The sequence below is a fragment of the Melospiza melodia genome, chromosome 22, assembly GCF_035770615.1.
Source record: "Melospiza melodia melodia isolate bMelMel2 chromosome 22, bMelMel2.pri, whole genome shotgun sequence".
NCBI lineage: Eukaryota > Metazoa > Chordata > Aves > Passeriformes > Passerellidae > Melospiza > Melospiza melodia.
The window spans coordinates 2,867,627-3,154,888 of NC_086215.1; the positions used below are offsets into that span (position 1 = coordinate 2,867,627).

The window sequence follows — 287,262 nt, forward strand, 5'->3', positions numbered from 1 at the left end:
TGCAAGCACTTGCCAAGATTTGGGATTACATCTGAAATGGCTGAATTCTGAGTCCTTGCTATCCAGAGGTATTAAAAAGTCAAAACTGCAGCCACCTGCCCTAGTCCCCCCCACTTAAAGGGCTCAGGGTGATTTCAAAGCCCCCTGTGCTCTTTGCTGGAGAGGGATCTGGGGGCAGCTGGGATGGGCAGCACCTCCAGCACCCTTTGCAGGAACCCAGAGGCCAGAGAGGGGCTGAGGGAGCTGGGGAGGGTCTGGAGCCCCAGGAGGGGCTGAGGGAGCTGGGCAGGGGCTCAGCCTGGAGCAAAGGAGGCTCAGGGGGCCCTTGTGGCTCTGCACAGCTCCTGACAGGAGGGGACAGCCGCGGGGGTCGGGCTGTGCTCCCAGGAACAGGGACAGGAGCAGAGGGAACGGCCAGGGGAGGTTCAGGGTGGACATTGGGGAAAATTTCTTTACTGGGAGGGTGACCATGGCCTGGCACAGCTGCCCAGGGCAGGGGGTCCCTATCCCCGGAGGAATTTCAGAGCCAGGTGGATGCAGCACCTGGGCACAGGGGGCAGCGGTGCCCGGGCAGTGCTGTCGGACCCGATGGCTTTAAAGGGTTGCTCCCACCTGAGGGACTCTGACCCTCCCTGTGGGTGCGGGGGCACAGGGAGCGCTCTGAGATCCAGTGAGAGCCATCCCACCCGAGGGCCCAGGCTCTGTCACCAGGGATGGGCTCCTCCTGCCCCCTCGGCTCTTCATTGACTGAAGGAGGAGCTTCACTTCCCCCACTCCCACCTCCCACTCAGCAGCTGAGGCTGGGCAGGAGCGAACCGCTCTCCTTGGTGCTGTTCCCACATTAGGAAAGAAAAAGTGACGAAGGCAACAGCCTTCCAATCCTGCAGGAGCTGCATTTTTTGACACTGGGTAAATATAAATGCCAAAATTAATTTCTCTGGAAAGAATGAGCAGCACACGATCCTACAATGTTACAACAGAGAATGACTTGAACTTGAGAGGCAGTGATGGATCTTGCCCTCCCATCTAGAACTAAAAGCAGCTCCTTTCAGCTCATTGAACATGGAGGAGGATCCATCGATGCAGCAGCGTTCAGCTGTTTGAAGGTGAAAGAGGCAGCAGGGTAACCAAGCCACACAAACTCATGCAAAACACCTGATTGAAATAAATCTGATTGGAACAAACTCTGCTGTGCGCTTTGTAGCTGCTGTCCTTCTTCAGCACTCCGAAAGCTGGAAAAGTGCCACCACGTGTTTGTGCCACAGGGATCTCTCCCACAAGGACGGTTCAGGATTGTAGTGGTGTTCGCAGGGGTCTTAGGATGAGGGAAGAGACGAGAATGTTGACTCCATGTTTCAGAAGGCTTTATTTATTATTTTATGATATATATTATATTAAAACTATACTAAAAGAAGAAAGGATTTCATCAGAAGGCTAGCTAAGAATAGAAAAGGAATGATAACAAAGGCTTGTGACTGACTGAGACAGTCCAGACAGCCAGACTGTGATTGGCCATTAATTAGAAACAACCACATGAGACCAATCCCAGATGCACCTGTTGCATTCCACAGCAGCAGATAATCATTGTTTGCATTTTGTTCCTGAGGCCTCTCAGCTTCTCAGGAGAAAAAATGCTAAGGAAAGGATTTTACAGGAAATATCATGGTTACAAAGGGCGGGGTGACTCTTGAGGATGAGGTGACCCTTGGTGCCAGTGTCACCCTTGGAGCTGCCTCTTTTCACGGGTTCCCCCTGCCCTTGGCCATCCGGGGGTGAATGGGCTGCTCTGCTCTGGTACCACTGCATAGGAGGGTCCCTCCTCATGTGGGCAGTGCCCAGCAGTGCCAGAGCACCAGGAGTGGGTGTCCCGTGGGCAAACAGAGCTCTCAGTGAGCAACCTGGGAGCTTCCTTCCTGCTGGGGCACATCCAACCTCCACCATCCACGCCTGTGTGCTCTCCTGCGGCACAGCTCAGGGACATTTCCCCCGGTTAATTCGTTCAGAGCCATTTCCCCCAGTTAACTCATTCAGGGCCATTTCCCCTAATTAACTCATTCAGAGACGTTTCCCCAGTTAACTCATTCAGAGCCATTCCTCCAGTTAACCCATTCAGGGCCATTTCCCCTAATTAACTCATTCAGAGACATTTCCCCAGTTAATTAATTCAGACCCATTTCCCCAGTTAACCCATTCAGGGCCATTTCCCCAGTTAACTCATTCAGAGCCATTCCCCCAGTTAACTCATTCAAAGCCATTTCCCCTAATTAACTCATTCAGACCCATTTCCCCTAATTAACTCATTCAGAGCCGTTTCCCCCCAGTTCACCCAGTCCCCAGTGCTGCTGGCACAGCTCTGGCCCAGGAGCACCCCCGTGCCTCACACCGAGCACACAGCACTTGTTCCCCCAGCACAGATTGTCTCTCCTCGAGGAGAACAGATGTTCTGGGTACTTAAAAAGAATCTGTTAATTTGCTGTGACTTACAACCCGTGCAATTTAAAACCAGCTTTCCCAGAGCTGCAGCACTCAGCCTCAGGAGCTCTCAGCTCATCGATCACCCCAGGGGAAATGTGCAGTTATTCTGCTGTTCATCTTCATAGCCACATCCCAGGCTGACAAATGTGCCACGGAGAGTGAACAACTGCTGCCTCCATCACCTCTCTGGAAATGAATCTGGGACCTGTTTTGTGGCACCAGATAGGAGGGAGCTTGGCCACGGCCCTGGGGGAGCAGGGGCAGCCACGGGCGGCGGCTCCTCCAGGAGAGCAATGGGAGGCTCCAGCAGGTTTGGAAGTGGGTGATCCTGGAGGTCCTTGGGAGATTTGTCTGTGCTTGGTGCTGAGCAGGCACTTCTGGCTACAAAATTCCCGGACAAAAAAGACCCTAAATCCAAATCCAGAGGCAGCATCTGCCTGACTGCATCCCAACGGGGGAGAGGGAGGAATAGAATTATTAGAAGACACAAAAGCACAGGAGATGCAGCTCTGCAAGTGTGCAGAGGACCTGTGAGGATCTGGGAGATTGATGGTTTAGTAATTTTTATTTCATGTCTATTTTCCAGTGCAAACCACTTCACACTGGTCTGTTCTGTCAATATTTCACTATTAAATGTCCTTTAAAATTATTCTCATTCCCTGTTTGTTCTTCTTCACTGTTTTGTGGGGTGTTCTTGCCAGGAGAAGGGATCCTGGAACGAGTCCATGCTCTCCTTCCTGAGGAGCCAGGGGAGGAACTTGACAGGGGAGCAGGAGCTTGTAACAGGAGCATTGCCCAGCTCGCAGCTGAGCCTCTCAGGGACCCAGAGCTCTGTCCCTGACCAGCCTCACCTGGGGCACACCCTGCTCCTGCAGCCCCAGCTCAGCTCTGGCCCTCAGCCCTGTCCTGAGTCATGCTGCTGCCCTGGCTGCCCTGGGCTCTGCCTGCCTGCCCAGCTGCAGCTCCCCTGCCCCATCCCCACGGAGCTGCTGGGCTCTGTCTGACCCTGCATCCCCTCTCCAAATCCGGCCTCTGAGCTGCAGGTTGATTCCCTCAGGACCTCAGCCCTGCCCTGTTGGGAACGATGAAAGTTTGACAAGAAAGTCTCACAGATATGGATGCTTGGCAGAAAGATTTTTAAATGTAGAATCTGAAGAAGGAATAGAAATGAAAGCAAATATTGATATAGAAGAAAAGAACCAAGGAGGTAAAGGGTGTGTTAGTTAGAAGGGGTTTTTATGGCTTAGAGCAAAGGATAAACCCACCCCAAACAAGAAGATGTTTTTACCAAGCAGAAAGATAGCACAGGCAAACAAGCCTGCTGATGTAGCAAGTAGAAAAAAGGTCTCAGAATTTTCCACTGCAAGAAAACTGAAAAACAACTTCTAGCTTAAACTGTAATTTACAGACTTTTAGTGGTTGGAGAACAGTAACATGAATATGGTAATTACAGTAGTTATGATGGGCTATAGGTAAAAGTTAAGGTATAGATTGGTTCTACTGTATTCAGATACTCAGCAAAGAAAAATTGTAACCAAACCCAAAGGGTCTCCAGGCCTGCCTGCAGCTGGAGCTGACAGCTGTGGGCACAGCTCTGTCACCCACCACCCTGGGCTGCTGTAACCTCTTGGATGGAACAAACTGCATTTTGTATACAATAAAGTGCATTTTGGAGAGCTGCCTGGAGTCCTGCCTCTCTCATTCAGGCTCTTACACTGCCCCTCATGAAAATCTCCATGAACTTGCCCAGGGATCTGACTCCTGCCCATCCCAGGAGCAGCGGGGCCCCCTGAGCCCCCAGCACCTTCCTTGGCAGAGAAACAGCAGAGGCAGCTCCAGGGCAGAGCTGTTCCCTGGTGAGGGTGGCTCAGGGGGCACTGCTCACCCAAATTCTGATGGCACATGTGGGGCCACCCCAAGCCCAGAGCCACAAACACACCCGGGCTGCTGCTCCCTGCTGCTTCCTACCTTGGTCCCACACAGCAGCTCGGGATGAGCAAACTTCCATCAGAGAAAACTCCGGGTACCTCGAGCAGAGCCTGAACTCAGAGCTACCAGTTCCTTTCTTGCTCAAGCTAAAGGAGTTTTGTCCTGTTAGGGCAGAAATCAGGGAATCAGGAAACACAGCAGGATTAGCTTAAGCCTCTTCCACTCCCATTAGCAATCTTATTTATCCTTTTAAATGGCCCCAGTAAAAGGGACAGTTGAGTGCTGGGAGCTGCTGGCATGCCAGGGATCCCATCTTCTGGGCCTGTTGGCTTTAAATTATCCACTTTACACATTTAGATCTTCAAACAAATCCCAACTTCTATCTAGTAGCACTTGAGGGCATCTGATCTGTTCACTGAAACCTCTGCTACAGCAAATCCCCAGCAAAGTCTCAGCCATTCTCACCATCAGATACTGAGAGCTCTGTTTCTTACTTTGGTTTATCTTCACATTTTACCACTGGCCAAGAGTTTATCCAATGTCCAGTCCCACTGTCATTCCATGTCTTTGGCTTTTGCTTTTTCCCAAGGCACAGATTCACTACAAATTCACTAATTCTCCAGCAAAGATTTTTCTGCTTGTTTTTTTTTTGGTGAGTGAGGGGTGGGTGCAAGGTTAGAAAATCTCAAAGGACATCAGGGCAGGTCAAAGAAAAGGACATATGGAGTGTGACAATGGGATTTTCCAGTGTGAGGCCTGGCCTCATCCTGGTCTCTGTGCTTGTTTCCCTTGGCACAATTCCTGGTGGTCTCTGGTTGGTTTGGAGGTGGGTTGGAGCTCCAGAGAGCATCAGCAGGTCCCAGTCCCAGCTGTCAGTGCCCCCTCACCAGCACACCCCTGGGACCCCAGTCCCTGGTGCCCCTTTGGGCTCTCACCATGGGCACTGCCAAGGGCTTGTCCTGGGAGGAGCCCAGTGCCCACCCAGCCCCCAGAGCCCCTTTCCCCCAGGAGAAACCAATCCCAGCTGGAGCTGCTGGCACAGGTGGGATCCCTGAGCAGAACCTGGTGCTGGCATTGAGGCTGCTGGCACAGACACCCTGAGCTGGGCTGCACCTCCTGGGGGGGGAACCCCAACCCCAAGGGACAGCTGGGGGCCTCTGCTGCACAAAAACAGAGACAGGAGCAGTTCATAGCCCTGGCAACTGAGTGTGGGACACAGGATACTCTGGGAAATGCTCTGGGGGGCTCTGAGTGCCCCAGGGATGTGGGGTGTGGAGCTGTCCTGCTGCTCAGTTCATATGGCTGAGGGCAGGGATGGATGGGATGTTGGGAATTAGGAATTGTTCCCTGGGAGGCTGTGGCTGCCCCTAGATCCCTGGCAGTGCCCAAGGCCAGGCTGGGCAGGGCTGGGAGCACCTGGGACAGTGGGAGGTGTCCCTGCCATGGCAGGGGTGGCACTGGATGTCCCTTCCAACCCAAACCATTCCATGATTCTGTGGGATCTGTCAGACACCCCTGCTGGGAGCCAGGTCACTTCCATGGATGTTTCCCCCCTCACAATGGCACTGGGGATGTCCCAGTCACAAGCTTGAAACACAGAAAATATAAAAAAACCCAGACACTTTTTTTCCCCTAAAGGTTGTTTTATTGTAAAACCATAAATACAACACTGACATGAAAATCCTCAAGCAACGGATGCTTTCTTACAGTTACAGTTTGTCTTCTGCCTTGGCATCAATTCTGAAAAGAATGTTGCAGAAACATGTCTCTAAGGTATTTCCAAATAACCGAACTCTGGCCTGGAGCTCGGCCCCTTTGGAAGCTAAGTGGAACTATTCCTCCTCTCGTGGAATATTTCCATTCAGACAGCAACAGACTTGTAAAAACAGCAACATTTAAACACCTTGATATTTTTTTTTCTTTAATAATCCTTTTCATTTGACGTCAGTCTAAGTTTCAAACAGCACTGAATTTATTTAGCTGAAAAAAAAACCCGAAACAAAACAAAAACAAAACAAAATCCTAAAAAGAAAAAAAAAAAAACCTCAGAACTTGAGTTGGCCTCAAGTGTTCGCATATCACAATGAAAATCAGCAACTCAACCCCGTGCAATATTGCTCTCTAGTGAGTCATTTGATCCACACCAACAATACATGAGACTTCAAACAGGTTTTGTTTTGTTTATTAACACAGCAAGTGTGACATTAGATAACCTTTTAAATACAGTACATGGTACAGCGCGGGGCCAGCTGCCCGCACGTTTCCCGTTATGAAGACAAAGCCAGCGGTGGCGGTTTATAAAAATATTGTGTTGCTACAAAAGTATAAATTAATGCTACCGGTATTAAGAAATATTAAACACATAAAACTTATAAGGATTAAGAAAAATATTCATTAATACCTGTAGAAAACTCTGGCCTAAAAAAGATATTTTTTGTATATTTTTTGTATATTTTTTTTTGTATTTTTTAAGATGACATGGTCGCACTCGCAGCGCGGGTGCTCTGTGGTATTGCCTAGAACATCTGCATCTACAGAAAGGAAGGAAATGCACACGAGTTACTGAGGGCAGGGAGGGCCAGGAGGGGCAGGAGAACATTAAATCCTTTGCTTGATGAAACGAGTTCAGCTCCCAGGAGGAGGTTTGGGAAATGGAACTCACGAGTGAGGAACAGCTTCTCTTTTCAGACTGGCTGCAAACAAGGATCTCCTGATGGTTGGCTGTCACCATGACACTGTCTGGCTACGGCGTGGACTACAATCCTCACGGCCTGGGCAGAGTGTCCCCCCACTGACAGCCTGGGCTGCCACCTGCCACCACTGGGCAGGTCATCCACTACCAGCTTTCCTTCAAACAATTCAGAAAAAGGAGTATTAAAGTACCAGCAAGCTTCAAGGGACCATGGAAAACAGCTCCTAAATCTGCTGCTCCTTCCAGAACACATCTCCTTCCTTGAGGGGGAAGGTCCTACACAGCAAGGGGAAAAGTTATCCCTTCTCCCACACCCCCAGCCCACTGAAGAAACAATCCCAGCCTATCCACAGACACTGCAGAGACTGCCACCCCTGGGAGGTGAGAACAAGGATTTGAGGCCAGTGAGGCTGGAAGTGCCTTTTTAAGGAGCTTTGGTTGTAAAAAGCAAGGGTTGGACGTGTCATCAACAATATTCCTACAATATTCCCATCATTAAGCCTGAGTTGCTCATCTGGGTCCCACTGTCAGGGATGCTACATAAAATCCTGCCAGTCATCATTCCTTGTTTCAGGAGCCAAAAATTCCAACTCAGCTGCCTATGGATAAGGAACCCCTCAGGGTCTATGGATACACCATTGTCTATGTGAGCAAAACTCTCCTGTCGAGTTACAAAGGACTCAGAACAGGAAAAACCTCAACTAAGCAGCCAAACTAAACCTGAAATTAAACAGAAATCCCACAAACATTCAACAGATACAATTAAATTTCAGGACAACCCACTGTCATTGGTTCACCATTTCTGGCCTAGCGTAAGCAGACTGTCCCAGGAGCTCAGCTGGGCCTCAGGGTTTGCTCAGGGACACTTCCAGAAGCGCCAGGAGGTGACAGAGCAGTGAGGGGACAGGTCCCACACACACAGGGAGTTCTTATTGCTACAGAGCGACAGCGTCAGGTCTGACAGGGCACGGGGCTCAGCTGGAGGCTCTGGGCATTCCCAGGGGATCCCAGGCCATGGAGCAGCAGAGGAAAGCTCAGCAGGAGCAGCAGACACTGAACACCCTCCCCACACTGATCCCACAGGACATTTGCTCCTCCACTGGCAGCTTCCCCTCTGCCGCCTCCCTCCCTGCAGGAACTGGCTGAGGGATGCACTGAGAGCTGGCAAGGCCTTGCTGCTGGTGATGAGGAGGAAAAGGCTCTGTGAACCCTCCTGGAGGGCTCTGGGCAGGAACCTGGCACTTCCCACCCCTACACCCAGTTCCTTTTCTCTTGGCAAGGTCCAGCCAAGTGTTTATGGAGTGAGCTTCACTCTGCAGCCTTGTCTTCAGCAACAGGGCTCAAAACCTTCCCCTCAGACCCCTCCCAGAGGAACAGAGCTCTCCTCCCTGAAGAGATTTCCCAGAATCTGCCTTTAGTATATATTTTTTTTTTCCATTACTCCTAATTACTCCATAGGGAACAGCTTGTCCCTTCCTGTGTGAATGCTCACAGGAGCCTCTGCCTCTCCCTCAGCCAAGAGGTGCCATCAGCAATCCAAGCCTCTCCTCAGCACAGAGCAGCACTCCCAGCCTTGGAGAACCTTCCTGGCTGCTCTTTTAATGCATTTTGATTCACCAGTAACATGGTGCTGCCTAGAAATGCCCAGGGCACTGTGGGAGCAGCAGGAGGTTCCAGTCCCCTGTCCTGTGCTCACCATGGCCAGAATGGAACTGGGTCCTCTGAGCAGACTCAGCCACCAACACAAACATTTTTGGTAATTCCTTCCCATGCTAAACCTTCTGGGTTATTGCAGACAGTTGGAGAAAAACCACCCAACCCACCTGAGCCATCTCACTGGACACTCCAATGCCACAATTTAGAGCTCAAGTCATTTCCAGAAGTGTCTCCCCTCTATTTTCAGTCATTGCCAGGTTCTGAGAGCATCTGCTGCAAATTCATTTGCAAAAGTCACATAAGGGTCATGACTCCCTGAGCTGCTACTGGACATCCTGTCTGCCCAGCAAGCACAGATAAACCAGTGCAGGTGCTTTGTGTGGACACTTAAACCAGTTCAGCTCAAGTTAAACTGGCTTAACCAGCAATGAAGGAACAACTGAGTTAGGCAAAACCTGAGCCCACAGTCAGCTGTCACAGAAAGTTTTACAGATTGCACCAGTTCAAACCCACCCACAGCAGTTTCCTCAGCACAGACAGAGAGCTTGGACAGAAAGGGAAGCTCACCTCCATTCCAACTCAAGCCAGGTGCAGGACAGCAAGTCCATCCTGCAAGCCAAACACAACCACTGCCTACTGAGAGGCAGGAGAGCTCCTTCCTGACCTCCTGGCTGCTGCTCCACACAGAAACAACCTCCTCAAGAGCTCTGCCTCTGTCCCATCCTCTTCACTAACAAGAGTGTTCAGACAGGCCCTTCCCTCTTGGGGCTCACCTGGTGCTGCTTGCTCCCCATCTGAAGGTCAGAATGCTCCCAAAGCAAACTGTGAAGCCAGGAAGAGTCTGCAAGGTCAGGCACAGTCAGCAGCAGAACAGGTGGATGCCTGAAGGCCACACACCATTCCTGCACCCTGACACATTTCACAAGGGAGATTAAAGAAAACCAACAAGCAGAAGGCAAGTTCTCAACATGACCCACCAGAGGATGATCCCAGTTCTGAGGATTTCTCCTCCCAGCTCCAAGGGAGCAGAACCTCACAACAGCCCTGGCCAAACTCAGAGCCTCTCCTGAGCAGTGTCCCAGCCCAGGACCAGCAGAGCTCCCTACAACACCCTGGCTGCTCCTCACCTCTGGGGCACCAAACAGCAGGAACAGAGAGTTTCCAAATTTCAGACCTTGGAAAAGTACTTTTGCTCCTCAGAATGTGAATTCAAGCCTGGAAGAAGGAAGAAGAGCAAAAACTTGGCATTTAAGGTAACTGCATGTGCTCCAGATATGCTTCTCTGCTTTTACTGAGGCCCAAGTGACCCAGAGAGAGCCTGGAGCAGCCCAGCACAAGCAGCTCCTCTGAGCTGGGCACCCTGCAGCCATGTGCAAGTCAGGAAAAGCTGCACCTTCCTGCACTGAGTCTCTGGAGAAGGGGCCAAGCAGCCCCTCTCCTCACCACCTCTGAGAAGGCTCCACTTTAGGCCCTTAGGTTTTCTCTTGCTTTTGCAGCTGCTGAGTTTTTAAGTCTTTGGGAGAATCTCATCTGCCTGACTTCACTGCTTAACACCCATCATTAGTGCAACTCCAAGTGAAGTTGCCTCAGAGGGGCAGTTTTTGGGATGGGGGAGAGGGCCAGTCCATCCCTCTCTTTGGTCAGCACCACCAGCAAACGCCAGCTCTGGTGCCAAACCCACAGTGTGAGAAGGGAAAGGGGAGGTGGGATGGGAGGTAGGGGTGGCTGTGGCCTTCCTGCATGCAGGCCCTCAGTCTGCACCACTGCTGGGCACAAATCCCTGCACTTTGCCCAACTCAGCTCCAGGGATTTACAGCTGTGCTAACTCTGCCCACTTCTCACCAGACAACGTGAGCCCGAGTTCACAAATTCCACAGAAATCATCTACATGTCCCTTAGCAAAGGAGGGCTGGGGCTGGAGCTGTCTTTCCAAAGGAATCCAAGGGCTCTGCATGTTCCCCTGAGCACCAAAGAGCTCTCAGGGTCTCAGGTGAGCCACACAAAAAGGTGTAACGTGCCATTAGGAGAAGGAGCTGCCAATCCTGATCCCTGTGCCATCAGCTGAGCTGTGTGGTACCTCTGTGCCCACAGCTAATCCTCTCTGGGACATGCACCAGCCAAGTTTTCCTGCTGCAGGTACCAGTGGGCCTGGCACACATCTCACTCACTCAGGGTTCATTTCTGTCTGCCACAGGTTTCTCCTGCCCTGGTGGCTGGGCATGCAGGATTTGTACAGGAGAAAACAAAAGCAGCAAGAAGGAAAGCTGGCCCTACAGCAACCCCTCCATCAGCCACTGACAGGGAAATCAGGAGTCCAGGAGCCTCTGCCTTGGCAGCTCCTGTTCATGTGGCAGGCCGTGTGCTTTAGGCAAAAATTAACACTTCAGGAGACAATGGTTTTGGTCTGATGGCAGTAACAGTGCTGAGAGGTCAACCCAAACACCAGCCTCAAGGCAATGGAAGGTTGAAAGGGCTGGAAAGGGCAAGACAGCTGGTGCCAAGGTCTGTCCTCGTGAGCCTGGCGTGGGGAAGGGTCCAGTGTGCAAACTGTGCCCCTGAGTCCTGTGGCAGTGCAGTGTCAGGGAGTGCCTGTGAGGTTCAAGGCATCTGCACACAAAGCCTGAGAGATTGGGTTTGCTATTTCTCACGTCTTGCAACTTGCAACTTCTCTTACAGCCAGAGCAGGGCAGGTGGGATCCTGGTTTAACATCTGCTCAACAGCAGCACTGCAGAGAGGGTCTCCAGTTTCCCCCTGCATTGCCAGCCAGCAGCAAACTCCCTGTGCTGCTGAAGGGCTCCAGCCTGCTCTCAGCAGGGCCAGTCCTCCTCCTGACCCTCCCACACCACTGGGACCGCAGCTCCAGAGCTCCTGGAAGCCCAGGAGCTGAAAAAAGAAGAATTTGCTTCAGTTTTCCTCCAGGAGACAAGTCCCAGCAGTGAAAAATGCACAGTTTGGCACCAGAGGTTGGGAATTGTCCAAGAGGCACCAAAGCTGGCAGAGCCTCTCCAGCAGCCCAGGAGCTGTGCCTGCAGGAGCTCTGGCCTTGGGGACAGCAGAGTGACCAGATGGTTTGGGGTTATGGGGATCTCTAATTGCATTTGGGGTGAGCCAGTTACGTGTGAAAGTTTCGGGGCCCGTGGCCTTCCTGGCCAGAACAGGTCAGCAACAGAACAAGTAGTGTAATGCACTGTAGGTATCAAAAAGACATTCGTGCCACTAGAGGAAACCATTCCAAACAAAAAGGGGAAGATATTCTTTGCACTCAATCAGGAGCACTTACATTCAGAAGGATCTTTGAGCCCATGCACTTCTCTAAGCTTCCTTCAAACCCCAGTTTGACAAAACTGGTGAGCTTTGTTCCCCTGAAAAATCATACACCTTGGTTTGTCCTTGGCCTTGGGAAGGGTGGTTTGTGTGTCACTGAGACACTTCTAAACAAAAATCTTTAGGTACAAGGGTTCTCTGGCAGACCTGGCAAGCTTACTGGTGGCCCACAGCCACCTGTGCTGTCACCATTTGCTTTTCTTGGTTTCTAGGCTTTGCCACATAAACAACTGCTGAGGTTCCCATAAGAACATCATTTAATTGCAAATGGACTACTCTAGAACAAGTCTGAGAACACTTGATGTACAAAATTCACAGAAAAGAAAATTAACACCGGGAGTTCAGAAAAGAAGTTCTGCTGTAAAAAAATATAAAGCCAAGAAACGTAACAACTTCTGACAGTTTCTGCCATGAACCATTTCTCTTAGTTTGAAATCAAACTTATAATCACTTGCTGCCATGTTAAACTCAAAACTGGGAGTAGAGACAAAGGAGTAACTTTTGTTTTTTGGGAAAAAAAAAGGATATGGAAAGGTTAAAAATAAAATTAAGAATCAAAAACCTTAAAGCCTCCCTTCCTGATTTCTAAAGATGCCGGTGTTGGTGGAACACAGCTGCCCTGATTCACGCACCATGCCAAGAAGGCTGCAGCCAAGTGCCCTCAAGGTGTACAGTTATTCAAAGGAGCAAAGTCCAGTGCAGAACTGGTCTGGTCAATGGAGTCTGATTATCCATGGCAAGATGGCCCAGGGGACAAGAGGAAAGGTGGGGTGGAGGAGAAACAAAAGAAACTTCAAGTCACTTTAGATCTCAGCTGCCTGAAGACTTTAGAACATCAGCCTCCCATTCGTCTGCCCACTTGAAAACATTAGAAAGTCTGTCAAGTCCACACACTATCTATGGAAAGGAGCACATTCCTGGCAGAGGGCTGTCTCTCTCCTGTGCTCAGCTTTCCTTTCAAACTTAATTTTATATATATTTATATTTTTATATATATATAAAAAAGCACTTGGTTTCCAGGGGCATTCATAATGAGGTCCACAGTGTTTAGAACTTAAATTTCTTTTTCTTTGTTTGGAACAGTGTTTTAAAGTTTTGTTAATTAAAGTCTTAAAGCATGTTGGACTTCAAAAACATGAGTTTGTTCATGTCTTCTGGACTGAGTAGCCGCCTCCTTTTGATCAAGAGTGCCTGCTCACACATATTTACACATTCGCTCCTGGCACCCACAGCAGGCACTGCTAAGAGCCAAAAGGCCAGCTTGGCTAGTTTCGTATGCTTTTGGGTAACACACGACCAGTACTGAAACAGGTCAGGGGTGGCCTGGAAGAGAGGTTCTTGCAAATAATCATAGACTTCACTTTTCCCAAACCAATCTTCTTCCTGAGCTGCTGTGGCCTCCCCTGCTGCACGAGGCTTCTTGGTTGAAGGTTCAAATTCTGCTTCTTCTGCCCAGGACTCTTTCACCTCATTGATGAGCTCGCAGACCTTGCCAATGATCTCTTCGTGCTGGTAGGGCGGGACGGGCCGCAGCTTCTGCTGAGGGTCCAAGATCATGGCTACCTTGTGTGCCGAGTGAACTTTGAAGTTCTCCTTCAGCGCCTCCAAGAAGAGGTGACAGAGTTTGCTGACCACGCCAGCGTCGTTGGCTTTGGAAGTGAACAGTTTCTCCAGTTTGACGTAGGTGGGCAGCACCAGCTGCAGCGTGGGCCGGTTCTCGTTGCTCAGCTCGATCACGGCCTGTTTCACTGGCGCCAGGATGGCTGCCAGGTTGCTAAGCAGGTGTTTGTTCAGGTTTTGGATGAGGTTCATCTTCTTGGCCCTGCTGTAGAACTCACAGATCTGCTCGTAGCGCTCGTGGACGAGCAGCAGGGAGTCGGTGACCGAGTTCCAGCAGGGCGGCGGGGAGGTCTCTTCCAGGGAGCCAAAGGTCTCCTTCGAGAGGCCCGTGGACCCCGCCAGGTCTTCACAGACATTCAGGAGCTCGATCACCTCGTGCATGTTGCGAGCCTGTAGCGTTCTCTTGTTGAGCACGCTCTGCACCACCGAGTTCAAGGCACAGGCCGAGCAGCGCAGGCACATGCCCGCCTTGGAGAACGCCGAGGAGTTGACCTTGCAGTCGGTCACGTACACCGTCCTGATCTCCGACATCACAAACTCCGACAGCACGTTCTGCACCCAGTGGTGGATGAAATCACCGTTGTCTCGAAGGTCCACGCCCTTAATGCCCAGGACGTAGCTCTTGATGTGGTTGCCCTCCACCTGGTAGGCGGTGAGGATGTAGCAGGAGTCGGGGCCGACGCTCTGCGAGTGGCAGGTGACCCCGATGCCGAGGCAGGCGTTGCTGCCCAGGGCGCAGGTGACTTTCACCTTCACCTGGTTGTACATCCGAGGCAGGTGCTTCAGAGCCAGGGTGTTGAAGTTGCCCAGGATCTCGGTGACGGAGAAGGCACCGTAGCGAGCCCCGCTGTCCACCAGCGTCTGCGCCAGCTTGATGAACTCCTTGCCGCTGAGCACGCTGAGCGCGCCCAGGTCGGTGCACATGACCCGCAGCAGGCGCTCGGCGATGTTCTGCCGCTCCTTCTCCGGGATGGCGCTGTTCCCCAGAGAGCCGCTCGCCGGCGCTGCAGGGAGACACAGCGGGCACACAAAGGGCCAGGTCAGCAACACCACGGCAGGAGAGAGCACAAGGCACAGAACAATTCTCAGAGCCCCCAGAGAGGTGGGACGTGCCCAGATGATGGAAGAGACAACTCCAACCTTGGGTTTGTTCCCCCAGGGTTTCTGGACTGAGGAACCTCCAGAGACAGGCCCTGCTCCTGTCACAGCAGCAGGGAGGAGATCTGCATCCTGTCCTTGGTGTGGGGATGGTCACAACTCAGCCCAGATGGAAAGATGGACATCAAATCACAGAATCCCAGACTGGTTTGGGTTGGAAAGGGGCATTAAAACCCATCCAGTCCCACCCCTGCCATGGCAGGGACACCTCCCACTGTCCCAGGGTGCTCCAAGCCCTGCCCAGCCTGGCTTGGGCACTGCCAGGGATGCAGGGGCAGCACAGCTGCTCTGGGCACCTGTGCCTATGTCACACCATGATGACTGGATTAATTTTTTAACTCCAGGCCAGAAAGTCTGACTTTGGATCAGAAGTTACCTTCTTGCAGGAGCTACCAAATGCATTTTCCTCACAAACCTTTCCAAACACCCCAGGGTTCTTTGTTGCACTCCTGTAGTGGGAAGGGGTACTCTGCTCTGCCAAGTAGGACATGATTTAAGGTGAAATCAAATACAGTTTGGTGAGGACAAGGGCCTTGTGCAGTGTCCATCACTGCTGCTCCCCTGAGGCTCCTGTTGGACAGGGACAAAGTGAGAAGCTGCTACGTACTGTTGTTGGCATTATTTCTTTGGAGCTGTGGCTTCCACTTCTCTTCAACCACGGGGAGAGGTGACCTGGGCTGCTGGCTGGAGGCAATGTTGTTCTCATTGTCAGCTGTGAGGCAAGAGACAGGGAGGGGTTCAAAGCACAAAATAATGCTTAAAGCACAAAGAAGAGGAAACTACTCAACTGCTCAGCATTTATGTAGGGCTCCTCTAACTAAGGGGACAACAACCCACCACACTCTCTTGGCTTTTAGGCAGCTTTCAGTGAGCTCACACAGCCCCCTCAGGCACCCTGAAACTGTCTTTGGACTCACAACCTACCACTCCCCAAAACGTGGCTGAAATGTGCCACATCTCTTCTGTGCACCAGGGATGTTGATGCCATCAGCACACCCTGGGGAATGTCTCCTCAGGAGCTGAAGCTGCACACCAGGAGCAATGGAAGCTCAGCCTGACTTGGGCCATTCATTTGCTTCTGAAATGAGGTGGAACAGACACTGACCCTTCTGTCCCCTCCCTGCCTCTTCCTGCACTGCAGGTGGCTGCCCTGTTCTCTCTGGGAAGCACTTTGGTTTGCAAGCTGTGCTCAGCTCCTCTGGATCCAAGAGTCTCACTGCAAACCTCAGGTCTGGTTTCTTCCCCGTGAAGAGCAAGGGCCCATCTCCTCTGGGGCTCTCCCTGTTGCAAACACAAAGCCAAAGTCTCTGGAGTGTGGGCCAAAGGCCATCCCACCCTGAGGCTGCAGACATCAAGCGACCCCAAAGTCTTTGTGTTTGTACTCCCATTTCTGTGTGTGTAACTGGGCTAAACATTCTGGCTGCCAGTCTGATGAGATCTTACAAGAAAATGCAACCAAGATCAGTAAAGTCTGTATTGTATCCGTGTTTTCCTCTCCTGTGCCCCAAGAATTTCTCCCCACCCTCCAGAGGAAATTCTCTAGTTCTTAGTGTGCTTCAGTATGAAATGGTGCTGTGAAACAGGCTGTGAAGGAACAGTGCACAGTGAAATGGGCTGGAAGAGGAAGCAGAAAGATGGAGAGACTGATGACCAGGCTGAGCAGAAGGATGGAAATAAAACCAAGGAAAAGAGAACAGGCCATTTGCTCATCACAGCTGGACTCATCACACTAATTCTGGACACCTGTCAGACACACCTCTCCTTGAGGTGGCCCATTAGGGCTCCTTTTACACTCAGGGTGCCACTCATTCACCCAGGCTGAACTGGATCCTCTCCTAGAGTGAGAACCACCATGGTCAGAACCACCTGAACTCACCTGGAGTCACTGAGTCTCCAGTGATTTTACAGGGAGTGCAGAGTGCCAGCTCAGGTGGCAGCCCCTGCAGCCTGGTGACAGCAGCACAGAGTGCAGTGACCCTGCCCTGTGCCCTGGGCAGAGAAACACGAGCTGGAGCAGTGCCTTGAGGCACCCACAGCTCTGCCAGGCTGCTCTGGGGGCAGCAGGACACACAGCACAGGGCAGAGCTGCCCTTGCTCTCCTCCATGTGTGCCAGCAGGGACAGCAGCAGGGCTGTGATGGAGCTCCAGGCCTGGGCTCCTCTCCAGGTGAGCAGCTCTGCCCTTCAGTGCAGGCACTGCAGAGTGCCCAGCACCTGGCACAGGCTGCTCAGTGGGCACTGCACTGGCACAGGCTGGGCAGTCCCCCAGTGACAGGCCATGGCCCAGGACAGCCTCTGGCCCTGCCTGGGCCTGTGTGTGCCCGGGGAGCTCCCTGGCCAGGCTGGGCACCCAGGGAGTGCTGCCAGGCCCAGCTGCAGCCACAGGCTGAACTTTGCAGGTGTGCAGAGATGTGAAGAGCACTCAGAGGGCACCAGTGACCACGTGGGACACATCACCTTTCCCCCAGCATCTGCCACACTAATTGCTCTTGAGCCAATGTCACCATTGTCCTCAACTCCAAACATCTGTGCGTGGGCAAAGGAAAATGCTGGATAACTTTGCCTGCTAACTTTGCTCATGGTTCAGGCCCTCCTTCTCTTGGTGAGGGATGGGTAGGGGAGAAACCCTCTGTATTTCCTCACCATAACTCTTTTATCTATTTCCTAATAATAGGGGATTTATTATATACAAATATCTGCTGGCATTCAGAGTGGCATTAATGAGATTTGTACATTTCACCCTCATCTTCCTTATCAGGCAGTCTGTGAACTACACAGATCATGGTTCTTAATTTTTCTTCATGCCTCCAATCCTTTAATCCAGGTTCAGCCTAGTCCTCCTTTTGTTTTTTTAGGCCTAGATTGTAGGAAGGGCATTATATGGCAGCACTCGACCTGAACAAAGTACTCTAAAGGGAGTCAAAGCTGTATATTGTTCAGTGTAATTACAGAACAAATTCCTCTGCCTGGTGTTCTGCTGTTCTATTTCTGCCTTTCAGCACCCAATTTACATTCTAATTGCTTCTCCTCACTGTGTAGCTGCTTTATGAAGCTATAATCTCTCCTTATTACCTTCCAGCCTCCGGCTCAGCCCTCTGAATGATTCAAGAGCCAGAATGTGCCTGATTTTGCTTCTGGAGGCCAGCAGCACATTCCCTGGCTTCTGTCCCTCGTGAGAAGGGTCCAGGGGAGGCAGCACAGCCACTGGAAGAGATCAGCCCTTTGTATTAGACAGGACAGAGCAAACTGGGCTGCTGAACACGTGAACTGAGGGAGCATTTGACCCATGGTGGCCTCTTGGCTTTCTGCATCCTGAAATGAAACATTCCCTGAGCAGGGACAAACCACTGCCATGCCTGAGTCCCCAGCCCCTGCACCCTGCCTTGTGCCACCAGCTCTGCTGACCACTGCAAGGTCCCTGCACTCCCACACTTCAGAGATGTTGGGGCAATGCTGCCTCTTGGATATGGAAACCCCAGAATCCCAGACTTGTTTAGGCTGGAAAAGACCTCTAAGATCATCGAGTCCAACCATCAGCCCAGCCCAGCAGCACATTCACCACTGATGCCACATCCAGGTGTTCTCTGAGCACTCCAGGGATGGTGACCCCACCCCTGCCCTGGCCTCAGGGTGCTTGAGAACCCTTCCAATCTAAACCTCCCCTGGAACAACCCGAGGCCATTTCCTCTTGCCCTTGTCAGTTGTTCCCGGGGAAAAGAGACCGACCCTCACCTCACCACAGCCTCCTGTCAGCCTGAGGGCACAAAGTGCTGCCAGGGCACCTGCAGGCCCTGTGTGCCCTCAGTGCTGTCTGCAGACACAGCTCACCCCGAGCTGGGCACCCACCAGCGCTGCCCACGGGGCTCCTGTCTCTGCTTGGCTCTGCCCTCAACCAGAGCTGCACACGGGGAGAGCTGTGAGCACAGGGCTGCCAGGCACCACCCCCGAGGCCAGGGAGGGGACAGTGAGAGGCACAGAGGGGACAGGGGACAGTGAGAGGCACTGTGAGGCTCAGAGGGGACAGGGGACAGTGTGAGGCACTGTGAGGCTCAGAGGGGACAGTGAGAGGCACTGTGAGGCTCAGAGGGGACAGGGGACAGTGTGAGGCACTGTGAGGCACAGAGGGGACAGGGGACAGTGTGAGGCACTGTGAGGCTCAGAGGGGACAGTGCCTGACATGGGCACAGCCTCAGGGGCCCTGCAGGAAGCAGCTGAAGGAGACAAGGACACCTGGGACACCTGGGACACCTCCCTGTCACTGCACCAATGAGACTTCAGCAGGAGGAGCCAGGCACAGGAGGGGACTTGCAAACAGAGCAGGGAGCAAGGAGAAAACAGAGCTTACCAAGAGAATCCTGAGCTGGGCAGAGGGGATTTACCCATTCAGAGCTGTGATGTGACAGGAGCCTATCACAGATACTGCTCCCTCCACCCTGTTGTGTGGCCAAAGTAACCCAGGTGAACAACCACAGGATCCCAGGCTGGTTTGGGTGGGAAGGGACCTCAAAGCCCACCCAGTGCCACCCCTGCCATGGCAGGGACACCTCCCACTGTCCCAGGCTGCTCCCAGCCCTGTCCAGCCTGGCCTTGGGCACTGCCAGGGATCCAGGGGCAGCCACAGCTGCTCTGGGCACCCTGTGCCAGGGCCTGCCCACCCTCACAGGGAGCCCTCAGCACCACCCCCATGGGTCACTTGTAAAAAAGAAACAAGTGAGGAAGCTGCAGGTAGCACCAGCTTAAAATGTGCAACAGCTCAGCCCTCAGTGAGCTGCCCCTGTCCCCTCCTGTGCTCGGTGTCACCCAGAGCTGTGACTCCACATGCTCCATTTCAGTGCCAGAGCCCAGAGCAAGAACAGGACGGTCAGAACAATGTGGAGGCAGCAGAACTGCCATGGACAGCAAGGACAGAGCCACAGCCAGGAGTGAGGGCAGCCCTGCCCTGAGCAGAGCCCACTGCTCCTTGGGGAACACAGAGTCCCAGTACTGCACAGAACCCCAGTGCCCTACCAGAAACACAAACTCACACCTTCTGCTCACAAACAGCTCTCAAAGCCTCGTGTAAATCACACAGATGACAAATAAAGTAGCTGCTGAACAACACACAAAGCCTGCACTAAGATTTGCCAGCAGGAACTAAGATGGAATAGAGGACCCTCATGGATGAAGAACTCAAGTGACACTATGAAAATTAGGACTAAAACTAAAATAAAGAGCAAGATAAGAACTTTGATTAACATTATTACAGAAAGGAAAATATGCTTTTCCTCAAGCCTCTTGTCCTCCCATGCCACTTTCCTCAGGGCCTGCATCTGCATCTCAACAGAGCAGCTGTCTGTTGGAGAACACAGGTCTGTCAAAGGATTTAATTGTTCTTATAACCATGTTAGTTCAATTGAATTCAAGAGGGAAAAAAAAGCAAAAAAATCTGCCAATATAAAATGAATTTGGTTTCTACATTTTTGAATATGCTGAGTGCTGTCTTTGAAACAGGTTTGGCTTTGAAATTTTAAAATCATCTCTTATGTATCAAGACAGGAAACAAAAGCAGTGACTTAGAAACAAAGCACTGGAACGACTCTTAAGAATTCTCATTTGTAGGTAGCTGAGAGGGAACTGAACACAGCTGCTGAAATGGCAAATTCTTCTTCTGAGAACACGTTTCAGTCCTTTGCAGAACTCCAGGAGACACAGGCACAGGACTCGTGTGGGCAAAGGCTCTGCTGCCCTGCTCCATGAGAGCAGGAGGGGGGATTCAACCTGCTGGAGGAGGTTACACAGTGAGGATTCTCTGCTGGCTCTGGATAAAGGCAATGAGCAGTGATGGACTCTGAGCTAGTGTGGCACACTCCCTCTGTCCCTATGGAAAGGAGCAAACTGTACAACAGACCCTGAGCCTCTGCTCCAGCCTTTGAGGGATGACTGTGTTTGTTGCAGTGAAATGATGGGGCTGTGGGAATGGGGAGCACCTACAGACACACATTGGGGTCAGCACCAGGCAGCAGCACAGAATTTATTCTCTGCTTGCAGCGAGTCCAAGTGCCCAGCTTACCTGCGTGGGACTGCATGTGCTCCAGGAGATTGTTATAAAACTGGAACTGGATTCCACAAGCTCCACAGGTGTAAGGCTCTGTTTGGGAGAAATCAGTTCAGAAGAATTACACAGAGTCTGCAGGAAGCAGCACAGGTGCATACCTCAGTGTGTAAGCTGTGGGCACAGCGAGCGGGGCTGGGCTGGGCTGGGCTGGGCTGGGCAGCTCCTCCTGCTGCACTTCACTGCCAGGGCACGGGCAGGGCACTACAGCAAGCCCCTGGTGCCATGGTGGCCATCTCAGGGTCCTGCACAGGTTTCTCCTGGAGGCTGCCCACTGGCCAGGGTGTGCTGGCCCAGGCTGCTGCAGCCTGCCTTGAGCGTGTCCCTGCAGGTCTGTGCTGGGAGTAATGCCTGCTGGGCTCATCTTCCATCCAGTTCTGTCCTCTCCAGTGTCTGCTGCCTCTCCTGAGTGAGACAAGGAGCACTGGGTTGTGACAAATGCTGTAGTCAGAGGCTGGGGGTGGAGCAGTGCCATGGGGGAACTCAGCTGGGGCTCTGTGGCTGTCACCAAGTGCAGTGACACCGGGGACTGGGTGGCAGCAGGATGCCAGGGAAGCAGAGGTGGAGGGCAGGAGCACAGGAGCCAGGCCTGTGCCCAAAGGCTGAGAGCAGAGCAGGAGAGCCATGTGCCAGAGCAATATGGATGAGCTGGAGTGAGGAAAGAGCTGGGTGCAGAGCTCCCTGGTCAGCTGGAAGATACATTTAGCCCTGTTCTATGTTGAAAGTGCATTTCTTCCACTGAATTAACCTAAAAGCAAATGTTTGCAGTTGCCTGTCTAAACAGCATCAGTAGAGTGCATTGGATGACAGATGTGATCCCAAACTACAGTGCTGCAATTTGGGAACACAGCAGCACTGCCAGCTCTCACTGGGGCATTTTGTCCCAGAGCAGCAGAATGCACAAACATGTGGCATATGAACAATTGTGGATACAAATGCCTGGCACACACACGGAGCAGAGTCTATTGCTACAATATTTCAGAAGTCTAGAGCTGAGTTTGAGGAGAAAAACAGATTCTGTATCAATGAATAAGCAGAAGTACCAGCATCCAGGACAGAGGAACCAAAGCCCAGGGAAGCACAAGGCTGCCTATACCTTGTGAGAAGTCTATCTCAGAGAGAAAACCCCAGAATCCACCTCAAGGTCAGAGGAATCCATGAGGAAAAACATAAAAGAGAACATGAACAAGCCTGTACTTTTATGCTGTGAGAACCCAGAGCCTCTGGAATGATGGAGCCAGCTCTGCCTGGAGTTGTGCTCAATGCCTGAACTCACTGTGTCTGCTTGTGATGCTGCTCCTGGGCTTGCTGCAGCATGGAAGTTTGGAAATTTGGTACTTAAGTAACTGCTTGTGGAAAAAAGAGAAGATTTGAACAACTGAGTGGCACATGGGGATTTCAGTCCTTGGGAATTAGCAGGGACTGGCTGTGTCTGCTGAAATCATCAGCAGTGAGGTGGTTGTGGTACAATGCCAGAAGAGGTACAATGCAATCTAATTGTTTCCACTTGTTTTTAATTGTCAGAGAGGAGAAGGCTCCCTGTGGGTGCAAACCATCCCTCTTGGGCTTGTATTTCAATGCCAAAGAGCTGTGTTACAGACACACCTGTGCCTGTGCTGCTCATGGAGCCCACACTGCTCAGATGGGAATGCCTCAAAGCCAGGGGGCCTGCAAGGACCCCTGCAAGGGTCAAAATTAACCTATGGATGTCCTAATGAATGAAAGCAGCCACACTTGTGAGAGCCTGCTGCCTGCTGCTGACAGCCCCTGGCTGTGTGCCCCTCTCTGGAGCCCCTGCCCCTCAGCAGAGGGCAGAGCAGGCCCTGCTGTACCCGTCAGTGCTGCCAGCCCGGGTGTCACCCCACGGTGCCCTGGGCACGAGCAGCTCTCCTGTGCCATGGACACCTCAGCACTCACTGCTCTCCCTGCTGCCCCCCTGCCTGCAGTGCCCCACTCAGCAGGGCAGGGCCAGGGCCCTTCTGTGCCCACACAGCCCCAGCTGCCCTGGGAGCAGCCCTGGGAGCAGGTTCCAGCACAGCACAGCTCAGTCACAGCTCAGTCACAGCCCCAGCAGCAGGCAAACCCCCCTCAGCCAGCACTCTCCAAGCTGCACTTCTCCCACACTCATTTTGCTCTCCTGTTGCACTCACATTTCCTTCTCAGCTCACTTTGTCTCCCTGAGCTGCTTCATCTCCCTCCTGCTGTATTCTCAGCTATTTTATCAGCACAAACCTGAGATATTTTTCTAGCTCTCTCCCTGCCTGGCTCCCCCTCACCTGTGTCCAGTCTCTTCTGGGTTCTCCCATCTGCAAAACCAAGTGCCAGTATTAAAATCTGAGCACTCATTAGCCTAACTACAGCATCTCAGAAAACATATTTCCTGTCAAACCACCACAATCCAGCAGGCTGTGACCACCAAGGTCTCCACAGCTCTTCATCTCAAACTCCTCCCTTTGGCACCACAAATCTCTGCTACTCAGTGCACCCAGTGAACTGGTAAAATCTCTCATTTGTGATTCTTCTCAGAAAAATTGTGTTGATTTTCATCTCAATTCCAAAAGATACCCCTTCTGTTCTACTCCAGAAATGTCCAAATTTGGAAAAAAATCACCACCTATATCAAAAACTGATGTCATATTCTGAAAATGCCAAAGCATTTTCTAAATAATTCTGACACAAAGACATACAGAAGTGTAAGTTTACCACAAATAAAACTGAGCCACATTAAAAATAAGCATAAAATTTAAATTCACCCAACAATTCCACAATATTTCCTGGGAGCAGGGGAAGGGATGCTTAGGAGGATGTGCAGAATCCTCATGGGAATGAATGAACTCACTTCACTTCCCAGAGCTCTCTGAGCCCCTCATGCTCCAGATGCAGAGCTGGCAACAGTCAGGCTGGCTGCAGGGAGGGTGGGATGTGCCAGGGCTACAAGAGCAAGAGGGATCTGGAAGGTGGAGAGAAGACAGAGGCAATCTGTATCCCAAACCAGGGAAAAGTCTGTTCACCTGTGCTGGTAATCCAGTCAATCCTCCTCCCTTTGATTTCTCTTGACCACGAACTGGAAAAGTTGTCAAAACTGCTTTGCACACCCATCTGAGCCACAGCTGTGCCCCATTCTCCTTCTCTCCCACCACTGCTTGTCCTTCCCCTGGGAATTTCAGCTCTTCCTTACTCAGCCTTAGGATCTGCTCTCCTTCAGGTGGGCTGAGCTCAGCAAAGGGCCCCAGCTCTCCCCTTTTGCTCTCTGTCCTTCTGCTCCCAGCTGCTGGTGGGACAAGGGAAGCCCCCTGTGCTTGTGGAGGTGTTTTCTGAGAGCAGTTTCAACCAGCAGCTGTTAAACCTCTTCAGTGTCCTGAGCCCCACAGAACTAACACTGACATCTGGTTGCACAATTTAAAACATCTTTCCCCAAGGCTATAATTAGACTCTTTTAGCAGTGCTTTACCCAGTGAGCAAGGCCCCAGCTGTGTGAGGCAAGGCAGAGCAAAAGCAGTGCCAGTGCTTGGGTTAAATAAATCACTCTAATTGCCATGTTAACTCTCATTGCCACATCTGAGCCAGGGAAAACAGCAGAGCCTGGTCTGAAGCCAGGAGGGAACAGGAGTTGAGAGCTTTAACAGATAGTTTCAGCAAGTGCCCTGAGGTGCTTGTGCAGTGACAGACATCCAGCAGGGTGTCACCATGGCTGCTCTTTCCTCAGCAGTGAAAACCCACATTTCAACACTTCTGTCCACATCTTGGTGAAAAACAAATGCAGAACAACTGTGAGGAAAACTTGTCAGCATTTCCACCCAATGTTTCCATTGGCTTTAGCTTCACTAGCAGTGAATTGCACCTTCCCTTTGACACAAACCCACGAGACAAAGCAGGAGAACCAGCAGCAGGCTCCTACAAAAACACCAGCACACCCCAAAATCAGTGGAAGCTTCTTGAAAACAGACCTTCTGTCATTTCCAGCCAGCTCAAACAGCAAGAGGTAACAAGGTGCTCTGGAGTATGCTTGCAAAAGAGGAGTCCCAAATTCACCACCCTTGTCAAATATCTGGGAATTAATTGGATTTCTCTTCCTGCATGAACTCATGTTCTCAATAAAGCCCTTGCTTCTCTCTCAGGTTTGTAAGAGGAGGAAGAACAGCATCCTCCTCCTCACCATGGGCACGCTCAGGGTGTAGCACTCAGGGCTGGCTCACACCACCAGGCTGGCACAAATCACCCCAAAGCCAGAGCCAGCAACCAAACACACTGCAAGGCAAGGGAAGAAGCTCCACCTGCTGAAACATCAAGGCCACAGTGCAGAATCTGCAGCAGAGACCCCTGTCCACCATCCCAGCCCTGCTCACTCCCAGTGTCCAATGCCAGGCCACAGGAACTTTACTGAGCTGAGCCCTCATCACAAGTTTTTCTGTGTGCAAATGTAACTCAAATATGGGGTCATTTTCAAATCTTGGTCTCAAAACACACTCACAAAAAACTCCCTGAAGACTGAATATGAAGTGATTTGGCAGCCCAGACTGCACAGAAACACCCTGGAGGATTTCTGTTGCATTTAAATCTGACACCAGAGCCACAGAAGTGAGGCATTTTATTCTCTGACACCTGGACGCATAATAAAAAAGCATTTATTGATGAAAATTGCTCAGAGGGCAGGGCAGCAGGGCTGCAGGAGGGCAGTCCCTGCCTTTTGCACCACAGACATCCATCACACTTACTTTGTAAAAGCGGGAAAGGATTTGAAATCAGGGGACTTGCAGTTTCTGCAAAAAAGAAAGAGATTTAAATATTGAGACTGGCAGAGACCTTGCTGCATTCTACACAGCTCTGCCCATCTGCTCGCTGCTCCTTATCCCTACTGCACACTTCCAGAGTTATCCAGGGCAGGGCAGGATGGGAGCTCCATTCAACACAAAATCCAACAAGTCCAACATGTCCATTTTCTCTCCTTTGCCCAATTTCTCATGGCCAGGGTTCTGCATCTTTCCTGTCCAATTTAAAATGTCCAGAGATTTTAACACACACCCAATGCTACAGCAATGGAAACAAGGAGAGGCCAGCAAAGAAAAGCCATGGGGCAAGAAACCCTTTACAAAGGCTTTCTTTGATGCTCCAGATGCAAATTCCCAGTTTCAACACGCAGCTTCTTTAAACTAAAGCTGGCAGGGAAAACCAAGGTGTTTCACTCTCACTGGATGCCAAAGGAGAGTTCCTAAGCAGTGCAGTTACTTCAGGCTGAGAATGCACATTTCCTATGCAGCACACCTTGCAGGCTGCCTTTCTGTGAAGTGTGACTGAAAGCTGTGTGCTGGCTGCCCCTGAGCAAGCAGGGTTTGTCTGCATCCAGCCCCAGTGCCCTGAGCAGAAGCTGTGATCCCAGCACCTCAGACCATGTGTGGTTTTCTACAGTCCCCAGGTGAGGTCCTTTAGGGTCAGACCCCTGCAGAGGGGCAGAAATCATTAATTATTAATGTTAAATATTCAGTCACAGACCCAGAGCATTTCTAGAAGGGTTCCAGTCCAAGGCTGTGGGCTGGCACATTCCCGACTGAGGCTCTCAGGGCTCTCTGACACACCTGGCCTGGTTTCCTTGGAAGGAACACCACCCTCAGGAACTGCATGGGTCAAGCACAGTGAGCCTTCCTGCTAAACATCCCCTGATGCTGAGGGGATCACCTAAACATCACCTAAACATCACCTGAGCTGCTGGAAAGGGCTCCAGGTAGCAGGGCCAGCCCCTAAGGAATGGAGATGAAGGCATGGATGATGCTGGGCAAAGACAAGGCTGGGATGCATGGGGGACACCAGCTCACAGGGAATGATCACTGCACACTCTGTGATCAGCCTGCAGCGTCCAGCTGCTCCTGCAGCTGCTGAGCTCAGGACCTGGGGCAACATCTTCACTGAAACAGGTCCCAGACCTGGTCCTGCTGAGCAGCTGAGCAGGGCAGGCTCCCCCAGGCACCCTCCTCTCCGTGCTGGCTCCCTGCCCTGGAGGTGCCCTGCTCCCTCAGGGCACACACTGTGCCCATGGCACTGCCCAGGGCCCCAGGCACTGCAGGGCTCCTGCAGCAGCCCCTCAGCCTTTGAGGGACAAACCCCAACTTCCCTGTGCCCCAGAGGAGAATCTGGAACAGAGCCCAGCAGTGGCACAGAGCACTCATAGCAGCCCAAGGAATTCTCAGCACCACCTCTGGCTGCTCTCCAGGCACAAGTGCTGACACAGTGTCCTCGTTCTGCTTGGCTTCCTACTCACATGGAGAGCACTGTCAGTATGGAACAGCACCTCAGGTACTCAATACAACACTGGTGTATGTGAAGGAAGAGTCTTAGGATTTTTCTGGTCTTCATATTTATAATTGGACAATTTTTTTATCCATGCATTGCCAGGCCCCTGTTACAGCACAATCACTTCCACTAAAGCTACCTATCCAGGTAAGAGCCATAGAAATGCCAGAGTGTGACTGATTAACGATAAATCACCTGCACTGGGGCTTTGTAACCTTTCCCTGCACAGATTCTCCAGGCCAAATGAGGGTTCAGGATTTCCTGCCCACACTTTGCTCTCCCAGGGACTGTCCTGGCCCTGCCATGCCCAGCCCCAGCCCAGTACCTGTGCTTGCAGACTGCAATCCTCAGCCCTGGCCCTGGCTGGGTCCCAGTTCTGCTGAGTGCTCCTTGCCTCAGTGCTTTCACAGGCATTGCCTCAGCTCCTCCCCACGTCCCAGGGCTCTGGAGCAATTGGCAGGATGTCACCCACAGAGACTGGCTACTGAGTGGTTCTTTTAACCCAGCTTCCTGTCTGCAAGCTGCCTGTTGAACATGAGAAGTCTGGAACAGCTTAAATGAATGTGGCACCAGAAATAAACAGTTCATTCCTAGAAACCTCAATTCCACACAAATGCCCAGTGGACACAGTGACTTATTTATGCAACCAAGCAAAGTGACACTTTCTCAACTGAACCCTCCCTGTGTGACTCTCATTCTCCTGCTGGGAACTGCACTCAGCTCCTGCCCCTCCTTCTGGGCACAGCACCTCAGGCTGCTGTGAGAATGCAGCTCTGGCTATTTGTGCAATTGTGTGCCCCATCACCAGCACTGCCTGTGCTGTGCACAGAGTGAAGCTCACAGAACAACTCCCCCTTCCCCTTTCCTCACTCCTCAGATTTGGCTCTCCCAGCTCCATGGAGACATGCAGCAGTCACAAACCAACCACAGATGAGGAAGAGAATTGCCAGATGAATGTTAATGGAAGTTGTATTTGTGCTGACAGAGCCTAGAGGCAGCTGGGTGCACCTCAGGAGGCAGAGGCACGAGGGCTGGCTGTGCTCATGTCACACTGCAATCAGTAATCAAGAATTATTATGCCCCAAACACTAAAGCTGCACTCACCCACCAAAAATGCCATCCTAGAAGTGCTGTCTTCGCAGCAAAAACCCCCAGGGATGGGCTGTGCAATGGCTGGACCACAGGGGCTGAGCAGAAGGGGACTTATGGCCACACCAGGGAAGAAAGTGATTTCTGAAATCCATGTTTAAAATCTAGTCCTGTGTCCTTTAAATCCTGACAACAAGAGATTTTCAGGCTCTTCCAAGAATTTTAACTCTATATCAAATGTAGAAAACCATATCTTTCTGGTCTCAATCTTGATCTCAGCTTGGCACAAACTGCTTCAAAAAAAGAAGACATTTCCATTGACCCTCTCCCCAGTTTGGAATAAACAGTGTTGGAAAGCAAAGCTTCCCTGTGCAAATAGGAATGAAAAGTGTTGACATTTTAAAAACTCTAAATGCTAAAATTTGTTGCACTGGAAGTTCTTACAGTAGTAGTTCCCTAAAGCAGCAGATGAAATTAAGACATATTTATACAGCTTAAATCAACCTTGAAAGTTCAAAATATTTCCCAATTCCCTACATAATTTTAACTGTTCTCTTTCACACCTGCAACACTGAGCAAATTCAGACTTCAACAAACACTGACAATTTCAATTAGATTTTCCCTTTGATAGCTGTATTTGAAGGTGTTGAAACTAAAGAGCTTTTTTTCTCCTTTTTTGCTTTTCTTTTATTTCTTGGATTCTCACAATTCCCTTAATCCCTCTCGGCCTTTATTTCACAAAGGAGTCATCCACATGCCCAAAACAAGGGCTCAAGCTGCACGAGGCTGTGAACACTTGAGTTAGGGATGGTTCCTGTCCCTGACGAAGGTCCCTGTCCCTGCCTGGGAGCCCTGAGGTGACAGAGGGCACCAGCCCCAGCCAAGGCTCCTCTCAACCACACATGGATGGAAAGGAAGGCAGTGACCTTCACTGTGGACACCACACTCAGCTCAGCCCCTTCCTGGGGCTTTCCCTGCCCATGCCCAGGCTGATCATCACTGCCTTTTACATTGCACAAGCTGGCCTTGAAATATTGTTTGGCCTCTTGAGGATTTAAAACCCCAGCATGTGTCAGGAGTTGGCAGAACGGCCCCCACCAGGGAGGGTTCCCTTGAAAGCAGCTTTATGGCACCCTAAGGAGTAACAGCAGAAGCCAGTGAGCCAATTCCACGCTTCAGGATCAGGTCATGGCACTGCTTTCTGGCCTCCCTCAGCTCAGCAGTGGATGAACAGAAGCTCCCTGTGTGACTTGGGACTCTGCTTCTCCCCAGGCTGCAAAGGGAGCAATTGGAACACTTTAGCAGGATGCTATTTTTGAAGCACTGTGGATCATTCAGGTTTCAGCAAAAAGCAAGTTCAAGTGGCTGTGGAGGCCTCTTTCCACGAGCACAAAGAGCACTCTCCAATCATAACATGGATGACAGCTCGAGACCTTCACCCAGTCCCTGCCTCCAGCCCACCCTGCTGGGGGACAGAGCTGGGACTCACCTCAGGCCCAAAGCAGAGCTTGGCACCAGCTCAGAGCTCTGCTCTATGGGCAGCCAATGCCAGCTCACACTGTAAGGGTGCCAGGTGCCTGCACTCACTGTGACAAGGACTAGGGTTGTGTGCACAGGGAAGTGACATCTGAAATCCAACATTTTCCATTCCTATTCCCACCCAGGACTCCCTACAGCATTGCACCCCTGGGTATTTTAGGTGGTTTTAGTTACTGACCTCCCTGTTCTGCTTGTCCTGCCCCTCACTCCACACTCCACCAAGGGATCTGTGCCACTGCAGCCAGGATGGTGGCACAGGGAAAAAGCAGAATGTCCCCAGATGGGTGGCCTAAAAATCTCTCTGGTATCTCTGTATCCAAGCCTGTGACACAAACTCACACCCACAGAGAACAAGAGCCATCAGGCATTTAACAAGGCCAAGCCCCACAGCTCTTGGCTGCTCAGCTGGGACCCACATTTACCTCCCAAACCTGGTGACTGTTCCTTACAGCAGCAGTTTGGTGACAAGCAAACAGCAGATGGGAGTGGGAGGATAGAAGTGTCCATCCTTCTGTCATTGCCCACCACATTGCCACCACCTGCTTCCCTGCCTGGGAGGAATCTGCTGGCTGAAGCAAAGAGAGGACAAGCCAATGGTGGCAGAATCACCCCAGAGCTCCCATCCCACGTGTGACACTGAGCCACACGGGGTTTGTCACCCCACTGAGACACAGCCATGGGAAGAAGGAAAAGGAGGAGGCAAGGACATGTCAGCTCTTCCAAAAGGCAGCTGCAGGGAGCTCTGCCTGGACAGCTGAGCACACAGAGCCCTCCAGGCCTCTCTGACCACCAGGGACACACAGGGTGACTGATGATGCTCACCCAGGCTGCTGTCAGTGAGGCCATTGGGACTCCTGAGAACTGGAAGGAATAAGAGGGAAATGGCTTGGTGGTGCAAGGGCTGGAAAAGAGCACTGAATGGGAAGCAGAACAAAAACTGAACCAAAGGGGGACAACACGGCTGGGGAAGAAAAGAGGATGCAGGACAGATAAAGGGAGGAAAAGGGGAAAAGTTTATACATCCCCATGCACCAGCCTGGCTTTCAGGAGCATGTCAACTCCTTAATGCAGAAAGCAACCACTTCCACCAGAGCCCAGCTGCCCTCAGACCAGTCCTGGGCAGCTCACTAGAGTTCCTCTGGTTTCCTGCTCAATCAAAGGTCCAGGTGAGTGCCTTGCAACCCCTCTGCAGCCTGCCAGGCCCTCGACTGAGCCACTAAAATAAACTGACACTACACATGGTGCAGACAGAAACACTCCTTACAGGGAAACAAGATGAGCAAATCACATGAAACTTTCTACTCAGCTTGTAAGAATTTCTGGTTTTGTTTTGATTTTTGCTGTGAACTTTCACTCATGTGCTTTAAATGTTGCAGTCCGGAAAGAAACAGATTGAGGAGGATGAGTGTGATGTGAGCTGGTACAAGGAGATGGCAGGGAGAGTTTGGGAGATGTGTCACAGCAACAGTGGGTCAGTATTTAATAGTTCAGCAAGAACTGAAGGCTTGCACTGTCCAGCACAGCCACTGTTTGTGTTTCTCGTCAGAGCCTCCTGGGCAGGTTCATCCCCCCTCCTGCAAAACTTGACAAGAACAGGCAGCAAGTTTCCAATGCAGCTTTCTTGGCTTCAGGAATGAGCTGTCTGATAGGAAGGAAGGTATTTCTGCCCTTCCTTTGCTGGCTGTACAAGGTTTGACAGGAATAAAATAGGTACAATCTCAGGCTGCTACTTTCCAATGGCTCCAGAGGAGTCAGGGCCCCAAGTGGTGTGTTGGCATTTACAGATGTGCACGTAAAGGCTTTGAAACCCTTCAAACACTGACAGCACCCCCAGAAGACAAGACAGGAGCTGCTGAGAGGCCAGGGCCACGTCCAGAGCTGCAGCCAGGCTGGGAACTCTGCAACTCAGAGCCTGCACTGCCCTGAGTCATGTCTGCCAGCCAGGCTGGGCTTACTGACCAGGGCCTGGGCAGCCCCAAGGACTCTGAGTGTCCAGCAGGACCAGGGCTAAGGGCCTGAAACAGAGACAAGCTCACCTGATGGGTTCTGCTTACACCTCTTTTCTTTAGGTTTCTCTGTCCCCGAATGACCAGCTGCAATTGTGGTGAATGATGGATTAGTACAGGATTTTCCCCCAAAACACAACACACAGTATTTAACAACAAACAACCTTCTTCCCCATTTCCCATCACCCACTCTGCTACCACACATGGGTTTTCCAACACCACAGCCCTGCTTTTCAACATGGTTCCAGAAAGCCTCTGACTTGCTTCTGAGGCAGGTCTAACCCCCAACAGACACTGTGTGACCTGCTCCAGGGAGATATCCCAGCCCTCACCTGCCCATTCCAGCCAGAGGCATTGCCAGCCCCACATATTCTGCTTCTCTTGGATGGGGAATGGAGGGAGGCCAGGCTTTTCTGCTGCCATGTTATTAATCTCTGCAGCAAGATGCTAAATTGATGTTTCATCTGGTCTGTCACATTTGCTCCAATTAGGAGAATGGTAGTGGCCCACTGGAAGACTGGGCAATACAGAGGCAGGATAAAAACCTTGCACAGAAAACTCTGTAGGTGCTGGACCTGAACAAAATTGTCTAGGCCACTGGTTGTGTTCAGTTACTACCACATGGACTGCACAAGTGGAGGGGAATTTCATTTCTTCTAGCACACATATTTTGGTCTCACATACACACATCTGATTCACTGTGAGATTCACACAGTGACTGCAGAAACAGCTGGGCATTGGTTGCAGTGACATTTAAATAAACTGTCATGCTCAGCATCACTGTAACCTGCAAACTGCTCTTCTACCCACAGTCCTCAAATTTCTGCTGCTTGCAAATGGCTTTGCTCCAGCAGGACTGCACTGATAGACACAGCACAAGTGCTGCTTGATCTGATCTCCATCCATCCTTTTTCCACATCTTGGCTCCCCTCTGAAAATCAATGTTCAAGTGCCTGGTCCTTGGCAGCAGGAATCCCCCATGGCCTGTGTGCCAGTGCTGGGGTGCCAGGAGCCTGGGGAGGAGGGAGGATGAGGCCCTACCAGGAGGGCTGGCTGCCTGTGAGCCTAAACAAGGTATCCCACAATACACCCACATCCACTGACACAGCTGGGTCCTGCTTGGAGAGGAACATGGAAGCAGCAGGAAAGGGTGACCACACTTACCACTGGAGTTCTGGGAATTGCTGTTTGTTTCTTCAAAGTTGTTTTGCACTTTGCCTTCCACTCTTCTGCTGAAAGCACTTTCTGCTGGGTGGAGAACAAAGCAGGAATGGTGACTGGTCAACACTGATGCAGAACCAGGCAGACAGGAGGCAAGACATGCTCCTGTGCCACATAATCACAGACCCTGAGTACAGCAGAAAGGTCAAATACCTCATTTTGGAGGCAAATGGGCCAGATTCAGTGAAGGGATAACAGGTGGGGATTTTTCTTGAATGCCTTCTGGCTGAGGGGCCTGGATTGGCTCTTAGGGAGCCCATGAACACCAGTCCTGACTGAACCAGAAAGGTCCTGAAAAAAAACCCAACCCTTATCTTACTCTTCCTTAAGGCAACAAGCAGCCCTTAACTCCTGTGAGCAGTCTGAGACTGAGCTCAGGGCCTCACACCACACCAAAGTGTCACTTACAGAAGTGCTGTGCCAGCTTTTCTTGTGCTTCCCAGCCACCTGCACTCCCTTCCTAAACACCCTCCTGGAAATGTTGAAGCAGAGGCCTGAAGGGTTGTCCCAGAGCCTGCCCACCATGTCTGGAAAAGCTGTGGAAGATCCTCTGGCTCTGGGCTTCCCAGCAGTGCCCTTGTTCCCTGAGCCCCCCTGAGCTCCTCTCAGGGCCCTCTCCAGCCACAGCACAGGGCAGGTCCCAGTGACTGCACTGGGAGGCTCCTCCAGGGCACCCAGGTACTTCCTGCCCCTGGCAGTGGCCACAAGCCCTGGAGCATCCTTGAATTATCCCTGGAGCATCCCTGAATTACCCCTGGAGCATCCCTGCACAGCACAGCTCAGGGTTCCCACCCTGCTCAAGCTGCTGTCCCTCAGCACCAGCTCAACAGTGCAAGGAGGTCCTGTCTCACTTCACTGGGTCTGCAATACCCAGGCAAATGGATTTACTGTGGTGGCTCAAAGGATAAACTAGAGATTAAACAAAAATGAACTGGCCAGAGCAATGTGTATGTGCTGTGCTGGACAGGCCCTCGCCCTGCACTCTCATTCTGGAGCCCACTGTCCCCTGAGGGCTTCACAGGGACACGGCCTGGCCTGGCTCTGCTGGGCACAGCTGGCAGACTGGGCAGGGCTGGGGACACAAGCCTTTCATTCAGGAGTGATGGGGACTCCTGAAAAGTGCTGCCACACCATGATTTTATTCCTGCAGACCACTGGAGTGGTCAGAACTGCTGTCAGGACTCGTCAGAGGCCCCAGGTCCCTGCAGCTCCCAGGGCTGCAGTGTGGCTCACACACGTGGGCCTTGGGGCTACCAGAGACCTGAAGGAAGAGCCCAGCCCATGGATTTTGGCCCAGCCAGTCCTCAGTGGACCCTTCCAAGTCCTGAGCAGGCTTCTCAAACTCTTAATCAACTACACTCCTGACTCCTAAAATTCAGGAGAACAAGCAAACTTGGTAACCAAATCAACTGAAACAGAAACGCATCAAACAGGGCTGAAAAGGAACTGGAAACATTATCTACCGAGGCCACTTGACAGATAAATAACAGAAACAAGAGGCCTTAAATAACAGGAAAATCAGACAGTGACAAAATGGTTTGGGTCAACTCACCCCTCCCAAGAGACCCAGGTTCAAGTCCTGGCTTATGTCACAAGTGAAGTGAGATGGAGGTCTCCAAAGACCTTTGTAAAGAATTGGCATGGTGGTTTTGCCTTCATCCCGTAGGCTTCCCCCCAAAACCTCCCCCAGGTCTGGCAGTAAGAAAAATCTGGTTTAATGCACCTGCTTGGTCCTACTGTGCCCTTCCCACACTGAGAGGGCAGCTCACTCTGTTATCTCTCCTTGTATTGGAACCTTTTGAAAGTGAGGTAAAATTCTCTGTATGGACCAAGTCCTTGGCAGCTGTGGGTATGTGTTACCAACAAAACCCATCCTTGTTCAGCATCCATGGCCTTTCTCACCACAGCCACCTCTCATACTCAGCATCTGTCCATGCCAGACATTCTAGGGGTGTTTAAACACCAATTGACTGACCAGCCCTTCTTCTGCACCCAGATGGGATCTCTATCTATCAATCCTACAGTGGACTGCACACGGCACACACTGTTTCACACCCTATTAATTAACTGTTATTTTTCAGTAGTCTTTGCTTTCTTTCTTCTTATTTTTGTTTTTTAGGCTTGGTCTTGTTTGGAAGGAGGAAACTGAGACAATGAGAGGATCAACCCTAACTTGCATTTTCTAACTGCTCAGTAATGGTTCTGTAATACTGATTTTTCTGTTTATGTCTCAGAGGTTCCTGAGGGGAATGGAGCACTGTGAAAACACCGGTACTCCACTGCACTTCCAAAGGCACAGGCCTAGCCATGAGAACATCACCTTGAGGAAAACAAACACTAAATGCCAAACAGTGCTGAAAACCAAGCAAAAATCCCCATTCCTGACAAGCCATTACATGAATCCTTGAAGGATTCATGTCAGGAAGCTCTTCTGAGTTTGTGACACCAGGATTTGAAACAGGGTCTTTTGCACCTTGTGGTTACCAAGATGTTTAACAAAACAACTTGTCACTGGGAAGGGATTATACAGCATCAACTGCTCCTGGGAGCAGCTTCTGTGGGACAGCCATGGATGGAGGGAACTGAGGCCAGGAAGGGTGAAATGGCAGGGCCCTGAGCAGCTGAGCAGGCTGAAGGGCAGTTGGTACCTGTGATGGCCTTGCTTCCTGGGGATGCGGAGTTGGGAGCGCGGAACATCTGGGCCTGGGAGGCGGGCGGGACGCCGGAGGGCGCGCGGTGCAGGAGGCTGGAGCAGCGGTTTATGGACGCCGGCGACTTTTTGCTGGACTGGCTCGTCTGTGTCTTCACTGCCACGAAGAGTGGAGATCGAGAGAACTCTGGATATGAACACTCAGAACTAGTGCCTGCACAGCCAGGGAGCTCCCAGAGCGGGGCCTGCTGGAGCTGCTGATGCACCGAGCCCCTGGGCAGAGCTGGGCTCTCCCTGGGGAAGCTCCTTAGTTCCCCTGCACACCTCTAACTGCCACGGACCAGCCCATTCCTGCTCCTGCAGGAATCACCCCAACCATCCAGGAGCACTGTGTGATTGCCATGGCCTGGCTGGGGGCACCTGCAGCTCTAGCCTCCACATCTATGGACTGAATTTTGGGAACAGGTTTCTAAAGTACTCAGATCTCTGAGTAGGGACAAGCTTTGTTTCTTGAGCCTTGAATAAATCCTAGTGATCTCCAGCTACATTCCTTGTCTCTTTGACCAAATACAAAGGAAAGGGCACTGATGGGAATGGAATGGGATGGAATGGAATTAGGAGGCAGAGTGAGTAAAGGCTTTTGGTCCCATCTCCAGACTGGTGACATGTGGAGAAATTCTGAACATTACAGGGATATGCTCTTTGAATGCATCTATATTTTGGTCTCTGCAGCACACAGTGAGGATCACCAGGAATTGTCAATGCCAAAAGTCATCTGAAACATCTTCAGGAGGACAGCCCTTTGGGCCACATGGATTAAATAAACCATTACAAAAATGGAGAAACTGTCTAAGAACCCCCTTCACTCATAAGGGGCCTCTTCTATGGAAATTTGGATATGGGTCCTGAAGCACCAGCCCCACTCCAACCACCTGTCATGAAAAATCACTAACAAAGAAGGTGCAACCAACCCACAGTCCCAGCTCCCTGCCAGTGATTTCTACAGTGATACTGTGGGATGCCTAAAGATGGAGGGACAACAGCAGCACCTGCACATCCTACCCAGTGTGAGTGAGAAATACTCAACCACACTGAGCAGCTCTCAGGGGAATGCCATGGCAGCACCACAGCCTAACTCTGAAACAGGGGAGAAGTCCCCTAGGCTGGGATGGGACACTCATTTCCAAAATCCCAGGAACTTCACAGACCTTGGCTGTGCCTGGCTCTCACCTCCAGCAGCAGCACTGGGGACTGGGAGTGTGTACATTCACAGGGCATTGCAATTCCAGGGGCTTTGATTCACTTGCTCTGACACACAGCCCCAAGCTGACATTTCCTCACATGTCAGTGTAGTTCTGCAGGAAATTATGCACTGGTTTTCTCAGTTTAGTCAGGATACTTCTCTGCTTGGTCTCCAGCCAGATAAATAGGCAGAAGGCTTGTTTTGCTCTCTGTGCTTCCTTTCACTCTCCATGGAAAATCCTCCTCCAGCTGCTGCCAAATTGCCAGCAAAAAATGTAGCCAGATATGAGAATTTCCAGCTTGTGGATTGTCTGCTTTCCATGAGGATCATTCTCACCAATGTCTGCTTTATTGCCCATCCATGCCATGAGAAACAGCCATCAGCAACTCTTCAGTGCCAGACACAGAGAGCATCACGGCACATCCTCTGCAGCCCAGATACTGCTCTGGGATGTGGCAACAAAAGTCTCAATGCTATGATGACCTCCAAAATGTCTTCTTCTTCTTCCTCCCAAATGAAACAAACAGTATGTCTTCAAAATGAGACCCTACAGAGAAGGCTGCTCCAGCTGACAGAGAGTTTTGAGCAGCAAGGCAAGACAAGGGAATATCAGTTCTAGCAGTCTGGAGGAAGCTCACAGTTCATTGGGAATAAAATGCTCAGTCTGTAGTTCATCAGATGCCAAATTCCTTCTGAAGGCTGAGCAGCACAGGTAGAGAGCATCACATGGCTCCTCTGCTCTGCTCTGCTCTGGAAAAGTCACCTTCACTGTGGAACTCACAGCCTTGGGCTGATGAAAAGGCCAAGATGTTTCTAAAAATGAAAATCCTGAGTTGCTGAATGGCCACAAAAACCTCCTGCCTCAAAATCTGCAGCAAGACTGGAGACAGCACCATGGGAGCTGACCTCATAACTGCTGCTGTGGAGCTTTTCAAACCCTCTCAGAAGGCAGCAGAGACCAGCCCCAGTGGAAGCTGCAGAGATGTGGAGGCTGATTCCCACTGCAGGGTCTGCAGTCAGCCAGCTCAGGGCTTTGTGCTGCAGCCCTGCAGCATGGCCCAGGCTGTGCTGAAGGACACAGCTGGTGCAGGAGGTGCTGAGGACAGTGGAGGCTCCAGCCTGGCAGCAGGAAAAGCTTGGTCACTGCTGTGCTCAGCTGCAGAGGAGCTCCCAGGGGGATGCTGAAGAGGCTGAGGTGCTCCTTGGGGAGCAATCAGGAATCTCCAAGGGGATCAGGAAGGCAGTGCAGGCTCTCAGATCCTTCCTGACCCAGGGCTGGTGCCTGCCCTGCCCAAGGGTGGAGAACAGACTGGAGAGCACTCAGAGGAGGAGACAAGAGGATGACCAAGGGCCAAGAACAGCAGAGCTTACAGTGGAAATACAAGTCACTCCTGTGATTTAACCAGGGCCTGGAGAGCAGGCTAGGCCAGGTCTGGAAAGGACAGAAACTCAGTAACTTAGTCCTCCTTCACTGAGCACACAAGGTTATAAATAGGACAGTGCTCAAAGCTACAGCTGGCTAATTTTAGTCTTAATTTAGTGGAGGCAATAATTCATCAAAATCATTACCTTATGTGATTGCTGCATTTTCTGTCACTCAAAAGCAAGATTAGATGTCTCTCTAAAGCATATCTTTGTGCAATTCAATCATGGCAGTCCTGCAGAATGTGCTTCTCCAGGCAGTCCAGAGATCACAGTGGTCCTTCCTGGCTTTTCTGGTTTTGGGAAGACCTTAAAGTTCTGTGACTGACAAGCTGTGGCAGCAAGGAGAAAATCTGGCACACAAATCCACACACTACCATGATGCATCACCACAACAGGGACCAGATTGTCTCAGCAACATTACTTTTTCCAGGTAAAAATTCTGGTTAATAATTTGTGTATGGTGTTTGTTTAGAAAGATGTAGCCAGGATGGGTAGGGAACCATTTTGAAGGTTCAGATGGAATTATATCATCACTTATGGAGAAAAAACTGACTTCACTGAACGTGTTGGAAAATGATTCCTTAACAATGGGCTGAAATTCCATACTCTGAGCAAACACCTTGGCTATGGTAAACAGGTCTTTCCACAGGAAAACCCCTCTGCTGAAACCTATCAAATTTTTAATGTTTGTCTTTATACACATGAACAGGTGGAGCCTGTTGCTAAAACACCGTGGGAAAAGCACCTGAACTCACAGATTTCCCTCACTGAACTGGTGGAAGCAAAGACACACCATCCAACTGGAATCTGGAGCTGTTTTTTCCCTGGCTAGGCAGGGTCTGTGTGGAAAGCAGCTGTGCTACCAAAATGGCAGCTGCCTCAATGAAACACTGCTTTAAAGCACTTTGGAGGAATAAATTGCATCCAGTGTGCATCCAATACAGAAAGGAGCTGAGCAGCAAGCCTTGGTGAACTTCCTTGAGCATCTCAGGTGTCAGGGTGTAGGTCTGTCTGTCCCCTGGAGAGCCAAGCATGATCCCAGGCATGGAAAGGGCCATCCCACAGACCCTGAGAGGAGGGAGCAAGGCCCAGAGGTGACAGCCAGCTTCCATCAGGAAGGTCACAGGGGAGTTCATGGCAATGAGACAGGTGTGTGGCCAGGCTGGCAAGTCAATCCACAGGTCAGCAGCAAGATCAGCTCTGCTGAGGTTAAGCAGGACCAGTGATCCCAGCGAGGTCCAGGGTGCCCAGACAGGGTTGACATCAAGGTGGGAATGCAGTTGTGGGTTGGGTACAAACCCATGGGACCCACAGCCAGGCATGGGCACAGCTGAGCTGAGACCAACTTCTACAGAGCAGCTCAGGAGGGTGTGTGGCTCAGAGCTGGGCTGGAGCAGGAGTGTGGCTGTGGGCTGCTCAGGGCCTTGCAGAGCTCTGAGTACTCTCAGGGCCTTGACATCACTTCAGATTTCCATCCTGGAAGCAGAGCCATGCAGGGCTGTGCTGGTTTTTGGGCTCTCTCCCCACACTTCCATGACCCAGGAGTGTGAGGCTCCATCTGCAGGTTCCAGGCAGAGGTGAGTGCACACTCCTGAGCCCGACTCACCAAGCTCAATCCCACTCCTGGTGCATTCACAGCCAGTTCACATCCCAGGTGCCCCAGGTTCCCTCTGCACTGCAAACTCATCACAGAGTCACAGAATGCCAGATTGTTTTGGGTTGGAATGGACCTGAAGATCACCTTGTCAACCCCCCTGCCATGGCAGGGACACCTCCCACTGTCCCAGGCTGCTCCCAGCCCTGCCCAGCCTGGCCTTGGGCACTGCCAGGGATCCAGGGGCAGCCACAGCTGCTCTGGGCACCCTGTGCCAGGGCCTCCCCACCCAATTCCTAACTGGATACTCAGAATTTCTTCCCAAAATCCCATCCAACCCCATCCTCTAACAGTGTGAAGCCATTTCCCTTGTTCTGCCACTTCATGCCCTGAACAGTCTCTCTCCATCCTTCTAAACAATCCCAACAGCCCAGCCCCAGCAAACGTGGTTCCATCAGCTCAATCTAACAGAGCAGCCAGAGCCTGAAGGAGGACAGGAACATCTCTGAACCCTCCCTCATGAATCTCCATTCAGAAATGTTTCTAAAACTGGGACAATGAATGTGCCTAAAATCCACTTTTATTTTTTGGAAACAGCCTCTGACAGCCTTCTTCGAAAGAGTGCATATGTTGACAGAAAGAGCATAAGAATATTATTTTTAAAGAGTCATAGCCCAGTTCTAATCTTATGAAAAAGTCCCTACTTCTCGCTCAGAAAAGGGAACTCCGGAAGGAGACATTTGGCATTAACAATTCCAGGGAAGCCCACAGCAGAGCTCTTTTCCAGACAGCAGCTATCCAGCAGCTGTGACCAGAAATTATCCTGCAAGATGCTATTGAAGCTGCAGGATATATTTCTTTGTTTTACCCATTTTCAATGGCTTTTCATCCATTATGACAGAAAACCAGAAACACAGGCTCTGGAAGGGAAGCTTGCACTCCAGCAGAGACCCAGACAGCTGAACTGGTGATGCTGAAGGGCTTTGTCACCCATTTCACTATGACAGAATTTTCAGCATTTGCCTTATAAGCAGAAGAATGAGACCAGGGTAAAGACACAGTCTCAGCCTTAGTTAATCTGACTGCAAGGACTCAAGAAGAGCCAGCTGTGCTTTCCAAAAGTCAGGTGTTAACAGCTGCCTCCAGGACCTTGGATTTTGGGAGGAACAGTCTGGGCAGCAGAAAGGTGTGAGATGTACTGGCCTTGGGAGCTCATCATGCCCTCTCCTATATCCTCAACAGGGTTAGTGCCTTGTCATTGTAAATCATAAATCTTACTGGTCATGGGAACTAGGAGAGGAAAAAAGAGGTTAAAAAAAAAAAAAGGAAAAAGAAAAGTTTATGGGGAGGGGGTTAAACCTTATGAAAATCCTGATCTTGAGTGTCCTCATAGCTAAAGATCCTTGAAAGGACTGGAAACCCACCTGCACAGCTCAGGGCCTGCTGATCTAGCCTGCAGCAGGGGCAGTTTCTTTTCTTTTGCTGCAGAAATGATGGTGCAAGAATGGCCTCAAGCCCAGCACTCAGAACATGCCTCCACCTCCAGAATGGGGCAGAGCCTTGGGGGGCCACTGGAACTGTAGGGACCCCAGGGAAACACAGCTGGGGTTTCTTTTCTGCTGGAGAGTCTGGGCTGGAACCAGCAGCTCAGCTATTACTGTGGCTGGTTGGGAAGGTGAAGACATCAGTGGCAATAAATCACCTTGAAATGGGAAGCACTGGGAAGGTAAGGATGAGCTAGAGCTGAGCAAAGCTCAGTGCTCACTGCACACTGCTCCTGAGCTCTCTGCAGGGCACAGAGACCCCAGAGCCCTGCTGTGGCAGGAGATGGACCCATTGCTGGTCAGCAATGTTTGCAGCCTGAGGGCTGACAACACCTCAATGAAGAGGTGGAGCTTGCATGGGCAGGCAACACAGGAATAACTGCAATGTGTGCAATCAGAAGCACTGGGGCAGGTCCTTCAGCAGCTGGCAGGTAATAAGATTAGCTTTGTGATGCTGATGTTGGACATGTATTTGATGCCCTGCACCTTCTACCATGGTCCATATCCACGAGAACCTGCTTGGCACCTGTCAAGAGCCACCAAAGCTTAAAAGCGACAGTGTGGTGGAGCATGCTCCCATAAACCCAAGGGTGTCTCTCTAGAATCCCTTAAAAACCCGAATCCCGGGGATTTTGGGGCGGACGCGCCCCCTGCCGGCTGCAGCTGCGGCTGCTGAGCTCGGCTCGTCCCTCATCCCATCCCTCATCCTCCTCTCCATCACCCCTGGAGCAGCACAGCCCGGGCACCCAGCAAAGCTCAGGGCAGCGCTGGGAAGGGAGCAGGAAATTCAGCTGTAAAGAACTTCTCTGCAGACTTTGAAAGTATTCCAATCCAGCAGGTAGCAAAAATTTCTCTCAACGTGTTTAGTCAAATTTTGCGCTGAATTACACGGAACTGTTTGTTAAAGCCTCCTCCCCTCTGTGTGGGGAGTGCAGACCACAGTGCTGTGCAGTTTGCTGACAACTGCCTTGTCCTGAGCTCCCTGAAATAAATCATTTATTGAGTGTGATTCAGTAGCAAGCTGCTGAGGTCCTTTAAGTGATTTTGAAACCAGTTTTATCTCACTGCTTGAAATAATTCCTCAGAAGCTCACAGAAAGATGCTTCTTCTCTAACATGTATGTTCAGTTATTATTATTTAGAGGAGTATAAAAATGATGTGCATCTCTTCAGTTAAAAAACAGCCTAAACCATCAACCCCACAAGGAACATGTGTAAAATTCCATGGGCTGGGGTAGGAGCCCAGAGACATTCCAGACCTAACAGCGTCCCTGTGAGAGGAGATCCCAGCTCAGCTTTACAGTGCTCAGCACATGATCTGTGTCCTGCCCACTGCAATCCCACAGCTCCAGGGGGAGGATCCCCAGGAGTGAGGTCTATCCTGGCAGCCTGGTGATGCCCAGAGGCCTGAGGTGCCAGCCTGCAGAGGGGCAGCCCTGCAGCAATACTCACTGATGGGGGCGTGCAGAGCCACGTGCTCTTGGTAGGGAGTGTAGTACTTGTACTGCTTGCCACAGAACTCACAGGTGTAATTGCCAGTTTCTGTGAAAGGAACAGGGACAAAGGTCAGGAAGGAGGCCAGGCCTCTTACACAACTCCCAGTTTCTTTTTACAGAGAAATTGGTCAGGTCACACAAACATTCCTCCTGCATGTGGAACTTGCCTGCCCTGTAATCCACACATCCTCTTCTCAAGAAAGGAAACGGTTCAAAACAGAGGGATGGACCATGCATAAAAAGTCCAGTAGAACTGAAAAAGCTTCAGAAGATTACCCCAAAATTACAACAAGTAAGTGTGCAAAACAAGGGAGAGAATTCAATTCTAAAGTCTGTATTACAGGTGACACAGTTCTGTCCTCTGGTTACAGAAGGTCTGGGATGTGTGGACAACAGGAACAGTCAAACCAGGAAACAAACAGGTTCAAATATTAGAGAACTTTTATTTGGGATTATGGAGTTCTCTTGCAGGAGAAGGGGCTTTTCTGGAGTAACTGTGCTCATTCCTACTTAGGGGATACTGGAAATAATGGAGTGTAACCACACACTGACACCTCCTCCTCTTGCCAGTGCTGGGAGTACAGAGCTGGCAGCAAGCTGCAAGATGAAGGAAAATCCATGGATAATCAAATGTTTCCAAAATGGAAAATTCAGGGAAATGCTTTGGCAAAACCTGGTGTTCTCTCCATTTCTCTCTACTCTGTTTGAGGACCCACCACAAAGGCAGTGTGAATGAATCACCTGCCAGCTCTCAGTGCCCCTTCAAGCCCTCTCTCATCCCTGCCAGATTGCTTTCCCCTGAACTCCCCTCCCCTTCTCTTTGCAGAGCTCTTGAGCAGAGCACATCACACAGCTGCAGTTCTTTGGGCCAGGGCTGTTGGTGTTTGATGCTCCTTTGAGCCTGAGCATACCTGTGAGCACCCAGACCCCAACCCTGCTGTGTGACAGTGCTTCCTGCTTTCTCTAGAGGTGCTGCAGCCAAAGGCAGTGAACCCCTGAGCTCTCCTTTTCATTTGACACAATGATAACTCTTACTTGGCCCAATCTTCTGGAAGGGTTCGGGCTCCTCCTCCTTCACCTCGTCAGCGGCGATGACAGCCTGGTCGTAGGGGTCTGTAAGAGAACAGAGCCACAGGACAGCTGACAACACCTCAGCTTTGCCTGCTACAGCTGCATGGGCACTGAATGCTCCTGCACCTGTAATCACATTTCCATCTGTAACAGGACTGGAAAACAGGAATGATAAACCAGTGACCCTCTGTCTGACTTGTCCCTCCTCCTCTGGCTCAGGTGCCCCAGGATTACCCCTGCTCCCAGCCCACTAACAGGCCTTGTAGGAATTAATGCTTAAAAAATGCAGAGAAAAACTGAATGAACACATTGCAAAGTCTGATCCATATTTCCTGATTGTCTTCCAGGGAATCTCCCCTCTAATGCTGCTGAACTGGCTGACAGCAGGCACAGCAATGCAGTCTGCAGGCACATCAACTATCAAACACCAACCTGGGACTTCTACCAGCTAACAGCACAGCTAGCAACAAATCACAACCCAACCCACTTTAGAGAAGAATTTGGTGTAAGCCTTGAACAATTTACAAGATCACCACAGACATGAAACACCTGCTTCTTTGATTGTCTGAAGCCTGACCAAGTGAATGTGCAACAAAAGCCTGGTATCTGCTAGGGCTGGGCATCAACCTACTGGCTGTAGACACTGGGGAGGGAGAGAGGATGCTCCCTGTCCCACTGCAATCCCTGACAAAACTCCTTTGACTCTAACCAGTTCAGAATCAACCTGCTGTGTCTGAACTACTGAATGCTTGAAAAGGTTTGTGAAATAAAGCACACAAAGGAGCTCGGCTTACCTGCCCGGTTTTCTGGGGCCCCTTCCACACTAAAAACTAACACAGAATAGAAGAAGGAGGGGAAGAAACAAAACAGAAATTAAATCCTCTTAAATGGTCTTGTTTTCCTCCTGCATTTCACACACTGCTGCAGCACATTTGAGCCCCACTGAACAAACCAGGCTTTGTGCCCCAGTCCCTCCTGTTCCCAGCAGCATCCTCACAGGACCTGGTTGAGCATGCCCAGCCCTAATTCACACAGATGCTCAAGGCCTTTGTTCTGATCCTGACACGGCCCCAGGTGGAGTCCAGGTGCACAGCAGCCCCAGGGAGGAGCTGGGACAGTCCTTGCACACTCATGGAGCCCTTCCCAAGCTCTCTTGTGGCCCCTGGCAGAGCTCCCTGAGACATTTCTGACCGAGGCAGCCACATGCCCCTCACACTGACTGTCAGTGCCACTGATTTTCTTCTGGCTCCCCACAGGAGGAAGGGAGCTGGCAGTGGTGCCCTGCAGGAGAACACTGGCTGTCCTTAGAGCACATTCAGATGTCCACACTTTCCAGGTAAACACCACCAATTTTTTGGACAACCACATATTGTGAAAAACACTTGCTTTTCTGAGACAGCCCAGCCATTCAAAACCTGCTGCTCTCCAGCAGCCTCTTTCTAGAACTCTCCTTGGCCAGGTGAGGAGCAGTACTGCCAGGCTTGCAGCACACACAGGGAAGGTCTGGAATATCTGTGGGCTCCCCACAGGTGAGAAGCTTTAGATATTCAGTAAGCAGGGGGCAAGCCAGCATGTTGATACTTCATTTTCCCCAATGCAGAATAAAGAAACACTGCTTCTGGCATTGGGTGTCTGCTTCTGTCCAGGTGTCACCAGCCTAAGCCACATCTACAGTCACCCTTTAAGGGCCACTGACAACTTCACCAGCTCACTACCACAGTCATTAACAAAAATGAAAGTTCCTAACTCTGAAATCTGAAATGCTTCACAGAGAAGTATGTTGGGAACAAACCTGTAAATTCAGAAACCAAAAAGCAACCGACTTCTTCCCAGCAAATAATCAGGCTGACCATTTACCTTGAGGTACTCAGTCCCAGGCTCTCCATCCTAACCATGAACCTCCCTGCAGACACACTACAAGGTCCCTGGTCCCAGCACAGGTGTTGTTGTCATGCACAGCAAACTCCTCCCTGCAGTGCCTCTAGACTGAGCCTCCATGGTACAGAGAGGTGACCCCTGCAGTGCCATGTCCTGCACAGCACAGGCCACATGCTCCTGCAGAGCCACACTTTGCTTCCCCAAACACTTCTCAGCCTAGTTCAGGTGTCTGAGTGTCAAAACATTACTCACCATCCACGGCATGTAGGTCTCTGTGCTCTTGGAAGCAGCTATAGTATTTGTATTTTTTCCCACAAATGTCACACGTGTACCTAAAATTGTCTGTAGGAAGAAGAAAACAGACCAAGTTTAGAAACTCTGAGGTGAAAGGCAAGCACTGCAAGCACACTGGTCAATCAGACACCCCCATGCACTGACACATCCCATGTGCTCTGTCAGGTCTCTAAGGCACACAGGCACTGCCTCACACTGTTCCCCCTGTCCCACACTATATGGCTTGGGGCACATTCTGATTTATTGCCTCTTCAGACAGCTCTGCTCTCCAGGGAAGACCCCACAGCCCTCACAGCAATGAGGATGCAGGGCAGCAGGCCCTGCTGGCATCTCCTTTGGAAGTTCAGGGAGAATCAGCTGTTGGTCAGGATGGGGACAAAGGGACAGAACTAAGCACAGAGCAATGTATGAGCACACACCTGCTCCTCACTGTTTACTGATTCCCAGCTGCACCCAGGATCTGTCAGAACCAACAAACCAAGGAGACCAAACAGCCAAGGCAGGCAGGACAGTAAGGAGGGCTTGGTGAAGCTTGGTTTCATATCCATTTGTTCCCTACACCCCATCACTTCATCCCAGCATCAACCAACCCCTCACCACAGCTGTGTGGGGCACACAGATGTAAAACAGCTCCAAGTGTTTATGGATCTGGTTTGCTCTGAATGGGATCAGTGTCCTTAGCTCAGCTATCACATCAGTGCATAAGGAGGATTTCCTGGCCAGCTTGGTGGGGTGTTTCCCCTCTCTGCTGCCTGACACACCCTGGGGTGCCTTTCCTGAGCAGTCACCCCACGTGTCAGACAACCCCAGGCTATGAGCCCACAGCAAAGTGGCAAACATTGTAAAGTCCATGGCAAACACAGTGAAACACATCATTTGTACAGCCACCACAAAGGATCCTGAAACCTGTGTGTTCCCTTCCCAGCAGGGAGTGCAGGCAGCAGCTCCCAGGGCTCCACAGAGGACCTGCCATTCAGGGAGCTCCCCTGCAGCAGTGCAGTTGTGTCCATGTATTCCCACTATCAGCAAAGTTAAAGCCTTGTTTTTACCTCTTCCATCCTGTGTTCCAACACACCAGACTCTGCACATTAAGTAAGCTCTCATTTTACTTCTCCATCACATTACTTTTAAAACCACTCCCTATTTTAAGCTATGATATATTGGTACAGTGTAATCACTCACTTGGGCTCACTGCTCAGTCCAGCAGCACTTGGGGTTCAGCACTAAATAAAGGATCACTGTCAGTCTTTATTCAGAGTGACTGGAGAAGCTATGATGATCTAGCAGAGAAAACTGCCAAATCCAAATGTTGTTAAACACCTGGGCACTGGAACTTTACCCCTGTGACTAAAAACTATTTGTATCTTAATCAGAGCACAGCAGGGCTAAACTAGAGTTAAGGGGTTTTTAGAAGTTTAGGCTGGACAAGCAAGGAGAAAGGGACTCTCTGCACACACAGCATGGCTTGAGGGAGAGGAGGAGCAGCAGAACACACCTGTGAGAATGACATTCCAATGGAAAAGGCACTGGCAAGGCACATTTAACTGTGTCTGTTCCATTATGTGATCTTGTGCAGGCTCCTTGTGTGGCCACAAAACAGGGCTGAGGGCCTCCCTCTTCCCTGGGCCCTCTCCCACAATGAAGAGGATCAATGATTGTTGCTGAGTATCTGTGTAGCTGCTGCAAAAACCCCCCAGACAATTAGCACAGTCAATTAGCACAGTCAAGCAGCAAAGAAACTCCTAACTTGGCATCAGTCCCACCTCAATGGGTGTCCCCAAACCAAGGAACCAACCTCCTTTTTGAAGTGCAATGAGCTCTACAGGACCAAGTGAAGATTAACTCTCCAAAGCAGTCCCAAAGACCAGGCACTTTCATGTTCAGAGAACAAAAACTATCATGACCTTTGGAAGAAAGGAGCTCAGTAAATAATAAGACTTGTTAGAACAGAAGAAAACTAACTAACACACCATTTCACAGGGCCAGGCATGGCTACCTGTGGTCCCTGTCACACACAGGGATCTTACTGTCCCCAGCAGAGCCCATGCTGGCTGTGGGCACTTCTCCCCTTGGCAGTGCAGGGAGCAGGGAACATGTAACAAATGCCACCAGCACAGCCCAGAGCACAGGGGTCTGCTGGTGTTAGGGGGACTGTCCCCACAGCACAAGGATCTCCAGGGATTACAGAGAAGTAAGAATTTGCTCCAGCTGGTCCAGCTTGGCACTGATCTCCTGGGCTCTGTAGGAGAGAACACCCAGCAAGCAGTGCCCAGAGACAGGAGCTTTACAGAGAATTCACAAAGGGCTGCCCATGTGCAGCCAAGTTTTACCTCTCTGAACAGCAATCCCTGCTGAGGCTGCTCCCCAGAGCCAGGCCCCCTCCTCCTCACCAGTGCAGCCATCTCTGCTGACAGCCTTCCAGCACACCCAGCACTGACCCAGCAGACATTGCTTCTTAGCCAGAACCTCCCTGGGCAGAACTCCCTGCAGCCCCAGTTAGAATCACACAGTCCTGGGCTGGAAGGGACCCACAAGGATCAGACACCCCAACAACCTCAGAGCATTGTCCAAATGCTTCTTGAGCTCTGCCAGGCTGTAGTCACAGGGAAGCTGTTCCAGGGCAGTTTTCCTAACTCCTACCCCAAGGTGTCCAGCTGGGGCACAATATCCACCTGTAACACAGCTTGCCATGGGAAGAGCTGCAAGGGGCTCCAGGGGCTCAGGTGTGGCTGCAAACCCACCCTGAAACCATCCCTAAACCTCTGCAGAGCTGGATCCAGACAGCCAATGCTACCTAGGCAAGTTTGCTCAGATCCAAAGTCGCTGCTGTCATCAGGGGCTGCACCTTAAGGCTCCACCCAAGGCACAGCCACAGCAGCAGGCACTATCAGGGCAGGGAAGGACACTCCTCAGCCCCAGAACATGCTGGCCCTTACTGGTATTCAAATCCTTGCTGCCAGCTGAGCAATGACCCTGCTGCAAACACAGACCTTCAAAATGCTCCAAAGACATCTGCTCAAACCCCAGACTCAAGTGTCATTCTCCTTCATGCTCAGGAGCCTTTCCAACAGCTGCAGGGATTCCAGAGAGAGGTCTAGTGAGTATCAGCTGTACTTATTTAGTCAGCTCACAATTCATCTTTAACACACAGGCCAAAATAGAGCACCTTATCTTTCTGGCAGTAGAAAAGACAAGGCACAGCCTCATTACAAGGCAGCTCCTCAGCTGTGAAGGACTGGCACACTCAGATGGCAAATGAGCAGGTTTTTCAAGTACCCCAAGAAATAACTCCACAGGGACTGAAAGAAGTTTTGACCACTCTGCTTGCAAGTGGATCCCAATAGAAGAGAGAATGAGCTGCTCTTCTGTCCCATCTCCAGGAGCTGCTGCCAGCTGGCTCTGGTGGTGTGTCCAGCACTCACTGGGACTGGCTGAACTCCCTGCCCCAAGGCTGAGCTCAGCTCTCTTCCCAGCAGATCCTGCATTCAAGATTTGAAGAATTTTTGTTGGTTTGATTCACATATTCCCCAGAGAAGGAAGCACATATTTCATTTTGGCAGGAAAGAGAAGGCAGAGAACACATGCCCAGCAGTGGCAGCCAAAACAAGACACTTCTTTCTTTAGGACACTTGGCCTCAGTGTATTTTGCTTTAGAAATCCAGGAAGGGAATAAGAGCAATCAGAAATGTGTTGAAAGGTCAGGAGCTGTGTATCACTAAGAATACAGCTAGAAATACAGATCACCCTCCTAAGTGCAGGACTACCACAAAACCTGGGTACACACTGAGCCCACTGGGCTCCAAGAGCTCTGCACAGCATCCCAGGAACCCACAATGGAAACACCCATCCAGCTGGCATCCCTGCCAGCACAGCCCATGAAGGGTCCCAAACAATGGACTCTCCCCACAGCACCTGCAGGAGCTCCTCAAGGACCTGTCCAAGGTGAAGAACAATTTCCACCTGGCCCAGAATTCACCCTGAGCTTTCACATGGCAGAAATCACAAAAGGTACTTGATAGAGGAGCTCTCAGCAACTGGCACCCTGCAGACACCCTGAATCCTACTGCTCTCCTCTGGCAGAGCACTACAGGAGCAGCAGTCTAGCAGGGACAGTCTCCACATGTGGAAGGGCAAAACTGCTGAATGTAAACAGATCAGCCTGCTGAATTCTTCCTAATATCCAGAAATGCTGCAGGTCCCAGTCAGGGTAAAAGCAGGAAGATTAGAAGAGGGCAGTGTGGACAGCACTGCTTGTCCTGCTCCATGAGCAGGGTGTCTCCTTTGCACCAGCAGGTTTGGGAATGGCAAAGGAAGCACCCAAGGAATTCTATTCTAAATCCTAAAGGAATCCTAAGGATTCTAAATCTAAATCCATAAGGAAATCTATTCTAAATCCTACATTCTGTGACAATTCCACATAACTCATTCACCTTGACAAACAAGGTTTCCCAAACATAAAGTCCAAGAGCAGCTCTTAAAGGGGAGGGGCTGGATTTCTTACAGCTGCATTACATTTATGTCACAGCTTCTCTATTTGAGGCTGTGATGTTTCTGGCCCCAAAAAGGCTTTCTGAGTGGGGTTTAAGTGACCACAAAGGATCAGCATCATCCCTCCAGCTTTGGCCAGTGGATCACAAGTCAATGACTTGCTCTGATCCTTGGTTTCACATTCCTTGTTTCCTGAAAATCTGCTGGCAGATGCTCAAGTCCTGCTGATAACAAACCCAGAGGGCTGGAGCTGGGGAATGGCTCTGTGGCAGTACCTGGAGAAAACATCACCTTTCCTGGGATATCTGCCTCACTGGAAGGAACCATGAGCAACACCAGCACTCTTCAGGAAGAGCCAGTCCCCATGACTAATCCACCTGATGCACAGAAACAGGAAAGGATGGCATTTTCTGAGGACCATGCTGCATGCTCCCCACTGGGAAACACCTCTCCAAGCTGTGTCCAGGGCACACTCCACCTGAGCAGCCTCCCTGGAAGACCCAGAGCACAGCTAATGCTTCCTTACAACACATCAGGGAAAAAACAAAACATCTGGGACCCTCACTTGTTTCTGTGGATTCCACCCAGGGCAGCACAAAGACAGCTCTGGAGAGAGGCTTCTTCTCCCTTTCCGCAGCCAGAGGGGCACCTAGATGGAAAGGAACACATTTATGGCTTCCTAAGCTGGCAGAACATTCCCCGCGCAGGCTCACAGACAAAATTCCTTTGCCCTGAGCCTTTGGCATCTTTTGAGGATTCCTTCCAGACTGGCAGTGAGGAGAGGCAGGGTCAGGGCTGCAGGCAGGAGCACAGACACCCCTCTCCTCCCCACTGGAACTGTGCCTTGCACACAGGTTACAGCTTTACAGAGGCGTTTCACAGCCAGGGACAGAGCTGCCAGTAAAATCAGCTTCAATTTACATCAGAACTCTACTTAAAGGTGTCTAATGGCAAAATTCCTTGAAAAGGGAGCAGGACTGAGCCCAAAGTCAGCAGCAAACCCTTAAGAGGATTAAAGTACCCAGAGTTACATTAGTAAGGATTAAATAATAATAAAATCCAGAATTCTGGAAAGGACAGAAACCCTCTCACACAAAGGCACAAGCCAGATCCTAAATGGGGGTAAGAAAAAAACTCCCTGAGGGCAAACTATTCCAAGATCACTCAGTTCACAATAATTTACTTCCTTCCCACAAACATTTGGCCTCTGTCAGGAACACAGGAGACACTGAGGAACACACTGGGTTAACACTGTGCTTGCCATGCTTCACACAAGGGCTTCCTTGGGATGCAAGCTGCCAAGCCAGGAATAATCCCAAACCCTCACAGGGAGGGGTCAAATCCCCTGAAATGACCCAAAAATTGGTGCAAGGTGCTGTGCTGGCTCACCCTCCAGCTGGCAAGGGGCCCAATGCCAGGTGAAGGGCATGGAGCCACAGGCTCGTGCTTGCCTTCTCCAGGAAGGATTCCAGGGCCATTCCAGCTCCTGAGAAAAGCTGCTGCAGGTGCAGTCAGCAGCTACAGGGCTGAATTACAGTAATTTTTAAGCTTTCAAGTGGGTGGCCAGAGGAATCTATAAATTCTGTGATACTTTATTGAAACCATGTGTCAGCTGAATGGATCACAAAGGAGATTTCAATGCACACCATCCAGGCCTGGATGTAATCCTACCAGGTTTGGCAACTTGATGCCAGACTACCAGGAATTTCCCTGCAGAGGGGAATATCCTGGTTTAATTTCTGAGAGAATCAACTCTGGCTCAGAATAGTCTGATGGTCACAAACTCTATTATTAATTTTTAAAATGTTTTTGGGAAAAGGTGTTTTGGACACTACTTACTGCATGCTGAGAGACATTCTCAGGATGCTACACATCAAAGAATTTCCTTCTCCCTCAGTTAAAAGTATGCTCAGGTTGAATCCAAACAGATAGCAAGTATCAGCCATTTAAAGGAAAAATATTAATATTTTATAATTATCCCCCAAATCAGCATCATTAGGATATTGAGGCTCCCTGGTAGAATTCAGACACATGAGACAAGGTAACAACATGAGCAGATCCTGTCTCATCCTGCCTCATTCTTGTGTCACTTCAGGGCAGGGCAGGGCTCTTTTCTTGTAAATTCAAAGTGTAAATAAGGGTAAGATAAAGAACGGTCTAATCAGTGTCTAAAGGTGTTACTCCCAGCAATCTGGCAATGAACTACCTCAATTTGCACAATTAAAAAAATAGGTCTACTTGAACCTACATAACCTGTAAATGAGAAAAGATTTATCTTTCTATCAATAAGGATCTGAAGTTCCATCTCAAGTGAAAAAGTCCATTTAGCTCACACTGTGGAGTTCTGCATAGCACACAATAAAGACAATTTTATTTTAAAGCCCCTTCTGGAGTAAAAATGGCTTGGCTGGGAACACACCATTCATCTGTCTCCCAACTGCTTGGATTAAATGATGTAGCACTGAGAGTTTCACAAAAGAAAAGCAAACCTCTCCTGGCTTTTTCCTACTCATTTGTCCAGGACTAGAAATTCTGTTCTTACTGTGATTTCCAGATGGGAATTCAGATGGATTATCACTGCCTGGTTTCCAAAGTGAAAAAAAGAAGTGCTACTTAAATGACTGAGCAGCATTAAAGAAGAGATCTTGACTCCATAAAATCTCTTAATGAACAAAATGAAATTAAATTAAGCCAGGGGGAGGCAGCACCCTGCTCCCCACAATCATCTGAGGCAATCAAGAAGACCAACCCTGCTTGGGCTGAAAGGAGAAGGTGTCAGGAAGGTGATCCCTGGATTCCTCTGCCTTCCTGGTTAGGAAGATTCTCAGGAGGGAAGCTACTGAGAATTAAAATACTGAAGGTGTATGGGTTTGTTTGCTATTCAGGTTCAACATGGCTGAGATGCCAACAAGCAGCTGAACAGAAAAAGGTAAGGCTGAAAGAAGAATTTGGAATAATCTCTGGTATGGCTGTTGTTCACCTCTTCTGTTGCTGAATTCCAACCCACATTGGAAGATGCAAAGTACATCACTCACTGGATATACCAGGGATGTATTTCTGCCTTCACTAAAACTCTCCTGGCATCTTGAGGACAAACTGAGGGGATGACCAGAACAGTCTGGGATTACTAAAATTCTTATCCTCTTTTTACTGAAATAAATATATTTCTCTATAATTTTCCTGCCTAGGAACTCTAAGAGATCTTTTTTTTGTTTCCAAATATTAACATCCAGATTTCTGTAAGGATGGTCTATTTGGGCAGCATCTGAGAAAGAACTGAGAAAGAAATATTAGCAATTTTCTACATAAGATCATCTGAAGATCACAGCATTTTAGACAACATGAAAGCCTCCTCTTCCAAAATCTCTGATTAAAACTACCCAGAGAGAGACTGCTCCTCTGCAGAGCTATGGAACTGCAGGGCTTGCAGCACATCAAACCCTCCAGTGTGTGTCTTGTTCCTGAGTGTATCTTTAGGACTTGGATGGAAACACACTGGATATCCAGGAACTGTTCCCAATTTCACCCACCTCAGACAGAGGACAGGTCACAGAATTACAAAATATTCTGGGTTACAAGGGACCCACAGGGATCCCCCAGCCCAGCCCCTGTCCCTGCCCAGCCCCAGCCTGGGCACCCCTGGCAGCGCTGCCCAAAGGCTCCTGGAGCTCTGGCAGCCTCGGGGCCGTGCCCATTCCCTGGGCAGCCTGGGCAGTGCGAGCACCCTCTGGGGGCAGAGCCTTGCCCTGAGCTCCAGCCTGACCATCCTATCTTGGGATAACTACCTCCAGTACCTTGGGTTTTAAACTCAAAATTTGTCCACAACTGCAAATTCCTGAACTAAGTTTCTTATTATTTTCTTAATTCTTCCTCCTCCACTGAAATTTATCATCCTTGGTCTCAGCTCATTGGTCACTTACATGTGCAGATCTTGTTTGGCAAATGGGAATCTAAAGAGACTTTGCCTACTTAAAATGCAAACACATTAGGAAAACAAAATCCATTTTTACAGTTTTCCCCAAGGAGCAGGAGAATTATTAAATAAGAGCCCTGGGAAAATGAATCAGGCAGTTGTAAATGATTCACAGGTCACCATGGTGGCTGCATGTGGGTGTGCACACACAGCACTCACTGTATCACACTTTTCTCTGGGGAAATGACAGTGAACACAACAAAGCAACTTCCTGGGCTTTGCTCTGCTACCCCCAGAAAAGTAAAAGAATTCAAAAGTTAATTTACTTTAAGGAAACATTTATGTTGCAAATTAATCAAGAAGCAGAGATGCTAAAGGTTCTTCCTCAACCATAAATTAACACCAGCAAACCACCTCCACATCTTCCCATCCCTGTCAGAACTTTACAAACACCATATCCTGTATGAGTAAGGTGTGGGCAAGAAAACCTTAATTTTGACTATATTAATTTCATGGTTTAAATTCACAACCCTCCAAATGTTTTTGCACATGCAAGGTGTTAGCACTGTGCCTCCACAGTTAACATTTGCAAGGCATATTCCAGCCCACATCCCTGCTTCTAACCTTTCACTGCTTTTCCAAATAAATTTCTTCTCAGGCTGAACTTTCTCACACTTAGTCAGAGCCCAAAGGGGAATATGTTTTTAAAAGATCAGATCAATCTTTTTTATTTATGGGGTTCTGAAATATTTACTCTGTATTCCATCTTGGAAAAAAAAATAATGCCACTTCCTTTTTTTTCCCCCACTGTAACTGCAGTGGAAACACAGATGAGCATGGATGTACATCTGTGCCCAGCTGGTGAGTTTGAGGGCATCTGGCTGAGAAACTGGAAAGGAAAATGTTCTGTTTGCTGCCTACAACATCCTCAGACCCAGTGAACATTAGTGACCCCCTCCCACCAGCTGTCCTGTCTTAGCCCAGCACCCAGGTACACACAATAAGTATGAGCAGCTACAAATGGGGAAGAAGAAAGTAAATTCAGGATGTATTTACATTAAATATATATATTATCAAATTTTCAAAAGTACTTCTTCTGAAGATCACTTTGGCACCTCTTGCCATCCTATTTATCCTTAAAATCAGTTATTTTTAACCCTGTGACACTGCAGCAGGTGCTGTGCATCCCTGCCTTCCTTGGGATTTGCTCCTGAGCTGCTCATCAGGCTGTGTGGTGGCATTGTGTGACAAATTCCAATGACCACATTTTGCTTCTCCTGCAGCCTGAGGGTGGTCTGAAACACCCAGATATATCCTCACCTGTGAGATGGTATTTGTGATTTTCAAAAATTACTTCCAAGCAAGGAAAAGGGGCTTAAAACAACAGAAAAGCCAAGAGACACAAAGAAAAAACAGGCTGTGTTATTTGGGATCAGTGGGGATTTTGTGGGACGTGGCCCAGGAGTTTGCAGTCTGTGGGGCTGGTCTTAGTGAGCATTAATGTTCTCTGACAGCTGCTCCTGTTTATGCCAGGATTTCAGGCACAAGGGAAGGAGGAGCCCAGGGATGCTCTGGGCTTACACACAGGATCTGTAGGCTGGGCTCTGAGGCATCTCCCAAAATGGGGAGGTCACTGGAGAGCTGTGCAGGATTCACCTGCTGCCAGGGATCTGCTTTTGAGGGACAGCACAAAATCCAGCTGTGCCTCTTGAACAGAGCTGCAGGTACACAGGAGCAGGAAATGGAGACAGAAGGGCTGGGATCTACCAGCAAACCACCATGAGTGGAATTCCAGCAAACCACCATGAGTGGAATTCCAGCAAAACACCATGAGTGGAATTCCAGCCTCCAGCAAATGCACCTGGATTGTCTAAGGAAGAACTGCAGCAGCCCAGGCATGGAAGCAAGCAGGGCAGTAGAACTGATTGTAGTGGAGCTGTTTTTGTAGTGGAGCTGTTTTTGTAGTGGAGCTCTTTTTGCAGTGGAGCTCTTTTTGCAGTGGAGCTCTTTTTGCAGTGGAGCTCTTTTTGCAGTGGAGCTCTTTTTTAGTGGAGCTCTTTTTCCAGGCTGTTTTCCTGCCCATCCCCTGCATGGTGTCACAGTACAGCCTGGGAGCACAGCTTGCTTTAAACTGCAGCTTGCTTGTGATGGTCCTCAAAAAAGGTGTCACCAGGGAAAGATCACACTCAACCCCCACTGTCAGCAAGCTGTCCTGATTCAGCCAGCCTGACTGACACGCTGGAGATCAAGGCTCCTGAAAGCACCACATCCTGATTCTTCCCACTTTTAACAGTGCTTTATTTAAAGAACCCAGGAATGGCAGGGCTCTCCCCTAGAATATCAATCAGCACTGCTCCCCGAGACTCTGGAATTCTCCCCTGGAAGAAGAACACTCATGAAGTTGCAGACCACTAACCAGACATACCTGAATTAATGCATCAGCTGTATTTTGAGATACCTTCAGCTTTTAGCAATCCTTCCCTGCCCACTTCCCTGTGCATTTTCTGGTTTCTTTCCCAGGGCACAGAACTGCAATCCAAGCATTGTGCCCAGCACTAACTGGGCTGCCAGCCCAGGGACCTGCACTTTATTGCACTGACACTCACCCATTTGTCACCTATGGCAAGTCACTTTCTTTCTGTCCTTCTGCTTCCTGCCTGCCTACAGAATTCCAAACTCCTCTGGGAAGTGACCCCAGACTCCACAGGCAAAGGGCTTAGAACTACCATGGACTGGGAGCACTACCTGCTGTCTCTGTTAACATTTGGTATTTTGGTATTGAAAGGCCTTTGCTGAGGTGAAATGAGGCAAGTGTCATATTAATATTTGCCAGAGCAACCTGAGTTCTGCCCTGGGCTGGTCTGAGGAGGCAGAGCACTGTAAGGAAGAGCAGCAGTGAGCAGGCAGAGCAAAGCTCCAGTACCTACACACACTCAGGTGAACTTGATGGGCAACCCTAAAACTCAGCTCCCCTTCAAGCTCTGCAAGCCAGTTATGGTTACTCTGAAGATGCTCCTGTACATAAACTCCTCTTTCCTACAGAAAAGGAGGGTACCACACTCCAACAGGCTGAATGTTCCAGCCACAGAATCAGAGTCCCAGATGGGTTAGGGTTGGAAGGGACCTCTAAAGATCACCTTGCCATGGGCAGGGACATCTTCCACTGTCCCAGGCTGCTCCCAGCCCTGCCCAGCCTGGCCTTGGGCACTGCCAGGGATCCAGGGGCAGCCACAGCTGCTCTGGGCACCCTGTGCCAGGGCCTGCCCACCCTGCCAGGGAACAATTCCTAATTCCCAATATCCCATCCAGCCCTGCCCTCTGTGATTCTGTGATTCTGTATCTGTGTCCCCAACCTGGGACATGTCACTGAACACAAGCCACTGAACACAGCCCACCCCAGAGCCTGGCACAGTGCAAACACCTGATCAGGTGAGAGGAGCTGCTGCCTCAGCCCTGTCCCTGCCCCCACAGGGCCCTGGCCCCCCTCTTGCCCTGGGTTTATTCAGGACCTGTCCTGGTGCCAAGAATGTCCCATGGAATGTGAGCAGCAGGAGGGAGACTGTTTGTTCCAGTTTGTAACTCCCCTAAACATGACTGGAATTCCCATGGAGAATGAGAGCGCAGAGCCAGCCCAAACACCTTCCCTGAGCACTTCCCAGAGCCCAGAGCAAACCACACGGGCATATGAGCATCTCAGAAAAGATTTCCAGACTCTTCTATGGGAACAGTCAGTGACCAGGTGTCAAACTAGCCACACCTGTCTAGGAAAAGATATTAAATTGACTATTTCTTTTCAAAATCACCCTCTTCTCTTCCTTGTCCCTGCCAGTTAAAGTTGGTAGCAGTCAGACAAGTCTCTTTAACACATTAGCACTGTGCGTTGCATTGTTTTCTTCTCTCTCATGTGGGAATTGTGGTCTTGGACCATGAGCCAAGGCTCAAAAAGGAGCTCCCAAAGCCATGCAGCCATGTCCCTGTGAGCACATCCCCTCCTCACCACCACAGAGCTGCGGCTCTTCAAGAATGCATCCAAAAAAATAAAGGGAGTCCCAGAGACACCATCTATTGACTATAAACCCCAAAGACTGAAAATAACCAACTAAATGAAGCAGTTTTTCCTCAAGTGAGTTTTCAAAGTGCTTTCCCAGCTGGAAAGTCTAAACACCACTGTCTCCTCTTTAGGCAGGCAGTGAACAAACAACAGCTCTCAGCTGAGTCCCAGCTGGCCCCACAGCTCCCTTCCTCCCAGGAAGAAAAAGGGCAGGATGGGCTCTCCCCAGGAGCCCCTCAGAGCTGAAGGCCAGGGCACATTCCAGCACAGCCTCACCCCCTGTCAGTCCCTCATCCTCCTGCAGCCCAGGCTCACTCACATGCACAGACTGGCTGCTCCAGGGCAGCCCAGCACAGCCACTGAGCCACAGCCCAGGTGCTCTGCACAGGCAGCAGCTGAGATGTCACCTGGCACTCAGGGCTGCCTTCACCAACACTTCTTGGGTCACCACTGGTGGCTGTGAGCAACAGCTGGCTCCAGCAAGTGACCATGGAGAAAATCTGAGCAGCTTTTCCAACCCTGCAGTTTGTGATGTGCACACACATCACCAATGTGTGGAATGTGCTGTAATGTCATGTAATGTGGTTATTATGTGAACTAATCCAGGGCCCCACTGCTGGGCAAGGGACTCCTCACTCACAGGTTCAGGATGGATGTAATCTATGCCCCACAGAGAAGCACAGGAGAGAAAACAACACCTTCCTGTATCCCTTAAATACTGAGAAAATTTGGGAGAGGGCAGCAAACCATGCCTGCAGAGACCATGAACATAGAGGTTCCCAATGAGACAGAAATAGCAGAGGAAGATTGGAACAATGCAGACATCTGTAAGAGAGAGGGTGTAAACAGCCAGATTGGGTCACAGAGAAACAGCAGTGCAGCAGTGGGCAAAGCAAAAATAGCAGGAAAGGAAAGATAAATAAGAAATTCCTAAAATATAATGAGGAGCAAACAGACTGACAAGGAAACAAGAGAGCCATTGAGTGGAAAAATGAGAAGAGACATGCAGAAGCAATGAGGGTAGGCCAGGGATTTAACCCAGCCTCAGAAGGGAAGGCACAGGGAGAAAAGAAGAGAGCTGAGTTGTTTCACTGCAGCATGAGGAGGGAAGATGGCTCTGTCAGGAAATTACAACCATGTGCACTTAGGCACAGCAGCACTGGCCCAGCAGTCCCACATCCACTCTGCAGGACAGGGGACATGTCCAGGCTGTCCCTCCAGCAGGGCATGGCCATGGTGGATCCTTCTTCCCCTTTCCCTACCCCACCATTCACCAGCTCCCAATTCTGCTGCCTGGGTTTTGCCTCCATCTCTTTCAGCTAGATGAGACTATTTTGGGATATGAGTGTGGCAGGTAAAAAGTAATTCCTGCACAAAGATGGAAGCATTTCCTGCCCCTCCTACTGCTCCATCTCCAGTGCCACCACAGCATCTCCTTGGGAGCCAGGAGTAGGGAGCAGCTGCTTCTTGATTTTCTCTCCCAGACTTCTGTCCATGATGTTCCCTTCTCCCCCTCTCTCCAGGACCCAGACACCACAGAAGAGGCATTTACATCCACAGAAATCCTTCTATAGCTCCAACAACATCGAGTCTGCCCACACAGCAAAGGTGTGAGCCCTCATGTCTTTTTCTCTCTTCATGCCTCACTCTGCCCTATCTTTTCCAGCCAAAAAAGTTCCCACAACAGGTGGGAAGGGGAGAAGCTGACTTACAGAAAAAAACCAAATCTCTCTTTGCACAAGGTGGTTCCCAAGCTCTGTCAAAACCACCCAACACTCAATCAGCAAGCCCAGGATGCACACAGCCTAGCCCAGAACACAGCCATGCCTGCCAGCAAAATTCAGAGCAAGGGAGCAAGGAGATGAGCCTGGAAAGCCTCAAAGTAATAGAACACCAACAGGCAGCTGAGCAATGACTGCAAGAGAGACAACAAAGGAGGTGACAGGAGCCTGGGAAGGAGTTTCCGTGCATAGAGCTGGACTCTGTCAAGGGACAGGCTCAGCTGCAGAGCCCAGCCTCCCCTGTGAGCAGTACACTGTGTGTACACACTGATGTGGGATGGCTGCTTGCTACTGAGATGTTTCAGCTCAGGGCTGAGGACCTCCATTCCCCACCTGCAGTGAAGTCAGTCCTGCTTCCTTTTGCAGACAGAAAGCCAAGACCCCCCCTATGCTAATGCCAATTGTTCACCTATCACAGAACACAGAGAAGAAAGAGTTCAGAAAAGGTAGTGTGGTTGTACTTTTTATTTTTCTTTACTATTTATCTAACATTTCTATACCCACCCAAGGTAAGTTTGGTGCTTCTAAGCTGCTGTCTGCAACTACCAATGTTGGGAACTTACCTTTCCAGTGGGAATCATGGCTCTCACCTAACACATAGCAAAACCCAGGTGGGCAGAGGCCTCGGGAGATCTCTGGTGTGACCTCCTGCTCAAAGCTGAGTCTGCTCCAAGCTCAGTCCTGGTTACTTGGGACTTTACCCAAACAGCCCCAACCTCACTTCTCTCCACTTCATGCCCACTATCTCTCAGTTCTTCTCCTGTCACCGGGATCTGCCCGGTTCCACCTTCCCCCCACCCCTCACAGCAGCCATGAGCGTGTCCCCAGCTCCCTCTGGTGCCACCTCTGCCCCGGCCCTCTCAGCCCTGGGCCGGCTCTGGCTCTCCCTCCCCAGGGCTGGGGCACACACCCAGAACTGCAGATTTAGGGTTTAAGAACCATACAGGGCTGGACGCCGCTAGAGGCTGGCGGTGCCCTGTCCTCCCCGGCAAAGGAGGCAGGGGGAGCTCCGCTCATGGTCCCCTCACACCGCTCAGCGGGCAGCTCCCGGGGCACCGCGCCCCCATCGCGGGCGGGACAGCGACAACCGTCTGAGCTGCTGGGCCGTGAGGAGCACCCCCGTGCCTGACAGACCCCCAGGCCGTGAGGAGCGGCCCCGCCGTGCCGTGAGAGACCCCGAGCCGTGCCCGCCGCCCCGCCGTGCCCGCCCGCTCGGCCCCGCCGCCTCCCGCCGCCATCTCCGCGGCGGGGCCGCCCCCTGCTGGCCGCCTGCGGTACGGCCCCGCCGCAGCCCCGGCCCCGCGGGGCCCTCGGGGAGCGGGACCCGCCCCGGCCCGGCCCGGCACACCCGCGCCCCGCTGTACTTACTGCCTTGTGAGGCTCCTTCCCCTGAGGCAGCTTCGGTGTCTGCAAAGAGAAAAAGCAGCGCTTAGATCCGCCGGCCGCGCTGCCCGGCCCCCACCGCCGCCCCGCTCGCTCCCTCGTTCTCCTCTCCGCCGCTCTGCCCGGAGTGCGAGGGCAGACATGGCCAACAAGGGCTTGTGGTCATATAATGCTCTGGGCTGGAAGGGACATTAAAGCCCATCTCGTTCCACCCCTGCCGTGGGCAGGGGCATCTTCCACTGTCCCAGGCTGCTCCAAGCCCCAGTGTCCAGCCTGGCCTTGGGCACTGCCAGGGATCCAGGGGCAGCCACAGCTGCTATGGGCACCCTGTTTCCCACCTCCCAGGGAACAATTCCTTCCTAATATCCCATCCATCCCTGCCCTCTGGCAGTGGGAGCCATTCCCTGTGTCCTGTCCCTCCATCCCTTGTCCCCAGTCCATCTCAGCTCTCCTGGAGCCCCTTCAGGCCCTGGCAGGGGCTCTGAGCTCTCCCTGGAGCTTCTCCTCTCCAGGTGAGCACCTCCAGCTCTGCCAGCCTGGCTCCAGCCCTGGAGCAGCTCCGTGGCCTCCTCTGGACACAATTATTTAACAGGCAAGTGCTGTGAACCCAGGAAAGCAAATGGTGGACAGTGCACCCGGCTCAGCTCCCGTGGGATTTGGCACAGCCGGCTCCACCACCGTGCCTGCCCTCCCCAGGCAGTGATGGCAAAGCCTCCACGAGAGATGGGCCACAAGAATTCCCCCAGGGTAATTCTATCCTGAAGGCAAGGTGATTCTGTCCTGAAGATTCTATTGCTGAAGGCAGATGGGAAAAGAAGGGAGAGAAAGCTCCCTCCACTGTCGTGCGTGGGACTGCAAGAAGCACACAGCAGAGATCGTGTTCAAACCCTAAATGAATGCAACAGGCAAAGCTGCGAGCTGGAAAACAAACCCCAAAGTTACAAGTCAAGTATCATAAACAATTAGGATTTCCAAGCCAGTTTGAAGTGTTTCATATTCATCCTAAATTACATATACTGTATGTCACATTACCTAATAATGTAACTGTGTTGCAAAATATTCCATATGTCTGTTGGAATGATGCTTGCACTGCACTGGAAACCACAGCTGCAGAATGGCACAGCATTTTTGAATTTAATATTTTCAACCTTAAGTAATGAACACTGTTTGCATTTAATTTCCTTATTTCTTCAAAATAATAAAAACAAATGATTGTGAGTTTGTGAATTTGTACATTTCTACTTGATTAACCTGCCTGATTAGATCATTCTTCTAGGCAATGGTATTAATTTGGCACGACTTCATAAACTCAGGGGCCAGATCAGAAACCCTCAGTGATACTGCAGAACCTCGACAGCAAAGCCCAGGATTTTTCCACAGCTGCTACTTGTTTGAATTCTCACCCACCATTCAAGGAAAAGCAGCTAAGGCACAATAGATTTATGCAAAATGCTGTCCTGGTGTTCACAAGCAACAGCATGAACAAATCATAAAAGATAATGCACTATTTAAATAGCTTTAAAAAGTACTTCAGTCAAATTTAACAAGAATCAGGCAACACACAAAATTTGAGGAAGAGCCATTTCTGAACTGTGTCAAGAAATGTTGTTACTCTTAGTCACAGACAGACTAAAGTATTCATGAATTAAAAAATTACCAACTAAAAATCCCCTTACAGCCCACTCTATATCACCTTTGAGGTCAGACCAAGTAATTCCAGTTGTGAAACAAAAGACAAATTTCTGAGAAAGTTGCAAAAGACAGTAAGAATAGGGAGGTGGGCAGGGAAGCTGGAAAATGGGCCAGTTAACTCCTCTGTCCCAAGAAGCTTTCTTCATTTCACTTGAGTATCTGCTGCAGACTGGGAAATGTGCACAGGAAAATGGATCTTGGGATGCAGGGCAGAGGGCAAAAAACCTCCCCAAAATAATCTGATATTCTCAGCAACAAATAAACAAATGAATCTCAACTTTCCATGGCTCAGGAACACCATATCTCCTCTAGTTTTCTACTCCTCACCTCAAAATCCTTTCAGTGACAGAACCACTTTAACTCAGACTCCAAAAAATGTGCGCTTTGGAAAAAAGCATTTTTCCATATTCACCATTTGAATGAGTCATCTTCCTTTTCATATTTTTTGAATTGAGCAGAACCCATTCTTGGAAAACATTAATCTGAAACTTGAAAAGCTTTGCGAAGTTTTTAACTGGTGAAACTCAAAACTTGGCCTGAAGAATCCAGCCCTGCTCAGAGCATCCAGGATCTGTTCTGGTGAGGGGGGCTCAGCCCTCAGCTGGCACAGCCCTGTGGGGAGGACACGGAGAGCTGAGGGGCTTGGAGGGAGGCAATGCAACAACTTATAATGTAAATAAATAATAATGGAAAACAACTTGAGCAAAATCATCAGTCAGCCCAGAAAAGCTTATCTGGAAACAGAGAACTTCCACCAATTCTTGGGTTAGAGGCGATATATCCTGCGAGGGTTAAACTCGAGCCTTGCTCTTTTCTTTCTTTGCTTTTGGAAGAATTCTCCTTTGGGTACAAATCTCCCTTGCTTGGCCTCAGCCCAGAGGTTTATAAATTTGCTGTTTGAAAGTCTAATAAAGCAATTTCAGCCTTTTTTTTTTTTTTTTTGGTAGTTATCTAAAAGTGAAATAATTTTCCTGACTCAAAACATGCAGATGCTTTGCTGCTCATGTTGCTTAAACACCACCCAACTGTACAAAGCAGAACTTTCTAGCTGACTAACTCCTGAAGACAATCCAAACCTTTTAATGACCTGAAAAACCCCACACAGCTAAAATAAAAGCACCGTAAGCAAAACATTTTGAAGCCCTGGGTTGCGTGTAGGCGCAGCAGTAACATTTGGCACAGAGCCTTCCGTCGGCACCGGGAACGCGCAGCCCCTCTGCTGCAGCTGAACTCCAGCAGGAGAAGGAGCCGGGATCCTGCAGGGCTGCACAGCAGCTCACAAAGGAGCCTTTCAGCTCCACAACATAACTTTTTTGTTGGGTTTCTTCTTTATTTTATTTGTGAGTTTTAGGGAGGCAAAGGGGAAGGAACACAACCTTTTCCTTTGTTCCTCGATGAAACATAGTGGGAAAGTTTCTTACCTACATTTCTGGTTCTTTGCAGAACCCTTAGATGGGGATTTCCATGCCTGGATCTCAGCTTTTGGGGGAAAGCAGAATGGGAACTTGTTCCTGCAGGGCAGCACGTCCTGAAGCAGAGCTGCCTCAGAATTCTGCAAACTGCCAGAGCACTCGCTGCCTGAATTCTCCAGCCAATGCTCAGCACCACAGGGAAGGCTCAATAAACAAAGAAAATGCTCTGTTTTATAACATAAACTCCCCTGCTTCTGAAGGCAGACAAGAAAAGAAATCAGCCTCAAGAACACGGGTCACCTCCAACGCAGCTTGTCTGCCACAGGGAGCTGGAGTGGAGGCAGGTGCAGCTATAAAAAAATCCAGAAAATTTCTCAAAAAAATGCTCATTGCAAAGAAAAATGTGATGTTGCCAGGGCGAAACTCTTCATGTGGAACCGAACAGCTGAAAGGATGAGAAGACAGCAAGTTCTGCACAGGGCAAAACAAGCAGTGGATAAGGACAGATTGACTGCACGAGCAGAGAGGGTGACAGACCTTCCCCCTGCTGTAAGGCTCAGGTGGGCCCTGGACACAAAAACCAGCTCAGAAATAACCCAGATCAAAGCAAGGACAACTAGAGGCCCCCAAAAGTTGCATTTTGTGTCACTGAGTGGTGACAGGCTGATGACAAAAACGTTTTGTTCTGCCACAAAGGTCCAAAGCAGACCAACACCAGTTTCTCTGCTCTCTCCTGGCCTGAGCCTTTTCTGTCTCCTGCTCTGTCACCTGCAGCACCACCCCAGGGCCCATTAGTGACACAGGAACCACACAGACAAACAGAGAGCAGAGGGGTTGGGGTGTATCCTTCAGCAAATCTTAAACAGCAGCTATTACTGCTGGAATGGCCAAAAAAACCTAAAGAGAAGAAAGGAGCCTCAGTTTGTTCTAGCTCCTGTGATGCTGAGCTGGGGAGTCTCCTAGGATTGGGAAAGGCAGATGTTACGTGACTGATGGGTGGCCAGACCTTGGGAACACCATGGCTGGCACCATCCTGCCAAAAGGGAATCCAGGTTCTGCCACTGCAGTCCAGCTCCCCCCTTTCTGCCCAGCCAGAAAGAAACGACTGAAAGATTCAGGACTGGAGTTTCTGGCAGCTGAGAACTGCACGGGCTGGGCCAAGGGAGCTCACATTGCAGTGCTTCGAGGAAAGCAGCCCTGGGAGAGCTGGCTGCCAGTGCCCTGGCACTGGATCTGAGACACAGACTGGAGATCACTGGAGAACAGCAACGTGCAGCCATCCCACCATGTTATCCTGTTTGTCCCCTGGGGCAGCACCAGCCCCTTCTCCTCTGTGAAGCCTTGGGGCAGTAAAAGCATCTTTCACAAAAATCCCCTTCACTCATGCAGTCTTCTGCCATCCCAGCACCATTCCTGGTCCAGTCCATGCACAGCTCACACTGGATAATACCACACAGGCCTTCCCTCCAAAAAATCCTTCCTTCTTTTTTGCTACCCATCCTTAACCTTTCAGGTTATATGTAATAATAATTATATATATATATATATATATATATATATATATATATATATATATATATATAATATATTATATATTATATATATATAATAACCTGCAGGTTTTTCCTCTGTAGCCAGGCACACTCTGCCCAGTGCCTCAGCTCCCCACTGCCAGAGCTGCATCATGTTTGCAGTTTCATTCCTTGCTGAAGAGTGTAGATGAACAAATAACTCATTTGTATTTTTATTGTCTTAAAGCAATTTGAATGCACTTTAAATGTAACTACTACATGAATCCACTTACAGTAACATAAACCAACACTTTCTAAGTATCACAGATATAAATTCTGCTTCTCCATCACTGATGTGAGAATTAGTGATAAATTTCCACATTCTGAATTTTGAAAATTTTCATCTTCTGCAACTACACATGACAAAGACCTTGGAAGCAAAAGGTAAAGTCATGTCTCCACTGAGTTCATGTCAAAACTATGGACATCAAATGTACAGGTCTATGTTGATGCACCCATATAATTTAATATATTGCTTAATTTTATTATCAAAATATAAATGAATACAAATTAATTAGATCACACACTAGGAGGTGACATCATACTAACAGAGCTCCTAAAATTCCAGCCAAATTAAAGGTCCCATGGTGCTTGGGGAAGAGAAGTAAAATAAAAGCAATCCTTGTCCCACATTTAAAGACTACAATTATTATTGCAAAATTGTTGCAATGCTGTGATGTAATGGTGAAGCATATCCCTGTTATTTTAGGATTCTTTTTTCCTTAAGCCACAGAGTGAAGCTACTTGAAGCTATATTTAAAGGACTTTAAGGAATTTTGTTGGTATTTAGAAAAGAAATACCAGCATGGAAAAACAATTCTGTGTATCCAGAAGTACAGAAGCAGCTCTGTGATATTAAACAGCACACAAGGAATATGCAACCATGCAATTAAGGATGTGTTATGAGACTGTGACAAACTCTGAACACTTCTCAGCTGTGCATGTGCTGACTTTTGAGAGTTTGAGCATTTAAAACTTGATATTAGCCTTCATTATTCCTGGATTTTCAACCACTGGTTACACTTGAGGAGCTAAAGCAGATGCTCCTGCCAGCCTGGCACAGTGACTCCAGTGCTCACCTCAGGGACAGGAGACAAACCCAGAGAAAGGCTCAGGGGGAGCTGGTTTGCAGTCCCTGCTGTTTTGGTATTTCAGAGCTCCAAATCCTGCAAACTACACTTTGATTGAATAAAGCACCTCAAACTTTCACATTTCTGCAATTAAGCAACATTGGATTGCTCAGTCTTACAGAAACCCCAGATCAAGCCACTCCTGACCAGGCACGAGACCTTTCACACACACAGTGCATTTGGGAAGTGACTCAGCTGACAGCAGGGGCACAGGGGCAGCTCAAGGAGCATTTTGATTTGAATATAAAAATACAGCAGTCACAATGCCCATATCTGATTTATATCCTCCCAGGCTGACTTCTCAGGGGTGGATGGAACTCCCAGCTGGGCAGGAGCACAGAGCACCTCAGGGAGATGCCACCACACTGCTGGCATTGGGACCTGCCAAGCAAAACTCCGTGATCTGAGCACACAGGGATGCCCCTCAACAGCCCTGGGCACTAAATACTGCCCTGAACACAGGAGCTGCTCCTGACCTGGGGAGAAATATTGCTGGAGTTAAGAGCCACAAAGCTGAGACAGCCCCAACGTTTATCACTGGGCCCCTCTCAGTGGGAAGCCCAGAGAAGAATTACTGGTGACCAGGGAAGCAGCAGAGCAACCTTCAAGACCTTCCTGAAAATAGACCTAAAATCACAGAATATCCAGGAGGGGACCCTCCAGGATCATCCAGGGGTCCAACTCCTGTCCCTGCCCAGACCCCCCACCCTGGGCACCCCTGGCAGCGCTGCCCAAAGGCTCCTGGAGCTCTGGCAGCCTCGGGGCCGTGCCCATTGCCTGGGCAGCCTGGGCAGTGCCAGCACCCTCTGGGGGCAGAGCCTTGCCCTGAGCACCTGCCTGACCATCCCCTGAACCTGCATTATCCAGGATTCCCGAGATTGCAGCAGGACTGAGATACCTCTGTGTGCTCGCACGTGGGTCTGGAAACAGTTGTAATACTTGTACTTCTTCCCACAAATTCCACACTCGTAAGACCCTGAAAAACAAGAGAGAGAAGCACACATCACCGTGAGAGTTCAGGGAAAACAGCCTCCCTGCACACTGGTCCATAAACTGCAAGCAAAAGGGTGCACTTGACAGCAAAGTCATTTTTGGACTGTTCATGGAGATAAATGCAGGAAATCACTATCCCAGACACTATTCTGTCTGTCAGCCTTATTTAAGATTCCTTGGCATATTACCCTGAACTTACATTTTCAGTGTATCTTTTTAACTTTGCTAACGTGAAAGGGCCACTCTCAAAATAGCCTGACTTATAATTTTATAATAATGACTAATGTTTCCTATGGACAGAAATAACCTTGAATTACTTTTCAGTAAGTTCCTAGTAGCTGGGAAAAAATCCTTTTCAACTGAAAAAAGAAGGCAATATGTTATCTTGAGGCCTGGAGTTTTCAAAATTTCTCAAGAAATGCACAATGTACAAATTTCCCAAGAAACCCACAGAGATTTGGTAAATATCCACCCAGAGGAAACCAAATAGATACAAATAGAACTTTTGCCCTTTTTAAGAAAAAGCACATGACCACAGTAGTCTCTCTTCTCAATTTGTGTCTCTAATTCCAGAAAACACACATCTGCAAACAGTCATTTGAAATGAAACCAGAGGAAAAGAGCTGGGAGAACCATTTGTAATGATGAAATTATGCCATGAATTTAGACTCTTTTGTTATTGAACAGGCAGACAGAAATTTCCTTAGATTTGTTACTTGAGTTGATTCAATCTCTTTTTCCTACTTTGCTGCACAGTCTATAAATTCACTTTCCAGGCTCTTATTTGCAGAATGCACTGCATTTCTTAACTGTCCACCAGAGCTGTGGAACTGGGATCCCCTTGGTGCTCTTTGGAGAGGGTGAGAGCATCACTTGACTGAAGAGGAGGTGGGAGAAAAAAGGGCTGAATAAATTTGGTATGAATGCAGAATTTCATTTCCATGCACATTTCCTCACACGACCTTGAAACAATCTTTTCCTGACCATGCCAAACAGCAGAACTCAGGGAGGAGCCACAAACAAGAACAAAACCATTGACACACACCCAGATAAACATTCCCAAATGCATTTCACAGCAATACTCACCTGGAGCTACTCAAAGTGAGCTCTAGCCAGGAACCAGCCAGGATGCAGTCTGAACACACTATGCCCACGGTCCTTTTACCCTTCCCATGTCCCATTCTTACAGCTTGGGAAGAAATCACCCCCCTGAGAGTGTCAGAGCCCTGAACTCCCTGCCCATCTCTGATAGCACCACCTGGGGCTGTGTCCTGGGCTGGGGAGGCTCCTTTGTCACTGATGCTGAAAGAGGCCACTCGCCACAGTCCGATACACCAGAGTACCCAGCTGAAAAAATGCTCCCATACTCTGATAGCACAGATAGCACTTGGCTGTATCTGATCTGCTCCAGAGCATTTTTATTATCACAGCTCACTGTATTTTATAGAGATATCAGCTGTGGGACAGTCACCACCTGTGGTCACTCCTCACAGGCTGCCTGGTGAAACCTGGGCTGTCAGCAGGTCAGCAGCGTCTGCCAGCCCTCACTCCCGTGCTCAAGGACTGATTCTTTTCACCACCAACCTCCACAATTCTCTTATGAAAACTCTTGGAGCTGGAGCCCCAAAGCAGCAGATGAGAGCACTCACCATGCCCTGGGCCCTGCAAACAGGAGCCCTGAGCACAGCTGAGGCTCAGCTGAACCAACAGCAAGATGTCACTGATGCCCACCCACATCCCAGCAGTGCTGGCTGCACATGGAGCACTGGGAAGAGTGGGAATGGCTCCAGAGGAGGCCACTGAGTTAATCACAGGGCTGGAGCCCTCAGAGCCCCTGTCAGGGCCTAAAGGGGCTCCAGGAGAGCTGGAGAGGGACTGGGGACAAGGCCTGGAGGGACAGGACACAGGGAATGGCTCCCACTGCCAGAGGGCAGGGCTGGATGGGATACTGGGAATTAGGAATTGTTCCCTGGCAGGGTGGGCAGGCCCTGGCACAGGGTGCCCAGAGCAGCTGTGGCTGCCCCTGGATCCCTGGCAGTGCCCAAGGCCAGGCTGGGCAGGGCTGGGAGCAGCCTGGGACAGTGGGAGGTGTCCCTGCCATGGCAGGTCCCTTCCAGCCCAAAGCATTCTGTGATTCTGTGAGTTGGTGCAAACAGGTCAAACACAGTGAGGGGCTCTAGGCTGAATTTTCTTCCCCATTTTTATTGTATTTCCTACTTCCTCTGGAGACAGTCTATGGCACATAAATGCACTGTGCAGCTCTCCAAGAAGGTCAGCTGTGCAGTAACTGTGCAGTGCCTTCCCTCTGCACTGTGAACCCATGCAGGGGCTGCAGCCCTCATGCAGGGGCTGTGCTGGACACCAGGGGCAGAAGCTGAGGGACCATGTGTGCCAGGCCAGGGCTTCTGTGCAGGTGTCCTGGAGCTGCCAGGTGTCAAGTAGAACCCAGGGAAGGTTGGATTCAACTTTGAGGGGGACACCTGCACTCACCCTCTGCCCACAGGTGGTAGAGCAGTGGCCCAGGAGCACAGGGACTTGGGGAGGGTGTGAGGGAGCTGTGTTACAGACCTGAGGCAGAGACACGGCTCAGCAGTCACAGCTGTGTGCTCAGCTCACCACAGGCCCTTATGTTAGAGAAAGGAGGGGTGACTTGCCAAAAAAATGGGTTGTTAGAGGGGAGGAAAGGTGAAGAGGAGGAAGAAGGACATCACTGCGTGTCAAGGCCTTGCAGAGAACACGCCCAGGTGGCCTTGGACACCAACAGTGAGGTCCTTTTCACTCAGGGTGTGTCATGCAGGTGGGGAAGGTTTGGGGTTAGTTGGTGCACTTGGGTGGGCCAGGCTTTTCCTGAGCCTTGCAGCTGGAATCTGGGCAATGCACCCCTTGCTTCCAGAGCTTCCTTTGCTCCCTGAGCCCTGGTTAGACTTTCACACCCTTCCATCACATACCGGACGTGTATCTCAATGCATGGTCAAAAATCCAGGTCCCTGAATATCGATTTCGTGTATATCCAACGGAAGAGTCACGTTCCACTGCTTTTCCATCTAAATTGTGCAAAAAGAAATCAGAAAAAAGCCCTTAAAGTGGATGCATTTCCAAGGAACAATGATGGCTGAAGCCTATTAAAAATTTCCAAGACCCATCTGTCCCTGTGGCTTCCTGACAAGATGTCAGAGGTCTCACAGAATTTCTTAAGGCTTCTGCAGTACTATTTTACCTCACCAGGGAGAATCCAAAGTGCTCTTGAATTTCATATGCTGAGCAGCTCAGCAAGTGAAATATCAGCACCATGGCATGAACCCAATGTGTGCATGGGAGGTGGACAGAGGCTCAGAGCAGAAGGATTCTCTCTTCACTCTGTCTCAGAAACATTTCTGATTTAATGCATTACTGAAAAAGTCCTCTCCAAAATGTTCCTTGTAAAGCACCAGATTGGGAGAGCAGATTGAGAGCTTAAGGAGTCTTGTATCAAACTTCTCCTGATCAGCTCACAGATAACTCAGCCTTCCAGGACACAAATACTGATCTGATGCTATTCCCAACAGGAGGAAAAGATCCACATCTCATAAACAGTCTCTCCCTCTTTCTCCCCAGTTACAACAGAAGTGCCTTTGCTTTTCCTCTCCTCTCCTCTCCAGACAGCTCCATGGGACTTCTGTGCCTGTCTGCCCTGACTTCCCTGCCCTGAGAAGGATCCATGTGCTGTGGCTCTTCAAGTGCCCCTGGCCTGAGGTCAGCACGTGAATCTTGCCAGAAGAAAGAAGTGAAGAACAGGGAATGTGGCACCCTTGAGCTGTGCAGGGCTGGGACACCTGGGGTACCCTGGGGGTGCACGGGATCCACAGCAGCTGCAGCTGACAGGAGCCAGCTGAGAGCCAGCCTCTCCTCTTGGGATGCCAGAGAGGGACTCCACAGGACTGAAAGACTTCTGTGGAAAAGCAGCTGAAAGGAAAATGGCCCAAACCCACCAACAGCTCTTTGGCTGGGGACTGTGGCCACTGTCCCCAACCGTCCCACCCAGTACAGCCCCTTCCAGCCCCCACAGGGTTTGGGATGCTCCACACGGATGGAGGCAGAGTCTGGAGTGCTGGGAGAGACAGGAGCTGGTGCAAACAGGAGGCAAAAAACACAAGGCCTGGTTTGATGTAAGCACTGCAAGGGAATAGCAGCAACTGAGCTGGGAATCCCTTTTATAAATTGCTCCAAGTAACAACTAAAATATAAATAGAGCAGATGTGTGACTCAGAAAAGAGACGTAAATCTTGTAATGTGCATTTCAGCCACGTCCCAAGGCTGAGCCCTGCAGGAAAACTGTCACTTGGAGCCACATGTGCCCCTCAGCACCCTGGTCCCAGCTCAGACACATCCCCCATTTAACCAACTGTCCCCAGCACCCCCTGAAGGGACACAGGCTGAGGGTTGGCAATTCCACACAGGAGAGGGGTTCATTCACTCCTGAGTCACCACTTCATCAGGATTTGCTATTAAAACAACCCTTTTCAACACCTCCAGTCTCAGCTGCCCCCATGAAGGTGAATAAAATCCCACCAAAGCCTTGCCTGTCTGCATGGAGGAGGGGATTCAGATCCAGGGCAAGGACAGCTCCTGGAAGTGCTGGGAGCAGCAGCAGAGTCACAAAGCCTTTGCTCCAGAGGCAGGAGGCACCAGCAGCATCAGCAGGTCACACTTCTGGGCTGCTCCAGTGCAGCAGCTGGAATGGCCAGTGAAGAGCTGGAATGGCCAGTGAGGAGCTGGAATGGCCAGTGAAGAGCTGGAATGGCCAGTGGGGCAGCTGGAATGGCCAGTGGGGCAGCTGGAATGGCCAGTGAGGAGCTGGAATGGCCAGTGGGGCAGCTGGAATGGCCAGTGAGGAGCTGGAATGGCCAGTGAAGAGCTGGAATGGCCAGTGGGGCAGCTGGAATGGCCAGTGAGGAGCTGGAATGGCCAGTGAAGAGCTGGAATGGCCAGTGGGGCAGCTGGAATGGCCAGTGAAGAGCTGGAATGGCCAGTGGGGCAGTGGCACATGAGGCACATTCCTGGTGTGAGGTCCCCTGGTGTGTGCAGAGATGGGCACAGTGCCTGTGTGTGATCCCATGGGGACAGAGCTCAGCAAACACAAGGAGCTGGGCACCACGGGCTGTGCACACAGCACAGGACCCAGTGGCCAGACAGAAGTTACTCAGAGCCACCTCCCCAAAAACGAGGGCCATGTCAATGGCAGACAGGGGCACCTCCAGGGCTCTGTTCACAAAGGAATTGGCACCAACCCCATCACCTCCACACCAAACTGCCTTTAAGGAAGCCCAGGCTTTACAATGACCAATACAATGTGTGTTCCACTAGAAAATGCCCTTCCAGACAGAAGCTCTCCAGTTTATCTGGCTTTCAACCACCACTTGTGACTGGTCAGTGAATCTGTCCCTCTCCCCACAGTGTCCATACCTTGTGAGTGTCCCTTAACACCAGTCTGTCCCCAACACTCCACAGGGAAAACACAGAATCACAGAACCGTGGAACAGTCTGAACTAAAAGGACCCCCCAGGATCCCCCAGCCCAGCCCCTGCCCTGCCCAGCCCCCCCAGCAGCCCCACCCTGGGCACCCCTGGCAGCGCTGCCCAAAGGCTCCTGGAGCTCTGGCAGCCTCGGGGCCGTGCCCATTCCCTGGGCAGCCTGGGCAGTGCCAGCACCCTCTGGGGGCAGAGCCTTGCCCTGAGCTCCAGCCTGAGCTGCCCTGGCCCAGCCCCAGCCGTGCCCTGGCTCCTGTCCCTGAGCAGAGATCAGAGCTGCCCCTTGCAAGGAGCTGCAATCCCTGCTGAGCTCTGCCCTCTCTGCTTTGCTGCAGCTGAACAATCCCAGTGCCTTCAGCAGCTCCTCACTGGCTTCCCCTCCAGTCCACCCAAGTCAGTCAGAGCCAAAGCCCCCTCCCCACTGCACAGCCAAGCTGAGCTGGAAACCAGCACTGCCAGGGGACACCAACTGCACAGCAGCTGCTGCTGCCCAGCCAGGAGCTGTGGGGAGAAGAGGGTCCTGTGGGACAGACACCCAAGCTGCAGATGCTTTCTCCAAGGGCTGGTGGCCTTGGCTGGAGGAGAAGCTCCCATTGCTGCCCATCAGTCATAGCTCCACCTCTCCCTCCCAGGGCAGCAGGGATCAAGCTTTGCCCGTGTAAGGATCAAGAGTTGCAGAGGCACAAAAACTCTGAAAATACACAGAGTATTTCTTCCAAATTGTAAAGTCTTCATGTCAGAAATAGTTCTGGACTTCTTAGGCTTTCCCTAGCTAGACCTGCATAGACAGCACTGACCTCCTGCCCTGCTGTTCTTAGTGGCTGTCCTGTGGTGGAAAGGAGGACAGGAAGAACAACGATGCTTCTGAGACAATCACCAGCTAAGGACATCTCCTGGGTTTCCTAATGATAATGTTGATAATGATCAACAAAACCCAGGAGGAAATCCAACATCAATTCCTCTTTTCTCTCCTCCTGCAGGACAAACCAACCCCAAGTGCAATGCTGGGCAGCTCAAATCAGCCTTCTCCTGAGTCCCTTAAAGGAAACCTGGTCCAACTGCTCTTCCTTCTTTTTATTAGCAAGGGTCTTTGGATCTCAGAGACACTGCAGGGACCTGCTCCAGGCCAGGGACAACAGAGACAGTGCAAGAGTGGTGCCTTGCCAGGTTCCCACAGGAAGCCCCTTCCCTGGAGCAGGAGGAGAGGACAGTTTGATGTTCACAGAAAAAAGAAAAAGCTTCTTCTTATCACAGCAGGAGGTGAGGCGGGGACAGGAAGCACTGTTTTGAACTGGGCACACCACATTCAGCCCAGAGTCAAAAGTATTCCCACAACTGAGAAGTGATCAGGAAAACAAATAAACAGCAACCTGTAAAACCTGCTCTTGAGCTCCGACTCACTTACTGAAAGCATCCACATTCCTCAGAGCAACTTTCCTCAAAACATGCCATCAGGTTCTCAGGCTTTCCTTTCCAAGTTCCTCATCTGTGTCAAACATACCCCCAGCCCTGGGCTCACCTGGTGCTGCAGGTGACTGATGGGCAAGTCTCTGAACATGCCAAAAGAAGAGAGGGAGCTTTTTGTTTCAGATCTTGGCTGAGCCTTTGGGGGCAGCCAGATGCAAACAGACACAGGAGGTCAATAATCCTGAGCCAGGACCCAAGACTGATGTTCACCCTGGAGCTGAGTGTCCAGAGCCTCCCCCTGTCCCCAGAGCCCCTGAGGGATGGTGGCCGTGCCTCACCGAGCGTCTGCTGGTTGCGCACGCCGCCGATGACCACGCAGATCTCCGCAGGCACGTCCCCCGGCCCGTCCTTGATGTTCTTCTTGGAATCTTTGGTGTCATCCTGCCAGATCACCTCCTCGATGTAGTCATCTGGTACCTCTGTCTTCACTTTCACCTCAGTCATCATTCCAGCCTCTTCACTGGGGGAGGACTGAGATGTCACCGAGTCGGAGCCCTCGGCTTTGGGGCTCTGCGGGCTCCTCTTCAAACACTCCCTGAGGGGGAAAGAGAGGAGACAATGTGAATCCTCAATGGCAAGTGCTCTTTTTGTCATCACCAGGACCTAATTCAAGGTGCTCTGGTTTATGCAGGTTATTTAAAAGAAGAATATTAATGTATGTCTGCCATACATGATAAGTAATTAAAATTTAACTGGACAAAAGAGGTAAAATTATTTGCTAGTAATGAAAATAACCTTAATCATGACAAACAACAATAGTGCTCATAAACACACTGGATCCCTAAAGAACAGCACAGAATTTGCCCTGGTTGCCAGCAGGCCACGGGCACAGCTCCAGCAGCTCTGCCTGCAGGTGTTTTGCCAACACTAGTCCATATACACAAAGCCATATTCTCTGTGGCACTTGGGGACATGGGTCACTGCTGGACCTGGCACTGCTGAATTCAGTTTGACTTGATGATCTTCAAGATCTTTTCCAACCAAAACGAGTCTATGATTCCCTGACATTTTTAATTTGGAGCAATCTCCACCCTCCATCGCATCCTCTCTTTTATCCCTTCAAGCAACCTGACATGCCCTGGTATTCAGAGTCTTTACTGAGCATACACAGTACTGATCAAAGGGGATCATGTAGAGGATGAGATGAGGATATTTAGGGAAACTACCACATTATGGACAGATACAACTGTTTGGGATGACAGGGAGAGCCTGATAGAGGGGAAAGGCAAAGGGGCTCCACTGTGCTCAGACCAGGTTAAACAGCATGTGTTTTCATCTGGGAAAGAAGAGCTAGGAATTTCTGGGAGAAAACAATATAAAACATTCTAAAACATTCAAAACTCTTTAAGAAAAGGAAACTGGACACCTCAACGCTGTAAAACAACATTATCAGGTGCTGTGGTGGGAAAAGGCAAAGGGGGTGTGAGCCCACCAGAGAAGGATGTGGGAATAAGCCTGTGGAGCTCCTTTAGTAGCACTCATTATGGACCCTCTATTTTTTATACTGGTTATTAATACACTCCACCATGCAATACAAAGATAAAATAATTGCTGGTTCAGTTTGTGCATAAATCAGAACTAAATATATAATGGCTCAGACTAGCCAGAAACAGAAACCACTGTGACATATTTAGAGTCATGTAAACACAGGGAACAGCCAAAGGCATTTGAAAATGTTTTAAGCAGAAGTAACAAAATAAAATGAAAAATAAAATGAACTTATGGATGATCATTAGATTGTGCAACAGTGACAGAGAAAAAAATCCCGTTGCTTGGAACATCATAAAGTTTGTCAGGACAAAATATGAATTGCAGTGTTAGAAAATTACACAACTGTCAGTGGGTTCTGACACAGGTCATGGAGCTTGCAGAGGAACCAGGATGGTGCAACTGGAGGTGAAAGTGTGGAGCTCCTGGGAGGACAGGGATGAGGGGAGCAGAGGAACAGAGAGAACAATCCTCCAGTAATGACTGCCCAACCTCCCACAGGGACATGGAATCACTGTTTCAAACTGGGTCAGGCACATCCTATTGCCAGAGATTTTATTATTCATCCCTTCATTCTCATTATGGAATGAAATGTACAATTAATAGCCCCAAACAGAGAGAATTAGCCTTGACCTGCCTTCCCACTCATTTCCTGCCTTCTCACATATACTCCCCCCTGCCATGCTCCCAAAATCATACAGGGCTCTTACAAGTGAGAAAGATGGATTGAGACAGAGAAGATGTGGTTGAGATCCAGACAGGCTTTATGGTAATATTATTGGGTGTGCCACAGGCCCATCCATCTCAGCCACCAGGGCATGGCTCAGCACTCTTCCAAGGGAAGGCAGTGAGCACAGAATACTCAGGGATCAGCAAAGAGTGGGATTGATTGCAGATCAATCAAACCCAGAGGCTGTGAAATGCAAAACACTGATAAAGGCAACAGTAAGGTAGATAGGAAAATGTTTCCTTCCTCATTGAGGGCTGTGGAGGAAGATCAAAGGCAGCCAGGGCAGTTCCCTGGGAGGCTGGAAGTGGGAGAGGCAGTGAGAGCTCAGTTATCCATGGCACAGCCAGGAACCTGCCAGTCCTGGGCAAAGCAACAGGAAAATCCAGGCACGAGCCAAGTGATCTGGGATTAGAGCTGATACCAGTGAGACTGAGGCTACAGCCTTCTGAGGAGATTATAAAAGGGGCAAGAACACAAGGACTTTCTGATGATGCCAGCTTTGCATGGGTCACATTCAAACACAAACCAAATCAGCAACAGGCCCCGTGCTGCGAGGCAAAGCTGTTCTCCATGTGCACTGCTCCTGAACAGAGAGGCATTTCCACAGGACTCCTGGAATGGCTGATGTGGGACATTTATTCATGCTCTGGAATGAAATTAAACACCATGTTGCTAAAATGATGGGTGGAGCCATGGAGGGGTGGAGAACAAAGCTGTGAACAGGACACTCCACCTGTGGATCCCTCTCTCCACAGCTGGCTGTGCCCAAGACCAGAGGCTGCAGCACAGACAAATCCAGGACTGGGGATGCACCCACATGGTACTGCAGCCACAGAGAGCCACGCTCTGAGCTGAAGGAATGACCAAATTTTCAGTTCAGGTGCCCAAGATGGAAGGAGGAGATCATTTTCTCCCTGTCTGAAGCTGTGGTGAAGACACTCCCCATGTGCTGCAGACACAGTGAGCAGCTTCAGGTTTCAGAGGTGATCAGGAAAGCTGAAGAAGTTCCAAAATGCAGCACTGAACTGGTTCAAGACAGGGAAAAGATACTTTATGACTCTGTGAGACCAAAGTATTCCAGTCTATTTCTCATACCAAAAGGAAGAGCAGAAGATGATGTGATTGCATTGATCATCATCTTCATGGGGAGAGAATACTGTCTTGTCTTGTCAGGGAAGAGCTGAGTGCAGGCTCATTGCTGGAAGCTGGAACCAGCTGAAATGAGGTCCCTGGGCTCAGTACAGATGTGCACTGGCCACACTTGGTCTGGAGCTGAGGAATATATAAATTATCAGACCAGACCAATGGACCCTCAGAACTTTTTCCTCTCATGCATGCTGACTTTGTGGATCCAGCTCTGCCAAGAAAGGAACTTCCCAGCTGGAATGTCTGCTCCTGGGTGGGACCTAACCCTGCAAATATTAACTGACAGCAATTCATTGCCCCATATGTGCTAACTCTGAGCAGATACCTGATGTGTGCAGAAGAACACAGCGCCAAACACTTCAGCACCTTTCTTCTACATGATTCCATGGTTCACAAGCCCTGAGAGGAGCTGCTGTTCCCTCAAACACAAGTGAAATCATAAAAAAAGCGGCACTGACACTCCTGGGAGAAGGGCTGAGCTCTCCAAAAGCTACTTGGTGCCTTAGCTGGGGCTGCACAGCTTTGCAGAGGAGTAGGAGGAGGCAGCAGTGATGGAATCCAGCTCTCCCAGCAGGAGCAAGCATCACTTTCTTGTGGTCCCTGTGAAATCCAGGTCGTGCTTCTGTGGCTAGAGCAGAACCAGGACCAGTCAGCTGTTCCCAAGGGTCCAGAGGAGAGCTGGGCTCAGGGAATGATCCTCATGGCACAGCAGGTTGAGTCTGAAGCCTCCTGGTTAGGCTGAGGAAAGAGTACCAAGATCCCAGAGCAAAGCAGGAAGGAAAAGGAAGCCACTGACAGTGGAAAGCTTCAGGCAGGGTGGAAAGGGGGACATGCACAGCCCCAGCAGAACCAGTTTTCCTCGGAAGAGAGGAGTCATCACAGCCTCCACCACACACAGCATCAACCCACACATGCACTGAGCCAGGGGAGGTCATCCAGGGAAGCTTCAAGCTTCATTTCATTCCCACTCCTTTGGTCCTTGCATCAGCCCTTGCAAGCCCATGATGCTGCATTTACTTGGTGTTGCGCTGAATTTTACCTCCCCTGCTACTGAGCAGCACAAAGAACCTCCACTTGGAGATGAGGATAAAGCAGCAGGAGATCTGGGACATGCTTGTTCTCCAGAAATTCCCCAAGAGACACAGGGAGGGACAGGGAACATCCTGCCTGGGGGAGGGAAGACATCAGGCCTGGTTCTGCCACTCCTGTGCCATGGCAGCTCTTCTGGAGTGAGGCACAACTGCTGGGAAGGCTCAGAAAGGGGATGAGCAACACCAGGAGTGAATTTTCAGTTCTGCAGCTCCCAAGGCTCCAAGCAGGTGTCACAGGTTTGGGTGAGGGCACGGAGAGAAAAGGACTCAAAGCTTTCAGGGTGTCAGGTAAGTTCAGTGTCAGTCCTGGGGGCAGAAGGACTCCCCAGTGTGACCCAGGCAGTGCCCATGTCCCTGTGCCCACACAGAGACTGTCCCAGATCCCTGCAGGGCACTGCTGGGGCCACACTGGGACCAGTGATAGCCAGAGCCTCCACTTGGTGGAGACAGCAGCGCACAGGAGCCAAGGGAGAACCTGCCAGAGTCACCTCCCACTGCCAGGTCCCCAGGCCACCCTCTCCTGGTGGCTCTGAGCTCCGTCCCCAGCCTCATGCCACCACCCTTCTGCAGGAAACAATGCAGGTTTAGTGTTCAGTGTGGCCTTCCACCTCCCTCTGCAGGTCCAGCCTGCATTCAAACATCCATGGGCTGCTGTTCCCTGGGAAGAGGATATTCCTGTTCTCCAAACACAGCACAAAAACTGCTTGGAGCCATCAGAGGAGCAGAGTGCCCAGGCAGAGCTGGCTTAAACCCCATCTCCTTCCACAGGGGGGATCTAACTTCTTCTCCAGGGCTTTGCCCCTTCCTGGGAAATACCAACCTCCTTCACTGTTCCATGCCCTGTTTTTACTGAACTGTGGGCCCTGGCAGTCCAAGAGGCTCTTCCATGCTGAGGAGAGGAGGCAGAAGCCTTGGGATCCCACAGTGCTCACTCTGTGCCTGGCTGCTCCTACAGGTGAGGTCCTGTTCCACTTCCCAGAACAGACTCTGTGATTTCCAACATGAAAGAGGCAAACAGACATTGCACTTGCATGTATCACTGCTCTCACTAAGTAGGCCACACAGCCAATTACTGTAATACCAGCTCTGCCATCTCACAATGCTCATTTCAACATTGCTGCCTGCTTTGATCATCAGACTTTCATCTTCTGATGACGTTACGGCCACTTTCATGTCAGACACAAGTGTGTGAAGGCAGGAGAGATTTCAGAAGGCCTTAATGAAGCCTCAGCATGAGGAACTGGAAAGGCAGGGGTAAAAGTGGGTTCCTGGACCCATTTGGGTACAGCTTCCTTGGCCCTACACTGTGGCAGCTCCTGAAGGCCTCAGGCTTTAGCAGAGCTCGATGATGCAGCACGACAACGTGGGCCAGAGCAGCTCTGGGTGTGAAGGCTCACCAGCATCAATGCAGGGAGCAACATGGGCAATGCCAGGAGGGCAATGCCAGGAGGACAATGCCAGAAGGGCAGTGCCAGGAGGGTAATGCCAGGAGGGTAATGCCAAGAGCTCCTCCCAAGGGAAGCACAGAAAGCAAAGGCTGGGTGCTGACACCAGTCCCCTCTGCACGGTGACACCAGCCACAGATCCAGCAGCCCCTTCCAGCTGATCTCCTGTGGCAGGAGGGGGAGAAGGGGTGAAGGCTGCAGCGTGGGGCTGTGCTGGTCCCTGCAGGGTCTCCCTGGCTGTGATGAGCAGAACTGCAATGAGTGAAAGCAAACAGGGCCCGTCAGCTGCTGCAGCCACAAGGAACTCGCGCTTGCAGTTTGCTGTTTCTGATCTGGAGTAGCATCCTCATAAATAATGAAAGTGACTAAAAGCTACTTAAAAAACACACACTCCTCCCTTCTGAAAGAATGAGAAAAAAAACCCCAATTATAAAAGGACATTTCTTCCAGCTAGGAATAATTTGTCATGTAATTCTCTGAAGACAGCAACAGAAACATGCGTGCTCCGTGCTCACTTTGAGTCATCTGTGATTGCACATGTACTCAGATGGCTTCTAATGAGGCTATTTTTACAGCACACATCCTGCTGAGATTTTGGGGAGGGGCAGAGTGAGATCAGTGAAGTATCAGTCTTCAACATCAGCTCCTCAAAAGGAGAGGAAAAGGAAACACATGTGGAGGAGGATGCACCACTCTGAACCAACACCTACAAACAGCTCTCCTGCCCCAGCAGCGAATGTGGAGCATCTTTTGGTTTTTTCTAAACAACACTCAGGCTGGAAAACCCAAAGATCATTATGATGATATCAATGATCATTATGATGATATCAATGATGGCCAGGCTGCACAAGGCTCTGAACATGTTGCTCTGGTGGAACAGGATGGGTCCTCAGGGTCCCCCCAGCCCAACCCATTCTGTGATTCCATGGTGACACCTTTGGCAGAGGACAGGGTGTGCCCAGGTAAACTGAAACACAATTTGGGCACTCCTTGAAGGCTCTTATGGTCTGCAGCACCAAAGAGGTTCAGTCAGGACCCAAAACCACTCATGGGGACCAAGCAATGGGCACCCCTGCAGAGGCCAGCAGGACACCAGCACCAGTGGGATGTCCCAACTTGTCTTCTGGAAACCAACGTGGCTCATCCAAGGCTAAATCAAAAGGCCTCAGCTGTCAGAAAGTAAAGGAAGCAAAAAATGGGGGAAGCTGAAACTGGGCTCAATTTACAGATGTCTGCCATGGTTTTACAAGAACCAGAAGGTTCCTGTCATGAGTGGAGCTATGGGAAGTGGAATAGACAGAACAGATGTAAATGAACTCTCATTTTACATGGAGATGATGAAAGAAGAGACAAGAAAAAGAAGGATGAAGTTGAAAATCTGCTTGTCTGATAAAGTTGCAGTGGTGGCCTTCCCACCCCTCTCCATGGCTCCCATCTGCTTCCTGGGGCAGCCCAGGGGTTGGGCCCTGTGCCTGACACCAGGAAGAGGTGGAGAAGACCAGGAAGCAGAGGAACTGCCTGGTGTCCTTCACTGGGGACATCTCCTGCAGACAGCACCAGACAACAAGATTTTCAAGTGCAGGGTTAGAAGAAAGAAAAGCAGGAGCTGTTTTCCCAGCATTACAACTGAGCTCCTGGCTCCAGGCTCCAGCCCCAGCTTCAGATGTTCCCTCACACCCTGAAAGGCAAAGACACCACCCCAAGCTCCTGTGTCACAGCGTCCAGAACTGCTCCTCTCCAAGGGACTCAATCCCTCCTCCCTGCCACAGCTCCCAGAGCCTCTGCCAAAGCCCCTCTGCAGCCTGAGCCTGCATCCTTCAGAGGGGATGTCCTGCTGCTGACGTGTGAAGTGCTGGAACAACCACCCCATCCTGGATTCCTCCTCTGAGGGATTATTTTCTGGAACAGGCACTGTACTTCCAGTGTGGATTGCTGCCTCTGGTCATTGGGATTTGCTGGAAAGGAGATTCTCTTACTGGCAATCTCCCCTCCACAGGAGAAAACCTTCTCTGCTGTCTCTGAAGCAAACACTTCCTTAATGTACACCATGTGCACACCAAAAATATCCCTTCTGATCCTTGACTCTTTCCATCTGGGAGTCTGTCCATATTCCAGAGCATGGATACCCAAGCAGGACACCCAAGGGTGCCACCAGCACTCTGGGTGACACACACAGCCATGTGCTGGTTCAAATTCCCGAAACCCAAATTTTCACTTGGTCACAGAGGGGTTCATGGTCATCCATGTTCCACCAGGAGGTTTCAGTTCTCTCCACAATCTTCCCCAATGCCACTGTGAATTCCCAAAGTGTGCACTTTAATTCCGAAAGGTCCCAGGAAAACCTGCTCTCTCCTGTGCTGGTGTTATTTCAGGGGATGGGAAGTCCTTCCCCCCTCAGCAGTACAGAAGACTTGCTGAAGAACAGAAAAAAAGCTAAAGCTGGTCAGAGCTTCTGGGTATTTTCCACATGCAACCTGCTCTTGAGAACCTCAGGATTCACAGGCTCCAAGGTCCCTGCAAGGTCACACGTGCTCCTGTGATCTCTGTGCTGGCTCTGCCCATGGCCAGGAGCTGCATCCTTGTGCTTGGCTGGGTTCCTTCACGAGGCTGCTGGGTCCCCTATTGGCATCCACAGCCCTGAACATGCTGCTCCCTCCCACTCTGACCAGGGAGGAAGCTGCAGCTCCTGGAGGCTCTGAGGCCCTCACTCAAAATCAGTTGGACCTGGGGACATCAAACTAACTGGGCACACCAAGGAAATCCCTGAGGCAGGAGAAGCAGCCCAAACCCTGCCCCTATTTGGGACATATTTACATCCTCTGCTTTCTCCCTCCAAAATAAACTGAAATCAGAACGTGAGGCCACGTCCTTCTGCAGGCAGAAATGTGACAGTAGCTGCCATTCAGGCTTTCCTGGGAGAAATTTGCCCAATAAATACCAATATTATTTAGGAGTTCATACATTTAAAGGACATGAAGGTTTTGTAGAAGAGAGATGCCTCAGGCAAGTTCACCCCCTGCCTCTGAGGGCAGCCAGCACTTGAAAACAGAGGTAACAGCCTTCAAAAACCCCAAAATACATAATGCAGCACTTGGTGGTGTGTGTGGTGTCAGTGCTCAAATCTAGGGAAAACAAACAAACAAAGCAGAATACTTAATTTTTGCAGCTATCTGGGTCTAGTAAAACACACAACCTTTCCTGACAGCAAACTCTGCTTCAGGAAGTCCAAGCGGAATTTAATCGTGCGTTCATTCCTCCAGGGACGCTCGGCAGCCCCGAATCCTTCAGAGAAGGTAAACTCCAGGACCAATCAGCCTGCCTCTCCTCTGGAAATTAAACATTCAAATACAAACCAGAACAATAGTCAAGAGCCACAAAGAATTCCTAAGGTATTAGCAAAACAAATTCCCTTCAGTCCTTATTAGGAATATCTTGAGGATGGTTTGAAGAGGAAAGTCTAACCAAATATAAAAAAAATTTGGCTTATCCAACAAAAAACAACCGCGCGCTCTTTGCCAAAAGCAAAAGAATTCAGTCAGATAAAAACGGCGACACACAAATGATGCAGGTTAAAAACTGAATTTAAGATGATAATGGAATAGCTGCCAGCGTCTTTAAATTTTCAAGCGTGGAAATGTCAACAGAGACAAAGAAATTCAGGGAAAAACAAAGAGAATAGATTAAGGATTTATTTATATCAGTGAAAGAGCTCTGTGTTCCTTGACTAAGAAATAACTGAGGGGGTGAGAACTGAAATGGCCACAGGTCTCCAACATGCCATGAGGAGTGAGGGGGTGACCCAGGGATCTCCTGGTGGCTCAGCTCTCCTGAAGGCTTTAGAACTGCCACATCTGGTACTTTATGGCTCCAGAAAGAGACATTTCTCCACCTCACACCACCAAAAGGTCTCCAGGACTTGGGCACTGGGCAAACTGGTGCGGTTTACACAGAAAACACTCCTGTCCCTCAGAGCTGGGATGTGTCTGAGCGCTGACATCTCCTTGTATGTGGACATTTGATCTTCTTTTGAGTTTCAGGGAAGCCTGCCCGGGTTCCCCACAGCTTCTGTCCTGGTTGTTGTATAGAACTGAACTATCCATGCCTCTAGAACTGGCCAGAGGGCACTTCTGAGGGGTTTTGTGCTGGTTGGTTGGTTTGTTTCTTTTTGAAGATGGCTGGAGAGAGTCCTTCGGCAAGCACCGAGGCTTATTAAATTCCTTGCCTAATTAGTAATTAAGAGTTTTCTCTTTTTTCTGATGCAGGATGAGTTGGAAGCTCCTTGGTGCTGTCAGACTGAAAATCCCACAGGTTGCCTCTTAAAGAAAGGGGAGATAATTCAAATAATTTTCTTTGGAAAAAATTCCTGGAAATACCCAGTCCCAGGCCTGTCCCTCCACAGGGTGTAGAGTCTTCTCTCAAGCTTCAGAGGACCACAGCCTCAGAAATTGTCCTTCCCCAGTGCTGGGAGCCTGGTGAGCTGGAAGAGGAGCCTGAAGAAGAGTTGTTGCCATCCCAGGGCACTCCCTTGGGTGACAGGAGCTGCTGGGGAGGATGTGTTCACAAAGGACAGAGCAAGGAATGCAGGGAAGAGAGGGAAGGTGCCACCAGGGAGGCTGGAGAAAGGTGAACTGAGAAGGAGCAAAGTGGGTGCAACCCTTTCTCAACAGCTTCTCCTCCCAGGGCTCCCCAGGGAACGGTCTCAGCCCCAAGAGCTCCAGGAGCATTTGGACGCTGCTCCCAGGAATGCCCAGGGTGGGATGTTGGGGTGTCTGTGCAGGGACAGGCTCAGTGATCCTGGTGGATCCTTCCAGCTCAGGGATTGTGTGATTCCATGGAAGTCACATCTTCTATGGCACAGACTGAAGCACTGAGACCCCTGAGGCACCACGGCTTGGTCTGAAGTACCTGGGAAAACTGCAGCATGGCAGAGCTGGGAACCCCCAGGCCTAGCCCAAAGCACCCCCTGGGAACTCCTGCCCTGCTCCAGCTGGGCCAGCACCCAGAGCCTGCTCTGGACCTGCAGCTCTGAGCCCTTTGTGGGAGCTGCAGCCCAGCACCACTGCCCTAAAGCAGAGGCAGCCCTGCCCTGGGTGCAGCTGCAGCCCTGGGCTGCCCCAGCTCCAGGAGCAGAGCTCTGAGCTCCTCCACAGCTACATCTGTGCTGCCGAGAGCCCCAGGCTGAGCTCCCAGCTGGCTCCGTTCCCTCCAAACAGATGCAGCTCCTAGAGCAGGGCCTGATTTATTCAGCAGGAGTCTCGCACATTAAGTGTAGTTAAGTCTGAAAACAAATCTAATGACTTTAAAATAAATAGCCAACAGAGGACTCCAAACTGAAATTCCTCCTTCCTCTGACAACCGCCATATAAACAATAATAATTATATAAAACCGTGTCTAACACATGACTACACAAGGCTCTGGTGACCAAGAAAAGCACACGCTGCTTGTCAGACATAATTGCACATTTGGTTTTTCAATTATTTCTTGTCAGGATCCAGAGCCCACCATCTGAATGCTGACATTAATTATTGGGAAGTTGTTAGTGCTCCAATAGTCCCATGGAGACTCCCAGTGCTCACCCTGAGCCCAGAGCTGCCAGTGCTGCTCCCACACTGCCCTCCTGTCCCACCAACCCTGGGACTGTCACACACCACACAGGACACCCAGCCTGTGCACAAGGGGCTTCGGAAGGACCTTAAAGCAAGTCTCCAGTGGACATCAGCAAGGAACTGATCCCTGCCATGTGCTCACCCATAGGATGGGACCAGATCATGTCCAGCACTGGGGCCTCCAACACAAGACCTGGAGCTGCTGGGCAGAGCCCAGAGGAGGCCATGGAACTGCTCTAGGGGCTGGACCCCTCTGCTCTGGAGCCAGGCTGGCAGAGCTGGGGGTGCTCACCTGGAGAGGAGAAGCTCCAGGGAGAGCTCAGAACCCCTGCCAGGGCCTGAAGGGGCTCCAGGAGACCTGCAGAGGGACTGGGGACAGGGGATGGAGGGACAGGACACAGGGAATGGCTCCCACTGCCAGAGGGCAGGGCTGGATGGGATATTGGGAATTGGGAATTGTTCCCTGGCAGGGTGGGCAGGCCCTGGCACAGGGTGCCCAGAGCAGCTGTGGCTGCCCCTGGATCCCTGGCAGTGCCCAAGGCCAGGCTGGGCAGGGCTGGGAGCACCTGGGACAGGGGGAGGTGTCCCTGCCATGGCAGGGGTGGCACTGGATGGGATTTAAGGTCCCTCCTAAGCCAAGGCAGTGTGGGATCCTGTGAATCCAGCCCCTGTCACCCCTGTCACCGTGTTCCTGCTGAGTCCCCTCCCAGCCCCTCTGAGCAGCTCCTGCCGTCACACTCCCATCACATTGCTGCCCATCATGCAGGAAAACATCCTGCCTTTTACTGGCTTTTAATTTGCTGCTTTTTAATTTTGTTGACTGTCTCTTTTTTCCTTGCAAAAGGAAGAAAGAAGCCTCTGATCTACCTTTTCTGGAGTGTTCAAAAACACGCACAGCTTTGTCAGGTTGTCTCTTAGTTGTCATCTTCCCCAAGGCAAGCAGCCATCTTTCTTCTGGCTGCCTTCAAGGAAGAGGGCTTTTTGTGCTCCTAAGAATTCTCTTCACCTTTTAAAATCTCCCATTGCTGAGCACTCACTGAGGGGCAGCAAGCACACAGGAGTCAATGGGGGAGGAGAACAGGGAGTGCTCTCTGCCACCAGGAGCTGCCAGCTGCACACCCTGGCCCCTGTTCTTCCAAAGGCAGCAACAGGCCTGGGGCTGGGGGTGGGGGGAGCACAAACCCCTGGGCCTCCAGAGCTTCCAGGCTTTGCTTGAAACAGAATAAAATCAATTCACTGCAGTAAAAAAGAAAAATAGGATTGACCCAATATCACAGTCATCACCTTAGAGCAAGCCTGCTACTGTGAGAAAAAAATATTGCAGGAAGATAAAATCCAGGAAATTTATATCATATTATATTAATTACATTATACTATATTATATTATAGTATATTCTATTATACAATATTATTTTTGCTTGTATTTTTACTGATACAAATTAATTGTTAAAAGCTTCCTCAATAGTTTGCAATTAGTGAGGGTTTCCAGCAGCAATGACTTTGAGAAACATTCATCTTGTGTCTCCATCCACTGATGACCTCACAGATTCAGTCAGAGCCACATTTCCACCTTCAATCATAACAGAGGTTTCTTGAAATACTACATTTTGATTCTGTTTTATTATTTTTAAATGGACTTGGTCATTCTCCATTCTTTGACCACGTTTTATTCAGTCAGGTAGATGATAAAGTGGGTTTTGTTTCACCTTTTCTACAAGGAAAAAGCAACAGCCAGCCTCACACTCCTCTGGACACACAAAGGAACAGGGAGGGAAGTTCTCCCACCTCACCTAGAGCTCCATCCCTGCCCTGGAAAGGGCCATTGCTCACACCTGGGAGGATGTTCAGCCCCAAGGGCAGCCCAGGCAGGTGGGATGGACACCCCAAAGGTGACATGGAAACTCCAGAGGTGACATGGAAACTCCAGAGGTGACATGGACACCTCAAAGGTGAGATGGACACCCCAAAGATGAGATGGATGCCGCAAAGGTGACATGGACACCCCAAAGATGAGATGGATGCCCTAAAGGTGACATGGATACCCCAAAGGTGACATGGACACTCCAAAGGTGAGATGGATGCCCTAAAGGTGACATGGACACTCCAAAGATGAGATGGATGCCCCAAAGGTGACATGGACACCCCAAAGGTGACATGGACACTCCAAAGGTGACATGGACACTCCAAAGGCCAGCTCCCACATGGAGGATGCACTTGCCCACCTGCTGTGGGAAACCCTCCAGTGAGAGCTGCAGAACTGAATTAAAGGTTGGAATAAAGAATCCAGGGGAAGGAAGTGATGCCGGGCTCCTCTCCCCTTGCTCCTCAGCTTGTGCTCTCTTTCCAAGACTTCCTTCAGGCTGACTCTCAGTGAGCCAGCACTGCTGGGCCACAGGTGAGCCACCCCCAAAGTGAGACAGAGAAGTCTCCTGTGACAGACACCCAGTGTTCCTCTCCCAGCTCAGGGGCACTCCAGATGTGTTCAATGCCAAGCAGTGCCAACTGGACAAAAAGCTGCCAGGAATGAGGGGATTTGGTCCTGAAATGCCATTGGCAGAGCTGGGGCACTGGGCAGGGACCAGCCAGCCCAGTGGGACCATCAGACCCAGCAGGGGCTGCACGGTCAGCAGGGGGAGGCAGGGAGGGCATCAGCACCACAGCGGTTCCCAGATCTCTCTGGATGTGCTTTTACACAACAGGATGAGTTTCATCTAAGGCTGGAAACTTTCACAGGGCTTTCAGGGCCCTGGAGGGACAGGAGGAGTCCCCATGCCTGGGTGTGTTTAACAAAGCCTGGATGTGGCACTGGGTGCCAGGGTTGAGTTGAGGTGTTGGGGCTGGGATGGACTCGATCATCCTGAAGGTCTCTTCCAACCCAGGGATTCTGTGAGGCCACAGCCCAGGGCAGACCCACCTCAGTGTGTCCCTCTCCAGAGTGGGAGCAGCAGAGACACCTCTCAGTGGGATCACAGGGGAAGGGGGTGGTGGGACACCTCTGTCCTCTCCTTCTGAAGGACAGAAGGGTCTGCACAGCCCAAGGTCTCCATCCAAGAGTCTCACCCTGGGGGCATTCAGCTGGAACTCCCCACACAAACCATCTCTGCTTTCAGTCCCCAGTGCCAGGATGAGGCCAGCCTCCCACATCATCCTTCCAGCCATATCCAGAGAGGGCTGCATGGACACAGCTCTGACACCCATCCCACCTTTGGACCCCGTCTCCAAGGTGGAGAGCACAAGTGACCCTCCCAGCACACCCCAGCCCTACCTGCTGGAAGAGCTCCTCCGCCCGCTGCTGTTGCTCTCCTCGGCCTAGGAGATGAAAACAGAAGAGCTGGTTAGGTTCAGAGGGATGAGGCTGCTCTCCAGCCCAAACCTGGGGTACCCCAGAGCTGCACACACGCCCCAGACCCAGCTCTGAGCAGGCTCTGAGCCTCCCCAGCCCATCCCCACCAAGTCTCAAGCAGTGATCCCTGGCATGCAGAGCCAGGTGGGAAATCAGGAATGGCCAAATTGTCCCAATGCCCACGCAGGAATGGCCCCTCCAAGCCCAACAGCTCCCCTCATTAGCCCTGTGCCCTAATTAGCCCCTGCAGGCCCTGGCAGGGCTGAGCAGGGAGGGCCCAGGGTCTCCTCTTGCTCCTTCCCCAGCTCACTGATGAGAGCCTTCCTTGGAAAGACAATATTATTCCAATCCCAGAAATTTTATTTCTGAATTTGTGCAAATACAAGTTAAAAGATATTAGCTGCATTTCACATTTTGTGCAAATGGCAGAAACAGGCAATTCATGTGCAGCAGGATGGGGGCCAGCCAACGATTTCGATAAAATAAACCCTTTTTTAATTTAAATGCTAATGCACTGAATTAAAATTTAATAACTGAGGAAATTGAAAAGCCGAGCAGGAATATTGGAAATAAATCCAAGCAGAAACAGCTGAAATTAAAAATTCTAGAGAGTGGGAGGATAGCAGCTAAGCTGTCTTATATGATTACATTTTTTTTTATTTTTTTTTTTTTCAGAACGAAGGGGGGAAGGAAAAAAATCCTATCTTTGGCTGGCTGTAGGGCAGTAAATCGAGAGTGCTGTGATTTATTGCTCAATTTTCCTGAGGGAAAAAGGCTTTCTTTCATGCTGAAATATTTCATAAATTTCAAGCCAGCATAAATTCTTAATTTAAAAGTTATGGAGGTCACATTTAGTGCACTGGTGCAATTCTGAAATCTTAAAGGAATAGCAACCAAAAAAATTGCAATTTGATTTTATTTTTTTTAATTCTTCATGTAAAATTTTCTTCAAAGGGATTGTCCAAGTTACACAAAGCAGAAACACAACCTGGTTTCTGAAGGGATATAAAATCCACTGGAAATGAAGAGATAAAAATCTAATTCAATTACAAAAAGGTATTTTGTTATTATGATTATGATGATGACGATGATTATTATTATTATTGTGAGCCACTTGAGGAATTTCTGTTAAAAAATTTCTTCTCTCCATTGCCTGGGAAAAGCCAGAAGGGAGGAGCTGACAATGTAATTGCTTCTGTTAGATCTCCAATCTTTTGTGAGCACTGATATGTTCATTTGTTATACAGCTGTTCAGCTACAGAAAGGATGTCAGAGCACCCATAATTCAAAGCAATCAATCAAAAATTAATGATTTGTCATGGTTACACAATGGGAAAAAAAGGGAAAAAAAAAAAAGCTTTATGGGTTCCTGCAACTGGTAGATTGCTCAAACCTTTGGGGCATTTTCTAGAAGATTAGATCTGTGTACAAGGAAAAGGGGGGAAAGGGGAAAAAAGAGATTTAATATAGAACCAGGGCAGAAACCCTGTTGGGGTGCTGGGGATCCCAGAGATGGGAATCTCATAATTCCTGCCTGTACAAAGGGGTTTGTGCACAACCCAAGATCACACATGCCAAGAGCCACATCTTGGATCACAGGGAACTTTTGAGGCTCCTGCCATGAGAATTCCATGGGAAAAGCACCTGCTGAATCATGGAACCATGGAATATCCAGAGCTGGAAGGATATTCTGAGCCATGACGATGATGGAACCCAGCCCTGGCCCTGCAGACACCCCAACAATCCCCAGTGCTGGGGAGTTTCCTTATTTTGAAAGAAAAAAATGAGGAAAAAGGGAACCACAGCAGGTAACCACATCTCAATGGCTTCACCCAGGCAGGGTGCTGCTGGAGATGATCCATTAGACAAAACCACCAAGCTAAGACTGAATGAGATCAGATCAAGCTGCCTTAAATGTTTCTGGATGCTGAAACAAACAAATCCACAGAATCCCAGATTGCTTTGGGATGCGAGGGACCTTAAATCCCACCCAGTGCCACCCCTGCCATGGCAGGGACACCTCCCACTGTGCCAGGCTGCTCCCAGCCCTGCCCAGCCTGGCCTGGGGCACTGCCAGGGATCCAGGGGCAGCCACAGCTGCTCTGGGCACCCTGTGCCAGGGCCTGCCCACCCTCACAGGGAACAATTCCCAGTTCCCAATATCCCATCCATCCCTTCCCTCTGGCAGTGGGAGCCATTCCCTGTGTCCTGTCCCTCCATCCCCTGTCCCCAGTCCCTCCCCAGCTCTCCTGGAGCCCCTTCAGGCCCTGGCAGGGGCTCTGAGCTCTCCCTGGAGCTTCTCCTCTGCAGGTGAGCACCCCCAGCTCTCCCAGCCTGTTCCTTCAAAAATAAAATCCATTTAAACTAAAATATTCCACCTAAATTCTAAGAAGTGGCATTTGAGGACTAAAATACCAGAGGAATTGGAAGAGTGAAAGGCTGGAAATCACTGTTTAACCAGAATGTGCCAAAATGGGTCAGAGCAGCCCCAACAAAGTAACACCTTTGTGGAGGGGAACAGAAATCTCCTGTGCTCCTTTAGAATCTCCTGCACTCCCATTTACCCAAAGAACTGGTTTTGGTGATTTCCTAATTTCTGATTAAAAAAGGAGAGGAGCAGAATTTTCATCTGCTGATGCCAGGGAGGCCGGATATGGGGTGCTGGAACAGGCTGGGGAATGTCACACAATCTGCCCCATAAAATCATTTACAATTCAAAGTGTTACTCCCTGAAGTTGCTTTTCTACATATTGGGTGATTTTAGGGGAGTTTTGTTTAACTAATGCTAATAAATATCCTTTAAATGAAAATGCACACAAGCAGAATGTGGTTTCAGGCCATATGCTCCTCAGCTCAAGTTGTAAGCAAAAAGTAAATCATGTGATAATTAAGAAATGTATCAGTCAACATCTCCTAACAGGATAACATGTAAAAAAATAGGAGTCCAAGCAGATGTAAAACTGACCTGAGAAATCCATGTTTATCGACAGGGCTACACTATATTGGGAAAAAAACCCAACATTTTAACAGTTACAGCAAAACTAAAAAATAACTTAAAGCAATAAAAATGTGCGATGAGATTTCAGACAATTTAAGCACAGGCTTTTTGCCTGATCACTTAAATTCTGATTAGAAACAATTATTCCAATCACTTGGATTTGCATCCATGCTTGGATCAGCTCCCATGGATGGGATGGGGGCACTGGGACACTCCCAAGCACTGCCACAGCCCTTCCAGGGGGAAAAGGGGCTCAATCCATGTATTTATTTATTTATTCAGACACAGCCACCCCCTGTGATTTGCCTCTGAACCCCATCCCAAAGGGAGAGGTCTCTGATTCTGCCTGGGGGTTGCAGGAAGAGCAGACCCCACTCACCCCTCTCCCACAGCACCTTCCCTCTGCAGAGGGAAAAGGGCAGAGTTGTTTGTTTACCTGAGGAAAAAAAAAAAAGGAAAAAAAACCAAGACCCCCACTCTGCTTCCCCCAAACGCCTTCCCAGGGACAGCTGAGTAATTTTTGTCCAAACACAAACCACAGATTCAATTTTGGAAGGAGCCACCAGCACCCATCATGGAAAATGTCACCCCAAATAATTAAAATTTGGCAAAGGAGAAGCAACTGAAAACAGGTCTGACACAGGAATGTGCCATAAAAATAACTGCAGGCCTGCTACCTGTGCTGTCTGGGATTATTAACTTCAGAGCCACAGAAAATGCAGGAAGTGCTTTTTTTTTTTTTTTCCCTTTTTTCTCTTCTTTAAACAAAGGGCAAGACACCGGCAGTTTCCCATTTAATTTTTATTAAATAGGAGGGGGAAAAACAGCAGAGCAGCTCCACATCACACCAAAACATCTGCAGAGCACAAGGGCTCATAAATGTGCCCGTGCCCCTTTTTAATGTGGATTTCTGCTCCCTCCTGCAGCACAGAGGATGCTGAGGAACCCCAAAGAGGGAAACAAGGCTGAGCCAGGGCTGGTCCAGGCTGAGCTGTGCTCCCAGAACCACGGGACCCTTGAGGCTGGAAAAGCCCTCTGAGATCAGAGTGCAGCTACTCCCCAGCACTGCCAAGGGCAGCACTAACCCCACATCCACACTGGGACCTTCCCTGTCCCCAACCAAGTGCCACATCCACACTGGAACCTTCCCTGTCCCCATGTGCCACATCCACACTGGGACCTTCCCTGTCCCCAACCAAGTGCCACATCCACACTGGAACCTTCCCTGTCCCCAAGTGCCACATCCACACTGGAACCTTCCCTGTCCCCAAGTGCCACATCCACACTGGGACCTTCCCTGTCCCCACGTGCCACATCCACACTGGAACCTTTCCCTGTCCCCATGTGCCACATCCACACTGGAACCTTCCCTGTCCCCATGTGCCACATCCACACTGGGACCTTCCCTGTCCCCAACCAAGTGCCACATCCACACTGGGACCTTCCCTGTCCCCAACCAAGTGCCACATCCACACTGGAACCTTCCCTGTCCCCATGTGCCACATCCACACTGGAACCTTCCCTGTCCCCATGTGCCACATCCACACTGGGACCTTCCCTGTCCCCAACCAAGTGCCACATCCACACTGGGACCTTCCCTGTCCCCAACCAAGTGCCACATCCACACTGGAACCTTCCCTGTCCCCAAGTGCCACATCCACACAGGGACCTTCCCTGTCCCCATGTGCCACATCCACAGTGGGACATTTCCCTGTCCCCATGTGCCACACCCACAGTGGGACATTTCCCTGTCCCCAAGTGCCACATCCACACTGGAACCTTTCCAGGGAAGGTGACTCCACCACTGCCCCACACAGCTGTTCCCATGCCTGACCACCTTCTTCATGAGGAAATTCTTCCTAATATCAAACCTTCCCTGGAGCAATTTAAGGCTGTTTCTTCTGGTTCCCAGAGCCAGGGCAGCCCCTGCCTGAAGGACAAAGATCTCCTCAGCCTTAGGCTGCTGTGGCTCATCCCCTCCTCATCCTTTGCCTTTGCCAATCCATCAGGGCAGCCTCCAAAAGGGATGAATTTTCCACTCAGGAACAAGACAGTTCTTGGGGCTGGAGGAATGTGCTGCCTATTTCCTCAGCTGCAGCTTCCCCTCAAGAAACAACCAAAATAATAATAATAAAAAATAAAATGCAAGGAGGAAATGGAGCTCTCCCTGAGGCATTTGCCTGGTCCCACAGCTGAGCCAAGCCCTGAGTGAGGGTTCCCCAACCCCCAGAATCCTCTGTGGGGTCTGCAACCCCCCATGCTGGCCATGGGGCAACACCTGGGGTGGGGACGCTGGTGGCAGCCTCAGATTCACAATTCCTTGGGAGCAGCCAGGGGAATCTCACCCTTGTGCTGCAGCCTTGTCCTGGGAAAAGCCAGTGCTTGTTGCCTGTTCCAACATGAGAGCCCAGCAGGAAACAGCAACACCTGAGAGGTCTGACCCCTCTGAGATGAGCCCATGGAGGGTTTGCTGCTTGAGGGCAGCAGAAGGCAAAGGCTGAGACTCCCATGGCAGGCACAGAGGCTCTGCTGCCAGAGCCAGGGGACATCTGGGACAGGATGGTCCCAAACAGCCAGGGACATCCCTATGTGACTGGTGCCCACACCTGGGCTCCAGGGACCATCCCTGTGTGACTGGTGCCCACACCTGGGCTGTAGAACAGCTCCAGGGACCATCCCTGTGTGACTGGTGCCCACACCTGGGCTCCAGGGACCATCCCTGTGTGACTGCTGCCCACACCTGGGCCCCAGAACAGCTCCAGGGACCATCCCTGTGTGACTGCTGCCCACACCTGAACTCCAGCACAGCTCCAGGGACCATCCCTGTGTGACTGGTGCCCACACCTGGGCCCCAGAACAGCTCCAGGAGGGTCTGCAGTGCCAGAGGAAGGTGCTCATTACTCCTGGCCATGCCTGTCACTTAGACTAAGCTTCAGGAAGGGTAAAAATTCCAGGGGATGCTACAGAAGAGTTGCTGTGAGACCTCCAGGCAAGCCCATCCATGGAAGGCACCAAGGTGACTGTGACCTACAGGGGCACAGTCTGTCCCCAGCACCCCGGTGGTGACACAGAGCATCCCAGTGCTGGAGCCTGGGGACACAGGGAGCCCAGCACGTCCCACGTGGTGCCTCTGACATTTTGTGGCTGGGGAGTGTCTGAGCAGACCAAAATCCAGGTTTGGATTGAGGTTACTGAGCATCCACCTCACCCCTATGAGCACCTCCACCACATGCAAATAAACAGTTGCTGGAGGTGGTGGCTGAGCCTGAAACAAATCAGAGCAGGTTCTGGCTGGGAGCACAGCTCAGCCCAGCCTGGCAGGGCCCTGGCCACATCCTCCTCCTGTGGGTGGCCACCACCCCGAGGGGGACACCTGTCCAGGGGGACCCAAAGCCAGGGAACGCCACAGAGCTGTGGCACTGCAGGATCAGCACTGGGCAGGGCCACCCAGCACCTGTCCAGCCACCCCAGGGTCGGCAGGGCTGGCCTCAGTCCCAGCTGGGCTGTGCAGTGCCACTGCTGCAGTGCCATCCCCGTGGTAATTATCTCTGGGGATCATTAACAGCTGCTCCTGAAGCCACAAGGTGCCCCCAATTACTAATTAAAAAGAAACACTAATGACAAAGCCAGTGAGAGGGTGGATCAGCCCAACACAAAGGTCAGCTGCGAGCACTGGGTCCCACTGGGGAAGCCAGGATGGGAATGATCCCCTCTGCTCTGGCTGTGACACTTCAGACCCAGCCCAGGGGCCCTTGCTCTGCTGATTTCAATTCTCTTTGTATTGGCAAGAGAATTATTTTTCTTTTAAATAGTTCTTTTTGTTTTGTTTGGTTTTCTGTTTTTGTTTTGGGTTTTGTTTTGTTTTGGTTTTGGTTGGGTTTTTTTTTGTTTGGTCTTGCAAACTGGGTTCCCTCAGGCTTCTCCCCACATTCTGCTCCGGGACAGAACAAGTTGTACCGTGGATGTTAAAACTATAGGTAGGCAAACAATACTAATAAAAAATCACAAAGTCTAGAAATTCTTCTCATTCAGCTTCACTGGATTTGCTTCTTGTCTACTGTTTATTATCTCCCCATTTTATAACCTTCATTTCCTACCCTGGGTGTGCTCCCTGCATCCACCTCATTTCTGAGCTGCCTCTGTAACCCAGAATTAAAAGTTCTTCTGGAGAGTTTTTAACAGAAAAGGTCGAATTTCTGCTGGAAAAGGCACACGTGGGGCTGGAACTTGGGTGGAACAGCAAAATCAGCAAGGCAGGGAAGAATCCCAGCATGATGGCCTGGCCTGGGTGGGTGCTGAGCCCCAGTGAATGGCACAGTCCCACCCCAAAACACCCAGGTGTCCCTGTCACACACTCCCACACTCCAGAGAGCCCCAGAAAGGTTTAAGGGCTGTGAGCAGTCACCTCTGAGTAAAGGGAATATTCATATGAGTAATTTTATGAACTTGTTGAAAGTACTGGCAGAATTTGTGCTTTGAATTTCAGTTTTTCTCCCCTGGCAGCCTGGGGAGATTTAAGCAGCACATGCCAGCAGAAGTAACCGAAGAAAGGGAACATTAAATAAATTTTAACCTAAAACTACAAATGTTTAAACCAGTATTAAAAAGCTTCAACCTCGTGTACTTTTGTTTTTCCCTGAAACAGTCATGAAATTAAAATTATGAATAAATCAATGCAGCAAATTGGTCTGGATTTAAAGAGTTACTCCTTGATTATAAGCAACTGAAAAGTAATCAAAATATTTTTTCCATCTCCTGTTGCTCAGTGCTCTCCTTACTCTGTTCTTTATGAGAAAAATAATCAAATTGAGGGTGAAGAGGAGAAAAGGCATTACTGATTACTCTGAACTCTCATATTATAAAAGCTGGAAAATAAGAGTGACCGGGCAAAACAACAGAATTATGTGCATTGAGCAGTTGTTTACAGATGGTATGAGTTTCCCAGCAAAAGAAACAGCTGGAAATATTTTTAAAGAATAAATGTATATGGAATGAAACCTTGGGGGGGAGGAAGGTATTGTTGTTTTTTACTTGGGGGGAGAAAAAAGAGGCAAAAGAGCCATGAGATAGCATTTCAGAAATCCACCCGTTTTTCCAGGCTTCCAATTTCACAGGAAACTCTCAGGAAATCAATTTTTTAAAAAATCCTGGGCACTTTTCCAAGTTGATAAAACAAACATATCTAGCAAGCTATGAATGCACACGGGGGGAAAAAAATTAAAATAGGACTTATCTATCCAGGGAATCCCAGTCTTGTTCAACACATTCTGTTTGGGAGTTCTGCACCTCTGGCCTCTGCCGTGGAACATCTGACAGGGCTGTGAAGGGCTCCACTGCACACAGGGACTGCCAGGAACCTTCCCCTGGCAGCTCCAGCCCTTCCCAGCTCCAGGATGGAGGGATGGGTGGGAAAGGGCTGGAAATTGGGTTTGGGGGAGCCACATCCCCAGCAGAGTGGGCTGGGAGCACAGGCACAGGCTCTGCTGTCCTGGGCTCATCCCAGCAATGTGGCCAAGGCAGGGATTAAATTCTCCTCATTCCTCCCACCCTCCTGAGACCCCACCTGGAGCTCTGTGCCGATCTCTGGGGTCCCTGCCACAGGGAAGTCCTGAATCCAGTCCTGAGGAGGCCATGGAGCTGCTCCAGGGCTGGAGCCAGGCTGGCAGAGCTGGGGGTGCTCACCTGGAGAGGAGAAGCTCCAGGGAGAGCTCAGAGCCCCTGCCGGGGCCTGAAGGGGCTCCAGGAGAGCTGGAGAGGAACTGGGGACAAAGGATGGAGGGACAGGACGCAGGGAATGGCTCCCACTGCCAGAGGGCAGGGCTGGATGGGATATTGGGAATTGGGAATTGTTCCCTGTGAGGGTGGGCAGGCCCTGGCACAGGGTGCCCAGAGCAGCTGTGCTGGATAGTGAGGGTGTCCCCACATGAGGTTGGAAGGAGGTGATCCCTAAGGTCCCTCCCAATCCAAAGCACTCTGGGATTCATTTATTCCCTCAGGTGAGGGGAGGCAGGCCAAGGAGACCCCTTCTCTTCATGACCAGTTCCATGTACCCAGAGTGAGTCTGTGCCGGGCAGGGCTGGGGACGGGCAGGGCCCCCTCAGGCAGGGCTGGGGACGGGCAGAGTCCCCTCAGGCAGGGCTGGGGATGGGCAGGGCCCCCTCAGGCAGGGCTGGGGACAGGCAGAGGCCTCAGGGAGGGCTGGGGATGGGCAGGGCCCCCTCAGGCAGGGCTGGGGATGGGCAGAGCCCCCTCAGGCAGGGCTGGGGATGGGCAGAGCCCTCAGGGAGGGCTGGGGATGGGCACGGCCCTCAGGCAGGGCTGGAGACGGGCAGGGCCCCCTCAGGCAGGGCTGGGGCCGGGCAGAGCCCTCAGGCAGGGCTGGAGACGGGCAGGGCCCCCTCAGACAGGGCTGGGGATGGGCAGAGCCCCCTCAGACAGGGCTGGGGACGGGCAGAGTCCTCAGGCAGGGCTGGGGACAAACAGGGCCCTCAGGCAGGGCTGGGACGGGCAGAGCCCTCAGGGAGGGCTGGGGATGGGCAGAGCCCCCTCAGGCAGGGCTGGGACGGGCAGGACCCCCTCAGGCAGGGCTGGGACGGGCAGAGCCCTCAGGGAGGGCTGGGGACGGGCAGGACCCCCTCAGGCAGGGCTGGGACAGGCAGAGCGCTCAGGCAGGGCTGGGGGAAGGGAGGTGGCAACCCTGGAACTCAGGAGCTTTGCCTGAGGTGCAGCCCAGCCAGGAGAGCCTGCAGCTCCCACAGAGGGGTGGCCAAAACCCAGCACAGGCAAGGAGGACACAACCTAGAGCAGCCATGCCCTCAGCAGCTGACACACCTGGGAGCTGGACAAGTTCTGCCAGCAGCATGGCCCAGCAGAGCCGGGCCCAGCACAGCCAGGCCCAGCTGGACCTTGAGCTCCTGCAGAGGCTCCAATCCCTCTCCCTGAGCCTTACAAAGGATCCTGGGATAAAGCCAGGCAAGCCTGTGTGTAGAAAATGCAGAGGCACCTCCCCTCTGCTCAGGGAAGTGCCCTGGGTGCTCCTAGCAGCACAGACACAGACACAGACACAAGGATGGGTCTCTGGGAACAGATCCAGCACAGGAGAAAAACTGAGACCCACCCCCAGGTGGTGCCCAGCTCATGCTCAGAGGGCGGGCACTGGGGACATGCCCATGGTGGATCTCAGAGCCACGAGGGGCTGCTGGGGAAGAAGCTTTGATGAGGTTGAGACAATGCCCCTCAAACCTGCAGAGGCTGTGGAGTGTCCCCCACGGAGCTGCTCCAGCTCCCAGCTCAGCCATTTGGGTGTCAGTGGGAGCCATGCACCCCTGGGCACCCCTGGGCACCCCTGGGCAGAATTGCACCTTTTGAGGTTGGTTTTATCTCTTTTTTTGGTCAATTTTGAAGAACGCTTTAGGTCCCTCTGTAGCAAACAGCACTGCAGAGATGCAACGTGCTGCAAATGTTCAGCTTCAGTCTGAGGTAAGCAATGAAAATTTAAACACTTGAAAATTACAATTCAAGGCAGAAAATCTGATCTAGAATAGAAAAAGAAATGCCTAATTTGATAAATATTGCAGTGAGAAGGTGTCAGGAACAGCACCATGAGGAGGTCCAGCTTCAGCCAAGGATCCCCTCCAGGGCTGGCACAGATCTCCTTTCAATGCTTGTGGGAAAGGCTTTGCATTTGCAAAACATCAATTTTAACCTTGTAAAATATAAATTTTATCCTAATTAAAAGAAAATTCCTATGTAGCATTTATAGACAGCTGTGAGGTTGAAACTAAAACATTCTCCATTGGATGGGTAACTGTGGGACTTCACCTTCTCTCCCCGTTTTGTATGACTGGTTTGTTCAAATAGCATGAAATGGTGGTAATTTTACTTTGGAAAGGGAAAAAAAAAAGTCAAACCACATTGGTCTAAAAGTAAAAAAGGGGGAAGGCACACAAAGCTGGGTAATTTCTTCAAACTTAAAAAAGAGCAGTAATTACAGGGGGGAAATTCAGAAAGGGTTTAGTCTGCCTGGCTCCCTCAAAAACCAAAGAAATAAGAAAAAAAACAAGTAAAAAATAGTAAAAAGAGAAAAAGGAGATGGAAGGGGAGGAAATGAAGTTGGAGAAAAAGCAGGCTGAAAGTAGAATTCTTAGAAATTCTGCTTGCAAAATAACTCCCATCAGCCAACCACAAATCCTATAAATATCACCAGATCCACTTCCCAAGCAGATCTAAATCAACAAATCAACAAACAAACCTCCAAGATTTAAAAAAAGTTTGGAAAAAAAAAAAAAAAGAAATCTAAATAAAAACTACGAAAAACCCCAGTAAGGCCAAGCTGGTGTCTCCAGGGGAGGGTGGCTTTGCTGGCTTCCCAAGAATGATGGTGGTTTGGAAAGTAAAGAAGGAAAACAACATTTCCTGGTCCATTTGAGGTGTGAAAGCTGCAGCATCATCTCCACTGCCCAGACACCCCAAACACTGCCCCAGGCACAGCGATGGGACCCTCAGCCCTCCCCCAGGACCCTCCACCCAGGCATGGCACTGGGAAGAGCAGGAGGTCACCAGGGACCATCTACCTGCACTTTCTCACTCCCAAATCTCCACCTCTGAGCAATTGTTTGGGCTAAGTAAAGGGATTTTCAAGCAGTTTGTGGGGGACAAACATCAGTGGGACCAACCAGGGTGACCTTCCACTCTCCATCATTCCTGGAGCTGAAACAAATGAGGGCACAGAGCTGCTGGGAAATTATTTCCAGCCCAAAGTGGAGCTGCAGTGAGATCATGGCATGGGTTGGTAGAATTTCTGCTGCACCATTCACACAGCAGAGTAAGACACTGATTTAAAAAAACTGGAAGTGACACAGTCCCTGACATTTAAAATTTTCTGATTCATACAGGCAAAATACATCCTATATGTATTTTTAAAGCAAGAACTGTAAGATGTGCTCAAAATCTAAATGAAGCACTTACAAGCCCCAGATTCTGTTTGACTCGAGCCTATGAAACCCAAATAGATATTCTTTATTTCCTGGGCAATAAAAAAAAATTCAAATCAATCTATTTTTCTTCCGGCTCAGTCTGAAAAAGAATTTTTCAATTTTTCAGAGCTTCAGGAAAACCAAGAATATCAATTATTTGCACAGCCCTGCAGAGTGGACAGATTTGTCTTGGAAAACCTCCAATGAGATGCAAAAAAAGGTACAAATATTTCTACAGGATCCCTTTTGGGGCTGAATTTTGCAGGCAGCACCATGAGCCCTCTGCCCATCTGTGGGCCAGCAGCTGCTGCAAACCCTGAGGAAGAAAACCAGAAAGTGAAATTGGCTCTCCAGAATTCTGGTGCAGCCCAAAGTCAGGTCAAAGAATGAGAGAGAAATCCCCAAGGCCACCATTAATGCCCAACTCTCAAATGGAATCTGGGGTTAGGCAGCACAGGCTGGTGCTGCCAGAGCTGGGCAGGGCTGGTTGGGTTTCCAAGCTAAGAAAGGAGCAATGAACTCATGAATCTGTGACCCTTTGGATGAACAAATATCAGGCCAAGGGCTGTTCCATCCTTCAGACGCCCCCAGAGAGCCTCTGGGCACCAGCCTGCCCCAGTGCCCGGGGAGCACCACCTGCAGCAGGGCTAGCAAAAGATAAATGTGTGCCACATTCCACAGGCTCTTCTCAGAAAAGAAAAACTGATGCTCACCTAGACTTCATTGCAGACACCTTGGTGCTTTATCTGCCACCCAGCTCATGGATAACCTCAGCAGCCATGGATATTTTCTAATGCATGTTTGTACCCAAGGACCATGGTGTGTCACTGATTGTGGGACTGGCTGAGAGCACCTCCACTGAATTACTCAAACGTGTGAGAATTTCACCTAAGAATTGTGGGAAGCTGTGACAGTTCAAAGCATCTGTATAAAACAGGGGAATACTGGGAATACTCCAATCCCCAAATTCCACCCTGGGTAAGGGACCTCTGCTTTGATGCACTTTGCCTCCACATGGCCCTAAACACAAAGGAGGGCACAGGATGTTCTTGAGTTATGGGGAAAGCCTTGGAGCACAGGAAAGCCTGAAGCACAGCCCCAGGCCCAGGGAGAATGGGGAGCCTGGGAGAGCTGCACCATTGCAAACCTCCAATGCATCTGCTTGTGTTGAAATAAAAACTGAACTGGGGCATCTCCAGCTCCTCACAAATGCCATACATCACCTCACCCACTGTGCACACCTCTGTGGGGTGAGCTGGGGCCAGGCTGGAGCCAGGACAGCGTTTAGAGCTGCTCTGAGGTCCTGGCAAAGCACCACAGTACAGGGCTTTGGTGGAGAGAGAAGAACCAGGAAATCTATGACCAAGCTGCACAGGTCAGATTGCTCCAGCCTGTTTGGGCACAGGCTCAAGAGCCCAGCAGTGTCCCATGGACAAGCTTTACCCTGCCAGGACACACTGAACACCTCCAGGACCCTGACTGAGCTGGGACTGGGGATAACTCAGGGTGTGACACTGGAAACAGTCCTTGCTCTCCCACCATGGGGCAGTGTTGGCTGAGCAGTGCTGGCTCCATAGCTGGACCTGAAGATCTTAGGGGGGCTTTTCCAACCAAAATTATTCCATGGTTCTGTGGTGATTAACAGACATGCAGTAGATGCTGCTCAAACAAGAGCAACATCCATGCATCCATCCATCCATCCATCCATCATCCATCCATCATCCATCATCCTTCCATCCATCATCCATCCATACATCCATCATCCATCCATCCATCCATCCATCCATCCATCCATCCATCCATCCATCCATCCCTCATCCATCCATCCATCCATCCATCCATCCATCCATCCATCCATCCATCCATCCCTCATCCATCCATCCATCCATCCATCCATCCATCCATCCATCCATCCATCCATCATCCCTCCATCATCCATCCATCCATCCATCCATCCATCCATCCATCCATCCATCCATCCATCCATCATCCATCCATCCATCCATCCATCTATCATCCCTCCATCATCCATCCATCCATCCATCCATCCATCCATCCATCCATCCATCCATCCATCCATCCATCATCCATCCATCATCCATCCATCCATCCATCCATCCATCCATCCATCCATCCATCCATCCATCCATCCATCCATCCATCCATCCATCCATTTCCTTATCTAGCAGTTATTCCACAGATAAAAGGCCAGTAGCCAATGAATCACATGGGACACTTCTGCCAACTGCAACCCTCCAAGCCCATTCCTGGGAGGGACCATGATGAAGCTGCTGCTCCTCACCAGAGCCAGGTGGGTTCTGTCACAGGGGACAGGAGCCCCCAGCTCTGAGCCCCCTGTCCCAGGAGCCCCAAACTCAGGCCAGGCTGCTTGGAGGCTCCTGCACTGCGAGGGAACAAAGGACACGGAATGTGAACACCCAGCCCAGAAGCAAAACACACCCTGGGCTGATCCCCCAGCACTGTGGGCAGCAGGGCAGGGGGGTTCTGCCCCTGTGCCCCGTGCTCAGGTGAGACCCCACCTGCAGAGCTGCCCCAGCCCTGGCCCAGCACAGGGAGGAGCTGGAGCTGCTGCAGAGATCCAGAGGAGCTGCTCCAAGAGCTGGAGCCCCTCTGCTCTGGAGCCACACTGGGGGAGCTGGAGGTGCCCACCTGGAGAGGAGGAGGCTCCAGGGACATCTTACTGTGGCTTTTCAGTACTTAATGGGGGTTCATAAGGAAAAATGGGGACAGAGTTTTTAGCAATGCAGTAGTGATAGGACAAGAGGAGGTGGTTTAAAACCAAAAGAGTGGAGATTTAGATTAGATATAAGGGAGATGTTTTTTACAACGTGGGTGGTAAAACACTGGCAGAGGCTGCCCAGAGAAGCTGTGGCTGACCCTGGATCCTTGGAAGTGTCCAAAGCCAGGCTGGACAGAGCTTGAAGCACCCTGGGATAGTGGAACATTGGAATGAGATGGGCTTTAAAGGCTCCTTCCCAAACTATTCTATTCTATTCTATTCTATTCTATTCTATTCTATTCTATTCTATTCTATTCTATTCTATTCTATTCTATTCTATTCTATTCTATTCTATTCTATTCTATTCTATTCTATACCATTCCATTCCATTCCATTCCATTCCACTCCACTCCACAAAGGACAGCAGAGTCCACAGTTTCTGGGCCCGTGCTGCATCCTCAGCCTTTCACCAGCTCACCTCAGAATGCCAGGCTCCAGCCAAGCACTTGGCTGCCCCAGCAAGATGCCAAAGCAGCTCCTTGACTCCAAGCTCTGAGGGGCTTCACAAAACTTTGTGACTTGCAGACATTCTTGTGGATGTTGTGTGCTCTGCACAAAACCGCAGCAGTTACCCAGCCCCACAGCAGTTACCCAGCCCCACATCAGTTACCCAGCCCCACAGCAGTTACCCAGCCCCACAGGAGTCACCCAGCCCCACAGCAGTTACCCAGTCCCACAGCAGTCACCCAGCCCCACAGCAGTTACCCAGCCCCACAGCAGTTACCCAGCCTCACAGCAGTCACCCAGCCCCACAGCAGTTACCCAGCCTCACAGCAGTCACCCAGCCCCACAGCAGTTACCCAGCCTCACAGCAGTTACCCAGCCCCACAGCAGTTACCCAGTCTCACAGCAGTTACCCAGCCCCACAGCAGTCACCCAGCCCCACAGGAGTCACCCAGCCCCACAGCAGTTACCCAGTCCCACAGCAGTCACCCAGCCCCACAGCAGTTACCCAGCCCCACAGCAGTCACCCAGCCCCACAGCAGTTTCTCTGCTTTACAGCAGTTTCCCTGCTTTACAGCAGTTCTCCTGCTCGCTGCCACGAGGGCACAGCCACCCTTGAGCTCCTGGAGGAGCCTGGCAGCCTTGGCACAGCCCCACTGCAATAATTCCCAGCGCTCGCGGTGAGTGGCGCCGTGCAGCCTCAAGCTGGGCCTCTGTGAGTAATTGCAGAGGGAATAAAAAAGAGAAAACCCTGTCAGGCCACAGCTACACAGTCAAAAATGAAGTGGACACATTCTGGAGTCTCCTGGGATGCCCCAAAATTTGTAGGGTTCAGAAAAAGGACATTCAGAAGGTAAAAGCCCACAGTGCCTGTGAGGCTCTTAAATGTGACCTCCAGGCTTCCCCACAGCCTCTAATGGGCCAACTCTGCACTCTGCACAAATTATCACGAGTATCAAAAATATCTTTACAACAGAGCTTTTATTTCCCTATATTTGAAGCTGCTTTCCCCTTTTGTTTCTTCTCTAAACCGGTTAAAATGAGCATTAAGGGATATAATTATGTTGTTAGCTTAATTGCCTACTTAAAGCAGAATCTACAGGGGTTTAATGCAAGATTTGAAAAGGGGGAGAAAAGGAAATTGGGATATTAATGGATACAATTTTTAAAAGGAACCTCTTCTGGGGAAAAGTGAGTTTGGGACATGGGACAAAGTGTGAGGAGGGAGGAGGTGGAATCAGGCCCCATCAGTTTCTGCCACAAGGCTTTGTCAAAATGCAAAGTGCTGGCTCATTCCTTCTCCAGCAGTCTCATTTTGGAGAATTTGACCTAATTAATCATTAACCACCACACACAAAAAAAGTATCCCTCCTTCAGTTTGAAACCTTAATGCTATTCCTGGAGTGACACACTTAAGGCCAGGACAGGGGTTGGCATCTGGAACGTGCCCCACACTGAAGGACCAGTCCAGCTGGGAAAACTCTTGCTCCCAAATCACCCAGCAGAAAAACAACCACTCCCACAGGCAGAGGAGCACAGATGGGAGAAAACAATTAGTGCCCAAGCCTTGCTGAGGTAACTGCTGTCTGGAAAAGCCATGGGTGTCCGTAGGGATGCTCATTGTCCCTATGAGCCACGGCTCCTGCACACCCCTGCTTTTGGATCTGTGCAGAAACCACAGCTTGTATGCCAGAAACAAGCACAGGGCAAAGCCTGCAGAGCAGTGCCGAGCAGTGCAGGGCACTCTCAGAGGCTGCAGCACCACCCCATGTTTGTCAGTGGTGCCACCACTTCCCCACTGTTCCCAATGGCATCACATGGCTCTGGATGTGGAGAGACTGGAGGCATCAGCCAAAGTCTGTTTGGTGCCCTAAATGCCTCCAATTTCCACAGCTTCTCTTGTATTCCCACAGAGTCACCGTGGCTGGTGCTGTCTCTGGTGTCCCAGCATCCTTTGGTCTCCTCTAACCAAACCCCAGAGATTTATCCTCAGCAGCAACAGGGTTTGTCAGACCTGTAATTAACTCAGTGCCACCCTCCTGTCCCTGGTTCTGCTGCTCTGAATCATGTACAGATCCAACCAGAGCTACATCCCACACCTAAAAACTCCAGTTTGACTCACAAATTTGCTTTCTGCAGGTTTTTGATGACCTTCCCCCTGTCCAGTGTTCACCACAGAACTGAGGTGTACAGGGAACACAAAATTTGGGGGAAACCCCCACTATCACCTCTTTCCAAGGTTTCACTGCCTGTATGACCCAGCAAGGGAAAACAGACACAAAAATCGAATAAATACAGGTGGGAAACACTTTTCTGTTCCTGCAGAGATGGAGCAAAGCTTCATCCACAGTGTTTGCTCCAATACACCCATGCAGCAAAACCCAGCACCACCAAGGTCTCATTTCTCCAGGAGGAGAAACAAAATGCTGATCACAAAAGAGATGCTTCCCACCCAAAACAAGAGCCCTCCCAGGCTCCTCTCCCTTACCTGCATCCTAAAACCTGATTTAAATAAAATTTTAAATCTCTAAGAATTTTTTTTCTGTATTTATTATATTATCCAAATATTAAATATCCAGTGTGCTATTTCAACTATATTATATATTGTATTATATAATACATAACACATACAATAAAAATATTTCTATAAAATGTATGTATTTGAAATCTTTAAGAGAACTAGTTCCTGTGAAAAGCAGCTGTTTGCCTCCAGCCCTTCTGCCAGCCCTGCACAAAGACCATGGCTGGGATTTCGGAGGCTGCTGGTGTTTGATGTGTCCACACAAGGGAACATCTCACAATCCCTGATAAATTATTGGTGTACTTGAAAAAAATCAGAGAATTAATGTATTTCGGGGTCTCCTTGGAAACCCAGAGGAAACGTGCATTGTTACAAAGTTGGATGTTATTAGCAGGAATATGTATGGCACAAATTAAGGACTTCAGAGGAGAAGCCACCTTGGATCGTTTGATTAATACAGTAAGTACTTCCTATACCAACATAAGTGGATTTCAAACAACTTGAACTCAACATAATTAGATAGATTAATAAAGCACCAGAATTAAGGCATTAGGTTGAAAGGAAAAACGTGAAAGAATCTGGAAATTAGCAGATAAAGTGAGAGAAAGTAAACAAGAGAAGGCATCAGCCCACAGCTCATAAATCCCGGGGAGTCTGACAGACCATGGTCAGCACCATCAGGTGAGCCAGGATTAAAACCCATCTTGGAAACAGAACCTTATGCAGGGGTTACATTAAAACCAACACTGAAAAAATAACACTATTGCAAAATCAGAAAGTCAGAAACTGCAAAAAAATTTGTGTGGAATGTTCCTTGTGTGACATGCCAGCAGCCCTGAGGTGCCACCAGCCTGCCCCATGCTCTGACCCAGTGTGGTGAACACACATCACTCCTTCCATGGGACCCTCAATGTGTCAAGCATTCCATCTGATTTAGATAAAAATTAAAATAAGGAGGGAAAAAATAAAATTTCTAGCAGCCAGACTGACTTGGCTGGGCTCTGTCAGGCCCCCAGTTTTTTTTTCCTTAGAGTTAGAATTTTTAGAATATTTTCTAGAAATTATTATTATTTTCTCTTTTTTTTTTTTTTCTGGTTGGGTTTCTTCCCCTCCCATATTTGTACTTTCCTTGCTCCCTGTGTTTGGACAGGGATGCTCAATACCTCAGCCAACACCTCCTGGGGCTCAGTGAGCATTCACACCACAGGTACTTCCCCAGGTGAATACCTCAGCTGGATCAGGGTGTTTTTCCTCAGTGCCACATCCCTGAAATATAAAAAGTTCCCCCAGTTTCCTACTTGACACCAACTGTGGTTCTCCTCCATCCCTAAAGCAAAGAGCTCGGTGATGGTGCCAGCCCCAAACCCCTGGGACATTTAACCACATTTAGGAGGGAAGGACTCAAACCCACAACAATTCCTAAAGATCAGGAAAATGCAGGAAATCCCCTCTAAGGGCTCACAAAAGCTGGGTTCCTCCCCATCCCCATCAATTTTGGGGCTCACCGTGGGCAAACCCTCCTTCCTCTGAGCCCATTCAGCAGCCAGACCAGTGAGAGGTTTTGTGCAGCTTCTTCAAACAATTTCTTCCTTGGGCAGACACCTGGTTTGGAAAATTTCAGTCCAAACACTTTAAAAAGTTTTGGCGGAGATAGAAAGAGTCAGAGGCAGGGGCTGGCTGGAGCTGGGCAATCCTCACTGCTGCCAGCACCACCCCACTGAGGCACAGGCCAAAATGAAAATAAATTTAAAAAACAGTAAAAAAAAAAAAAAAAGGAAAAAACCCCATCTGAATGAGTCATTGTTCGTCAGAGGAGAGGAGGAATTGGGATTTTTTGTGTTTGTTTGGGAGGGGGTGGTGCAATGGAGATACTGAAGGAAGAAAGGTTGTTTTGTTTTGCTTTGTTTTACAGCAATATCACAGGAAAAGTCTTGTTGGGAGATTAAGTTGTGCTATTAATGACAAGTAAAATGGCTGTCAGCTCCTGCTTGGGGTGGGAACACACCAGGAGCTTTATTATCCACAAAAATAGAGCAGGGCCTCCCACCAGAGCCAGCCCAGGGCTCTCTGCAGCCTCACTGAGCAGGACACAGGGCTGGAGAGGGCACCCAGGGCTGGAGAGGGCACCCAGGGCAGGAGAGGGCACCCAGGGCTGGAGAGGGCACCCAGGGCTGGAACAGGAACCCAGGAATGGAACAGGAACCCAGGGATGGAGAGGGCACCCAGGGATGGAGAGGGCACCCAAGGCTGGAACAGGAGCCCAGGGCTGGCACATCCCTGAGCCCTGGAGCAGGTGCCCAGCACAGAGGGGGCACCCAGCAGCACAGCAGCACCCAGCACTGGGTCAGACCCCTGCCCCCCTGTCCTGCCCCTGCCATGCCCTCAGCCAAAGGGGCTACACAGGTGAGGGGTTAATCCAGCTGAGGTGCTGAGGATGGCACAGCCAGTGCTGCTGGCACAGATGGCACAAACCAACTCCAAATGGGCCTTTATCCTGCTGTTCATAGGAAGTTTCATCCTTTTTTGATGAAATGAAGAAGAAATAACATCAATGAATCCTGCCCATATCACGAGCCTGGTGGCCTTGTGGAGTCACAGCAACTCCCACTCATTTCTTTTCAAACAGAACTAGGAAATAAATATAAAGCAGCACTGAGCCATGTCCTCCTCAACGCTGCTGTCAGCAGGACACAAAGCAAAGGCTTTGGGACAATGAGGAAGTTGGGAACAATTTTAACAACCAGCCCCAGTCAAACCCATGTCCCAGCAAGCTCCAGCCCCAGGCAGCCACCACACAGTGCTGCCAAATCCCATCCCAAGGCCAGCACATCTGAATTTTGGGAAAGCCATCAATACCTCATGCTCATAAAGACTTGCACTAAAAAAGGCTAAAGAAAACACTTAGGAGCTCTTTTAGGGCTTTTTTGGGTAGCTCCTATTAATGTTTTAGCAAATACACTAAAATAGGTGACCTGGGAGCCTCAGCACTGTGGAATCTCCATGCATGGATCCAGGGATGTGTGCATTCCCTGACTGACACCTGAGCAGGAGTGCAGGGCTGCTTGAGGAGAGCTCCTGCCCTGCCTGATGGAGAGGGGAGAGCCCTGTCCCTGCCCAGGGCCCTGCACGCCCCATCCTGTCCAGGCCAGCTTTGGGACCCCTGAGCATGCCAAGAGTGGATCATTTTCCAGCAGCTCTTGCCAGTACCACAGGAATGCCAATGTCATGAATCGTGCCCTTCCTTATAATAAAAGAATTAAACATAAAATTTTAACAGTGAATTTCTTGACCTACACAAGGAGAACTCCCCATGGCAGACAATGCTGTTAAAAATTCTATGGAGCCAGCACCACTCATCCTTATATTATTTTAAATTTCCTCTTGCATTGCCACCAATAACCTGAACATTAAGGTGACCTTCCAGCAGTTTTTGAATCAAAATGGCACAGAAATGGCATCAAAATTATTTTCCTTTTTTTTTTATTTTTCACAAAACATTTTCGTGGTGCATCATGGGCCTGATTTTGTTTTGTTTGTTTTTTTTTTTTTGTTTTCAAGAGGAACTAATCCATGAAGCCTCCCTCCCAAGGCAGCAATAGTTAAGCCCGTGCTAATAGAAGTGCAAATCAAGACTGGGCCAAGCAACATAATTGCTTTCCAGACGGGTGAGCTGCCTCCGATGGAGCAGCCCATCTGCTGAGAAAACGACTGCAACAACTGCTCCAATTTTTTTTTTTTTTTTTTTTTTTTTTTCCCAAGCAAAGGTGCAGCAACAAACCCACAAAATAGGTTTTACTTCCAGCAGCCAGCACCTCGGAGCCATTTTTATAATCCTTGTTTTTCTTAGATTATCCCAGTGTGGTTTTGCCCGTTTCCTTGTTGAGCACTATTTAACCAGCACTGAAGTCTGCAATCATTAAACCACGACACGGAGCCGGCTGGGCAGCAGGAAGGGCCAGAGCAGCAGCCAGGCAGTGCTGCAATAACTGAATTCTTGGCAAATCCACACAAATAAAGGGCCTTCGGGGTGTCAGCTGAAGGTGCTGCTGGGTGGGTGCCCCAGGGCTGGCTCCTGCGTGGGAAGGTGGCTGAGCTGCCCTGGGTCCCCACCTCAGGGTCCTGCAGCCTCCAAGAGCATTGAGAAGAAATAAATACTTATAAGCATCTTTTAGCAACAATCAATTTATTTAATAAATAAAAAAACATCTGCTTGGAGGCCTGGGCCTCTGAGCTGAGGTTTCTCTCCCTTGTGAAAAGCAGACATGCAAGGAGCAAAGCCTGGCTTTAAATAAAATCCTACAAGTGGAGGCACCCAGGCCTTGCCCTCCATCCACCTGCTGCTGTGCCACCCCAGGTGCCACCACGTGGGCTCAGCTCCCAGTTCCTCCAATTGCTGTCCCAGTCAGACTCTGTGAATCTGCACAGAGGACCAGGGCCCACCCTGCTGCTTTGGGGAGCAAGGTGGGTCAGCCCAAGGCCTGGAGCTGCCCCAGGGCTGCTCCCTGTGCTGGGATGTGGGATGAGCTCCAGGACAGGGTCCCTTGCCCAGGTTCAGCTCTGTGCTCACTCAGGCATCCACTGAGCCCAGCCAGGAGCAGTCCCAGGCAATCATTAACCAGCACCCACCTGCCTCGCCAAAATCAGGTGAAAAAACACCCTTGAGGAGCCTGCACCAGCCCAGAGAGGCTCTGATTTACTGATAAAGGGCCCATTCCCATGGAAAAACCCAAGCACAAACATTGCCTGCTCCTGAATTTAAAAGATGTGCTGGAGGCAAGAGGTGAGAGCTGCCACAGCCAGGATTGCTCCCTGGTGACTGTCCCTGTGCCACCCCTGCCATGGGGACTGTCCCTGTGCCACTCCTGCCATGACTGTCCCTGTGCCACCCCTGCCACGGTGACTGTCCCTGTGCCAGCCTGCCCTGGTGACTGTCCCTGTGCCACCCCTGCCATGGGGACTGTCCCTGTGCCACCCTGCCCTGACTGTCCCTGTGCCACCCCTGCCATGGGGACTGTCCCTGTGCCACCCTGCCACAGTGACTGTCCCTGTGCCACCCTGCCCTGACTGTCCCTGTGCCACTCTGCCCTGGTGACTGTCCCTGTGCCACCCCTGCCATGGGGACTACCCCTGTGCCACCCCTGCCATGACTGTCCCTGTGCCACCCTGCCACAGTGACTGTCCCTGTGCCACCCCTGCCCTGGTGATTGTCCCTGTGCCACCCCTGCCCTGGTGATTGTCCCTGTGCCACCCTGCCACGGCGACTGTCCCTGTGCTGCCCTGCCCTGGTGACTGTCCCTGTGCCACCCTGCCCTGACTGTCCCTGTGCCATGGCTCACCCACAGGGAGCAGAGCATTCCCCAGCCATGGGTTCCTGGGCACCTCCCCTTTCATCAACTCATCCTTGCTCTGCACTGGTATTTGCACCCCACAGCTCCAAGACTGGAAGGTCAGAAACCCCTTGGCTTTTACTAAAGAAAGAAACATGGAATCACAGACTGCTTTGGTTTGGAAGGGGCATTAAACATCATCCAGTGCCACCCCTGCCATGGCAGGGACACCTCCCACTGTCCCAGGCTGCTCCAGCCCTGCCCAGCCTGGCCTTGGGCACTGCCAGGGATCCAGGGGCAGCCACAGCTGCTCTGGGCACCCTGTGCCAGGGCCTGCCCACCCTCACAGGGAACAATTCCCAATTCCCAATATCCCATCCAGCCCTGCCCTCTGGCAGTGGGAGCCATTCCCTGTGTCCTGTCCCTCCATCCCTTGTCCCCAGTCCCTCCCCAGCTCTCCTGGAGCCCCTTCAGGCCCTGGCAGGGGCTCTGAGCTCTCCCTGGAGCTTCTCCTCTCCAGGGGAGCACCCCCAGCTCTCCCAGCCTGGCTCCAGCCCTGCACTCAGGTACTTCACTTTTAGAGCTTTTCATCATCACTCTGCATGCCTGCACAGAAACCAGTTTTGAAATGCAGTGGAAAATACAACCACCATGAAATCACCAATTTTGTTGCCTTGCTTTCAGTGGAACAACGCCCAAAATGGAGGCTTTGCAATTTCTCAAATACAGAATTTCAGTTCCCAAGAGATTTTTAATTTTTGTTATTAAAAATAAAAATGTATCAGAGTTATTTTGTAATGAAAATATTGAACATCCAAACTAAGTCAAAAGTTAAACATGCCACTGCCAAACTGCTGCAAGGCTCAAGTGCTATTTAAAGAAAAGAGTTCATAAACCAAACAAAACTCCAAACAACCTAAGGGCCATGATAACCAACATCCAACAGCAAGACTTCTTTTGCTATGTGTAAATTTCTAATTATAACCACACACAAAAAAATTCCTTCCAAATCCAGTCAGAATCTTTCCCACCTTGTCCCTAGAGACCAGATTTACCCAATCCAGTTTTTAAGAATTGTTTCCATATGTTAATTATTTCCTGTAAAAGATTAACTCCTTTCTCTTTTGTGTTAAATCTGTATGGAGGCCTCAAGTTCAGCCTCAGCTGAACACCAAATTATGGGACTTCTCCACGTTTCAGGCCCAAAATAGAGGCTCAAAAAGCAAAACATAACCTTGAGCAAACTCCTACCCAGGCAGGGCTGTCCCCATCAGCCACTGCACATTGGAGCCAAAGTCTGTTTAAATGTTCAGCTGGGACAAGGAGGAACATTTAAGTGTTCATTGATGCTCACAAAGAGGAGGATGTGAGAACCTTACTCCAAAAAGCAAATAGTCTCTTTAATTTAGTTCCAATTGCAGCCCAGGCTGTTCAGGCACTTTCTGGAGGATTCATCTCATTCCCCACCTCTCGTGCCTTGTCCTTCACTCCATGGAAGCTGCTCTGCAAACCCAAGCACTCCCTCCAAGCTGGTGTTGCTCTTTGAAACGTGTCCTTCAGCACCCTGACCAAACCAGCTGGGTTTTCCTCACCCACCCAACTGGGTATTCATGTCTTTCTTTCATTTCCTTTTTTTTGGTGGTCTTTTGTCTCCATCCTGAAGAGTAAAAGTGACCCCAAGTCCTCCTGCCTGCTGAGAGGACTTGGGGTCACTTTTGGAGAGGGGCATGGCTGGATTCTGCTCCCAGCAGTGGGGAAGGGCTCAGCTGCCCCCATAAACTCAAAGCAATCCATAAGAGTGTTTGCTTTGTCAGTATGAAAGTGCAGCATAAAGCCTTCAGGCACCAGTTAAATCTCGACATCGCTGTATTTATAGTTATGAATAATAAGAGCTTTTCCCCAGCACTACAGCAGCAAGGCATAATTCAACAGAAATTCAATTTTTAAAGGATGATGAATTGTGATACACTGAGATTTTTATGCTCCTATGACTATTAAGAAGTCCATGATATTCATTTTAGTAAAGTAAAAATTGAATAGGGCAAAGTATTGTTCACGACTCAGGTAAGAGCACCAGTCCCAGCATCTGTGCTGATCTCCAGCAGCACTGCAGGGGATGGGGCAGCTCAGATCCCTCCTGGGCTCCTCCATCCTTGGTGTTGAGCTCCTTCAGAGCCTGGGAATGCCAGAGCAGCAGCACCTTCCTGAGAGCTCCCATGGGAGGCCCCCGCCGCTCTCCTGCGTCACTCCACACCACACTGATGTTGCAACTCTCCTTTTCCTGAATTCTTCTGCATTTCTCCCTCTGATTCATCCCAAAAACGCTCAAAGCCTGGTTTTGAAGCCTTCTCCAAGCTCCTCATCACCTATCCCATCTTGCTGGCAATGTCCCAAGGAGCCTGACAGTAACTCCCACACAGGCTGAGCTGCTGGACACAGATCTGAGCTCTGACCTGCTGTTCCTGGAGAGCCACACCCAAGTTCTGCCCATGAGGATTTTGTGTTTGCTCACTCTGGGTGCCTGATGTGCCTCTTCTCAAACCAAGCACTGCTGCTCCTCTGCAGCCTCAAACGTCCCCCTTTCGTTCTGCCTCTCCAGCCCACGAGCCAACCATCTCCTCCTTTACAGCATCACCAGAATCCACTGGTGACACTTGGTCCCCTGGGCACAGAGGGACAATGGGGACACCTGGCAGCAGCAGACATGATGCCCTGACTGTGGCATGCCCTGTCCTGAAAGGCAGAGGGAGGCAGAGAAATTCTGAAGTGAGCGATTACAGCCCATCCTGTGCGTGAGGATGCTTCTGCTTAATTCGATCAGCTGGGGCCTGGCTTTTCCCCTAAACTACAGGGGTTTCTCTCTAATAAAAACCTTCTACCCAAGCTCTATTAACCACAGAGGCTTTCAGCATCCAAATAAAGATGTTCTAAATTTCTGATGCTCTTAGCATCACTGATCTTGAGCAGCAGGCTCCAGATCTACAGCACTGTATGTGATTTTAAAGGGGCTGATTCACCAAGTTTCATCTTACCCATAAAGGCAACAAAAGATTTCAGCCCAATGCAGGGAAAACCAATGCTTATTCACAGACCCTCACACACAGTGGCTTGTACTTCAGCCTGGCCCCCCACTGCAAGCTCTTTGGTGCCTTGGGTCTGACTTAAATCTAGAATCAGGCCCTGGACTGACTCCTGGCACATTCACAGCCTGGCTTAGGGGCAGCTGCTCACTAGGGACCTACAAGGACACACACACCCCTGCAGGACCTGGACCCCAGCACAGGAACCGTCACACCTCACTCTGCAGCCCCCAGCACACCCAGCCCTCCGGCCCCTCCACCACAGCTCTGGATTTGCCAGGGGCAGCAAACACGGACAGGACACACCCCAAACACCCTCAGGGCAACACTAAACAGGCTACATGAGAAGCCTGATGAGATATGGCCCCTCCACTCTCCAGCTTCTCATCTTCCTCCCAACCACAGCCATGGGGTCTCCCCTGGCACCCGCTCCTCCTCCTGCCCCAGAGCTCAGGGCACACACAGGTGTCTCTGCCTCCAGCACTCCCTGACCCCCAAACCCATTCAGACACACTCTGAGTCTCCTATTCCCCTCTAAATCTCATCTTGAGGCTTTTCAGTTTATCAAGTTTGCCATTTGACTTCAGTGGTCTTTGGAAAAGGCTCCTGGGCCCCTTACGGATGCTCCAAGGCAGAGGCAGCTCTGGGCTAACACAGCCTTTTGTAGCATCTGCTGGTGTGACCACAGCATGCTCTGGGACCAGTGACACTCAGGGGGTGTGGGACTGTCCCTGTGGGTCAGACGTCAGCCAGGAGCTCCCCAGGAAAGCACTGCAAGGGCTGCAAGAGAGGCCCCTGACTCCTGAATGCCAGAGCCAGAGGGGAAATCCACTGAGGAGGGATGATCCATGACTGCCAGGCACCCACTGATGGGCGCTGCCAGCACGGCTGCAGGGGGGCCTCATTCCTGGGCACCCCAGCCTGAGACACCAGAGACACCACAGTGACACCGCAGTGACACCACAGTGACACCACGGTGACACCACAGTAACACCACAGTGACACCACAGTGACACCACAGTGACGCCACGGTGACAGCGCAGCGACATTGCAGTGACAACACAATGACATGACAGTGACATTGCAATGACACCACAGTGACATCATAGTGACATCACAGCGACACCACGGTGACAGCGCAGTGACACCGCAGTGACATTGCAGTGACAACACAGTGACATCACAGTGACATTGCAAGGACACCACAGTGACATCGTAGTGACAACACAATGACATCACAGTGACATCGTAATGACACCACAGCGATATTATAGTGACTCACAGTGACGTCGTAGTGACATCACAGTGACTCGCAATGACTTGCAGTGACATCACAGTGACACCACAGTGACATTGCAGTGACACCACGGTGACACCGCGGTGCCACCACAGTGACATTGCAGTGACACCGCGATGACATCGCTGCGACATTGCAGTGACAACACAATGACATCACAATGACATTGCAATGACACCACAGTGACATCGCACTGACACCACAGTGACACCATGGTGACAGCGCAGTGACATCGCAGTGACAACACAGTGACATCGCAGTGACATTGCAATGACACCACAGTGACATCACAGTGACACCGCAGTGACACCACAGTGACAACATGGCGACATCGCAGTGACACCACAGTGACATTGCAGTGACATTGCAGCGACACCTCGGTGACATCATGGTGACATCACAGTGACACCGCAGTGACACCGCAGTGACACCATCACAGTGACACCATCACAGTGATGCTGCAGTGATGCCACAGTGACATTGCAGTGACACCACGGTGACACCACAGCGACACCACAGTGACTCCATGGTGACAGTGCGATGATACCACAGTGATACCACAGTGCCATCGTAGTGACACCACAGTGACACCATGGTATAATGCTGCAGTGACACCGCAGTGCCACCACAGTGACATCGCAGTGACACCGCAGTGACACCGCAGTGACACCATGGTAATGCTGCAGTGCCACCACAGTGACAGCGAAGTGACACCACAGTGACATCACAGTGACATTGCAATGACCCCACACTGACATCGTAGTGACATCACAGTGACACCACAGTGACAGCGCAGTGACATCGCAGTGACAACACAGTGACACCTCGGTGACGTCATGGTGACATCACAGTGACACCACAGTGACACCATCACAGTGATGCTGCAGTGATGCCACAGTGACATTGCAGTGACACCACGGTGACACCACAGTGACATTGTAGTAACAACGCAATGACTCGCAGTGACATCGCAATGACACCACAGCGACATTATAGTGACTCACAATGACGTCATAGTGACATCACGGTGACTCGCAATGACACAGCAGTGATATCATACTGACATCACAGTGACACCACAGTGACACCACGGTGACACCACAGTGACATCGCAGTGACACCACAGTGACAACATGGTGACATCAGAGTGCCACCACAGTGACATCGCAGTGACACCACAGTGCCATCACAGTGACATCGCAGTGACATCACAGTGACACGATGGTGGCACCACGGTGACAGCACATTGACACCACAGTGCCATCACAGCAACGCCACAGTGCCATCACACTGACACCATTGCAGTGACATCACAATGACACCACAGTGACATTGTAGTGACACCACAGTGCCACCACAGTGCCACCATCACACACGCCCATCCCATGGCCATGGAGCAGGGGCCGATCCCTCTGTGGCACAGGCCCAGCCTGGAGCACCTGGGGCACCCCACCCCTGCCCCTGAAGCATTCCCAGCCCAAGTCCCTCTGCCCAAGGCCCTGTGACACCCCCACACCAGGACTGGCCTCCGGATAATGTCCCTGCCGTGTCCTGCCCCACCAGGGGCCAGCAGGCCAGGCCACAGGGAACAGCAGGGTGGATTTGAACAGAGCTCCCAACACCTCCCAGCCCAGCCTCTCTGTGCCAGCACCCTGTGACACTGTCCTCCCTAACAACAAACACAGCCATGAGGAGATGGCACTGACTGGGTGACACTGCCAGACAAAACAGAGACGCTCCCATGCTCATGGCAGACACAACCACTCACCTCACACACAGAAACATGGGGAAAAGTTTCAAATGAATTTTCCTGCAGGTGGGAACACCTAAGCAAACCTGGATGAAAATGGTGTGTGGCAAGAAATTCAGCCTGGATGTCTTTATATGGGAAAGAAGAAAGAAAACCGGCCTTGTCAAACAGACTTTGAGTTACTTCCTGATAAGATTTATGGGTTTGGTTGAGAAAGATAACTGCTTTAGCATAAGAGACTTAGATTTCTGCACGGCTTACTATTGCACAAGATGTTGAGTCAAAAAAATAAATTAAAAAAATAAAACAGCCCCAAAAAAGAAATCAATGTAAACACATACTAAGTGGATTAAAAAACAGCTATCTGATAAATTTTGAAAACCAGCTGTAATGAGAGAATCCTCATTTCTTCCAAGAGAAAGCAGTCTCTGAAAGGATTCAATATCTATCACTGATTTACAAGCAGCTAGAAAATCATTTGCAGTCATGTTTGTAGAGAACATAAAATTAAAAATTAGTTGCCCATAATTAAAGAGGACAGGTCACTAATACAATGCCATCTGGATCGATGGGTGTGCTGCAGTCATTTAAACAAGATGCATTTGTAAGCAGCCAAACTGTGCAAGTAGGAAATAACCAAACCCCAAACTAACGAGCAGCAGAAGGACATTATCCTGGAGAAAGGACTGGAAAACACTTGTGCCACTGAGGAGGAGCACTTCTGCTGCACCTGAGGGGCCACAGAGGAGGCCAGGGGGGTTCCCTGAGGATGAGGAGGCTGTTCAGTGTGCTGACACCAGCAGTGACATCTTCATTTTGTGCTGGTTCCATTTCATGTGCAATAAATGCACCCAGGATGCTGAAGGAAGAGGCTCCTCACGTCCCACAGCAGGAATGTGAGATGTGCCCATCCCTCCTCACAGGCTGTGCCAGACCTGGGCGATGAGGAGCCCTTCCAGGCTGGACAGGTGGACAGAGCATGGTCAGGACCCCCTGGTGCTGCTCAGGCTCTGAAATCAGCCCCAATTTCCTGCCAGCCTGGCCTGGGTGACTGCACCAAGAGCCTCTGTTTATTTTTGCTGAATTAGTCAGATGGGTTCCTGTCAAAAACAAAGCTCACTCTCCAGCAAATCTGATCACATCTAACAAAAATCTGCATAGCTTGGACCCAGAGATCCTGACTTACAGCTGCAAAACCCAAAGAAAGAAACAAGCAATGAGGCAGCAATTATTTTCTTCCCACTTTACGTCTTATAAACCCCTTTTCCTCCTTGGCTGCCCAATTTATTTTTGATGACTGCCCTCGATGGCAGCTCCAGAAATCAAACACTTAACCTCTGCAAGTTGCTTCCCTTAATGAATACACAGCAGTTTGCTATTCATTACAGGCAGAAGGAAAAGCCAAATGTGTTTGTGCTGCATTAGCCAGCAGGGCTGTTAAAGCCAGCATGGACAGTAGCCATGGCGACCCCCTCGGCAAGGAACACCCCACTTTCCAAAGGCTATTGTCAGGGCTCAAAACATTAAACAGAAGCAACTTTTTATTATTACTGTTAGTATTATTTATTGCTAGTTTGGAAGAGAATTCACCATCTGTGATAGATGGCAGCCTGGCAGCACTACAGGAGTTCACCCACAGACTGAGGATAAAATACTCAAGGGTTTAGAGTTTATGTAGGGTACCTGAGCTCTGACCTGCAAATGGGCACCTTTATAATGGCACAGCAACTGATCTCCAGGCACACCAAACCCCTGGCACTCTGCTAAGGGCACTGCCTGATGCTCCACTGCTTATCTCCAGCACACAAAACCCCACTCAGGTCTGCCAGGACAAAGCCATCCTGGCGCTGACATGGTGATGTATTTCTGTCTCTAAAGAGGAGAAGGACAAGGCAAAGGATGAGAGCTTCTATGGCAAGACAGCTCCAAAGGCTCAAGTAAACCTCCCTCAGTCACTGTAAATACTCAAAGCTATGAGAAACACCATCCAAAATGTATAAAACATCATGCTGTGTCCCAAACACCAGTTAGCATTGACAATTTTCATGTGAGCTGATAAGTAATTTCTGTTCATTTATTGAGCTGGAAAATCTGAGACAGATCATATAACCTGCCCAGAGCCACAGGAGAAGATTTTGTGAGAACCAGGCACTTATGTATTGAATTTCAGTCTTGTTTTTTATTCAGAAAATCATTCCTTTGTTTTGGAGAGGATATCCAAGTGCCAAGGGTCATCCCCAGACTCTTCTGGATAGTCAAAACATCAAAAAGCAGATAGAGACAACCTGGCCAGTGAAAGGAACAATGTTAAGGGCTCTTCAGACCACTTACTGCCAGTGCACTTATGATTAAAGGAAAGCAGGGTCATTTGATTGCTTTTCAAAGCTAACAAGGTTATTCCAGCATGGAGGGACGCAGGCAGTGAGCTCCCACTATCCAGGGAGTGTTTATACAGACTGGCACACAAATAACCAGGGACTGCAGCAATAACCAGGGACTGCTCTCTGGGGTCTGTTCAGTGCTGTCCCTGAAAACGCTGCAGCTCCCATGGGCAGGGGACACTCTGGGACACGGATCTGCTGTGAGCAGAAACACAAACCCAACAGCAAACCCTCCATCAGAAAGCTGCCACAGCTGCCTGCTCCTGCCAAAGGGGATCTGGTGAAAATCCACCCAAGACCCAGCAGCCTCTTATGGCCTCTCTCTGCCAAGGATGAGAGCCCAGAGCTGGCCCTGTCCCCCAGCCCAGCCCAGCCCCTGTGCTCCCACTGAGCTCTGCTCTGCCAACAGCCCCAGACCAGGCTCCAGGGCACTGCCAGCCCTGGCACAGCAGCCTCTGGGGACACAGGGACACTGCCCACCCCACTCCAGCATCACTCAGGTGCCTTTGCTGTGCAGGCACTCCCTGTGAGGGATTCCCCAGCTCCAGCCCAGCCACACAGAGCAGCTCTGAGCCCTTGTGGCCACAGTGCCAGCAGGCAGTGGCACTGGCAGAGGTGGCTGGGCAGACCAGCACATGCCAGGCACCAGTGCTGGCCACCACACACAGTCTGGCCTCTGAACTGCCAGATCTGCTTCTAAGCTATGTCCTTGCAAAGCCAGTGCAACTACTGCCCCCCTCCAGCAATAAAACCTGGGCTCAGCTGAAGTCTCAACCCCACCTGTGCTTGGTGGATACAAGATTTGCTTTTCTCCAACCATCTTCCACAGCTTTGAGCTAGATGGACACTGCTGAAGGCTCTAACAGTTCCCATTCTCTATGGCTAAATACAATTTTGAGGGGCTACAACTCTGGGAGTCACTTGTTAAGGTCAGTCTGAATGAGCATTAATTGGTTTTAATGAAGTGTAGAACACACCAAACAGAATAAACTCATTCAAAAGGCAACTAAAAATGTCCCAAGACCTTCACTCTTCAACATCTTACCCACACACTGATTTTCAGAGTCAAGCACTTACTCCATGCTGCATTTTTATGTATTTAAATCAGAATATAGAACACCATCAGCAAGGTTGGACCTGTAAGATCACCTGGGATAATGAAAGGTGTCCCTGCCCCTGGCAGAGGAATGGGATGAACTTTAAGGTCTCTTCCAACTCAAACCCATCTAGGATTCTATGACTGAATCCATAATCAACCTCTCTCTCCTGACTGAGGTGATTGGAGACATTGCTGGGTCCAGCTGTGGACACAACATCAGCCCCTGTTACTCCTCCTGGACACAGAGGGAGGCTTGGCCTCTTCACCTGACCCCAGCAATGCTCTCCAGGGGCTGTGAGCAGAGCAAGGGAAGGCATGAGGAGCTGCACAGCCCAGCACAGTGGAATGGCAAACACCTCCCTGGCTGTTCCAGCAGTCCTTAGAGGAAAAGAGCCCTTCTCAGAACAAGGAGCACCATCACTGCTCCATGGCACAGGTAGAAGGCTGGTTCAGGCTGTCTGGCAGCAGTCCTGGCCTGGCTCCAGACCCATCAGTCCTCACCCACTGAGTGTGAAACGCTCTGGCTCCTGCATCCTGTGTTTATCACTCAGCTTCATGCAGGATCAAGCCCTTGCAAAAATGGAAAGCAGCTGGTCCACTCCTGTCTGAGAGTGCCTGCATGAGGAAAGCTGAGCAGGCTCAGACCATGGGTCCATAGAAGGGTTAGAAAAGTGTACAAAACCAGGAAAAGCCTAAGTGCAACATCATCATCCTAAGTGCAACACCTCCAGAATCATTCCCCATCCTTCACTGAGCCACTGAGGGGCTTCACAGGACAGAGGGGTTGTCTTTGTGCTCGGTTGCTCTTGGCAGAAAGTTCTTTCATTAATTTATCCAGTTGCTGTTTTTTTACTATTCTATAAATGTAAAAGATAAGACCAGGCTCTCACACCAGCCAGGATGGAAGACACCAAGCATTCCTACCAAACCCAAGCCAAATGCTGAAGTGTCTCACATCACACTCAAAAACAAAAAGAGCAGCTACTGGAAGGCAACTTGGAGGGAGCACAGAACCAGATTCAGAGTCACAGAATCATTAAGGTTGGGAAAGACCTCCAAGATCATCAAGTCCAACCTTCAATGAAACACCAGGTCTCAGGCTGCAAGGTGCAGCTGGGTGTGTTGTTCTATCCCCACCTGTCAGAGCTGGGGCAGCTCTCTGCTGTCCATGGGGCAGTTGTTTCTTTCTCTCTCCCACAGCCAACCCTCCCTCCAGGAGATCTCTGCTGTCCATGGCCACTGAGTGTCCCTGCAGGGCTGATCCAACCCCAGCATCCCATGGGGAGATGCTGCGCCCAGGGCAGGAGCCAAGCATTCCTGCCTGGATCCAATCTGAGCCTGGCACAGCACAGCAGCCTTTGCCCCCTGCACTGCCAGAGGAGCAGCTTTCTGCTGCCCTGCATGGCCAGAGGGAGCCCAGGCCCATCTGCAGCAGCCCTGGAGCTGCAGAGGAAAACTCCCCCCTTGTGCAGGATCCCTGCTGCAGCAGAGCCACAGCTGGCACTGCAGGAGGGCTGAGCCCCCCTGGGATGGGGCTGGGACACCCCCTGACACACAGGGGACAGGGACTGGTCTGATTCTGGCAGTGCATTGTTTTCTTTATTTGTACTATTGCATTTGTATTTTTAATTTCCCTTGTAAAGAACTGTTATTCCTGCTTCCATGTCTTTACCTGAGAGCCCCTTAACTTCAAAATTATAATAATTCAGAGGGAGAGGGTTTACATTTTCCATTTCAGTGGAGGCTCCTGCCGTCCTTAGCAGACACCTGTGTTCAAACCAAGACACACCACCATTCCCACTAAACCCTACCACAAAGTGGATCTCAGAGCAGAGCCCACACAACACATTTCTGAGCACATAAATGATAAATCCTGCCCACACCCAACGCCCAGGCCCCTGGCTGGGGGCATCATCAGGAGCATGAACTGATTCTCCAGGAGCAGCTCTAGGAGGAGGCCCTTGGGTGGCTGTGGGTGAGCAGCCCTGGGCAGTGCTGCTGCAGGGATGATGTGCAGCCCTTCCCTGCCTGCTAAAGTCACCCTCAGCCCACAGCCAGGCACATTTTCCCCCTGCCTTCTGCACTGCTCCCAAGCCACACTGCTCTGCCACCTCCCTGCACAGCTGGGGATTCCTCAGTGTGCCCCACTGTGTGAGGGGCGTGGATTTTGAAAAACAAACCCAAAACTTTGTGGCACCCTCGACTGTTCCCAGATCCTGGAGACGTGTGGGAAGTGTGCTGAGCAATGTTTCTGAAGCAAAGGTTCAGCTTCCAGAGACCATTCTCAGCTGGATGGGAGCCACCAGCACAAGCCAAGGCGTGGAGCAGCCTCAGCCTGGAGTGTGCTGGTAAACACCACAACTACAGTAGGCTCTAAAAGCCAAAAATTAGAAATTTTAAATTTTTTTGAGTTTTAAATTAACAATACAAACTTCAAGACAGTAAACTTTCTGCCCTTTATTTATTTATTTACTATTATTTTTTAAGGCTCAGTGTGATAGCACTGCACTGAGCAAAACATCTCATGGTCTGATTGTCTGACAGAAGAGCTGAAAACACAACAGGAGAGCAGGGTTTAACCCACTATCCAGCATTTGGGCATTTCAGAAACAGTGCCAAAGAATTTAACACTGCACATTTATTATTTTAGAGTAGCTGGCGGTGCAATTTGCAAAATCTATTTCAAAATCTATTTCTCCTAGAAATATTTTCATAATTTAATAAAATTAAAAGGAAAACTGGGTATAAGTTTAAGTATTGCTTTCACATTGCAGCCTCCAAAATTTTACTGTGCTGCGGTGTGGAGGAGAACCAGACAATGAAAAGGAGAAGTGATCTCACCCTGGTTTCATTTGTGAAAGAGCCACAAGTGAGATGTTTATAGGATGGATGTGTTGTATCATTTGGTTTTAGGAACCTCTGTCTCTGCCAGCAAGGTAAGGAAGGAGCCCAGAGCACTTGAGAGTTGGCTTTTCTTCAAATAAATCTGCATCTCTGAAAGGGTCAGTGATGGCCAACCATGACTGTCCCTGTCCCATGTTCCAGCTGCTCCCCATGGCCTGGAGGGCTCGGGGTGCCCGGGAAGGGCCTGGAGGGCTCAGGGTGTCACGAAGGGCTTAGGGTGCCATGAAGGGCCCAGAGGCCTCGGGGTGCCCAGGAAGGGCTTGGGGTGCCAGGGAAGGGCCTGGAGGGCTCGGGGTATCAGAAAGACTTGGGGTGCCAGGAAGGGCCTGGAGGGCTTGAGGTGCCCAGGAAGGGCTCAGGGTGCCTGAGAAAGGCCTGGAGGGCTCGGGGTGCCCAGGAAGGGCTCAGGGTGCCTGAGAAAGGCCCGGAGGGCTCGGGGTGCCCAGGAAGGGCCTGGAGGGTTTGGGGTGCCCAGGAAGGGCTCAGGGTGCCAGGAAGGGAGGGCCTGGAGGGCTCGGGGTGCCCAGGAAGGGCTCGGGGTGCCCAGGGAGGGCCTGGAGGGCTCAGGGTGCCCAGGAAGGGCCCAGGGCCCCAGCGCTGCCCGGCCCCGCCCGGCCCTGCAGGGTTTGGTGCTGAAATGCAGGGCCCGGTGCCAGCAGGGCTGGGCCTTTCACAACAGCAGGGACTTTCATGAAACTTCTCTCCAGAATTTGTCCACTCATTATCTATTACAAAATATGTTCCTGTAGCTAAAGGGAACCCCCCTTTAGGGGCACAGACAGAGGAACAAGCTATGGAGGCCAAGCATGTGTGATTCCTTGTCTGTTCACCATGGAAGCCCAGGCTGGACTGGCTGGGAGGGACATCCAAGCCCATCCAGTGCCACCCCTGCCATGGCAGGGACACCTCCCACTGGCCCAGGTGCTCCCAGCCCTGCCCAGCTGCTGCCAGGAGCTGCCCAGGCCCCTCGGGCTGTTTGCTCAGGGACACAAAGGGAGGATCTGGCTCACACAGGGGAGGGGGGGTCTGGATGCCCCTGGTGAGGACAGGGCAAGGTGACAGATCACCTGGATGATGGAAACCCCACAAAGAGAAATAAATGCAGAACATGCACAGAGAGTGGGAAGATGCCATAAAATGAAATCAGGGGGTGCTGGGGTAATGGAGGATCTGAGCAGGCCCAGGGTGTTCAGAGAATCCCAGACTGGTTTAGGTTGGAAGGGACCTTAAATCCCACCCAGTGCCACCCCTGCCATGGCAGGGACACCTCCCACTGTGCCAGGTGCTCCCAGCCCTGCCCAGCCTGGCCTTGGGCACTGCCAGGGATCCAGGGGCAGCCACAGCTGCTCTGGGCACCCTGTGCCAGGGCCTGCCCACCCTCACAGGGAACAATTCTTAATTCCAAAGATCCCATCCAGCCCTGCCCTCTGGCAGCTTAAAAATATTCCTCCTTGTTCTGTCACTGTCTGCCCATATGAAAAGTCCCTCTCCCTCCTTTTTACAAACCCCTTGAGGCTTTGGCAGGGGCTCTGAGCTCTCCTGGAGCTTCTCCTCTCCAGGTGAGCACCCCCAGCTCTCCCAGCCTGGCTCCAGAGCAGAGGCTCCAGCCCTGGAGCAGCTCCATGGCCTCATTCCAAAAGCAACAGATCTTGTGCTGAGGACCCCAGAGCTAGAGGCAGAATCATTCTATGATTCTATGAAAAAATCCCATAACAAGAAGCAATTAAACCCTCACGTGCTGACCCTGTGCTAATCCACATCAGATAAACACCTTTTCCAATCTCAGACCTCTGTCCAGCAGCTCCTGAGCAAAATCACATTCACATCATTGGCAGTATCTTGTGGGGAGCACAGATTTATTGCTCCTTGTACACCTCCAAGTCCTGTGGACCTTCCTGCACGTCCCAACATCACCAAAACTGCAGCAGGGCCTCAGAGCAGCCAAGGAAATGTAGGAGATGACAAATAATCAATTCCCCCTGGAGCAGGAGGGAAATCATTTATTTCACAGCTGCTTTGTACCTGTAGAGAAGTCTTGGCACAGCATCTTAACTACACCTTGAATGCTCCTTTGAGGCACTGAAGGTGCTCTGGGGGATCATGCAGTGTTAATATAAATATATTAAGGAAATAAATGAGGAGCTGCTCCTGCAAGCTGCAGTAACATCTCATGCAGTCCATTACAGACTGCTAAATTCAGGAAAAATCTTGAATTTTCATCAGAGACAACCAAAAGGTCAGTCTTTCTTATGGGATTTCAGCCATTTGAGTGCCCTTTTGAGCTACAATCTTGAAATTAGGAATAATTCATTCATTACAGACTGCTGATTACAGGAGGGGGGGAAGGAAACAGAAATTTGACATTTCTTTCCAGTTCACCAAAAGGTCAGTCTACTGATTTACAAAATTTATATTAATTTTAACTCTGAGTCTGTCACACTGGGCACGAAGCATCCAATTTGGGGAAATTAAGGTCATTTAAGGTCTCCAGTTGCATTTATCATTTAGAATGCAGAAGAAGTTATCAAAGGCAAAGCTGAGGGAGGCATTGGCCAAAGTCACCCAAATTTGGAACAGCTGCCAATTTCAAAACACTAAAATGCATTTCAAAGAAGAATTAAAAAGAAATTTAAAAGATTTTAAGTCTCTTCTTGCCACATACTGCCAGACACCAGCTGCCATTGCTTCACAGGACAGAAAGAAGCTAAAATTTGGGGTGGAACCATCTCTCATGGCAAACCCATCTGTCCTCAAGCCACACTGGACTCATCTGGGCTCACACCATCACCAGCACTAAGGCCAGCAGGGTCCCTTGCCACCAGCAGCCTGCTCACATCCTGGAAATCCTCCTCTGAGAGCTTGGAAACACCGAGAGAGGAGGAGGAGGAGGAGGAGGAGGAGGAGGAGGCAGCATGGATGTCGTCTCCTGGAGCGGCTGGAGCAGAGGAAGGAATGCTTCCCAACTGACTCAAAGGTCATGGGGAGGAGGGTGGGAGGGGTCTCCCACAAATTTGGAAAATGTTGCCAAGCTGCAGAGCAGGACCCAGCCTGGGAGGGCCCTGCTGGGGCTCCCCAGCCCTCAGGAAGCCCCTGCACAGAGCTCTGCCATAGCAAAACCAGAGAAAAGCCACAGTCAAGAGACCCCTGCTCAAACCCCTGAATGCTGTGAGCCCCTTGCTGAGCTCCAGGAGTGCTGTTATTGGGAAATAAGTCACTGGGGAGACCCCCAGCCCTGTGCAATGGCAAGGCTCAGGCTCCTTCCCTGCCTCCCAGGGAAGTCCTGCTCAGCAGCTCTGCATCCCAGGGCATGGAAAAGCATCCCAAGGTTTGTGAGGAGCAGCAAGGAGACAGAGCAATCACAATGCCTGCTTTCCTGCCCTGACCAGCCCAGCCCTTCCCTCAGCACCAGGGAATGGCTCCCAAGGCAGGGCTGAACCCTCAGCTGCTCTAAACCAGCCAGCACTGCTGCCCTCCATTCTTTTTTTCATGAAAATGTCACTCTTTTTAACAATTCTTGATAAAAATTGCAAGGAGGTCTGTCCAGGCAGGAGGGTGTTCCTGCTGCCACAAACAGGACCTGTGTGCACTCAGGCTCTGCCACTCCACACTGACTGTCTATGCAGCAGCCTGACAGGACCTTCTTCTTCAGACACGAAAAATTAAGGAAACCATCTTGGCATTGAGGTAATTTTGTGCTCCAGCTATAACCTCTGCCCATCAAGCTTTTGTTCACTCTACCCATGTTTATGCTGTAAGGGGATTTACCTTTTCGAGCTTCTTAGACACAGAAAGTTGGATTTGACCACTTTCCCTTTGGAAAAAAAAAACAGTTCAGCGCTTGATTCTGTTTTAAAAATTGGCCTTGGTACAAGATTTTAAAATAAATCGCTACTTTCTAAACTATTTGCAAACACTAGTTCCTCTTTGTGTTTCATTTCTTCAGGGAAAAAAAAATCTAAATCTAATCCACAATCAGACATTTTCCTTTTTTTCCCCTCCTTTTTAATTTAGTAACTTGTGAATTCATGCATTGACCCAGCTGAACAAAGGGCAAAGACTGTTAAATTCCAGAGCCCAGGAGATATTCGGTTACTCATTCAAGGCCTTCCACAGAGTTTAAAAATAAATAAAAATGAGCCTTAGCGAGGAGGAGTGGCATATTTGGAAATGACACTTTTAAATTAACAACTGAAAAGGGGAGAAAGGTAAACTGGAAAGAGATTAGCTGCTCGCTGTGCTGTGAGGGAAAGATGGAGTGGGTTGGAACTCATTAGCCCAATTACATAATAGATTGTTTTGGCCAAATTCAAAGGCAATAAAAGCAGAGAGAAATGAACATTAGGTACCAGCAAAGATGGAGGAGGTGGGGGAAAGAACAAGAGAAGGCTTTTTATGATTTTATTCGTGAAGCTTCTTTCAAAGGTTCCATTTCAGCAGGGAAGCACCAAGCAGAGGCAGGAATTTGGTAAATAACCAAAATCAGGCTGGGGGTGCCCAACGCCAACGCCACAGTGGTGGGGAGGGAGTGCTGGAACACCAACCAAGGGAGAAAACAGAACTTGAAATCTCCCCGTCTTCCCTTCCTCCTGGCCCTGAAAAATCACATTTCATTGAATTCAAAAGCATTCTGAAATTTTACTAGTTTAGGAAAGATTGAATAAGCATGTAATTAAATTAATTACAGAATCACTGCTCTGCATCCTACTGCAGGAATAGCAGTGAATCAACCAAATGGATTCAAAATCACTTCCTAAATGCTTTCCAGTCAAATAAAACTTCAAGTGCAGCTTCAAACCACTCACAGCACAGTCCACAAAAGCCCAACCTCTCCATCAGTTTGCTCCAGCCATACAGGAAACGCTCCTAAAGAGCACGACCCGAGCTGGAGGATTTCCTTTCCCAAATAAACAGCAGCTGCTCAGAGCTGGATGCCTCCTGTCATGCCTGCATTCCCTGCCTGCATCATATTCCCTGCCTGCATCCCCTGCCCCACAGGGCACTGTTCAGCTCCTGTCCAGGCCAGTTCCCATGGACAGCCACCACACCCTGCACCCTGTGCAGGATCACAGAATCCTTTAGGTTGGAAAAGATCTCCAAGATCAAGTCCAGCCTTTGATTGATGCCCACCTCATCAACCAAACCAACTTCTTTTTCCAGCTTCTCACTTATCAGCCCTGAGCACAAGGAGGAGATGGGGAAAATCCCTCTACATGTTCATGGCTAAGGATGCACACAAAGTGTGTGCTCTAATTGAGGATGAGAGCCTGGTTCCCACCAGGAAAGTGCCACCACCACCCCCACAGCCTCTGCAGGCCCAGAGCTGAGACTCCGGGGCCTCAAATGAGGGTTCTGTGTGGCTCACACAGTGAGCTGTGCTCCTGGATGGAGTAAGACATCCAGTGCTGGCCTACAGGAGAGCATCATTCCCCTTGCTGGGGCTGTCTGAGATCAGAAGGGCCCCTTTCCCCCTGTGGGAGAGCAGAGGAGCACAGCCAGAGGTGGATTAGCTGCAACAAGCACGAGCTGCACCCCAGCTCTGGCAAACAGGAGCCCAAGAGCAGCAGCACGAGCACAGCAGTGCAGGAGCAGGCACAGGCTCCAGGAACACGGGCACAGCCTCAGCCATCACCCACACAGCTGTGGGCAAGGCTGTTAATGCTTAATGGGCAGGAGGGTCACAGGCAGCCTGGGCCAGCAGGGCTGGAAGCTGCCAGCAGCCCTGGCTGCAGAGGGACCGTGCTGGTGCACCACAGGGATCACAGAATCACACAGAATCACAGAATCGTGAGCTTGGAAAAGACCTCTAAGATCATCAAGTTCAACCTATGCCCTAACACCTTAATTAGACTATAGCACCAAGTGCCATGTCCAGTCTTTTTTTAAACACCAAGATGGTGGCTCTACCACCTCCCTGGGAAGAGCATAAAAAAAGGAGGGGAGAGCACAAACACAGTCCCCCAGTAGCACAAATGATGCAGTTGAGTTTCCCACATTTGGGGAAATCACAGGGGTCAGCACACCCAGAGTGCCAGGGATGAGCCTGGCCCTGGGAAACTCACCTGCCTGATTGTGGTGTCTCCCTGCCAGGTAAGTATGGGGCTGCCTTCCCCCAGCAGGGAGGAGGCCCATGGGTTTCTGGGGGAGCAGTTTGATGGCCTGGGGGAAGCTCTCTCTCTCTGGATACTCCTCCCCTTTCACACAGGAGAATCCCGCAGCTCCTGCTCCCACAGCACCAGCACCGACCCTGCCAGCTCAGCCCTACATGACACACACACAGTGTCCCCCTCCAGGAGGGCCTTCCAAAGGCACACCCAGCTATTACAGGGGGCCTGTCACACTGCCCTGAGCACAGCAGCACACACACTGCTCCAGGGAAACCGAGTGCAACTGCTGACACAGCAAGCAAACACCAACGCTGACCTGGGGGACTTGGCACAAATGAAATGAAGGAAGTTCCTCCACCAGCAGTGCTGCTTCCAAAGACATGTTCATCCACACTCTGCATGGCTCCAGCAGCAAAGGCAGCAGCCAAAGGCAGCTTGCATTCCCCACCCTATGGGAGACACAGCCCAAAATCCCTCAAGTGGTGCCAAAAGTGGAAACAGCCAAGCAGGAAACCCATGGGATGGGTGCTCAGGTAGCAGGACACCAACACCACCTCCTGCTTGCCCAGACAGAAACACTTATTAAAAAATCCAAAAGAGAACTCCAGGCCCCACACTGTGTTCAACAAGCTGCTGGTCCTTTTGTCCAGAGAAAATCTCACCAGGTTCTCCCAGGCCTGATGGGATCATACAGGATCCTCACCCCAAAGCAGAGTGGCCAGCTGGGAAAGCCAGCTCCAGCTTGCTGTGTATGCAGGAGCAAATACAGGCAGGGGGTTTCTCAAACTCTTGTCACTGCAGGAGGACCTGCAATGTCCCCAAAAATGCTTTAATGCAGACTTTCTCAGAGTTTCTCACACTCTTGTCACTCTGGAGGACCTGTTATGTGTCCCAGCTGCTCTTGTGCCTCAGACATCTTTTTGTAAAAATCTTTTCTTTAAGATTTTCCTGCTGAAGCTGAGAAGTTTCAGCAACAAATGTAAACAATGGTTATCTGCTGCTGTGGAATGCAACAGGTGCACCTGTGATTGGCCCATCTTGGATGTGTATAATTAATGGCCAATCAAGGACTGAGCTATCTCAGACAGTCTGAGAAAGCTCCTTTGTTATCATTCTTGCTATTCTATTCTTAGCATAGCTAGCCTTCTGAGAACTTTCTATTCCTTTTAGTGTAGTTATAATGTAATGTATATATCATAAAATAATAAATCAAGCCTTCTAATCATAGAGTCAACATTCTCATCTCTTGCTTCACCTGAAAACCCCTGTGACCACTGTCACAATAATGTCCCCAAAAACTGCTTTAGCTGCTGTAGTACCTGCCAGCATGTGCAGCCACACGTGCTGCCTGACCTGGTCATGGCCAGCCCAGAACCAAGAGCTCAGTGATGGGATGGGTTCCAACTCCTCAGCTGACGTTCCCTGACCCAGCCAGGGCTGCAGGAGCAGCAGGAGCTCCAGCAGCACCCTGGACAGGCTCAGAGCTGGTGCTCTCCCAGCTGGCAGGGGCGTGGGGCACCCAGCGGGCACCGAGCTGTGCCCTGACACTGTGCATGGACACCTCAGCCCCCAAAGGCATTTCAATTACTACATTAAAAGGTGTGAAACGCTTCCTTCCCACACACTCTTGGCCATCTCCAGGGGCTGGGAGCCAAACCTCTCCTTGGCAGAACTAAAGCAGGCTCCAGAGCTCCCTGGGCAGTGACGGTCCGGGGCTCTTTGGGACTGGTGCTCCCCTGGCTCATCCCTGCTCTGCCCCCTCACACCCACACACATCAACCACGAAAACATCACCACAGATCTCTGCAACACAGCCGAGCTTCAGGGGGACTTGGATAAACTGAGCAGTAAAAACCTGCCAAGAGCAAATGGGACTGAAGAAAACCTCCCAGAGAAAGCAAAGCTGAAATGGGTGAGGATATCCCATGCTCTGAGGAGGGGCTGGGGGTGCAACCCCTCCCAAGGAGCCTCTCACAGCTCTGCATGGGGAGATGTGCAGCACCGAGGGGGAGAAGGGGCAGAAACCACTAAAATCAGAGTAGAATTATAAAAAAGATCCAATAGATCCATGCTCTGTGTAAGGAAGGGGTTGAACCTGATCTCAGCTGCCCTTTACATGCAGGGAAAACATCAGCTCAGTGCAAGTTACCAGCAGGAGAAGAAAGGGAAGGGAAGGAATTGTTTAAAAAGGCAAAATAAACAGAAATCACAACTGTGCCATGAACCCATCCCTACCACAGCCTGCAGGCTTGGCCATCCTGTCCCAAAACTACTCTGGGAGTAGTGAGGAAGGAATGGAAATCCACAAGTTTCATTTCACTACTCCTTCATTCCAGCAGCACCAGATGTGGTGCCAAGATTTGTGCCAGGACTGGGGCAGAGGCAGGGAAGCACATGGCAGTGGCATTTCAGGCAGAAGCTTAAAGTAACTTGGGAAATGGGGTCCAGAGGTACCAAATGTGTTTTCTTAAATATTCATATTGTTTATTTAACTTTTTTATTATTTAACTTTTTAAAAAATTATTTAACTTTCAAAAATGCAATCTTTACACAGTAGCACTTTAAGCCACTAATATCAACTTACTTATTTTTCAGTTGAGCTCCAAAGAATCCCAGTAACAGGGTAAACTCCTCATGGAAATTTAAATTGCCCAAATTGTGTCAATAAACCATCAGACATAATAGCAATGGAGCAGCCACATGTAACTCCAGGCACCAACATTTTATGAGGAAAAACCCCTAAGATATGAAAGTTGAGTGTGCTTTATTTCAGAATTCAAGGAGACCAAAGGTCCTTTACCTCCACATCCAGTGCTCAGGACCAGCAGTCCCTGTTCCATGGACCAGGGAGAAGGAAAGGCAGAGCAGACTCTGCCAGGCTGAGAACACACTGCCATAAATTCTGACTGTAACAGAAAACCCAGCTGGTTCATTCACAGCCATCCCCACGGCAAACAGAGCAGAGTTTGCTCACAAATGTGGTCCCTGGTGGAATGAGGTGCTGCCCTCCATTGCCACTCTGATGATCAAGGAGTTTCACATAAAGAAAAACAATCACAGGGAAGCTGCACATTTGCCTAATTCTGGGATTTTACCCTTTTTCCTGAGGTGGTGCGCTGACCAATTTCCTGTCACCAACCCTTTGTACCCCATGGTGAGCTGCACTTTGGGAAACCTCTGCAAATTTTGGAAGAAATGGAGCACAAGAGGGGGAGCTGCCCAGTGCATCCCTTGTTCCAGCCCCCTGGGACAGGACAGGTCAGACCACAGGACATCAGTGCCCCCTCATGCCACAGCTCTGGATTCCTGCTGGCACTGCAGGACCCTCCTGCCTGTGGGGTCAGGCTGCCCAACAGGAGCCCTGCTGGACCCCAGAGCTCTGTGTGAGCCACGCTGGCCAGGCACTCAGGGAGCTGCTCAGGAACCACACCTGTGAGCAAACAATCACTCAAAGCCAACATCCAAGGGGTGCAGCAGGGCTGCAAGGCCCCTGGAGAGGGCAGAAGGCTGGAAAGGGCTAAGGGAGGGAGCCTGAGGGCTTCCAGGTGTCTTCTCAGGAACATTCTAGGACTGCCCTGGAGCTGAGACTGGCACAAGAGCCCTGCACACACTGCAGGGGGAAGCACTAAGGTGGGACACAAGTATTTTTATATAGTGTGTCCTAAAACAGAATTCTCCATTTGGCTTCATCCTAAAAGGAAGGTCCACCTGCTTCTTGGAAAGGAAGGGCTCCCATGGCCACTGCATGGCTCCAGCTGCAAGGCAGAAGCTCCCTAAGTCTTCAGGCATTAAATACAATTATTGAGATGAAAATGCAGGGGAGGCCTGGCAGCAGCTGGAAGGGTGAGAGCACTGCTCAGGGGTGTTTTTGTTCCAGGGCTCAGAGCCACGGTGGGAGCTGGTGTGGGGTCTGGTCCCAGCCCAGTGGAGACAGGGCATGGCAGGGGGGCATGGCTCTGCTCCAGGGCTCAAACCCAGCTCCTGCTCCTGTCCATGGCTCTGCCAACCCTGGGAATGGTTTATTCTTCAACTACTCAAACCAGGCTAGACATTGACTCAGAGTGCCCAGCTCCACCAGGGCTGACCTCAGCCAGCAGTGCTGAGGAGCTGATGCCACACAAGCCAGAGCCATTGCTATCAAGGCATGCAAGAAAGCCCAGTCAGACCCCAGAGTGAGCACAGAGGGATGACAGCTCCAGATCTGGTGCTGAGCTGGAATCACACCATGCCTTAAAGCATGAGGGGAGCAGAGCTGAGCCCTGAACGGAGCTGATGCTGCAGCGACATCCCCACCCAGGTCACAGCAAACCCACTGCAGTTCAGCCACGTCCCTGTGAGCTGCTGACCACACTGCAGGGAGAGCTGCTGAAGGGAACTTCTCCCTTCACACCCACACCATTGCTGAACTCCAGTGCTCTGGTTTTAGTGCCACAGTCCCCATCCCCTTACACCACCAGAGAGGTGAGCCCCTGAGTGGCTGCAGTGGTGTGATGGCACCGTGTGCTGCCTTCCTCCTCACAGCCATCCAGCTCCTCTTTCTGTTTCCTGCTCCCCACTCACTGCTCCCCTCCACAAGCCAAGTTACTCACCAACCTGGCACAAAGCCCTGCTTTTTTTTACTTTTTTCATGTTCTTTTCCAAGGTTAGGGACATAAATCAACCCCCAGAAGGCTCCAGCTAACACGAGCCCGTGAGATCGGCAGCAGATGACCACAGACAGAAGGCAGAGGACCAGCACTTTGGTCTTTTGGCAACAGCATGTTCTTGGCCAGGCTCCCTTTCCCATCTCTTAGGCTCTGCTTGCCACCCACTCCTCCCTTCCCCAGGATGACTCTCAGTGTCGTTAACATCCAACAAACGAGGGCTGAGGGAGTTCACACCTCCAGTTATTCAGTAACGCCGCCGGCAAACCCGACACTGTAACGTGCCGCTCTGCCTCCAGCCTGCGCTCGGAAAATCCTCCTCATAAAAAGCACAGAGCTATTTTTAAAGGAAATCCTGGATGCCTCTGAACGTGCAGGCAGCAGCAGCCACAGAGGTACAACAAGCCAAGGAGTCTCTGGGCTGGGGCTGCAGTCTGACACCACATCTGCAGCGCGGCCAAGCGGGGAGCGAGGCTGCAGCGCCGGCCAAAGCCACGGCGCTGCCCTGGGTGCCAAGAGACACAAGAGTGAGCCAGGAGCATGGCAGGAGGATCTCGGGGGATGCAGCAGCTGCTGGTGGTGGTCAGTGCTCCCTGCCAGGCCCAGCACGGCGCTGGCTGCATTTACACCCCGCTCACAGCATGTCCACCTGAGTGCAGGTGTGGCTCCTGCGCTTGCTTCATCAGAGTTGATGCAACCAGGTCATTCAGTGAAGGCTCACTGGAGGGAGAATTTTACTGAAAATTGCATTACTCAGCCTTTAAAGACTCCAAATGATCCTTTCAAGAAAGTGAAGAAAAAAGTGAAGAAAAAGGATTAATTTTTCAAAGTTCAAAGGACAGAATTTATTTTTGAAAATAACGTTTCACTACAAATCCTGCAACTGAGACAAATCAAAACCAGCAACACCACAAACTAAATCTGAAGGACAGAACTGTTGGAAAATCTCTCTCCAACAAACCAGAGGAGTGACACAACAATTCATGGAGGGTACGTTAGGGAATAACTTGGTCTCATCCACCACTGCTCCTACAGGCAGCAGGTCCACACAACTACCTCTCTGCCAGGACCTGAGCTCCAGGGACACGTCATCCCAGAGCAAGGGCTCCTCAGTGCAGTGAGTCCCAACAGTGTCCTGCATCCCATTCCCACCTGCCATGCTCCCAAAGGGTCATTAAGAGACACCATTCAGCCACCCCTTTCCTTCCCCCTTCACTGACATTTGAGCTGATGCCACCCAACCACAGCATGGGGGGACAGAGAAGCTGGGATTTGAGAGCAGCTCCAGCACCAGCACAGCTCAGTGCAGTAACATCTCAGCAGCAAACCCTTCCCTCCACCAGGATTTCCTGCTTCTATCTCCTCTTTCTCTGGGCTGGTAGCTCCAGGACTCCATAAACCTCTTTTTCTTTTCCAGTACAAGATGAAACTTCTTTTGCTGCCAATTAAATTTGCTGATGGACAAAAGCTTCTCAAGATCTATGCAACTTCTGCACAAATATCTCCCACACATTGGTTTTGGACTTTAATTAAACTTTTCTCCCCTTGAATCAAATTACCATTTTCCTCTGATCATAATTTGGTTGGATGAGATACAAAGTTGGAGAATATCAGATTTGAGGGAAGAGGAAAGCAGAGCACAACACAGATGGGGTGTGCTCGTCTTGCTTTATCTATTTCCCATTCAGCCCCACAGACACCCTGCTCTCATTAGCACTTAATGCAGGTGAAAATAAAGAGGTTTACTGTTCAAACAGCATGGGCACATGGAAAAACATCCACCTGGACCTGTTGGAACTTGCCCAATATCACTCCCAAGCTCTTTCTCTATACAAGGAGCTTTTTCACTCCTACGACTGTAACTCCTTATGTGGGCTAATAACATTTAGTATGAAACCTCTCAAATCCCATTTGAAAAAGAGAAAACTTAACTATTCAATAATTAAGACATTTCTCCACTCCATCAGAAACGTAACAGCTCAAAGACCATCCTGCTGCCATCATGGAACCAAGCTAACCAGGTCTGCTGCTTCCACCTGAGCCCCAAGGTGTGAATCCAGGGGCTGCTGCTCTGCCACCCTTTGATCTCATTTATGCCAAGGAAGGGTCTTGCTACCTCAGTGCCTGCAAAGAAAGGAAGGGCTGTGCAACAACAACAACCAGGAGGCCCTCCTGGACACAGTCTGTGGGGCTGTGCAGAGAGTGGCACCAACGCTGGGCACAGCTGGGCACCTCATTCAAGCTGATGGAGTTGGCAGCCCCCAGCTGAGCACACAGGCAGGGCTGTGGATCTGAAACGCTCTGTGCAACTGGTGTGATGCTTCAAGGGACAAGTCCTAATCCAGGAACAATGGCTCTGGTGGCATTCCCAGCAGGCGAATTCCAGCCTGCAGTGAGGATGTGACACCAGGCACGCGGCGCTCGCTGACACAGAACCGGCCCTTGGCGCGGCACTGCCCGTGCAACCACAGCTCCCCGGGAGCAGCCTGCACAGCCACACTGCAGCCCCCGGGTCACTGCTCATTCCCTCCCAAACTTGTTGAAATCCTCGCTGTGGTGGTGGCTGGGTGAAGAGCAGGGAGGGATCCAAGCTCCAGAAATGTCTGTGAGCAGACAGCGATGAGGCGTTGGTGGAACCAGGAGGAAGTGCCCACTGCTGGGAAAGCCTCCCTGCTCCAGGCTGTGACAGCTGATCTGGTGTGGGAACACACAGAATCCAACCTTACAAACACAAAATCCAGAACCAAACAAGATCTCCTGGCATTGCTGATCCTCCCCTCTAAACCAGGGTAAGCAGGTGGAGAGGAGTCCATCTGCCCCTGCATCAGCCACCAGAAGAATCCCCAGTTTTCCCAGCCTGTTAAAATCAACCCATTTTTCTAAAGGAAACATTAACCACAGTGGGATATCAAGATACAAGACTGCTTTTAATTACATATACAAAGGAGTCCCTAACACTCCAGCTCTCCACAAGGGCAGCTTGCTGAGAAAAGCAACTCTGATCAAAGCAGGAAAATCTAAATCGGGTGAGCTTAGCAAGAAACTGCATAAATTGTCCCCAGGTTTTTACGCACAAGACTCATGGACTTCCAGCCAGAATGTGTTTCAGTTGTGGCATTATCTTTCCTTCTGATTTAGTGCCTGCTGAACATAGAGAGGGATTTGTCCCTCTGTGTTCTGCACTCGTGAGGCCACAGCACAAGTCCTGTGTCCTGTTCTGGGTTCCTCACATCAAGAAGGACTTTGAGGGGCTGGTGTGTGTCCAGGGAAGGGAATGGAGCTGGGGAAGGGGCTGGAGCCCCAGGAGAGGCTGAGGGAGCTGGGCAGGGGCTCAGCCTGGAGCAAAGGAGGCTCAGGGGGCCCTTGTGGCTCTGCACAGCTCCTGACAGGAGGGCACAGCCAGGGGTTGGGCTGTGCTCCAGGGAACAGGGACAGGAGCAGAGGGAACGGCCTCAGGCTGGGCCAGGGGGGCTCAGGATGGACACCAGGACGAATGTCCTCAGGGAAAGGGTGGTCAAGCATAGGGACAGGCAGCCCAGGCAAGGGGTAGAGTCCCCATCCCTGGAGGTATTCAAGAAATGACTGGGCATGGCACTCAGCGCTCTGCTCTGGTTGAAATCAGTGACTGGTCAATGATCTTCTTCTGGAAAAGGTATCTTCAACTGAGAGGTCTTCTCCAACCTGACAGTCATGAAGGTCCTCAGAGAAATCTTCAGGCCTGGCTGTGGCACAGGGTCACCCCTACATTCACAGGCTTTTAGCTGTGCAGCCAAAGACCTCAAGACTTTGTTTAAAAACAGCATCCCCACAAGGTGAAGGTGCCCAGGGGTTCTGCAGCTCCCTGTGCTCCTCAGGGCTCTCAGCACAGGACACAAGCTGGGTCTGACACAGGTGTGCCAGGCACCCCCTGTGGGCACAGCCCCAGCCAGGGGCACCCCACAGCTCATTCACAGACACTCTTCTCACATCTCCTGCTCCAATCCCTGGCATCTCTTCAATGGACAAGTTTCCTCTGCTAGCTTCTGTCTGCTCTGAATATATCTAAAGAACTCTTTGAAGTCAAAATATTCTTAGCAATTAGATCTTCTCTACTTCTTTTTGCCTTCCTAATTATCCTTTTAACTGCCTTCTGCTTATTTTAATAGATCTTCCTATCCTCCTCCTTACCAGACTGTTTATACTTTTTAAAAGCCTGCTGCTTACTGCTCCTAATACTGTTTACATCTTCACTCAGCCACCTCAGCTCAGTTGCTGCTTTTTTTGCCTGATTTCAGAGTCAACCAGGGGAAATTTCCTCTCTGATCTCTGCAGCAGTTTGTAAATATCTCCCATTTTGTCTACAAGAGCTTTTCTACAATAGGTTCTCTTTTCAACAACAGGTTTCCTCTTGGGAGAGGGAATGGAGTCTCCTCTAGACCACAAGTGCTTCCATAAAAATCTGTATTCTTCTATATTGCTCTAAGCACTCTTCTCTCTGCTCTCAGCCCATTCCTTTTGCATTAGGAATATAAAGCAGATTGTTTAATGACTGAGCCCCATGTGTTCCCTAACTACCTTATTCATTATCATTTCCTGCCTCAAAAAGTAAACAAATATCCTTTTGTGCTCAGTGTTACAGGAGATTACATACGAATTTCTTAAGTTATATCTCTTCTAGGGGGAAAAAAGCCACCTGGAAATACTTTGACTTCATGCAAGGGCTTGCACCAGTGTGTGGGTGATGGTCTGGAGGGTTTGAAGCATCCTGTAGGGTTTGGAAGTGAGAATAATTTAGGGTCCATTTGGTGGAACCTAGAGAGTAAATTAAAGGGAAGCTGACTCAATATTTCCTCTGTTCCTTACAATCCTTCCCCAACCATCTGCTTTCAGACACTGGGAAACAGGACACCAAGGCAGAGGCAGAAAGTGGCATCTTTTGTGAGGCACAGAATGGCCATTCTGTACAGCACAGCACAGCTCTGCCCTGGCTCTCTGCTCTGAGCCCTATTCCACAGACAGAGAACAAGCACCAGCACCCAGCATGCTGCACCCACAGCTCCCCTTGGCAGCTTGTTCTGACAGCCAATTTGCCCTGCTGCTCAAAACTTCCACCTCCTACTTTTAGAAACGTTTTTTGCGTCTTCATTTTGTCATCTCACTGTTTGGATCCTGCTTCCAGGTATTGTTTCTTGCTATGCACTTTGCTAAAACCAAGGGCTCTGCTACCTGCTTTTTTAATTTTCTGCTTTTTAAACCCACGGAGAACTGGCTCCATGAAGATAAAAATCAACAAGTGAGTTTTTTTTTGGCAGAGAGCTTCCCAAAATACAGTGCACGTCCCCAAATGTTTAACAACAAACACTAAGGAGTATTTGACTCCTCAAACTGCTTCACTCCACTCACATGTTCGGTGTCTTCTCCAACTTTTCAACATCTCTGAAGGAAATGAGGGAGCTGAAAATGGGGATGCTGTATTAAAGCACAGGAGCTGTTCACACACAGCTCCCTCACTCTGCACACCATGTTTGGCATCCCCCACTCCCACACTCAGTGCCACTGCTCACCCTGCAGCAATTGTCCCTTTCCCACCCCACAGCCTGGTTTGGCACCTCTGCTCCTCTCTGCCCTCCCCACACCAAAAGCAGATGCAGCCCCATCCCTCCAGGTGCCTAATCTCAAGATCCAAATCAAAATTCACTTGATGGAGATGAGTCCATCACCCAAATCCCTGTGGGCAGCTGCAGTCCCTCCTTCCTCTCTCCCTCTCTTCCTCACCACCACTGTCAATGCCTGTGGCCATGCCTGACCTTGTTTGCAGCCTGCTTCTCACCAGTTCTCATTTTGGGGAATGACACAAAACCAGCCCTTTGGCCAGCTCAGGACACACTCCCTACATTTCTTCTGCTGGAGAACAAACCCAGGCTGACATTGCCACCAGCTCCTCCCCTGTGCTCCCTCCCCACCGTGACCAGGCCAAGGCAGCACAACAGCAGCACCACCAAACCTTCTGCAATATCCTCACTGTATCCAAAGCCTACAGGAGCCCAATATCTCAATATCCAGACCCTACAGGAGCCCAATATCTCAATATCCAGACCCTACAGGAGCCCAATATCTCAATATCCAGACCCTACAGGAGCCCAATATCTCAATATCCAGACCCTACAGGAGCCCAATATCTCAACATCCAAATCCTACAGGAGCCCAATACCTCAATATCCAAATCCTACAGGAGCCCAATATCTCAATATCCAAATCCTACAGGAGCCCAATATCTCAATATCCAAATCCTACAGGAGCCCAATATCTCAATATCCAAATCCTACAGCCCAATATCCTCACTGTATCCAAACCTTACAGGAGCCAAATATCTCAATATCCAAATGCTATAGGAGCCCAATATCTTAATATCCAAACAGGAGCCCAATATCTCAATATCCAAACCCTCCAGGAGCCCAATATCCTCACTGTATCCAAATCCTACAGGAGCCCAATATGCCCAATATTCTCACTGTATCCAAATCCTACCAGGAGCACAGTATCTCAATATCCAAACAGGAGCCAAATATCTCAATATCCAAATCCTACAGGAGCCCAATATTCTCACTGTATCCAAATCCTACAGGAGCCCAATATCTCAATATCCAAATCCTACAGGAGCCCAATATCTCAATATCCAAACAGGAGCCCAATATCTCAATATCCAGACCCTACAGGAGCCCAATATGCCCAATATTCTCACTGTATCCAAATCCTACAGGAGCCCAATATGCCCAATATTCTCACTGTATCCAAACCCTACAGGAGCCCAATATTCTCACTATATCCAAACCCTACAGGAGCCCAATATCTCCCTATCCAAACCCTACAGGAGCCCAATATCTCCCTATCCAAATCCTACAGGAGCCCAGTATCTCAATATCCAAATCCTACAGGAGCCCAATATTCTCACTGTATCCAAACCCTACAGGAGCCCAATATCTCAATATCCAGACCCTACAGGAGCCCAATATCTCAATATCCAAACCCTACAGGAGCCCAATATTCTCACTGTATCCAAATCCTACAGGAACCCAATATCTCAATATCCAGACCCTACAGGAGCCCAAGGGCAGAGCCAGCAGGAGTGCCCAGGGAACATCACCCCAAGGAGCAGGGGGAAAGCCCTGCCCTGCTCAGCCCCTGTGCACTTGGGCTGAGAGTGGATCATTCCTCCTCCTTACAAATAGGGAACAGCAATATTTATTAAACATGTCTAGTTATTCTGCTTTATTATGCATTTTACCTCTCCTCAGCCGTGATAAGTCTACACAAACCATTATTAGAATTTCTTTTGTTCCTAATACAAATACTTTCTTACTGTTCCTTGCACTGACAGTCACAGATTTTTTTCCCCTTGTGTTTTTAACTTCCTTTATCCATTTTCTGCACTTGATAACTTCTAACTCAAGGATAACTGTCATCTCTTCCTCTTAATATTCCTTTTTTTCCCTTTTATTCTGTTTTATTTCTACCCTGCTCACAGGAGCTCAGGCTGCAAGGAAGGGAGGGGAAGCAGGGGAGGGGGCTCAGGTCCTGCCCCACACCAGCTGCACCCTACATGGAGACCAATTTTAAGCCCAGACTATGGGGCAGTGACCACACTTTGGTAAAAATGCCTGCAAATGGCACAGAGGACAGTAGAGACCCAAAAAGTGAAACTGAGGACCTTCCTGTAAAATCCCACCTGTAACCAGGCTGCAGGGTGGGAGCTGAGGAGGGCCTGAGCCAAAGGGAGCCCCTCTGAGTAAGCCAGACACCATCAAAACCAAAGTGAAAACAGATGCCAGCATATAAAACCTATTTAAACTAAAGCCTGAGAAAATCAAAGTTACGGAACATCCAGTGTAAGTGAAGCATTTTCTATTGATGAGGTCATAAATGTTCTGTATCCCTGAAGAGCTTCATAAAATTTCAGGTAGGAGACAAAGACTCAAGGCATTGCAATCCAGATCCAAATTACATGGGAATGATGGAGCTGTGTTGACAGAGAAGCAAAGCGCAGCCCAAGAAATGAAACAAGATTATTATGACAGAAGGTAGCAGAGAACCCTGAAGGACTGGGAGCCCATCCCAGAAAAGCAGAGCACAGAGGGATGCTCAAAATGCCAAGGAACACCAGAGAGGCTGCAGCTCTCTGCCAAGGCAGGAAACACAATTTCAGTCAGAGGAGAATTCAGACAATTCCACAGAGACTTGCATATGTGAAAGGCAGTTTGATGCAAAATGGTGCTCAAGGTCCCACACACAGCACTTCTGTCCCCAGACATGGCACATCAGGGAATCCCAGGCTAGATTGAGTTGGGAAGGACCTTAATGCCCACCCAGTGCCACCCCTGCCATGGCAGGGACACCTCCCACTGTCCCAGGCTGCTCCCAGCCCTGCCCAGCCTGGCCTTGGGCACTGCCAGGGATCCAGGGGCAGCCACAGCTGCTCTGGGCACCCTGTGCCAGGGCCTGCCCACCCTCACAGGGAACAATTCCCAATTCCCAATATCCCATCCAGCCCTGCCCTCTGGCAGTGGGAGCCATTCCCTGTGTCCTGTCCCTCCATCCCTTGTGAAGAATCTCTCTCCATGTTTCTTGCAGGCTCCCACAGTGAGGTCACCCCAAAGCCTTCTCTGAACAATCCCAATTCTCTCAGCTTTTCCTCACAGAAGGAACCATTCTGTGATTCTATAAACAGGAAAATTTGTTAAGAGTGTCAGTGGAGCAGCTAAAAGGCCTTGCAGGTGAGGTGGAAAACTTGGAGATGATTATCACCTTCCAAAGGGGGTTTGTTAAACAAGAATCGTACTTTAACAGCAGAGGGGAAAAGGCCGTTAGAAATAAAAAGTCGCCCTCAGAAAGAAATCCAAATTAGGAGAATATAAACTCAAGGAAGCTACACTTTAAGCCATAAAAAAGTCAATCCAGAAAAAGATTTTGAGAAACAGGTCACTGAAGAAAAAAAAAATTAATAATCAAACACACAAGCAGCAGAAATCTGCCAGATTCTGATATAAATCAAGTACTGAAGAAAGATAAAACCACAGGATAAAAATTCAACTTCTTTGCACCAGAGCTCATTTGTGATAGAATTCCCAGACTCTTCCTTCATGAGGAATGAGGGGAGCATCTGCCTCAAACTGCAGGAAAAGCTCCAGACCTGCCTAGCAAAATTAACAGCAAAAACTTAAAAATCTCCAGGGCCCAACAGCATCCAGCCAAAAGTCTGAAAGGCATTAAGCTATGAAAATCACCCAGCACCCCCAAAATCACTGCTGTCCACCTATGACCCAGCCAGCACTGAATGTGACCCCACTGTTTCAAAAGGCTCCAAGGAACTGCAGAACTTCATATTCGTGGCAGAAAAATTACTATAAAAAGTAACTAAAAAAAAAAAAAAAAACCAAAAAAAAAACCAAAAAAAAAAAAAAACCCAAAACAGAATAATTCAAAGTGTTCCCATGGATTAGAAAGGAACACCAGGAGTCACTCTGGTTCCTGCAGCCATCAGAGGCAGCTGCAGGTAGAACAGGGCGTGGTGCACCCAGACTTCCAAAAAAGTTTGCTCTGCAAAGGCTCTCGTGGCAAGTGCACTCACAGCACTTTCACATGCACAGGATGAAGTAAGAAGTCACCTCATTGATTAACCACTGATTAAGAGAGGGAAAATAAAGGGCAGGAACAGTTCATTATCACAGTGGGGTCCCACAGCCATCTGCTCCGAGTGCCGGGTGAGGTTGGGGAGGGAACAGAGCAGGGAAAGCAGCCCTGGAGCACACAGAGGTGTCCAAATGAGCCACCAGCACCCACCAAGGTGCCCAGATGAGCCACCAGCACTCACCAGGGCAAGGCAGGGGCTCATGGGCACCTCTGCAGCAGCTGAGAGCCTCTGATGGAACCTTGGGAGGGAGCAGAGCAGGGAAAGCAGCTCCTGGAGCACACCAAGGTGCCCAAATGAGCCACCAGCAGCCACCAAGGCAAGGCAGGAGGCTCAGGGGCACCACAGGGGCACCTCTGCAGCAGCTGGGAGCCTCTGATGGAACCAGCAACTCATTTTGGGCCTGGGGACAGAAATGTGCCTGTGAATACAGCCTGACCCACAGCCCCGGTGATCCACCTGCACAGAGACTGCAAAACAAAACCAGGGAGCAGACAAGGGCAAGAAGGGTGATCCAGCCAGGCAAACTCTCCTGTGCCATGGACAAGGTGGCCAGAACAGCCCCAAAGAGCACCTCAGGGAAAAGGGACACCAGGATGGCTCAGCTTTGCTTCCCAAAGCACAAAGCTAAACCCTAAAAATAAATCCCACAAGCAAGCGAAAGCAAATATTTTTCAGTCCCCTATTTGCCTAAATAAATTGCAGATGCTGCAATTATCCAAATGATTGCCTTGGTGGTGGGTAATGCCAGGCTATGGAAAATCCACATCCCAAGGGGCTGCAGCACATCCTGGGACAAGATCTGAGGAGCCTCCAAAGTGGGCACAGCACTGAGGTGAGCAAGAAACTCACCTGAAGCAGTGGAAAATACAGCTCTGACAGTGAATCATAGCTGGAGCTATGACAGTAAATCATAGCTGTGACAGTAAATCATAGCTGGAGCTACAAAGGACCTGAGTATGGGACAGCTGGCAAGGCTGTAGGCTCACAAGGAAACCCCAAAACCATCCTGCATCAGCCTTTTCTTCTTCTGATTTATGGGGTTGGTCACCCCACAACACCTGGTGATGGAGAATTGGGAATGAGAGCTGCTGATGGCCTTTGAAAAGGCATCCCTGTGATGGAGAGGGCGCAGAAACACCCAGGGAGGGCAGGAGACACCAAGGAGCTCAAGCTGGGAGAGCAGAGAGCCCCTGAAAAGGGACAGAGCTGAGAGCAAAACTCCCTGTGCCCTGAAACAGAGATGGGAAACACAGCAGCGCAGCAAAGTCAAAGGAAAATACAGGAGGAGAGACTTGTGGAGGTGTCCAAGGGGGGAAAATGGTTATGATCCAACATCTCACCTTGCCCATGCAGAATTATCAACTGATCTTTCACAGAATTATCAAAAGATCTTGCACAGAAATTAGGAATGAAGGCAGCATGCTTGCTGAGCCCTCAGCTCTTCCACCCAGCACTGGGCCACCTCTGACACCCCTAAATAATCTCCAGGAAGAAAGAACAGTTCCAAATTCTTTGAGTTTACAGCCTGAAGCTTGGAAAAATGTAACAAAAATAATTGGACAAAAAGTTGAAGACTTCTGGTGTCCCAAAAAGAAAAGAAAAAAAAAGTTTCTGCTTCTGAAAAATTTCCTACTGCTCTTTTGGGTTTGTGGGATCATTAAAATAGCTGAGCTGGGAACGTTATGACTTGGTTGGTTTGGCTAATAAAGAGTACCTTCTGGGCTGGAACAGTGGGGATGTTTATGGGGAAAAAAAGGCTTTTTGTGAAGAAAATGGAGTCAACTATTGATATGCAAAATAGTCCAAATTATTATTTATATAGGAAACTATCCTAACGTGATCAAACTTTAAATATGAAAAAAAAAACTAACCCAACACTTTGGCAGAAAAGGAACTAAAAGTAGTATTGCTGGTGCCAGAGTATTACTTAATGAGAGGTTGTAATAATGGATTTGTACTCCTTGTGTGAGGCCCTCCTGCCATAGAGACAGCTCAGGTAGAGGGATGGGGTGTTTTGGAAACAACATTGGCCAAACACTTGAAAATTCCATAAATCAAGCAAAGACAGATTTTTTTTTTCTATTTTTGGGTGGAAGGAAGGAAGAGCCTTGAAAAATGTAAATATTCAAATGCAATTTTTTCCTCCAGAATGCTGTTTTGCTCATGATATTCTCCTAACAAAACAAACTCCTCCTGTCCTGCAGAGGCAAAGGGACAGGCTGGAGCCCAGGAATTAGGGAATGTTTCACTGACTTCAGTCAGAGCTGCTTGTAGGGAAATTCAACCACAAGCCTAAATCCCCACAGGACTCGTCCCTAAGTGAATTCCAAAGCAGAACAAAAATTAGAGATTGAAGATTAAAAATAAAAAAAAAAAATTTCAAAAACCCCAAACCACATCTCCTATGAGGAAAAGTCAAGACAGAAATGGAAAATTCCTTGCTGGCAAGGATGCTAATTGCATACCTTGTGCTAAGAGCTGAATATCATAAATTTCTACATATATATTTAATTAGGTTAATTTGCAAACCGTAGACATATGTCTGCTTAAAGCAGACAGGAACATTTCATTTTATACATTTTAAATCTCACATAATGAACTCCAATCACAAGCAGTGTTTATGCTGCAGGAGGACGGCCAGGAGCTCCCTGTCAAAGGAGGGAAGCACAAACATTTCCCACTCACACAAACAAACAGCCACAACGTGGGACTTATCTCCTCCACCTTATCAGGAACCAAAAGCAAACGCAGCAGCACTCTCAGCAAATCTACTTGCTGGCAACTAAACCAAATCAGATTACATGGGGGGGAAAAAAAAAAGAAAAAACAACAACAAAAAAACAAACAAACAAGGGAAAAAAACACCAAAAATTTAAATATGTGCAAGATTTCAGGAAAAGGGACCTCACTGAATTTTGAGGTTTTTTCTCATTTATGAAGGTCACTGCTATTCCCTCCATGTGGATCACAGAATATCCAGAGATGGAAGAAATCCACCAGGATCCCCCAGCCCAGCCCCCCCAGCAGCCCCAGCCTGGGCACCCCTGGCAGCGCTGCCCAAAGGCTCCTGGAGCTCTGGCAGCCTCGGGGCCGTGCCCATTCCCTGGGCAGCCTGGGCAGTGCCAGCACCCTCTGGGGTGCTGTTCTCCAATAAATGTTCCAGGGGACTCCCACATCCCCTGGCATCTGCCAGCAGCCCCAGGAGCAGCACACAGCAGGGCTCCCAGGCCCCTGGGGATGCACTGTGGCTCTCTGGGTACATTTACATTTTTTAATCTCTCTTTTACATTTACATTTTTTATTTCTCACCCAGTGCCCTCCCCAGCTCCAGGCACAGCGGTTCCCCTGCCAGGCTGAGTCGCTGGCACGTCCTAACAAACCCCATGGAGCAGAAATGCCAATTCCAACTGCTGTTATCACCAACCAGGCAAATTTAAAGGCCTCTAAAATAAAGGCATGTAAGAAAGTAAAAGTATGCCTCCCTTGGAGTTAATGTGCAGTAACCCCTAACCATAAACAGAGAGATGCCCTGAAGCCAAGTCAAAACACACCCCAGGGCACCTTCCTGGTGGTCATTCATTAATTCCTTCCCTGGTGAAGTCCAACTCCAGCCCTGCCAGTCCAACCCCAGGCCAGGCCCCAGCCTGTTCCCTGGTGTCACTGCCACTGCCATTGCCCCCCAGCATCTTCAACAGCATCCCCTGACTGCAAAAAGAAATCCCAGTGACTCCCAAGGGGATTTTCAGAACCCCCTGCCACCAGCCTGATCCAAATCCAGCCCCAGCCCTCCCTCCCTACAGAGGTTTCCAAAATACATGCACAAATTCAAAAAGGTGTTTTATTCCCAGCCAATAATTATCCTGCCTTCTTACAACTCTCTTCCCACCCTCAAAATCACAAATATCTCACAAATGCCAGTGAAAGCTCAGGATTTGCAGCCCACAGAGTAAGGCACATCAGACCTCAAGTGACAGATTTACACCCAGAAAAGCAGGAGCTATTCTTGGGTTTGGAGCCAGAGCCCTACTGGGGCTGCCTGCATGCTGTTCTCTGGATGCTCCCAGCTCCATCCACCAGCCTGCAGACTTAATCAAGAAATTGTACAAATCTGCTGGAAACTGGTTTCATTCATTCATCCTCTCCTCGTGTAACCAAGTAAATAGAATAGTAGTAAAAAAAAAAAATCTCACCAAAACACAGACAACTCGATTTCCAGGGTGCAGCACCCACACCCTGCCCTGCTCCCAGCCCACGTCGCTCCAGGTTCTCCTCCAGGTTCCCCTCCTGGCTCTCCCACACCAGCAGAGCTGCTGGCTTTGGATGCAGTTCTGAAAACTGAGGTTTAATATTTCTAAAAATAGGTCTGAAGCAATTAAATACTTGCACTAAAATTGTTCTCAACATACTGGAAGCAGTAAATGACGGCCCTTCAACGCAAGCACACCCAACTCCTGCAAACTGACTTGTGCTGCTATTTTCAGGCAGGAAAGGATACCTACACCCACACAGAGCAAAAAATCAACTTCCATAAGATTACTGCTGCCTGTGTGTATCTAGTAAAATGAAATCACAACAAATATTAAATCCTGAAGAGCCTGGAGACACAGTGGTGCCATTGGGACACCAGCACTGGCGTGTGAGCACATTTGGCCACCCAGCCTGGCTCAGCTCACTGCCAGTGGGAAGGTCTGACATACCTGGCTGCTCTCACTTCTGTCAGTTGCTGAGATATCAAACCTTGTGTGATAACACCCCTGATTTCTAAACCAGGGCAGGAAACACCACAGAGCTCCTGTGTTCCTGGCCTAGGCACAGCATGGACCCAACATCCCTCACAGCATCCCAGACCCACCCAAGAGCCTCCCTGCATCCAGGAGTGTCCAAGGCACATCCACATGCACCAACACAGCATTCTGATCCCTCAAATACCTATGGCAGCTCCTCCAGGCTCCAGCAGCTCCTCTCTGCTCCACACTCTGACATTCATGTTTCCCTTTGTCAGCCCCTTATCAGTGCAGGCAAATTCTCCAGTCTCTACTTCTCCACTTCCAGCCTTATTTTCCACATTTCACCGGCCAAATATAGACATGAAACAAGCAGGAGTGCTGGGAATCACAAGCAAGGAAAGCCTTGCCTATATAATTAAATCTTTGCAGGTACAGTACAGCAGAGAAACCTTTCTAAGCACACACTGGAGTGCCTTGGAAATACAGGTGAGGGAGATCAAGGGAGGGACACTGGAGTGCCTTGGAAATACAGGCGAGGGAGATCAAGGGAGGGACTCCCTAGGAAAGCTGCTCTAGCAGAGGAACTGGTGTGGTGACACTGCTCCCACCACCAAAAAGCACAAAGCTTGGCCACCCTTGGCCCTTGCCATGGGGACAGCCCCATGTCAGGCTGACCCAGGGCTCTGCAGTTTCACCCCAGAAGAGCCACATGGTCTCCAGCTTCTCCAGAGGCAGCACAGCTCCATAAAGGCCATCACCTGCCAGGGTGGGACTCTGCCCTGGCCTGGGCCAAGAGTCAGCTGGGCACAGCCAGGGAGGCACAGGCAGGGGCGCAGCTGCTCTGAGCCCATCCAGGGCAGGCAGAACACGCCCTGAGCCCCTCAGGCTGCCCCAGGCAGGATCCCAGCTGGAGCAGGAGCTCCCAGCGTGCTGGCACAAGCCCTCGCAGCCCGGTCAGTGAACCAGAGCTAACTGCCACTCAAGTGCCAAAAATCTGGAAAACACACAGCACAAGAACTCTTCTCCGTGGGTACAGAGGGGGGTTAATTAAGGGGATGGATTCTAATCTACCTGTGTCACTGCCATGCTGCTCGTGCCCTCATGCTGCCTCCTTGCCCAAATGCACCACTGAGAATACAAAGCTTCTCTGCACTTTCAATGAGCACAGGGGAGAATTTGCTTGATTTAATCTCTTTTTTCTGCCACTGCTCACTTTGGGACAATCCAACAAGTGAAACCCAAGCAGCTTGGCCAGCACCTCCCTGTGCATTTCCACTCTCAGCAGTGCTGGAGTACAAACCCCACATTTCAGGAGATGACCTGTGTCCATCATCTGGGCTCTGACACGCATGTTCCAGCATGAGCAAAGCAATTTCAGTGTGGAAAGAAATTTACTGCTGAGCCTAGCCCAAGGGATGACCAACACTGACAGTGAGCATCCTGCCCCACCAGCAGCAGGGGACAGAAAGGTCCAGGGATGAGAGGATCCAATGGACTCAAGGTCTGACCATCAAAGCTCAACCAAGGGACCGCTGTGACTGTACCCTGGAACACCAAGGAGAGAGTGCAAGGCAGCTTTGATGTCTTTGGCACATCTTGGGAAGAGACCTCCTGTGCAGAGAGAGCATCTGCCCAGCCTTTCCCCTCCTCCAGAGGAGACACAAGTGAGCAGCAAGGCCTGCCACATCCCAGGGTCACCTGAACAGCCACAGCCACATCCCAGGGTCACCTGAACAGCCACAGCCACATCCCAGCTTCCCTACACCCAGCAGGGACAGCAGGCACCAAACCCTGCTCCACCCAGAGCCCTCCACACAGCTGCAACCACGGCTTTGGGGAGAAACAGCTGCTGCTGAAGCCACCATCAACTCAACCTTCTGCTTATTATTTTTGATTATTAAATTCTGCATCCTCTTGGTTCTGTTCCCATGCTACAAGCTCTATACATGTGGTGTATATTATATATCACACATTGTGTACTACACAGACTCGTGTTTTTCCACTCCCTCTCCGTTCCAACTTTACCCCACTGTCACCAGAGCTAACCAAAGCCACCAGCAGCTGCTCCTACACAGGGCACCTTCCCCACACAGCAGGAGCCCCTGCCTTCCCCATCCCTTTTCCTGGTGCCATGGTTTCAAAATTCAGCTCTCATGTGATGAGGCAGAGCCACTGTGACAAGCTGCACCAGAGCCCTGTGCCCCTGATGAAAGGCACATTGCAAATGGTTATTTTTCATATACTATCCATGGTAAACAGCAGCATTCATTTCTATTCCCTTGCTCCAGACAAATCAATGATTGTTAATGCAAAGTCAACACGTCCAGATGTAGTTTGCATACTAGTTAACCACTAAATTGGCATCACATAGTACAAAATAATCAAGAGACATTCAAGGAACCAAACAAAAGCAAAAAGGAGGCAGATGACTAGCAATTAATCCATAAAAGACCTTTAAAAATTAGAAACTTCTTCCCCAGAAAACACGGTATGGCCAAATGGAATCCGTAAATGTGAAATTCCAAATATGCACAGTGCTGGATGCACAGAAACATGGAAATTGCAAGAAATAAATATCTCCTGGGGCCATTTCCCCACATCCCTTACCAAGAACACACACGGCCTCCAGCAGCACTGGCAGCCCCTGCCCAGGCACCTCTTCCCCTCACCCCCCTTGGTACATGATGTACAAACAGTGCCTGACCTGGCAAATCTCTGACAAAACTCACATTATGGGGTGGCTCCCCACACCTGCAGGAGCACCCGTGTCTGTTTGACAGCTCCCAGCACACAAACAAGCACCTGCAGGGACCCAAGCATGGACTGGAGCAAGCCCAGAGTAGCACCCCCAGGGAATGGGGCATGCCACCCTTGTGCACACCCTCACCCCACAGCACCCCGGGCAGGCTGGCACACTGCCCTGTGCCAATCTCAAATCTGAGCCACGCTCAAGCTGAGGATGCTCAAGTAGAGCCCACCAGGGACTCCATGGGCAGTGCCAGGGACCCAACAGTGCCACACACCCGGAGCCAGCGGCGCCCTGCAGGACCTGCACATGGGGGCTGTGCCAGGGGGCTGTGCCATGGGGACCTGTCCATGGGGCTGTGCCAGGGGGCTGTGCCATGGGGACCTGTCCATGGGGCTGTGCTATGGGGGCTGTGCCATGGGGGGCTGTGCCCTGGGGACCTGTCCATGGGGGCTGTGCCATGGGGGGCTGTGCCATGGGGGGCTGTGCCATGAGGACTTGTCCATGGGGGCTGTGCCATGGGGACTGTGCCATGGGGGGCTGTGCCATGGGGGCCTGTGCCCTGGGGACCTGTCCATGGGGGCTGTGCCATGGGGGGCTGTGCCATGGGGGCTGTGCCATGAGGACCTGTCCATGGGGGCTGTGCCATGGGGACTGTGCCAGGGGGGGCTGTGCCAGGGGGCTGTGCCCTGGGGACCTGTCCATGGGGGCTGTGCCATGGGGGCTGTGCCAGGGGGACCTGTCCATGGGGGACTGTGCCATGGGGGCCTGTGCCATGAGGACCTGTCCATGGGGGCTGTGCCATGGGGACAGTGCCTGTCCATGGGGGCTGTGCCATGGGGGCAGTGCCTGTCCATGGGGGCTGTGTCAGGGGGCTGTGCCATGGGCACCACATCCAGGAGCAGCATCCAGGACCTCGTACCAAGTCCTGCCATGCCATGGTGGGAAAGTCGAAATCCTTGAATGGGCACAGCATCCAAAGAATTATTGACCCACAGAATATCCTGAGCTGGAGAGACCCCCCAGGATCCCCCAGCCCAGCCCCTGCCCTGCCCAGACCTCCCAGCAGCCCCAGCCTGGGCACCCCTGGCAGCGCTGCCCAAAGGCTCCTGGAGCTCTGGCAGCCTCGGGGCCGTGCCCATTCCCTGGGCAGCCTGGGCAGTGCCAGCACCCTCTGGGGGCAGAGCCTTGCCCTGAGCTCCAGCCTGAGCTGCCCTGGCACAGTAGGCACAAATCCTGACTCTGTATCAGCATGACTCTTAGAGCAGGTTTCAACCCTCCCCCCTGCAAAATAAAATTAAAATTAAATTAATCTAATTTTTAGAACACTAATTCCACTCTAATTTCACTCCTGCACTTGCATAATTGCAAACTTGACTGTGCCACGTGACTGCACCCGTGAACTGAACTATTCCCAGCGTTGCATTATGGCAGTGATATATATTTAAATTATCCTGGAGTCATGCAATAACCTCCCAAGGTTTTATATGGCATTTGTATAAATATTATCTACTACTTTAATAATATTATGTCTGTTTTCATTCTGGGATGAAAATATGTCACTGAAAATGAGGTCCTGGAAATTTTTCTTTTTTAAAAAATACATTTCAGTTATGTCACAAGAAATCTGTTGGTATCACTCAGCTGAGCTCCCTCCCTCCCCTTCCCCTTCCAGGCTGCCAACAGCAATTTTGAAAAGGATAAAATATTGATCAACTTTCCAGAAGAAAAAAAAAAAGGGGGGAAAAAAAAATCCCCCTGAAGGCAGACTGCAATGAAAAATTATGAAATCTTTTCCAGGCAGGAGCAGGTTTGTGCTGGAAGGAGAGGCAGAAAGGTGAGATTCAGACCCATTAGAAGGAGCTGGTGCTGGAAAGCTGCAGCTCCCCAGGGAGTTGAGGATGGGAAGGGTTGCAGCTCCCAGAGCATCCCCGAGCAGAGCACACGGGCTCGCCCCCGGCGCCGCAGAGCTCACACAGCACCCCCAGCACGGCTGGGAATCCTCCAGCCAGGCCTGCCCTGCTCTGCTGCACCAGAAACTCAAAAGGCATCACTGCCACACTGGGCACCGCGACCCCAGAAATGAGGCTTGCTCATTAATTTAATTAAAACGCAGCACCCATTGGTGCATCCCCCCCAAATCCCAAATCCCAAATCCACGGGGATGCTCCCCACATCTCCGGGAGTGTGGCAGGGCTAAGGAAAAGCAGCATCAAAAGGTCTGGTTCACAAGAGAAAAAAAATGTATGAAATCTTAAAATTAAAAAAAAAAAAAAAAAAATTTACAGCTAAACAGTTTGTTGGGGTACAATGATATTGTAGTAAAAGTTCTGGGGTGCAGCTCAAGGAAGGGAAATCTTGGAGGGTAAGAATATGGAAAAGCCACCAGGCTACAGCTTCCTGGATGAAACCATGAATAAAATATTCTCTGGGATTGTTTAATCCAATTTGGAGCATTGTGTGTAATTTTTACCCAGATGTGGCACCCGGCTCTAAGTGCTCCACTGCCGGGCTGGCACCGGCCTCCCGCTCCATTGCATTTCCATTATTTGCTAAAAAAGGGATTCAGGAAGAGGGTGGGTCCCCTTCGGGGGGGCTGGGGGCAAATAAATGCAAAAATAAAAATATGGAGTTGACATTTCAGAGTATTTCTTCCTCCACCCAAGAGTTATCCTGCTTTGCAAATTTTTTCCATTTCCCCCCCCCCTTTGAAAAACTCAAAACATGAAACAAATAAAGGGGAGAAAAGTGAAAACAGCCCCCAAGCCCTGAATTCACCAGCCATTCCATTCTGATTTCCATCAAATATCAAATTACACGGAAGAGAAAATCAAAACCAAACAAAAAACCAAAATTAAAAAAAAAAAACTTTTCAGGGTTTTGAGATTCAAAATTAAAAATTCATTCTGGTTTGAAATTTAATTTTATTTTGTGCAGCACCCAGATTTCAGCCTTTACTAGTGGGTGCCCGGCAGCTCCAGAAATTCACTTTGGAGTTTAAAAATTTAAAAATGCTTTTTTTAAAAAAGAAAAAAAAAAAAAAAAATCCAAACTGCTGCAGCTGTGGAGCCAGCCATCTTGCTATTTTGTCCCCATTTTAGAGAGGATACTGTGTCAAGGTTGGTAAAACTCAATGTTGACCTAATCTTTCCTTTCCTCTCCCTCCCCCACTTTTGGGTGGAAAGGCCATGTAGCTCTCCTAGATTGCTTTTTTCTTGAAACAATGCATGTTTCAGTGCTCTTTTGTTATTTATTTTTAAAAAGATCAATACCAAGACCCCAGTATTCAAGGGCAACCCTACAATAATAAACCAGTGTGTGCACAGTCCAGAACTCGCAGGCACTCTGTAACAGCAAAATAATAGGGATAGGACAGCATTTAAAACAAACAAACAAACAAAACAATTAAGAAAAACCCCACCAAAAATAATAATGAAAAAAAAAAATTTCAATTCAAACTCCAGCAAGGCTTTAACAGTCAAGGAGAAAAAGGATTTTGAAATTGTGAAAAATATCATGGCTGAGCCCTTTAAAGGCACTTCAATTTGAAAAAAAATGAAAATCACAAAATCTGCAATTATTTTTTCACAATATTGTTAATTATGCATATTCATAATATCATGGCGGACCTTATAATAAACCTGTGTAAATATTAGATTTATGTGAGCCATAGGACATGGAGTTATTACAGTGTGTTTAAAAAAAGAAGGGGGAAAAAAAACCTAAAAACCATAGTATGGAAATTTTCTTCTCTACAAAAGAAGTAGGAAATTAAATGCTGGAAACTGTTTTAATTATGCCAGGAGAAACCATCCAAAAAGCCAAGAAATTCTAAAATAAAACTGACATTCGACTCTTAATTTTGCTTGTCCTCGTGTTTTCTTGGACTGTGTTTAGAACCTCATTGTTTAACAGCAGTTTTGCATGAAATCCAAAATCACAAAAAAAAAAAAAAAAATTTTGGGTGTGTCCACAGCAAATTTTCTGGGTTCTTCATTTTCCTGCAAAACTCCTCATTTCAAACAAAATAACTTTATAAGCACTGCAGCAAAAAGGAAAAAAAAATGAACCCTGAGTTTTGGCAGAGCTTGCTGCACAAGTTCAAAATTACAATGAAGCCCAATTCCTAATTGCTCCGGAACAGCAATTCTCCCACTTTCCCAAACTAATCCCTCCCTGCAGCTCACCCGGGGGGGCCCACCAAAAACTTGACTCACTTTCCTTTCCCAGCACTCTGCTGCTCCCAGGCTCCGTTTTTCTCCAGAAAATGGGGGTGGAGGGAGAAAAACCTGAATTCATTCAAATTCCTGTTTAATTTTCATTTCCATGAGCTGGGCTTTGGCTCCAAAAGGACAAACACGAAATTTACGGGGGGCTGCGGAAGCTGCCGGAGGAACCCCAGCATAGGGGATCCAGCCCCAACTTTCTGGGAAAAAAATTTAGAAATAGCAGAATATTTCCTTTTTTTTTTTTTTTTCAATTTTAATTTTTTTTTTATTTACGAAATAGTCTCCTCTAGGTGGCGTCGTTTTAATGGAAAAAAAAATGGGGGGGAAAAAAAAAAACAAAACGTTCCGGAGGAAAAATTAGGAGAAGGAGGAAAAAAAAAATTTAAAACAAAAAAAAAAAAAAAAAAAAAAGAAAGAAGGAAAAGAAAAAGAAAAAGGGCCGGGAAGGGGCGCGGGGTGCGGAGCGCGGCGGGGCCGGGCCGGGCCGGGCCGGGGTGCGGGGCCGGGCCGGGCCGAGGGGCGGCTCGTCCCCGACATGGCTGCTGAGCTCCGCTTTGTTTTCCGCCGGTCCGAGCGGCCGCGGGCTCCGGCACCGCGGGGTCCGAGGAGCCGCGGCCGGCGCTGCCCCCGCGCACTGCGCCAAAGCGCCGCCGGGGCTCCGCGACGGGGCGGCTGCGGCTGCCGCCCTCCCTCCTTCCCTTCCCTTCCGTTCCCTTCCTCCCCGCTCCCTCCGCCTCCCCCCGGGGACACGCCGCCCGGCCGCCGCGTACCTGCGCTGCCGCCGCCGCCGCCGGAGCGGAGCCGTCCGGCTGGTTCATGGGGCTGGGGCGGGAGCAGGCGAGCCCCGCGCCGCCGCGGCCTGCGATCCGCCCGCCGCGCACAAAGCCGCCGCCGCCGCCGCCGCTGCCTCCTTTCCGCCCTCCCAGGAGCGGCGAGTGGGGGCGATGCCCCCGCTGCGCGGGTGGGCGGCTCGCCGGGCTGCTGCAGCCCCCCTTCCCCCCGGGGCATGGGCCGGGGCGGCCGCCGCGGGCACGGGCGCTGCCGCTAGCGGCGCGGCGCGCAGGGCTGGGCGGGCGCCTCCCGCTGCCGAGCCCGCGCCGCCGCCATCACGAGCCGCTCTGGGGGCAGCTCCAGCCGCAGCGCGCTCGCAGCCGGCGGCGCCGGGAGAAAGGGGCTGAGTCTGGCCCGGCGCGGGAGCCCCGCCGCCCGCCCGGCCGGCCCCGCGCTGCCCTCCGCCCCCGCGCCGGGCACCGCGCAGCCCGGCCCGGCCCGGCCCGGCCGCCGCCCGGCGGGCGCGGGGCCGCTCGGCGCCGTGGGGCCGCTCCGCGCTGCGGCGCCCCCCGGGAGGTGTCCCGCGGTGGGTGGGTGTGCGGCGGGATGCGGGCTGCGGACCCGGGCCCCGCGGAACCCGGCCCCAACCCGGGCTGGGCAGGGGGCGAGAGCCCGGCCGCTGGGAGCTGCGGGCACAGCCCGGGTCCCGCACGGCTTCCCCAGGCCTCGCACCCCTCATACACCTCACTGAGCACGTGGGGAAGGGTCCAGGGACGAAGCGGCATCCGAGGGGACGCGGGGTGAGAGGGGACAGAGGGCCCGCCAGAAGGGACACGAGAGGACCGCTGGAGCTGGGTCAGGGAGGGTCAGGTTGGAGAACAGGGCAAGGCTCTGCCCCCAGAGGGTGCTGGCACTGCCCAGGCTGCCCAGGGAATGGGCACGGCCCCGAGGCTGCCAGAGCTCCAGGAGCCTTTGGGCAGCGCTGCCAGGGGTGCCCAGGCTGGGGCTGCTGGGGTGGCTGGGCAGGGACAGGGGCTGCACTCGGTGATCCTTGTTGGTTTCTTCCATCTCAGGAAAGTCTGTGATTCCATGATTATCCGAATGGCTTGGGCAGCATCACCCCCTGCCTCCTGTCCCCCAACTCTTTCTTTCCCCCACAGCACACCCAGGGCTGAAATCACCCCCTGCCCTTCTAGCCTTGAAGCTCCCAGCTCTTGGTCCTCTCATGTTTGAGAGTTCTTTTGCCACAACACAAAACAGGGGAAAGCCTTTCTCTACCCTCACACAAAACTCATCCCGACACCCTCCACAAAGAGCTTCTCCTCACCACGTGCTCACAACACTCATTGCTGCTCAGCAAACTTTCTTAATTTCGTCAGCAAACTTTGTTAATTTCCTCCAAAAAGAAAGGCAAAAAAATCAGTGCTTTTCTTCCCCTGGAAAGCACACAGCATTAACTATAAACATAATTACATCTCATACATACCTGGTGTTTTCTTCCTTGTGAAGCAGTGCCAAAAATAGTTATTAATAGTATTAATAAAATAATCTGAACTTGTGAATTTTCCTGTCCCAGCCCATGAAACCGTCTTTCCCAAGAGCTCCACAAAACCAAGGATTTGTAGAAAGCCAAATGCTGATTTTGCTCTTGTTGCCCAGCCTAAAGATATCTTCAAAGATATTGCAAAACACAGATTTATTTTTCTTAATATCTTTTATGCAGATTTCATTCCAAATTGCTGTACGGTCAGATAATGTAATTAGAGAGCTAAATAAAAACAAAGGGGCAGGGGAATTGGTGGAGACGTTGGGCAAGGGAAGATGTTTTCTGAATGAGCTTAGAAGGGATGTGGGAAGTCAAGAGCAGAAACCACTCACGAGGTTTCAGCCCCAGAGCTGGCATGAAGCACAGCCAGAAGGAATCCCCCGTGGAGCAGACTAAAGCAAAATTTGGTGTTTAACAAATGTTTGAGGAGGGTTTGGGGGAAAATGCTGTTTTGACACGGAGTTTGCAGGATGGGGAGAAGCTTGGAGATATCCTCAACATCACTGTGTCTTTGGAAACCTGTCACTGACCTCCAAAAGCCTGAAGATAAAAGATGCCTGCCCCGCTGTGTCCCTGGTGGCTGAGGGCACATTTCAAGCCATCCCTGGGTGCTTTGGAGCATCTTCAGCACTGGAGAACCCATCACAGCTCATGGTGACTTGGCCAACCATTCGTCACCTTCTCACTTTGAGCCTGACCCTGTTTTGCTTCCATTTGATCCATTTTTAACATGGAAAAGCCTCCTGCCTCCCATGTCCACGATAAATCAAACCTTCACCTTCCTTGGGGACCCTCTTCCCTCTGGAAGGACAAGGTTTGAGCTGTCCAAGCTTCCTCAGGCCAAACCTTGCATTTCTTCAGGCGTTGGAGACAGAATAGATGCAGAAAAGGAGTGCCAACTGTGAAACTCACAGAGACCCCAAGCAGATCTTCTCTGCCATGTGTGTTTTTGCAATGGCTTTGCAGTCTGCTTTGACTGCTCAGCAAACACAGGTGTCACTCTGGGTGGAGGGGTTGAGGGTCCACAGGGAAGAGTTCCCAGTTCTGGTCAGATCTCAGAGTTCAAAGCCTCCCTCCTGAGGGATTTGGCTGCTGGTTGGTCCTGGCTTTGTGAAACCACCTCAGAATCCTCCTGTGTTCCTGCTGCCAATCTCGTGCTGTTTAGACACAACAAACACCATAACTGGTGACCTCTCCTGCCTGAGGGACAGCCCCTTCTCCTCTGATGGGGTGAGGTCCGATGCAGAAATTCTGCAAGTCAAGAAATTCTTGATTAGGAAACTTCTATGGATTAGGTCTGGGAAATTCCAAGTGTGTTTTATTCCTGGCAGAGTGAGATCACTCAGGCTGAAGTCCCTTCTGATGAGGTGACCTGTTTGGGACAGATTTTTTAGTCTTGCCACTCCAATAGCATCCAATGGGCTCCTCTGTACTGACTGGTACCAAATTTTGCCTTTGTCTCTCAGAACTTCCTCATGATTAGTGACCAAAGCCTGAAAACCCACATCCTTATTCTGAAGTGCCCTCAGACCTTTCCTGGGTAACAGCAACTGACAGGCTCATTGCAGCCAGGAGCTCTCCAGACCACATTTCAGAACACGCTTTCCAAGAAAGGTCAATCACTTTTCTTACTCCAGTTTCAGGTGTCTGCAGGCAGAGAGGACAGCTCACACCTCTGTGGGATTCCCAGCCCAGAAAGGTTGAATTCCTCCTGGGACATCTGTGTGGCACTGGGCTTGCCAGAGGTAACTCAGTGACTTCTCCCTCCTTTCTTACCCTTAAGATGAAGCAGCAGCAATGCTTTCACCTTTCCAGGGAAGCTCTGTAGTCATCTCAAACTGGGAATGCCATCCTGGTAGGACATCCACCTCCCATGAGCTGGTAAAGGTGTCCTGGCTGCAATAATCCCAAGTGATAATATGATCAAAGATTATGACAATGCCCATACATGCAAGGGCTGGTTTTGCAGGCTTGAGAATCTTTTACTGTGCTGTATTCTCCTGTATTCCCCACAGGCTGTTTGTAAGGCAGGCAGCACTAACAGTTGCTACTCTGTGTGAGTGTCAGAGCCTGCACAGCATCCATCCCAAGGTGATGGAGTGTCCTGGACTTTGCTCTCTGCAGCCTGGACTTCTGCTTGAGCTGTGGGGTCAGGGATGGTGGTAGCGGGGACAGCTGCTGGGCAAACGAGTCAGGGGCAGATGTCAGCCCCTGGAAGGTCATTGCAGTCCACAGCTAACTCCATTTTGGAAAAGTTGGGAGGTTTAGGTTGGGTATTAGGAAAAGGTTCTGCCCCCAGAGGGTGCTGGCACTGCCCAGGCTGCCCAGGGAATGGGCACGGCCCCGAGGCTGCCAGAGCTCCAGGAGCCTTTGGGCAGCGCTGCCAGGGGTGCCCAGGCTGGGGCTGCTGCGGGGGCTGGGCAGGGACAGGGGCTGTATTGATGATCCTTGATCCCTTTCCATCTTAGGATATTCTGTGATTCTATGAAAGCTCACCTGAGAACAAAGATACAACACAGTGGAGACAAAGCCCAGCGAGGTGATGGGGATCCTGCATAAGGTACTCGTGCTGATTCCAGCGAGGAGCCTCTCTGTGGGCTGTGTGCTCAGTAGTCTGGAGGAGGAAATTATTGGTAGCAGTCTCCCTAAGTAAATCTAGAGCTCACAATCCCCTTCATCCATCACAGCATTCAGACATCTGGGCCAAAGGTTATCCCTGAGGGATGTGGGGTTCCCTCTGATCCAATGCCCACTCTGAAGTTTGGAATCTGTGCCCAAAACGCTGAGGTTGAACCCCGTGCTGGGGCAAAACGCTGAACACTCCTCATCACTGCTATAAATAAGGAAGAGTCGGCAAACCACAGTCAGGAAATGGCCAAAGGACTATTTATAATCACTGCTATCTGCAAAGATATTTGTGAGACCAGCAGAAAAAAATAAATCCCCACTTCACTCTTCCTGACCCCGTCGCCGTCTGTTTGCTTCGCTCTGAGGCATTAAAGCTCATCAGAAGTGTTTGCCAATGGTTGTACAGAAAGGAAGTGTTGGATTGTATTTGTTCTTGTCAGCACTGGGCTGCTCCTTCCTTTTCCAGCTGTGGTCACTCTCATCCCCTCCTTTGCCAGGACCATGTGCACCCTGAGCACTCGAAAGATCTGCACCAGTGTGAGCTGCAGCACAGACCGGGGATCTCTGCAATGGGCTGAATGCACTGAAAACCAACTGTGGGCAACAGGAGCTCCAAAAGCATTCAGATTCAGGTACAAAATCTTTCCCTCAACAATTAATAAGTCCTTCAAGTGCATCAAAGCCTTGTCAGAAATCGGCTGAGTGGTTGGGATGGGCTCTGTTTGGATGATGCCAATAAAGCCATGTCCTGGGGAAACTCCAGGGAGAGCCCCTGCCTCTGATTGTGGAGCTGATGGTGAGAGCTGGGATGCAGGTGGGGCTTTGCTCCTCCTGAGCAAAGAGGCTGGAGCTGTGCAGGGCTCAGTACGCAGCTGAATTTCAGGAGCAAATGCCAGGGTGTGGGAGCATTTACAAGCATGTGAGCGTGTATTTTACCTATATAAAACAAGAAACCTTTGGTTTTAAAAGCATTAGGGTTGTATAAACATGACACTCTCCAGAGCAAACTACAAAGCAATAAAATCCCAAACCATGGGACACCTGTTCCCCACTATTTAATGACCACACAACACATTTCTGCTGACAGGGAGAGGTTTATTGCAACAACAAAGAGCTTCCTTCTACCTCCAGCAAATAATGAAATGGTCACCTCCTAGTGTTGGAATTTACCCTGCTTTTACCTTGGAGCATCTTCCAGTGCCTGAAGGGGCTCCAGGAGAGCTGGAGAGGGTCTGGGGACAGGGGATGGAGGGACAGGACACAGGGAATGGCTCCCACTGCCAGAGGGCAGGGCTGGGTGGGATATTGGGAATTGGGAATTGTTCCCTGTGAGGGTGGGCAGGCCCTGGCACAGGGTGCCCAGAGCAGCTGTGGCTGCCCCTGGATCCCTGGCAGTGCCCAAGGCCAGGCTGGGCAGGGCTGGGAGCACCTGGGACAGTGGGAGGTGTCCCTGCCATGGCAGGGGTGGCACTGGATGGGCTTTAAGGCCCTTGGAGCCCAAACCAGTCTGGGACTCTGCCTGGAGGTGCAGGACAGCAGATCCTCACTTGTGGGTTCACCAGGGGGGGTTGCAGCTGCAATTGTTTGGCCACCTGCCCTTATGGCAGGAGGATGCTCAGAGCTCCCCTGCCCTCCCAGGGGCCACACTGGAGGTGATGTTGGGGTGCTGGAGCTGCTGGCAGAGCTTGTGCAGCTCTGCTTTCCTGTGTCTGAGAAATACATGCTGGACTGAGGGAGAACACTGGGAGGAAGAAGCCCCTGAGAGCTGCCCCAGCCTGGCTGAGAAGCCTCAGGGACATTCTGGGCTGGCACATGAGGCAGGGCTGTGTGCTTGGGCACAGCTCAGCCCACAGCTGTGTTTGCCAGGAAAAAGGTGTCCAAGAAAATTCCGACATGGAAGCAAAGAACCTTAATAAATGGGATTTAAATAATAGATTTAGCTGAAAATCCCCAGAAGACGGACTTTTTATCCACACATCAGGTGCTGTAAGCTTAGAAAAAGATAACAAAGCATTCCTCAGACAGAAAAGGTTGAATTTCTGCTTTAATTGAAAAATCATATGTGGTTTTGATACTCCTAGAGAGATGTTATGTTAAGAAGTAGTTTATACTGAGAGATGTATCATCACTATTTTGGGGTAAATTAGATTAAAGTGATTTGCAGTTATCCCCATGCTAAGCAGTATAAAGGGAAGAAATGGGAAGTTAAAGTTGTACTTAGGAGAAGTGCTGGCAGTTTGCTGAGGAAATCCTGACTCGGCTCTGCCTTAACAGGCAACTGTCAGCTCAGTATTAGAGAGGAATTGTAGCTTTCTGGACCCATAATCAGATTCATCTGTCTCTTCTTTACAGTGGCATGGCAGAGCAGAATTAAGAATATTTGCATGCCTTAAACTGAGTCTTTCTGCTTTAATTGTGTAATTATGGAAATCACTATTTAGGGATCCATGCTGAATTCTGCACTTGAGGCAGGCACACAATCCCCTCGTTAAAGAGTGCTCCCTGCAAAATCCCAGCATCCAGCATGGAGTGTGCAACACATGTCCTGGGTATGTATTTGCAATTTCATTAATTAACTTATCAGTTCAAACTAATTAAAAATTGGTTCTTTAACAAATCTAATACATTGTGGCAGACCTGTCTTTTTTTTTTTCCTGAAGATCCTATTAGCAGAGTAATGCAGACCCTGCAACCTTCCTGTGTAATTAATACTCACGGAAATCTTACGTATGAATTTCACTGGCAGAATTTATTTGACAATGGTCTCTTACGAGATTACACTTCATAACTGGAAGTTTATTAAGCAAGGCTCGTTTGCAGGGTTTTCCTTCAGTTTCCTATAAGGATTTGCCTCCCTTCCAGCCCTTGTGGTCCGGTGTCACTGGGGCTCTCACACTGCTCTGCTGGGGTGAAGCAGAGAGCTTGGGAGGGTTGTACCAACAGGAAGCAGCCACACACATGGGAGAGTTGGTCCACAAGCCATGGGTTGACTAACAAGCATAAACTTGTCTTTTAAATTCATTATAACCTCTTTAGTTCATCTCTTGTGGGCCATGGGGCGGGAGGATGAAGAAGAGAAAAATTTCCTGGCTGTTTGTCAGCATCACAAACAGAATATACTAAATAATACATGACTGAGTGGTGTGATTAATTTTATTTGCACTCTCAAACCATGCACTCCCAGCTTCCCTGTGTGTGAGTAATGTGTCCCTGCCAGACACACGCCAGGAGAGCCCTTTGAGCCGCCCCACCGCAGACAGCATCACCCCAAAACCACCCCACAAACTTCCCTGGGCTCAGGCAAGACAAAGAGCCTGACCAGAATGTAAAGTGCTGTCATTTGTAATCCTGCCACAGCTGCTGACCCACCTCGGGTTAGTCTGAGTCGTGCCCAAGCCAGTTGTGCAAGGAAACCGTGGATCCTCACGAAGGGCACTCAGGAAAACTAAAACTGGGCATTTCTCTGGCACTGGTAATTACAAACAGTGGCTGACACAGCTCTCACTCAACATCAGCAGAGCACTGAGCTCTGCACCCCCTCAGAGATGAACTGAGAATTAAAACAAGGTAAAATTGAGTAAGCAGGAAAGGGCACGTTTAAAAATGCATTTTAAAACGGAAGGTGGCGGCGTGTGGCTGTGCTGAGCTCTGGTAAAGAGTGTCCCACTCCCTCCCCAGGAGCAGATCTGGTGGCCCCAGGACAGAGCAGCCCCTTGGGCACCCGGAGCCCCTGGCTGCCAGCCCCTCCTGCCGCGCCTCCGCTCGTAAATTAACAAACTGCAAATACAACATTAAATAATAGCAAATGCATCCTCACAAACAAACAAATAAATATTTCCAGTGCTTTATTAATAGAATTTTGACAGCTTCATTAGGTTGGTGAAATTTCAAGATACTTAATGAAATAATGCTTCATCCCTTGGCTTGTGATATAAATTCTAATGAAATGCGCAATTCCAATTCATCCCCAACAAACTGTGATGCTCTGCTCACAAGGCACTATCATACTGCCAAGGTTTTTATTTCCCTGACATTATGATCTTAACAATTTTATTGTAACAGTTGGAATGGTAGTGCCTAATAAGTTAAACAGCAGAATAAAAGTTCCCTCTAGAAGGAAAAAAAAAGAGAAGTATATGTTTAGGTGGAAGAGACTTCAGAACAGATTATGGGTTGTTTTATATTCTAAATATGACACATTAATATCTACTCATTTAATACTGTAATTTTTTAACGTTCTTTTCACTGAAAGATGATCTTTATTTCTCTGAAAATTGCCTGGTGGAATCCCCACTTGTGCAAATGATAAGTGACTGCTGCACACCACGAGCTAAATGCTCCAGAGCTCAGTGGAGCTGCCCTTAAATGAACAAAGTAAATGGAAAAAAAATTAAGTAGAATTAATATTATTAAAGATAATAATATAAATTATTAGTAGTATTCTATTAAGGTCAGATTAATCCCACTACAATTCAATTGGAATAATACGTGCAATTTATGCAATCACAAATGTTTTAACATTTAAATTACCTTTCTGGCATTCTGGAAAGCTGCATTTTGCATTCCAGAGCAAGGCGAGCCCTGCCCGGAGCGGAGCGCGGATCCCCGGCCCGGCAAACCCCGAGCGCGGAGCGGCTCCGGCCCCCTCTAGGGGCTGCAGGCCGAAGGGAGCCCAGAGCTCACCGTGCCCGGGGGAGACCGCTCCGGGAAAGCCCAGAGCCCCGCCGGGCCTGGAGGGGCTTCGGGAGAGCTCAGAGCCCCGCCGGAGCCTGGAGGGACCCCGGAGAGCCCAGAGCCCCGCCGGGCCTGGAGGGGCTTCGGGAGAGCCCAGAGCCCCGCCGGGCCTGGAGGGGCTTCGGGAGAGCCCAGAGCCCTGCCGGGGCCCGGAGGGGCTTCGGGAGAGCCCAGAGCCCCGCCGGGCCTGGAGGGGCTTCGGGAGAGCCCAGAGCCCTGCCGGGGCCTGGAGGGGCTCCGAGAGAGCCCAGAGCCCCGCCGGGCCCGGAGGGGCTTCGGGAGAGCCCAGAGCCCTGCCGGGCCTGGAGGGGCTCCGAGAGAGCCCAGAGCCCCGCCGGGCCCGGAGGGGCTTCGGGAGAGCCCAGAGCCCTGCCGGGGCCCGGAGGGGCTCCGAGAGAGCCCAGAGCCCCGCCGGGCCTGGAGGGGCTCCAGGAGAGCTCAGAGCCCTGCCGGGGCCTGGAGGGGCTTCGGGAGAGCTGGAGAGGGACTGGGGACAGGGGATGGAGGGACAGGACACAGGGAATGGCTCCCACTGCCAGAGGGCAGGGTTGGATGGGATATTGGGAATTGGGAATTGTTCCCTGGCAGGGCGGGCAGGCCCTGGCACAGGGTGCCCAGAGCAGCTGTGGCTGCCCCTGGATCCCTGGCAGTGCCCAAGGCCAGGCTGGGCAGGGCTGGGAGCAGCCTGGCACAGTGGGAGGTGTCCCTGCCATAGAACAAGATGTCTTTCGGGTCCCTTGTCACCCAAACCATTCCATGATTCTGTTGTTCAGTCACCCTGTGGATGCTGAGTTTGGCCCCCCTTGGCTCTGGGCCCAGGGCACCTGAGGGATGGGGCCTTTCCTTTCCCTTCCCTTCCCTTCCCTTCCCTTCCCTTCCCTTCCCTTCCCTTCCCTTCCCTTCCCTTCCCTTCCCTTCCCTTCCCTTCCCTTCCCTTCCCTTCCCTTCCCTTCCCTTCCCTTCCCTTCCCTTCCCTTCCCTTCCCTTCCCTTCCCTTCCCGGCTGGGAGGGATGGGGACAGGCTGGATGGATGGGATGAGACCAATTCTAGCTTGTTCAACAAAGCAAAATGCCAGATTCTGCACTTTTTGGATCACAGCAACCCCAGTGCAGGGCTCCAGGCTGGGGCAGAGGGGCCTTTCCACCTTTTCCACTTGCTGGAGACACTGGAAGCTCTTTGAGACGCAGAGCATCTAATTTGTGCCAAGGTCCCCAAGGGAACCTCCTGATACTGTAGAAATGCAAATGAATGAGTAAGACAAGTAAAGTTTTGACTCAAAGGGGATTTTGTGGCTGGCTGTGGGTGCAGGATCCACCTTCACCCATTTTGCAGCACCGTGGTGGGACAGCTGTGGGCTTAAATACCATTCCCAGCCTTTGCAAGCTCCAGGGGCTGTTGTGCCAGGTGTGTGTGGGAACAGCATTCCATCACCTGGAGGGGCTCTGAGCCCTGTCACTGTCACACCTGGTGCTGACCTGTCCTCTCCTGGGGCCTGGATCTCAGGGACAAGGCCACTGCCCATGCCTGCCTCCCTCCTGAAGGAGAGCACAGGGTGGAAAACCTCTCCCCAAGCTCAGGTGACACTTGGACATGGCCAGAGAGGTGCTGGTGACACAGCTGTGGCATCATTGGGAGTGGGACCATCCTGCTTGCAGACAAACCCTGCATCCCACCCACGTGAGCTGATCCTGTTCTCTCCTTCATCGCTGCCTGCAAGGATGAGTGTGTCACAGGCTGCCAGGGCTCCAGCTCATCTCATAATGCTGCTTATACAAATAATCTCAGGTTTCCATTCAAAATAATCATGGTTTTGATGGCTTTCCCCCAGTGTTTGCAGCAGCAGGCCATGAGCCAGCAGCTGTCCCAGATAAGATCTACAGAGTAAGGGAGGGCAATTGGCCATCATTTTTAAGGACATTATTTTTGAACACTGTGAGAGCAGTGACAGAGGAGAGGCTCAGAACAAGGGCAGTTTGTGGCCTGGGTCAGCCCTGTGCCCAAAGGGGGGAAATGCTGGGTTTCAGCAAGCCCTTGCAGGATGCAATGGACAATTTGCTGCAGTGCCCCAAAGCCCTCAGAGGAAAAAGTCTCTTGCAGATTCTCTAAATTTAAGCTTCCTCCAATGCCCCGAGGAGTTTATGAGCTGCTTGACCAAGATAATGACACTCTGACATTTTTGGATCCTCTCGGTGACACTGTTATTAATTTTACTATCTAATTTTATCATTTTTATCATCTTTTTCATGTAGAAGCAGGGACCACAATTAGGGTTCTTTTTCTTGTTGATAATAACAGCTCTTATTTCCTATAACTCATCAGCCAGATTTTTCTTTAATGCATTTGGCTTCCCTTATCAATTTCCCACCACTCAGAAATGTTAAATTATCCTGATTACTAGTTTTTCTCTTTCCCCCCCACCTATTCTTTATGCACTGCTTCTTTTTCTAATTGCTGCTTTCATTTTCACCTAGAGAGATCTCAAAATCAAACACCATTCTTCCAAGATTATGTCACAAATAGAACTTTTTCGCCAGGTTGAGAATTCTTAGTGGGAACTTTTTATTTTTCACTCATTTACGTTCATGTTTATTTTTCTTCCCAGCGAGTTTCCCTCACTCTTTATTCAGCCTCCCAGATCCAGGGAGAAGCACCAGGTATATGTTACTGGTTGGGACTGTCTTTTATTATCCCATAATTAATGCAATCAGGTCATGATCACCGGTCTCCAGGCAACCACCGATTTCTAGTTCAGTGATCAATTCATCTTTATCCATCATAATAAGATCTAAAATAGAATTACCTCACGTTAGGTGCCATCTCTTTTGTGTTAGAAAATTATCATAGATAATTTTTAGAGATGCCACTGATGTTTTATTACTGCCTGCAGGAGGTCTCCAGCATTCACCTCCCACATCAATGTCCTGCAGAAAAGGAATTTCTTTGGGCACCCCATGGGCAGAGCCCCCAGCTTGGGGTGTGGTGGCACAAATGCAGGAAATAGAGAGAATTGCCACTTCTGTGGTGGAAGGGACCTGAAAGCTCCCTTCCCTTCCCTTCCCTTCCCTTCCCTTCCCTTCCCTTCCCTTCCCTTCCCTTCCCTTCCCTTCCCTTCCCTTCCCTTCCCTTCCCTTCCCTTCCCTTCCCTTCCCTTCCCTTCCCTTCCCTTCCCTTCCCTTCCCTTCCCTTCCCTTCCCTTCCCTTCCCACCCCTGCCATGGCAGGGACACCTCCCACTGTCCCAGGCTGCTCCCAGCCCTGCCCAGCCTGGCCTTGGGCACTGCCAGGGATCCAGGGGCAGCCACAGCTGCTCTGGGCACCCTGTGCCAGGGCCTGCCCACCCTCACAGGGACAAGTTTCCTCCTAACATCTAAGTTTCTCCTCTTTTAGTTTAGAACTGCCACCCCTTTTTCTATGTGCTCATGTAATCAGTCCCTCTCCTTTTCACAAACCCCCTTTAGCCCTGGCAGGGGCTCTGAGCTCTCTCTGGAGCTTCTCCTCTCCAGGTGAGCATCCCCAGCTCTCCCAGCCTGGCTCCAGCCCTGGAGCATCTCAGGTGTCTCCTCTGGATGTCTCCAGCGGCTCCAGGTCCTTGGTGCTCTGGGACCCAGCTCTGCAGTGGGATCTCACCTGAGCACAGGGGCAGAATCTGGGGGTCAGCCCAGCACGTGTTTGGCCTTCTGGGTGCCAGCACACACGGCCAGGGCAGGTCCAGCTTCCCCCCCAGGAACCCCCAGGTGCTGCTCCAGAGCTGCTCCCAGGGAGTTCTGGCTGTGCTCATGGCTGGGGTTGCCCTGACCCAGGTGCAGCCCTTGGTCCTATCAGACCTCATCATTTTCCCATGGGCGACCTCTTGATCTTGTCCAGGTCCCTCTGTGTGGTGTCCCCTCCATCAGGAGCGTCACTGCACCCTCAGCTCGGTGCCACCTGCCAGCCTGCTCAGCCTGCCCTCCATCTCAGTGTCTGTCCTTCTGTCATTTATGGCCAGAGGAGATATCCCAGCTATTCCTCCTCTTTATGTCTCTCCCTGTCTTGCTTCACACACTCCTGAGCTCCTGAATTTTTTTTTACAAAGAAGATCCTCCAGCCCCTCCTAAGGCTGTCCAGCTCATCCATCCCCCTGCCTGTGCAATTCCAGGGGAGCAGATACTGTGTCCCCACTGGAATGATATAGGGAATCCCATCCAGCCCATATGCAATTTTTTAAAGTTATAAAGATATTTGAAATATTTTTGGTCAATTAGAGTAATTCAGAATTTTGAGGAGTGTAATGAAAACTGGTGATTTAAGAAGTCAAGTTTATTGAATATGACTGACTCTTAAATCAACATTGTCATTATATTTCTGTCCCATTTTATTTCCTCTTGGTTGGTTTTAGGCTGAAAATAGACTGAATTCAGTTTTTCAGATGGCATCTTCTATCTGTGCAGATCCTGGGAAAGAACTCCTGGTCCTGCTTGGCACATTTCAATGGCATTGCAAGGGAGATGGTGAATAAATCTGTAACACTCAGTTCCACAGGGAGCCCTTGGGTGTCAGCAGCAGGGCTGGGGCAGAGTTGGTGCCTCCTGAGGACTGGGATTCATCCAGAGCTCTCTGGGCCAGTGGACAAGGGCACAGGAACCCTGAGGAGCAGCTGAGCCCTTTTGGGCTCTCCAGACTCCAGAAGGTTCCTCCAAGGCTGGTGGAGACCAACCTGCAGAGCTGCCATGAGCTCTGGCATTGCTGACAATCTGCAGAGTGCCCTGGCAGCCCTGGGGCAGGGCTGGACATCCTGGAGGGTTCCCTGTCCCTCCCAGGGTCTTCTCCAGCCTTGTGCTGCCTCAGTTCCTCGTGTTCCAATGGAAACACTAAAAATCAGCCTCTTGTGTGGGACTCTGCAAGGAAATGCTTTCAGACTGCCTGAGGTGAGGGAAGGAAAGCTAGCTGGATTGCAATAATTAGAATAATTATTTGAAAATCAATAGCTGTCTGAAACAGCAATCAATTAACCTGAAGACATTTCAAAATGAGATCTATACTGACTGGGCAACTGAAGCCCGAATAATGACTTGGAATTTGCTCTGGATAGCCTTAAATTATCTTTTGCCTTAGGTCCACTGCAGTCACAGCCACCCCTGATCACCCCCAGCCCTGTCCCTGAGGTGGCCAGCTCTGGGATGAAGGGAGCTTCCTCTTCCTCAGGGCTCTCCCAGGCCTGTCCCTGCACACAAGGCACTGGAGACACCCCTGCATGGAGAGAAGTTCTTAAAGCAGGGTGAGGATTTGCCTCCTTGTTCAACAGAAAAAACCCTGGAAAGAGATTGTAGGGCATCTGTCTTTGAAGCCCCAAAACAGGGGCAGGCTGGATCATGTTTACTGCAAAGCAGAGTTGTTTGGGGGGCTCCTGGAGGCAGATTGCATCCCACAGAGCCCTGGAGAATCATCTGGTTTATTTTTGAACTGTAGCAGCTTTCTAGGAAGGGATGACTATTACTGGGGGCTGTTTTCTCAGATTAAAAAAAAAATAATTAAAGATTTCACAAGTGTGACTTTCTGTGAACTGCCTGCATGAAAACTTCAACCCCAGCCTTTAAGATGTTCAGCAAAGCCCTGTCCAGAGCTCTCCCCTGGATCTGACTAGCCACCAAAGGCAGTGGAGAGGCAGAAGCAGCCCAGCAACCTCAGGCAGGGCCAGTTTTGGGCTGTCCATTGTGCTGCTGAAACTCCTTTTTCCCTTTGCTCAGTCCCTCGGGTGCTCCTGCCCTGTGCTCAGGTGCAGCTGCAGACAAAGCTCCCCACAGCCCATGGGACAGGACAGCTCCAGGGGTGACACCCTGCAGGGAAGGGATTCCTGCTCTGTGCTGAGCTCCTGGGTGCTTCAGGATCAGGGGTGGGGTATTAAAGCAGGGAAGGGGCAGGAGGAGCAGGATGGTGCCAGCTGCTCTGCAAGTGCAAGGAGCCCCTCACACTCCTCACCCTTTCACATCCTTCTCTTTTTCATTTAATTCCAGGAGAGAAAACACGGGGATGGACCAAAAGGAATGTTGCAGGGAGCATAATGTCCCCTCTAATCCAGCAAGCTGAATCAAATGAAGAGTTTTAACCCATTTTTTTGTGTAGATGGTCCCTGGTTAGTCCCTCAGCGTGTCCTCACGGCGTGAGTTATGGTGCAATAATTCACACTGAGCTGCATGGACAGCCCTCAGCTCCCAGCCTTGTGCCTGACACTGCTCCAGGCATGAATTATTGTCCTATAATTCACACCTTGTCATATCTTATTGCTGGAACATCCTCAAAATGACAAAGCTGGAGTCATTAAGGAGAAATTCAGTCAAAACTTGGCCAAGGGAGTTGATGGCAGGAAGGACCACGTACTTCAGACTGATGAGGAACAGCTGAGGGAGCTTGGGGGGCTCAGCCTGGAGAAAAGGGGAACTTTCTCACCCCTCCTAACTCTCTGACAGGAGGGGGCAGCCAGGGGAAGTCAGACTCTTCCCCCAAGTAACCAGTGACAGGACAGGGGGAAACGGCCTCAGGTTGCACCAGGGGAGGCTTAGGTTGGAAATCAGGGACAATTTGTTCACTAAAGGGTGCTCAGGTGTTGGCCCAGGCTGCTCAGGGCAGTGCTGGACTCAGCATCCCTGGAGGTGTTTGGAAAATGTGTGGATGTGACACCTGGGGACATGGGTTAGGGGTGACTGTGGCAGTGCTGGGTTGACGGTTGGATTCTATGACCTTAAAGCTCCTTTCTAACCTAAATGATTCTGTGATTTACCTGTCTCATTCAGGCTACACAGGAACAGCCCAAAGAATAAACACTGGGAAAGATCTGTGTCCATTCAATGCTTCATGTGTGTGACCATCCCGGGGGGAATTTCTCCAAGCAGAGAGATGGCTTTTCCAAACAGGATACCTGTGGTTCAGAGGTAGTGACCAGCAGGTCCATGAAAGTCTTTCCAGCTGTCTGGGTTCCCACGCAGACAAATAGTTTGCTTCAAGGGGATATTTGCAGGAAGAAGGTGCTCCCCAGGTAAGCAGGAGTCGGTAAAGCCCTTCACAGACCCAGCACAGATGTGTTCCTGTGCCCTGTATATCCTCCTCCTCCTCCTTTCCCTGCCCTAGGTTCCCAGAGAAGCATTGCTGTGTGCCAGGGCACAGCCCAAGGCCATGAGAGGGGAGAGGTGCAGCTTTGCCATCACTGTGTGCTGAGCCCCCTTCCCTCCCGCCCTGCAGCCCAGCTCCTTCTCAGCTGGATGGGGACAGGTGTCTGGTGCCACACCCTGGAAGGACACACAGACAGCTCCTGCCAACCTTGGGAAGGCACAAACCAGCCTGGCCCCAGAGCAGATTGGTTTTGTGCACCCTGAGCTCGTTGGAAGGCATCCCTTGAGATAAAAATTAGATCTGGGGGGAATGGCTGGGTTTGACAAGCACTGGTGGGCAGGTGGAGCCCCAGTAGGGCCTGGGGACAGCCTGAGAAGGGGACTCTGAGCCCGGGGAAGACACTAACCCGAACCCTATCCCTAAACCTAACCCTAAACCTAACCCAAACCCTAACCCTAACCTTAACCCTAACCCTAACCCTAAACCAAACACTAGCCCTAACACTAACCCTAACCCTAACTCTGACCCTAACCCTAACCCTAACCTTAACAGTAGCCCTAACCCTAACCCTAACTCAACCCTGACCCTAACCCTCACCCTCATCCTCACCCTAACCCTAACCCTAACCATAACCATAGCCCCTAACCCTAACCCTAACCCTCACCCTAACCCTCACCCTAACCCTAACCATAACCCTCACCCTCACCCTAACCCTAACCCTAACCCTAACCCTAACCCCTAACCCTAACCCTCACCCTAACCCTAACCCTCACCCTAATCCTAACCCTTACCCTAACCCTAACCCTAACCCTAACCCTCACCCTAACCCTAACCCAACCCTAACCCTAACCCTAACCCTAACCCTAACCCTCACCCTAACCCTAACCCTAACCCTAACCCTTACCCGTGTCCCTGCAGGGGCTGTGCCAATGCAGCCCTCACAGGAGCCTGGCTGCTCTTGGGGTGCTGGGGAGGAACCCCTGCCAAACATGCAGGTGCTCAAAGCAGCACCAGGCACCTGCTGCAAGTCAAGTAATTCACACCCTGCGTGCCCAGTGAAGTTTGAATCCTTTCAGTGGAAATATTGCACTCTGCTGAGTACAATATTGCTGGGCCCCCTCCCACTGCCCCTGCAGCTCTCCCCTCCTCCTGGCACAGTGGGAGCCACTTTCAAATGGACAAAGAAGCAAAACATGTGGCCACTTCCCCAGCTATTTGCTCCTGCTTATCAGCCAGGCCTGCTGGATGCAGGGATCACCCCAAAGGCACTGCAGGGAAAGCCAGCTCACACATTTCCCTCTGTGCCACGGTGGAAGGGACAAACAGGGCTGGAGGTGGCAGGGCCTCCTCTCAGAGTCACTGCAGAAACAGGGCAGGCACTGCTCAAGAGCTCTTGTGATGACAGACAGTGCTTGAAATGTAGCAGCTGGGTTTGAGAGTGGATTTTGGGGTGCTGTGGTGGATGCCCACCCTGCAGAGCTCTGGGGCTGTGCCTGGCAGGAGTCCCTGACTGAGCCCTGGGCTGCCACTTCCAACAGGACTCAGAGAGCAGCACATTCCTTGGACTTCAGTGCCCTCCTTGGGAGTGCAGAGGGACATTTGGTGGGACAGGCTCCAGACTGTGCTGAGGCCTCAATGATTTCATCTTAAACCCAGAGGAGCAGTGCCAGTTGCCAACCTGCTGGCACTGAGCTCGAGGGGTGGAACACTGCACACAGCACAGGTGCAGATCCACCAGCCTGCCCAGGTCCCCATTTCCCAGGACACTGATCTGCCCTGAGTTGAGACAGCAGCTGGAGAAGGTCAGGACAGCCTGTCCAGGCACAGGGCAGGAGCAGGGAGGTGTTTGAACAAGTGTATCACAAATTCTATGGCAGAGGCAGCAGCCAGCTGGCTGAATCCCCCAGGGAGGCTTTTTTGGACTTGCTCAGTGAAGATATCAGCAAAATGCCTTGGGCAGTAGGGATGGCTCTGTCAGGATGTCCCAGGGGATGACACCCTGGACCAGAGTGACCCTCTGGGCCATCTCCTTGCCAAGTGCTCGTGCCAAAGGCAGCAAACTCAGTGGGAGAAGGCGGCAGCCCCACCAGCTGGCACCGTGCTGCATCCAGCTGGCAGAGGCACAGAGCCCTGCAAAGGTGATGCCAGCCAGGGAAGCCCAGAGCCCCTGTCACCCTGGCAGCTCTGGCAGTGTTTGTGCTGGCACATGGATTCACTCAGTGCTTCCCAGTGGCTGCAGCACCTCCCAGGCTTCAGTGCCCCAGTGCAGGCGGTGTTTGCTGACAGCTGGGAGCAAACATGCATTGCCATTAGTTATCCACTAATTAGTGGACTAATAACCTGCTAAACCAGCTTGTTCTTTAGCAGGTGAGTCTTTCCTGTCCTTCTGGATTATTATAATAATCACAGTCACTCTGTGTGTTCCTGCAGGGTCACTCACCCAGAAGGGACCATAGGACAGCATGCAACTGCCCAGCTGCTTCTGTCACCCCCTGCCAAAGCTGGAGGTAAAATACCATAAACTGCCATGAAACTGAGTGTTGGGGGAGGGTGTATGTGTGTGAAGTCCAGAAATCTTGCAGGACAGTTCCCTGTTCCAGCCTTGGGTCAGACCTGCCTCAGGTGTGAGATGTGGCAGAGGAGCAAAGAGCTTGGAGCAGGTGAAACAGGCCCAGCCCAACAACCCCAAGTGCAGCACACAGCCAGCTGAGCTTTCTGACCACAAGGAGCACTTTAGCTTGTTCAAATCCCCTTTGGGATGTTCTCTGGGCTTGTCACTGCAAGAAAACAGCCCCTTTCCTCCCAGATCATTGACGTAGCTTATTACTGAATACTCATCTGTTTGCAGATGTTCTATATTTTCCTGACATGAAGTTTCTTAACATCCCTTTTAAATTGTCTTTATGCTCACAATGTTGATGCATAATCTCTTTTTTCCTTGAGAAGTTCCTGTAAGTGCCTCGTGCAGTGATGAGATGAAAGCTTTCTTTGTGTTCCTGCCAATCCAGTTTGTATGCCTCTGTTTGTCACCTGCAGATAAAAGCTCAGGGATGTTGTTTGGAGCCAGGCTGTGAAGCAGAGACTCAACTGGAGGAAAGGACAGGAGGAAAATATTAGCAAAGCAACCACCTAATTCTTGACAATGGCAGCACCAGCCATTGTGAACCTCTGCCCAAGCAGGAATCCCTTCCTAAAGCCTCTCAGGGTGCTTACATGAGTACATTTGACTTCAAAGAGGGTATGCACAAGACCAGCTCAGCTGACGAGAGGGAACTCATTAAGCTGCAGTAATTTGGCAGGTCTGTGTTTACTTCTGCTGGAGCATCACATTTTGTGAACCAATTTTTTCCATCCCAGAAGGTTTTGAGCTGTGTTGAGCTGATGAAACCCAGTCACGTAAACCATTGCGTGGCTCAAAACGCTGTGAGTGATGAAAGCCTCTGAACAGATCCTTTCATTAAACAGGGGACCAAGTTTCTTTTGGTTTTAGCCAGCTAGAAATGGTTATGGCTGAGGCAAAGCTGTACCTTGTTGTGACTCTCAGAGACGAGCTCTGCTGTGTGGGCACACCAGTGACAGTTTATATCCCAATGAGGGGGGACAGCTGGAGCTGTGTTCCCTTGGAGGTTCCTCTGAATCCTTTTCCACCTCCCCACACCACAGCCCATCCCTGGGAGCTGCTCTGAACCCCTCCCTGCTCCTCCCCTCTGACCTTTGGGGTTGCTGTGTTTGTATCTGATTTGCTGGGAGAATGCTCAGCGTGGATCCAGGCACAGCCTCCAATGCTGAAACCCTCTGGACAATTCCAGGATCAGCAGGTGAGCTCACTGATGGCCCAGCTGTGGGAATGTGCACTGGAAGGAACCTGCTCGGCCTGGGAAGGTTGGTTTGTCTGCTCAACAGTTTCTTTTCTTCTCTTGATGGATCAGCTTGGTGGCCACCAAACGCTGTCACAAGGCTCAGCCCTCTCTGCTCTGCCTCCTCTCCATCCCTGCCCCTTTGCTGCTCCTCTACATGGGCTGGGTGGGATGTAGGGTCAGGATTGAGGAGCTCCTTGCATTGGGTGGAGAGTCACAGAAGCAGAGGCACTGAGGTTGGAAAGGATCTCTAATGTAGGGGTTTGGGGGCTTTTCCAAGGTAGGAAAATAGTACAATTTTCCTCTTCTCTCTTAATGCAAATGTGGCCAGATTGATTTCCCTCCAACTTTCCAGCAGATTCATTCCAAGAGGAGAATTTTGGGAAAAGGTACAAGTTTGTGAAGACAGAGTGTTCTCGTGGAGGCTGAAACAGTCACTTCAGCTGGAACATTTGTGTCACATGGCCACAAAGGCAGGGTGTAAAACTGGGGTAGGGAATATCTCTGGATGGAATCCCAGAGCAAGGGGGGTGGCAGCTGAGGCAGGGATTCAGGGGCAGATCAGCCCTGAATGGAGGAGCTCTCAGAGCTCAGTGAGACACAGAATGATGAGTGTGGGCTGAGGGGGAGAGCCAGGGTCCCAGCAGAATTCCACATTGGCTGTTTGTGCTGGGTTTGTGTCCACTGCAGGCCAAGGAGGTGCAGTCTGCAGTGGGAGTGGAGATGTCCCCACAGCCCCAGTAATGAACACAGGAGCAGTGACAATCTCAGGTAGATGCAGACCCAGCTTTGCTCCAGCTGCTGGGGTGAAGATGCTCAGGATTGGCTGATGTTGCTCCAGATCTTCTAATGAGGGCCTGACAGTTTTATTTGCTTTGAGCTTTCTGCAGCAAGGTCAATGAAGAACCATTGCAAATCAATGTAAACAATGGTGCAGGAGCAGATAACTCTGAACTCCCAAATATTTAAAATAGCTGCCACATCCATAGTGAGGAACAGACTGAGTTACTCAGCTCATCTCTGTCAGCTGATGAAACTGCCCCCATATGGAAATGTGCTCTTTTTGCTGAGAACTTGTTGAGATTAATATAGGCCAGCTCTGTCTTGTTTCAGTTTTCTTTTGGATTTTCCTGAAGATCTGTTTGTTTACAGCTGTCTGAGTATTTGAGTGCAGTCCCTTGGTGTCTCTGCAAACACCACAGGGCTGGACACTGCATGGACAGACCAAAAACTGAGAGGGGACTGTAGGAATGTGCCCCTGTTGATGGAGTGACTAAATTATTCTTTGTTTAAAAAGGCAAAAAGCCCAGAAGTTTCTCTCCCAATTTGGTACAGAGACACCTCATAGGACCTTTGGGACTTCACCTCAGACCTGGGGCTGCCCATTGGACAGAGGCCAAGAGGTCCCACCTGGGTAATTCACTAGAAAGGGAACAGAACAAAGGAAATTGCTTTTGTGGGGTGTTTTAGCAGGAGCAGGAACCTCTTGCCCCTGGCTTGGGTTTTTCTCTGTAAGAGCTTTGTTATTTTTGTCTTTTATTAAACCTTTTTCTGTTTCCAACACTGCCTCAGAAGCCACCCTGCTAATTTTGTGCCATTGGGAGCATCTCAAGTGTGATATGTTCTCTGAGAGCTCATAAGACCTGGCTTGAGGAGAAACCAATCAGGGGATCACAGGCATGGGATGGCCAAGCCCTGAGGAAGCCCTGTCTGGGAGCACAGGAGATTTTACAGTTTCCACAGCTCTGCCTAAGGGCAGCAGAGTGTCAGGGAGGTGATGATTGCTGCTTGTTGAGCCCCAGAGTTTGTGTGGGAGGCTGGAAGGACCTTACAGGGACCTTCAATCTCATCCAGCTCCATCCCCTTCCACCATCCCAGGCTGCTCAGAGCCCCATCCAGCCTGGCCTGGCACCCTGCTAGGGATCCAGGGGCAGCCCCAGCTGCTCTGGGCAGCCTGAGGAGCAGGATTTGCTGAACACCACATCCCATCTCCTCCTGCTGGGAGCACGGGGCTGGCCAGACCTCAGCCACGTCTCCAGGAGCCCTCAGCAGCTCAGGATGCTGCTGGAGCCCCCCGTGGGTGTGCCCCTGGCTGTGTGTGGGCAGGAGCAGAGCAGACTCTCCTCGGTGCCATTGCAGGGGCAGATCCACCAGGTTTGCTGCAGGTAACCTGCTTGATGGGACTTCCCAATGCGTGCTGGGGTTTTCCAGCAGGGTGGGGTTCACTCCTGCTGCTAAAATGTTCCCCCAAGGCAGAGGGTGCGTGTGGAACCCTGGAGATCTCAGGCTGTCAGACACTCAAGTTCTCCCATGATGTGCTCAGCCCAAGCTGGCCCAAATCTTGGGCTCTCCCTGTGCACTGAAGGATCTGCCTGGGCTCTGTCTGCCATAAGTCCTCCATGCCTTCAGCAGGGACAGGCTGAGGCTGTTCTCAGGCTGGTTTTGGGAGCCCTCCTCAAGTCTGAGCTGCAGTTCCCTGTGCTGAGGCACACATGGATCATGGCCATGGGTAAGGAGTCTAATGGAGAGTCATTGTCCTCACTATCAAAGTCAGAATGATGGCACCAGAGCACAGGACACCATTCAGCCCTGCCCCTGGGCTGTGCAGTCCTGCAGACATGGGCTGGGTTTGGCTCCCCTTCCAGGAGAGCCTCAGGAGCTGTTCAAGCTGCAGCCCACGAGCCTGGTCCTTCCCCAGGAGTCCATCCCTGGCACTGGGCTGGGAGCTGCAAACCCTCCTGCTACACAAAATGTCTTGTTCAGCCCTGCTGGAGGTGGGGCTGTGTCCTGTGGGTGGCTCAGCTCTTTCTGGGATGCATTTTGAGCTAAAGCTCTCCCTGACCTACTGATGAGCAGTGAAGTATTGTTGGTAGAAGTGCAATGGGCACCACCAGCTCTGATTCTGTTCAGCTGTGCCATGGTGAAATGGGGTTGCAATCTGGGCTGGAACACTGGCCCAGGGCTGGGGGGAAGTGGCACCAGCAGCCCTGTGTGTGCCTCAGCCCCTGGGGGTGGCACATCCATCCTCAAGGTGCCCAAAAGACACCAGGGATGCACCAGGTCTGATGGAGAGTTCAAAGAATTCAGTGTGCAGGTGCTGCATCAGTACCAGCCAGAGAACCTGGCCCACAGGAGCTGATGCTGTGGTGGGAAAGGCTCTCAAGGAGACCCTGCTGAGCAGAGTGGGGTCAGTGTGGCTCAGCCCTGCAGCTCCTCAGGGCATATGGGACTGGAAACCCAGCATGGACCCCAGGGAGGAGAGTCCAGGCCAGCCACCCCTGGAGAGCAGAGCCACAGCCACTGTGGGGCAGCCAATGCAAACACCCAGGGCTGGGCCAACAGCCACATTCCCAGCACACACTCCCACAGCTGTGCAGTCACTGCAGACACATCCACACATCCTGTGTGGGTCAGGACTTTGTGCCTGGCTTCGTGTGACAGATGTCACAACACCAAGCAAAAGCTGTGAGGTGCAGCTTGGTGCAGGTATTGGGATCTGGTCAGCTGGGATCCTTCACAGTCTCCTGGTCCCTGATCCCCTTGGGGATGGGGGTGTTTGCTCAGACTTAATCATCTGGGAGGTCTGTTACAACCTTAATGACACTATGATTCTGTGATTCTATGCCTCTATGGTTCTATGATTCTGTGATTCTATAATTCCATAACTCTGTGACTCCATGATTCTGTGTCTCTATGATTATATGGGTCTATGACTGTGATTCTACAATTCCACGACTCTGTGATTCCATTATTCCATGGTTCTATGATTCCATGATTCTGATTCTGTGATTTCATGACTCTATGTCTATGATCATATGGTTCTAGGACTCTGTGACTCTGTAATTCCTTGATTCTGTGATTCTATGATTCCATGACTGTGATTCCATGATTCTGTGATTCTACAATTCCATAACTCTATGACTCTGTGATTCCAAGATTCTATGATTCTGATTCTGTGGTTGATGATTCTGCGTCTCTATGATTTTATGACTCTGTGACTCTATAATTCCATAACTGTGATTCTATAATTCCGTTATTCCACGATTCTGATTCTGTGATTCCACACCCTTGCCTGTCTGTGACCAGCAGCTGCAGCAGATTGAGCCATTTCCCCACTTTCTCCTGCCCAGCCTGTCTCCCCTCTGCTGGTGTTTCACTGAGCTCCCTGAGGTGTGCCCTGTTCCCATCCTCTCCTTGCCCCATAACCATAGAATCCTGCTGAGTGCAGGAGACCTTTACCAGGCAAGAGGAGACACTGCCTGAGAGTTCCCCTCCTGCAAAGCCTGTGGGGTGGGAGGGGAAGTGCTGAGCTCTGTTTGATGGTGTGGTACCAGGACTGGTCTCCCTGAGCTGCGGGAGGGACCCCCTGGAGCACAGGAGCTGCCCTTCTGGCTCGGTGGGGACAGCCCCAGCTTTCCCTGCACACCTCCAGGGTGTTCCCCTGCTCACAGAGGCACCAGGTCTGACCTCCCACACCAGGAGCCTGCCCTGACAGGATGGACTCACAATTTTCTGCGTGTTTTACTGAGCTGGGTGGTTCCCACCCTGCAAGAAGGGGCACAGGCCACAGCACTTTCTGAGCTGTGAACCAGGAAACACAGACAGAAACACAAAATGTGAAAGACTTGGATTGGGAATTTCTGCCAGTCTGAATAAAACTGCTTTTCAGGTTTCATGCTTTATCATCTGGATTTGCATCTGGCAATTCCAGGAGCCACTGCCAAGCAGCCAGAGCTCTGCAGATCCACCCAGGTGGGCCAGCTCCTTCTCCTGCTCCAGTTCCAGCAGGGAGGCCCTGTGCTCTGTATCCCTGCTCTGCCCATCAGATAAGAGCATGAAGTACTCAGCTAATGCAAATGTACAGTAAATCAATAACAAACCACTGCTAATACACCTTAATTAAAGCACAACAGGCTGCAGCTCCTCTGCAATCACAGGTGTCTTGGTTTGGAAAGACAGGAGTCTGCTAAGGAAGGCAGGAGCCTCCCCTGAAATGGAGAATGTAAACCCTCCCCACCCCTCTGAATTGCTATGAATTTTAAATTTAGGGGCTCTCAGGCAAAAAAAAAAAAAAAAAATAAAAATTGGGAGCAGGAAATAACAGTTCTTTATTAGGGAAGAAAATAAAAAGATAAAATAAACAATGAAGTAAACCAAAACAACACTGACAGAGTCAGAACCCAACCTGACACCCTGTGGGTCAGGGTGTTGGTGGCAGTGCCATTGGAAATGTGGCTCAGCCCTCCTGCAGTGTCAGGGGTGGTTCTGCTAGAGCAGGGATCCTGTAGAGAAGGATGGATTCTTCCTCTGAAGATCCAGTGGAAGGAGAGGCAGCTGCTGTTCCTCTGGGGAATCCAGTGAGAAGCCGTGCTGGTGTTCCAGAATCTCCAGATTATATCCGAGTAGGAATGCTTGGCTCCTCCCTCTGGGCTCACATCTCCCAGTGGGATGCTGCAGTTCTTATCAGCCATGCAGTGACATTCAATAGCTGTTATCAGCAATGTCCCCTCCCGAGGAAGGTGTGATTGTGGTCACTCAAAGAGAGAGATAAGGCAAACTGCCCCCTTGACAAAGGTAATCTGCCACACAGATGGTAATAGAAAATATCTTGCATTGCAATCTGGAACAACAGGCAAGGAGAATTGGCTGATGTGGCACCAGGAGAAGGCGGCTCAGAGTTTGGGGACCAAAGAAAACTTGTCCTAGGAGTGGACTGGGGAGTGGGAGGAATTTGAGTGAGGAGAGGTGGAATTCCAAGGGGAAGGCAGGGGCTGGGGAACAGATCTGAGCTGCTGCTGCACGTGTAGAGAACAGAACATCCCTTGGGATGGTGGGGTGGGAGAGCATTGGGGAAAGTGGTGCCTTTGGAAGGGAGGTGAAATGAGAGATGACACAGCTGCTACAGCTGGGACCTGGAAGGACTTAACAAAGCTCCCTTCACAGGGCTTTGGTAAAACAAATACAAATGGTGAATGAGACACTCCCCAGTCCAACAGCAAAGGGAAGTCAGGAGCTGAAGGAATGGAGTGGAACGTGTGGCCATGGCTCTGCATGCCCCAGGCTGGGGCAGGGCCATGGTGCAGCTCTGCCCCGTGGGCAGCATCACCCAACTGCTGGCCCAGGACTCCCGTTGTCATCTTATTGTAAATCTTTCATACCTTCTGGGTGATTTCTCATGGCCATTACCTCACAGCACAGCCAACAAGCTCCCTCTCTCCTCAACCAGCTACCCCAATCTTTTGTAGCACTCATTTTCTTATTGGACACAGCTGTGGCCTATTAAGGGCAGGCCTGTTCCTAATCTTTGGTGATTAGTACAGCTGCAACTCCTCAGGTGAGAGATTACCTTCTGCACTATTTCCTTACATCCTATCCCTCCACAGACTCCTGCAGGCCAGGGGTCCCTGCTGGCGTGGGGACTCCTTTCTGTCCCCACAACCCTGCCAGAGCCACACACAGACCCAGCCACCACCAGAACAGCCCCTTTTGGAGGTTTGCAATGGCCTCACAGTCCCACCATGAAGGACCTTGGGGTGAGCTGCTCATCTCTGTGCTTTAATCCAGCCCTCCTGGTGATGCTGTGGCAGAGAACGCTTTGCTCAGATCTGTTAATTGAAATTTAATTGAAACTGGTTGACTGGGAATTCTCTGAGGGCTTAAGGACTGGAGGAATGACAGTCCACTGAGGAGAGCTCTGCACTGCAAGGCAGCAGCCCAGGCTCGCCAGGGCTTGGGCTCAGGCTTAAAATAGTCACCAATTCTTTGAAAGCAGGCATGGCAAGGGTGTTTGTGGATTGTGCTTCTTTGGGAAGAGCACAAGCAATGGGCAGTGATGGGATTTTGGTGCAATAATGAGCAATGCAGGGACCCCAGGCAGAGCAGAGGAGAGCTCTTCATTGCCAAAACCCTGCTTTTTTCAGCAGTTAGCTAGTGTTCTGTTCACATGGTTCTAAGGCACAACAAGCCCAAGTGCCACGCACCAGGATGTGCCCATGCAGCAGGCACAGCACGTGTCTCAGGTGTCTCACATCTCTCACATCTCTCATGTCTCTGTACCCCTGCTCCAACTGAGTCACTCTCCCACAGATCCCCTCTCCTCAGCCTAAGTAACAGGCCACAGCCATGGTACAAGTAAACCTTCACTTACAAGTCAGCCTTGCTTTTAAGTAACAAGATTTGAAAGGAAGGAGAGAGAGGAGTTGTCTGGATTTTTCCTCTGTGCTTTGGAGGGAACAGTGGGAGAGCAAAGTTCTGCCTGGGTGAGACAACAGGAGTCAGAGCTGTGGAATGCTCTGAAAGCAGGGAGAGACAGTGGGAAGGTGGAGATGGGTTTGCAGGGTGACATGGTTGCAGGAAAGGGGGAAAAATTTGGGCTTGCATCCTTGCATCCCGAAGAGGCACAAGAGCACAGTGCCCATCCATTTAGGGACTCAGTTCCACTAGAAATATCCCATGTCTGGGAGTTTTACAGGCAGTGCTGGAACCATCAGACCTGAGGCTGATGAGTGTTCTGTGGCTTTCTGTGGCTGTTGATTCAGCCTTGGAGGTGAAGTCTCACATTCAGCCCTGGCTCCCTCCCCATCAGCATCTCCCTTCCCCTGTGTGGGACTCATTTCCCAGCACATCTCCAGCTCTGGGAATCCCTGGCAGATTGCAGCTGGCTCAGTGCACAGGGGAGGTCACCTGTCACTGATAGCCCACCCTGACACCTCTGAGGGATGGAGGTCCCCTGTCCCTGGCTGAAATGTTCCTGCCTGTTCCATGAAACCCCAAGTAAACAACCCAAGCAGTCACAGAGTAGGATTACCTTGAAATTTGTTTCCCTCCTATCACTGTGATTTGGTTGTGTATGGGCATTAACTCCACATTGTAATAAGCAAAGCCTCTGAAATACCTTCGTGAGAATTAGGGTTCTATAAATTAACTGATTACTGATAAAGCCTAATTATAAATTAGGTCTTATTATCAGAAGCTTGTGAGCGACTCTGAATGAATTAAAGCTGTAGGAGCAGGAATATTTCAGTTAACTCTGTGAACTCTGATAAAGGTCTGAAGAGGGGCTGTGCTCAGCTCTGCTCCCAGGGAGCTTCTACAAAAGGACACCCAGAGACAGCCCCTGTGCCCTGAAGTAATTTCTTTGCTCCTTTCCCATTTGCCCAAGGAGTGAGGAGATCTCTTCTCCAGGGGGGAGATCACTTCTATCCTGGTTCAGTAACACCCCAAGGTCCCACTGCTACAGGCAGAGGTGCTCAGGGGATGAAGCCTGGAGACAGTGGGTTGAAGGGCTCACAAATACCTTTGCTTTAACTTTCCATGGAAAAAATCCTAATTGTCACCAGCCACTCTCTAACCCTCATCCTACAAATCCCCACTGTGACCTCAGTGCACACAGACACCTTTCCAACACTCACCTGCCATTCCAGCTCCCCAGCCCATGGAAGAACTTGAAATCCATGAGTTATGTCTTTTGGACTGATAAAAAAGGCTGAGTGCCTGTTTTGGATTATAATGCTGTTTCCCAGCCTCTGAATGATTCTCTTTCTCTCCCATCTGTCCAACATGCTGCCAGATTTTTGCTACAGGAATAGGAAATGTTCCCAATAGGAAATGATTTCCAGTTGTGGGGTCACCAATTACAGGCAGGTTGCAAGATCCATAGCTCTGGGAACAATCCATTTTTCCCACTCCAGAGTGGTGGTTCCCTAAAGGAAAATCAGAAATTCTGGCTGTGAGTCAAGGTGGAATCACACATCTGAGAGAAACTCAAGTTCAGCTCAGCTGCCCTGGTTTACTCTGCAGCCCAGCACCTGAGCAATGATCCCAGTGGGAATCCTACAAAACATGATGGTCCCTTCTAGGAAAAAGGCAAAACCCAGACTCCTCTCAGTGCAGTTTGTGGTCTCCTGGGCAGTTTTGTTGCCTGGGGAAGGGTCATGCATTGGGTGGCTCGTGTCCTTTAGTTGTGGGAAGCAGAAGATTTCGTGTGTCCCTGTGGAGAGCAGGGCATTGCTTTGTCCCCATGGCCACGACTGTCCACAGCCACACCTCCCACAGCTCTGCTGGAACCCAGGGTGGCAGATCCCACTCCTGATGCTGCCACAAACCCAATCCAGCAGTGCAGGAGAATGTGCAATTCCCTGGGGAAGGGCACGTTCCCAAGCAGGCGATCCCTGGACACCAGCTGGAGAGCAGGATCCAATGCCTGTGAGAAGGAACATGGAGAAAATAACACCCATCTGCTCTTCCAGCATGGAAAAATTGGCTTTTTAAGGACAAGTTCCATGTAAAGCTATTTTGATTCTTCCACAGCACAGCACACAGATGGAATGGAATTGTTTTCATGATGGCAAGGATTTGCTTCTTCTATTTGCCAGTGCAACCAAACATTTAATTATAAAAGTTCCTGAAATTAAGTAGATGCAAAAATTAAGATGAATATGCTCATTTTTGCCAATCCTGTGGAATGCTTTTCCTCTGAAAGACTCATTCCATTACAACACAATGTAGCAGAAAGTTAACACTCACATAATGACCTTAAAACCTGCTTCGAATGCAGAAACAGGTCATTGCTGCTCACTGTCATAAGAAAAGTTATAAACCCCTAAAAATTGAGTCTGCAATGGAAACACTGTAATTATAGAGCACAACGTGTGACACCAGCATTCTGCAGCTCAGGGTGAAGTGTCTTCATTGCAGAGCACTTACAGGATACTCAGCTGCCTCAAGGTCACTCAGGGTGTGCCCTTCCTTATTTCCCTCTGCCCTGGAGCACTGGGCATCCCTGGCAGTGCCCAAGGCCAGGCTGGACAGGGCTGGGAGCGGCCTGGGACAGTGGGAGGTGTCCCTGCCATGGCAGGGGTGGCACTGGATGGGCTTTGAGGTCCCTTCCAACACAAACCAGTCTGGGATTTTGGGATTTGTAGGAATAGAAATTCCCACTTAGGAGGATTCAGGTGGGTGCCACCACTGGTGCAGTTGAATCCATTGGGCCAAGGCATTTTTAGTGTGGTCATAGTCACCTGTTTCAAATGGGCTTTAGCTTCTTCCTGCTGGAGCCCAGGTCTGTGGTGGGAGGAGATGCATTTGTTCCAGATTGCAATGCAAGATGTTTTCTATTACCATCTGTATGGCAGATTACCTTTGTCAAGTGGGCAGTTTGCCTTTATCTCTGTCTTTGAGTGACCACAATCACACTTCCCTCAGGAGGGGACATTGCTGATAACAGCTATTGAATGTCACTGCATGGCTGTTAAGAACTGTAACATCCCATTGTGAGATGCTCTGCCCAGAGGGAGGAGCCAAGCATTGCTACCCAGATATAATCCAGAGGGTTTGAGACACCAGCACGGCTTCTCCACTGGATTCCCCAGAGGAACAGCAGCTGCCTCTCCTTCCACTGGATCTTCAGAGGAAGAATCCATCCTTCTCTACAGGATCCCTGCTCCAACAGAACCACCCCTGACACTGCAGGAGGGCTGCAGCCACATTTCCAATGGCACTGCCACCAACACCCTGACCCACAGGGTGTCAGGTTGGGTTCTGACTCTGTCAGTGTTGTTTTGGTTTACTTCATTGTTTATTTTATCTTTTTATTTTCTTCCCTAATAAAGAACTGTTATTTCCTGCTCCCAATTTTTTTTTTTTTTTTTTTTTTTTTTTTTTTTTTTTGCCTGAGAGCCCCTTAATTTAAAATTCATAGCAATTCAGAGGGGTGGGGAGGGTTTACATTCTCCATTTCAGGGGAGGCTCCTGCCTTCCTTAGGAGACTCCTGTCTTTCCAAACCAAGACAGCATTCCACAGATTTCAGTGTTCTGTCTCCCCAAATTCCACAGGGGACTTGGGGGTGAGGGCGTTACCTCGGGTTGGGCTGTGCCCCCCCAGCCACCCCCACAATAACACAACACTGGGACATTGTGTGGCTCCAGTGACACCCAGAGAGTGCAGGGCCACGGAGAGCAGCCTGGAACAGCTCAGCTCCCAGAGCCTCCTCTCTTTAGGAGGATGACAAGGAGACCTGGTGGGCAGCATAGAACAGCTGTTGTTAGCATCCAGATGTTCAATGGGGACAAGGCCTTCTGAGCCCCTCAGAACTGCTGTGGCTGCTCAGGGAGAAAGGAGAGGGGGTTGTTGGCCCAGCTGCACTGTGCCCTGGAAAAGATGTGGGAGCCATGGAACGTGGGGGTCAGCAAGCTCAGAGAACCTGCAGGGACAGCACCAGGCTGTGGGTCAGGGGGTGCCAGGGGAGCTTGGAGCTCCCACGGGATGTACCTGGGTGTGACCGTGCTCACAGGGGTCTGAGGATGAGGGAAGAGACAAGGATCTGACTCCATGTTTCAGAAGGCTTGATTTATTATTTTATGATATATATTACATTAAAACTATACTAAAAGAATAGAAGAAAAGGTTTCATCAGAAGGCTAGCTAAGAATAGAAAGGAAAGAATGATAACAAAGGCTTGTGGCTCAGCTCTCTGTCTGAGCCAGCTGACTGTGATTGGCCATTAATTCGAAACAACCACATGAGACCAATCACAGATGCACCTGTTGCAATCCACAGCAGCAGATAATCATTGTTTACATTTTGTTCCTGAGGCCTCTCAGCTTCTCAGGAGGAAAAAATCCTAAGGCAAGGATTTTTCATAAAAGATGTCTGCGACACCGGTGTCACTTGTGTGACCACAGACAGGAAAAAGGAGTCAGTGGGACCCCTGAAACAATCCATCAGCAAGGGGGGACATTGGGGAACTTGGGACACCCCTCAGATGTGACAAGGAGCCCACGCCCAGCAGTGGAAATTGTGTGGGTGGTGCCACATCCCCTCCTCCTGGCCTGGTACCTGGAGCAGGGTCAAGCCTCTCTAGACCCCTCAGAAGATACATTTGAGCCTTCTGGGCTTGATGTTTGTCTTTAACATATTCAGAGGCCACCCGGCTCCAGCTGAGAGCTCCAAGGAGCTGCTGGTCTGTGCCAGCATGAGGATGAGGATGTGCCAGGCTGCCATGGGCACCTTCACTCCTCCCCAGACCTGGGAACCCAGAGCAGGCTGTGGCAATTCAGGCAGAGCTGCCTGGTGTTCTTCCCTTTCCAGCTCTTCCCAGGAGCTGCAGGAGGAAAATGTCACCAGCTGGCTGGAAAACCCTCCAGAGGCCATGGCACAGAGAACGCTGGCCCTTGCTTTGAAACTCCCTTTTTAAATAATGAATTTCCTGGCAGCAGTGTCTCAGAAAAGCTTAGCATGAGGGTGCCAAAGAAGTGACCTTGTGTGACAAAGCAGCTGGAAAATGCCACAAGAATTAGATCAATCAGTCTCCTTAATTTGCTACTGAAAATACAACCTTTCCAGCAGGATGCAGAGGCTGCCAGGGCACCTCTTTTCACCTGGATCTCCAATCAGCACCTTCCTGTGCTCAAGGAGGGAAAACTCACAAGGAGCAGGGATGCAGAGGAGCTCAGGGTGCCAGTGGGAACTCGGCACATCCCTCTGGGTGTCCAGAGTTGCTGAGGACCCCTCTGGGGGGCTGAGACCCTGGCACACAGCTCAGAACACCTGGGGATTTGATTTTTACCCCTGGAGCAAGTTACCAGCTTTGTATGAGGACATGAAAGTCCTCATACAAAGGTTTGAATGGTGTAATAACAAAGTAATCACAGGGTGAAAATGTAGATTTTAGGATTTTTGGTATGGGGGTTTTGGGGACAAGATGGAGGAACTTGGGCATGTCCAGCCTTTCTTTCTTCTTCTTCTTGTTCTCCATTTTCTGCAGTGCTGTTGGCACTTTGGGATTGGTTTGGAGTAGAAGTGCACTGTCTAACACAGGTGATAGGTATTGGGAATTCAGTGTAAATATGTTATAGGTAGTTTGTAGTATAAAAGGACAGCACAGAGTGCCTGTGGCTGCCCTGCTGAGCAGATCTCAGCTGGGCAGAAAAAAAATTTTATAGATAAGAATTAATAAACAACCTCAAGACCGAAAAGTGAAGAGTCCAGACTCGTTCTTCAGCTGCGTGGGCTGGAGCAGAGACTTCCTGCACATCTTGGGCAGCAATTATCAACCAAAACCCAAGAGGTGCCCTTGCAGGTGAGGTGCAGGGAGATGGGCCTGGCTCAGAGGGCAGGAGGGGACAGAACCTCCTCAAATCAAAGAGCCAAATAATTGGCAAATGTCCTGTGCTCCCTTCCTTTGCCACAGCCAATGGCCCAGGGGGTTGTCAGGGAGATGGAGGGAAGGGAAATGTGCAGAGGAAAGGCCCAGTGGTGCTTTTGGGAGTTTTCTTACAGACACCAAAGACTGAGTAAAAAGCAGACCAGAGCAGGTGCTTTCTTCACCTTTCTCTGTTGATTTTAGACACATTATGGCTTTTTATCACCCTAAATCAGCAAAATATTAATACTGGAGTCCATAAAGAACAGGAAAAGTAGGACCACCCATGAGTGCAATTGGGTTCCCACCCCTGACCTTTCCAACACCTCTTTCCAAGCCTTGTACCTGCACATGGCTGGAATCTTTAGGATTGATCTTTCCTGGGCTCTGTCCCTGCTTTCAGGTGTTTTTTTTCAGAGAGTATCACAAAAACAGGGTGGGTGGCATTGGGTGTCAGAGAAAATAGTGACTCCCTGCCCCTCACACAACTGGGACTGGAGAAATGGGCTGGAAGTGGCAAAAAGTTGAATGCTGGGCTGAAGGTCGGTAAGTTGTGGAAAATTTGAGTCAGATCCCGCTGAAGTCCCAGCAAGTCTCTCCAATGTGTTGTAAAACACATGGCTGATGTTTCTCAGTTATTGGCAGGGTGGGTGGATGGGGCAGAGGAGCCACAGCCTGGATGGGGGTGGGTGTGAGGAGCTCCCTCAGGGCTGCGAGGATTTTACCTTGTTGCTAAAAGAAGCAAAGGAAATCTCAGAAAATGCAGGCAAGGTTCCCTTGCAAGCTGTTCTCATGGGGTTTCTGCCTCCTGAGCTGCTCCAGGGGATAGTTTGCCCAGCCTGGAGCTGCAGATTCACCCCAGCTCTGTCCCACAGCTCCTGTTTGCTGCTGGCCTCTCTCCCACTTGGGGCAACGTTTGAATTTTCTACTTCAGACCATAACTGTCAGTCCTGAGGGTGCCTGGTGCACACAGAAAGGGGAATCCCAGCACTGGCTGCTGCATAAATCCCTGGGCGCAGCAGGAAAGGCTGAGTTACTGCAGCTTACACAGAGCTCCTTGGGCCTCTCCTCCTTCCCAGAGGCTGTGTCAGGAGAGCAGGAGTGAGGCAGAGGGTGCTGTCACCATCCAGTGGAGATCCCACTCTCTTTAAGAGCTTTCCAGCACTGGGATGGGAGCTCAGCATCCCTTGGCTGCCATGGAAGGTCCCTGAGGAACCTTCCAGAGCTCAGCTCAGGGAAGTGTCCAGGTGAGCAGTGGGCTCCTCTCCATGGTCTGACTGACGACCCAACACAGCACTGGGGGAGGACAAAGAGGGAGAAGAAGTGGAGGGAAGGCAGAATAAAAGGAAAAGGGAATTGGGGTGTCCCCACACCCTCCTGACCCAAGGGGAGCACAGAGCTGCTGGGATTGCTTGGCACCTGGGGCTGAGATTTTGTCAGTCTGGGTTTGTTCTCCTTCTTCAGTCCAAGTGCCCTCCTGACAATACTTCTCCTCTTCTTCAGCCACCTCCATGGGTTTTTCATGTCAGTGTTGCTGCATAGCTCACACTTATTTTGTAAGCATGGTCAATACACCCCTCACTCTGCTGTGTTGCTCTGCAGTGATTTGGATCTGTTCTATGTGCAATCAGCATTTCCTCCCACAGCCCAACTCCTGGCCTGAGGAGGAAGGAGTTGGTTGTGCTCCAATCCACCACTGCACATTTACATGCCACAAATCTTTACATTTCCCCCATATTTGTAGTAAAATACTGCTGGATCTTGGCACCTGGGCTGCCAGGTATCAGAGCTCCTTAGTGCTGTCACTGTAGGCAAACACAGCCCCAACCATGCACCATTAGCACTACAAAGTGACACAGCTGTAGCTGTAGCTGTGCTAATGCTCTGCACTCTATGATAATTACAAATGCTTTTCATACAGACACTTCTTTTTTTAAGAGAAAGAGAGAGAGAGAGAATCCTGAACAGACTCTGAGCTGGCAGCACTGCAGGAAAACCTTCTGCTCCAGGGCCTGAGAATCAGGGATCCCAGACTGGTTTGGGTGGGAAGGGACCTTAAAGTCCATCCTGTCCCACCCCTGCCTTGGGCAGGGACAACTTCCACTGTCCCAGGCTGCTCCAAGCCCCGTCCATATGGTCTATTTGTTATAATATTGAATAAAACCAGCAAAACATTTCATAGTTTCAGCCCCACCACCTGCCCGTCTGACCTTACTCTGTCACACACTCAGCTGAGTCAGCCATGGTTTATAAATAAGGAATTAATAAAATACACACAGAAAGTCTCCAGTTGGCTGCTCTCCTTTGCAGACACCCAAAGCAAATGTTCATTTGAATGGCAAAATGGCACTTGGAGAGCACGAGGGGGCACTGAGCCCCTCAGTGCCAATGCTTTTCAAGGCATGCAGATATTTTTTTCCCTGTCCTTTGTTATGGCAGGATAATATTAAGCAATATCTACGAGATCCAAATATTTTAACATCATATTTCAGCCTCTTCAAACAAGGCTGAGGAGATTTCTTCTACTCTGATGTGAACTTTCAATCCTTGTTGGTGTTCAGGCTGGGGTACTGGGCTAACATCAGTTATTTCTGACTGAGCCTGGTGTAGTCCTGTGGAAAGTAATGGTTCCACCACAGACTGAACACCTAAAAAATCACCTAAAAATGTTGGTCCATGTGGTTCCATAGCAGTTAGATGCTGTCCAAGAATTCAGATTTCCCTTTGTGCTGGAGCTGGCAGTGGCTTTGGGAAGCAGCAGATGTTTGCAATGCCCCTGACCAGGCAGCAAATTGAGTGCCTGGGATCACAGGTATGAGTGTGAAGCCAAGTGAAGCTGATCCATCCAAAGGTAAAAAGGACCTCCTGCAAAACAGTGGGGCTAAAATGGATTAAAGCCCACTGTGGGCAAGTGAACAAATGTGAGCTGCCAGTGCACCAAGAGTTAATGCTCTGTTAACACAGGGACAGGCAGGGGAAGATTTCCTCCCTCCACATGGAAATGCTCACATCAGTCCTGGATTAGGAGATGCCAGCCTGATGTTTGTGCTTGTGAAAGGGAACAGGAACAGGAGAGGGTTCAGAAAAGAGTCACAAAAATAATTTGAGGTCAGGAGAAATCGCCCTAAAGTGAATGATTTTGAAAAGCACAATCTGTTTAGATTGTCGAAAGGAAGAGTGAGAGGTGGCTTGAGTAGGCTGTAACTACCTGCACAGGGAGAAAATACCAGGTACTAAAGGGCTCTTTGATGTAATGGAGAAAGACATAATAAGAACTAATGGCTGGGAGCTGAAGCTGGAGAAATTCAGACTAAATGACCCCCAAGACTTTAACAATGGAGGTGATGAAACCCTGGCACCAAGTCCTGAGGGAATTGAGTGTCCCCTGTCTCCTGAGAGCTTCTGTTCAGGCCAGGTTTCTCTTCTGGAGGACACCAAACATCCAGGATTTGCCTTTTTGCAGGGGTAAAGCCCTTTCTCAGAGTGAGGAACAGGTCTCAACAGGCTGATGGCTCCTCCTGGATGAAAACTGCCCTGGAGAATTGCCTTCCCACCTGAGTGTTCCAAGGGTCAAGGTGAATACCTTTCTTCCAATTAAAGATATTTTATTACCACATTAGGGCTTCTGGAGAGGCTGAGGAGCTGCCAGCCCAGGGCCTCAGTTGGAGTGATGCAGTTCACCCTCACTGAGCACAGGGGCTCTCCCATGCCCTTGGTACCTCATTTTTCATCCCTTCTCCAGCTCAGAGCTTCTCCCTGGACTGGCAGATGTTACTGTCAGGGCTCACAGGGAGGTTCCTGCTCTCCCACCCAGCAATGTTTGGTGATGCTCTCACCTGAAATCTCTCCCTGAACTCCACAAGATGAACAAATGCATCCCCTCACACAGCTTCTCTGGGCAACCTGTGTCAGGGCCTCCCCACCCTCTCACAGGGAAGAATTTCTCCCCAATATCCCATCTAAGGCTGCCCTTTAGAAGTTTAAAACCATTTTTTGTTGTATATATCTTCACTGACAAAAATATTCCATTTACATCTTTGTCTTGGTTTGGAAAGCCAGGTGTCTGCTAAGGGAGGCAGGAGCCTCCCCTGAAATGGAGAATGTAAACCTCCTCCCTCCAAATTGCTATGAATTTTAAATTAAGGGGCTCTCAGGCAAAAATATGGGAGCAGGAATAACAGTTCTTTAATAGGGAAGAAAATAAAAATATAAAGTAAACAATGCAGTAAACCAAAACAACACTGACAGAGTCAGAGCACAACCTGACACCCTGTGGGTCAGGGTGCTGGCAGCAGTCCCATTGGAATTGTGGCTCAGCCCTCCTGCAGTGTCAGGGGTGGTTCTGCTGGAGCAGGGATCCTGTAGAGAAGGATGTATTCTTCCTCTGAAGATCCAGTGGGAGAAGAGGCAGCTGCTGTTCCTCTGGGGAATCCAGTGGAGAAGCTGTGCTGGTGTTCCAGAATCTCCAGATTATATCCGGGTGGGAATGCTTGGCTCCTCCCTCTGGGCTCACATCTCCCAGTGGGATGCTGCAGTTCTTATCAGGCATGCAGGGACATTCAATAGCTGTTATCAACAGATGTCTCCCTAAGAGAGGATTGGTTGTGGAACAGATAAGGAAAACTGCACACTTAACAGAAGACAGCTGCCATACAGATGGCAAATAGAATATATCTTGCCTTGCAATCTGGGACAATCTTATTGCTTTATCACTTCAGGGGCATTATTTCCAGATTCTCCACTTCCCTGGGAATACTGTTCCTCCATCCTCTCCACTGCATCTGATTCCCCTGGGCTTCCAGCATCAGGGATAGACCACCTGTGAACAGACTAATGTCTTGTACTTGGTCTCCAGGGTTAATCCCTTCTACTCCTCAGGAATTTGATATAGGTAGTCCAAAATTTCATTTCCTAATGTTAAAAATATAAAAGTAGAGGTGCTAGAATAGTTCTCTCTGGTGAAGCTGGTTAGGGTTCTGATCCTCACAAAACTGTTAGAAATAGTTCACTACAGATTTTTTTATAGTGGTTTGACTCAATTTTTAAATTTTCTTTTGCTGGGAAAAAAACATTGGCAAGCCACCCAAATTCTCAAGCAATCTTTTGAGAAAGCAGCACCATTTACTTGGGGGGATTATTTCTGATTTGTCACATTCTTTCCTAGGAGTTTTTAACAAATCCAACCCAAACAGAATAATTTTTTTGTTTTCCAGTAAGATTTGGATTTCTGCTTTGTTGTCACACTCAGAAGGTGGCTCCTGGTGCTGAGTGAAGTCAGTGGGGATGGTCTGAGTGAGCACCAAGGGCCCAAGGAAGACCAGGAGAGGAGTTTTACACACAGCTTAATTTGCTAATGAGGGTGGGATGTAGTGAGATCTCAAAAATACTACTTCCACACTGATGCAGGGGAAGTCTCCAGGCACTTATCTGAGAAAACTGTGTGTGGGATCAGGATCTGGACCTGAATGCAGTAAATGTTTGGAATTGGTGGAACACGGCCATGAGAGTTTCCTACAGGGCCAAAACAGACCTTTGGTGTTTAAGAATATCCTAAAAAACCCCAAATAGCTGAACCAACACCAAATACTTCATGTAGCTGTTGGAATTTATAATTTTTAAAATTAAGACAGTTGAACTGTAGACTCAACTCTAACAAAAAGTATTGACTGAACTGGTTTTGTTGGCAGTGAGACAGGAATCAGTGGGACATAATGAGAGAATCAGAGTTGCAGTCACAGAATCACAGAATCACAGACCCAGAATCACAGAGTTGCAGAGTCACAGAATCACAGTCACAGAATCAGAAAACCAGTCACAGAGTTGCAGAGTTGCAGAATCAGTCACAGAATCACGGAATTTGTCACAGAATCACAGAACCAGTCACAGAATCAATCACAGAATCACAGAATCAGTGTCACAGAATCATAGAATCAGTCACAGAATCAGTCACAGAATCACAGAATCACAGACCCAGAATCACAGAGTTGCAGAGTCACAGAATTGCAGTCATAGAATCAGAAAATCACAGTCACAGAGTTACAGAGTTGCAGAATTTCAGAATCAGTCACAGAATCACAGAATTTGTCACAGAATCAGTCACAGAATCACAGAATTTGTCACAGAATCACAGAACCAGTCAACAGAATCAATCACAGAACAGTCAAAGAATCAGTCACAGAATCACAGAGCCACAGAAGGGTTTGTGCTGGAAGGGCCCACAGTGGGTCCCTGGTGTCACCTCCCTGCTCCAGCAGGGCCATCCCAAGCTCAGGGCACAGCAGGGAGTGCTCACAGCTCTGGAACATCCCCAGGGAGGAGCCCCCAGAGCCTCCCTGGCTCTGCTCAGGGCTGGCACTGCCCAGGGCAGCAGTTCTGCCTCCTGGGCAGGGGAATTGCTGGGCTCAGGCCCTGCCCGTGGCTCTGGGGCCATCGCTGGGCCTGGGGCAGAGCCTGGGCCTGGGGCAGAGCCTGCACACAGGGACAGATAGGGACAGACTGGGTCAGCCAGACAGGGACACACAGGGACACACAGGGATGGACAGGGACACCCAGGGACACACAGGGACACACAGACAGGGACAGACAGGGATAGATAGGGACAGACAGACAGGGACACACAGGGACACGCAAGGGCACTCAGGGACACTCAGGGACAGACAGGGATGAACAGGGACACCCAGGGACAGACAGGGATAGAGAGACAGGGACACCCAGGGACAGACATGGATGCGCAGGGACAGACAGACAGGGACACCCAGGGACACTCAGGGACAGACTGGGACAGACAGGGACACCGAGGAACAGTCAGGGACATCCAGGGACAGCCACAGACACCAAGGGGCACCCAGGGACAGACAGGGACAGATGGGCACACTCAGGGACACCCAGGGAAACACAGGGACACTCAGGGACACTCAAGGACACTCAGGGACACAGAGGGCTGAGGGTCTCTCTCAGCTGGGGCTGCTCCCCAGGCTCCCTCACCCACACCAGGGTGGAATTCAGCAGTGACAGCAGAGCAGCTGCAGCAGCTGAGATGAGAACTCAGAGACCCCAAAGGCCAGGAGGTGAAGAAGGTCACAGTGCCAGTGAGATCAGTTCTGTGCATGGAAACCTCATGGACGGGTGGAAGGAAAGGCCTGGTGGCTGTGCCATGGCCCAAGGTAGGGACAACGCCAGCATGGTGACAGAGCAGTGTTAGCTGGTCCCTGGGCTGAAAACACAACAACAAAAGTAGACTCTGATTCCCCCCGTGGTGATTGGTGACTGCTACAGAGGGCTGAGGGGCTGGGACTCCATTTTCAGACAAAAAGTGCTGCTGCTTCCAGGGCAGGGAGGAGGAGAAGAGACTTTTGATTTAGTGTGCAGCAGTCCAGGAATCCTGGTTGAAGGGGAACCATCAAAACCCATCCCCACACAAGAGTGACCATAATAGACTGAAGTTCAATACTCAACAGGAGAGGGGGGAAAAAGCAGAAACCACTGTGATAAAGTTTAAAGGGAAACTACAAAAAAAAGAAAAAAAAAAGAGGAGACTAGTTAAAAGAGAATTGAAAGGGAATGGCTAGAAGGGTAAAATGATTGAAAGTGGTTGGGATACTTTTGAAATAAACTGTATTAGAAGCTCTGGAACATTATTAGAAAACTTTAAATGGGCAAAAGTCATTCTGGCCATGGCTATAAAGTAGCATAAAAGAAGCAACTCGAACTCAAAGGATAACTCTGGCAAGTTAATGTAACCCCATATTAAAAAGGGCCAAAATTGTGCTTGAGAAAGAACTTGCTCAAGACATTAAAAGTAATGATAACCTTTTTTTTTTTTTCAAGCAGTAGAAGGTAACTCTGCCATGGTACAGCTCATGGAATATCAGGATTCAGTGGGAGAACTGTGAAAGGCCACAGCAGGAAATTTAAATAAACACAGGAATTTAGTCATGTTCCCACATGGGGAATTTTCATTACCAGGGATAAGTATGAGGAACTGTTTTATATTTTAGGCTTGAAATTAAAAATTGAATAATAAAAATTCATCAAGACCAGATGGTACTTTCCAAAGAGCAGCAAAGGAATGAAAAAATGAAATTCCAGTCTATTAACTGTACTGGGAAATCTGTCACTTCACCTATGCATGAGAAATTAGAAGGTTGAGAATTTCTTGCCAATTTATTAAAAGGACTTGAAAGAGAAATACAGAAAACTGTGAAGTGAGAATCCTGGGTTTTTAGAAGGAAAGCTGGGAGGCACCATAATAAAGAACAAAATCAACAGGGCTAAGGCAGAGCAAGGTGTTATCTCATAAAAATTTGACCAACAGAGCAATTCTACATCCTGGAGGAAAAAACAGATGTAGCTTTGTGTATTTAGATTTCAAAAAAAGCTTTCAAATAAAGTTTTCCCACTCATGAGATAACTAGAAAGGCCCTTGTATGGTGTAATGGCCACAACAGGAGCAAACAGGAGATAACTTTCTGCATCTACATCTCCATGAAATGACCATATTTTGAGTGTTTTGCACATTCCTGACACATATTCCTATTGAAACTGCCACCAAAAAAAATTGCAAACTAGAAGAGCTTTAGAGATGGGCAGGAAGGGTAACCAAAGATTTAGAACAACTTTGGAATAACTTTCACACCTCAGCTTGGATGGTTGCATAGGGAGCAGAAAGATTGTGGTGGACAGAGAGCTACAAAATCATGAGTGACAGAGGAGGAGTGAGTTGAGAGCAGTTATTCCCTGTTTTCCCAAACACAAACCACTGCAGTGAACACCTCAAATCAAAAGGCAAGAAGTTTAAAGCCAGCAAAGGGAAGATCCCTGAGAATGCACAATTACCCTTCATAACACAGGGGCTGAGCAGGTCATGGAGCCCAAAGGGACAAACAAAAAGCAGGAAAACCAGTTTATGAAAGAGAATGATTTTGAAACAGTGATGTAGAGGAGCAAAATATCCTGGAGCCAGACTCTGTTGGAGGCTGGGAGACTCCTCAGGGAAAAGTCACTCCAGTGTTATCCTGTTTCTTCTGGGCATCCCACAGTGACCATTGGCAGGAACAGGGGATGAGGGGATGGATCTGGCTCAGGAGGTCCCTTCTTCTATTCTTATCCCATCCTGAGGAGAGTTTGGTGACTGCTCCAGTGCAGGGATTCTCAGCTGGAAGTTTCACAGAAGCACCAGTTGCAGCAGTGGACAGTTGTGGATTAGGAGTTCTGACAGCAAAGGGAAAAGCTCATCTTTATTCTGTTCAAAGAACTAAAAATATGATCAGCCTTTTAAAAAAACTGGGACACGTATTTGTCAACAATTTTTTAGCATTAAAAAATGCACCTTTTAAAATGCATGCCGGTGCCACCTCTGATTCAGCAGTGGCATGAATGTATTCCATGGGATGGAGGGGGTTTTTTCCCAGTAACTCCACGTTCTCATGAGCTGATCAGGAGTCACTGATCAAGCATCACTGCCACATGCTCTGAGGACAGGAGCAGCCCCTGACAGTCCTGCAGTCCCTTGGCTTTCTCCCTCATTTCTCCCTCTATTTGTTGCATCAGAAGTTCCTCCTACCAGGCTGTTTGAGTCAGGGCTGCTCAGGAGAACACTTTGTCTTGCATAAGCCCAATGTAGCTTTAATTTTAAGAGTTTGTCACAAAAAATTGAAAAATTGTGATGTGTTAGCACACAGAACCCACCAAACCCACTTGAAATAATAAAGGGTCAGAGTCTTGCATGGCAGTTTAGTGATCTGTGGCTCTTGGAGGCAACTAAACCTGTCCCAGAGAGCTGTCTGTGAGGGTCTCAGCTGCCTGTTGGCCTGGGCTGGTGAAGCTCCTCAGCTGCAGGGGTGACCCAGTGGCACAGGAGCAGAGCTGCACCCTGCACCTGCCCTGGCTCTGCCCAGACCCTCTCACAGTCCCCTGACCCCACAGAATGTCCTACCTGGGCCTCTCCAGCTGAAAAACCCATTGTGATTTTTGTGCTTGGAGGTGAAAACTGAGCTCTGTGGAGATTTGAGCTGCTCAGAGCCTGGGCCAGAGTCAAGACTGATGAGAAGGAGGAGCTGGAAACTCTTAGATAAGCAGGGAGATGCTGCTACACACATGCATTGGATGCTCAAAGTCCAGGCTGGACAGCCTTAGGAAGTTGGCTTTGTCAGGGCCAGGCTGGATGGGCTTGGGACAACCTGGGATAGTGGAAGGTGTCCCTGCCCATGGCAGGGGGTGGGATGAGTTTTAATGTCCCCTCCATACAAACCCTTCTGTGAGTCTATGATTCACCACCCTCTGCACTTCTGGGCCACAAAGACAATTTTTCTTTGCCTAGGAACACGGAAATCATCAGTGGCCAACCTCTGGAAGACAAGAGGGCCCAGGAGCAATGTGAAACCTGCTGGGCTGAGAGCTCTCAGCAGCTTGCAGGGAAACCCTTCTGCAGCTCCTCGGGGAAGGGGGGTGAGAGCTCTGGCAGCAAAGGGGGAAAGGACTGCCTGGGTGGGGTTTCCAATGTTCCTCCATCCTCCTTTTTCCCTCTGCTGAGCTGGGTGAGGCGCCCCGGGAAGGGGAAAATCCCCGATCCCAGAGCCAGGGAGCTGCGGCCTGCCCGGCCCCGCCCGGCCCCGCTCGGCTGCTCCAGCGCTAAATTAAACCGGATTGTGCTTTTCCCACTTTAGTCATTTAGATAAAAGTAACATTTTGTTTGAGAGCAGCAGCAATTATACCCTGGGGTTTGGGATTAACATAATTAATACTTTCTCCATCTCCAAACGGCTCCGGCTGCAATCAGAGCCCGGCTGTCGGTGACGCTGCAGCCCAGAGTGCTCCCCAAAAAGGCACACGAGTCCTTCTCAGGGAGCCTCGAGTGTGCTTGGCAAGGAGCATCTCGGAAAAAAAGGAAAAGAGAGCCATATCACCCTGCATTAGTGTCTGCAGCACATGAAAAGCCTGTCACTCCACCACCCAGGGAACTAATGAAGATCCCAATTATGCAGCAATAAAATATACATACGCACTACACAGGGCCTTATACATTTTTAATTTTTTTTTTCCAGAGCCAAATTCAGAGAGAAAATTCTAATTAATGGTTTTGTCATTTTTAAATAAAAAGGTACGTGGCTGCAGGAAACAGTGGCAGAGCATCCCCAGCAGAGCCATGCAGGCACAGTATCCACCACCATCCCAGCACTGTCCCCATCCCTGCCCTGCCTGCAGCTCCCTGATTCCCTGAGACCCTGGCAGGAGGAAATCTCCTTCCAGCAGTGATCCCAGTGATGCTCACACTCCCCACAACCCAGCCAGGCCATCCCCTCTGGAGCCCCCTCACTCTGAGGGAGCTCTTTGCTGCTTCCATCCCCTTGCCATCGCATGGGAACGTTTTCCTTTGGAGCCCAGGGGTCTGGAGGGATCCAGCCCATCTTGGGAGGTGACAGCAGGACAGAAATGGTTGACAAGCCACCAGTTGCACCCCCCCCCCCCCCCCCCCGCTTGGGTTTGCTTCTCCTTCTTCATTCCCAATGCTGGAGGAAGAGCAGTGGATGGCCCAGCCCAACTCAAACCCCCCATGGAAGACTCAGGTGCTGCCTGATGAGAGCTGGAAAAGAATGGGATGGAGCTTCAGCAGCAGAACCAGCATCTCGCAGCAGAAATCACTGAATGATGGGGGGGACCTTAAAGGCATCTGATCCAACCCCCCTGCAGTGAGCAGAGACACCTTCAGCCTCTGTTTTCTGCTTGGATCAGAACCCTGCTGATACCAGGCACTGGAGATTGGTGTCCCTATTCCAACATCCTTGGAAGCAGCACAAGTGGAAACTTCTGCCTTTCCTGCCCTGGGTGTGCCTGGAACACTGAACCTGCATGGCAGAGCCCCACACTGATCCTCCCTGAAAATCCCAGCCCAGCTGTGTCCCTGCTGCCCTGGTCCTGCTGGTGCCACCCTCTGATGGGCTGTGGGGAAATGATGCCCATCCTCAACCCCACAGCATTCCGTGCCCTTGGGGACAGGGACAAGACCCCAGTCCAGCCCTGTGACAGCACCTGCAGCACAGCTGGGCTTTCAAACACTTCAGCTGCATCTTCATGAACTTCCAAAATAAATCAGAGTTGGTCTTTCCTGTGGTCCTTAGGACATTTAAACCTGGCTGTTGTCCACAGGAGCAATATCCCACACACACTGCCAGTCCTCCCAACCTTCCAGTGCCGCTCCCAGCTGGGAAGGGATCAGAGCTACTCAACAAAAACAACTTCAAGAGCTTTTCAACATTAGCTTAGCAATATATCTCCCTTAACTGCATCCAAAGGAATGATAAGCCTATTTGAGAGTCAGTTTCCCAAAAAGTGGATATTAAAGCATCCATCTGAAGCAGCAACTCAACTCAGAAAGTTTCTGACAAAATGCTCAAGGCTTGGCAAGGTTTTAAGTGATTCAGAGCAATGTTTTAAAACGGAGCTGTCAGGAACCTGAAGCGTAAAGCAGTTCTGTCAACTCTTCCTGTAATAAAAATAAATGACCATTTGTTGCTTTCTGAACTCTAATGTGCAGATGAGTGAATATATTATGCAAAGTCCAATGTCCTAAACTCCATCTTCATTTAATTTTTGAAGTCACTGCAATATGGTGCATAAATATAAGGGTAAAAAAATAACTCCTGATGGTAGCGTGATGCTGAAAAATTCCCAAGCATGCAAAAAGCCCAGAAATTGTTATTTTGACATTAATCAGTGAGGAGGCTCTGAGCACAGCAGAGCTGTGACAGACACAGGATCATTATCACCAGACATGGCTGGAGCTATCACCTGCAGTGGAACTGTCGGGCAGGGAGGGAGAGGGGAGAGGGATCCTTCATTTTCCATCTACAGACCAAGGTCAAGGTGTAGAAGAAAAGTTTTCTGGGTCAAATTCACCCTTGTGCAGCTGAGGGGGAACATCAGTTATGGCCAAGAGGGTGCAGGTGATGCACAAATCTCCTGGGGATCCCCTCACCTGGATTGAGGGACACACCTGGAACCTGGGGATTGTCCTGCTGAGTTTCCTGCAGATGTGGGCCCCTCTCTGCTCTCCTCCTGCAGTGACACAGGTATTTTAAAGCTGCCTGAGCCCTGAGGAGAATGGAATGGCTCAGATAAAGCTTCAGCAGCAGAACCAGCAGCTCCCAACAGAAATCACAGAATCACGGGAGAGTTTGGGTTGGGAGGGACCTTTAAAGGGCATCTGGTCCTACCCCCCTGCAGTGAGCAGAGAGACCTTCAGCCTCTGTTTTCTGCCTGGATCAGAGCCCTGCTGATACCAGGGACTGGAGATTGGTGTCCCTAATCCAACATCCTTGGGAAAGGCTGTTTGGAAGCAGCACAAGTGGAAACTTGTGACTTTGTGGAAACTTGCTGAGTTTCCTGCTCTGCTGCGTCCCTGCAGATGTAGGCCCCTCTCTGCTCTCCTCCTGCAGTGACCCAGGTACTTTAAAGCTGCTTGAGCCCTGAGGAGAATGGAATGGCTCAGATAAAGCAGCCCAGGGTCTCTGGTTTAATGTTTTCCCTCTCCAAGTCACCAAGTTCATGTGGAAATCCCAGTGTACACCTGGCTGCCTTCCTAATTACTGTTATCTTCACTGCTAGGCCAGTTTTAAATTGCCAGCTGGACCGGAATAAAAAGTAAGGAAAGTTTAATTAATTGGTTAATTAATTATTTTTCCCTCTTTTAATAAGGAGATAATATTCACAGAGACAAACAGGGGCACAGATAGATCCTGTGGCTGGTTCACTGCAGTGCTGCTCCTCATCGCCAGGAGCTGCCCTGGGCTCCTGAGCCCTTGGAATCTGAGCCTTTTCTCCAGGTTCCTTCTCCTTGATCCTCTGCTGCCTGAAGGAATTGCTTCTGAGCTATGAGAGTGCTCCTGAATTGGGTAAGGGGTGTCAGAGGGCCAGCACTGACAGGAAGCTTGGGAGAAAACAATCCCAGGGTAAAAAAAATAACATTTTGGGGTTTTTTTCTGACTGTTTTTCAAAATCTTGCAAGCACTCAGGGCTCCTGGTGAAAATGTTGAAAATATTTGGCATGAGGTTGTCTAGGGATTCTATTAGCTCAATCCTTTGCAGAAATTAATGGTCCAGAGGAGCATTTTGGGTGAGATGTTCCCCAGGAATTCCACCAGCAGGACCTCAGGGCCGGGCACCAAGTGATGGTCAGTAAACCCTCGGGAGATTCTGCCCAGCTTGAAAACCCCAAACCCCCAGATTTTGTCAAGGAGGTTGTGGAGCTGCCCTGCAGCCAGCCCAGCTATCCAAAGAGATATTTGGATGTCAAAATATTTGCAACACTGATACCCAGAGGCTGAACCTGACAGATTTGGAAGTAGAATTTTTTGGGGGGTTCTCTTTTCCATCTCAGGTGACTCCTCAGCTCCAACCTCTGCAGCAATGGGATATTTCACATGGAGATCCTACAATAAATAATTTGATCAACTTTTCCTGAGGACAGTGACTCTAAATTGTGAGATGATTAGGGACAAGTGTTCCTGACTTGTGTTTGCTGGGAGGATGATCTGGTGCAGGGGTGGACACTGGGGGAGTATTTCAGCAGTGCCAACAGAGCAGAAAAGTCCCTCTGCTTCTCAGCTTGCTTAAAAATCCCAGCAAAGTGCCCCAGCCAAACCCCAGCTGGCAGAGCTGGTTTTCCTGTGTGCCCCCCCCCAGTGTCCCCACAGCTGGAACCCATTGGTGCCACCTCAATTGCTTGAACCCCCTCACTGCTGCCTCTCAGCTCCTTACACCAGCAGCTGAGGAGCACAGAGCAGCATTAGCTTTTTATCTGGAAACCCACCTGTCTCAGGAATTTACCTGTGCTTTTCCTCTGTTTCTCCGATGAGAAATTAATGTGTCTGTCAACAAGTGCTCTTCCATTAAACCTGCACTTGTTTATTTTAAAATAAAAGTAAGCTGCCGCACCGAGCATAAAAACATTCAAGGCTTTATGTGGGAATCTGAAAGAATATTATATTAACATGCACATTTCTTTGCTTCTTTTCTGAATCCCAAGAGACTCTCTTCCAGGGAATTTCAGCTGGCAGCTTCTTTCTTCTGCATTAATGTGAATCAAACCTTTTCAACTATAAAAGTTTCTTCTGGTAATACACAACCCTTGTGTGAAGTTTGCCTTAAAATAAACAGTAAAGCAGTTCCTTGGGCCACCTCACCCACAAGCTGCAGCTGCACACACCCAGGCAGGGCCAGGGCAATGTGGCTGAGCACAGCATCCTGAGCAATGGAGATCCCCAGTCCCAGAGGAGGGAGGGCACAGGGGAGGATCCCACCCACCCCAGCACAATGCACCTGTCTGGTGCTGCCATGGAATTGGACAGGGATCATCATCCCTGGCAGCCCCACACAGAGGGCTCCAGACTCTGCTTCCAGCCCCAGTGCCCATAGCTGGATGGGGACAGCCCACCCTAGGGTGCATATCCTGCCCAGAAATGCCCCTCTGATGGTCCTGCTGGGGCCTGCAGGACAAACCCCAGCAGCTCCTCCAGGGTTCTGGCACACAGGATGGCTGGAAGGCCTCTCAGGCCCCGCTTTCAGCATTTTCATTTTATTTCTTTCCTCTACAGAGTAAAATACCAACTTTATACTGATCCTGTCAGGTCATAGCCCCCCAAGGCTCCTCCTGTGCAAACCCAGAGGAAGCAGAGGCCGGCAGGGCCTGGATGGGAGCAGCAAACAGCCACTTGTCAGGGAAAAGCTGTGCTGGGGCTCAGCCCACGAGGCTGCTGCAATTAGAACTCCTCAGAGGGATTGTGGCTGACCCTCCCCTCCATGCACACCGGGATGTCAAATGTCAAACTGTCTGCCCAGCTCCCCGAGCGGCCTGACGAGGCCGTGCTCTGTGGGGACAGCTGGCATTCAGCATAATTGTTTATGAGACACAACTTGCCAGCAGCAGCAGCAGCAGCGGCAGGCCAAATTGGAGAGAACTAATGGCTAAATATTGGGGAATTATCTGGCTGCAGCAGCATGGCCCAGCCTGGTTAATTAGGAGCTTGCAATGAATATAGAATTGCTGTTAATTTTAACCCACCGTGCCTTTCCCGAGGCGAAATAGGGGAGTATCAGTATTGTGTGATTTGGTAAAGCGTGGAAGGGAATGTTTAATAATGGTGGATTTGCTTCTTTATCTTAAGTGCTTCCTCCTTCACATAGCACACACACCCTCATGCAGCGAGGCAGAGGGCAGCACACACCCCAGAATTTGCCCTTGGTGCCTTTCCAGGGCAGAATTCCTGCCTGCCCATTGCAGATGGAGCATCATTGCCCCCAGCCCCACTCCAGGGTCCCCAATCCCTGCAGTGTAGCCCAGTTCTAGCAGGGGCCAGGGCAGGGATGCAGTGGGGTGAGGATGATCCTGGCCCCAGGGCCTGCTGCCAGTGCTCTGGGTGGGAGGGCAGGCAGAGCACATCTCCTGTGGCCTGGGGCCTGGGGCTCTGTGGTATTTTTGGGGTTCCCAGGATGAAGGAAGGAAATAATGAATCTGACTCCATGTTCTTAGAAGGCAAATTTATTATTATATTATATTACATTTTTATAATAGTTTTTATAATATTATTTCTATATTATATATATTTTTTAGATCTTAATATATATAAATATATGTTTATATTATTTTATAATTAATTATATTATATTATATTATATTATATTATATTATATTATATTATATTATATTATATTATATTATATTATATTATATTATATTATATTATATTATATTATATTATATTATATTATTATAATATTGAGAGGATACTTACAGAAGGCTTAACAACATACTAATAAAAAATCTGTGACTCTCCAGAGTCCTGACACAGCCTGACCATGAGTGGTCATTAAGTAAAACAAATACACGTGTTGGATAAACAATCTCCAGCCGCATTCCAAAGCAGCAAAACACAGGAGAAGCAATCAGATAATTATTGTTTTCATTTTTTCTCTGAGGCTTCTCAGCTTCCCAGGAGGAAATCCTGGCGAAGGAATTTTTCAGAAAATGTGACAATGACAGGAGAGCACTGGAGATGTGGGGCAGGGGAGTCCAGGAGCACAGAGAGGGCTGGGATCCATCAGAGCAGGGGTTTTGGGGCAGGACAGGGGTGTGGTGAAGGGGATAAGGCAGGCTGGAAGATGGGGTTTTGCTGGGAACACTCCCTGCCCCTGGATAATCCAGTTCAGGGTCAAGTGCTGCAATGTAGAGGAACTCGAGGGATGTGATGAAAAATACACCAAAACCATTCTGTTTGTGTCAGGGAGGGGAAGCTGGGATGCTGCTGTGACACTGCAGGTGCTCTTGGGTGACTCCACACAAACACTGGCTAAAGGATGATGAGGAGCCCACCAGGCCTCAGCAACTCCTTCTGAGGCCTCTTGGACTTGTGTGTGACCTGCTCAGCCTCACCATCACATTTGTGTGGCCCCTTGGGGTAATTTGTGTCAGGTTGCTTTGAGTGGGATGGCCCAGCTGGTTCAAGGTGAGGACAATTCCCCCCTTGGATGTTGTGCTCTGCACTAAGCCCCAAACAAACCCAGTTCCCCTGGAGCAGGTGACTGCAGTGAAAGTAAAACCATCTGCAGATGTTCTAAATAAGAATCCAGCACCACCTGCAAGTCCATTCCCTCAACAGGCCAGATGAAACCAGGTGGATTTTGGACCTCCATTAGAGCTTTCAGCAAGGTCTGGGGCACATTTTGGTGAGACAAGCCTGCACTTAGCATTCTCTCTATATCAGCACTGATTTGGGCAATCAGGTTCATACCTTGGCCACTGCTACCATTCCAGGGTGTGATATCTTGAATTTCCATGTTCCCAAATGCACCCAGTGTTCCTGAACTGCAGCTTTGATGCCTCTGTACCTGCTGGACAGTGACTCCAGTATCAGAGGGGGGTGGGCACCAGGGCAGTGCCACTGAGGGTAGCACTGGCTGCTGGCTCTGTTAACTCAGCCATGGGACCTCCAAATGTTCAGGAGAATTCTCCAGGTCACTCATCACATCCATCCTTCATTGAACCACCCTTTAGAGAAGTTGGCTTTAAAATAAACACCAAAGCACACTTCACTTTTCTGGGCAATGTCTTTCCATAATTCAGGGGAGCTGACCTGAAATTTTGTGGAAGGAGGGCTTTTTCTGCAACAGTAACATTTCTTACCTCATTTAAACTTAAATTTATTCCATATTTCAAAATCTGAATGCTCCTGCCTGTAGAACATTTATACAGACAACAGGAAATTGAGTGTTGCAATGAACTGCACTTTCCTTATTGTTTGTGGCAAAATATTTTTAGTGCATTTACTGGAAATTTCAAAACATGTCTGGTAGGACATCGCAGCTCCTGGATCTGCTCAAGTGAAATAAAGTACTCTGGGTTTATTAATAGCTGTGAAAATTCTTACCAGGTGTTAATAAGTAGGAGAAAAATCTTTTCTCTCTTTTTTTTTCCCCTCCAAGGAAATAAATTACTATGTCAGAATGTAGAGGAATTTAGGAACTAAAAATGCAGAAAGGTCTGGGTGGGGTTTAGGAAAACACCTGAGTGTGAAATAAACCTTGGCTCCCCCTTGAAGAGCTGGTGCAGTGGTACAGCCACATTTTATACAATTTGTACAACGTTATCTTTCTTCTCAAATATTTAAAATCCTGTGACGCCGTTTGGAAAGCTCACTCAGGGATGTGTCATTTTAGCTTTTCATCAAGCTGCCATGCATGGCTTCGTTAGTACACATTTTAAACCAGGCAAGCATTCCTCGTTCACCTGGCATCACTTAGAGAGGGAGAATTCTTTCCTCTCCCTCAGAGCAGCCTCAGAGGCAGCACAGCTCAGGACCCATCCTTGCTGCTGTTCCACGGAGCACGAACACTGACATTGGTAAATCACCAGCAACCACCAGCTGAGGGAAGAGAATGGTGCAGGAAATGGGGTGAGACCTGCAGGACACAGCTCAGAGCGGCTGAGGAAGCTGCTGCTGCTGCCAGGAGCTGCCCAGGCCCCTCGGGCTGTTTGCTCAGGGACACAAAGGAAGGATCTGGCTCACACAGGGGAGGGGGGGTCTGGATGTGCCTGGTGAGGACAGGGCAAGGTGACAGATCACCTGGATGATGAAACCCCACAAAGAGAAATGAATGCAGAACATGCACAGAGAGTGGGAAGATGCCATAAAATGAAATCAGGGGCTGCTGGGGTAATAGAGGGTCTGAGCAGGCCCAGGGTGTTCAGAGAATCCCAGACTGGTTTGGGTTGGGAGGGACCTTAAATCCCACCCAGTGCCACCCCTGCCATGGCAGGGACACCTCCCACTGTCCCAGGTGCTCCCAGCCCTGCCCAGCCTGGCCTTGGGCACTGCCAGGGATCCAGGGGCAGCCACAGCTGCTCTGGGCACCCTGTGCCAGGGCCTGCCCACCCTCACAGGGAACAATTCCCAATTCCCAATATCCCATCCAGCCCTGCCCTCTGGCACTGGGAGCCATTCCCTGTGTCCTGTCCCTCCATCCCTTGTCCCCGGGCTCTGACCTCTCCTGGAGCTTCTCCTCTCCAGGTGAGCACCCCCAGCTCTCCCAGCCTGGCTCCAGAGCAGAGGCTCCAGCCCTGGAGCAGCTCCGTGGCCTCCTCTGGACTCTCTCCAGATGTGTCTTTGAATTCATTACATCAGTCCAGGTATTTCTGACCTTATAGATGTGTCCAGGTTCAGTTGGGCTGACAGGATCCCTGGCTGTGAATCCCACAGCAGGTTTTGAAAAATGCAGCCCAAGAGTCCTCTCAGACCCTCCTCAGCCCTCTGCCCAGCTGAGCACCCTTCCTCCAAAACTCGGTGCCTTTCCCAACACCCCCAGCCCTAAACCCCTCACTGCAGAGCAGAATGAGCCTCGCTGGAGCTGTTTGGGAATGCTCAGGGAGTCTTGCTTTGTGTCTGTCTTGGTTTGAACAGACAGGTGTCTGCTAAGGAAGGCAGGAGCCTCCTCTGACATTGAAAATGTAAATCCCCTCCCTCCAAATTATTATTATAATTTTGAAATTAAGGGGCTCTCAGGCAATGATATGGGATTAGGAATAACAGTTCTTTACCAGGAAAATTAAAATACAAATGCAATAGTACAAAAAAACACTGCCAGAATCAGAGCAGTCCCTGTCCCCTGTGTGCCAGGGCAGTGTCCCAGCCCCATCCCAGGGGGGCTCAGCCCTCCTGCAGTGCCAGCTGTGGCTCTGCTGCAGCAGGGATCCTGCACAAGGGGGGAGTTTTCCTCTGCAGCTCCAGGGCTGCTGCAGATGGGCCTGGGCTCCCTCTGGCCATGCAGGGCAGCAGAAAGCTGCTCCTCTGGCAGTGCAGGGGGCAAAGGCTGCTGTGCTGTGCCAGGCTCAGATTGGATCCAGGCAGGAATGCTTGGCTCCTCCCCTGGGCGCAGCATCTCCCCATGGGATGCTGGGGTTGGATCAGCCCTGCAGGGACACTCAGTGGCCATGGACAGCAGAGATCTCCTGGAGGGAGGGTTGGCTGTGGGAGAGATAAAGAAACAACTGCCCCATGGACAGCAGAGAGCTGCCCCAGCTCTGACAGATGGGGATAGAACACACAGCCCCATTTCCAAGCTGAGACAGTGTCCAAGGCCAGGGAACAGCACAGGTAAACCAGAGGGACCATTCAGGTTTTTCTGCCCCTCAGCTCCGTGGGCATGAGCTGCAGCTCCCATTCCCTGTCAAGTCCCTGCCCCAGCTGTGCCAGCAGGGTCTGGGCTGCGATTCCCTCTCATTCCCCACAGCCCTGTCCTGGCTCTCACAACTGTGATTACAGCCTCACACTTCCAGGGGTGCAGTTAACAGCCTGATTAGCAAGATACCATTCCATTTTATAATTAGATTAATGAGAGCATTCATTCAGAAGTTGTTATCTCACTTAATAATGACCTCACTGATTATTTTATCTCCTTTAACTCAGTGAGTGATTTTGATTAAAATAAATATAGCTCACAGCACCTGGAAATTCATTCTTCTCTTTAGATGGAATCTGATGGAAAGAGATTCCCTTTTAAGAATTTCTTGAGAGTGATTAAATATTTTGGTCCTCCTGAGGCTGAATTTTCATGTTTTTAAAGATGACATTTTTGAAATATTTGATGATAAAATATTTATTAAGCCCTGTATTTATATTTTCAATACATCTGTTTCTGCTTTGACTGTTTGAACATCATTTCAGCAGAAATATTTATTTGCATGCTGAGCTGATTTAAAAAAACACCCGCAAGTGCTTCTACACACACACACACACACACACACACACACATTTGCACACACACAGGCCTCACACACTGAGCTGCACTCTTCCTTTCATCCTGGCCCTCCCAGAATGATTTCTGATTGAGGGAAAACACTGCCAGCAGTCATTGAGCCAATTGAGTTTATCAGATCCCTGCTGCTCATGATGTTATTTTGTGTATTAATCTATTTTCTAAGAGTGGGAAGAATTAGACAGCACAGCTGCTGAGGACTCCAGTGGGAAAGAGGCAAATGGGAGGGCAAAGAGCATTTGGGGTTTGCAGGACAGGCCAGCCACGGCTGATTCCTGTGAGGCAACAATTAACCACAAATCTGGGTGCTTTGGGCATCCTCAGCCATGCCAGCAGCAGAGGGAAGGTGGCCATGGGGTGACAGCCCCTGGTTTGGGGGTTCACAGAATTCCTGACTGGTTTGGGTGGGAGGGACCTTCAGTGTCATCCCACCCCTCAGAGCCTGCCCTGTGGCGTCCTTAGAGCTCATCTCACACCCAGCTGCTTCTGATACAGCAAGATCAGCTCTAAGTAATGCTGTGCTGCTCCTCAGTGAGCACCCCAGCATCACACACGGCCCCAGCTCTCGGAGGAGCTCGGGGCACAGCAAAGCTCTGGAGGGACCAAGTGCAGAATGGGCAGAGGGGCTGGGAGCAGCTCCTGCACACCTGGCAGTGTGGGCACAGCTCAGGGCCAGCAGAGGTGATGGTTTGATGGTTTGGGCTCTCCAAGGTGGTGGTTTGGGCTCTCCAAGGTAGTTCATGGTGAGGGATGGATGGAGGGACCCAGCCCAGCTGGGTTGTGCTGTGGTTAAGTGTGACCATCCCAGTGCTGACAGCAAATCGTCATCATCAACCTCCCCATTTCCTGCAGCAAAGGCTCAAGAGGCAGGGCTGAATTACAACTCTGCTTCCAGGGGGCTGGAATGGTCCCAGTGGGGCAGGACTTGGTCTCTGAGATGCTGGCTGGAGTAGGCAGATAGAAGGGAATGCTGAGATTTCCACTGGTTCAGTTCATGCTTCTTATTTTACAGGCTTGAATGTGTTCATTCTAATTTCTTGCCCTGCTGAAGCCTGTAAAGGTTGCACGTCAGAAATGAGTGCAGGAGAATGTCAGTCCCAGCCAGACTCTGGAGATGGAGATGGTGTTTGCTGACCTGTCTGCGAGCAAAAGACAGGGACAAGTCTCATCCTGCATCTGCAGGTATAGAAGAAAAAGCCTTTTACCTTTAGAACAAGTCTGAGCTGCAGCCTGAATTCTGGGGGAAAAAATGACTGAAGGGGACCTGGCAACCTTTGGTATTTTAGTTCTCATTTTACAGTATCCATAGGCAATTAACATCCTGCAACCTCCTTTAGAGGCTCTTTAGAAATACTCGTGTTCCTTTTGGGAAGCTGACAGGCTCTGCCTCACTTCAATTCAAAATGTTCAGAATTGCTGTTACCCAGTCAGGAAAAAATATATTAAAAAAAAAATCCTGTTTCTGAGGCACAATCTAGCTCCAGGGGTATTTCTGTAGTTGTATTCCTGAAAACCCCAACAGTAAATAGGGATTTATCCTTTATCCTGTAGGGTGGCATTCACACAACAACTCCTTGGCCATTCAAAGGTGCAAAGGAAAATAAATCTGCTGAAATAAATTTGTTGAATTTTTTTGGTGATGCTTCGGTTTTGCTTCTTCTGCTGCCTCTATTTCAATTTTATATTAAAAAGTCAAGTCCTGTGTAACCACAAACATCCTCTGGGGCATTTGGAAGCCGCTCAATAGGTGAGACAGCCAGGGAATTGAAGGGGAGTGCTCACAAAGAGAGAGCAATGCTGAAAATGTTGTTCTGTGTGTACAAATAAACTCAGCTGGGCACTAAACCTTCAAATGGAACAAGAGGAAATGTTATTTTTGTAAAAAGAAAAAAAAAACAGCTCTTCTTTCCCCCCAGCCCATCTCTCTGTTACTAAATATTTCTTTTTATGTGGGTCAAAGTGGCCAATGCTATTTCTTTGAGGCTTTGAAAATTTCACAGCTCTGAGAATTTATGGACAATATTCTGCAAAGTCCTTGTAAAAAGGGTGTGGGGAAAAGCCATGTGAATCCCAGAATTGGTAAATGAAGGAGAAAAGCCCTACAAGAAAATAAAAACTGGAAGTGAGCATTAAACACTTCACATTGGTTTGGCTGAAAATGAAAATCACGTGGAGACGCTCCAGAAAATTCTCCGTGGATAATTTGTTGTGTTTTTTCTCAGTCTGGATGGTTCTCGAGGATTAAAAGATGGAGAAACATTCATGCATTCATGGCAAAGGGAGGCAGTTTGTGCTGGGAGCACAGGGGCCAGGCTCTGTGCAGGTGTGAGGGCACAGAGGGCCAGGTGGTTCCTCTGTGTGCTCCCCAAATTCCAAATTGCAGGATCAAGGACCCCAGGACCTCCCTGATAACAGAAACCTTTAAACAAGACTGAAGTCTCCAGAAGTGGAGTTCAGAACAAGACACAGCCACCTCTGTCATTTCTTCATTTAATTCCCCCACTAAACCCACAGCCCTGAGCCTCTGTGACCCTGGGGGAAGGACCTGAGGGCCCTGTTTCAAATCTGAGCCCAACCTGGCTGAAGCTGCTTCACTCAAAACCATTGCAGGCTCTCCTGTGAAATGATAAAGGGGGAAAAACAAATCTGGGGAAAAAGGGAAAAAAAATGTTTTGTCCTGAAGAAATACACCAAAAATAAAGCGGAAAATAGAAGACAGAATTGATATACTGAAATATCTTCAAATAATAAACAAATCATTGCACTCTGCTCCTTCTCAGTTATGGAATCCCTGACTGGCTTGGGCTGGAAGGGACCTTAAAGCTCCTCCAGTGCCACCCCTGCCATGGCAGGGACACCTCCCACTGTCCCAGGTGCTCCCAGCCCTGTCCAGCCTGGCCTTGGGCACTGCCAGGGATCCAGGGGCAGCCACAGCTGCTCTGGGCACCCTGTGCCAGGGCCTGCCCACCTTCACAGGGAACAATTCCCAATTCCCAATATCCCATCCAGCCCTGCCCTCTGGCACTGGGAGCCATTCCCTGTGTCCTGTCCCTCCATCCCCTGTCCCCAGTCCCTCTGCAGCTCTCCCGGAGCCCCTTCAGGCTTTGGGAGATGAAAGGTGTGGGAATGGGCAGGACAATGTCCCTGAGCTATGTGAGACCTGCAGTGGAGCCACCTCCACCACAGGAACCTGGGCTGGGCCTCTCTGGGCCTGGGACCTCTTTTGGTGAAGTCCAACAATCTCCTACCCTCCACAGATCAGAGATCCCCACTCCCAGGGAAGGAGCAGATGTGGAATCCAAGCACAAAGTGCCACACACAGAAACAACAAATCTGGGAAAGCTCCACAGCCCTGGGGCAGGTTTGGTGAGGTGGTTGTGGCTCCAGCTTTAGGATTTCTTGGTTCTGTTTGCCTCACACCAGGAGAGGAGTCCTCTACAACACCCCCTGCTCTGCAGGTTTCTCAGAATTTCTGGTTATGGGTGATCACAAATAAATCCCTTCATTTCTGGAGTGCCACTTTTTCCTCCTGCTCTGCCCTCCTGCCCAATTCACTCAGAGCTACTGGAGTCTGACATCCAGTAGAAAATTCCTGTCCACCCTGATTTCCTGTGGCAGCTTTCACTTAATTAGGTCCTCATTACAGTGTCTTTGTCCAGAGAGCCCTCAGTGCCAGGCACATCTCCTGAGCCACAGTAAATGGATTTTTAACCTTTGGGTAAACATTTCTATATATAAGGAAAAACGCCGGGGAGGGAAATGACTTTTGAAGCTGAATTGAAGGGCACTGAGTGGGCAGAGGAGGGAGTTCAGGAGATTTCAACAGCAGCCTCTGCAGAAAGTGAAACTTTGCTCTGAGCCCATCACCTGCAGCCAGCCTGAAATGTCCCAGGGAGCCCAGGAAGGGACACAGGGAGAAGGAGAAGCTTTCATGTGGCAAATGGAAAGGGCTCAAAGGAAATTCAGACCCTGCTGATGCTGACACTCACCTTGAAGTTTCTGCTCTTTCCTCTCCTCATTGGCTCAAGTATTTCTGATAAAATCAGATCAAAGGCTTTTGTCTTCAGTGGCTGCTCTGCTCCTCTCATTTATTCTGACTTGCTGGAACTGGTGAGGAAGTGCCCCCAAAATCCAATGTCCCACTTTTCCCTCTGCCTTTGTGCTATAAAAGGGCATTTTGGCAGCCCAGCGCAAGCAGTGCAAGTAGGATTCAAGGATTCAGGGACAGAGATGGATGGGATGGGTTGGAAGTATTTAAAAGTGAATTAGAACCAGCATTACTCCCAGTGTGTTTTGTATGGGTATCAGAGCCACAAAGGGAAATTCGAGCAAGGGGAAGCCAGGAATGTGAGGAATGTGCAATGTCAGGCACGATGGCATTTCACATTTGGTGATGCAGTGTGAGGGGAGAGGATGGGGCAGGGGCAGAGGGAGGGGCTCTCAGAGCTGTTTCCAGCCTGCCCTGCACAGATGGGGACACAGGGGCAGCAGCAGCACCTGGAACCCCCTGAGATGGGGGTGATCCCTCCAGCAGGGCAGCAGCAGCTCGGTTTTTGGGTTATCCAGTGCTGGGATGGATCCTTCCAGCAGTTCCTGTTCCTCAGAGCACTGGTGATACAAAGATAAGGCTGGTTCAGATGTCAGGTGAGATAAAGACAAGACTCAAGCACCAGTTCATCAGGGATGAAGCCCTTTTGCCTCTGCAGCCCTCAAACAGAACCAGAACACGGCTCTGCATTTGTCTCACTGGATTTCAGAGCTCCCTTTAGGAGGACAGACAGAGGTCAGCCCAATGTAAAGAGCAGATTAAAAACTTCCAGCTCAGCATCAGCAACTGTCTTTAAGAATAAGGCAAAACCATCAGGTTTCTGAAGCAGTCAGACCTAAATAATGAATGTGAGTAAAGAATGGGTCATCAAAAATGCTTCAGATTCTGCATCTGAAATACTCCTGTGTCCTTGTGCTGTGAAGGATGTTCTGCTTGGCCTGCCTGTGCTCTGCAAAAGATGCAACTTTCTCTGGAAATGTGTAGAATTCTACAATAATCTCTGTTTCTGCCAAGCTGTAGCTCAGTGTTTCCTCAGGTGCATTTTCACTGTAGGCCAACAGCTCTGCCCTTGCTCCTTGCACTATCCCTGCCCTTCTTCAGTCCCTGCTGTGAAAGTGCTGCCAATTTTCTGAGCTTTCATTTCATTTTCTGCTGCTGGACAGAGCTCTGAGCTGATGTCCCAGAGTTTTCTGCTGGTGGAGACCACAGAGAGCTGAATTTGAGCCACACAGAATCATTAAGGTTGGAAAAGACTTTCAGGATGATCAAGTGCAACCATCAGCACCACCAAGTTCACCACTAACCACATCCCCAAGTGCCACATCCCCACATTCTTTGACCACTTGCAGGGATGGTGACTCCTCCACTGCCCTAGCAGCCTGTGCCAACTCTTTCCATGAAGAAATTTTTCCTAAAATCCAATCTAAACCTCCCCTGGCATGACTTGAGGCCATTTACTCTCCTCATGTCCAGACATGAAAATGTGGCAGTGATTCTGCACAGAGAGGGAACACAGAATTCGTGTCAAAGTGCTGTGGCAAACAACCAAGAGCTTCCCAGTTCCAGCCAGCAGGTCACTGGTGTCCTCCCAAACCCACCTTGTCCATCTCCCTCCTCTGGCCAGATCTGGGTGAAACGCAAGTATTTTTATTTCTGCAGGACAGAGGTGCTGATCAGCCTCCCACAGTTGGTGTGCTTGGTGATCCCTAGGGAGGCTTTCCCAGCACCCAATCCAAACACCTGAGGCAAACCCAGCCCCATTTCTCACCCTGCCTGCCCCAGAGGCTGCACAAGACCTCTCTGAAGATGCTCTCAGCACCAACTTCTCTATTGTATCTTAAACAACCCACAGCTCTCTTGGCTTGCACTCCCCTCCAGCACTCACTGCCAGCTGTCCTGTGTTTTTCCTGAAGTGCAGAGCCCAAGGCTGGATGGATCCAGCTCTAGCAAGAACCTCAGGCTTGTTGGTCCACATTCAGCAGCTGATCTATTCTATTCTATTCTATTCTATTCTATTCTATTCTATTCTATTCTATTCTATTCTATTCTATTCTATTCTATTCTATTCTATTCCGTTCCATCCATGGCAGGAGCTCAGGTGCAGAGCTGGGATCCCCTTTGTGATAAGGCCAAGCCAAACACCTCAGCAGTTACCCAGGGTCAGGGCCATGGCAAGACCAGAATTCCCCATCCATTTAAAATGACACAACTCCTTTAGGATTTCTGTACAGCTGCTTTAATTGGCCCAAACTCCTGCCTCAAAAATTCAGGAAGTTTTGTCTCAGGCCCTGCTTTTCATGTTTGATCAGTGCAGGGTCACCTGGAGCCTTGTCCATGAGGATAAGCAAGTAAGAAAAGGGAAGGTAGCCCAAAAATCACAGAATTGTGGAATCATTCAGGCTGGAGAAGGTCTCAAAGGTCCAACCATTCCCTCAGCACATGTCCCCAAGTGCCACATCCACCTCTTTTTAATCCCTCCAGGGATGGTGACCCCATCCTTCCCTGGGCAGCCTGACCATTCTATATTTCCTAATATCCCACATGAATCTCTCCTGGCCCTGACATGAGTGTGAGGGATGCCACAGCCCTGGGGGAGGATGCATCCAGCAGCTGAGCACCAGGTTCAGATCCCAGACCCCTCCTTTCCCTACAAACTCCTGCTGCCCCCAGGTCTGAGTGTGGGGTCAGGACGGGTCCCTGAGGGCAGAGATGGAGCTGTGGGCACTCAGGATGTCCCTGGCACTGCCCTTGCACTGCTTCTCCTCCTGACACTTTTCTGGCCCCAAAGGCTGCTAAGAGAATGGAAATCAGGTCCCTTGCAGGAGCAGGAGCAGGGCTGGTCCTTTACTGCAGAACCCACTAAATACAGGGAGGGTTCAGAGCAAATCACTTCCACTCAAATCAGCCACAAACACTTGAGAGGTTTGAGGAGAGTCTCACCCCCTGAGGGCAGCATCAGCCAACACAGCCTGAGCAGAGGACCTGACATCCCTTCTCTTTCTGCTGCTGAGCAATCCAGAAGCACAATCCTTGCTGCATTTCCATGGGACTCACCCAGCAAATGGCAAATGTGCCACACCACAGAATCCCACTGCTGACAGGGCTCTGCTGCTCCTCAGTCTTGGGGGCCACATCTCCTGCACTTTGTACCCAGTTTGCTGGGAATAAATTTGCTTGGCTGAAATGAGGGGCTGCAAGTCTGCCCATCACAGTGGGGCACCTCACTAGGCACACAGCCCACAGGAAAAAGCCTTTTTTTCCCCTTTGCATGAGTGCTCTGTTTAATTCAATCACTGGGTACACTGTCCAAATTAACTTCCAGGATCAAACTGCAAATATTGAAAATAACCATCATTGTGCTTCCCAGAGCAGCCCATGGCTAACAAAGGACCCAACCTTCAGCTGGATGGGGGGATCTCATCTGAAGTCAGCCGAGATGTGCTGATTTATACCAAGGGACTTCAGCAGCTCATTAATTTTGCAAATCAAGCATTTGGACATTGGGAAATGCCTTTAGGAAATGTAACCAGGTTTCTGGTGCACCTTAATTGCCTATGTTCATTATGTTGATTGGTGAACAGAGATGCCACTGGAGTAAAGGCTGAGGCCTACATAGTTAAACAAATGAGTTCTTCTGAAGTCTCTTTTATATGGAAAATTGATCAGGATAATTACACCACCGGTATAATTTTACCAGTACAGCTCCCACTCACATCCCTGCCTACAGAAGCTTTTTAGTGTCCCTGCTTTTCCAGAAATGCAACGGGAGATAAAACAGAAACTGTGCTGCAAACAAGTGTGAGGAGTGGAGCCTGTGGGAGGATAATTGCCCTGCTGGAATTAAGATGCTGATTTCCCCCTGCAAGCAGGCCAAAGCCATGTGCCTATATCCACGTGTGTCCCTGAATTGCTGGGGATTTGCAGGAACAGTGCTGAGGTTCCTTCTGACTTGGTGGTGCAGCTGAGACACTTCCCAAGCAGTGATGTCCACTAGAAAGGACAAATTGCCCTGCTGGAATCAAGATGCTGATTTCCCCCTGCAAGCAGGCCAAAGCCATGTGCCTACATCCACGTGTGTCCCTGAATTGCTGGGGATTTGCAGCAGCAGAGCTGAGGTTCCTTCTGAGGTGGTGCTGAAAGCACCCTCAGAGGGAGAAGCAGCTCTCAGCATTACTGGTGTTACTGGGGAGCTGCTCTGGAGCCCAGCTCCAGCTCCAGGGACCAGTTTGTGCTTTTCTAATGGACATCACTGCTTGGGAAGTGTCTCAGCTGCACCACAAAGTCAGAAGGAACCTCAGCTCTGCTGCTGCAAATCCCCAGGAATTCAGGGTCACACGTGGATGTAGGCACATGGCTTTGGCCTGCTTGCAGGGGGAAATCAGCATCTTAATTCCAGCAGGGCAATTTGTCCTTTCTAGTGGACATCACTGCTTGGGAAGTGTCTCAGCTGCCTTTGGAGGTCAGGAGCCTTCAGAAAAGCAGATTGAACATGTTTGAGAGAAGTAGGATGTGCACTGAAACTTCAGCTGAGGATACACACCAGGTGAAGGGGATCTCTGTGGAGCAGCAGGGCTGGAGCTTTTCTGCAGCTGAGAGCACTGGCAGGCAGCTCAACAGGGTTCTAAAGGGTCACATCCTGCCTCAAACAATGGCCAAATATTGGGCAAACCGAGGGAAATAAAAGTGTTCTCCATTACCCAGCCCTGCACTGTGGGACTGTGTGAAAAGGAGAAGCTGAAAATCCCAGCAAGGGCAGCCTGGGGTTTGAGTCTTTCTGAGCATCACAGAGTTCTGCTCCAAGGACTCACCCAAAATCAAATCTGCGTCATATTAGCCCAGAATCCTATCATCTGACACCAGCATGCACTTTTCATAGCAAGTCAGGTTTGGAGGATCCATGGAGTCTGTGTGAAATCCAGGATCTCACCCTTCATTCCTGGGTGGGGGGCAGAGAACAAGGGGTCTCCAGAGAACAAGAGCATGAGAGAATTGAGGTGCCTCAGTCCCCGAGGCTGCAAGGAGCCCTGCAGATCACCCAGCCCTGCTAGAGCAGGAAGGAGCCTCCCCCTCCTGCCTGGGCTGTCCCTGATCCCTGGCAGGGGCCAAAGCTGTGGAGCTGGAGCAAAAGCACCTCAGGATCTTTTCTTGCTGCCCAGTGAGTGTCCTGTGCAGTCCACACTGGCCTGTCCTCACCAGGGCACCTTCCAGGCACAGAAAACTCTGTTTCTCTCTCCTCTTGGGTCCAGGGGCTCCTGGTCAGCTCTTGGCAGAGCTGGGAAAGGTCTGAGCCTCTGGATGAGACCCAGAGAGTTGAACTCGGGTTTAGGGCAGCAGCAGATCCCAGTCAGGGCTGGGAGCAGAGAGAGGAAGAGCCCTGTAAGGACTTGGGAAGGGTCAGCCCATAAAGCACAAAAGGTCCAGGTCCCTCCAGGAAAAGATGACTCCAAATGGAGCATTAAGAAATGTCAGGAGAACCTGTGGGTTTGATTTAAACAACTCAAGAGATATCCGGGCACTAAAACCCATTTGTGGATGCAGCTGAAGCAGCCATGGCAAACCCGAAACAGGAGATTGCCCCCACTGCCAAGTCTTTGCACAAACAGCAATAAATATTGCAAATGGGGCTGTAATGGGAGAGGCACATTTGTACAGATCTTCTGTCTCCCAGGCTAAAATGGAAAATCTGGTGTTGTGTGGCATTGTGAAGTCTCCACTCGTGGCAGTGACACCACAGCAGGGCTGGGGTTCTCCAGCCAAAGCACCAAAGAGCAGGAGAACTTCCCTGCTGCCATTTCCACATCCTCTGGTGCTTCCCTTCAGAGCCTCGCTTCCCTTTTAACATAGTGTTTGGATGGATTTCCTGATTTTTAAAGCATCGTGGAGAAAAAGGATGTGGACTCATTCTTGTCTAATAAATTCCCAGAGACTTTACCCCCAGCACTGATCCACAGCAGCAATTTTTCAAACCCAGTCTGGAGCAGACCTTGGCTGGGAGAGCTGCAGCCCAAGTGAATTAAAGTAGCAAAGTTATCAAAAAGTGAGAACTGAGCCTCATAATGGGAACTGTCAGCACATTTAGGCATGGCTGCCTGCAGTTATTGTTGCTTTCTACCTCCAGCCTGCTCACCTGGATTACATTTATTGCTGGCCCACTTGCCTGGCTTTGTTTAGTGAATTTTCTTGAGCTGTCTGCCACTTATCAGCTCTATAGAATTTTTTTCCTCAATGCAATCTATTTCTCAAACACTCTGCTGCATCTTGCTGCCTGATACACTGAGCATTTAAAGAGCAGATTGAATTATTTGTAAGGCAACTTCTTTATTGCACAGAATGCCACCACACCTTTAACGTTTCTTTCTCTCTGGTTTGCTCTAAAGCCTGACCCTTTCTGAGCTCAAGCTGCTCCACTGTTTGCCCCCTCCTTGTAGGTGAATTTGATGTTCATGTGCACTAAAACTCCTCAGGGGTCTTTGATTCCATACATCAGCACTTCTGGAGTTGTGGCCACTCCCAGGTCTCTGGAACACCCATTCCAAGGCCACCAAGCTGGTCCCAGTTCCTCAAACCTTCTTTTGAACCTGGATGAATTTGGAGCTGGATGATCTTTAAGATCTCTCCTAAGTCAAGGCATGAATCTTTCTGGGACTCTGAGAGATATTTCAGCAGGACAGTACAAATCTGGAGCATGAGGAGATTTCAGCCCTGGTTTTTCACACTGGGGGTGGCTCCTGGGGCACCTTGAGCTGTGGATTCAGCCAAATATCCCTTCTCTGGGACATCACCCCAGCCCTGGAGCTCACACACATCCACCAGCCCCTCCTTTGGCTCAGGGACACACCATCTGTGCATCCTGCAGGGAAAATGGGATGGAGCTGGCTCAGCCAAGCACTTGCTCCTTTTGCTTTGAGCACCTGCAGTTCTGCACATCTTTCACTGCACAGGTGCACCTGGGGGGGCTTCTGGAAGGTTGACAAGCCTGGAAGGGTGACAGAAAACTGCACAGGAACAGAAACTGCACAGGAACAGAAACTGCACCACAGCTCCCAGTGAGGAAAAGTCTGATTTTCCTGGTGGAGTGATCATGAAGTGGAAAAAAGCCCTGCCATCATCTCATCAAAGAAATCTGATCAAGCAATATCCTGAGGTATCCACAGATGTTGCAAGAGGGGAAAAAAAAGGAAGAAACAAAAATTGTGGGATAAATCATTTGCCCAGTTCTGCTGGCAATGTGACACCAGATCACTTGGAAGCCCTGGGAAGTTTCCAGGCAGGAAAAACAAGTTTGTTTTATTTGAGATTCCAGCCTGGATTTGAACTGACAGCATTTCACAGGAGAAGCAGAGCACTCAGCCACCCTTGCAGCCACCACTGCTCTGCACTTTGCAGTTTATTCTGCACACTTCAGTTCTTTGGGTTGGGAACAAATCTGGCTGTGCTAGAGGGGCCCTGTGGGGTGTGCAGGGGCAGGGCAGGGGCTGCTCACACAGCATCAGTGATAAGAGGGGGTTTGTGATGCTGATAAGGATGAGCCACAGTGCCCATGAAGTGACCAAACCTGACCCTGCTCAGGACCAGGGCCCAGAGTGAGGGGGGTTGAGGGTAATGGGGTGCAGCTGCAGGATATTTATGGCTTAATCTTTGTTATTGCCATGAGGGTTAATGAAATATTTGGGGTTTTATCCCTAAGGTTGAGGGTTAATGAAATATTTGGGGTTTTTCCCTAAGGTTGCCAATTCAGTGGAAGAAGAGCTTTGCTCCCAGTGAGTGTCCGGGTGAGCAGCATTCCGTGGGCAGTGTGGGCAGTGCCACCTGGGCAGTGCCAGCTCAGGCTGGCATCAGGCCTGAGCTCTGCCCACATTCCTGCTGGATTATCCAGGCCCTGTGACAAGGATCCTGCTGGGGCACAGCTCTCAGCAAGGCTGAGGGAAATCTGAGCCATCTCTGAGTCCCGTGCCAGCCCAGGGGGCTGCAGGGGCTGCTGCTGAGCATTTTGGTGGAAGGGCAGAGGATTTACCATCTCCAGGTGCTCCAACTCCTCCTCAAGGAGGCTCAGCCAGGGCAGACCTGAGCTTTGCTGGGCTCAGACACAGGGATTGCTCAGATGGGCTGGAGATGCTCCAAAAGGCCCTTCTGGTGCCTCTGCTCCACCTCAAGGCCGCTGTGACCTTGCTTTCCACACCTCATGCAGGTCAGAGGCACCAGAGGTGCTTCCAACTCCATTTCATTGTGTTTGGCATGAGGCCCTGCTGCAATTATGATGAAGGTGATCATCTCTAAAAGGGAATTTTTAGACAGAAAGAGCAAAATATGTGCTGATAATTCTTCATCTTCAGCCCTGAGAGGAATCTTATGGGCTGAGGGCCCATCACAGGCAGAAAATGGGATGGCAGCAGGGAAAAGGTAAGAATTGATAATTTCCAACATGAATGGATTAAATGGATGGATAATTTCCAACATGAATGGATTAGACCAAGGTCCATCCAAAATACCCACCTGAAGTTCCCAGCTCAGCAGGTGCTAGGCACAGGTGCAGTTCTTCAAGCAATTGACACAAATCCATGGCACAAACGCTGCATTGGAGCAATTCCTCATCATTAACCACTGCACATTTTCCATGGATCTTAAAGGAACACCAGGAGCTCCCAGGAGCAGTAAATTCCTCACTGCTCCTTCCCATGGCTCTGGATTAGGAAAGGGAAGGTTGGATTCGGCTCTTTGGATTGGTTCCCTTTGGGAATAACAGTTCCAGGCTCTCCCCACAGCAGGACAGGGACTGAAGGATAAAAGTGCCCTGAATTAAAGGGTGACAGGCAGGGCTGGGCATGGAGCAGGGCAGGAATTTCCCTTTCCGACCTGCTCAGCCTTGCAGCCAGACCCTGGCACCCAGCTGGGATATCTGATGGCTGTGCCCTCCCCAGCAGCAGGGGACACCCTCAGTGTCCCCAAAAGAGGAATTGCTCTCAGTCATTGTGTCTTTTCCTTGGCACCACCTCCGTGCTTCTGCTCTCAGGCTGAACAGAACCCTCAGGAGCTCCCCCTCCCAGATGGCCACAACTCCCAGCTTTGAGGTTGGATGTTCATGCTCTGAACTGGAACTGTTCCAGACTGCTCAGGTTTCTCCTGTGAAGTGGCAATGTCAGTGTTTTGTGTTTATACAGGAGCAGGATGCTCTGAGACACAGCCAGGCAGGGTTTGTCCCATCAGGAGGCTGCAGCAGAGCAGCCCTGGTGCTGTTCCAGGTGAATGAGGCTCCCATGTCCGAGGTGAAGCTCCTTGTCTGTGCCCCAGCACAGGTTAATAGCCCCTGCTCTCAGTGGGCTCTGTTGTATCCTGACTTGACCCTGCCTCAAAAGGCGCCATTTTTATGGTTTTAGTTCAGTTGATGGAATTTGTACAGACTCTCAAATGAGCTTCAGCCTCCCTCACAGCAATCTGAACATCTGTTCCTCGTGCCAAAGGGACAGGGCAAGGTGAAATTGAGGATGATGTCCACACAAAGTGCAAACCTTTCAAGTTTCACCTGCTGGAGCTTCTGACTGCAGAAATTATCTCAGACCAAACCCTGGGAGATACCCCCATAGCTCCAGAGGGCTCCTGTGTGTCCTGAGCTGCTGCTGCCTGGAGGTGGAGAACTTAAATCCCTTTTTAGACAGGAACAGACTCAATTCAATTGAGCAAGGCTGGAAAATCTGCAGGCTGGCTGAAAGTTTGTGGTTTATGTTCAGTCAGCACAGTCCAACACAGCTCTTGGATGCAGTTTTGCAAAACCACCAGGTGTGACAGTGGATGTGACATCCTGACCCTGCAAGGGGCAGGAAGGAAAATTAAACATTTCAAAAGCAAATTAAACATTTCAAGCATCTCCTGCCTGCAATGTCTGATATCTCTTGTGAATCTTGCACCCCACAGACCCTGACTGTCTTTTCCACTGGAATGTCCCCACTGGTGGTGTTGTCACCAGTGCCACATCCAGGTCCAGGTCTGCTGCCAAAGCCTGAGAGCAGAATTGCACAGCAGATCATTTAAACAACATTTTAGGAGAGCAGTTCTCACTCCCATTCTCTCCTGTCTGTGGGAGGCTGATGATGCAGAGCTGCAAAACTCTGATTGTGCAGCTGATGTCACTGCTCGTGCTTGGAGTCACATTTGAGGGCAGAACCTGCCCCGTGGAAATGCTGCATTCATTAAAGTGCTCCACTGCAATTAGTGCTTTCACTCCTCCTGCAGGAGCAGATCCCTCCAAAGCTGGGGTTTCTTGCTCTTCCTCAGTTTATCCAGGTAATTCCACAACAGAGAAACCTTGAACATTTTGTGTTCTGGCCTTCACTATGAAATACTTGGAAAATATTCATTTCCAGCAAAAAGCCACAGAACTGAAATAATTCAGCCACACAGCAAAATAAACCCCATCAAGTTAGATTGGCACAATTTGTGTTTTAACAGCCCTGCTGTTCCTTCCTGATTGGTGTTGGGTGTTGCATTCTGGTCTCCTCTCAGCAAGTTTTGCTGAGGGTGCCCTGCTGTGCCCTGAGAATTGCTGTGCCCTGTGAATTGCTGTGCACTGCTCCCCCGAGCCCTGATATTTCAGTAAAAGAGGTTTTACAACTCCTCCACAGGATCCAGCCCAACCCCAAACCATCCTGATATCCTAGAGACAGAACAGTGGTTTTTTCCTAAAAATCATTCCACAGCAGCCATGAGAAACAGCTGATTTCTACTTTTTTAGACTACAGGAGCCCCATTCTATTAACATCTGTTCAGATGTCATGATTTCCAACCTCTCATCACTTTTGCTGTTCTTCCCTGGGTTCTCTCAGATGCTGCCACTCCTCCCCTGACACCTCAGGATCTGTGACTCACCAAGTGCTCACACTGCACAGAGGGGATGTCACAGAACACCCCAGTGCCACCCTGTGAGCTCTGAGGGAAATGGTGCTGAGGGTCAAACCTGGCCATTCTCCTGGGAACTCTGCTGCCAGTGCCATCCCTGGGAGAGGAAACCCAGCCTGGAAGAAGCCCTGACCTGCAAGAAGTGCACTCAGAGCTTCTGATGAGAGGTTTTTATTTGGTTGAAGGAGAAGAGTAACCTCCACAGGCATGAAGATTAAAGGACATTGCAAGGAGAAAATGAGGATCTGCCCAGGGAAGCCTGGCTGCCTTTAGGGCTTGAGTTTAACCCTCCCTGTCAGGACAGTCAGGGGATTCTGGAGTGGGATCCTCCAGGAGCTTCCTGGTGCATTTTGTGCAGGGGAGGTGTCCTGGTTTAGGGCAAATTTGGTAGAGAATCTCCAAAGTGGGGGGGCCCTCCAGAAAGCAAACCCACACGATCCCTCCCTCCAACTGGATTGGGAAGGATTCCTTGGAGAGAAGTGGAAAGAACCTGTTTATTTAACAGGCACAGCACCCCCAGCACACAGAATCTGTTTATTTAACAGGCACAGCACCCCCAGCACACAGAATGAACAATACCAGCTGACACCACTCTGTCACTGCTCTGAAAAAGATGACAAATTCAGAAAGTCTCTCTTGGGGGTGGTCGCTCTGTTCTCAGTCCCTCCTGTGCTGGGGCAGCTGCTGCAGCCACAAACTCTCGGTGTTCCCAGGTCCCATCCAGAGAAGGTTCAAGTCCTTTCCAAAAAGGAAGGGAGAAACAGTCTAGGAAGAAATTTGGACTGTTTAACTAAACTAACTAATGAGCAAGAGCGAGAGCAAAGCAAAAAGCAAAAGTAAAAAAGCAAAAGCAGCACCATGCACTGCCCTGTCTCTGTGTCCCACCAGGCTGATAAGAAAACCCAAACAAAACTTTCACTCTTCAAAGCCAGTCTTGAAGGCACAGAACATGATATCCAGCATAAACAGAACACATGGATGGGGATACAAGCGTCATAATGTCACCCTAGGACAGGAGGGAAGAGCCCATGGCTGTCCCCTCATCTCCACAGCCTCCCAGTGCTCAGGGTTTGCATTTCCAGGAATCCCCTCTGGCTCCGTGTGCTCTGGAATGGAGATGCTGGACAAAACCCACCCTCCCTGCTCCTGCTGGAGCTGCTGGGCCCCCACAGCCTGAATTAGCCACACTCTTATTATTTTTATTATTATTATTATTATTATTATTATTATTATTATTATTATTATTATTATTATTATTATTATTATTATTATTATTATTATTATTATTATTATTATTATAATTATCCCTTGCTGAGCATCCCTGCTGGAGACAGCAGCTCTGGAGACTTTGCTCTCCAAATGGATGTGCAGGCTCTAAAAGCAGCTCCTGGACAGAGGAAGGGCAGAGTTGGTCACACACAGCCCCCATCACCCAGGGCATCAGCACCTGTGGGGTGCAACCTGCTCTGCACCTCCAGGCTATAAAAAATATCCCTGCTCCTTATGCCTCAGATTTTATGGCCATCAAGAAACTCTGGGGTGAGTTTGGAGGCATTTTTGTCAGGTTGGATGAAGGCAACACTCCTGAAGGGGTTAAACCAAACCTTTATCAATAGGTACCAAATTCAATTCAATCTTAAGGAATTTGGGTCCTCAGTGGGTCTGGTGCTCTGAGCTCCTTCCTGCTCCAGACTGGCAAATCAGAACAGTTCAGCTCCTTGAATACATGGAAATGTGCCAGCAAATGGCAGAAGAATATCAGAGTGCATTAAAATCAAAATAAGTAAACATCAGAATGAGTTAAAATCCAAGTGAGTTATTGCTAATGGCTTTCAACCTTCAGTTTAGTTTTTCTTTAAAAATAACTATAAATGCAGAAGCTTTACAGGAAACTAAGTGAATATGAAACTAATCCCCTGAGATTGGCTTGAAATTTCAGCTCAATCAATCTCTTTTCTCTTTTTTATATGAAATAAAGGAAAAGGAGCACAAAACAATGGATACACTATGTGTGATTTTTTCCCCCTCATTAACACAGAAATACTCAGAGTAGATGCCAAAGCATCCAGTAAATAAAAATTTCAAACTTTGGTTGTTTTCAATTTTTTTTCCTTCATTTTTGCAGTAAAAATTTGGAGCTTAAACACTAATTTTTCCTTTGAATGACTCAGGATTTGTGATTTATGAGCTCATCCCCCTGTCTTAAAACTGTGGGAAACCAGTTCAGTTTAACACTGAGGGGAATGTGGACCCCAGAACAGGGGAACAGAGCTCTGGATGCATTTCCAGGGAAGGAGCTGCTGCCAAGTGGTTTTGACCCCAAGCACTTCCCAAAATAACTGGCAACAAGAATTTTTCCCAGATTAAAATATTGATGATTTTGTGATTTGGATGGACCTCCTGGTCAGAAAGAGATTTATTCTCTTAGGAGCTTTTAGCAGGGATTTCTGAGTAAATATCTGCAGCCTGAATGCACAAACATCTCTCAAATGCAGGTGCAAAATAGTTTATAAATGTAGGGATTTGGGAACTGTTCTGCCTGATGCGTACAAGATATGGAATTATTTGAAGCCACACGATTCTACCACATTTTGTAACCATTTAGCCCAGACATTCACATTTTGGGAATGCCTCTGCTCAGCCCACACAGCTCTGAAATTCATCCTGTGCACATCCTTAAAATACAGGGGGTGTAGGAAAACAACAATAGGGAAAGGAGTAAAGGGTTCAAATTAAAAGAGGGGAAATTTGGGGTAAATAGGTGGGAAAAAACCTTCCCTGGGAGGATGCCCAGAGCAGCTGTGGCTGCCCCTGGATCCCTGGCAGTGCCCAAGGCCAGGCTGGGCAGGGCTGGGAGCAGCCTGGGACAGGGGGAGGTGTCCCTGCCATGGCAGGGGTGGCACTGGAAGAGGTTTCAGGTCACTTCCAACCCAAACCATTCCAAAATTCTAAATAAAATGAAGCCAGGCCTAGTGAAGGAATGATGACTTTGCAAATACCTGAGTTTTTATTTCAGCTCCAAGTTGAAGGATTTGATATTTTCATTGCACTCCCTTGAAAGCTGACTCTGTGTCCCAACACAGGGAAGTTCTCCAAATGCAAAACTACCAAAATGTTCTTCCCAAAATGAGCTGGTTTGGTTTGATTGATGAGATTTTTCTTCCCTTTACTAAAAACTCCCCTGCAAGTAATTTTGTCACTGAACCACATGACAATGAAAAATCAGAAATGCTCTGATCTTTCCATCCATTTTCACCCATTCTTATTTTGACAGAATTGACTCTGGAGCACTCTGAAATCAGATATTTGGATTAATTATTGGTTGATTATTAATCCAGATAATGTCAGTCTAAATTTCAGGAGACAGTTTTAGGTCCTGCTTTTCTTGTTTTTTCACAACCCACTTCATGCCAGGAATTGCTGTTTTTGTAGAAACAGTAGCTGAAGTTTATTTTAAAAGCAATTATAGGACACATATCCTCCAAACTGTCTAGAAAAATATTCCTGCTCACAGCCAGGCCAATTTCTCCAAGGGTTTTAGACTTCAGAATAAATCTACGAATCCCCATCAAAAGCAGCTCAGATATTTTTAAGATCTTGGCTTATCAAAACTGCACTTTTCTTTGAATTCTCCAGCTCTAGGTTTCTATTTGGCTTGTCACGTTGGGGAACATCAGTGGCAGGAGTTTATTATTGAATGTAACACAATTTGACTGATGCAATATGATGTGATAGGTCACAGTCTGAAGTTTCATCTCGGTTATTAAAAATGCTTTGTGGGGCTGCAGCAGAGGAAAGCCCAGCCTGAAAACGAGGACTGATGGCTGGAATTAGACTGCTCTGGTTTTATTTTTAAAACCCACAGCAGAAATACAGATTCCAGCCAGCTTTTGCCTCCCTGCAAGCCCAAGAGAAGGATGTGACATGTTACAACCCACACAGGGCTGGAAATGGGGGTGATAACCCACCCAAAATCCTGAGTCCTGCTAGGGGCAGATTTTATTGCTTGCTAGCAAAGCAAAAACCATAGGCAAAAAATGCTACAACAGGGTTTTATTCCTCTAATTTTCCTCTATTCCTCTGCACCTCCTCACCCTCCTTGTTTGTTTTTTGTTTGTTTTTTTGGTTTTTTTTTTCCAAGCTGCAATTTCCAGCTTTAAGCCTGTGTAAACAGGGATTTGCCAAAGCTTTTGGAAGGTTGCACCTTTTGTATAGGTTTCCTAGGACCAAGCCACAAGGGAAGCAGGATTCCTCCAATTCCTACATAATTAAGAGGAGTGCTGCTTTCCTGCTCAGATAAAGGAACTCCGGGTTTCCTTTCTCATGCAGGTGATGTTCCCTCCTCAATCCTGCCCCTCTGGCTTTCTCAGAATATTTTCTTACTGCAGCACTGAAAATCTTTTGTGTTTTCCTCTCTTTCTGGCTGTGTTGGTTTAATTGGGGTTTGGTTACCATTGACTGGAACAGCCAGGATTTTCCTTGAGCTTGGAAATAAATTTAAAAAATATATATTTTATACTCAGCCAAATTTAGTTCTTGCTGGAGTTGTACAACCACTGATGGTGACAAAGCCCAAGTCTTGGAAATAAGTTCAACTTCTCCTTCTCAGGTACATTAATATCAAATCAGATGAGTGGAATGGTCTAAACAGGAAAGGGGAAATTGGAGAGATGGAAAATATTTAGGAATGGGAGATTCCAGAGGGAAAATCGAGCCCAGGGGTTGCCAAAGGCCCTGAGCACCAGGGCTCACAAGAGCTCACAAGCTCGCAACAGCAAATGCTGCCTTTGCCTGGTGAGAAAAATCTCACATTTTGTCTGCAATTTCTCGGGTTTTGGACAACTTTTCTGCTTTTTAAGGGAGGGAATATTTCAAAGAATTTTTCACACACAGCTGTTGGAGGGAAATTACAGATTCACTTTGAGAGCGTGTCCAAATGGACTCGATGATTTTCTCTAAATGCCTTTTGAGTGATATTTTTTTGGAAAAAGTGGGGGGGAAAAAAATAAAATAAATCCAAAGGACATCCTAAAACCATTGCCCAGATTGTCTGCGTGACATCCCCACGGCTGCATTCAGCTCTGGGCTTTCAAATGCACCTAATGGAGCAGTACAAGCCCCGGCTTTTCAAAAGCATTTAGAAAGCTCATTCGCCTCAATTTCGGTGGAATTTAGATGTTTAAACCTCTTTGAGGATCAGCCTTAGGCACCTCTGAATAGCAGAACTCCCTCTGAAAACAGGTATTACAGAGAGAAGGGGCTCTTGTGAAGGGACTTCAAAGATGGGGGGTATTAAGTGTTGAAGGAGAGCAAAAAGAAGCGGGACCAGGGAAGGGAATGGGAAATAATGAATGGTCTGGAGGAAAGAAATAATTTTCTGATTCATTATTTTCATATTTGGAACAGCAAAAGAATATTCTCTGAAGTTGAATGACATAAAATTTAAAACTCCCGAAAGAAAATGCAGTAAATGATCACTCAGAGAGACTCAGCGTCACAATTTAGCCTCGGGGCCAGGATTTTCACAGGCTGCAGTGCAAGATGCAGAAAACGCTTTTATTTTGGGTTTTTTTCCTTTTTGTCTTTTTCTCCAAGGAAGAAGCAAAGTCCCAAGAAATTATTTGAAATGAGGAAGTGAAGAGAAATTCTTCATCTAATGTGAAAAATAGCTAAAATTTTCTTTTGAAGAGTGGTGAAGTTCTCGTTGTCAGCACAGAAAGAGTGATGGAAGATCCACTTTGCTACTGAAAAATGAGACTTGAAGGCAGGAAAATACCCTCCCCCCCATCCCTGCACATCCCAAAGAGCCTCAGGGAAATCCCAACGATGCCCTGGGGGTCACTTCACCCTCCCATGGGCATTTTCTGGAGTTTGTGAATATTCTGCACCCAAAAGTGCCCCTGTTCTTGCTGAACTATTCCATGGATCCACCAGAGTTTGCAGTGCTGGAAGCAAAAGCAGCCAGAAAGCAAGAAGGGGTTCTCCATCAGGATATTCCTAACAAAGGGTTGGCTTCTGTTGTATTTTAAAGTAAAAAAGGGAGCAAAAATTTCTCTTTCCTGAGAAAAACATTTTCTTCCCTGAGAAAATTTTCTCTTTTCCTTTGTGAACATAGAGAAGCAGCTTCCCCTCCAAGGCAGGCATGCAGAAGATGAACCCAACTCAGGATAAAGAGTTCCTTTATCCTGATCCCTGTCCCAAAAGAGTTCCTTTATCCTGATATCTATCCCAAAAGAGTTCCCTTATCCTGACCCCTGTCCCAAAAGAGTTCCTTTATCCTGACCCCTGTCCCAAAAGAGTTCCTTTATCCTGAACCCTGGACCAAAAGAGTTCCTTTATCCTGATCCCTGTCCCAAAAGAGTTCCTTTATCCCAACCCGTGTCCCAAAAGAGTTCCTTTATCCTGACCCCTGTCCCAAAAGAGTTCCTTTATCCCGACCCCTGTCCCAAAAGAGTTCCTTTATCCTGACCCCTGTCCCAAAAGAGTTCCTTTATCCTGACCCCTGTCCCAAAAGAGTTCCTTTATCCTGATACCTATCCCAAAAGAATTCCTTTATCCCGACCCCTGTCCCAAAAGAGTTCCTTTATCCTGATCCCTGTCCCAAAAGGGTTCCCTTATCCTGATCCCTGTCCCAAAAGAGTTCCTTTATCCTGACCCCTGCCCAGATTCTGTTTCAGTTCCACCTCTCTGGGCTCCCAGCTCATCCCACCACACAAGGCCTGGAATTCTGTGTGTGCTCAGGACAGGCCTCTGTGTGCTCTGCAGAAGTTCAGGGGGCAGCACCTCCTCCAAGAGCTCTTCCCACCCTGTGCTGAGCCCCTCATGAAAGGAAGTGCCAGGGATTCTCCAGCCAGAGCCCCTGCAGTGGGTGGCATTCAGGAATCTCTGCTGGGCACTGCTCGGTGGGGCTGGAGCCCTGCCTGCACCCAGGGGAGCTGGAACACCCTGCTGGTGCTGCTGGAGAGTCCGTATCCCTCTCAATAACATGGAAATATCCACGTGTAGCTCGAGTCCAGAGAACAGAAACCAGCCTGGAGCAGGTTCTTCCCCATCTCCAGAGCAGCTGTGTCCCCTTTGAGGGGTCCATCCTTGTCCTGGGAGCACCAGGCCAAGCTCCAGCAGCCAGGCCAGGGAGGGATTGTCCAGCTCTGCTCTGGAGCCATGGGGGCAGTTTGGGCACCATGATAAAATGAAGATATTAAGGCCATGAGAGAGTGTCCAAAGGAGGGACACAGGGATGGGGAAGGGTCTGGAGGGGCCCGTGAGGAGCAGCTGAGGGCTCTGGGATTGTGAGGGGAGCCCTCGCTGTGATCTGCAGCTCCTCCCGAGGGACAGAGGAGGGGCAGCTCTGATCTCTGCTCTGTGACAGGAGCCAGGGCACGGCTGGGGCTGGGCCAGGGCAGCTCAGGCTGGAGCTCAGGGCAAGGCTCTGCCCCCAGAGGGTGCTGGCACTGCCCAGGCTGCCCAGGGAATGGGCACGGCCCCGAGGCTGCCAGAGCTGCAGGAGCCTTTGGGCAGCGCTGCCAGGGGTGCCCAGGCTGGGGCTGCTGGGGGGGCTGGGGCAGGGACAGGGGCTGGGCTGGGGGATCCCTGTGGGTCCTTCCCAAGCACATCCCTTCAGGACATTCCCTGTGGAGTCTCTGCTGACGCCAGAGGCAGGCAGAGCTCCCCTGCAGCACCAGGAGGTGTCCCCAGGACACTCCCTGCTCTCCCATGAGTCCCCTGTGTGCTTCCTGTGGCCAAACTCATTCTGCAAACACCAACAAAAAACCCAGTCCTGTGACCCAGGTGGGACCCAAACCCCACAGAACTCCAGGAAGGTGCCCCTAGCTCCCCTGAGACTGCAAATTGACCCAGAGATTCTCTCATGGCATTTCCATGAGAGCAGAGTGGGGTTTCACAGGGCTGCACTCTGGAAATCACTGCCTTTCACACTGCAATGAGGAAATGGTGTCATTTCTACCCCAAACTCGTGTAAGAGAAATGCCAGCGTCCCAAATTCAGCTGCTACAGAATGTTGGTACGTTTGCTACACACATTTTTCACAAGTAATAATGAGTGACAAAAATAACTGACCTACTTCTAACTCCACAAATACCTGTACCTCACATTTGGAGGCAGAGAAATCAGCATGGAGACATTTAGAACAAGTCTATTCTTGAATGCCCTTTTTTAACTCTCTTTAAATTATTCCAATTTGGACAGTTTCTAATGTAATTTTTTTGTACACCTTGCAACTCCCTGGAGCTGTTTCTGTAGTTCCAGGCACGTCTGCACCGAGCACAAAACCCTGGTGATCATTAATATGAAATGATTTGGCTCCCCCAGTAGAGGAGAACCCATTTCTGCCATCACACCTTCCTTGGTGGTGCCTGAGGGTCTGGGCAATGCCTCACACCAAGCCAAGCTTCTGTTAAAAGCTGATTTTGCCCCTTTAGGCTTCTCCCAACAGTGGCAAAGTGGCCTTTAAATGGTTCCAGTGCTGAGCTGCTGCTGCATTTTGAGGACTTTTAGGGTCAGAGTCATCAAGTGCCTCCTCCATCCCACTCCATCATCCTGCAGGTGATGGAGGTGATGGGAATTAGGTGAATTAGGTGCAGGAGCTCCAGTGTGAAGCCAAGGTCAGGTCCTGTGTAAAACAAGACAGGAACCATCTCCAGTTTGGTCATGAAGAGCAAAGCTCAAACCTGTGGCATCACAGAGCTGTAAAACACTCAGAAAAATCCTGGTTGCTCCACCCCAGGATCCTTTTAAACCTCCCCACATTTCTTGGTCTCATTACAATTTTCCGTCAGAAAAACAAAGGTTTTTCATTTTTGGGGGGGATTTTGTGTTTTGTTCAAGACAGCTTTTCCTTCTCCTTGGATTTTCTGTGGATCCAACCACACTGAGCATCTCCTGCTCAGGAATTTTAGGTCTTTTAACAGAATTATCCCAAACCTACAGATTGCTCCAGACAGAGCCCAAATGCTTTAAATATGTTATTGTTTTAAATTTGTTATTGTTTTCTCTCACAGACAAGTCCCAGCTCCCACATTAATTATCATTTCCAGGTCCTTCCAGTCTCCATCCTGCTTAAAATTCCTCCCCAGCTGCAAAATCACGAGAGTAAAATGCAGATATAAAACCGATATCCTTCAAAAAAACCTGATTTTGCTGCTGCCAGACCTGCCTGGTGGCACCAGCTGCCCACTGCAGTCTGGCCCTCATAGGTGAAATGGCAAAATTAATCCCAACCCATTCCCTGGGGTGCGATTTGATCCACTGGGACAGAATTACTCCTTCAGGACAGAACTGACCAAAGCAATGCCCCAGGGGGGTGGGATCTGACTTGTGGCATTCAGCTCTTCCTGGAGGAGCTTCTGGGGACATGAAAACAGAATCCCCCAGCCCTGAACACGTTGACCAAAATCTCAGGAAGAATGGGCAAACCCCCTCCTCTGAGGTGATAATACCACAGAAATCATAAATAGGAATATCAGCACTTCCAGTGCTGCCCAGGGATGGCTGAAAATGGGAAGAGCACACAGAGAGTGTTGCTGAAGGAAAATAATTGGTGAGAGTGTATTTTCTTCTGTTTTGGGCAAATTAACAAAGGTGATTTGCAGCATTTTGGTGCAAAAATCAGAGACATTTTTCAGCTCTGACTTCCCACTGTCCAAAATCTGCTGAAATCCAGAGTTTCATTCTTCTGGCAAAAGCAAGAATTACCCTTGAACACGTTCCTGCCTCAAAAATCTTCAGACAAACCTTCTGTTCTCTGGCAATCTGTTTGAAAGAACAGGATGTTGATGCTTGAGCCATAATCAGATTTTATTGAATATTGAGTGTGTCTAGCACTGAAGGCAGACCCTTCAAATCTCATGTCATGTGTTTCAGAAATTTAAAAGCAGGATTTTTTTTAATGCAATTGTGGCCAGCTCTGCTCTCCAGTCCCTGCTTTCACCAGGGCTCAGCAGCTCCAGGTGAAATAAATGTCAGGTCCTGTGTTCCAGTGACGTCGGTGATGTGTGAACGGAATTTCAAACCCTTGTTTAAATGCTGAAAGGAAAATGTCTTCTCAGATGTTGCATTTTTAAATCACTGCCTGGCAGATTCCAAATAAAAGTTATATTGGAGTCTGTGCCATTAATATTCCTTCTGATATCAGTTTCACTTTGGCTGGAAATGGAGTCTGGTCCATCTTCTCCAGGAAATCCTAGCACCTCCAGGCTCGTTCTGGGTGCTGATGGAAGTGTGCATTCACATGGAGCTTTTGGGAAATAAATATTTGGAAAATAATGTCTCTGTTTTGGTTAGAAGATCCTACAAAAACAGATTTTTATTGCAGAAGTGAGAAGCAAATTGAATTAAGACATCAAATCAATGCCACAGGATACAGGGTGGGATTGTTGGGGTGTCCTGAGCAGGGCCAGGAGTTGGACTCCATGATCTTGGTGAGTTCCTTCCAATTCAGGATATTCTGTGATTCTCTGACACAGAGATCAGATTTTTGTATTTTGGCTGAACAAAATTTGGGTATTTTGCACTACAAGGGGCCTTTTAGGACAGATAATTGCAGAAAGTATAAAAACAAAATCCATTATCTAAAAGCATTTAAGTCTCACCCTTCCTCAGCACCTCTGAGGAAGAGATGGAGTGGGCAGGAGTGGGATGGGAGCAGGGGATGGATCCAGGGGTGTCTCAGGTTGGAAATGGGGCTGTGTGTTCTATCCTCATCTGTCAGAGCTGGGGCAGTTCTCTGCTGTCCATGGGGCAGTTGTTTCTTTATCTCTCCCACAGCCAACCCTCCCTCCAGGAGATCTCTGCTGTCCATGGCCACTGAGTGTCCCTGCAGGGCTGATCCAACCCCAGCATCCCATGGGCAGATGCTGCGCCCAGGGGAGGAGCCAAGCATTCCTGCCTGGATCCAATCTGAGCCTGGCACAGCACAGCAGCCTTTGCCCCCTGCACTGCCAGAGGAGCAGCTTTCTGCTGCCCTGCATGGCCAGAGGGAGCCCAGGCCCATCTGCAGCAGCCCTGGAGCTGCAGAGGAAAACTCCCCCCTTGTGCAGGATCCCTGCTGCAGCAGAGCCACAGCTGGCACTGCAGGAGGGCTGAGCCCCCCTGGGATGGGGCTGGGACACCCCCTGACACACAGGGGACAGGGACTGCTCTGACTCTTGAAGGATTTGTTTGGGGTTTTTTTCAGTTTTCCTAGTAAAGAACTGTTATTCCCATTCCCATATCTTTCCCTGAGAGCCCCTTGATTTCAAATTTATAACAATTCAGAGGGAGGGGGTTTGCATTTTCCATTTCAAGGAAGGCTCCTGCCTTCCTTAGCAGACACCTGTCTGTTCAAACCAAGACGAGGGGCAGGGATGCCCTTTGGATCCCAGCTCCCACCCCTCTCCTCCTGCCTCATCAATTCACCTTCCCTCAAAAGTGCTCAGGCAAACACAAAGGAGCCCACACGTCACCACCATCAAGCATTTCAAGCCCAGTGCTCTCTTCACAGCTCAAAGCAGGGAGACTTGCAAACATCGACTACAAGTAGGAAAAATGAATAATATATGAAAGAAAAAGCAAGAACCAGGAAACAGTCACAAGTGTGAGGCGTTAATTGCTGTACATCCCCCACAACACAGGCAGGGAAGGGTGGATGGATGTGGCAGGGAACACCTGACAGCAGCTCCCTGCACGTGGGAATGGTGACAGTGACACTGCTCCATGCCACAGAGGGCAAAGCACATCCACAGGTGGATTCAGTTTGATAAAACTGGGGACAAGGTGACACAACAGGAAATTTCATTCGTTTCTGTAATTTGGGACTTGTACTCCACACAGGCAGGTCCTCGCTGCCCTTCACTCCATCCCTGTTTCCTCTCCCTGCTCTCTCCCAGCCTCACCTGCTGCTGGGGGTTCCTCCTCTGTCCCAGAGGAGAATAACCCAGGTCTGGGCCACCACAGACAGGATCTCAGAGTGCTCAGGCTGGGGGGAACCTCTGCAGCTCACCCAGGGTCCCCTGGAGCACACTCAGGATTGTGTCCAGATGGTTTGGGTATCCCCAGGAGGAGACTGCAGCCCCTCCTGGGCTCTGCTCAGGGCTGGGCACTCCCCAGGGCAGAAGTTCTGCCTCCTGTGCAGGGGGAATTGCTGGGATTTGCCAGGGAATGCCCATTCCTGTGCTGCCACTGCTGGAGCAGAGCCTGGTCCCTGCCTGACCCCTCCCTGCTCACAGGGCAGCCGCTGATAAGAGCAAAGGACAGTGATGAGATCCCTGTGGGAGCCACACGGCAGACACAGCCCTGTGGCCACCTTGCAGCCCCCCTTGTCCCCACCCTGAGACCTGGGGACAGCTTTGCTGAGCTGGCCTAGGGGATGCAGGCAGGGAAAAGCCTGGCTTTGGGGGACTCATGATGCTCAGGACAAGATAGGTGACAGTGTGGAATTTTCAGGGCATTTCAGGGAATTTTCTGGGAATTTTCTGGGAATTTCTGAGGATTTGGCACCTTTTCTGCTTCAATTCCACCTCCCTTCTGTGCCACATCACCCCCAGCTCCTTCCTCAGCATCACCCAGAGCCTTCCCCTCCACGTCACTCCTTCCCCAGCTCCCCATCCCCTCAGCAGCAGTGCATTTGTTAGTTGACAGCTTTTATTTTATATTTCATTTGCCATTTGTCAGCCGGGGAACACGGCTTCGAGTCCCCGTTTGATGTTTGCATGTTATCTCCAAACGCTTGAAAGTGGCAGCGCTGGGCTCTCAGCAGCACAGGCACCCCCCTCTAGTGGTCCAGAGGCAAGCAGAAGGAGCTCTGCAAAAATCTGAGATTTTTCAGGGCCTGAGAGTCCACCTGGGTCCCACAGGCAGAGATGATGGCAGGGAGATGAAGCTCCATCCTTCTGGATGCTGAGACCTTGGTGGGGACACTGCCACAGCTTGTCTGCCTCAAATGTCACCTGGGGAATCTGGAAGTAGGCAGGAGATGTCCCATGTTGAAGCCAAATTGTGTCCCTTTTGCAGTTCTGGGAGCACAAGGCTCAGTACACATGGAATAATCTCATTCTGCTTTGCATTCACTTGACTGTGGAGTTAAGGAGTGATTTAAATACTGCTAAGCTGGGAAAATTGAAGTTAAGAGTCTGTTAAAATGACACAGCCATGGTCTCTCTATCTGGACTTTATCTTCCTCTGGTAATGCTGCTAATAAATGTCATATTTAGGGACAAGAAGAGCAAAAAGCAGTGGCTGATTCCTGCCCTGCCTCTGCCAATGCGCTGTGCCTGCTCCTGAGGGTCTGTCCAGCACAGGACAAGGTGGGTGAGGGACTGAAACACAGGAATGGTTGATTTAAACTCTGTACTTGGAAATCACTGCTCACTCAGGGTCTGATGGGTTTGTCAAAGATATCCCTGGGTGAGTTTTGTTCACAGATATCTCATCTGTAACCACCCATCCCATGGCAAAGCTGCATTAGGGGGATTTGGGGAATTTGGACAGGTTTTGGGTACTTTTCTAATATGAAACTTTCCAGTGCCAAAAGAGGGATTAGAAGCAGGCTGGAGACGGACTGGAGACAAGGCCTGGAGGGACAGGACACCGGGAATGGCTCCCACTGCCAGAGGGCAGAGCTGGATGGGATATTGGGAATTGGGAATTGTTCCCTGTGAGGGTGGGCAGGCCCTGGCACAGGGTGCCCAGAGCAGCTGTGGCTGCCCCTGGATGCCTGGCAGTGCCCAAGGCCAGGCTGGGCAGGGCTGGGAGCAGCCTGGGACAGTGGGAGGTGTTCCTGCCATGGCAGGGGTGGCACTGGATGGGATGGGATGGGATGGGATGGGATGGGATGGGATGGGATGGGATGGGATGGGATTTACTGTTCCTCCCAAACCAAACCCAGCTGTGACTCCCTGAGCAGTGAATTGTAGATCTCCTTGTAGCTCTCCCTAAATCCGTGTGGCAGCAGTCAGAGTCAGCACAAAATCTATTCAGGACTCTCTGTAAAGACAATTCCAGAGCTCAGCCTGGAAGCTCTGGTGACCAGAACATGGCAGTGAAGCATCATCTTACAGAGTAAAGACTGGAGATCAATTATCCTATTAATAGAGGGAGCCAGGTAATTCTGGGTGGAAATGACCACTTTCTGCATCAATTAGTCATGAAAGCAGTCAAAGGTGGATGCTATTTTAGCCACGGTTTTGGCAAGGGGTGAAGAGTCTATAGGGGAGGTGGTTATAGAAAATAACCTTGGACTGTGTGACCAGGGGTTGATTCAGTAAGGGAAAAAAAATCCCAACCAATGAAGCCTGTAAGTGGGGGTTGGTTTCGCAAAGGGCAAGTAAGGAGAAATTGAATTAAATTATTTAGTGAAGTCAGCTGGCCACAAAAGCCCAGGGAGCTGAACGTGGAGGTGTGGGATTTTTTAAGCCAAAGGGGCAAAACCATGGAATTTGCAACTCAGTGCAAGGTGAAGGGAAGAGTAGTGGAGGAAATTCCCATGTGGCTCCACAAATAACAAGCTCAGGAAGGATCAGAGCAGTGATGGTGAGGTCTGAGGGCGGGAGCAAAGGGCTCAGCTACAAAGGGGGCTCTGTGGGACAGGTGAGGAGAGCAGAGGAGGATCCTGTCATGCTGTGGGATCCTACAGGAAAAGGTGGAGTTGGGTTTATGGAGAAAAGGGATGAGGATGGATGTGGGACTACCAGAGACTCAGCTGGGATCAAGGTTTAAAGTGATGAGGTGCAGCAGCTCCACAACAACAGAGCAGCTTTAGAAAAGGCTGATGGAGGAGGGTTTGGCGCTGGACAGTGCCATGCTCGAGGCAAAAGCCTGAGTCAGTGCATTTAATACAGTGAAATTCTGTGTGATCTGCAAAGGAGGTGTGCAAACAGCAGGAACAGCATTTGAACCTGTGGGAGTTAAAAATTTCCAAAGATGAGAGAAGTGAAGGTAGAGAGTAAGAGGGAATGGGACAGGGATTTACCCTGGGCAGATCAAGACAGGCTCACCCAGTCCCCTCCTTCAATTACATACCAGATCCTGCAGGCAAAGGCAATGCAGATCCCTCTGCATGGACTTCGGCAGAGGATCTGATTCAGTTCCTCCTGGGAAATTATTATTTAAGCTGGAAAAGATGGGGATTAATGCAAGAATTGCAAGGAGCTAAAGACTGAGCCAGGAAAATCAGGCACACCCTGTGCTGAGAGGGGTCTGTGGGGCCTGGGGAGGGCACAGCGGGGCTCAGGACTCAACCTTGGAGCAGATCACACTGATCTTCTATTCTGTGACTTGGAATGAGTTCATGGAATTACTGCTGCCACAGAACTGGCAGGTGAGTGTGGTTCAGTGGAGAATCTGAAAATTCTGGGGGTTTTGAGGACTGGAGCAAGAGAAATGTGAAGAAAGTCCCAAGTAAGGCTTTGGGTCCTGCATTTGAGGGCCAGGATTTTGCTTCCAGCTGGGAGGTGGAGAAATCCTGAAATGCAACCATGGTGTTGCCACCTTTGTGATGAAATTGAGAACTGTGAAAGGTTTAAGGCAACAACTGATCAAGTGTTTCCACAGAGGTTTCACATGTTCACACAAAGTGCTGCTCAAACCTCAAGTGAAAGAGCTGTGGTTTGAAAAGGGGAACAGAAACTGCAGGGAGGGCAGTGAGGCTGCACAGAGAGACTGTGCTGCTGCAGGGGACAAAAAACCTGAGCTGTGGAGCCAGGCTGGGAGAGGAGGGGCTGATCTTTTCAAATTAAACAGCAGGGCAAACTTTAGGGGAGGAAGGGATGTCCCAAGAGCAATGATGGCTCAGACACAGAGCTCCGCAGGCAGTTTTGGGGTTGTCCTGGGTTGCAAGGTAAGTGTGTATTCTATCCCCATCTGTCAGAGCTGGGGCAGCTCTCTGCTGTCCATGGGGCAGTTGTTTCTTTATCTCTCCCACAGCCAACCCTCCCTCCAGGAGATCTCTGCTGTCCATGGCCACTGAGTGTCCCTGCAGGGCTGATCCAACCCCAGCATCCCATGGGGAGATGCTCCGCCCAGGGCAGGAGCCAAGCATTCCTGCCTGGATCCAATCTGAGCCTGGCACAGCACAGCAGCCTTTGCCCCCTGCACTGCCAGAGGAGCAGCTTTCTGCTGCCCTGCATGGCCAGAGGGAGCCCAGGCCCATCTGCAGCAGCCCTGGAGCTGCAGAGGAAAACTCCCCCCTTGTGCAGGATCCCTGCTGCAGCAGAGCCATAGCTGGCACTGCAGGAGGGCTGAGCCCCCCTGGGATGGGGCTGGGACACCCCCTGACACACAGGGGACAGGGTCTGATTCTGGCAGGGGGTTTTGTTTGTTTGTATTACTGCATTTGTATTTTAATTTCCCTTGTAAAGAACTGTTATTCCTATTCCCATATCTTTGCCTGAGAACCCCTTTAATTTCAAAATTATAACAATTCAGAGGGAGGGGGTTTACATTTTCCATTTCAAGGGAGGCTCCTGCCTTCCTTAGCAGACACCTGTCTGTTCAAACCAAGACAAGGGGGTTTGGGACAGGGTCCTAATTAGCAGGAGGGAAACACCCCAATCTGTCAGGGGAGCTGTGGGGATAGGATGGTTTTCATACACTTTGAAACACTTGATCTCTGTTAAAGGGGTAGCTGGAGACAGGAGAGGTGGGACAAAGTGAGCTGCGCCTTCTTTTAAAACACACTATGGAAAATATAGGCAAAGAAGAAAATCAAGGTTATTTTGCAACTCATATCTGACTCAATACCCAGTTTTAGAGGGATGTTTCCTGATGAATATCAAGAAATTTTCTTTGTCTCCTTAAGGAGGCCGCAATCAAAGGGTCTCATTTTCCTGTCCCATATCCAATACCCACCTGGAGACACCACTGTACCCAAAATGACACTTTGGGAGGGGTTTGCCCTTGCTGTGTTGTTGAATCTGAAACCAAACCTGCTGCTTGTGTTTGATTTGCTCCATCCCACCCCTCACAGCCCAGGGCCAGCCCCAAACCAAGGTGAGCACACAGAAATCTGGGTGCTTCTTTAAAGGATGGTGTTCATGAGAAGGGAGGTTCCTCCATCCCCCTCAGGGAGTGCCAGACCTGCAGGTCACCTCCTGTCCCCAAAACCTCCTCCTGCAGGTCACCTCCTGTCCCCAAAACCTCCTTCTGCAGGTCACCTCCTGTCCCCAAAGCCTCCTCCTGCAGGTCACCTCCTGTCCCTAAACCTCCTTCTGCAGGTCACCTCCTGTCCCCAGACCTCCTCCTGCAGGTCACCTCCTGTCCCCAAAGCCTCCTCCTGCAGGTCACCTCCTGTCCCTAAACCTCCTTCTGCAGGTCACCTCCTGTCCCCAGACCTCCTTCTGCAGGTCACCTCCTGTCCCCAAAGCCTCCTCCTGCAGGTCACCTCCTGTCCCTAAACCTCCTTCTGCAGGTCACCTCCTGTCCCCAGACCTCCTCCTGCAGGTCACCTCCTGTCCCCAAAGCCTCCTCCTGCAGGTCACCTCCTGTCCCCAGACCTCCTCCTGTACCTCCCCTCCTTTCCCCCTTCATTCCTCCAGATTCCCTGGGACGGGTGTTGGCCCACCCACATGAAGATATTCCTTGTCCATGAACCTGATCAGACACTTCTCCTTTCCCAATAAAATCAGCTGCCCTTTGTGCAATAATTGTTATTTCTGTACCCAGACCCAAACCCCTCTGGAGAATCAGCCATTATCTGCTATCACATATCCTGCAAATGCTCCTTGCTCTAATTAAGCAATAATTAATGGCTCCAAAGTACGAGGTGGATTCCCAAGTTCTCTGCACTGCTCAATAAGTAGCAGGGCTGTTTTCTGCTTTTCAATTTCAATTAAAAAAGCTCATGTTCCCTTTTAGTGTCCTTGTGTCTGCAGTCAGTGCCCAGCAGACACCACTATTCCAGCAACATCTCGTTTGTTCCTCTTATGAAATTATACTAACAAAATAAATTAATGTCTTCTTCATTTATTTTATGGCTTTTTTTCTCTGTTATGAGCTCCATACCTAAACCTGAGGAAGAAAACTATTGTTAGATAGTTTTAGATAGACTTTTTAGATAAATGCAGGTGAGATGCCCACCCAAAGCCCTCTCCAAACCCTTTGCTCTCAGTCCCCAGCTCACACCCTGCAGCCAGGGCAGGATTCAGGTGGTTTCTGTGTTGCATGGAAAATATCATTTTTCATCTACACATTGTGTTTTCTTCACAGTTCCTAAAAACAGGGGGCTTCCTACTGAGCGAATTTAGCTCCAAATCTCTGCTGCCTGTAGCATATGGGCTAAATTTGGTTGCAATCCTCACACTTTGCTTTTGGCAGGGACAATGTGTGAAGCCTTTAAATGAACATTCTCTCCTTGGCTGATTTTTTGCATCTGTTTGGACAAGGCAGGGGAAGGGGAAGCCCAAGCACCTGACAACACCTTTAATGCTGCCCTGCAGCTCTGGCAAACCCAAGGGGCTGAGGTCCTTTAGGGGTGTGAAACTCTTCCCTTGGTGCTCCTGCCCTGTGCTTCCCCAGCCCAGGATCTGCAGTGCAGGGAACATTCTCCCTCCTGAGCACTTTGTGAATGAGTTTCTGTGCCCTGCAGAGCTCAGGTCTGCTGAGAGAAGCCCCCAGGGGCACCAAGCCAAGGGCAGCAGCCATAGCTCAGACACCCTGGGCAGAAAGCAGAGCTCCCTGTGGGACACAGGGCTGGCTTTGTCCCCTCCTGTCTTGGTTTGGAAAGCCAGGAGTCTGCTAAGTAAGGCAGGAGCCTCCCCTGAAATGGAGAATGTAAACCCTCCCCACCCCTCCCAATTGCTATGAATTTTAAATTAAGGGGCTCTCAGGCAAAAAAAAAAAAAAAAAAAAAAAAAAAAAAAAAAAAAAAAAAAAAAAAAAAGGGAGCAGGAAATAACAGTTCTTTATTAGGGAAGAAAATAAAAAGATAAAATAAACAATGAAGTAAACCAAAACAACACTGACAGAGTCAGAACCCAACCTGACACCCTGTGGGTCAGGGTGTTGGTGGCAGTCCCATTGGAATTGTGGCTCAGCCCTCCTGCAGTGTCAGGGGTGGTTCTGCTGGAGCAGGGATCCTGTAGAGAAGGATGGATTCTTCCTCTGAAGATCCAGTGGAAGGAGAGGCAGCTGCTGTTCCTCTGGGGAATCCAGTGCAGAAAGCCGTGCTGGTGTCTCAAACCCTCTGGATTATATCTGGGCAGCAATGCTTGGCTCCTCCCTCTGGATTATATCTGGGTAGGAATGCTTGGCTCCTCCCTCTGGGCGGAGCATCTCCCAGTGGGATGTTATAGTTCTTATCAGCCATGCAGTGACATTCAATAGCTGTTATCAGCAGATGACCCCTCCTGAGGAAGGAGTGAATGTGGTCACTCAAAGAGAGAGATAAAGGCAAACTGCCCACTTGACAAAGAAAATCTGCCATACAGATGAGAATGGAAAACATCTTGCATTGCAATCTTCAACACCTCCAAAAGGCCAGCCCCCAAGGACAAGGTGGCTGTGGCTCAGTGCAGGCTCCAGGGGACATCCCCCTCCCTGCAGAGCAGGGTCTGAGCCTGGCAGAGAGGTTTGAGCTGGGGACTCTGCCCTTGGGTTCTCACTGCAGCCCCAGCATTTTTGTGTCTCGAGTGCCTCCACCTCGAGGGGACTCAAAGCAGGTCTGCTTGTGTAGATTTTTTTCCAAATGAATCAGAAAATCTCCATGTGGGCTGCTGGGAACGCTGCAATGGCTGATACAGCCCTTATGTTTCTGCTGAGCTGGTGGCACCAAGATGTTATTTCAGAAAACAGCAGCTATTAGCTTTAACCACAGAAAACTTACGTTTGGGGACTCTATTTTTACCACTCTTATCACTGTTCCTACCACTGATTTATTGACATGGGTAGGGAAAATGTTCCCTGAATTGGAGCTGTTGTGATGCCAACACTGAGTTCATGCTGGCTACAACTCTAAATATGGAGTTGCTGTGTCCCATTTTAGCTGGATTTCAGCTATAAAACAGCACAGGCAGCTGAGGTGAGGGAACAGGGAAGGTGACTGGCTGGTCAATGGTTTTCAGTGAAAATAAAAGAGCTCAGTTTGCCTGAATTTTCATTTGGGAAACTGTGAGAGTTACTCATATTTGCTAAAAACATCCCAGCAATGCCTGTGGCTTTCATAGAAAGGACAGTGAATTCCTGAAGTTCCCCAAAATTTTGGCCTGAGAGTTAATTCTGACTTAAAAGCTCCTTATTTACTATTTCCTACATTTCATTCACTGGTGTCAGGGAGAGCCTGAGTGCTGCCAGTCTCCCACGCTCCTCAGCTCAGCCCCTGCTTCCCAGACTGGAAATTCTCCCAGCAAATGCCAGATGTGCCAGATGCCAGGCAAAATGAGGGGGTTTTGGAAAATGCACAGCAGAAAACTGGAAACAAACCCTAGCTGAAGCTAAGGTTTTTAGCAAAGGAGTTGTTTATATTGTTCATGATGGAGCAGGGGATGGATCAGCTCTGTTCTGCCCTGCTGGTGTGGCCTCCTGTCACCTGCCCGGGCTCCTTGTGTAGGAAAGGCAGCTGAGGGCTGTGAGTCCATCCTCACCAGAGCCACAGAACCACAGAGTATCCTGACTGGAAGGGATCTGCACAAAGCCCTCTGGGGGCTCAGGGTGTTCCTGCCTGGTTCCTGCTCCCCTTTGGAGAACATGAGGAGCACGGGACACCCAGAAGGAGAAGCCAGAGCTGCTCCCAGCCTGGGAAGTGACCTCAGCTCTGGGCTGTGGGGCTCTTCCAGCAGCACGGTGTGCAAGGGACTCCTCCCAGATGAGTTGTGTCTCAGGTTGAAAGATTTAGCCAGGTGTGTGTTCTATCCCCAGCTGTCAGAGCTGGGGCAGTTCTCTGCTGTCCATGGGGCAGTTGTTTCTTTATCTCTCCCACAGCCAACCCTCCCTCCAGGAGATCTCTGCTGTCCATGGCCACTGAGTGTCCCTGCAGGGCTGATCCAACCCCAGCATCCCATGGGGAGATTCTGTGCCCAGGGGAGGAGCCAGGCATTCCTGCCTGGATCCAATCTGAGCCTGGCACAGAGTATCCTGACTGAAAGGGATCTGCCAGTGCCATTCACTTCAAGCCCTGGCCCTGCACAGACACCCCAAAATCCCACCATGTGCCTAGGAGTGTTGTCCAAGCCAAAGAGGCTGAATGGCCAACACAAGGAGCTGCTCTCTCCTGGCTCAAGGTGTCCCTGGGCAGCCCCAGGCTGTCAGGAGCCACATCCAGAGAGTTTTAATCCTGCTTTTACCATCAGCACTGCCCAGTGCTGGGATCTCCTCTTCCCCAGGAAAGGGCTGGGGTGGGATGTGGGCACAGCCTGTGGTCACACTGCAGGAGGTGACAGGTGGCCCAGCACACCTTGAGCTGCTCCTGAACATTCCATCACCTTCTGAGCCTGTGCCTCCTCAGGGCAGCTCAGGCTGGAGCTCAGGGCAAGGCTCTGCCCCCAGAGGGTGCTGGCACTGCCCAGGCTGCCCAGGGAATGGGCACGGCCCCGAGGCTGCCAGAGCTCCAGGAGCCTTTGGGCAGCGCTGCCAGGGGTGCCCAGGCTGGGGCTGCTGGGGGGGCTGGGCAGGGACAGGGATGATCCTGGGGGGTCCCTTCCAGCTGAGGGGATATTCTGTGATGATCTCTGCCAGTTTCTCGGCTGTTTAGGTGGCCTGGAAAGGCCCGGGGTGGCCTTGGACAGCCTGCGCTCCAAAGGACGAGAAGAGACTTCTGATCTTTTCTCGGTCTCGGTGTTTATTAATTGTTTATCTAAAAGATTTTCTCTCGGCCCGACAGAGGTCTACTCAGCAGCCAGCCATGAGCACACTGAGAGCCCCCGGGGCGGTCACTTATCTTTATACCCGAAGTTACGTATACAATATTTATCAATTTTCCCCAATACCTTTTACCCTTATTGACCAGTGCACTTTTAGTAATAACCAATCCCAAAGTGCCAACATCACCACAGAAGATGGAGGCCAAGAAGAAGAAGAAGAAGAACAGGACACGCCCCAATTCCTCCATCTTACTTCTTTAGACCCCCCTGTACAGAAATCTTAAACCCTGTGTTTCACTTTAACTAACTTATTCCTTCACCATTCACCCAGTGAAATCCTCCTATCCTCATACAGGGCTTGTCTCCCGTGTAGGATCAAAGTCCAGCCACCAGACACTTCTGGCAACATCCCAGGACTCCCGAGCCCCCCAAGGGTGGTCTCGGTCACTCTGCACCTCAGTCCTGAGGTGCTGAGATCCCACAGATCTCCTGTTCCACAGGACAGCCCAAGGTGCAGATTTCAGCAGGGACAGGTGGGGTTGGCCAGGCTGCGCTCAGCAAGTCCAACGTCCTGCAAGGGGAAACACCAGCACATCCCAAAGGCCCCATGTGAGCTCAGTGACCGGAGTGGGGTTGGATCCCATGTGGGGAATGTGTCCCAGTGCCTCCTCCTGCTGGGCTCTGCAGTGGAGCCCAGCACAGACTGGCACAATGGGGCACTGCAGCTCCTTCTGTCCCATTCTGATGTCCCCCCAAGGGGCTGAGAGCTCTTTGCTGGGAGAAGGGAATTGGGCACACGGACACTTCCCTATTCACTGTTCCCAAGACTCTGCACTCCCTCCCCAAGTGGGATGGTGTTGGGGATGATGAGACAGGAAAGCCTTATCAATATGATTGTCTGGCAAAAGATTTTGAGAATATAGAAACTATAAATGAGATTGAAATGAAAGCAAGCTTTGAGATCCCTCAGTTACTGAACAACTGGAAAACAATGGTGTGGCCAGCTGAAGGTGATCCCCTTTTGATGGAACAACACCCTCTGCTTGCAGACAGGCCCAAGGGTCAGAGCAGACCCTACAGCTTGGCAGAAGGGCCCAAAGAGGAGTTTGTAGGGTTTATAATGTAACACAGTGTGGTGATGTAATGATTCTTATAGGCTGTATGTAAATGCTGTAGGATTTGTATCTTGTACTAGATTGGTTAGTGAGAATCAGAATATGCAACACAGAAGAAAATTTATTGTATTGTAATGGGAACTTTGCCTCTCTTACTCTCTTACCGTTTTTACTCTCTTAACTCTTGCCCTTCTTGCCCCTCTTGCTTTTATGCTCTCACCCTCTCATTCTCTCTCCCTCTCTCTTCTCTCAGCCCTGCTCTGAGCTGTGTTTGGCAGCTCCCAGCAGGGCCCTGCACCCAGGCCCTTTGCAATAAACCCCAAATTCCAGCCCTGGCTCCAGAGATCTCTGGTCTCCATCTGTCCCGACCGTCCTACCCCTGACACTCCTACAGGATGGAGCTGCTCACTCAGAGTGGGAGCTGTGCTGGCTCCTGTGCCAGGTACAGCCTGCTCCCCCCTGCCTTCCCAACCCACCTGGAGCACTGAGAGCCCCAGAGGGGAACAACACCACCACTGCTCTGTGCTGGGCCTTTTGTCTCAGGTTTGCTCTTCTGGAGAGCATTAGATCAAATTCTCATGGACAATTAGAACTGGGAGAATATTAACAAAGGAGAAAATTATGCATTGAACATTTTGCTTGCAAAATTCACTGAATAAATTATTCAGATTTAATGTGGAAGAATAATGGAGGAAATAATTGAATAATGAAATATCATAAAATTAATGGACTATTCTATTAATAATTTTACATCTCAGTCTAATACAATAGAATGGGGAACAAGAAGAAGAGAAAGAAATAAATTTGGCATGTTTGGATGAAAAGAGAGGGATGGCTCTGTTTGTGACACCACACACAGCACTGCCAGAGCTCATGAATTTATCATGACTCCTGTGCTGCATGGGGCCCGTGCTGAGCATTCCAAGGCCACAGGCAAATCTCCAACTTCCACGTCTGGAATAACACAAAAATAATCCAATCACCTGAATTTGTCCCAAAAACCACCTCACAGTACCCAGGGGTTTGTGGGGCAGTCTCAGGGCCTTTCCAAGCCCACTTGCCATGAGATTTGGGATCCCACTGACAAACCCTGGAGAAGGTGAGGGGCTGCCAGAGCACCTGCTGCCCTCAGAAAATAGAAAATGCCCTCAGGGTTTGCTGGTGTTGGATTGGGCAGGTTGGGTTATCCCCAGAGATCTGAATGTGGGGAGATGAATCCCACCTTGGAAAACTCAACATCTCACCAAGAGCCTTCAGAGCAGCCACAGCAAACCAAGGTGGGATCTGACCACAGAGGGTGGGATCTGACCACCAAGATGGGATCTGACCACAGAGGGTAGAATCTGACCACCAAGATGGGATTTGACCACCAAGGAGGGATCTGACCACCAAGATGGGATTTGACCACAGAAGGTGGGATCTGACCACCAAGATGGGATTTGACCACCAAGGAGGGATCTGACCACCAAGATGGGATTTGACCACCAGGGGTGGGATCTGACCACAGAGAATGGGATCTGACAAACAAGGTGGGAAATGACCACCAAAGAGGGATCTGACCACCAAGGTGGGATCTGACCACCAACGTGGGATAATGACCACCAGGGGTGGGATAATGACCACCAAGGAGGGATCTGACCACCAAGGAGGGATCTGACCACCAAGGAGGGATCTGACCACCAAAGTAGGATCTGACCACCAAGGTGGGATCTGACCACCAACATGGGATAATGACCACCAGGGGTGGGATAATGACCACCAAGGTGGGATCTGACCACCAAAGTAGGATCTGACCACCAAGGGTGGGATGTGACCACCAAGGAGGGATCTGACCACCAAAGTAGGATCTGATCACCAGCCTCTCATCCCTTACGTGGCTCCTGGGCATCCAATCCCCACCCTTGGATTTTGCCCCCCTGAGGGGGCAGTGGGTGCTGAGTTTTCCATCATTTCCCCCAGAGCTCCAGGGAGGGGGCCCTGTCTGGTCCTGCAGCCCCCCCAGGCTGGCGAGTGCTCCCCTCATTACCTCCCAGAACTGATGAACCCACGGAGGGTCAGAGTGTTCTTTAGCAATTAACTGAGCTCCAGAGACTGTAATTTGTCTTGTTCATGTTACAGCACCAAATGAATTTCCCTGTGTTTAATAATCATTCTAAAAGCAGATCACAGAGCCGGGAGGGAGGGCGAGATTGTATCAATCATTTGTTTTCCAACTCTTTCAAGGAATTTCCTACTGTGTTTAATTTCTTGCTGCTAAGTCCTACATGAGCCTCGGGAAGGCGGGCACTGCTATTATTATTCATTTTTAATCATCAGAGGAAACTATTTAGCTGCTCTAGAAAATTAACATGCTTCCAAATTCAGGAGGAGCCAACAACTGGGAAAATGCAATTTTCATGGACGCTGTCATATTAGTCTAAGTGGTATAATTTAGGACAGCTTCATTTAGGGATTTTTTGAAGAGAATTTAGCTAAAGCCCTTGGATTCGTGCTGCAGAGAATCACTCTTGGGCCATTTTGGGACTGGGCCATTCTCCCACTTTGTAAATGAGGCAGAGAGAATTTGGCTCACCCAGGGATGGAGCAGCATCCCTCATCCTAGGCTGGGACCAAGGCAGCACCTGCCAGGTACAGGTACAACCTCTGCTGCTACAGCACCAAACTTCTGCTCTGTCCCAGCTGGATAAAGACAGGAATGATAAATACCCACAGAGAAACAGCTCAGAAAAACAGGAAGCAGAGTAGGATTTGCCCTGATTTAAGGGGGGGTGGGGGGAAAAGGAAAAAACCTGAGAAATAAAATTAACCTTTGCTCTAAAAACCAACTAAGCTTGAAGAAATTGTCAAAAAATCAGTGTAGACAAATCATCCACATTCTGTGGGGAAAGGCTGCTTTTGCCTTCTTCTGTCTGAGCTCCTGTGCTGGTACAGCTCTGAGGTCGGGCTCTGGGCACACAGGAAAACACCTCCACCCTCCCTGCAGCCATCACAGCCATCCATTGCCTTCCAGGGAGCTTTCCCATCTCAGCTGGGCTCTTCCCACTGGGAATTTCTCCTTCAGGACATGATCTGGGTGTCTGCTGTGACATCCTGGGTGTGTGACGTGTTTGTGCACCTTGTGACCTTTGAGTGATACTGGATGGGAGACATTTTCCACCTTGTTTTCCTCCAGACACCAAGTGTGCAAAATCTGAAACAACTCAAAGGAAGGAATTCTCCAAAGTAATGCTGAAATTTCGCACCTATTGGAAAACTATTAAAATAACAGGATTTTTTTCAAAGCAAAGGACAACTTTTAAAACAACAACTCCCTGTCCCTCTTTCCTCTTCTATCCCCAAAGGCATCCCCAGCTCGGTCAGTGCAGATGGTCCATGGGGAGGGGATTTTGTGCGGGGTCTGGGGTCGGGTTTGGGGTCCCTTTTGCAGAGGCCGGGGTGAGGAGAGCTCCGGGTCCGCACTAGAGGGCACTCCTGCCATGCAGAACCTGCACAGGCTGCAGCATCCTCCCGAGGCTGCAGGGCACGCTGCAGAGATCTCTGCTCCTTGCTGAAGGGAGAAACCCCCCCCAGCATCCTCCACCTCTGCCAAAATCTCCTCCTGGGGTCTGCAGGGGGTTATGGAATGCAGGGGTCACCGTCCCTGAAGGGTTTGTCCATGAAGGGCCAGCCCTGGCCTCAGGTGGGGCTTCAAACAGGGGCAGGGATTTGGCATTTCCTGGGTGACCAAACTGCCAGGTCTGCCAGGGACTGTGGAGTGGCCAAACAGGATGGGCCAAAGCACTGCTCAGGTGGAGGGGAGCGGGAATCTCGTGAGTTCAATCCTCACACCACTAAATATAGATTCTTTAACTTCTTTTTTTGCTTCTGTTAAGGCTGGGATTAAAGCACTCAAGACAGTATTTTGTGTTCAGACTCAGATGTTTATTACTGCATTTCTATATTACAGTCTTATAAGTTGTGAGTTTTGCAGCATTTTGCTAATAAGCTACAAAATGGCTAACTATTTTTCTCTATAGGGTCTTTAAAGGCTAAACTATCCAATTAAGAAATGACACCTAAATTATTTTCACTTTTAACTCAATAACTAATCTTTTGTGTCTTGCAATGTGGACTTTCCTGTTTAATTACAAAACAATACTTAAACTTATGAAGAAGGTGAAGAAGCAGGACTAGCTACCATCCTAAAACTTCTTTCTTAGTTTTATAGATACTGGTGCACTCTAAAACTCTAAACTCTAAGTTTTCTACTATGTGATATTACACACTTCTATTTAAACTATACACCCATAATCTTAGTTCTATTATTCAATTTTGGAAGCCTTCTTTGTGGCTGCAGGTCAAATGGGGTGTTCTCTTGAGGGTCTGTGCCTTTCAGCACAGAAAGTTCCAAATTCTCAGTATCCAGGGTTCTAACAGGCACCAGGTGCCATGAGCTGCTCCAGGAGAACTTGTGTGGCTGCCCCAAGTGAAAATGGTTCCTACCCAGCCCTCTGGAGACCTTGGAAAAAGCCACCAGGCACCACATGGATGGAGGGCGAGCCAGCTGATAAAGCCTACTTGGATTCCTAAAGGCTTTTCACAGAATCTTTATCAAAATTTAAGGAAATTGAGAAAACAGAGGACAAAGGTTCTGGCATGGGCTGGTGGTTGAGAAGAGGTGGAGGTCTCTTGGAAGGTTGCAGTTTATTGCAGAGACACGTGAACAGTCTCTGTTTTGGCCCACACGTTCTAAGAATGAATTGGAGTTCTTCAGTTCTTGGTCTCAGAGTTGTTTATTGTATCTTATCTATAAAAATTTTTCTCCTGCCCTGCCAAGGTCTGTCCAGCAGGACAATTCCAGGCACCCTGCCTGCCCCTGGGGTGATGTTATCTCTTTATACTACAAACTGCATATAACATGTTTACAATTACTTTCCAATACCTATCACCTGTGTTAAACAGTGAGTTTCTACTCTAAACCAATCCAAAAGTGTCAACATCACAGCAGAAGATGGAGGTAGAGAAGAAGAAGAAGAAAGGCTGGACACACCCAAGTCCCTCCATCTTGTCCCCAAAACCCCTATTCTAAAAACCTAATAAAAACCTAAAATCTACTTTTTCACTGAGTGATAATTTTATTATTGCACTACTTAAACTTCTGTGGCTTTCATGTCTTCATACAAAGCTGGTAATTTGCTCCACGGGTTATAATCAAATCCACAGGTGTTCTGGGCTGTGTGCCAGGGTCTCTGAGCCCCCTGGCAGGGGTCCTGGCACCTCTGGACACCCAGAGGGATGTACTGGGCTCTGACAGAGGTCAGTGGTCAGCTCTGATGGGGGGAGATCTCCAGCAGCCCCTGTGGGCTCTGTGCTGGGGCCTGGACAGCTCCACACGTTCATGGACTGGGAGCAGCCCTGAGGAGCACACCCAGCCTTCTCTGGTGATCAAAAGTTACTCAAAGCACAAAGGAGAAGAGCAAACTATGCCAGGCTGCAGGGGGATGTCACCAATCTGTGTGAGCAGGCCATGAAATGGGAGAGCAGATCTGGTGTTGATAAGTTTACAGTGGGCCAGCTGCTGACAAAGCCGGGGGCCCAGGCTCACCAGCACCCTTGGGAATGAGGCAATTCCACAAAAGAATGTGAGTGCTTCTGCCACTGGAGCAGAAGTTCCCACGCTGTCTGCAGCAGGAGCTGACACCATCAGCCTGTGGAGCAGGAACCCCCACAGCAGCAGCTCTTGCCACACACGCGGGGCCTGAGCTCGCATTTGCTGCCAAAATCCCACAGGGATCAGCTTCCTCGGCGTTATTTTGATTTTGCTCTCGGGCTTGAGCTCAGAGGATGTGAAATATGTGTGGCAAATCCACTCCCCACATCACATCTCCTGTGTGGAGCTGCTGGGCCTCAGACAACAATTCCCTGTCTGCAGCCGGTTTATTTATGGAGGCGGCCGATCCGGCTGGGATCTGCTGCTGCTGCCTGAAAACACAGCCCCAGCCACCCTGCCTGCCCTTCTTTAGGGACACAATAATAAACCCTTGTGCTGCCTTAACAAAGAAGGAAAGAGGATCTCATTTTACTTTCCCAAGTTTCTCACTGCAGGGAATTTTATGCTTGATCCATTGTTCCCCTGCCCCTCTAAGCCTGAGTCTGAAGGAGTTCAGGTATCACCACCTCTGGTGGGGCTGCAAACCTGATTTCAGGGCTTCTGCAAAAGTTCCTTTCAATAACCCCACCTCCAGACCTCACTTCCCATGGCTGATTTCTGCCCTTGGATATTTGGAAGCTCTTTTCTCCTGAGGAGCTCAGCCCGCTCAGGCTGTGCAGACACAGATTGTGCTGTGCTGGCAAAACTGGCTGATAAGGAATTTAATATGAAAGGCTGTTCAGAGAGGAGAGGAGTGAGATTGTGTCAGTTGATATTCCTAAGAGCTGGAGCCCAGGGCTGTGCACAGGCACTGCTTCTGTCTGATGTGACAGTTCTGCCCCTCTGATCAGGATTTCTCCAGTTCTGCCCTTCCAATCAGGGTTTTTCCAGTTCTGCCCTTCCAATCAGAATTTTTCCTCGCTGGAAGCTCAGGTTAGGAGAGGTCAGGTTCTTCTGCCCCAGCCCTCATGTCCTGTTACCTTCTTCCCAGTAGCTGCTTCCCCAAACCAGTGATTTCTGGGCTTTCTCATCCTTTCAGGCCTCTGGAGAAGAGCTCCAAGGACCTCCCCCCAGCCAAGGAGTTGCTGGTTCTGGTCTCTATAATGGGATGCCCAATTCTGCACCTGGGATGGGGCAGCCCTGGATGTGCAGACTGGGAAAGGGTCCTGGAGGTCCTGGTTGATGGCCAGTTGGACATGAGCCAGCAGTGCCCTGGGGCCAGGAGGGACATCCCTGTCCTGGGGGCATCTGGCCCAGCATTGCTGGTCAGGCCAGGGAGGGATTGTCCAGCTCTGCTCTGGGCGGGGGCATCTTCACCTCCACTGCTGGGGTAGTTTGGGCACCACAAGATGATCCAAGGATGACCCCAAGGATCTAAAGCTGTTAAAGAGTGTCCAAGGAGGGACATGAAGATGGTGAAGGATTTAGAGGGGAACTGTGTGAGGAGTGGCTGAGGACACTTCATTTGTCTCCTCTCTCTGCTGGAGGACACTGAGGGGAGGCTCTTTGGGATCTGCAGCTCCTCCCGAGGGGCAGCTCTGATCCCTGCTCCCTGGGACAGGGACAGGAGCCAGGGCACGGCTGGGCTGGGCCAGGGCAGCTCAGGCTGGAGCTCAGGGCAAGGCTCTGCCCCCAGAGGGTGCTGGCACTGCCCAGGCTGCCCAGGGAATGGGCACGGCCCCGAGGCTGCCAGAGCTGCAGGAGCCTTTGGGCAGCACTGCCAGGGGTGCCCAGGCTGGGGCTGGGCAGGGACAGGGGCTGGGCTGGGGGATCCTGGTGGGTCCCTTCCAGCTGAGGAGATTCCATGATGATGTCCCCACTGACCCTCAGCTGCTCCATGCCCAGAGTCAGCTGAGCAGTGACAGTGCAATCCCTGCAGTCCCATCACTCCACCCTCACCCCGCTGGGCAAACCCCTCCAGGCACTCTGTCATTGATCCAGCACCATCTGTTCCTTTGCTCGTGTGAAGAGCCATCGATTTCAGGGCACAGCCAGGAGTGTTTATTTTGTAGATGATTTGTGAGCTCAGTCATTCACTCCAAAGCTGAGAGCTGCACCCACAGGGAGCCCAGAATCCCAGATTTAGAGGAAAACCTCACTCTTAGCCCACACTGGATAGCCCAACTCCCACCAGAAGCCCTGCAGGGCAATGTCTTCTCTTTGCCTTCTCACATGGAAACTGCACTGGTTTTTCCCCATAATTTAAGCCTGCTGACGATGAGCAAGGCCCATTTAATTTGCTGTCCTTGTTTGCTCATTAATTCCACTGAATTACTTTATTTACTAACATGCTTCTTCTAAATTACTTGATTACTTAACTAAATTTATTTATTTACAATGGATAGCAGAAGAGAAAAACAGCTGCAGTGGATCCCTGCTGACAATCCCCCAAACCACAGCCTGAGAGTGGCAGTGAAATCCCTGGATTTTGGGTGCTGCCAGCACGTTGCATAAGCTCTGGGCAAAGCAGCAGATGAGTCCCTCAGAGGGACATTTCCTCAAACCTGGGGGCAGATTTTTGTGTTATTTTTGTGTTATTTTATTGTCCCCAGATGTTGCTTGTCCAAATGCCCCTGAAGCACAGATTGAGTTGTGTGAACAGCACAGAGCAAGCCATGGAAACTCTGGGGGAATTCTGGCACTGTGAGACCTTCTAAATTATGGGATTAACAATGGATTCAGTTGGAAATCACGGAACTCTGAGCAACCAGCTGAACAAACGGAGACAAACCAAAGCCCCCTTTGGCTTCTTCATTCCTACCAAGTGTGCTGAAGTTTCTTGTGTGGGTTTTTATTTAATAGAATCCTGGAATCATGGAATCTCCTGAGCTGGAGGGACCCACAGGATCCCCCAGCCCAGCCCCTGTCCCTGCCCAGCCCCCCCAGCAGCCCCACCCTGGGCACCCCTGGCAGCGCTGCCCAAAGGCTCCTGGAGCTCTGGCAGCCTCGGGGCCGTGCCCATTCCCTGGGCAGCCTGGGCAGTGCCAGCACCCTCTGGGGGCAGAACCTTTAAGGCAGCACAAGCCAAGAAGAGGAGCAAAATCCATGTGGTTCTCTGCAGTGCCCTGAAATAAAATGAACAGCAGCTTTTCCAAGAGACCCTGAGGGAGTCCTGTTCATTCTGAGAGCCTGAATGAGGCTGTGTGATATTAGAGAGATACAGATTTCAGGGAGAGCTTCCTGAGGGCACCCAGAGGAGAGTCCTCCTCCCAACCCTGGACATTTGGGCTAAACAACAGCTTGTTTACTCCTACAGAAGTTCCTGCTGCTGGCCTGAGAGGAGTTAGGAAAGATGGTTTCTCCAGCAGCTGCTGTAAGCCAGACTGGAAATATTTGTTCCGGAATCCATGGTTCTGTGTCTGCTTGGTGTCCCATAAGTACCCAGGGCCAGTGAACTATCCCTTCAGTCACAGCACAGGATTATGGACCCTGTCTTTATTATTCAGCTCTGGCAGACCCAAAATCAAGTCAAGCTCAACCTGCTCAGCTCATTTAGGTTTCCTGTGTTGTCTCCTCCCCTTCTGATCAGCTTTGGCACTGCAACGTGCAGCGGTGAATGCATCTTCCCCAGGGCACGGCAGAAAATGCTGCTTGGTCTGGTGGTCTCACGATGCAGTTTGGGCCAAACAACCTCCTGTTGTCACATTCCACCTATTTTGTCCCTGAATTTGTGCTCCTGCTGCCCACCATGAGCTCGATCTGAGCACACAAGATTATAATATTGACATTCCAATGAGATTTTTGCAACAGACAAGTTTAAATCTCCCCTTGAAATTGCATTAATTTTGCAAACTGAGTGTGTGTGGTGCTGTTGCAGCTACAGCAGGGACAGTCTGAAGTTAACTCTTGAAAGTTAAATGGTAGTAGAGATCCTCATCTGCAGCAGCTGGACACGTTCAGCATCACTCCTGACAAACCCACTGCAAGCCCCACCGCTGATAACAATCCACAGCTCTGTGCTGGACCATCTGTGCTGTTCCCCCTTGGGAACTCTGGAGCAGCAACACCAAGATCACCAGTGCAAGTGAGAGATTTTGTCACTGCCTTCAGCTTCACCTCTGTGGATTTTACAGATTTCCAGCCCCAGGGCCAAGAATTTCCTGCAGTGCCCAAGGATTGCTGAGCTCTTCACCCCCTCTGGCTCTCATTTCTTGCTGGTTTGGATGTGCAGGAAAGCAGGCACATTGCCAGGTGCCAGACGAGGTTCTAGCACAAGGTCTGCCTTCCTGCATTACTTAATTGCATTTGTTGCATTCCTGGTATTTATGTATTTATTCCCTACAGGACTGTGAGGAGTATTTGAGCTGTGAGGAGTATTTGAATGCTGTGCATCCCCAAACCTTCCATCTGAGCCCAACAAGCTGAGTTTTTGGAGAATTTAGCAGAGGAGAGACAGTGATAGTGCCAGGGACCAGCATGGGAGTTTCACCAGGCTCTGCTTTGGGTGATTCCCCCTGTTGGGCCTCATTTGTGCCCCAGCAAAATGACCATGGCAATGTTTGTTCTTTGCTCCCTGAAATCCTATGTGTTACAGGGCTGAAGTGACACAGCTGAGAGGATGCTGCTGGAGCAGTCACACAAGAACAGGGGTGTAAATGCCTATTTTTATGCACTTCCACTAATTACCTCTGATATACTGCACCCCTTATCCTAAAGATGGAGAAGGACTTTTTTTGCCCTCTCTCATTATTGCCATTACATCAACATTGAGCCTCAATAAGTCTTTTTTTCTTTTTCTTTTTTCAATAAGTGATTTTTCTCCTGCAGCCCCCAGGGTCTGGCCTGGCTCACAAATGGTTAAGCTCCTGCAGCTCAGCAGCTCCTTTGTAATTAAGGGCATCTGTCAATAAAACATTCCTCTCTCAGGGCTGACAGGTACTAAGGGCTGCCTTGAGCTGGGGTTTATTCCCAAGGAACTCCAAGGGCTCTGCCAGTCCCTCCTGGGCACAGGGGACCTCAGAGCCTCCCCAGAATGGTGGCCCTGGGCTGGTGGCAGGGCCCTGGTGCCCATGGCAGGGCTGTGGTGCCCATGGGGGCCTGTGCCATGCAGGTTTCCAGCTGTGCACAATCCCTCTGCTTCTGGGCACTGGGATACTCAGAAATACCAATTTCTTCATGTGTCACAAGTGTTCCTGAGGATTCCTGGAAAGGCAGCTTGAGCTGTGCCCACAGAGCTCCTCGGGCCTGCACAGCACCAGCAGCTCCACGTGCTCCGCACAACAAGCTGGATTTTGCTCTTTGCTAATCTGAAACGGGTCAAGGGTAATTTAGACCAATTTTGTATCTGAGGAGGGCTCCAGGGAGATGTTGCAGCAGCTTAAAGAGAGGCAGCTGCATTCCAGAAATAACTCCTGTTCCCTGAGCACAGGAACAAACCGGGCACCCTCAGAGCCGCGGGTTTGTTCCAAATAAACAACACAACAGTTTTAGGGTTTTTCCCAGGACTTGAGGAAACTCCTCCTGGCTTCCAAGAAAACTTTACAAGGGTACTTTAAAGGAAGGCTGGAACTTTGAGGCAGTGGTGGCCCCTGGGCTGTCCCAAGCACCAGCAGGCCGGGAGAGCCTGGGGGAGCCAGTCCAAACCTCCAGGTTCATTTCAAGGCCAAAAGGAAGCCCCTGCCCTGTAATAGTGCATTAATTATGTCAATTTTCTCTTCTAATTTCATCTTTTCACTTCTAAAAGGATATAAAATAGTATCAAGTATGGCTACAAGAATGAAATGAGTTTTTTCTTCTCCATGAATCAGATCAGAAATGCTGCTGAGATTTTGTGGCTTTCTTATAATTAAGAAGATGCAACTTGTGAGCTCTTGGTAGAATCATCACCAGGGTTTATTCATGCAGAGTTTTGCAGAGTCCATCCCATTGTCCAGCCTTTATGTGTGAGCTGAGGTGGCCTCTATCCCCAGTTCAGATCCGAGCTGGGCTCCAGGGACTCTGGGCTTGTCAGAAATCCAACATGATGTAACAATTTCATTTGCTGGAGATAAATACCCAATAAATAATGCCAGCAAAGCTCGCTGTTCCTTCAGGAGGGATGTTTCCATCCATGGAAAACAAACATCTGGGCTTTGGTTTGTTGCTTTATTGCTGCCCATTGCTGCCTTTTGCCTTTACAGAGCAGTGGGAGGTCACTGTCCAGGGACTCCCTTTATATGACTTTTGTTCAGAAAATACTCTTGAAGATTGCAAAGATTAGCCATGAATCATGCCCATAATGCCTAATTTGCTGCACACAAACATTTCCACTTTGTAGCAATTTCCCTCATCTCTGGATGAAAGAACACAGTGGAAACTCTGATTTTCCATGAAAACCAGAGGCATTGGAACTGTCGAGTTCCGCTTTTCAGACTCCCCATCTCACAGTGTTTTCAGGGAGTCTGGATCCAAAAATCAACCAGGAAGAATCTGATAGGAGATAAAATCTAAAATAGTGATTGGACTCTGCAATGATAGCTGTTGTCTAAGTGGACAGATGATATTTAATTTTTTTGCAGCTAAACTGGTAAATTTTAACTAAATAAGTGAATTTACTATTGCTAAATACTATTGGTAAAGTTTACCAATATGGCAAGTGAAAAATATTGTGCTCTACAAGCAGAGAGCATCCAGGATATGGGTTTGACCAGGGCAGAAGTCAGTGGTGGAAACTGTAGTGGATAAACATCTCTGTAAGATGGGGCTTAATGAGATAAAGAGAGCAAGAATTGCACATTTTATCTCCAAATTGTGCAATCTCATGAACTTTGAATTCTTCAGCCCTCGCAGTCATCACCATCTCTCACTAGAGTCTCATTATCCCAATTCAGTCACTAAACCTGGGCAAGGTGGGCTCTGTGTCAGAGCCCAAGCAGCCAAATTCACCAGGACTGCTCCTGAACCCTCCTGAACAGCAACAGGACTCCTACTTCTCTCCATGGGAAGAAGATGAAAGGTGTGTTCCAGAAGAAAAGCAGAACTGTGTCAGCAGCCCAGGGAAGCTTTGTGCAGGCAGACAATGTATTGGGGCTAGGTTTGAACTCAAGAAGTAACTCATGTAGAAATTCTGGGGCAGAGTTTTCCACCTTCCTAATAATCAAATGGTTCTCAGAGTAAAAGCCAAATCATAGTACCTGGCTATAAACACAGATCCAAACATGAAAAACAAATCAAAATCTCATTTCTCATTAGCCCAGAGCCTACTGAACAAGAAAATTCATTATGTCTTCTTTAGCAGTCATTTCATAATGGCCCTGGACAAACTTTGCACCAGGACTTGGCCAAGGCACTGTATGGAAAGGCAAAATGTTCCAGTTCCTTCAGACTCCATCAGGAGAAAGTTCCTTTACTGTCCAGCCCATTGGTAGCTGAGGCTGCCCTGCCAGGACCTAGCAAAGAGATGGCCATTCCCATCTCATCCAGCAACTATTATTCCTTCCAACTTTCCTCATTTTTCACAGCAGCTTTCCCTCCAGTTCTCTTGGAGGCCCTTCAGGTACTGAAAGGATATAACAAAGTCACCTTGGAGCCTTCTCTTCTCTTCTCTTCTCTTCTCTTCTCTTCTCTTCTCTTCTCTTCTCTTCTCTTCTCTTCTCTTCTCTTCTCTTCTCTTCTCTTCTCTTCTCTTCTCTTCTCTTCTCTTCTCTTCTCTTCTCTTCTCTTCTCTTCTCTTCTCTTCTCTTCTCTTCTCTTCTCTTCTCTTCTCTTCTCTTCTCTTCTCTTCTCTTCTCTTCTCTTCTCTTCTCTTCTCTTCTCTTCTCTTCTCTCTCTTGGCTGAATAATCCCAATTCTTTCATTCTTCTCTCAGAAGAGCCCCCAGCAGTGCAGGAGACAGCTGTGCTTGGGTTCAGGTCTGTGTGGGGACACAGGGGTTTGGGGGGGGCTTCGCTGCTCACCCTGCATGGCCACAGGGCAGCTGGCAGAGGATTAGCCCAGAAATCCTGGGATGGGCTCCCAGTCCTTGTCCAGCCAGGCCAGATCTCACTGCAAACGTGCAGGAGAAAGATTTCCCTCTTGGCAGTGGGAAGAAAGTCATTGCAGGAGTTTCAGGGGTAAAAATAGAACAAGGGGCAGCCTTGCAGGAATCGGGCCCTTCATCTGAGGGTGCAGCTGCAGCCCTGCCTGGAGACAGAGTGCCTGGGTCACACCTCAGCAGTCACCATGAGAAGGGAGAGAAAAACAGGAGAGATTCTGGGATGGGATCAAACAGAAACTGAAATCCGGGACATGCTCAGGTTGTGGGGGCAGTGCCATGAGGGCACAGGGCTGCCAGGGCTCAGCACAGCCTCTCCTGGTGCTCACTGGTGCCAGAGGCGTCTGCAGCAGCTCCAGCTCCACTCCAGGCCAGCTCTCAGCACTGCGAGGGTCTGCACTGAGGTTGAAACATCCAAGTACTCCAGAACACACAGACATTGGGAACCATGGCAGAGTTTCAGCCAGGAAAGCAAGGACACAACCTTTCCAGCACCAGGCAGCCTTCCACATTCACCACTCCATCACTTCTCATTACCAGGAGCATTTATTTCTCCCCAAAGTGCTCCCAGCACCAGCACACATTTAAACCATATTAGTTTTCAAACCAGATCTGAATACAGCCTGTATCAAACTGCTCCATTACTGCCTTCTGCCAGGCAGTCTCTCATGGCTCAGCCATGTGTTCCCAGGCTCCAAGCCCAGCTGCTCTTGGAAACCATGCTCCAAGCACATGTTCCTGCATGGGATGTTCATTATTATTTTCAGCTTTATTTTATTGGTGCACGTCCTCCCTGTGTGCCCCAAAGGGCTGCTTTCAGCAGCGTTTGTACAAAGTTGTTTGATTGGCTTCAGGCTTCTTTGTGAGTTTATCCAATGCCAAGCTCAGGCACTGAACCCATGCCAGGTAATTCATCATTTCTCCTTAAATGCTATAGACAGAATCCTGCTCTTAGCTTGTCAGATAAAGGCCTGAGAATTGCCTTTCAGCCCACCTAATGAGGGTTTGTGTTTTTCTATGCTTGGGAGGATGGATGGTCTTAATTTCTGGTTTCTTTCAAAGAGAGCAATTTTCTTCCACAAAAAAAGACCAGGAATAATAGACACAATGTGGCTTATTCTGAGTCACCCTTTAACCATTTGTACTTATATTTTCTTTTTGTGCATCTACCCTGAAACTCAGAGTCCTCTTCAGCTGCTGCTGTACATTTTCCCCTGCCATGAGACATTTCTGTGCCTGAGGGTTTAATGCACAGCCAGCATCCTCTCCTGGCCTTGCTGACAGGCTCCACAAATCCTTCCCTCAAATCTGAGGTGTTCCAGACAGGTATTTTCTATTGCAGTTCTGCAGGAGGTGCCTGTTGGATGTGAGGAAGCTGAGATTTGGTGCACAAGGGCCAGAGCTCCTCCTTCTGTGCACAAATCCCCCAAGGGCACCAAGGGGGGATCTGCAGGAGGAGTCTCCCATTCACTCTGGCACTGCCCACACTGAACAATTCTGCACCAATATTCGTGGGCACCACAGGGGTTCTCATTGGCCAAATGCTAAATCCAAAGCTCTGTTCTCTGTGATTCTTGCTTCCTCCACGTTCACCCCACTTCTGTGACACTTTCAGCCCCAGCTGGGGAGTGCTCAGCCCCATCCATCAGACTCAGCCTGGAGGTGGCACCCAAAGGGCTCTCAAAGGGAGGATGAAGCAGCAGGGAGGGAACAAAACATGGACTCCTAAGGAGGGAGTGAGAAATGTGAAGGGCTGAGAGGGAGAAATAAATACACAGCTGATTTCCAGTGGGAGCAGTGGGGTACAAGAGAATGCCAGACTGGTTTGGGGTGGAATGGACACTAATGAACATCTTGTTCCACCCCTGCCATGGCAGGGACACCTCCCACTGTCCCAGGCTGCTCCAGCCCTGCCCAGCCTGGCCTTGGGCACTGCCAGGGATCCAGGGGCAGCCACAGCTGCTCTGGGCACCCTGTGCCAGGGCCTGCCCACCCTCACAGGGAACAATTCCCAATTCCCAATATCCCATCCAGCCCTGCCCTCTGGCACTGGGAGCCATTCCCTGTGTCCTGTCCCTCCATGTCCTTATGAAAAGTCCCTTTCCAGTTCTCTTGGAGGCTCTTCAGGTACTGAAAGGCTGCAATAAAGTCACCCTGGAGCTTTCCCTTCCCTTCCCTTCCCTTCCCTTCCCTTCCCTTCCCTTCCCTTCCCTTCCCTTCCCTTCCCTTCCCTTCCCTTCCCTTCCCTTCCCTTCCCTTCCCTTCCCTTCCCTTCCCTTCCCTTCCCTTCCCTTCCCTTCCCTTCCCTTCCCTTCCCTTCCCTTCCCTTCCCTTCCCTTCCCTTCCCTTCCCTCCCCTCCCCTCCCCTCCCCTCCCCTCCCCTCCCCTCCCCTCCCCTCCCCTCCCCTCCCCTCCCCTCCCCTCCCCTTCCCTTCCCTTCCCTTCCCTTCCCTTCCCTTCCCTTCCCTTCCCTTCCCTTCCCTTCCCTTCCCTTCCCTTCCCTTCCCTTCCCTTCCCTTCCCTTCCCTTCCCTTCCCTTCCCTTCCCTTCCCTTCCCTTCCCTTCCCTTCCCTTCCCTTCCCTTCCCTTCCCTTCCCTTCCCTCTTCTCTCTTCTCTGAATAATCCCAATTCTCCCAGCATTTCCTCATGAGAGGGGCTCCAGCTTTTGGAGCATCTTCCTGGCCCTCATTTCTTTCATTTTTTGCTTAATTTAGTGCCATAACTATGAAGAGCCCCAATATCAACATTTCTTTGTAAACTTCTCAAGTTTACAAAGAAACTTGAGAAGTTTACAAGTTGGCTGAGGAAAAGGGAATCATCCATCCTGATGTCCTGACAGGGATGAGCTGAAGGAGAGTAAATTCCAGTTTTGGGTTCGCCTTGTGGTGGTGGTTTTGTGTCTCTGATGGGTTTTGGTGCAGTTTGGAAAGAGAATTGAAAACCTTTGGAGCACATTCCAGCAGTGCTGGGGCCATTTCCCACCAGAATTATGAGAAAATTCTGATATGAAATGTTTGCAGAGGCAAAAGCAACCAAATTTTAGAGGCTCCATAGCTCAGGGGTTAGAGCACTGGTCTAGTAAACCAGGGGTCGTGAGTTCAAATCTCACTGGGGCCTGGGCAGAGTCTGCATCTCCTGCAAGGACCTTGCTGCTTTATCTTCCTGTTTATTCCCAAGATGTTCCTGATGCTGCTTTTTGGAGCATCCACCCCAGCCTGAGCGAAATACAAACATCCCCCAGCACCTACACCACAAACAACAGGCACAGAGAAGCAGAGAAACCAGCAGTGGTCAGTGTTGTACCCTTGAAATACATTTAATGCACAGCAATCAGAGAAGGGGAACATCCAGTAATGGGGTTTGGAGCCCTCTGGACCCTGCAGACTTTGTGGGGGTCACTGATGGACAAAGCTGGAAGGGCTGCCAGGTATTTACAGTCAGAGCTGCTTCATCTCTTCAGACAGCAGCAGGAGGATCAAATTATGGCTCCAGAGCTCCGTAATTGCAGAGCTGGCTGAAAACATTATAAATATGGTTTGTGGAGAATCAGCAACATCAGTCATCTGCAGAGCCTTGCTGGGGGTACAGGAAAGGGATCATTTCTAAGTAATAGGTAAGAATTAATCTATTTTGCATCTTGAATTCCATGAATTGCTGTCCAGATTTATGAGATTTCCCCCTCTGCCTTTGCACATCTCTTTTCCCTATTCCTTTTCAAGTAGACTCCCTATATTGAGTCCAAATGAGCCAAACCAGTGATGGAAAAGGTAATTTCTGAATTTCAAAAGGGCCTTTTCCATCTGAGGGAAAGAAGGCTCAAAAGCCTGAAAGATTTTTTTCTTGTGGAGGGGGACACAGGGTGGCATGAGGGACATGGGACTTTGTTTGCCTCTCCCCAGGCTGGTTCCTTCCAGCTCTGTTGTCCCAAAAAAGTGAGCTTTGGAGGGTTGATGGGTTTCCTCCCCCACTGACCTGCAGGAATTTCCCTGCTTTCCTCTGAATATATCCCAGTAAGGACAAAGAAACAGAAGCCAGCAGGGTTCCCATTAATCTGCAATTAATAAATGAGCACAAGTTACTGTTATTGTAACCCCAGGTCCTGGAAAATGGGCAGATGGGTTTTACTAAAAGGGAATTTATCTCCAGACTGTTGTGGCTCTACCTGGATTCCCCCTGTCCCTCATTCCAGCTTTATCTCTTTATTTGGCTTTCAGAGGAGACCGCAGAGCAAGACCCAAAAATATCTTTGTGGTTCAAGTTCACTTTTGCCATCAGGCTGTGGGTTCAGCTTAGCTGAGCCTGGTGGGGATGGAAATGATCCTCTGAAAAATTAATGTCTTTCCTTTCTGTGCAAAGAGGACAAATGTTCAGGATGTGTTTTGCTGAATTCTTAATCTCTGCAGAAGCTGATATTAATGCCAGAGCTCCTCTCCCAGTGACCCTGCTGCAATGCAGAGCCCAAACTCTCTGATGCTGCTTGTTGAGCATCAGCCTGGGCAAGGATGATTTTACCAGGGGAGCTGGAATCTTTTTATATCCATCACCCATCATCTCCTTCTCTTTCAAAGACAGAGCTTGACTAGAGGGAGAAAGAGGGTGAAGTGTTTATATCCTGATCCTGAAGCCCAGATAAATGTGGGAGGCAGGAGGGCACCTCTTCCTTGCCCCCAGGGAATGGGCACAGCCCTGAGGCTGCCAGGGATGCCCAGGGTGGGGTTGTTGGGGGATCTGGGTGTGGATAGAGGCTGGATGATCCTGGTGGGTGCATCTCAGCTCAGGACATTGCAGGATTCTGTGATTCCATTGTCTGTGTTCCCCGTGGGATGGAAATGCTGCAGAGATGTTCAGAGGTCAGGGCAGGTGGTGCAGCTCTGCCCCAGGATGGGGCCAGGCTGGTGCCCTGGGGGTTTGTTCAGGGTCAGGGTTGTGACCTGCCCAGTCCAATCCCAGACAGGCTTTTGTCACAGATATCTTTTCATGAAAAATCCTTTCCTTAGGGTTTTTCCTCCTGAGAAGCTGAAAGGCCTCAGGAACAAAATGTAAACAATGGTTATCTGCTGCTGTGGAATGCAACAGGTGCATCTGGGATTGGTCTCATGTGGTTGTTTCTAATTAATGGCCAATCACAGTCAGCAGGCTCAGACAGAGAGTCCGAGACACAAACCTTTGTTATCATTCTTTTCCTTTCCATTCTATTCTTAGCCAGCCTTCTGAGATGAAAACTTTTCTTCTATTCCTTTAGTATAGTTTTAATGTAATCTATATAATAAAGTAATAAATCAGCCTTCTGAAACATGGAGTCAGATCCTCATCTCTTCCCTCATCCTAAATCCCCTGTGCCCACCGTCACAGGCTTTTCTTGCTTTCTTTAGGGAGATTTAAAGGTGTCTTCCTGTCTATCCATGAAAATTTGCTTTTAATACTCTCCTCACACCTTCAGAATATAATTTATATCTTTAAAGCCATCCTGGACTCTGTGCATTTCTCTGGAATACTTTTCATTCCTGGGTCTCCTTCCAAGGGTTCCATCAAGCTGGACAGAGAAATCATTTCTTATAAACAACAGTGAATATTGAGGCCCAGCAGCCCTGCAGCATCAAGGTGCCCCAATGCAAGGACTGTGTTACAGAGCTGCATTTCTGCTTCCATGTCAGTCCTAGGAAAGGCCACAAATGCCTCAACGAATCCATTTCTTAATACACGTGGGAAACAATAAATAGTTTAATCCAGGGAGGGAAGCCTTGAGCCAGAGCCAGTGAAAATGCTGCCAGGTTTAAAGAACTTTTGGGCTTAGAAATACAATTGACGCTAATGTTAAAATCTAACATACACAGGGATCAAAGGGCAGCTTTGTAGCCTCAGCCACAGGAAAAAAAATAATTAATAAAGTTGATAGGACTGCAGAATTCAGAGTGGGGAAAAATCACCCAAATTTATCAATTTTCCAGCTCTCCCATAATGATTACATTCAATCCATTATTCCAAACAAGATATTGTGGGTTTAACAACAATGTTTAAAAAAACAAATAGGAATTGTTTTTGAAATAATATGAAAAAATATGAAATACCAGCTCCATGTTCCAGTGTGCCAGGACCAGGGAGCTGCACAGCATCCACAGGGACATCTGTGCCCACCTTCCACTCACATCCAAGAGGATTTCTCCAAAGCCTTGGTGCAAAGTTTTGCCCAGGGACATTGTTATCTCCCTGCCTTTTGAGCATTGGAACAGATTCTCCAGGGAAGTGCTGGAGTCACCATCCCTGGAAATGTTCAAAAACCAGGGAGATATGGCACTTTGAGATATGGTACTTTGAGATATGGTTTAGTGGGCACAGGGGTGTTTAGCCAAAGGTTGGAGTTGATCCTGGAGGTCTTTTCCAGCCTCTGGAATGTTTCTGGGATCTCCTGGAGCCTGTGAGGTCACCACCTGCTCCTCCTGAGCCCCAAGGCCCACAGAGAGCATCAAACACAGCACTGAGAGCTCCAGGAGAGCTGCTGGCTGCCCCAAAGGCTGGATGCAGAACTAAACCTGATGTGAACATGGTCCTGCTGCTCCCCAAGACTTCCATGGCACCTTCCCAGAAGCACAGAAAATCCTGGTGACCCATGTGACTGCCCATTCCTTTGGAATGTGGGAGCCTCTTACAAGCACAGCAGTCCTGGCAGCCAGCACAGCCCAGCTCTGTGCTGGACACAGCAGCTCAGAATGGAAATTATCAATTATCACCACATCCCAACACTGCTCCATGAGTGTCTGGAAAGGATTATGGCTTTTTCAAGGAGAAAACCCCAAACCAGCAGTTCCTGTGGGGATAGGAGATCCCATGGACAGGTAACAGTGCTGGCAAAAATGTCTCATTGGGGCAGCTTTTCAAGACTCTTCCTTTGCACAAATCGTGCAGCTCCCAGCCTCTCCCTGACTGTGCTGCTCATCCTTAAAATTTCCATATCTTGGAAAAATTTCCATATCTTCTCTTTTCCACAGCAGGGCCCTCAGGGTTTAATGCTGGCATTCTGATTCTCCTGGACTCAGCCAGGGAGATCCCACTGACCTGCTCAGGACAGTTGGAATACTAGTAAACATTCTCATTCCTTCAGGCCACAACTCCATGAAAAACCTGGGAAAGAGCATGGGATTGTTGTAGTTACTGCAAATGTAACCAAACTATGAAAAGCAGTTAGTGCCAATTGAGCCCAGCTTTAGAAAGCCAGCCATGCCCAGTTTCACCTGGGCACCCTGCCAGGCAAATCCAGGAATCTGCCAGGAGGAATGGCACAGGAATGGCTCAGGAATGGCACAGGAATGGCAGGTCTGCCTTAGGGGGGATGGAAGGAGTTTATTGTGTTTAGTCTGTCCACAGGAAGGCTAAAAGTAGACATGAGTAACTCAGAGAAATACCACAGGAGTAAACAGCCAGAAGGAGAAGTAACTATTTTAATGAGCAGGAATGAATATGTTAGGCTGGAATTTAACAAAAAAATAAAATTCAGAGGAGTCTTTTTTTTTCAAGCAGTCAAGGAGGAGAAAAACCCCTGAGAGGTGAGAAAGGGAACCAGGAGGTCCTGGAGGAGCTGGATAGGACAGCCAGGCTCTGTGAGCACAGAGCTCCTGTCCTGTGCTCTGTTCAGCAGGGACACCATGGAGTCACACAGTCCTGGGATGGCTTGGGTTGGGAGGTGTTGGGGAAGATGAAACAGGAAAGCCTTATAAATATGGTTGCCTGGCAAAAGATTTTGAGAATATAGAAACTATAAGTGAGATTGAAATGAAAGCAAACTTTCAGATACTTTAGTTACTGAACAACTGGAAAACAATGGTGTGGCCAACTGAAGGTGATCCCCTTTGGATGGAACAACACCCTCTGCTTGCAGACAGGCCCAAGGCTCAGAGCAGACCCTACAGCTTGGCAGAAGGGGCCCAAAGAGGAGTTTTTAGCGTTTAAAATGTAACACAGTATGGTAATGTAATGATTCTTATAGGCTGTGTGTAAATGCTGTAGGATTTGTATCTTGTACTAGATTGGTTAGTGAGAATCAGAATATTCAACACAGAAGAAGATTTATTGTATTGTAACGGGAACTTCACACTCTTACCTCTTGTCTCTTAGCTCTTGCCTTTTACGCTCTTACCCCCTTTTACTCCCTTACCCTTTTGCTCTCTCACCCTCTCATCCTCTCTCCCCTCTCTTCTCTCATTCCTGCTCTGAGCTGTGTTTGGCAGCTCCCAGCAGGGCCCTGCACCCAGGCCCTTTGCAATGAACCCCAAGCTCCAGACCTGGCTCCAGAGATCTCTGCTCTCCATCCATCCCCACCATCCTACCCCCAACACTCCTACAGGGAGGGACCTGAATTTTATCTCATTCCACCCCTGCCATGGGCAGGGACAGCTTCCACTATCCCAGGTTGCTCCAAGCCCATCCAGCCTGGCCTGGTACACCCCCAGGGTGTGACCTTGACCAAGCTCAGCCCCATCCTGTGGTGGGTGAGTACCTGTGTGTATTTTGTGTATTTTTAACAGCCTTTTAAGTAACTTGTGTCTCCAAATGCCTCTCCCAGTTTCAGAAGCAGGAGGCAAGGACTTTAATTCTGCTTTCTGCTGCACCCTGGAGAGCCTGTGACGTACCTGCTGATTGCCTCAGCTCCCCCCTGGCTGGGAGGGGAGCAGTTCATTCCCTGTGCACAGAGCCCAGTTAGAGAGCTCCTTGTTCTAATAATGGTCATCTATTTATAGCCTTTCATAATTTGTTTCATGACAAAGAGATTCTGCAAGATGGTCCTTGATGATTCTTGCAAGTTTGTAATGATTTTTCCCTTCCTGTGTTATTGAAAGTAGCTTTTGTGCTCAGCAAAATGCCTGTAATAAAGGCTATTCCATGTGTTCTGAGCAAATGACAGGGACTTTAATAGGTTTCTGAGGAAAGCTTAGAATTTCTCTTTGTTTCCCTTCAATTCTTTTCAATCTCCTGTGTCAGACGGGCCTGGCTTAGCCCAAGCCTTGCAGGAGCAGAGGAGGCCCAGAGCACAATGCCCTCAGTGCTGCTGCCCAGTGCCAGCACAGCAGCTCAGCCCAGAGCCCCTGGGGTGACACTTTGCAGAAAGCAGAAGGGCAAAGTCCAGAGATGGCCCTGGCTGTGAATAATTTGCTCATTCCACAACTGTCTCACACCAGAAATGACAATTATTTCTAGGGCCAGCTGTTGTGGATCCTGGCATTGGTACAACTGCCCTGCTGAAATATCTCTGCACCATCCCAGCCACAGCCACACCTCTGTCACCATCACAGACTGCAGTACACTACAGCATCATGTGCACTCACAGGACCATCTCCAGATTTCCCCATTTCCTACAGCATTTTTAACCCAGAGAACAGTTTTTGTCCCCACGCAGCTCCAGGTGACAGTGCTGGTGGCCTGTCCTACCTGCACTGCTGCTGGGGGATGGCAAAGCAGAGGGACACGTCCTTGTCTGGGCTGTCTCTGTGTCGAGGCTCACAGTTATCAGTCCCTCCACACCTTTCTGGGGGGAAACACGATGGGGAGAGCACAGCCCCACCCCTGCCCTCTGCCAAACCCAGCAGGGCGTCACCAAGTCCTGGGCTGAGGTTTTCATTAATCAGGGGTCAGGTTCACACTGGTTTGGTTCTTCCCTTCTCACTTGGTCCCAGCTGTGTCTGGAGTCTTTTCAGAGTTGAAGCTTTCAACAATGCTCCAGTGGGCTCCAGTTTTGTTAACCAAGAGAATCATGGAATCCCCTGAGCTGGAAGGGACCCACCAGGATCCCCCAGCCCAGCCCCTGTCCTTGCCAACCCCAGCCTGGGCACCCCTGGCAGCGCTGCCCAAAGGCTCCTGGAGCTCTGGCAGCCTCGGGGCCGTGCCCATTCCCTGGGCAGCCTGGGCAGTGCCAGCACCCTCTGGGGGCAGAGCCTTGCCCTGAGCTCCAGCCTGAGCTGCCCTGGCCCAGCCCCAGCCGTGCCCTGGCTCCTGTCCCTGGCCCAGGGATCAGAGATCAGAGCTGCAGCCCTGGTGAGCTCTGCCCTCACTCTGCTCCAGCTGGACAATCCCAGAGCCCTCAGCAGCTCCTCACTGGCTTCCCCTCGAGATCCTTCCCTATCTCCATGTCCGTGCTCTGAGCACTCTCTACCAGCTTTAGTTCTCACACTGTGGTGCCCAAAGCTGCCCCACCACTCCTGTTCCTGGCTGGGCACTCCACAGGCCTGAACCACCCCTGCCTTTTTACATTTCCCAGCCTTTCCCTTCTGCCCCTTTGCTTGGACTCCCCTTTCTGAGCACTCCCAGTTGGTGACCCGTGCATGTCCCAGGTCCCCAGTGGGATCTCCCCAGCCATCCAGCACCGGCAGCCTTTTTTGGCTGTGGCAGAGCACAGACCATCCCCACACTGCCGGTGGGGTTGCCTGGGACCACCAGGAGGCATCAGTCCCCTGTTAGTCTGTCCTAGGTTGTCTAGATGATGCTTTTATCCCCAGTTGTCTTGTTCTGCATGCTTCTTCACTCTCTGGAACAAGTCTTAAAGGTGCAAAACTTTTTATTCTGCATTAACAGAACAAGATGATTGGGGATAAAAGCATCATGCAGTCAACCTGGGACATAGCCCTACATCACTCAGCTGCAGTCCTCTCCAGTTCTCCTCCCAGGGCAGGCAGGTGCAGGGACAGGAGCTCCAGGAGTCTTGTCCCCTCTGGGCAGCCCCTCCCAGGCTATCCACAGTGCCAGAGACCAGAGCAGCAGCCCCAGCACCAGGGCTGTTTATGGGGAGGCTGAGTGTGCTCCCTGAATCAGCACCAGAGCTGCTTGTGGGGAGGCTGCTGTGCTTTTCCCTGCTCTGCATCAGCCCCAGCACCTCCCTGTTTGTGGGGAGGCTGAATGTGCTCCCTGCTCTCCATCAGCCCCAGCATCAGAGCTGTTTTTGGGGAGGCTGCAGTGCTCTCCCTGCCCTGCATCAGCACCACAGCTGCTTGTGGGGAGGCTGCTCCCCTGCATCAGCATCAGAGCTGTTTGTGGAAGTGTGCAGTGTTCCCCCTGCTCTGCATCAGCCCCAACATCAGAGCTGTTTGTGGAAGTGTGCAGTGTTCTCCTTGCTCTGCATCAGCCACAGCATCAGAGCTGTTTGGGGAAAGGCTGAAGTGCTCTCCCTGCTCTGCCCAGCATCAGAGCTGTTTGGGGAAAGGCTGAAGTGCTCTCCCTGCTCTGCCCAGCATCAAAGCTGTTTTTGGGGAGGCTGCAGTGCTCTCCCTGCTCTGCCCAGCATCAGAGCTGTTTGGGGGAGGCTGCAGTGCTCTCTCTGCCCTGCACCAGCCCCGGGGCTATGAGAGGGCAGCACCTGGATCCGCTGGAAGAGCAGAGCTCCGTCAGAGCTGCCCCGGGCTCCCTGGAAATCATCCAGCAAACCCAGAGAGAATCCTTCTGCTTCCAGTCCAAGAGTCAGGCTGATGACGGGTCCAAACCAAACCTTCCCACAGCTTTCCTTCCCATTCGGGCTCTTTGCTTCTCTGTAGAGCCGGGTTCACAAAAGGATCTCCCAGTGCCAGGGAATTCTGCTGCTTCCGCCCAGGACGGAGGTGAAGTGAGTTTTGTTTTGTTTTGTTTTGTTTTGTTTGCTCAGCTGCTGTAACCAAAGTGTTTCAAGAGTTTGTGGGGACTGGAGGGGAGTTATGAGTCCCAGTCCCCAGTTGGGTTTCCAGCACACCCACAGCTGTAATTCCCCAGCTCATCACCAGCCCCACACCTGAACAATGAACCAGAGGATGATTAAGGAGCCTGAAATTGCCTTCCTCTCTCAATGAGCCTTGTGTTTCCTCTCTCAGGAGGGCAGAGCTGCTTGAGGGGTATGTTTGCTTTTATTTTCCCTTGTTTCTCTCCTTCCCCTGCCCAGCAGTGGGAGCAGCAGGAGCAGAAGTGCAGGGACACAGCCCAGCCCAGCTTAGTGCAGGGAAGACTTCTCTGCTCTCTGTGCCTGGGGCTTTGCAGGACACCCAGTGTCCATCCCAGTGCTCCCAGTGCTGCCAGGGGAAGAAAAGCACATTCTAGGAGTGAGTCTGGTCGTGTTTGCACAGGGAATTTTCCTGGGAACCATTCAGGAACTTCCTGATTCAGACACAATTGGCTGTGAGTGTGCAGCTGCTGGGGGAAAGCAGTGGAATTATTTTGTTATTAACACTCACGTGGCCGCATCAGCTCAGGATCCATCCCATGTCCTCCCCAAGGCTGAGACCACAGGTGAATGTGCAGCATTGAGAAGTTAAAGGATCAGTTTCAAGGAGTTCCTTTTCTGCCATGAAATTCATAGACTGAGCATAAACAAAAGAGAGTGAATATCCCCAAAGAGAACAGAATGAACCTTTTCAGCTGGTTCCATTGGCAATGCCCTTTTTCCCCCAGTAACTGGTTGTCTCCGTTGATTTTGGAATGGGCAGTCAGAACTGAAACAAAGCTGTTGGGCTTTTTGGAGTGGGAGCTGAAATGTTAGATTCTCTGCTGACTTGTGCTGGCCCCACAGCCAAATGTGATATTCCCCTTGGCTTTCCCAAGTGTTAATGAGGTGCAGAGACGACCTCAACTCTTGTTTTATATTTCATGGAACATTAATGGCAAATTCAGCCCCTGGCCCCAGGAGCAGATGCCAAAATGCAGCCTTGGCTCCATTTCACCCTTTTGCAGCCCCGGGGCTGGGGCTCAGCTGGCACCCACCAGCACTGCAGCCCTTTCCCTGGGCTGGGCTCTGCTGAGTGCACACATTGTGCATCCTGAGCCTCTGCCCAAGGTGAATTTTATCCTCAGCATAGCCCTGAGCCCAGCCTGAACCTCGTCCAGCCCCTGGATGCTGTCCAGAATCTCTTCTGCACTGGAGCCATTCCTGATTCCAGAAACACTTTTCAGTTTTTTCTGTCAGGGTCCGTAGGCCCAGCTGTGCCATGCACTGTTGGATTTGATGTTGTTTGGCCTCTGAATTTGTGCAAAGATGTTCCCATGGAAGTGTTGCTGGGGGGTTCAGGCACAGTTCCTCCTCTTTTGCCTTTTGACTTTGAGACAAGGCCATGTCCTTCCTGCAAGGTGAGAGAGCATTGATATATTCTGATGACAAACCCTGATTTTTAGTCCTTTCCCTCTGATCCCACTAATTTAAGCTACACTCTGTTCTGCAGCTTCTATTTTCTCCTGTACCACAGCTCTCCTCTGGGGCTTCCAACCATTGGTGTCATCAGAGCTTCAGAAATAGAAAATTAATCAAACACTGAGGTAGTCACACCAGCAAGAGCTGCTTTTACACATTCCCCACCTGGAGCACAAATAGGATCTCCTTGAGATTTCACAGGGGAAGGCTTTGGTTATGAATGCAAAGATCAGGAGCGTTTACTACATTAAACTTCAGCAGAAAGACTCATCCAAGTGTCTGGAAATGAAAGGCAAGGGCCAGATTTGGGTGCATAAGGGGATGGAGAGGCAAATGGCACTCAGCTGGCACCCACCACTGCCCCATGGGCTGGAGATTTAGGGCAGGGAGTGTAAGAGCATCAGGGGATAGGAAGGTGGGGATGGATGGAGACAAGAGATCTCTGGAGCCAGGTCTGGAATTCGGGGTTCATTGCAAAGGGCCTGGGTGCAGGGCCCTGCTGGGAGCTGCCAGCCACAGCTCAGAGCAGGAATGAGAGAAGAGAAGGGGGAGAGAGGATGAGAGGGTGAGAGAGTAAAAGCATAAGAGAGCAAGGTTCCCATTACAATGCAATTAATCTTCTTCTGTGTTGAATATTCTGATTCTCACGAACCAATCTAGTCCAAGATACAAATCCTATAGCATTTACATACAGCCTATAAGAATCATTACATTACCATACAGTGTTACATTTTAAACCCTAAAAACTCCTCTTTGGGCCCCTTCTGCCAAGCTGTAGGGTCTGCTCTGACCCTTGGGCCTGTCTGCAAGCAGAGGGTGTTGTTCCTTCAAAAGGGGATCACCTTCAGCCGGCCACACCATTGTTTTCCTGTTGTTCAGTAACTGAGGGATCTCAAAGCTTGCTTTCATTTCAATCTCACTTATAGTTTCCATATTCTCAAAATCTTTTGCCAGACAATCACATTGATAAGGCTTTCCTGTCTCATCTTCCCCAACACAGGAGAACCCAGGAATTTCTCACCTGGACAGACCCAGATGGGCAGCTTGGTAGGAAAGAGCCTGAGCTGAGGGAAGGTGAGGCAGGGAGTGATCCAGGGGGAAACTGGGAAGGAAAGGCAGGGAATGGTCCAGGTGAGGACCAAGGGCAGATCTCAGCAGCTGTGACAGAGCACTGCCAGCCAGGAGCACCATGGCCACATTTCTGCCTCCCTGAGCTGTGCTTTGAGGGGGAATTGAGGTAACACTGAGAATTGAGTTCCCAGAAGCGTTTAGGAATTGAGGCTCTGATTCAGAGGTTTGTAAAATGCCTGAGGCTGTAAAATCCTGCAGGGGTCACTGAGTCATGCCCAAGACCCTCCACAGCACGTGTGGGGAGATGGATCTGCACCAAACAGCAAGTGCAGCTTTGGGGCTGACTCAGCTTGAGCAGCAACTGGAGAAGGGGAAAGATTTGTGAGCACTACATGAGAAAAGAGCTGCCAAAGAGCCCTGCAGTGCCTGCAGGGTTTTTCCTCTTCATTCTCTCGGTCTGTGACTCCTGAGCAGTGTCCTCACAGAACCAGTTCAGCTGGAAAGGTCTCACCTTTCTCTGCAGACCACAGTGAGCTCAGGGATTTGGGATTTCATTCCCTCCCCTGCAGTTCACCTTTTGCCCCACAGTCCTGACTCACAGCTAAGGCTGAGCTAAAAACATCCGAGGTTTCCAGGCTGGAAGGAGTGGGCTGTGCACCTGCACCTCCCCACAGCTCCCTGGGCAGTGCTGGGATGCTGGGGGCGAGAGCATCACAGGGAAAACAAACACAGCAGGGGCTGGGCTTGCACAACACAGCATGGGCCAGAACTCAGCAACGCGGAGCAAGAAAACCAAAAGGAAAAGTGTTCCACTGAACTAACCCAAAGCTTTCCCAGTGAAAAGCACCTGTGTGTGGCAGGAGGGGTGTGGGACCTGCAGCAGGTACCTGAGGCAGCACAAAACACAGAATGTGTGTGACTGTGGTCACAAGGGTTTTGCAGGTGAAGAGAGAGGCGAGAATGTTGACCTCATGTTCAGAAGGCTTGATTTATTATTTTATGATATATATATATATATATTACATTATGACTATACTAAAAAGAAATAGAAGGAAAGTTCTCAGAAGCTAGCTAAGTTAAGAATAGAAAAGAATGATAACAAAGATCTGTGTCTCAGCAGAGAGCGAGAGCCAGCTCTGCCGTGAGTGGTCAGTAAATCCAAACATCCACAGGAGACCAATCATGGATCCACCTGTTGCATTCCACAGCAGCAGATAACCATTGTTCACACTTTGTTGCTGAAACTTCTCAGCTTCAGCAGGAAAAATCCCAACGAGAGGATTTTAATGAAAAGATGTCTGTGACAAATGTGCAGCACAAGTGACCACACTGAGGTCAAAATTCACTGATCAATTCAGCCTTTCAGAAATCCCCCAATTCCTGCCATGACAAGAGTGGGGTGCTCCATGAAGCTCAATACTCTTCAGAGGAAGATCCACCTGATCTGCAGGTGGCTGTGAGAGGCATCCAAGTGAGGATCCTGCCTGAGGCTGTGCAGGTGGGAGCAGGGAAAAGCAGCCCCACATCTTTTCCAAAACCCCCATATCCTTCCAATTTTATTATCCCCATTATTATTTCAAATACTCCCCATATCTTTTATTCGTGGGCATTGTTGACCCCTTCCCCTGAGCATGGGGGAATGAAGCAATCAGAAATCCTAGAAATCTGTGGCCACACAGAGCAGCTCACAATAACCTCATTGGGGAAGTGGGAGGTGAGTGAGAAGGGGCTGCAGGAGCCTGGGGCAGTGAGGGAGAGCTGGCTTTGGGTGATGTGAGTGCTGGAGGCAGGAGCCAGGTGCCTGGCAGCCCCATTTCCTGGCACTGCATCCTGGAAAGCCCTGTGGGAGTTTCCTGTTGCTCAGCCCTGCAGGCTGAAGCAGCACCTGCCTCCCTTCCCCACATTGTGCTGGCAGCAGGGGGAGGATGTCACTGGCCAAGAATTCCTTAGCAAGAAATGCCAGGAGGCCTTCAGCCCCTTTCCAGGCTGCTGGGCAGTGGCAAAGGCAAAATAATGTGTGGGAAAGGATTTGGCAGGTGTATCCTGCAGGCCAAGGAAGTGCAGAGCCAGGCCAGACCTGGTCCCACGGGTGTGAGGCACCTCTGGAGGGAGCTCAGCAGGAGCAGGAGCCCAATGGCAGCTCAGAGGTGGCTGCTCTTGGGGCTTGGCCAGGGAAAGGTCTGTGTGAGGCCTCAGGGTTGGGATTCCTGAGGCTGCAGAGGCTGTGTCTGTCCTTCAGAGTGCTGTGAGTCCCTGGGATGAGCATCTGCCCAAGGCTGTGCTTGCAGTGCTGTGACAGTGACCCACTGTCCACATGTGGTGGACACACTCTGGGTTATTACTAAATCACCTTACAGACCACCCACGTGTCCCATTTCATCTTCTCTTTCATTTTAGAACCAGGTCACTTCCACACCCATCCTCCTCTGACTCCCACTCCTGGGTCCCCACAGCATCTTCAGCAGCTCCTGCTCCTGGGGTTTGGCTGAACCCAGTCCTGTCCCCTTCACCTCTTTTATTTTTGTCATTTTTCTTCCCCTCTCCCTCCCTGCAGCTGAGGGAGCAGCTGCTGTGGAAGTGGAGAAGGCAGCAGCTTTCCATCAGCTCTGACAGGAGCAGTGGGGCCCTGCTCCCGTTCCACCAGCAGATCCTCCCCCATATCCATGGCTGGAGGGATCCCATCCAGGCGGCAGGGAATGCACCCAGCAGCTGCAGACAGGTCACTGGGAGGGCACCTCGAGGCTCTGGGACAGCCCAGCACAGTCAGTGACCAGCAGGATTAGTGTCAGGTGACATTTCAGCTGCTGCTTTTGGGCACCCACAAAAACAGCCTTGTTCCCTGCACTGGGGCCAGCCCTGTCCCTCTCTGAGCACTGGGGCCATCCCTGTCCCTCCCTGCAGCCCTGGGGCCAGCCCTGTCCCTCCCTGGGCACTGGGGCCATCCCTGTCCCTCTCTGAGCCCTGGGGCCATCCCTGTCCCTCCCTGGGCACTGAGGCCATCCCTGTCCCTCTCTGAGCACTGGGGCCATCCCTGTCCCTCTCTGCAGCCCTGGGGCCATCCCTGTCCCTCCCTGGGCACTGGGGCCATCCCTGTCCCTCCCTGAGCACTGGGGCCATCCCTGTCCCTCCCTGCAGCCCTGGGGCCAGACCTGTCCCTCTCTGAGCAATGGGGCCATCCCTGTCCCTCCCTGAGCACTGGGGCCATCCCTGTCCCTCCCTGGGCACTGGGGCCATCCCTGTCCCTGTCTGAGCACTGGGGCCATCCCTGTCCCTCCCTGGGCACTGGGGCCATCCCTGTCCCTCTCTGAGCACTGGGGCCATCCCTGTCCCTCCCTGCAGCCCTGGGGCCATCCCTGTCCCTCTCTGAGCACTGGGCTCCCTGTCCCTCCCTGCAGCCCTGGGCTCCCTGTCCCTCTCTGCAGCCCTGGGCTCCCTGTCCCATCAGTCCAGCACAGGAACAGCCCCTGTCCAGGCAGGAGATGGAACAAGGCAGTAGGGGACATGGATCAGTGTGTCCATCCCCCTAGAGCTCAGCCTCCCTTGCAGGGCCACATCTCCTGGCCATGCCTGGGCACACCTGGCTGCTCTGGGAAGGTGTTTCCATCTCCCTGGAAAGCCTTGGGGCAGTTGGGATCCCTCTGGATGTCACTGGGAGGGGATTTCTCCTGTGATGCTTTGCAGGAGAACGTTGCCATCTGCATGGCTGAGACAGGGCATGGAGGGTGGGAAGGGTCCCCGAGGGATGCTGAGGAGGGAGACAGGAGGAAGAAACTGCAGAATACATCCTGTGGGAACCCAGAACATCCCTCTGGCTGTCCAGGATGGCCAGGACCCCTGCCAGGGAGCTCAGAAGCCCTGGCACAGAGCCCAAGATGCCCCTGTGGTTTTGATTATGACCCATGGAGCAAATTACCAACCTTATATGAAGATCAGCAAGCCACAACAGTTTAGGTAGAATAATAGTGAAGTTACCACATGGTGGAAAAGAAGATTTTGAGGTTTTTGGTATGAGGGTTCAGGGGGCAAGATATAGAGAACTGGGTGTGTCCAGCCTTTCTTCTTCTTCTTCTTGGCCTCCACCTTCTGCTGTGATGGTGGCACTTACAGATTGGTTTACAGTAGAAGCTCACTGTCTAACATAGGTGATAGGTATTGGAAAGTAATTGTAAATAATAGTAATAGTTTTTAGTTTAAAGTAATAGTTTTTAGTATAAAGACATAACACCGCCCCAGGGGCAGGCAGAGTGCCTGGAACTGTCCTGCTGGATGGACCTCAACTGGGCAGAAGAAAAAATTTTATAGATAAGGAACAATAAACAACCTTGACGCTGAGAAATGAAGAGCCCTGACTCCTTCTTCAAGTGCCAGGCTGGGAAAAGACACTTTCCAGCTCTTCTCGGGGTCACTGTGAGCAGCTAGAGATCCCAACACATCCAGGGAAATCATGGCACTGAATATCCCCTTTCCCCCCTTCAGCTGGAAGTTGATGGCAGTGGGGATGTGACTGTGATGGCCCCTGGCATGGAAAGAAGGTTCCCAGGGAGCCCAGCACAAGAAGGAGCCCAGACCCCAGCGTGTCCCCCCCTGGGGATTCACTACTGGCAGTGCTCTGTCTAATGCAGCACGAGGTGCCCTGATCTTCCTGGGGCAGTGACACAGTGCCAGCCTCTGCTCAGGGTTGTGTCCACCTGGACTCCCAGGTCCTGTTCTGCCAATCCTGCTCAGCTGGGAAAGAGAAGTGACAGGGAGAGAGAAGTTGGCCAAGATCCTCCTCTGAGAATAAATGGGATTTTGGTGCCTCTTCAGAGAGTGCTGTCAGGGAAGAACTGTGTGGGTTTGTCCAGTGCTGCTGCAAGGGCAGCTTTGGAATCATGGGATCAGAGACTGGGTTGGGTTGGAAGGCACCTTAAATCCCATCCAGTGCCACCCCTGCCATGGCAGGGACACCTCCCACTGTCCCAGGCTGCTCCCAGCCCTGCCCAGCCTGGCCTTGGGCACTGCCAGGGATCCAGGGGCAGCCACAGCTGCTCTGGGCACCCTGTGCCAGGGCCTGCCCACCCTCACAGGGAACAATTCCTAACTCCCAATATCCCACCCAGCCCTCCCCCCTTATCCTGTCCCCAGTCCCTGTCCAGCTCTCTTGGAGCCCCTTCAGGTCTCAGAAGGGACTTTAGGCTTTCCCCAAGCCCTCTCTTCTCCAGGCTGAACAATCCCAACTCCCTCAGTCTTTCCTCCTGGAAGAGATGCTCCTTCCCTCTGATCATCTCCATGATCTCCTCTGGACTTGTTCCAACAGCTCCATGTCCTTCCTGTGCTGGGGGCCCCAGAGCTGGACACAGCACCCCAGGAACTGTGAGAAAGAGCTTTGAGCAATTCCAGAGGAGGGACAGAAGCCCAAAAAAGAGCAAATGGACTTGGAGCAGCTTTTCCTATCTAGACTCATTTGTTATGGAAGTATCTGAAATGCTGGAAGCTGGAAAGCTTCAACAAGCAAAAGGTGCTGCCAAGGTTTATGTTTCCCTGCAATGTTTGACCTTTAGCTCCAGAAGTCACAGAATTACATAAGATCCCTCATTTTTGCTAAATAAAAATATTGTCATCATGGAGAAAGAGCCTTTCACAGAATAATAAAACATAAGCAAGGTCCTGAAAACACGGAAATGGGAAAGGAAAGAAAAGCCCAGGGTCTGTTCCCTGAAGAGACACAACCCTGTTAAAGCCAAATTTGTGATCTGGGTGAATGTGTCATGGGTTTCAATCACATCATGGTTGGCACAGGGGATACCAGCAGCCCTGGCAGCTCCACACTTTAACCTGGAAGTTCAGTCTGTGAAACAAACAAATTTTTGCTCCATTTCTTCTCTTTTTTGAATCTTCAAAAGTGTCCAAGGCCAGGGCTCAGGGCAGCCTAGTCGAGGGGAAGGTGTCCCTGTCCATGGCACTGGTGAGCTTTAATTTCCCTTCCAACCCAAACCAGTCTGCGATTCTATGATTTTATAATCACTGGATTAAATAAAACCCCAGAATGCCTGCGGGGGAATATTCTATATCCTCCTTTCTTTATGAGAAATGAGAGTGAGCCAAATAAATTATACCTGCAGCTAAAAAAATGATTTCAACTAATTGTAGAATGACATCTTTTTTCTTCCCCTCTCAAAAAAAAAATCAGGTCACCAGCAAGTGACAGCTCCAGTTTTTCTCTTTGTAGTCACATCCCCAGCAGCTCTGGGGGGGATGAAGAGCAGCAGGACCCACCTAACCCAGCCCAGCTCCTGGGGCTTCCCTGGACCATCCACGTGCCCAGGCTGCTGGGGAGGCAGAGAGAGGGAAAAGGGATTTTATGGAGTTTTGTCATGCACAGAAAAGGCCCCAGGTATGACCCCAATGAGGTGCTGAGGGTGATGAACCAAACATTTGGATCTTGTGGTTTGTAGTTCAGGAAAGTGAGAGCCAGTCAGGAATTTATCTCCTTCAAAAGTGACAGAAAATCAACATCCAAAAGGGAATTTCACTGCTTTCCAGTTGTTATAAATACATATTATAATGTTGGCATTTTGCAAATATTAAAATAGATGTTATATGTATATAACATATATGTATATATGTTTATATATAACATACATATAAACATATATGTTTATATATGTTATATATAACATAATATAATATATATATGTAAAGTAACTTTATTTAATGGTAAAGTAAACTTTACTATAAAGATATAGGGGGTTTTTATTTTATTTCTGTTGTTACTAAACTTACACATAGTAGTGATATAGGTTAGAATGCCTGCTTAGTTACAATAACATTGAATGAACAAATGATGAAGACCCTACTACTGAAATACCAGCTATCAACACTCACCATCAGTAGAAAATACAAAACTAGAGGTAATGATAAAAATGGACTAAAACCACAGCTAAGGAATACACACACTCTAAAAAAGCAGGCTGAGGAAAAACCATACTGAACAGTTCTTAGAACATACAAACTAGTTTGGGGGAAAGTTTAAATATACATAATTGTTTGTGAATATGTCACAGATAATACAATAGAAATAGTATATAAAGAGTGTTTCCATAATAGCAGGTATGCTCTTAGCAGAATACCAAGCACCCAGCCATAAAATCTTTGCTTTATTGCCTTTGTCTCCTATTGCCCTTTATGAAACTTTTATATTTTCACAAGAGAGCGAGGCTGGTTTGTCACACAGTGCTGCTGCCTGGGCAGTGCCCTGATGTGCCCTCCCTGCTGGGCTGTGCCAGGGCAGGGTGGCACGCAGGGACCCCGGGCAGGGCAGAGCCCTGCTGGTGGCTCTGAACCCCAGCCTTGGCCAGGGAGCCACCAGCACAGGAGCTGTAAAAAGCTCCAAAAACAGACCCATTCTGCCAACTGCAGATATTTCTGCAGCTCCAGCCCTGGCCTGGGTCCCACAGCCCGTGGGGAGCCCCCTCCATCCACCTCCCTCCCTGCCCACCACCACGAGGTGGGCACCAGCATTTCGGGCCTCAAAGCCAACGTGGAGCTCTCCACATCTTTCCCTTGTCTGTGTGCAACATCCAGCTGGAAATAAAAAGGATTTCTCCTTTGCTATTTTCCTTTTATTTAGAGAATTGCAGATCAGGATGGGGGATTACAGTTGGAGTTAATCTTGGTTAGGATAACGATGAGTTTAGGACTGAGCTTTAATTAGAAATGGGTTACTTTGGAGGTTAAAATATACAATTAGGTTTTTCTTTGTGTCTGTAGGTTTAGATAAGTTGTAGGGTTATATCTATGGGGATGATTAAACTCAAGGACTTAGATTTTAAATTTCAAGAGATAATTGCCTTTGGGCTGGAATTAAATTTGAAATAATTTGAAGGATTAGGCTGGTATTAAGGTTAGATATGATTAACCATTGCATTATAGTAGATTACTGTTAAATAGAATCTCAGGCTGATTTAGGAGTTCAGTTTGAATCTAATTATAATTAGGGCTATTATTTGGCATAGACACTGCAATTCCTGATCAGGGGAGAGATGAGAATTTGCATCAGGGGCTCTCTGCAGCTGCATTTCCACTTGATGCCCCCGATTTGGGACTCCCCATGAGGGGACAAAGCAGAAATCTCTGTGACTCAGGAAACCCCAAATCCCTGATGCCACCAAGAGCAGCTTGGAGCAGTGCTGGCTGTGAGATTGCTTTGTTTGCAATCCCTATTTCTGTTTTATGAGCACGGGAAGGACAAACAGAGCATGGTTTTGTTTATAGCACGCTGACACTTTCCCAGGTTTCCAGCCATTCATAGCAAGGCAGGGGAAAGATCTGATCATTTAAATCTATTTTCCATTCTCTGCCTAAGCCTTTATGAATAAAACCAAAGATTGTTTT

General features: G+C 50.0%; 1 protein-coding gene, 1 long non-coding RNA gene and 2 other non-coding genes across 13 annotated transcripts; 2 read left to right on the forward strand and 2 right to left on the reverse strand.

The window, feature by feature from the left end:
• Nucleotides 1–6,026: 6,026 nt before the first annotated feature.
• Nucleotides 6,027–159,031, reverse strand: ZNF618 (zinc finger protein 618). 10 transcript variants are annotated; one of them, XM_063174580.1, is made up of 17 exons: nt 158,980–159,031; nt 90,440–90,483; nt 75,946–76,202; nt 71,642–71,737; nt 68,599–68,676; nt 61,881–61,919; nt 51,333–51,416; nt 46,238–46,327; nt 44,902–44,937; nt 44,072–44,149; nt 42,993–43,082; nt 35,734–35,892; nt 33,029–33,112; nt 31,895–31,951; nt 20,904–20,981; nt 15,463–15,567; nt 6,027–14,701 (listed from the first exon to the last, which is right to left on the reverse strand). In XM_063174580.1, exons 1-17 carry the CDS (start codon nt 159,025–159,027, stop codon nt 13,188–13,190), a joined length of 2,937 nt encoding a protein of 978 aa, XP_063030650.1. In that variant the 5' UTR covers nt 159,028–159,031; the 3' UTR covers nt 6,027–13,187. The 10 variants fall into 10 exon arrangements, with proteins under 10 accessions (XP_063030650.1, XP_063030649.1, XP_063030648.1 ...); XM_063174579.1 differs by having other exon boundaries at nt 33,029–33,109; nt 35,734–35,922; XM_063174578.1 differs by having other exon boundaries at nt 35,734–35,922.
• LOC134428372 (U1 spliceosomal RNA) lies at nt 132,026–132,188 on the reverse strand. The gene has a single exon (XR_010030375.1). It is a non-coding gene; the product is annotated as a U1 spliceosomal RNA (small nuclear RNA).
• Nucleotides 159,032–163,696: 4,665 nt separating the features above from the next.
• On the forward strand, nt 163,697–174,761 carry LOC134428116 (uncharacterized). The gene is made up of 3 exons (XR_010030323.1): nt 163,697–163,786; nt 165,596–165,703; nt 174,656–174,761. It is a non-coding gene; the product is annotated as an uncharacterized LOC134428116 (long non-coding RNA).
• A 92,972-nt stretch (nt 174,762–267,733) lies between these two features.
• On the forward strand, nt 267,734–267,806 carry TRNAT-AGU (transfer RNA threonine (anticodon AGU)). Its single transcript has one exon. It is a non-coding gene; the product is annotated as a tRNA-Thr (tRNA).
• The last annotated feature ends 19,456 nt before the right edge of the window (nt 267,807–287,262 follow it).

What these genes read in the sequence shown, in the direction of transcription:
- ZNF618 (XM_063174578.1), bottom strand. Translation starts at nt 159,027, where the DNA reads ATGAACCAGCCGGACGGCTCCGCTCCGGCGGCGGCGGCGGCAGCGCAG. An exon ending in GTGTAAGCAGAACCCATCAG is followed by an intron (nt 20,982 to 31,894) that starts GTGAGCTTGTCT and finishes TCTCCCAAACAG; the next exon opens with AGCCTTACACCTGTGGAGCT. An exon ending in GCACATGCAGTCCCACGCAG is followed by an intron (nt 15,568 to 20,903) that starts GTAAGCTGGGCA and finishes CTTGCCTCACAG; the next exon opens with CTGACAATGAGAACAACATT.